Source organism: Trachurus trachurus, assembly GCF_905171665.1.
Source record: "Trachurus trachurus genome assembly, chromosome: 5".
Classification (NCBI taxonomy): domain Eukaryota; kingdom Metazoa; phylum Chordata; class Actinopteri; order Carangiformes; family Carangidae; genus Trachurus; species Trachurus trachurus.
Window position 1 is genome coordinate 28310283 of NC_139896.1, and position 243793 is coordinate 28554075.

Below are 243793 nucleotides of genomic sequence, written 5' to 3' on the forward strand. Positions count from 1 at the left end.
AAGGAAGACTCAGTCAGTGTCCTAATGAAATTACAGGAGCCGCCTGTAATTTGATTAAGTCATTATCCATTTACCATTCACTAGCCGGTCTGCTCTGCCACTACTGTGGGATCATTGTCTTGTTGTTCATCTGCTGAACACAAGTTTGAGTTCAAGGTTTTACTCCGCTGGGTGTTTTACTCATTGAACAGATTTTCACTTTTGTTTAGGATCAATAGGATCACATAAAAGAATGAAACATAAAACATAGAAACATAATGACATCAAACATGCATCAGTATAAATAACAATATACATAGCATGTACTCAGACTATGATCATGTAATAAATATAATAAATAAGAAATATGTCACTGTATAAGAAAAAAATCCAAGATAACACTGTTACTGTAAGAGCACAGTGGTCAAGTAAAGTGCATCAGATAAAGTGCTGTCTCACAAGGAGGAGGAAAAATAGGAGTAACAACTAGACAATGCAGTGGCCAATACAGACAGTGATACGGGATACAACCAGCAATTGTCTAAACTGGAAGTGCAATTGCTCCCAACAGCTTCATGTTACATCAAAACTCTATTGCATGTTTGCAAAGTTGTAAAACTTGCAAAGCTTTTTGTGGCAGTTACAGTTTTTTTCCAACTGTTGTAAAACACAAACTAGGCTGGGTTTATCAAAATACTTAAAGCAGAAGTAAGCGGAATGTTTGTGTTACAGTAATATAAGTCTTAAATAGTTATATCTTCCGACGGCAATCACTTATATAGAGTGTTTGGTCTGAAACACAGGTCTGTCAGTCACTCTGCTCTGCTGTAAGCCGAGGAGAAAACTTTCCTTGTATCCTACAACCTTTATCCAATGAGGAGAGAGATCGGCATAAAGGGGCGGTCCTCTCTGTGTGTGCAGCCAAGGGATGCGCGTGAATGTGGTGACGTAGGGACGAGGACCAATAGATCCATGACGAGGGCGGGGACTGCTAACTCCATCGGCTGACAAGAAGTTAGCCAAAACGACCGGATCGCTTACTTCTGCTTTACAGTAACACAATTCACAAGCACTGCAACCAAAACTACTATAGCATTATCAAAATCAAAATTTTGCACCAAAACAGCACACACTTTATTCATATTACCAGATTGTATGAAAAGCCCTCTCATCTTTAGTATGCTTTTCCATAATACTAAAATAGTTCAAATTGTAGAGAATTCTTCAGATTGTTCACATGCACAGACATATTTGCAGATACACACATGCTGTTGAAACTTGGAATGAACAAAATATGCTCACAAAACAGTAAACTGACAAAGAAAATTGCAGAAAAAATTGCCTATAGAAAAACTCTCACTCTTCCTCCCCCTCTCATTCTCACCCTCCCTCTTCCTCTTCCTCTCTCTGCAACGTCTTCCAAAAAGTGCTCACCTGTCTTTTAGTGCTCACTTCCTGACTGAAGTGGTAACAATTAACCATTGAGGTGTTTGGCCAGGTGGCACATACATATATTGGCCAGTTGACTAATGTAGTGTCATTTTGAATGGCAGTGTTTTGAAATGGCAAACATGTGACTTTATGTCAGATTGTTGTGTCTTATGCAGAGAACTGTGTTCAGTGCATTTAAGTGTGTCAGTTTACGTAAATATTTGTGCTATGCTTGTCATTTAAGTGTGTTAGCAATTGGAACAACTGGTACCATCAAAATGAAAAAAATGTTTCGTTATCATTTGAGTGTGCATACATCCTTTTTTCACCATGATAGACACAAATTACATAATGTTTGTCATTGCCATCAAATTACATCCTGAAATAGCAAAGTTAGAAACAAAAGACCAAACAAGACAAAACCCTTGAGTTGAGTTGAGTTGAGTTGAGTTGAGTTGAGTTTGGTTTAGTTACTGTTTGCATTGTATTGTATAAAACGAATGAGAATTATTTTTTAAAAGGTTAATGCTGTTAATTTATTTTGGCTCCATCTGTTGATTATAAGATTTCTGCTACGTTCTGTTACACTGAACCCATAAAGAGCTCTGAAGGTTTACCTGAAATGAATAATAAAAGAGCAGGCAAGCTGAATAGCTTCAGTCTCCACCTTTTAAATCTAACATTTATGAATTAAGTTTGAATCAATGAATGCTTTATGAATGTTGATTGATTGTTGATCGATGCCTGACTGTAACAATTTGTGCACATTGAATAAATTACTATTTCTACAAAAAAAAGTTATTGTCATTGATTGATAGTTTGACTATTTCACTGGGTATCAGTGGGCCATATACAAGTGATTTTTATGTGAACTTGTAGAGAACTGCATTTACTCATTTGCACATAGTATGTCCCAATTAATTATTTTCTTAATGAATGAGAATGTATTTATTGTGAAACCAAATCATTATTCAACTTTAAGAGATACAGTATGTCTGCAGCAGGGTTTTGAGAGAAATACATATTTCACTTCATTCAGTGAAAAAAATAAGTTATATAAAACACAAATAAGTTATATTATATATATATATATATATATATATATATATATATATATATATATATATATATATATATATATATATATATATATATTAGGGCCGGGACTTTAACGCATTAATTACGATTAATTAATGACACAAAAATTAACACGTTAAAAAATTAACGCATTTTAATCGCACTTATTTTTATTTTTTTCAATTTTTTTTTATTTTTTTTCAATTTTTTCAATTTTTTTTTTTTTTCTCACGTGTGTCTACGTGCGGTGTGCCTGCACGCGAGAGAGGCTACAGTTTGAGAGGCTGACTGGCAGAGATGAGAGCTGGTGAAACACTAGCATGGTTTTTTAAAACACCATCTCTGATCTCTGCCTGCACATAGATACACAGACACGGGCGCACGCTAAATGCGCTATATAGCGCTAATTGCTCAGCTGCAGCGCTATATCTATGACCTGTCACTGTCACAGGTGCATCTCATCTCATTATGATAGGACTTCACCCTCAGAGCTGTCTGTCTTCAGACTGTCCTGACCTGTCCCTGAACATCACACAGGGACAACATGGAGCTGCCTGTGTGATTGGTTACTGAGTTTTTACATCAGGCTGAGTTCAACAAATCAGTTTATGCTACTGTGATTTAAGTAGCCTAGTTAAATACTACAGTAATCATCATAGTGTGTATTGGAAGGAAAGACCATTTAATCTGTATGTATCGATTCATGAATTAATCGATAATTTGCATCCCTAGTCTGTTGGTCTTGGTTAAGTACCACCTTGAATGCTTAAGCTTATGTATTCAGTCATTCAATGGTATACTAAAATCCATGTGGAAAAAAAAATGCTTCTCACTGTTCTCAGGTCAAATATTTATATGCGATTAAAATGCGATTAATTGTGATTAATTAATTACAAAGCCTCTAATTAATTTGATTATTTTTTTCAATCGAGTCCCAGCCCTAATATATATATATATATATATATATATATATATATATATAGAGAGAGAGAGAGAGAGAGAGAGAGAGAGAGTTAGCTAATTAGTTTAATGAGTCCTGACTTGAAAAGCCAATTTTCCTTACACTGCAGTCTCACTGTTAGCGCCACTGCCACTGCCTCAGTGAGCCAATTACACTGAAAACAACTTTAAATGAATAATGGACTTTTGATTATGCAGAATGCATTTAAGTCCTAAATACCATTACTGTAAACAAAGAGTGATCTAATTGACCTCCTCTAATTTGACTAATTGATTAGGTCACTATCCATTTACCACTCGCCCTCCTGTCGCTCATGTCAACTCTGCCGCCATTATGAGATCCATTATAAGATCAATTATCCACTTGTTATATTCTTAAGGTTGTTCACCCACTGAACAGCTTGGGTTAAAGTTACACTCCACTGTGGATTTTCTTCCTAAACAGATTAGCACCCAGCAACACAATGGATTTTATACATAAATCATCCAAGACTGTCAAAAATCAGTGTGTTGTCCTTTACTTCACAGCCATTTCAGGTGCAATGTATGTGTTGTTGTTCATTGTTTGCTTTTGCAACATTAAAGTACTCATTAAAGATATATGTTCCAGCTCACCCGCAGAGCCCTGAATTGAAGCAATTCAAACTTTAAAGGGCGTGGGGCATCCCCAGAAATGTAGGTTGTTTTGTGACAGGGAGCCATTAAATTCAACTTTAAGCCATACTGTACATCAGTTGCAGGATTTTGAGCAATACATGTTACACTTGTCAATATATTTGTGACCATTCAGTGGAGGAAATAAGTGGACAAAATTATTATTGCTGAGTGCCATTAATTAAATGGAGAGAGTTAGTTGTTTCCAATATTTTGTCCTTATTTGAAGAGCCCAGCTCCCTACACTGCAGTCTTTGTCACTGCTACTGTAGCTCCACCGAATGCAGTGGAGAGAGCTCGTCGAAGCCTTACTGTATGTTCCAATGGAGAGGAGACCGTTGTAAGTACTGTAACTCCACTGCCGATCTGGAGAGGAAACACAATGTGTGAACACAACTTTAAATTAATACTGGTCTTTTGATTATGCAAAATGTGTTTATGTCCTAAATACCATCAACAAAGACTCAGACACTGGCCTAATCAAATTACAGAAGCCATCAATAATTTGATTAGGTGATCCATTTACCAGCCTGTCACTCCTGTCAACTCTGCCAGCATAGTTAGATCAATTACTTATAGTTGAAGTAGTTTATATGTAACTGGGTTTAGATAGGAGCAGTGCTTGCGGTCAGAAAGTCAAATCTGCAGAGGTTGCAGCTGTACGGAGATTATGTTTGGCCAGGGGACTGGCAGAGGAGTTGAACCTCTTCTTTGCCCGCTTTGAGGTGGACTCAGTGACAGCCACACCACACCTGCCCATCAATGACGCACACACTCTCATCGTGCATTGTCCCATCATGTAGCAGTGGGGGAGCTATGCAAGGTTACTCTTTGTAGATTACTCCTCAGCCTTTAACACCATCCTCCCCCCGTAGACTGGTGTCCAAGCTGACAGACCTGGGTCTTTCAACATCCATCTGCTCCTGGATCCTGGACTTCCGGTCAGGTCGCTCCCAGAGGGTTAGGGCCCTCAGCACTGGCTCCCCACAGGGCTGTGTGCTGAGCCCCCTACTCTATAACCTCTACACTTATGACTGTGTCCTTGCCCAGCCCAGCAATACCATCATAAAGTTTGCGGGTGACACAACCGTGGTCAGACTCATCTCTGGGGGAGATGAGCTGGCCTACAGGGATGAGGTAGAGCGGTTGTGGTGCAGGGACAACAATCTGGTCCTCAACACCACCAAGACCAAGGAGCTGATCGTGGACTTCAGGAGGAATAAAACAGACATTCATCCACTTTACATAAATGGGGCCTGGAATTCAAATGGGGTTGCCTGAAATGTCTAGTAATTAATTAAAAAAATTACTGATGAAAATATCTTTTTTTAACTAATTGTTATTATTTTTAAGATTATAATTAAAACACCACACACAATCTTAAACAACTGTATTCTATACTTTCACTTTCTCGAATATAAATCGAGTTCAGCATATGAAAATATCTGCGCTGACGCATCTTGATTGACGGCAGTGATTGCAGGGTTGCCAGAAATTTGTAATGTCAAAATGGGGTCACAAGCCAAAAAACGTTAAGAGCCACTGCCCTAATTTAAAACACAATATTGCATTAGACCCTTTATTATTGTGCCAGTCTGCCAATGAGTGGTGAAGATTGTGCATGTTTAACAACCTCATAACATCCATATGAATAGGGTTGTACTGCTACTACTGAAACACACTTTGTTCAGCATGTTTCCTTGGCTGCTTCCATTTACGGTGGTTGAACAATCCCTGCTGCAGCCTGTTTAGACAGACAACTTGACTTTGAGGAATATCCAACATTTCCATAAGCTAGTTTCCCCCTGGTAGCTGACATGCTACAAGGTCCCACTGAATCATTTCCAAGAACTTTACGCATGAAATAAACTGTAATTGGCACCACAGTCACCACAGTCAATGTTTATATATCCATATTATTATTGGTCCAATGACAAAATGCCACAATCTAACTGATCACACAAACACAAAATCAGCACGGACTCCATTCCCCCACAGTGTAAGCTGTGAGATACAAGACATTCGACAAATCAGTGGTACCGTACAACGATATCAGCAGGATAAGGTTAATAATAATAATAATAATAATAATAAAACTTTATTAAGGACACAAACCAGAGGTCCATAGTGACTAAAAGTACATAAAACACAGATGAGATAAGAACGTCATATGATGATTTTGTGATGTTAATAATCTCAGCAATGCATGTCATTGCCCCTCTCTGCCTCCCCATTTCCTGTCTCTCTTTCTCTCTCGACTGTGCTATCAATTAAAGCCAATAAAAAGCCCCAAAAAAGAAACTCAAAAAAGAAAAGAAAAGAGAAAAAAAAGAATTTTATTTATTTATTTCTATAAACAATACAACAATAGCAAAATTTGAGTCCAGGATTGTGTGTTAAGTTTGACATTGTTACTACTTACTGTGTTTTACTGGTGTAAATTTGGGGAAATAGTTTAAACAGAGCATGTTTCTTTTTTCTTCTGATCAAACATGAGAAAGCGAATTTTACGCACTTTAATCATAATGCAATTACATATGGCTGTGCTCTGGATATACAAACAGGAAGCCATCTGTCACACAGCTTTCACAAGTGTGTCAATTCCCACAAGAAGGATTTCCGGCCCAAGGAGCTTGTGTTTATCTGCTTAGAATCCCAAAATTGTCACTAGCAAGCTGTTAAACCAGAGGGGGTGGGCCCTTTCTAATCTTCAATCCTCACAAATTGGATTCACACTTTGTGCGCAGTTCAGAGGTGTTGAGTAGGTTGTCTGGAAGTCACGCCGCGCATTAGTGGTGACACCTGTCTCTCTCAATTCAGGTCCTCTTCTAAGTGATTACAGCAGCCACACACTGACTCCAGAGGTCAAAGATGCCAGGTTGTCTCTTGGTGCACAGTGAAGGTCATATACAGTATGTTTCAGTATGTTTCCCCTATTCCTAGTTTATGCATTCATTCATTCATGATTAGAATGATTTATTATATACAATTTGTTGAGGGGCACTAAAGGCCCCCTTGTATAGCTAATGAATTAGAATATGATCAAATTGTTAGCTGCTTTAATTTTTGCAATTTAGGTGACAGCATTTATCCTTCTTTAAATGTTATCTAGTAAAGTATAGTAAATATGAATATTTTGTTTTCATTCAACCTTTATTTATACAGGTACTGTCATTGAGACAGGGTCTCATTCTCAAGACTTCTGAGACAGACAGACAGACACTATAACCACAATTAGTTACTGACAGTCATTTTAATCCATCAGTATACAACATTTGAGTAAAAGTGCCAAGTAGAACCATGCGAGTATACTACCACCAAATGCAACAGTATACAGTAGTATAGTATAGTATAGATGATAGATAGATAGATAGATAGATAGATAGATAGATAGATAGATAGATAGATAGATAGATAGATAGATAGATAGATAGATAGATAGATAGATAGATAGATAGATAGATAGATAGATAGATAGATAGATAGATAGATAGATAGATAGATAGATAGATAGATAGCCACACCAAAGGTCAGTGGTGATTTGTGCATGTTGGCCATCTGGTATGGTGACGATGTGAGAGCTGAGCTCTAAATGAGATATAGAAGATACAGAAGCTTGCAGACACTCATAAGCCTGACGTAGGTGAGAACTGTGAAAGAGCTTAGATCAATAGGGCGCCTGCCTCATGCCTGCAGTCACACGTACGCAACAGGTGATTGGATTTAGCGTTCTAATTTACATCTATGCAGGTGCTTACCACACTGCTGGGGAGGTTAAGATAGTTGAAACTCTACAGTTCCCACCAGAAACCGGTCACAAACAGGAGCTGCAGCTAATCTGTTACTGGGTCAGGAAGCACACATTATGACCTGATCTAGAACATTTTGTGCAACGTTAAATGTCAACCAGTGAGAGTGAGAGCCTTCCAACTGTATCTGTTTATCTGATCTAATGATTTTTTTTTATTTATTTATTTATTTGATTAGGACATTGCATATTAATCAACATGTCAGCCAGAGCGTCAATGTAAATATGCCGGAGTTAGCATACTGTAGTTGCTAATTCACATCCGTTGTCCTAAGGCAAGTCATAACATACAATATACCAGTATACAAATAGATAAAACACAGTGATCCCCTTGAGCAACAGTATCTGGTCTGTTGGATGGGAGCACACGGGCCAGCCTTCTCTCCCTACGTGTATCAATGAGCCTGTGGCCGCTTCGCCATTGTTCCTTCCTTGGACCACTTTGATAGATCCTGACCACTGCAGACCCGGAACAGCCCACAAGAGCTGCAGCTGCAGAACATGAGAGACCCAGTCGTCCTTGGAGAACTGGATCAGATCTTTACACTGAACCTTTTTCCTGCTTCTAACACATCAACTCTGAGGAAGACATGTTCACCTGCTGCCTAATATATCCCACCCACTAACAGGAGCCATGATGAAGTGTTATTCACTTTGCCTCTCACTGTCATAATGTTAGGCCTGATCGGTGTATATTGTGCCAGATTTTGCTCTAAAAAATGTTATCTGTAATCCCTGGGGGATGGGAAATAGTAAACAAAGTGGGAGCTTCTCTAAAGTTCAACATTTTATACAAAAGCCTAATATAGATGCCTAATACATCCCACCCACTAACAGGTGCCATGATGAAGGGTTATTCAGTGTTATTCACTTCACCTGTCAGTGCTCGTAATGTTATGCATGTTCAGTGTGTGCATGTGTGTGTATGGTCAGATTAGTTGGTGCTGTTCAAAAGGCTAAAAAACAAATGTGATGGAATGTATTTGGTAATAGATGCAGTGAGATGGATGAAGATCCATGTGTTATTGTTTGTTTTTGTTTTGTTTTATCCATACATTTCCATAGAATAGTTTAATTGAAAGTTCATACATGACATTATATTCCTGACATTTAAAGTAGGCTACTGAGTAACATTTATAAGAAGGAAGAACATGGCTCAGTAGCAGATACTCCTCTCCTGTGTTCCACTCCTCCTACTGGACAAGGAGAGAGTGGACAGGGCTTGTCCTGACCTGTTTACACAGTTGGCACTTGGCCTGAACATTAGGTGACAGATAAACAGCAGTGTTAACCTGCTGGTAGCTGCTGAGCTATACGTCACTGTGACTCTGGACAGACACAGCATATCACCGTGTCTATTTATATAGTCATGTTCTGAAGGCTGAAGGCTGCGCAAAGGTTTCATTACACGTATTTACTGCAAGTAACTCAGATCATCTTCAGGTGACCTGTTTAATTCACCTCCGCTGTGACGCCTGTGTGTGGGTGTGTGAGAGCCGGGGGGGGGGGGGGGGAGTAGACTGAGAATAGTCGGCCAGCAGTCCCTGTAGGCTGGAGGACAGCGCCACCCACTGCCTTGCTGAGGGAGCCTGGCCAAGCTCCTGTAGCCTGCACAGAGCACAGAGAGGAGTGAACTGTCCATGAACATCTACAGTCAGTGGTCTATACAGTCATATGCTATAATATATATATATATATATATATATATATATATATATATATATATATATATATATATATATATATATATATATATATATATATATATATATAACCCTTATTTCCCACAGAAAACTGATCAAACATCACTATGAATAATGAAGTAAGGCTGTCTATGTCACAGTAACTCATCAAATCAAAAGTCATCACTATTATATAAAAACTGTTTCAATAAAAGGGGGGGAAGCAATGATAACCTACTTTGGGTAGAGAAATCTGAATCTTGAGATTCATCTGTCTCTTCATGTGATCACAGACAGACTCCATGATGTTGAGCTCATGGCTTACACTGGGGGTTGTTATATACTGTATATATATATATATATATATATATATATATATATATATATATATATATATATATATATATATATATATATATATATATATATATATATATATATATATTGTAGATATATATGTGTGTGTGTGTGTGTGTACAGTATCTATAATACACAGTTGAGAGTCCACAGTGCAGGAAACACAGTGCTGGTGGATCAGGATGTTTTGAACAGAGACCTGCAGCGCCTCCCAGAGGACAAAACTCAGAACACTCTGAGGAGAGTCAGATATTTCCCTTCTCTTCCTTGGAAATATACATTTTCATGAAAATACAGGATATGTAGGTAAATGCTCATAAACTCATAAAGTAGCTGTGATACAATTAATGTATTTGGGGCATTTGAGCACTGAAAGCATTGAGGAAAATTACATTTAAAGATGTTTTGAAATATTAAGTGCATCATTATGGCGGAAAAGATGGTGGTAGAGGAAAGTTCTCAAAAGGGTACAGCACTATCTCTGATAGGATGCCATATTGTTGGGATCGGAAAATGGTGAAATGAAGCTTAGATACAAAACCAACAGCTCTACACAGCTGAACAGAAATCCACCTCCATCACTTTGGTCATAACATTTCATCAACAATAAAAAAAGTCAAGTTATACTGTATGTGGCACCTTCACTCCACAAAAGTAACATTAAAGTTTATTTACAACACTTATCAGAACCAACAGTTATCACAGTGTTTAACAAAAAACAACAACCATAAAACAATAAGGGAAATCAGCTGACTTGTAAAATGGCCAAACAGCAAGATGAGTTAGCAAGTTGAAAGATTTTAAGTGATGGTAGTGTTTTTTCACGAGCAAAAAGGAAGGCACAGATTGTCTAAGCCTGAGTTTATCAGACAGGTCGTTGTTGAGGTGTTGTCATAGCAGAGTGTCTCCAGCTCTTAATCATAGCCGTCAGATTTGTAGGTCTAGGTGCAGGTACTGTAGATATGGAGTAGCAGAAATACTGCCCACACAATCTGTACTTACACTGTAATTAAAGTACAACACGCCTCAGCACAGCAGCTTTGTATTACTCTATAATCACTCTGTATGTATTGAATTACCACTGGCATACCTTTCATACAGTTTCAGGTGTTGAAGACATACAGGTGTGGTCTGACATACTTGACTGCACTGCAGGTGCTTTGTAGAATGATTTGCTTGCCCAACAACTCAACCTTCTTTATCACTCTACCATTGTTGTTTCATATGCCTGTCTTCCCAATTATTTTTCAAGTATATCACTATTTTGCAGCCATTATTTATATAAATACATAAAATATCCCTTTTTTCAAGATCATTATTTGTTCCCAAAATTACAATAGTATTGCACCGTATATTCACTAAATATGCTGCATTTAAAATGTGTAGTAAATTGTAATCTTATAATCTCAGAATAAATGGTACCAAAAACTATTTTTAGAATATTAATATTATAAATTTCACCAAAACTACATTGTTTTACTGTACAAGTGATACTGTATATAACACAGTTTATAATCACAGACATTTATTTCCTTGCTAAAATATAAAGTAATCTATTTTGTAGATGAATTTCCTAGAAAACTCCCCTCTCAAAGATTTCTTGTATTATTACCTGGTAACAATACAATGCATCCCACAGTTATTTAATAAGCACACTTGAAAAAAAAATCTTACAGTGTGATTTCAAAGCTTGTGTGATACAAATCGTTGTGACAAATATAATAAAAGATACAAGTCTTTGTTTTCATCGCTACTTAAAATGTTGATGTCCTCTGAGCTCTGCTGTCTGTGTCATCGGGGCTCTCTGCCGTACGCAGTGTGTGAAAGCCTGTGAAAGACTGGAAAGCTTCAGGGTTGGATGTTTTCTTGGTTGTTGCAGTGGGTAGGTCCTTTGCTGGACTGCACAGAATTGTCAGTCTCTGTGTGAAGGAAAAGAAAGACAAGCTACAGTCAGTGTCACCACAGTAAATTGTAACAGTGGTATAATAACAAATCAGCTGAGTCGTGAATCTGTCAGAAAGGTCCACCGTTCAAACCTCAAAAAGCTCCCTGAATGCCCTGGTGCAGATACTCAGACACTTGTTACTGTGTTATGGTTTTTAGGTAGAAGCAGAATCAGGCTCAGAATTTATCGGCCAAGTATGTACACACATACAAGGAATTTTTTGCATTGCATATAAAAAGACGTACAACAACAACTGAACAATAAGTTAAATAACAATAAAAATAAGAATAATACAAAAATAGTCCAATAAAAGTGATCAATGGCCACACTGTACTGCAAAAAAACAATGAGGTAGGGCCATGAAATGAATAATAAATACTGGATAGGCCTGTGAATATTCTCATTTGTCCAGGTCATCGTTATCCCCAAAGAAATTTAAATCAAAAGCAATTGGTTATTTGTCTAGGAAGATGTTTCACCTCTCATCCAAGAGGCTTCATCAGTTCATGTACGCATCTTGCGTAAACTGTATAGTCTGATATATACTTTTGTGTGTTGTTAACAACATGTAAGCATACCTCTCTGAGTGTTCCTGGTGTAACACACACAGCGTACACCATCCACAGCGGCACCATGAGTGTTGACGAGAGAGTAAAAAATCCTCCAATTGCGTAGCCCCACCACGGGTACTCATAAGTGCTGCTGAATTTGAGTGGGGTATATTTTACCACCGAGAAGAATAATGTGAACTAAGAAAAGAAAAAAAGGAATTAAAAACAGGGTTAAAATGGTCAAAATCCTTATTTGTAGAGCATATATAGAGATTCATATTAATATAAATGAATAACTAAATTCTTACACAGGTTCTTTGACCATTTCATTGAAAGTGACACTGAACAGTCTTGTGTTGCTACTGTATATTGTAGTCCATTTAAGGTGAAGGTAAAACTGGTCTCCATCTGGTGGAGACAACTTGAGGACAGAAGCCTCTGGCAGCTGTCAGATACACTCGTCTTTTAGTAAAGCATGACCAAAGTTACTCGGCCGGCCTGTGTACGTCTCTAATACTTACAGTGCAGATAGCTGGTGTCAAGTACATCCAACAATACTTCATGAAGGGCCACGGTCGATATCCAATCATGTCCTTTATGTTATCATACTGACGATCTGCGCCTGCACAAAACAGGTGCTTTCAGTTAATACTTCAGCTGCAATGGCCTTTAAAACAAAGCAATGTGTTACTGTGGCACTCAAATCCATGCGGTGATAATGACCAAACCAGTGATTTTTCATTTGAATAATTTTTCATTCTAATCCACCGTTGATTGCCTCATGGTGTCTCAACTAGTGGTGGCATTGATTTAAAGACACTGGGCTGCACAGCATCAGTGTATAGACAATGTTTTCTGTCTAATTATAGCTTTTCCTTACCATAGACCCATCCAATACAGAGAGACTGAAGAACAGCAAAAAGTAGGAGTGTTATCCCACTGCAGGCATAGTGGTCAAACAACTGGAAGATATAAAGGCCTCCCTGCAAACAACAACAAACAGCAACAACAGCTTCAGTCACTGTAATTTGCATTATCTACATACTGCATTTGTCTGATATTGTGTTTGTGGTAACACTTTATTTATTATCTCTTTAACGCATTATAACCATACTTATAATGAGTTATAATGCAGTAATAGAACTGTATAACTATAGTTATAAACACTCATAAATGATCATAATGCTTTATAACAATAATCATAACACACTGTAAAGCATTTAATCGTGACTTACAGTATAAGATCAGGTATTATAATACATTATAACTGTTAGTAACTCGCTGACAATGCCCACATCGATAATGCATTATAAATATAGTTATGTGTTATAATTGGCTTATAAACGTGTATAACTATCATTATAAACACTCATAAATTATCGTAAGGCTTTATAACAATAAGCATAACACATTATAGAGCATTTTATAAAGGCTTATAAGTTTTCTAATAGAGTTATAATGCTCTATAATGTGTTATGCTTATTGTTATAAAGCATTGTGATAATTTATGAGTGTTTATAATGATAGTTATACATGTTTATAAGCCAATTATAACACATTATAACTATATTTATAATTCATTATCGATGTGGGCATTGTCAGTGAGTTACTAACAATTATAACGTATTATAATACCTGACCTTATAAGTCATGATAAAATGCTTTATAGTGTGTTATGATTATTGTTATAGAACATTATGATCATTTATGAGTGTTATAACAGTAACAGTAACTATAACTGTTATCTTAAAGTATATTTTTGGGGCTTTTATTGCCTTTAATTGATGGTGCAGTCGAGAGAGAGACAGGAAATGGGGAGGCAGAGAGTGGGGGAATGACACGCAGGAAAGGGCCGTCCGACGCGGGACTCGCCTGCACCGAGGACTGAGCCTCAACATGGGGTGGCAGCTCTACCCAGTGAGCTAAACGCCGCCCCAACTATAACTGTTATAATAGTGCTATAACTGCATTATAACTCATTATAAGGAAAACACTCACAGAACAAGTATTATAATAAGAGAACAGAGAGAAAATATAAAAACAGTAAACCTTATTGGAACAAGGAGTTACAGGACTTATGGTACGCTATCAAGAGTCAAGCAGGGAGATGCACTGTCTCCTACTTTATTTGCTGTGTACAGTAACGATCTAGCCAAGCAAATCAAACATCTGCATTGTGGAGTAAAATGTGGAGGAGAGGAAGTTAGTATTTTATTATATGCGGATGATATTATTTTGATGGCGGAAACAGAGGTTGATTTACAAAGAATGTGCAAGCGATTGGTGTAAAAAGTGGAGACTCCTGATAAATGAAAAGAAAACAGAAATTATGCATTTTAAAAAACCCTGTTAAGCAAACAAGTGATTTCCAATTTCAGTTTGGAGAGTCAAAGTTGAATTATTCAAGAGGCTACAAATATTTGGGTCTCTATTTGGATGAACACATGACTTTCATGAAGGGATCATCGCTATTGGCTGAGTCAGCAAATCGGGTACTAGGGGGTGTTATAGCCATACCGTGTTGGTTTATTCTGAAGGTATGGACTGACAAAAACTGATTTTTTTTTGTGAAAATGTTCTTTGATACATGTTTTTGCTTTAGTTCCTCTCTCCAATGGATTTACTAGTCTTTAATTGTGTGGGTAAAGGTATAAAGCCCAAATGCCTTAATTGATTACACTGACTAAGATTTTAGATTTCATTATCATAAACCAACCACTCACCTCTGTGACCATCACAAGGCCGATGAGGAAACTTGCCGCGCTGATGGCAAGAAGCAGGAGTTTACGCCGACAGTTGCTTTGAAAGAATGAGGGGTACATGTCGGAGATGGTTGTGACCAAGGACTCTTGATAAACAAACTGTGGGACCGAAATAGATTTTATGTTATTACAAAAGAATTCTGTCACAGTTACATTCCAAACGGGGTGAATATAATATGATACCTCGCTGTCTAATCCAAGGAAGACGATCATGATGAAGAAGGAAACAGCCCAGAGCTGAGGAAGCGGCATCATCGCCACAGCTCGAGGGTAGGCAATAAACGCCAAACCTGGACCTGTGAGGGCGCACCGAGGAAATGATCATATTCATCAACATTTCAGACAGCAACAGTACCCTGGGTTTTTTGTTAATCATTTTAAAAACCCATACCTGTTTCAGCCACCATCGATATATCCACACCTTGTTCCTTTGCCATAAAACCGAGCACGGAAAAGATGGCAAAGCCAGCTACAAAGCTGGTGAAACTGTTCAGCAAGCACAGGTAGATACAGTCTCTATGGGTGGGATTGAAGAAATGATTAACTTCATAACTAGTGTAGACAGTAGGAAGGAAGAAATATTGTGCGTGAATACATAATACTGCAAACCTGTAACAGTTGTTGTTGTACTTGTTGTAACTTCCTAATGATGTCAGAACACCAGTACAAACTCCATAGGAGTAGAAGATTTGGCTGCCAGCATCCATCCATACCTGAGGGGGGATTCAGTGTAGGCTTGTAAAGATTGTCAGAGCACAAACACTTAAGGACTTTAAATTAGAATATTATTTATCACAACCTTTAAAGGGATATTCCAACATTTTGGCACATTCACCACATTGCCCTATAGTCTTAGGAGTAGGTTCGTTACCTTTAATTGTCTGTGCAAACTGTTTTTAGATCGGCGGGGCAGAGACGCGAGCAGCTCAGCTAACGCAACAGAGGCCCATGGTATTTCTACATTTCCCTCATCAAACTAAATACACAGTCCAACAACTCCAAAATGCTCTCGTGGACAAGTTGTGAACTGCACATTCACCACGCTATGAGATAATAACATATAATTATGTAACATTACAACATATGAAGTAAATACTCTGAACTACTTCAGCTTTTTAAGTCACTCTGCCGTGCAGCCGTGTCTAGAATGTAGTTCCGGCTACGCATTTGCCTCGAAAACAACTCTGTCTCATAATGTTACATTATTATTTCATAGCGTGGTGAATGTGCAGGTCACAACTTGTCCACTAGAGTGTTTTGGAGTTGTTGGATTGTGTATTTAGTTTGATGAGGCAAACATGGAAATACCATGCGCCTCCGTTGCGTTAGCTGAGCTGCTCGCGTCTCTGCCCCACCGATCTAAAAACAGCTTGCACCGACAATTAAAAGTAATCAACCTACTCCTAAAACTATAGGGATTTTGGCAATAGGCAAATTTCTAAAAATGAAATATGAAATATCCCTTTAACCACCACTATTTTACAGACGGATGGAGATAATGTAGAGCAGCGACTGGATCAATGAGAGCAATACCGCTGGATCAGTGAGGCGTGATGGATCTGGGTAGAGATAGAACAGGATCCCCTCCTTGGCCCCTGGTAATGTAAGACCACGAACCAGCAGCACCACCAGCATCACATATGGAAACGTGGCAGTGAAGTACACAACCTAGGACACAACCAAACGTCAGTGTTCGTGGTACAAAAAATAATTTAAGAATGACAATCAAAAGAAATCAGATAGCTGTGTTAGTACTGTAAGTTGTACCTTTCCTGTGGACTTCACACCATTCCAGACACAGAAGTAACACAACGTCCAGGCAAGAAGGAGACAAAGGGCCAAGTCCCAACGAACATTCCCAATGTTCTCAATGCCGCTGGACAAGCCCAAGATTCTCCGCCTGTAACACAGTTTAATTAGGAACATACTAAAAAGAAATGGGGGGAAAACTATTCTTTAGAATATTATTAATGAAAAATTAATCCATGCTACTTACTCCCAAAATTCAACAACTGAAGATGTACTATTTCCATACAGGAGAAGAGGGGATGTTTGATTGTGACCATACACAAAACAGCCATCTAACATGGGAGAACCAGAGAGGGGGAGAGGTCAGAAAAGTAAACCTACTGCTCAGGTGTAAGCGTCATACATGGAAGTGTGTACCTACCTGTGTTCCAGCTGTTGTGACAGCTTGCCCATGGAAGCTCGGGCTTGAAGGATGAGAAAAGGTAGAGAAATGTCCAAGCCAGTATGATGATGTAATACACCCCTGTGTACAAAACAACCACCTGGCTGCCATAACCCAAACCTGTTAACAGATGGTGATGTCACATTGTAATCATAAGAAGACACCTGATTAACACTGACTTTCAATTATGCTAAGTCAACCGTTAATGATTATGCACTAAAACTTAGTTGGTGAATTAAATGATTAGAACATTTCTAAACAAGGGGCAGCTGGTGATAATATTGAATAATAACACATACTTAAAAGTTATATTATATTATATTTTTACCTTCAAAGAGAGGGCAGATTTTTCTCCAACATGTTATTCCACCCTGGCTTGTGTATTGGCCCAGAGACGTCTCCAGGAAGAAGAGTGGGATGCCGCAGGTAAACAAGAATAAAACATAAGGAATGAAGAAAGCTCCTTAAAAATAGAAATGAAATATATGGTATAAATTTGTGCACACAACGTTTTGAAAATATGAATGCAGTAAGGCAGCAGACGTTTCAGTTAATTTTTAGTTGTGAAATTTGTCTTTAGCAAAAAGCATATTGACTATAACACAATACTGACACTGCTGTCATTTAGAAAATGTTGCCTGACAGGTTAATTATTATTTGAACAAATCTTTATCCCCGGAAAGGGGAGCCTGCAGCACAATCTTGTTTGAACATGATGTTCACCTGGCCACAACAGCATACTGTAAAAACATACCTCCTCCATTTTTGTAACAAAGGTATGGAAACCTCCAAACGTTTCCCAGACCAACGATATGTCCAGCCACTGCCAGGATGAACTCCACCTTATTGGCCCACTGGCCCCTCTCCTCAGGTTTGGGTTGGGTTTGGCCTGGTGTGGTTGGGAGGATCATCAGATTCATTTTCATCTGTGAGTTTTGTTTTTGATCCATTTGAACCTTTAGTAAGAATGAAAACAGTGTAAGTTACAACAAGATATATAACGTGTTTGTTAGGCATTAACCACTGCACATAGAAATACATGGTGGTGCTGCTGGTAATGTCATCAGCTTTCCAGTATTAGCTAAGTCATCAATCAAAATACTGGACAAACTCAACATTTTGACTAGTGTTGAAAAGTCAGTGCATCACGTGAGAAATTACAGTTCATGAGCAAGATGAAAGCATAATTACAAAATGTAACCAAAGACATCAGCATTCATCATCAGGAAACTGTGAATTCAGCTGCTACTAATAATAATGTTTAAAAAATGGATCTTGATGTGTTAAGACTACATTTTTTAAAACGGATTCTCTGTGCACCACTGTACTGTGTACAAGGTGCTGACATAAGTTTAGCTGTATTCATTCCCAGTGTGGTTCTGACTACAGGAGCCTATCTCAGTCTTGCCTGGCCCGGGGACACAGGTGAATATTATCAGAAGTAAAATACTTTAATGTCTGAGTGAATAAAGACAGTGTGGCGTATAAAGGAGACAAATCAAGGACATTTACTGGTTCATATGCCTGATAAATCATTTCTCAAATTTCTAAGAAATAAAGAAATTGACCCCGTTCAAATAACCAACCACCAAGAAAAACAAATACTACATTCAGTTAGACATTAGACAAATGTGAAAGATGCAGACTTTACCTTGACCTGTTGAAGTGTTTCCTCCTCTAAAACTGTTTTCTGAATGGCATCAGCCCTGATATAAGAATAAGCTGAGCTGGTTTCTGTGAGGAGTGGCCACTGAAACTAACACAGCCAGGCTTTTCTTTAGAACCAGTAGAAACCGATCAAACAAGGCACTCACACACACAGGCACCTACAGGTTGGTGTCAATTGACCCCATCTTACAAGTCTTTCAAGGGAAAGGTGACACCAAGGCAAACCAATCGGTGACCAAGTTGTTTAAATACCAAGTAATACAATTGTGCATCTAGGAGCCTGATAGGAGGGTGTCAGTCTTAAAATGAGGCGTGGTCAAAACCTGATGGCAACTGAACGATGCAGCCCGACACTCTGATTCTTTCGGTTCTAATTCTTATAGTGTCTGCCTCCCCCTCTAGCTTTCTGCATGTTGCACACACTCTGCCAGTTATTTCATTGTGTAAATACGTATATTACCTTAAATCTGTCCCCATCAACTTTGGCTATAGTTACCACATCCGATAATTACCCAGTCTGACTATTTTAGGTGGAATAACTTTTTAACTTTTTTTTTAACTTTTCTTTTATTATGATTGAGCAATTAAAAATACAAACCCTCAAAGAGGATAATAATAATAACAATAATAAAGTTAAGAAAGTGCAAAAAAATATAACATGAGAATCAAAAACAAAAGCAAAACAACCCCAAATAGTAGCAGATGGGATAAGGTGCGAAAGATACATTTTATCAGGCATTTATATTTAACATAAAACGGAGCAGCGACATATTGAAATAAAAATAAGTTATAATTTAGAATAGCAGAAGACGTGCTGGAATAACCCTTTTAAACTGCACTGCATTATACAGTAGTGAAGCGGGACCCCTCCAGGCCAGGTCCTGGAACTGCAGGAACAGAGCCTACCTGCAGGTGGGGCTCGAGGTGCACTGATAACAGTACACATATTACTGTAACCTGATGCTGGTGAATTGATCAGTCAATTGACTTTTCAATTGATTACTGAATTTGTCACAAAGAGGATCTAACTGTGTGTGCGTTATAACAGCTGATATGCTCCGCCAAGATGCCAGAGCGCCTGGTTTTATAGTAGTGGTGGGTTTATTTCACGTCCCGCCCCTCAACGCACCACTAACAGACTATAGACTGTTATAACAGAGGCCAGAGTCTGTTTTGTGTGTCTGCTAAGATAAAGCAGATAAAGACAGTAGAGGGGGTCTGCCTTTATCAGGGGGGCTACAGGCTTCCATCTGTGCTGTACAGTTTTCCATGTCAGTTCTCTTTTTGAGCTGAATTGCCTCAAGGCTGTGTGTGTAGTGGTGTTTTTTGTGTTCTCCATTGTGCTCAATAGCCCTAATTTCAAAAGTCATTCTCTACAGGTAGAATTTTAAGAGCTTTTGAACTCTACCTGGTTTTCCCATCTCTTCCCATCCACATCACACTGCAGAACAAGAGGAGCAAAAACATCTGATCAGAGGATACAGCATTTCACATTCTCATTGTTAAAGGCAGAAAGGAGCCTGTCTTTCTGATCCAGTGCATCTTCCATTTATAGCCCACACAATAAGAAGGGTAGGAGAGACCAGGGGTCACTTGTAACATTTTCAATTTCTCCAATCAGTACCAAATTAAAGAAAACAACAACAACAAAACAGCTAATTCACTGTATTTAGGCAGAATGTTGTCCTTATTCTACATGTGAAAAATTATGCATTCTGTGTCAGACTGAAGGCTTAGAGGGAAAAAGACATTTTAGGATAAGTTTAGTTCGTAGTATAATATCACTGCCCACTTTATAGTTAAACTTATCAGTATTATGACATGTTTGTGAGTTTATTTAGATCCATACTAAATGTCAGCACTAATGTTTTAGCTGTAAATGACTCTAGTTCATGGGGAATTAAATCTGGGTTAGTTGTAACCACATGGCACATGGACACACACACACACACACATATATGCAATGTTAAATTGTTGCAGTTTGTGAACATCTGCACGTTTTATTCAGTTGAATGGTGAGGTTCAAATATCTTATCTGCTATGACTGCCAGTAACAACTACAGTAGAGCACTGGAAAAGAGAGTAACAACACCCATTGGTCCAATAGAAGCGCCTCCTGATGGCGGAATATGGGTATTGCAAAAGCGCCCAAGAACTGACATCTCTGCATTCTTGGTGAATGAGTAAGTGTGACCATGTTCAATGATTTAAGGACATTTATAGATCACCCACGTTAATAGCATCATCGTGGATCCTTTACAGATGAATATTAACACATAGGCGAGTAAAAAAACAAAAAAAAAAAAACAATTGTCTACACGTTTCAATCTACATTTTATAATAAACAAATTATAAGTGTAATTTGATATGACCAAGACACCTAAAAACAAAAACACGGCCGTTTTCATCAATTTACAAGCAAGTGGGCAACACATACAGTACATTGGAGTGAATGGGTTTTCTGGGCGCTTTTGCAATACCCATATCCTGCCACTCGGGGCGCAAAACCCTTACCACGGGAGTCAATGGTGGTGTCGTTACTCTCTTTTCCAGGGCTCTAGTAACAACATACTGGGCTCAGACCTATGGCTCAGACAGACAGATTTGTGTTATTATTGTTGCCTCAATTGACTTACCTACTTAAATTAAGGTTAAATAAACAGCAGCAATTACTATAGGAAGCTTCAATATCAAGTCTTTGTCAGGAGTGAATTATAAAAGTCACTCCTTATGTTTGAAACTAAAATATAGATAATAATAACAATAATAATATTATTATTATTATCATTATAAACTTAATTTAAATAGCACTTATATTTAAGAAAAGTACAGAGTGCTTTACATAAGGGAAAAAAGGAGGAGCATATTTTGTCTACGTTGCAGAGATAACAGCTACACCATTTTGTTTCTATTCAATTTTAAATTACATCAAAGAACTCCAGGATACAGAGATGTCAAAAATGTTACAAGTATTCCCAGTCTCCTACAGGACAGAGTGTTCTCGAAAGCTTAATAGTTCTTTTTTATTCAACATAACAACAGCTAATATCTGACCATGAGTTTCACAAGTGCACTGCAATATTCTTCTCTGATGACATCAGAAAGGAGGTCAGTGTTTTCCTGGTCTTATTTTTCATTTCAACACCTTGATGTCACAATGTGACTCTTCTGAGTTTATCAGCTGTCACATTTGTGTCAAGGATTAAGGATAAATTAATCATGCTGATTTGTAGAACAACACGTGAACTATAATAGATGTTTTCCTATTGTCCTGTCTGAGTTAGACGCTATAAAGAGAGAGAGAGACGTGTTGTGTAAAAGCGGCCTTACCCCCAGCTGTGGTGTGACCTCGCTCCGCTGCTGTCTGTTGTTGCACAGGACTGAAGTGTTGTTTGTTGGAGAGGCAGATATGAAGGAGCTGAAGACACACAACCTGCTCCAGTCATCAACACAACACGACAGGATCAACCTTTCTCTCCGTCTCTCTGCTTCTACCACTCGCTCTCAACCAGGAGTCTTCTGTGCCACCTGATGAGTCACCCTGTGTCACAGTAAAATGATCCGGATCTGCGCCAAAACATAATGGTCTTCACAAGCCCCTAGCCCCCCCCCCCACCCCCCCCCACCCCACCCCCATCTGTCAACCAAGTTCAGTCCTTATCAGTTGAGCACAGTCAGTTCAATTTCTAGGTATTATCATCAGTGATGGAGGACTGGAGGCACAAGTGATATTGAACTTCTTTGTGTGGGGAGAAATAAACAAAGAACACTCAAAATGAAAAGTTCAGTATGTTCCATGTCAACTGAAGCAGAGAAAAGAATCATGGGATTACATTCAATTTAATAATAACACTACCAAAAGTACATAATTATTTCAACTGGCACTTCTAGGCAAATTGTGAAAAAGCTTTGTTACATCAGGTTCTGACTATGCAGAACAGTAGGCTGTAGGCTACTGTGTATCCCAGTTTGCTATCCAAACACTCAGGTCAAATACACTGCCCACCAGCAGACACTAGAGGGAGCCAAAGATCTGCTTCTCCAAAACTCATACCCAGCATCTCCGCACACAAATTTGTAGCCCTAGGTCATTTTTATCATTTAAAGCGACATCATCCACTAATCTGTCATCTAGATTCATTTCCTCCCATTTAGACTATTGTAACTCTCTTTACACCGGAATCAGCACCTGAGTATATGGTTGAACTGCTAACCCCCTACTCCACTTCTCGTCCCCTTAGATCCTCAGACAAATCTCTGCTTTCCATCCCACATGCAAAGTTAAAAATCAATTTTCAGTTGCTGTTCCAAAACTGTGGAATAATTTGCCACATTATTTTGTTCTTCACCCTCCATCAATATCTTCAAAACACAGCTAAAAACCAATCTCTTGTCTATAGCATTAGATTTGGCATAGTAATACTCCATCATCCTCCAATTTTATTTTATTGCACCCAATGTTTTTGTCTTTTTTCTGTTTTTGTATTATCTTGTCATTGTTGTCATAAAGCTGACTTCACTTGACTTGTATTGTCTTTAGTTTTATCTGAACTTTACTTTTTTTTGTGATCAATTAAAAACAAAACAGAAATGTAACAAAAGTACACCTGACAGGGCATAAAACAGAAAGAAAAAAAACAAGCAAAAAAAACAAAACAAAAAAAAAAACACACAAGAAACACTTCAATTATAAGGGCAGCAAAAAAAAAAGATCTGGAGAATCCCCCCCCCCACACACACACACGCACACATGGCCGTCCCCCATAAAATAAATAGAAAGAAAAAAAGAAAGAAAAAGTTGTATCCACTTATATAAAATTAAACTACAGAAAATGGGTTCCCTTGTATACGGCCTGTGCAAACTTGGACCAGAGAGTAACATTTTCTTCCTTTGCATCATGCATGCGTGCATCATGCATGCAAGTCTACTACCATTGGCCAATGGACAATGTGTGTGGGGCCTTCCATCTCTGGGCAATAATCCTTTTTGCAGCCGTGAGGCCGAGCAGAAGGCATCGGCGTTGTCTAAAGGGTAAGTTCGGACCAGAGAAATCATTCAGCAACAGAATAACTGGACAAGGGATTGTAACATTCAACAGAACAGACAATCTTCTTACAACAATTTTTCAAAAGGATAGGACGACTGGGGGACAATTCCATACCATGTGGAAAAAAGTGCCTGTGGTACTCAGGGAGCAGAGTTGGCAGTCAGGATTTGGAGCACGTTTCATCCGAAAATTTATCTGAACATTTCTGTATGGTTTTCACACCCAGTGGTTCAATTCTGCTGCACACAAACAATATACTCACACAATGTCATTGTTATTGTCTCTGACATCTGTGAAACCAGGCATGTCCAAACTATTCCACAAAGGGCCGTGTGGCTGCAGGTTTTCGTTCCAACAAATCAAGAGCACACAGTTTGACCAACTCTCTGGAGACTGAGATCAGTTGATTAAACGAGACAAGTCTGGTGTCCTGCTGCTTGGTTGGAACGAAAAACCTGCAGCCACACGGCCCTTTGTGGAACAGTTTGGTCTTAAATCATGTAACAGTGTTAAGTTCAACATTGGTGTTTACCAGGAAGTCAGGGAGACCAGGGATGTTGTAACAAAGGGTTGGAAGTAACAGCATCACTTTCTCCAACAAAGGATAACAATTAGAGTTATGTGATCAATGTCATGTGTACCCACTCACCCCTGACATTGCATGTGAATTTGCATGGCTGTATGAAGAAGAGTGTAGGTTTTACAGCCAAAAAACATTTTTAGGTCAGAAACTAACCTTTTGGACCAAGTCTAAATTTTTGACTAGTATCAATGCTGTTGACGTTTGAATTAGGTAACTTGTATAAGATGAAAGAGCAGGTTCCTCGGTAAAATGTGAGTCATTTCATTATTTATTATTATAGTTTATTTCAAACCACCATGCTGGTACAGCTGGTCAAACAATGGCTGACAGGGGTGGGGATGATTGTCACCTTTTTATCTTTGTTGTTTTATTATGTGCCATCATCTTTCCTGGAATTTTATACAGATTATGATCTGCTTCTGACTTCCTACCGAAGGTTTCCATTCATACATGTTCACCCTTCATTGGTATTATCAGAATAATGTTCTTTTTAATGGTAGGATCCACACTACTGACACTGTTCTTCATTTAACCATCAGTGATGAGTTATTTTTGTTCATACTGAACCATAGGAAGATGCTTTAGTGTTGCAACATGCATAATAAACGTAGATAGATGAATATTTTGTGGTGTGTCTCAGTTAGTTTTTAATCTCAGTTACAATTGACCCCAGGTTGCGTTACAACCTACCCTGGTAGTGGGGTAGGTTAAAGTTCAAGGCATTGTTATTTGTAGTGGACAATGAGGGTATTTTGTGTCATAATTTGAGAGCCCTACCATGAACACTCCATAAATTATAGGAGCTGAGACAAAAAAGTGTTACAACCATCCCTGGTCCTCCCTACTAAGGCGGGTTAATGTTATCTTTTCCACAAATATGAGACTTAGTTTAGGACTTGGCTGGTGCTTATGTTTCTTTGCATCTATGACAAAACAGGTCATTTGTCAGTCCCGTGCAAAATGATTTATCTGGCCAAAGATAAACGTTGTCTATCTAGCTTACTCTCAAAAAGTTAGCAGCCAATGTTATCGAAAATTATGATTTGAGAGATCTCACATGACCACAGAGTCATAAAACCATTCACATGTTGGTGCGTGTTACCCCTCCGTTACCCAGCTTTCAACATGTGCTACTATCGACAACCTGCAATTGTCTAACTCAGTGTTTGTTTTAATACGTTACATGATAAAAGTCAAAACACGCGCTTCTTATTGGTGGGGCAAGGTGGTGTGAGGGCTGGCCCACTGTGTGTGACGTGTGTGTGTGTGTGTATGTGTTTGGTGGGTGTCCTTTTTACATTTACATTAGATTAATTATCAATATTCAGTCTATTTACTAAATATGTAATTTCACATTCTACATGTATATTAATAACATTATTCATAAAGTGACATACTGTATACAGTATATACATATATATATATATATATATATATATATATATATATATATATATATATATATATAATTATGGTGTTTGAAGTTAATCATTTGATCAGAGTGAGACATCATTAGATTACAATAGTGAACCTTTTCACTATATTCTAATTCTTGAGATAGTGAATTTTTCATTAAATGTAAGCCATCAACATTACCCTAACCCTTACAATGAAAAGAAATAAAAACATAAAACATTTCGGTCTGTAATGAATCTATGAGTTTCACTATTTGAATTGAACTACTGGAATGAACGGACTTTTCCATCAGATTCTCATTTATTGAGATGAACCTGTATGTGTAACTCGGTTGGATGAGAAAGAGTCCACTTGACCCTGGCTCAAGAGACAGCTGTGTTGCTTTGAACCTGAGTACCCCTGCACAGCTCCACAGTAAGGGAGGTTGCCAAAGATAATTCATTAACAGCCAGAGTAATGATTTGTCCAACATCTTGTCAAACAACGTAATACACCTCACGCTCTCTTTGCAAGTTCATCTTTCAGAGATACGCAGACGGACATTTCCGCGAAACTGAAAACACGCGTTTTGAAATGGAAAAAGCCGAGTCAGAGGGACAACCCCATGGACAACAGGCAGCGTTCAAGGATGACAGAGAGTAAGTATGCACAAGATCTGTTTCCATTTTTGTTATCATTTTGCATAAGCTACGTAAGGAAACTAACTTACAAAAAGGTCTAAGACACGTTTGCAGGCACCATGGTTGAAGACAGCAGTGCCAAAACAGGTCATACAATTGAGCAATAATGTACATTCCTGACAGTAAAAATAGTTTAGTAAAGAGCGGAACATTGGGAGGTTGCAGCAGCATGCTTAACCACAGAGGTCAGGCTGACACAGGAAGTCTCTGCAAGAAGCAGACTGCTCTAGCCTAGGTGGGATATGACAGGTTCACTGGCTGTTGAGTGCACAGGAGGAATTTTCCCCCTGACATTACTGGTCTCATCCTACTTGGCCGTCTGTGTGCCTCCAACTGGATGACAGATGGGGGGAAACTATGTTAGCAATGTTATTCTGTGGACATACCATACTCAGAGCTGTTTTTGTTGTTTTTAAATATTTCGGGGTGGGGGGGGGGCACGGTACAAAAATGCTGACTTCAGTCTCTGATTATATGGTTAAACAAACCAGCACACCTCCATCACATCATCAGTGCATTTTATCTTGCCCTTCTGTCAGTGGGAAGTGTGCTTGACTGGTCAGTGTCGCTACAGGGAAACTCACTTGCTAAGGTTGCAGAGAAGCACAGCAAGCAAAAGTACAAAGATATGTAACAAAAATATGTGCCGTCCTGCATGTACATTGATTATTTAAGAAGAAGAAAGAAAACTATATACGACTAAACTAAATATTGTACAGTGTGGGCAAGCATCCCCATACTTAAAAAAAAAAAAAAAACACAAAAAAAGCATTAAAGGGATAGTTCAACATTTTGGCAAATTGGCCCATTGCCATAATCCCTATAGTTTTAGGAGTAGGTTCGTTACCTTTAATTGTTGGTGCAAGTTATTTTTAGAACGGCAGAGCAGAGCTGTGAGCTGCTCAGAGCTACGCTATGGAGGCATATGGTATTTCCAGGTTTCCCTCATCAAACTCATCAAATGCACAATCCAACAACTCCAAAACGCTCTGGTGGACAAGTTGTGACCTGCACATGAAATAACAACAGAACGTTACGAGACAGAGTTGTTTTCGAGGCAAATGCAGAGACTGCTCCACCGTTCTAAAAACAGCTTGCACCGACAATTAAAGATAACAAAATAAAGTACTCCTAAAACTATAGGGATTATGGCAATGGGCCAATTTGCCAAAATGTTGAACTATCCCTTTAAAGCAAAGACATGGAGGGAGAGCATCAGCTATACAATGCAACAAGTTAGGCTCTTACACTATAATAAATAAATAAAACATTCTTAAACGACCCGTCACAGCCATAAAAGTAAAGAAGATATTACCACTAGTTTTATGGGATATGATTATAATACCTCATGATTGCAGCACTTGGCATCAATAAACTACATAAAATCCTATGCATTTATAATATTTCATATGTGTGCTCAAGTCATCTGCGCTGAAGGACACACATCTTTGTAATGAAGGACAGTGGATGTTGGACCTCAGGGTGTCTGTACCGGACCCGAGGCAGACACAGAGGGAGGGAGAGACCGGATCATTCTGGGTCACCAGCTGCACCTTTGAATCAGTGAATGATTCTGTGGCTGTGAGAAACTATTTAACTGTTCAGTCCGGCTGTGGGAATCTGTCCACCTTTACTGTACCTGTGAGCAACTACAGGACTCTGCAGTTTTAAAACTTGTTCCCCTGCTCATTCAGGTTTGTCGGAATCGTACTGTTGATCTGTTCACGCTCAGCGACTTACTGTCTGGTATTGACATTTTTGTCATACTGGAGATTCTACATATTTGGTTTTGGTTGTTGATGCCCGCATTTTTATTTGTAAATGATGAACAGAGAGCAGCTGTTGAATCATAAATGTAGGCAATAGGAACATAATAAAGGATTAATCATATTGACTTCCTCTATCCTCTGTTTGCTTTTAACCTAGCAACAGGGGAACCACCTCCTCAGCTGTCAGCTGTTGTTCTCAGTGCGTGAGCAGCAATGTGCGTTTAAATCACTTTAAGAAGCACTACCACTGGAATTATTCTTGATTTAAAGCCCCTTGACTTTAGTGACTCCCTGTGGTGGTAACAAAAGACAGACAGTACAGTGCAATACAACAGCACCAGAAACAACATCCTTTCAAATGGCAGTGCAATCAAAACAACAGCAAAAAACATTACAACTGTCATGAAGGGAGGGTTGCATTAGTATTTGACAGCTTAGTATAAAATCTTTAATGACCTTGTTGTATATTTCTTAGTAATCAATAAAATATGGATATAACTAATAATACACAACAGCATGCATGTTGACATATTAACTAAAACTCAGACTGTCCCTATAATGAGTTATGTGTGCCAGTGGTGAACTGTGGCTCCAGACCTCCAGGCATCCAGTCCATGGGACATAGCAATAAACAGTTAAACAATGCAATTAAAACAACAGCCCGTGCCCTACATTGAAGTTCAACATATTAAAGGTTTTCAATATGACATGTATCAATGTCCTACTGACTCATGTGCCTGAACACTGAAATACACAACATAAATTCATCAAAGAGGAAAAATTAAAGGGGTAAACATTTTGGCAAATTGGCCCATTGCCATAATCGCTAGTCATAGCAGTAGGTTCATTAGGCTACCTTTATTTTCCAGTGCAAGATATTTTTAGAACGGCGGAGCAGAGCCGCGAGCTGCTCAGAGCTACGCTACAGAGGCTAATGGGATTTCTTGGTTTCCCTCATCAAACTCATCAAATACACAATCCAAAAACTCCAAAATGTGGACAAGTTGTGACCTGCACATTCACCACGCTATGAGATAATAACGGAACGTTACGAGACGGAGTTGTTTTCGAGGTAAATACAGAGACTGCTTGCCGGAAAACTGTCCCTGAAGACAATGCACATCACCGGTTTTGCATGAAGTTACCTCGAAAACAACTCTGTCTCATTCCGTTATTATCTCATAGCGTGGTGAATCGACGGCATATTGACAGCGTAGGCTACTTCTGGTATCTGACGGTCCTAAATATGGCGCCGTTGAGACTATATACTGTACACGTAGATGCCGCCTCTAACGCTGCTGCCCATTGGAACGGGTCGTCGCTGCCATCGCCATCTTGAGGGGGAGGTGAATGGGTTTTGTTCATGGTTTTGTAAAATTTTGTTTTACCTCGTACTGCCGTTCGTGACATGCATGACGTCATCTATGGTTTTTACCATAGGAACTCCCCCTCAAGATGGTATATCTATGGTTGAGACGGTGTGACGTCACATGAAATCCATGAATCGGAATTAACAACCTAGATAAGTTAGCAAACAAGGTTGTACGTGGCCCATCCTAGTGTCCTTCCTCTGCCCCCAGGTTTATTGTAGTCAGACTCAGTAGCCTACACAAATGTCTCCACTAATGGAGTTAACACGATTGCTACAAGGTTTTACTACAACTACTACGTTACTACTTATTACAAGGAGAATACTAATCATAGCAAATTTCCACCACAAGATGATTGTAAAATGAGGAGAAAAGGAGCCTGAAGATGGCATGTCACCAGAACGAAAACGAATGCAACACACAGGATGCCAGAGCTGCTGCTGTTAAAAACCGAAGAAGAAATTATCGCGAGATCTCCCCCTCTGCCAGAAACGCGGGATTATCAGTAAACAGATGTAAACAAAGCCAGGAGGAGTCCCTTCATCCACCTGTGAAATTATTATCATTATTGTTGTTACCACTGTCAAACACAGAAAATCCAACTCACGGTCTGCCAGGACGTCCTGGAGGAGAGGAGCCCTGCTCTGGGAGCGGAGGTGAAGAGTCCGAAGATGACGTTGTTGTCATTGTCGTGACGTTAGCCGAGCTAGCTAGGCTAGCTAACACACTGTGGTCAACTTTCTGTCCTGAATTTTATGAGTTGCGAGTTGAAGACAAGATGGACTGTCGTGGTTCCGTGTCATCGGTGTTAAAGCTGCACTGGGACTCAGGGTGGATTTTCCGGCATGATGGGTGATGTGGAGGCAGAGATACAGCAGCGCCACTTGGAGCGCGGCCGTACACCGTCCGTCCATCATATGTCATATGCCGCAACGACCGACCGACTGTAGACTGCTACTGTCGTAAAACCTGTTCAGGATGTGTTCAGGTTAGGACACCTCCTGTCATTGCAGGCTGTTGAACTTTGAATTTCACTTGACCCTACTCATCACACTATGGCTTATATTATATTTCATTCACATTCATGTGCTCTGCTGATTTCAACGGTCTTGCTGGCTATATTTTGATGGCCCTCCTTAAGTAAATGTTTTTTCATGCAGTCTGAGTGTGTGGCTATTTGTCTTCCATTGACTGCTCTTTTTTTTGTTTTTGTTTTGTTTTTTGTTTTGTTTTTTGTGTATGTGTTGTTGTGTGTGTGTTTGTGTGTGTGTGTGTGTGTGTGTGTGTGTGTGTGTGTGTGTGTGTGTGTGTGTGTGTGTGTGTGTGTGTGTGTGCGTGTGTGTGTGTCAGTACTCATGTTGTATGTGTGCTTGTCTGCCATGCCTGCTCTTGCTCTCCACACCCCCCACCCCCCTCCCACCCCCCACCACTCTGTTCCTAAACTTCTAAGGTACCATTGATCTTATCAAAGGTTTAAAGATCATCCATCTTAAAGGGATAGTTCACCCTAGAATGATATTTCGCTCATTATCTACTCACCCTCATGTTGACTAAGGGCTGGAAGAAGTTTCGGAGCCCACCGTCCCTTCTCTGAGTTACAGGGGGTCTTAGCGTAGCAGTGCATTTCAATGCCATGGTAGCAAAGGGACACCAGAGCTCTTCGTAAAAAAAACACACACAAAAAAACATCCAAATACCTCCATGATGCTCGTATGTAATGTCCGTCTTGTGCTGAAGCCCCAAATTGCGGAATTGTCCCGAAAAAAATTAAATAAGTCCACATTCCAAGCATGTTTGTAGCATTAGCTCCCAGTGTTGTTGTCCGGTCTTCCGCTGCCAGCGCGCATGCGCAAGAGCACATGAGAGCACTGAGACCGACTCGAGTCTCAGTGCGAACATTGCGCATGCGCGCTGGCAGCAGAAGACCGGACAACAACACTGGGAGCTAATGCTAAGTGTCTAATCTAAGTGATTAATGTAATAAACAAGCATGCCCCCATACGATCTATTAGAGATAAAGGTTCACACCTTCCCTGGATCAATTCTGATCTCATAAACCTCTTCAAGGAGAGAGATACAGCATGGGCAAAATATCGATCATCCAAACAGCCCAATGACTGGGAAACATACAGACTTTTAAGGAACAAATGCAAAACTAAATCAAGGAATGCTAAATCCAGCTATTATAATGATCATTTGTTGCAAGATTTTCACAACCCTCGGCATTTTTGGAGTCACCTTAACAATGTTCTTAACAAAAACAGTAGTAACCCCATACATCAGCTTGATGTTGACAACAATATTATCTCTGATCCCCGTCTTATTTCTGATGCTTTTAATGAACACTTTTCCTCTGTCTCTCGTACCTTGCATACTACTCCCTATGCTATGACTGAATATCCTACTCCCTCTTCTGTAGATGGCTTGTTCTCCTTTAAGAAAATAATGCCTCTTGATGTCTATAATGCCATCTGTGAGTTGAAAGAGAGCTGTAGTGCTGGTCCTGACGGTCTAGAAGCTAAATTTGTGAAACTCGCGGCTCACATCATATTGATGTATCCCTTGGCCGATTTATTTAATCTCTCCCTGTCCACACATTGTATCCCCCCTATATGGAAGTGTGCTCGAGTCACTCCGCTTTTTAAAGGAGGAGATCCCACTGATGTTAATAATTATAGACCAATTTCTATTATTTCCGTAATTGCAAAGATTTTTGAAAAACTTATTTCTCTTCAATTATCTCATCACGTCACTCAAGCTAATATCTTGTCCCCATACCAATCTGGATTTCGACCTAACTTCTCCACAACTACAGCTCTTCTTAAATTCACAAATGATTTATTTTCTGCTTTTGACACTGGCCAACTTACTGGCGCAATATTCATTGATTTAACTAAAGCCTTTGATTTAGTTGATCATTATCTTCTTCTTGATAAACTTAATCATATTGGTCTAAATAAGAATGCTGTCCTCTGGTTCAACTCATATCTTCATAATAGATATCAATATGTTTCTGTTAATGGTTGTCTATCTAGCCATATGTTAGTTGAAACGGGTGTTCCACAAGGTTCTATTTTGGGTCCACTGCTCTTTTCTATTTTCATTAATGATCTTCCCCAATTTTGTTCAACTTGTCATGCCCATCTTTATGCTGATGACACCGTCATCTATCATTCAAATCGTGATATATCACAAATCCAGTACAATTTACAGCATGATTTTAATATGGTTCAACACTGGTTTAACAACAATAGACTTGCTCTTAATCTGAAAAAGACCTGTTTAATGGTGTTTGGCACAAAACATAGCTTGTCACACTCACCTGAACTATCCATTAATTTCTGTGATGGAGCTTCAGTTGATAGATGTGATGAATTTAAATACCTCGGACTCTGGCTGGACCCCGAGCTCACCTTTAAACCACATATTGATTATGTTTGCAAAAGAATTTATGGTCACTTGGGTTCTCTTTATCGTAGCATTAATTGTTTTTCATTTCAAGTCAGGAAAAGGGTAGTTACACAACTGATACTTCCTATACTTGATTATGCAGATATTGTGTATCAAAACACCACTGACTCCATCCTCAAACCTCTCAATATTTTAACTAACTCTTTATGCAGATTTGTCTTGAGATGCCCATTTAAAACCCACTACTGCCTTATGTATGATGCCCTCACCTGGCTCCATCCTAAACCCAGGCGTCAGTTTCATTGGTTTTTGTTTCTTCATAAATGTATCTACTCAGAAGTCCCACCGTACTTAAAACAGTTGTTGGTCCCTTATACATCTCCCTACCCCCTTAGACACACAGCAAATTTATTTTTCACGGTGCCTATGATTCATAAAGAAATTGGCCGCCGATCTTTCAAATACAAAGCTCCATCTGATTGGAACAATCTACCCCCTGTGTTAAAGTCCATCACCTCCTTCTATATCTTTCGAACAGATCTATTTTCCCAATTAAGAACAGGTTGCTCATGTTTTTGATGCAGTGGTTTACTGTTGCCTCCGATGTGTGTTGCTCTTGTTATTGGGGCAGACCCATTTGTGTATTTGTGTACTTGCTCATGTGTATACTTGCTCACATCTACATTTACACAGTATGTAGGTTTATGTGCATTTTCAGTGTAAGTCGATGATAAAAATCTGAGGGGGGTCTCAATCTTGTCAAAAAATAAATAATATAATATAATATAATAATTTTATTGTGGTCAATTAAATGTGTTTAAGATCACCATGTCCAGTATTCATAATTCAAAACATTTATTCGTTTAACATTAAGCTGAACCGTGTCACCTGCGCATTATGCAAATTAGCCATGTGCGCCAGCCCAGCTCAAGAGTCGAGCCCACTCATCAGAACAGAGGATCCCGTTCCTCTCCACCCTCTGCCGAAGAAAGTGAAGTTGAGGCCAAGTGCTCTGAAGACGTAGCCGCCGCCCCTGCTGCTAGCACTGGTGATTGGCCGCTTTTTTTTCTTTTTCTTTTTTTTTTTTTTACACCTAAGCAGGTGGGGTAATGAAAATACCGCAATCCTTGGCTTGACATTAAGGCAGGAAAATAACTTGAGGTAAGAGGCTAGCCTGCTTCAGCATACTATGGCCTGAACCCCCAGTGGTGTTGTTTGGCCAGGCGCCTGTTGTGAGCTATTTGTCTGTGCTTTTTAAATTTTCATGATGGCCCGTTATACGAATGTGATTTGTGGATGTGTTCAATGCTGTGTTTAAACGTATTTGCCAGATGGATGGTTAGATAAGGTTACATGATCGGTCATAGTTGCAGGCTGAGGATCTCGTGCACATAATTGCACGCCAGTCTCTGATCTCCAGATTTATACAGTTGTTATTTGAGTGCAGAGTTTGGTGTCTTTCATTCATTTTAATTATTGTATTTTATTTATTGTCTATTCGTTTCTGCATTGCCCTGATCGCGCCAGTCTCCTATACCTGGCATTTATTCATTGTTCAAGTGCGCCAGTGTGGTGCCAATTATTGTCTTTTATGTATTGAATTATCGTCTATTTATTATCAATTACTTTCTGCATTGTAATGCACAACTTTGCCTCTCCTTTTTAGGCTATAGGCTAATTTTCTTGGCTTATTGTAATGTTATAGTCCTACTTTATAAAAAAAAAAAAAAAAAAAAAAACGGTATTGCGCAACAATCGCGAGTTAGGGACCCCCCCGAATATTGATGGGTATTTCGCACACTGCCTGCACACAACACGTAGCTGAGGTTAGTCCGAAAACACAGCTGATAATATGGTTTGACAGTCTGACCGGGGTAGAATGCAGCATTGCAAAAGTTTGTAATCGGCCAGAAACGTTTCAGAGACACAGTGGCAGCAGGAGTCTGTGTTGGGCATGTTACCGTTCAAAAGTAAGTAGCCTATAGTTAGTAAGTAAGTAAGTAGTAGTAGTAGTAAGTCAGTGGAGTTACTATAATATAAAGTAGCCTAACTAAAAAGTAGGCTATTCATGTTATTTTTATGTCTCTGTGTTTGGTCCAATATTGTTGTTAGATAGACTGTAAAACATGATTTATATCTGGCTTGAGTGTAATAAAGACATTTGGCACAGAAACTTTATATCACTCACCAGAGTTATATTTAGAAGATTTGACCTTACAGTAACCAGTACTTTTACAGTTTTACACCTGCCAAAAATAGATTCCAGTTCCTGATGTTGCAGTGAAAGGGGTTTTCTGCCTCAAAAAGACTTTATGTCACAGTTCTATTTAGATGATTTGACCGTAACCAGTACTTTTACCACTTAATCAATGCAATTGCCATTGCAATGCATAATTTGGAGTTTTTTTCCTTGCCAAAAATTGATTCCAACTCCCGATATTGCACAAAACAACTTTATATTACTCATCACCAGAGTAGAAGATTTAACCAATATGCCTTTTACTACTTGAAAAATTTGTAAAGGGCCATTGCAACGGATATATGTTGCAGTGAAAGGGGGTTTCTGCCTCAAAATGACTTCATATCACTCACCAGAGTTATGTTTAGAAGATCACTTGAAAAATTAGTTAAGGGCCATTGCAAGTAACGCATCAAAACAACTTTTTATCACTCATCACTAAAGCTGTCTAAAAGCTTTCTTAGCTCTTCAATAATAATAATACTGTTTAATGTAGTTTCTGGTTGATCCCTCTGTCTCTCTCGCACGCACAACCACACCATACAAACTCAGAAGGGGTGAAATAGGTGACACACTAAACCCATGTAGGGGGGGCCTGGGGCCATCCAGAAAAAATGTGGTTTTAACAGGTAAGTACACATCTCAGAGTTTGCAGGTATGACGCACACACACACCTGTTGTTCTGATCTCTCCCTCCTCTGCCTCCGGACTGGTCTGTCCGGCTGTTTGGGCTCCCAAGTCTGCATGGAGCCCTATGGGCTTAGATTTGAGTTTTCAACAGGCCAGAACGGTCCAACCAACCCAACCAGACGCGCCAGTTCGAGAATGTAGAAATGACATGGTCAGTTCGGGCTGTACCTTGGGCTTCTACTTTTCTTTTTCTTTCTTTTTTCGGCCGGGTTCGAACCAAGACTTAAAGCAGAAGTAAGCGATCCGGTCGTTTTGGCTAATGCTGCGTTCCAGGCAGGTTTTTGAAACCGTAAATTACAGCTTCAAGTCACGACTTACGACTTTGTAGCGTTCCAGGCAACCCACTCATGTTTTTCCGACCTGTTTTACCTGTGAAAGTCACTATAACGGCCACTCGTAACTTCCGACTCGTGAACTCGTACTAGGGATGTGAACGTGTACGAAAATATGTACACGTGTACACTGTGCATTTTTTTTCGTGTACACGTGTACACGCTTCAGGACCGCTATAGGTTGCTATAGCCTTATTTTTGTTTAGTCTGATATGCAGCCGGTGGAAGCACTGACACTGCAGCCACCGTGCGGAGGAGACCCGACGGCGGATTCGTCCCGCCCCCCCTCCCCCGAAACGCACCGCACCGTAACTGGAGAGATCTGCCCGGTGAGCGTTCAGAGTCGACCCCCCCCCCCCCCCCCCCCCCGGTCTCGCTGACCTCCACCCTTCCTGATCCGCTGCAAGTTGCCAGAGCCCCACGGAGCCCAGTCTCCCTCCTCTCCCACACTTCAGCACCTGTCCTGGGCTACAGCTTGGCTCGCTCCACCGTCCTTTATTTTTGAAGTAGCTATAACTAATAATAATGCAACGTATAGCCTAACTATACACGCGTATGAGTGATCAGAACAGTAAATTGTTTACGCTAAGGAGTAATAAGTCATTTAAAACGAGGAGCGAGCCGAGTCGACACTGTGCAGCCCAGGACAGGTGCTGAAGTGCGGATGAGAGGAGTGGACAGACCGGGCAGGAGCAACCAGCCCAGAGGCGTCTCGTCAGTCCTCGGCCGTCTTCAATGTCTCGAGACACCACTTTCAATCCGTTTAAGGTTATTTGTTTATGTTTAGGGAGGCTATATTTGCATAGAATATTTTTTGGCAACCAGAAAAGCAATGTCTGACCCGGCGTTTATTTCGGATGGGCGTTTACTCGGTGGCGGCGCCATCACACTCGCTCGCAAAAAAAAAAAAAACTCACTCACGCACATTTTGTCTGGAGGAGGGAAGCGCGTCACAGCATCATTTTTATTAAATCATAGTTTTCTCTAAATTAAGACAGTGTGAGGGACTATTTTTCACCCAGCCCCCCAAAATGTAGGACGCTATGTAAAAAAAAAAAAAAAAAAAAATAATTGCGTGTATCGTTTAGGGATTTTTTACTAAACGTTTACAGTTTCATTCCGTGTAAACGTTTACACGTGTACACAGTCACACCCCTAACTCGTACCAGATCGAACTGGTACGACTTCACAGGTCGGAAAAACACGAGTTATGGGTTGCCTTGAACGCACCATAACGTCTTGTCAGCCGATGGAGTTAGCAGCCCCCGCCCTCGTCATGGATCTATTGGTCTATTGGATAAAACTGGTAGGATACGAGAAAGTTTTCTCTTCGGCTCAGAGCAGAGCAGAGTGACTGACAGACCCGTGTTTCGGTCCAAACACTCTATGTAAGTGATTGCTGTCTGAAGATATAACTATCTAAGACTTATATTAACACAAAAATATTGCTTACTTCTGCTTTAACTAGTGAGTCGGTCTGCATCAGGTGAACGCACATTTGCGGACACTTTCCGCTCTGACAAGGGGGGCTGCAGCCCGGCAGCACCCCACTTCCTGACCTGCGCTAATGCACAGGCTTTTACAGCTACTGAAGGCTGATTATTCTGTGTGACACAAAAAGGCACATTTACAGAAACTGTACATCTGAGTTAATATGTCACAGCAAAAACAGCATCAGTTTTGTTAATTTGTTATGCAATTTATTAAGGTTTCTGAGTAAAACCTCTGGTTGTGTTACTTGTGTGTGTACTGTGCTTGTGTGGGCGCATGTCACATTATCTGAGTGCAAAGCCCTTGGATAGAATCTAAATTGTGAATTTAATTTTTCCAAAAGAAAACGTCACCCTTAACCCTTTTTTTTTTTTGGTCAGGTGGGTGACTCACAGGCAGTCACAGAGAGCAGACACATTAAGTGAGAAGCAGACAGGAGAAAAACAGCCCTACATGCTAAAGCCAGGATAACAGAATAAGGTGTGCAAGAGGGCAGGGGGTGATGCAGGGCAGGTGGGAGTGACAGGGTGTACAATGACGTGTTGATGGAACGTAACCAGAGGCTGTTAAAGAGAATCACAGCAGAACCTTGGCAGAGGTGACCAGTGCGACCAAAGGTCACATCTTTCATGTTGTGGGTCACTTCAACATCACCTGGACTCTCTTGCCGCCAAATCACTCACTTCCCATAGGAACATTGGATGAACTTTACACTGTACTACTGCATTTCACAAGTCTTATATAAGACTCTACATCCATGGTGGGTATAGGGTTAGAGTCCGCTCTTTGAGGCTGTGCCAACATTCGCATGCTTAAAGGGATATTTCAACATTTTGGCAAATTCGCCTATTGCCATAATCTCTATAGTTTTAGGAGTAGGTTCATTACCTTTAATTGTCGATGCAAGCTATTTTTAGATCGGTGGGGCAGAGACGTGGACCTGCATGGCACATGGTACTTTCAAATACACAATCCAACAACTCCAAAACACTCTGATGGACAAGTTGTGACCTGCACATTCACCACGCTATGAGATCATCACGGAACATTACGAGATGTTACATAATTATGCGTTATTATTTCATAGCGTGCCGAATGTGCAGGTCACAACTTGTCCACAAGAGCGTTTTGGAGTTGTTGGATTGTGTATTTGATGAGTTTGATTAGGAAAACGTGGAAATACCATGAGCCTCCGTAGCGTTAGCTGAGCAGCTCGCGTCTCTGTCCCACCAATCCAAAAACAGCTTGCACCAACAATTAAAGGTAATGAACCAACCTACTCCTAAAACTATAGGGATAATGGCAATAGGTGAGTTTGCCAAAATGTTGAAATGTCCCTTTAAGTTCTCAGAATTTCAATTTTAGCAAGCATAATGTCTACAGTGAATACAATAAATAAGTAAATAAAAATATTAGGAGGCCACTAATAGTGTAGCTAAACCATAATATTGGACAAATTAAAAATCAACCATCCTGATCATTGTGTTGGATGAGGAGAGATCACTCAGGATTCTCCCAGAGGTGTGGACAATACTGACAACCTACTTTGTCACCATACAGTATGCAGCTAGCATGGCTAATGTGTAAATCCCCCCCTCTCCCCTCCCCTTTTCACTTTGACCAGACCGTGTGGCTGCTGGAACACGCTCCGCCTTAAGTCGCTCATTCAGAAACATATTACACCCCCGCCCCCTCCCGTCTCGCTCTGTTCCTCTCTGCACTTTCTCTCTCCCTCATTGTCACACAAACAAACCTCTCCTCATGGACTTACTCACGGCCAGAGCCAGGAGGAACACTTGTCCTGGAGAGACTCGGGGATCAAGACACGTACTTTCCCCAAAGGGCACCAGTTGAAATCCACCTAGAGCTAAATGGCAGCATAACACAGGAGCACAGACTACTGACGTGAGGCTGTCTTTCTCAGGTACTCTTAACCAATGCCTTTTCCTAAGGTCACAAGCAGGATTTACTCTGTCTTTATGTGTGTTTTTGCATGAATGTGCACTAGTCTGGTTTCATGTCTTGAATGGGAAACACGCGGTACTCTTGCAGTTCAGAGACGGTTGAGCTTTTGAAGCGGCTCTTAGGCTTGGCGCCCGTGGCTCGGTTATGTAGGGCAAAGGTTATTGGCTACGCTGCAGCTATTTCCCTTGTTCACTATAACACCTCAGGCTGCACTGTGAGCATAGCTGCAAAAACCTAATGTTGTTTCAAGCAAATATGTTTCTCAACAAATGTTTGGGCAGATTGCGTAATAACAACCCCTCTTAAAGGTCACTTTAAAGGACATAAATTAGCAGATATTAAAGGATACATTACTTCCTATGATTGTTTTAAAGAAACTTGAAATATAAGCATCTTAAATGCTAATATTTCAAGTTAACAAACAGCAGTTCAGTACAAATAAGTTGGTTTATACTACACTTAAAATGTTATATTTTTCATTTAATATGTGGTCTGACAACAAAAAGATACAGAAAATTACTGTTTGCTGTCATTGAAGGGATTAAAAAAAGTAGACAACTACCCCGCCCCAACTACCAAGGTTCTCAGGATTTCATCACAGATGAGGAACAAAAATAACATCTGAGATATTTTTGAGAACACAACATGAATTGTAGGCAGCTCTTGCTCACGGCACCTTGGCTTGTTGAGTCCTGCTTCCATCTCGTACAGCCTTTTTATACAAGAAACTGAAATCAGATGCTAAATAAATAGTTTTCTGTCCACTAAATTTAGGATTGTTTTGTAGAATGATACATGGTTGGAGGAAGATAGATTGCGCACGGTTTTGTCATCTCATGCCACAAGTGGGGAGTCAATTTGGTTTCAGGTGTGCTTAGTATTAAATGGTAATTAGCATTTGTTTGCATCCTACTGTAAATACTATATATATATATTTTTTTTTTAATTATTATTATTTTATTTACACACCCAGTAGGACAATTCAGTGTAATTTGTCTGTTTGCCAAGGAAATACAAAGTTGTGTGAGTGTCAGTGAGGAGGTCTTAGCACTAATGTAAGTATCAACTCTTCTCCATAACGAAAGGGAGCAGGTGAATAATAGTCTACAACAGTAAAAACAGAGAATTTTGACTTTTAAACTCTAACAAATACACAACTCGTCTCAATGGTAACATCTGATGACTAAAATTCTTCAACCAAGACAAAATTGATTGAGATCAGTGTGTTGTAAAACTCTGAATCAAACATGACAACTGACGAGTAACGAAATGGAACGGACGATTATGTTAATTGAAATTCCAGTTTACCTAAGGGTTGAAAATTGAAAATCTCTGTTTTTGAAATATTTCGCCAATTGTTGATCACTCGACTTGTGTAGAATTTGGTATTTGTGCTAAAAAATAATATTCGTTTTCTACAAACATACATGAATGAGACCTATTGTGAGTGTCCCTGCTATGCTGAATAATTCTGCCCCAATAGGGTGTTGTCTCCTCGAAGACAATGACACCATTTACAGACCCTAAACTGAATAGATGATAAACATGAAGAAAACAGGGATAGACAAGTTAAATAGAACAAATGAAGAGCCAATCGCAGTATATTGAAACAGGTACAACTTGACACTGAACATCATCTGGTATTGTTTTTAACCTTGCTATTTCAAGACAGTGGATGACACCAGAATGACTGAACATACAATATACAGTACAGCAATGCATATGCTATTGCTCAGTTGGTATAGCTTTTTCCCTGGTTAGAACTTAGCACCAAGAGGAGGAATTTCCCTATTGAACAGAAACAATGAACGAATGTTGTCGGGTTGAACTCCATCTGGTATGTCTTTGAGAAACCCTACAACCTCTACTGATCCGGTCTGGAGTCACCAGGCATGTCCGAACTATGCCACGAAGGGTTGTATGGTTAGAGGTTTTTGTCCCAACCAATCAAGAGCACACAGTCAAGTCTGGTGTGCTGCTTGGTTGGAACAGAAACCTGCAGCTACACGGCCCTTTGTGGAATAGTTTGGACGTGCCTACTAAACCAACCAACCAGTGTCATACTGGTGTGTACTGTTAAAGGCCATTTTGGTTTTGTGACCTTATCTCAGATACAGGTCAAACTAGGCCTGTTGCAGTTATTACATAATTGCCTGATCAAAAGTATTTGAGCTGACCCCAGCCATTTTGTATAATGGTCAAAATGGTCACCATTCATCTGTATAAAAAAAGCTGGATGAAACTAACAGAAATATCACATACATCACCACAAACTGTTTATCTCGAGGAGCTTAGTTTCTAATATAAGCATCTATCATGAATTTAGTTGCAAAGCCTAAATTTAAACAGAAATGCAGTTTTTTTCATTTATGTTCCAATGTTTAAAGCCAATAAATAGCTCTTCTTCATAAGGTGTGTATCATTAAACTATGTTGGCAATTAATTGTCAATTAAAATGTAATGATTGTGACAGCCCTGGGTCAATCTTTACAATCTTCACTTCACTCATTAATACATTTATGAAAATTCAGATTGTGTCACTGTAACTAGACTTCTGTCAGCTAATATTGGTCATGTTTGTCTTCTGTGGATCCACTTAGTGATCATCGCTCGAAGATAAGTAGTTTTCAATATCTTGGGATGTGAAGCTTTTTAATGGTGGTGTAGTAGCGCACATATTTTCCAGTCTAGTTGCTTCACTCCCACATCAAATCCAAAGCAGCAACACAAAAGCAACATTGATGAAAGCATTACCCTCATGCGGAGCAGCACTGACCCTCATGACCTCATGTAGTAAGACTGGCCTTGTGCAGATTATGAATATCAATGATTATGAATTCATGTCTAATTTCCTTCCGTGGTCAGTGATTATGTGGTTATGTTGTTTACTCGCCATTAATGGGACTCATGATACAGTAAGTGAATGTATTCCTTACAGGCAGATAACTGCTGTAAAATGAAATCCAGAAAGTATTGAAGCTGGTTATGATAAGGTCACTGAATGCCACCTCACTGATCTACCCTCATCAGTACCCCTCTGTGCTTTTTTTTGTCTCATTACAGTGTGATGGATAAGCTCCACGGTCCAGAGGTCAAGTTCAGGCTGGACTCTGGCACCGTGTCCAGGGGTCAGTGGTCCAGCAAACTCGAGTTCCTCTTGGCCGTCGCAGGACAGATCATCGGTCTGGGAAATGTGTGGAGGTTCCCTTACCTGTGCTACAAAAATGGTGGAGGTGCGTTTCAGATTTTCAAAAAAAATTACACACAACCATAGAAAGGAAGGTGTAAAGCTACTGCAGCAGAAATAACATGTTCACATATCCTTAAGGTATCGAAATGTGCTAAAAACAATATACTACAGTGCTGATGTAGTTAAGTTATATAAAAAAGGACTTAGGAAGCATCATTTGCCTTTTTGTTCCTGACTGAGGCTCTGGGACAAGACCATGCAGATCCTGTGGCTTATAGTAGTGTATAGTATTCAGCAGCAGTTGTCGTCGCACGACATTGTTGTCTCTTTTATGTTTTTTTTAATAGTTTTCTATTACTTCTGTCTGTGGAGTGAATGGTGACCCCTTGATCCTGCTGTTACCTGCCCACTATGGATGTGGTTTATCGATTTCTGGTGCTTTAAGCACCCTTTCAGCGGTGCTTTCCTTGAATGTGTTTGACAAAGCCAAACTGAAGTACAGCTGCGAGTCCCTTTTCCAGCTCTGCGACACTGCTGTGGCCTGAGCCAGAGACTTTGAAGATGAAGCCAGAGGAGTCGCATTCCTCTGTCTTCTGTCATTCTCACCAATGCCCGGTCTTTAAAGGAGAACTATGCAAGCCTGGTCACTATTCCTCTGTGTTGCTAACCCTCCTCCTGGCCATGTGCATTTGTTTACAGTGAAGCCGGTGAGAAAGCAATCAGCAGAACGGTACATAACGTTATATATCACATACGATGTAACGATGTGTATATTTTTGTAGTCTTATCTTCAACAAGAGATTACCGGTTACTGGGTGCGTTTGTATTGCGGTGCCGCCAAGACGAGAGCTGGGACACCGGGCCGGAGGCTCTGATCTTACAAGGTTGGTTTTCAGCCAAGAGACACTAGGTGGAAGGCAGAGAGCCTCCATTCTCCCTGGAACAAGTTACAAGTCATTTATTAAACCATCATAATTACCCCAAAGCTGTTTAATTAAGGTAATGTAGCATAGTTAAGCTAAAAATCCTGCATAGTTCCTCTTTAAGGAGTAAAATACCAGTGGATGAACAAATGTTAAGTTTCCTTTCCATCAAAATACAAACGCAGCTGTATTATTGCCCTCGCTGAAACTTGGCTTAAAAACCATGATTGATTTGGAAATTGACAGCTTTGGCCACCCCTGGCATTTAAATCTTGATGCACAGTTGACAGGAAAGCCGATGGGTGGGGGCGTGTGTCTCTATGTGAGCAAGGAAAACCGTCTGTTCTCCAGATAACTCCTATCTGTGTCACTCTGGTCATTGAATTTCCGCAATTATTTGTCACAATTGTCTATAATCACCCAAAAGCAACTGTAGATAATGCAAAGGCAGTTATGGTGAAAACTGTTCCTACAGCCTTTTTGTCCCAACGCCCCAATTTTGTCATGGGAGACTTTAACCAGTGTTCTGTAAATCATTGAATAACTTTTCCCAGCCTGGTAAAGTACTGGATCAGTGTTTTGGCTCCATCAAAACTCTGCACAGAGTTGTTCCAGTTTGGACTGACGACTCCATACTGAAACTTGTGAGTGTTTCGAATGTATAGACTGGGACTCTTGTTCAGACCTGGATGATCTCACAGATGTTGTATCTAGTTACATATCTTTCTGTGAAAACATGATTATTCCACGTAAAATGTGTACCATTTTTCCAAACAATAAGACCTGGATCAGCAAATCACTTAAACATGCTCTTAATTTGAAGAAACTGTCTTATTATAAGGGTGATTTGGTTGACAGGATGGATGCATCGAAACAGGTTAAGAGGGAGATAAAGTTGGCTAAAAACAAATATAAAATGAAAGTTGAAACTGAGCTCAGGGTGTTCTAGAGCAGCTTGGAAATGAATTAAGTCTGTGGTGGGAATGAAAAACTGTGACAACGGAGCTTTCCTACCCAACATGTCTGAAGCTGACTTAGCTAAGCAGCTAAACACATTTTATACTAGATTTTATTCTGTGGATTTTAATGATGAGTTGTCGTACTTTAGAAATGGGCCCCCAGGTTGTATGATCAAAATCAACCAGGCCACAGTATGTAAACTCTTAACTAAGTCACATTAAAGGGATAGTTCAGCTTTTTTGAAGTGGGGTTGTATGAGGTACAAATGGCCCTTAAGTACAATATCTGCTGTAGAAAGGTCTCTCTTTTTAAGGAAAAGACGCAGTTTCAATGTTGATAGGACCATAACTATTGAATCTGTTCCTTCTTTTGATGTGATTTGTTGGTTCAGTCACCTTATTGTTCAGAACAAAACAAAACTGGTAAAAATGGTCAGGTTGTGCTGCAAGATCTCTGGTGTCTGTCTCTAGAATCCTGAACAGATACTGTATATGAGCAAAGACTCATTTCAAAGGCTGAATCCGCCGTGTGTGATCCTCTGCATGCCTTGCACACGAGTTCTATTTACTTCCTTCATGGCAGTGGTTGTCCCCAAATGTCATACCAACAGGTATAGACTGTCCTTTGTCCCGTCTTGTATGCTGTATGATGTGTTATGTCCTGTCCTGTGCTGTTATTGGTATTACTTGACTTGTGAACTGGCTGTAATCCAAATTCCCCCTGGGGACATTCAAGTTTTACCTTACCTTACCTATCCTATAGCACAGAGCATCATCTCTCATGAGCCATACAGTAGTAAACAGTTCTTCCTATGTGGCACATCATTTTCACAAGGGAACCCACTGAACCTACATCTATAATGATGCCTGGATCCACATCCTGGTTACATTAAATAACACACATCTTTGTTCCTGCTTTGATAATGTGAGATAGTTGGGGCCCGGTTTACTACTGTTTAATTGTGAGAAATGTTTTAATATGCAGTCCTTACCATCAGTAATTGTCAGCTAATTATGTGATGGTAAAAACTATAGATTAGTAAAGTTTTAGACTTGTACCCAGCTAATATGTACATAAAGTCAGATTTCTCATTCCTGAACTAAAACATTCAAACAGTAACGTGTTCAATAATGACGTCTAATAAACAGACTCTCAGATCAGGATGCATCAATCTTCAAATTACTCCCATTTGTTAAGATCCATAAGTCATGATGCCTCTGCCATGTCTGGTCTTGTGTCCCTCTTACTTTGAGTTGCAGCAACAACAACAACTGAATAGTATTTCAAAAAACCCTTATTGCGGGGCGGTGTTTAGCTCAGTTGGTAGAGCACCCGCCCCATGTGTTGAGACCATAGTCCTCACTGCAGGCGACCCCGCTTCGAATCCTGTGCCGAGCGGCCATATCCTGCGTGTCATTCCCCCCCCCCTCTCTACCTCCCATTTCCTGTCTCTCTCTCAACTGTCCAGTCAATTTAAGGCAAAACAGCCCAAAAAATATACTTTAAAAAAAAGAAACCTTTATTGCTTTCTGAAATAGTTGGTGTGATTGTCATAAGACATGTATGAAGAACAGTAATATTTAACTATGAAAAAATGTTAATTGGCCATATATAAACCAAATGAATTCAAAATATGTCTTTTTAAGTTATTATGTGACGATGCAATTTTAATAAAATGCAGTTTTAATTCATTTAACATTTTTTATTATTTTACTTTAAAGGCGATGTTATAAAGTCTAGGCTGACAAGCCTAAAACATAGACATTCTGGCATATTTAAATTTTCAACATACTTTACTAAATATTCAACTGTCATAATTGAGACATTTGAATCAAACTCTCTCTTAAAGGTACATTGTGTAAGAATTACTCCCATCTAGTGGTGCGGTTGTAGATCGCAAGCAACTCAGTCGTATTTTTCATGCTGCATTCACGTGAAATCGGGCTTAAGGCAGACGGACAACAGCCGCTGCAGGTAACGGCATAAACAAGCCTCTATGTAAACAAGTGGCCCGTCAGCACGAGGCAAAACAATACACGTGACAATATGTTGTCATGGCGATGTGGTATTGTTTACCTGACCCACATTTTACCGGCTTTCTCTGGACTTCTGTGACTAAAATGACATCTGGTTTGTTACCGACGGCTGTCTTTCCGACTGCACCTGAAGGCAGCATTCACGTGCAGTCCTCACAGTCCTCACTGCACCGCTGTGACTTTTCACAGACGCCACCTCGACCTGAGCCGACAGCTCCGGTGTCTCCAGTGAGTTTCCGTGGTTTCCTACGGTCACGCTGCCACTGAACGTAAAAACATGGCGACACGACATGGCAGCCAGCACCGAGCTTACCCGCTCCATGTAGATATGAATGATATGAACGGCTAATTCAGAGCTGAAAAGAACACTTCAGTTTGTTGACGGGGGTGATTATTGATGAATGAAAAACGTACTTTTGAACAAAATAATCGATTTTCATGAATAGATAACAGAAGAACTTACACAATGTACCTTTAATTGAAGAATCACCAGTGCTAGTTGCAGGGAACATTTAACTCCAAGCCTGGGTGTGACCATGGGCTGGGCTCTCTCTGGTCCCACCTCGATCAATATGATTCCTACAGATTATACAGTATATCAAGTGCTCCACCTGCAAACAACCTGACTCTGTTGTATGTTTCCATTTTCCACAGGGGTGTTCTTCATCCCTTATATACTCTTTCTTTTTACCTGCGGCATCCCCCTGTTTCTGCTGGAGACGTCTCTCGGCCAGTACACCAAACAGGGAAGCATCACCTGCTGGAGGAAAATCTGTCCCCTGTTTGAAGGTAAATGATGATGTCAAGAATCATGCAGCAAATCTGTTCTGACACACACAGACACAAGTTCAAGTTCACTTTTATTTATATAGCACAGTTAAAAAGACCTGTAACAGTCGTCCAAAGTGCTTCACAGAGCAGAGACAAAAACAAAGAGACGCATGTACAAGAAACAAGAAAACATGTATATCATCACACATACTCACACACAAATGCATGTAGCACATGCACATATACGAACATATGCGCATACATACACATACTTGCACGGCCACAGTAGTCATAAACAACAGTGCAAGATTATGTTAAAAATGCACATAGATATTTTGAACAAAAGTAGGCAAGTAAAAAGTAAAAGTAAAGTAAAATTTGTTAATCTTTTCTCTGGAGTGGAAAAAGTGAAAAAATGAGGTGATAAAGCAATAGAAGAAAAAACAGCATGACACACACAAATAGCCGAATGAAGGCAAAATATGACAAATCAGATTCGACTATGAAAATCCTTAGTTGAGGACACCCCTACAATTCAGTATTTAAATGATGTCATAAGAACTTTTAGATTCTGTTGTATTTTCGAATTTTCTGTCGAAACTATTTACGTTTTTCCACAAAGGATGACCAGTATTAACCTGACAACCTATTAGATTGTGTCTTTCTATAAATCCGTTATAGAAATGAACGTGTTTAATTTTAATATCCTTGACAAAGACATCTTTATAGAGAGGCCATTCAGTAAATTCAGTGAATTGAGGTTTCCAATTTATTTATAATCACCAGCAAAACCAGAAAATTGTTGGCGACTCCCTTCCTGTGAAAAGGTTGTGATGTTTTGTCCATTCCTCAATTACTTGTATTGTAAGAGTAAAAACACCTTACTCAACATTTCAGCCAGAGAACAGAGAGAGCAGAGACAGCTGGTGACCTCAGTTTGAACTGTAAGTTGTTGTTGTCTTGTTGAGAGAGATTTGGTTTATGTTTTTTCCAGGGATGGGGTATGGCAGTCAGGTGGTTGTCCTTTACTCCAGCATCTATTACATCATCATACTGGCCTGGGCTTTTCTGTATCTCTTCTCCTCGTTTGACTCTGAACTTCCCTGGGCAAGTTGCAGAAACAGCTGGAACACAGGTACGTGCCACTTTGAGTACTGACCACAAAGAAACATGAAAGTAAAAAAGTGGATTATAATGAACTTCTAGTGCAACAGCATCTCACTGCAAAGTTTAGTGCGATACAATACTGGCTGATAAATAATTTTTCTGCAAGTCCCATTCCTGCAAAAATATGAAATTGTATCGTGCTAGATTTGCTCTTCTTCATGTTGCATAACATCTCCAACATGTTTTTTTAACACAACCTGTATTTCTTTGGAAAAGAGAACTGTGTGGAGTTTGATCGAAAGACTGGTTTTCACAACTGGACCTTGGTAGAAAACGCATCATCGCCAGTGAGAGAGTTTTGGGAGTGAGTACAAAAACAAAGTTCAAAATCAAAGCAGATGTGATTAAAGCAGAAGTGAGTGATCCGGTCGTTTTCGCTAATGCTGCGTTCCAGGCAGGCTTTTGAAGTCATAAATTACAGCTTCAAGTCACAACTTACGACTTTGTAGCGTTCCAGGCAACCCACTCGTGTTTTTCCGACCTGTTTTACCGGTGAAAGTCACTATAACGGCCACTCGTAACTTCCGACCCGTGAAATCGTACCAGTACGTCTTTTTGTACAGTCTATGTACCAGATCGAACTGGTACGACTTCACAGGTCGGAAAAAAACGAGTTTCCTTGAACGCACCATAACAGTCCTCGTCCCTACGTCACCACATTCGCGGCGTCCCTTGGCTGCACACACAGCCCTGCATGCCGTTCTCTCTCCTCATTGGATAAAAACTGTAGGATACGATAAATGTTTTCTCCTCGACTCAGAGCAGAGCAGAGGGACTGACAGACCCGTGTTTCAGACCAAACACTCTATGTAAGTGATTGCTGTCGGAAGATATAACTATTTAAGACTTATATTAACACAAATATATCACTTACTTCTGCTTTAAGGGGGATTCTTTTAGGGATATTTCAACATTTTGGCCAATTCGCCTATTGCCATAATCCCTATAGATTTAGGAGTAGGTTCATTACCATTAATTATTGGTGCAAGCTGTTAGATCGGCGGGGCAGAAACGCGAAGTGCACTGTATTTCCAATTTGCCAAAATGCTGAAAATATCCTTTTAATGACTTTTTCTGTCCCCAGGGTGATTGTATTTAGTTCAGGAATGAGAAATCTTTATATATTCAGTGTACATTGTTAGCTGGGTCTAAAACTTCCATCATGCATCATTACTGTCACAGAATCAGCTGACAATTAATAATGGGAATAACATCTTATCCGTGCCACTCTGTGGAATACATATGGCAGATGGCCGACAGTAATTTACTGTACATTATTCTTGGAAGTCAACATCGCCCCAACTATCTGCCAGTTATCAAAGCGGGAAGATGTGCGTTATTCAATATAACCAGCATGTGGATACAGGCATCATTATATATATAGATTCAGTGGGTTCCCTTGTGAAAGTGATGAGCCACAATAGCACAAATTGGTTCTTCTGGCCCATGAGAGATGATTTTCTGTGGAAATTGAACATCTAAATAATGACCTGGTGTTTATGAATTGCTGATTATTGAATGTGATTTGCAGGAGGAGAGTCTTAAACATTACAGGAAGTGTCCATGAGTTGGGCGGCATGCGATGGGAGTTAGCTGGATGCCTCCTGTTGTCCTGGATCATCTGTTACTTTTGTGTGTGGAGGGGAGTGAAGTCCACGGGGAAGGTAGGACAATGAGCTTTTTACTGTTGTATGCAAAGAACCAAGCAAGTACTGAAAGACATTCTTCACTGTTTGATTTGAATGTCTTGGGGACAATGTTGTCGTCCCTCTACCTACAGGTTCATCTCAATAAATGAGAATATGATGGAAAAATGAATTTATTTCAGTAGTAGTGGAATTCAAATAGTGAAACTCATATATTATATAGATTCATTCATGTGTTTATTTCTTTTAATTGTAATGGTTATGGCTTACATTTAATGAAAACTAATTTAATGAAAATATAGTGGAAGAAGTTCACTATTGTAACTAATGATGTCATACTCTGATCAGCTGATTAACTCACTATACACCTGCATGAGTTAAGTGATGAATCCCTGCATCATTTAAAACCTCTGTCACTAAACTTTACCTCAAACATAGCACTAAATTAATTAATTACCGTGAAATGTCACTCAGATACTGATGGTGGTCAGAGATTGAATCCTCAAAACCTCAATATCTGCAACATGGACTGTAACTAAAATTGTTTTAGGCTGTCTTTACACTTCATGGTCCAAGTGGCCCAATTCCGATTTTTTCCTCTCAAGTGGCACAGATCGGATCTGTAACATGAACGTGTAAATGGGACAAATACGCATGGAATCGGATATTGTCAGATCAGGTTCAGGCCCCTGTTATATGTGGAAATAAATCAGATACATATCGTATATGGATATCTGCCAATACGTCTGTAGTCTAAACAGACAGATCGGATCTTTCCTGGCAATGCCTGTTGTACGTCATCAATAATAATATTAATTCATGTGCCCACACGTTTCGCTGTACCTCACTAACTTTATTTTGTGGGACAGACTATGTTTACTTTGTAAACAGTGATGTGTTGGATATAAACTCTGAGCACCAGACTCACCTTCATTTAAAATGATTATGGAATCATAACGTGACAATCTCCCGTCTTAAAAAAAAAAAGAAAATCACTGGTTTATTTCCAGCGGGTTGTTTCACACAGGCAAAGCAGGTGTAAATGCAGACATCAGATATGGGTCACTGTTGATAGAACATCCCTTTGCTGTGTGTCATTCCCCCTCTCTCTGCCTCCCCATTTCCTGTCTCTTTCAACTGTACTATCAAATAAAAGGCATGAAAATGCCCCAAAAATATACTTTAAAAAAAAATCATATATAGGCAACAAATTGGAATTTGGCATCAAGGCCTGTAGTGTAAAGACAGCCTTATGAATTCCACCTGCTTTGGTATCCCGTGACTTTTCTACTTGTGCCATCATAAGGTTCACATTTCCTTTATTTATTTGTTGGTCAATAACGTCTTCTTATCTTATCTTATCTTTAGTGAAATATCTGGAAAAACTGGACCAATCACTGTCAAAACCAGTGCACACACTCCTCCGTGATGAGCTGTAAGGATAATTGCCATTTTTTACATTCTGGACCTTATTTCTAGCATAAAATACAATCATTTACTCACCCAGATAACTTTGGTGTCATTACAAGTCGTTCCGACGAAATTAGATCCAGCCAAGCCGTCCAGATTGTAAAAAGCGGTAATTATCCTGTTCAGTTTAGATGACCAAACACACTGCAAACCCAGTAATCCTGTGTGCCTTGTGTTTTTTCCTAATTATGTTAACACAGTGTTATATTGGTGCATATTAACACCTGCATCTTCCCATTCATGTCATTGTTAGCCTTTTAGCATCTAAATGACTGTGTGCCTAGGCATCCTTATGTCTTCTCAGTCATCTCTACAGAAAACAGTGTAAAACATATGAAATCTGCAGTCATGCCTAATCCAGCAGTGCTTAGTGTCAGTGGTCCTGTAGCATGCACGGGCAAAATTAAAATCAATCAGTACAATTGAGATGAATTTTCTTCCACAGGTCGTTTACTTTACTGCAACATTCCCGTACCTGATGTTGGCAGTGTTGCTTGTTCGTGGACTCACTTTACCTGGGGCCTTAAATGGGATAAAGTTCTACCTCTACCCAGATCCATCCCGCCTCTCTGACCCACAGGTGAGCACAGATTTCACTTTCTGTCTGTTTTGAACACTTAAACCACCGAATCAATGAAAAACTTGCAGAAAGCTATGCCCATGACTTTTGAATACTTACATGTGAACTTTGGATCTTAGGTGTCAATTTAGCTTTCAGTGTAAGCATTATGAATATAGAATAAATAACTGGACAGTGGAAACTTCGGGAAACTGAAAGGATTACTTATTCACTGTTTGAGCAGTGTCAAACTTTGAAGTGTAACTGTATTTGCAGATGATTGGTCATCTGGTCATGTCACAGCAATCATCAACAGTGTAGAACACTGACAAACCTGAGGCGATTCTGTTTAGTGTCACTGCATTAAATGTCTTTCATATGTTATTTATTTACTTGAAAAGACTGAGAAAATGTCTTATATTTGTTTTGCAGGTGTGGATGGATGCTGGTACACAGATCTTTTATTCCTATGCTATTTGTATTGGATGTCTAATGGCACTTGGCAGTTATAATAAGTACAACAATAACTGCTACAAGTAAGTTTGATATAACATCTCTCGTTTGTTTGTTTTTTCATGTGAACATGAAAAAAGGAAAAAATATGCTACAATCCAAAATAGAATTGTCACTGCTGAATATATAAAAGACCCTTGAAGATGTTCCCCAGGAACATTTGAGCCTCCTTGGACCGTTCTAGGGCAGAATGGAGTCATTTATACAAAGATAACCCCATCAGTGTGAGCTGAAGTGTAGTTTCCTCCAGTAATATGGTGGAAGATTTGAAGTCAGTATGGGAAGACAAGTTGAAATGTAAATTCAAAAAAACGTAATGTAATTTGTTCTCTCTGCAGGGACTGTGTTTACTTGTGCCTTCTGAACAGTGGGACCAGTTTTGTCGCTGGCTTTGCCATCTTCTCTGCACTTGGATTCATGGCATATGAGCAAAACACAGACATAGAAAAAGTAGCTGAGTCAGGTAAGTACATGTAGATCAATATTTAGTATAATTAATAACTGAATTTTCTAATGAATTATCATTATTTTAAATCTTTTGGAACCATATTCACTTCAGGTCCTGGCTTAGCGTTTATTGCCTATCCTCGAGCAGTTGCCATGATGCCTTTCCCTCAGGTCTGGGCCATATTCTTTTTCATTATGATCATCCTCCTGGGACTGGACAGTGAGGTGAGCTTCTTTAGAGGTGAAATTAACCCCAATATCAACTTTTTTTCTTGTGCGTCCTGAGTTGCTGCATTTTTGAACATGTTGGCAGTTTCCAATATGATTATATACTGAATATCATATCTTATATTATATCTCCTATACATTGTATCCTGTATAATTTTCAATATAATATATTTTCAATTGAATTATTTCTTTAGATTTTACATGTTTAGCAAGTTTACATCAACCAAACATGCCAAAAAAAAAAGACATCAGATGTCCTTTTGGTGTCAGTTGTGTTTTATAGAGATTCCTATGGGCTGTGAAGCATATCATAATCAGAGACGTTCGAATATGCCTAGAAGGACTTTGTCATAATTCAACAGAGTTATTAGCATCTACGTGTGTATTATAATATAACAATGAGTTGACATAAAGATGCTTACTTGAATTCCCAGGTTTTTCTTTACTTTACTTTATTTGTTTATTTGGGTGGTATGGAAGCCCATTTCCGCCACTTGAGAAAAAAAATTGTGAGCTACTAAGTCAAAATTATGAGATAGCTAAGTCGAAATTATGAGATAGCTAAGTCATAATTATGAGATACTAAGTCATAATTATGAGATACTAAGTCAAAATTATGAGATACTAAGTCGAAATTATGAGATAGCCAAGTCATAATTATGAGATACTAAGTCAAAATTATGAGATACTAAGTCGAAATTATGAGATCCTAAGTCATAATTATGAGATACTAAGTCAAAATTATGAGATACTAAGTCGAAATTATGAGATACTAAGTCATAATTATGAGATAGCTAAGTCATAATTATGAGATACTAAGTCATAATTATGAGATACTAAGTCAAAATTATGAGATACTAAGTCGAAATTATGAGATACTAAGTCATAATTATGAGATAGCTAAGTCATAATTATGAGATACTAAGTCATAATTATGAGATACTAACTCGAAATTATGAGATACTAAGTCGAAATTATGAGATACTAAGTCATAATTATGAGATACTAAGTCGAAATTATGAGATAACTAAGTCATAATTATGAGATACTAAGTCAAAATTATGAGATAGCCTAAATCAAAACAAGGGGCACAGAGGAGCTCATCGTAGCAGGATGGCTATGGATTTTCAAATTCCGGTTCACGTATAATTAAAACAGTGAGGACAGATACCACACGGACTGTAACTGGAGTTGGAGACCTATATCTGAACGGATTAAAACATATTAATGCTCAAGGAGGACACGGGAACATTGCTGTCATCTAGCCAGGCAGGACTAGCAGCATAGCTCCACAGCTGGATGAAGAACTTTCACAGTGAGGAAATACAATGAAGAGGTGGATAAAACTCCGTGGTGGTGGGTCGGCTGTGGGAGGCTGTTATGATAGCGAGGCCACACGGAGCACTGGAGGACCGCCACCGTTAACCGGCACGTCAGACGGCTCTCTCGTTTTAATCAGTGATGCTCGGAGCGAACTTTTGGACTATGCTGTCGGTTTGTCTGCGGTGCATTCACAGCCCGCCCGAGAGCGTTTTATTAGATCACCCAGCTTCTGGGACACTGGACTGTGACACTGGACTGTGTGGTCACACAGTGTGTGAGAGGAACACCGGAGGACCGCCTGATGTTACCTGCTGCATTATGGTTTGAGTGACTAGTGTCACACATGTAAACATATTGAACAGTGCGCTGCAGCCACCTGTGGCTCCGCATCACACGTCCTGTACGTCCTAGGGTCACTAAGGAATAACAGTGTCCAGTCCAGTGTCCCAGAAGCTGGATGAACATGAATAAAACGCTCTCGGACGGGCTGTGAATGCACCGCAGACGAACTGACAGCGTGGTCCAAAAGTTCGCTCCGAGCATCTTGATTAAAAAGAGAGAGCCGCCGGTTAACGGTGGCGGTCTTCCGGTGCTCCTCTCACACACTGTGTGGCCTCGCTGTCGCATCATAACTGCCTCCCACTGCCGACCCAAAAGTACCACGGAGTTTTACCCACCTCTTCACTGTATTTCCTCACTGTGAAAGTTCTTCATCCAGCTGTGGAGCTGTGCGGCTAGTCCTGCCTAGCATGGCTAAGACAGCACTGTTCCTTAAGCATTAATGTTTTTTAATCCGTTTAGATAAATAGGTCTCTAACTCCAGTTACAGTCCGTGGTATCTGTCCTCTATGTTTTAACAAGTAAATTACACTGAATCGTAATTTGAAACTGATTAAAACTCCATAGCCATCCTGCTACCGAGTGTAACAGAATTATTGTTAGCAACCTTTGTTTAGTTCAGTGTGACACACGGACATGTTTTGAAGTGACACCACCTGACCGGACCGAGCTGAATGTAACCGGGCGTTACACGCTTAATAAAGTTTGTAACCCAGCAGGGTTAAACAGTAAGAATAGTGTAGGCCTACGCTTCTTGTGATGAAGTAACAGACTTTAACACCGAGGACAGCTGTGCTCCGTGACTTATCTCATAATTATGACTTAGCTATCTCATAATTTCGACATAGCTATCTCATAATTATGACTTAGCTATCTCATAATTTTGACTTAGTATCTCATAATTATGACTTAGCTATCTCATAATTTTGACTTAGTATCTCATAATTTTGACTTAGTATCTCATAATTATGACTTAGTATCTCATAATTATGACTTAGCTATCTCATAATTTCGACATAGCTATCTCATAATTATGACTTAGCTATCTCATAATTTTGACTTAGTATCTCATAATTATGACTTAGCTATCTCATAATTTCGACTTAGTATCTCATAATTATGACTTAGTATCTCATAATTATGACTTAGCTATCTCATAATTTTGACTTAGTATCTCATAATTTCGACTTAGTATCTCATAATTATGACTTAGCTATCTCATAATTTTGACTTAGTATCTCATAATTTCGACTTAGTATCTCATAATTATGACTTGGCTATCTCATAATTATGACTTAGTATCTCATAATTTCGATTTAGCTATCTCATAATTTCGACTTAGTATCTCATAATTATGACTTAGTAGCTCATAATTTTTTTTCTCATGTGGCGGAAATGGGCTTCCATAGGGTGGGACAGTGCACATCAATGTACATATAAAAACATGTAAATGTGCCGGATTATAGCAGCAATGCTAATTTCCATCCGGAGTCGCAAAACATAAAAACAGTACAGTGACAGGAAAACAAAAGCGAGTGGATTTTCTACACTCTGATGTAATGTTGTGTGCTCAAATGTGACACACAGTGTATATTGCGCTTTAGTTTGTGTATCTGTGTCAACTTTAAGGATAGTTTACAGTAGATGTGAGTCAACATCTCAGTGAATCATACGGGAGTTCAGCAGTGTGCTGGGAGATGATGAGTCAGCGTAACTTGGTGTGAGTTCAGCTGCAGAAAGTTGAGCAAACAACAGTTTTGTGATTCTCATGAACTACGGCACCCAGTAAAATGACGATGGGCCTCATTTACCAATACCTTCTGAAGTATGAGAAACAAAGCAATTGGGAGTGCTGCAATCTGGGTCCAAGGAGAGATGTAAAAAAGTGTAGGTTATAAAAGATCAGGGGCTCATCAAGACTAAAAAAATGTAGAAAAAAGAGAGGTGGCTGAAGCCAAAGAGGCACTATGAGTGTAGTGTAATGAAAATCCTTGCAGAGCAGTGGAGGGGACAGGCTGGTCCAGACTGATCTGATGGCTCATCATGAGAGAGACCGCACTCCCAGGGATGCCGTCATCATCATATCATCATATCATATGATCATTGATGGCGCCCAGATTCACAATAAACATAACTGACATGATTTAAGTGTCAATAGTGTTTTTTAAAAGACCACAATGATTTGTAAAATAATTAAAATAATTACTAAAAACATCATAAATGATAAGAACACTGTTCTAATTCAAATCGTGTGCATAGATTTTGTTCTTAGCTAAGAACAAATACTGGATAAAAAGACATTCGTGAATGTCACATTCTTCGTAAAAACTGTGCGGGAACGGTTCATGAATGAGGCCCAATATCTGGCTGATATGTCACATTATTAAAAGGATAGTTCAACATTTTGGCAAATTGGCCCATTTCCATAATCCCAGTAGTCATAGCAGTAGGTTTGTTACCTTTAGTTGTCGGTGCGAGGTATTTTTAGAATGGCGGAGCAGAGCTATGCTACGGAGGCTCATGGGATTTCTTGGTTTCCCTCATCAAACTCATCAAATACACAATCCAACAACTCCAAAACGCTCTGGTGGACAAGTTTTGACCTGCACATTCACCACATTATGAGATAATAACGGAACGTTACGAGACAGAGTTGTTTTAGAGGTAAATGCAGAGACTTCTTGCTGAAAAACTGCAATGCGCATCAGCGGCTTTGCATGAATTTACCTCGTTCTAAAAATAGCTCGCACCAACAAATAAAGGTAATAAACCTACAACTGCTATGACTACAGGGGATTATTTGCCAAGATGTTGAACTATCCATATAAGAACAAATGACTAGATTAGAGAATTGTGTAGCCCTGGTGGTGGTATGCATTTTGTGAAGTTTGTAACATGTGAGTCAGAGTTGTGTTGTGTAACTGAGAGGTGTGTGTGTGTGTGTGTGTGTGTGTGTGTGTGTGTGTGTGTGTGTGTGTGTGTGTGTGTGTGTGTGTGTGTGTGTGTGTGTGTGTGTGTGTGTGTGTGTGTGTGTGTGTGTGTGTGTTTCAGTTTGTAGGTCTGGAGGCTCTTGCAACAGCAATCTCAGACATGAATCCCTCCTTCTTCCACTATGGTCATCGACGTAAACTCCTCCTGCTTTTTATCAGTGTTATCAGTTTCCTCATTGGCCTTGTCATGGTAACAGAGGTAAGATCCAATCAGAATGCCACCTCATTTATTATCACCACATTCCCCCATGTGTTAAAAGACCGTTAGAATAACAGAGCGACTAAGTGAATTCTCCTCCCATCCACAGGGCGGACTGTATGTCTTCCAGCTGTTTGACTACTACGCCTGCAGTGGGATGACTCTACTGCTGTTTGCCACGCTGCAGTCAGTCTGTGTTGGATGGGTGTATGGTGAGTTAGAAAACAAGTACGTACACACATCTTGGCGTCAGTTTCTCCTCAGAATTCCCTCATGTGTATATTTCCATCTACTCACAGGTGCGGAGCGGTTTTATGATAACATAGAGGACATGATTGGCTACAGGCCTTTTCCCCTGATTAAGTACTGTTTGAAATATGTCACTCCAGTCATCTGCATGGTGAGTAAACATGCCATCGGACATTAGTATAATGGTCATTAAATGAAGACAGAGAGACTGTTATGACAGCTGCAGCTGGAACATTGCATTAGCTCTAACTGGCTATCTTGTCAAAGGAGGTTTTTATGTGCAGCTAATTAGCTCTGTGTGTAGTTAGATCAGTCAGACAACATTTAGATTACACTTTGATGTTTTTGGCTAATGTTATGGTGTAGTTTGTTGGAATCTTTTTTTTTAAACATGTATTTATTTATTTATTTATTTATTTATTGTGTTAATACAACAACATCCAATAATGGAAACATCCTAAACATATGGCAGTAATGGAAATAATATTGAAAATAGTTATAATACTGAAAAGGACCAAAATAAATGAATAATTAAATAAATGACTAAATAAACTAAATAAAAAAGAATAATAAAACCACACTAGTCAGTCAACAAACTTACTGTGCAAAAAAAAATATATATATATTTTTAAAAATGTATATGTAAATGTAGGTTAGAGCGTATTCCCATGTTGGAATCTATTTAAAAGACATGGCAACATTAGCATAAACTCATAAGCTACTGGAGGTAGCAAGTTAGTTATGGTTTGTACATGGTTTGTATGGTTTACATTTATACAAATTAATCAATTAATTGTTGAATTCATTCCTCATGCTTCTTGTCTGAAACACACTTCCTCTGTTCAGGCAAGTAGTTTAGCTGAAATGATTAAAAAGCAGGTTTCCTCAGACTTTGCATGTATGATTTTAATTTAATTTGAACATTTTGTGAACTGTATTATAAAACAGGTTTTCCTATCACTGTTTTTTTCAGGGAACTTTCATCTTCTCTTTGGTTAAATACACTCCTCTGAAGTACAACAACACACTCGAGTATCCATGGTGGGGTTATGCTATTGGCTGGTGGTTCACTCTCTCCTCTACACTCATGGTGCCCTTCTGGATGCTGTACAAACTGAGTGTCACTCCTGGTACTCTGCGGCAGGTGAGTGGAAACCTCCCTTTTTTTTATGTAGTATATTTGACAGGGACAAAGCTCAATATATACACCGATCAGGCCTAACGTCATGACCACCTGTCTAATATTGTGTTGGTCCCTTTTGCTGCCAAATACACAACAAACTGCTGCACTGTGTGTTGTGACAGCTTTCTATCAGAAGCAGCATTAACTTGTTCAGCAGTCTGAGCAACAGTAGCTGGTCTGTTGGATGGGAGCACACGGGCCAGCCTTCTCTCCCTACGTGTATCAATGAGCCTGTGGCCGCTTCACCACTGTTCCTTCCTTGGACCAGATAGATCCTGACCACTGCAGACCGGGAACAGCCACAAGAGCTGCAGCTTTTCACATAAGAGACCCAGTCGTCCTTGTAGAACTGGATCAGATCCTTAACCTGAACATTTTTCCTGCTTCAACTCTGAGGAGAACATGTTCACCTGCTGCTTATATATCCAAACCACTAACAGGTGTCATAATGTTAGGCCTGATGGGTGTATATTATGCCAGATTTTGCTCGAAGATCATTTTCATCTGTAATCCCTGGGCGATGGACAATAGTAAACAATGTGCAAGCTAATCTTTAAAAAGGGATAGTTCACCCAAAATTCAAATTTCACTCATTATCTACTCACCCTCATGTCGACTAAGGGCTGGGAGAGTTCTTCTTCTCGGAGTTACGGGGGGGTCCGTGCAGCAGTATTTGTCCATATAATGGTTGTGAATGGTGCTCACTTTTCTTCGTCCAAAAACACACACCAAAAAACATCTAAATACCTCCATGCTGCTCGTATGTAATGTCCGTCTTGTATTGAAGCCCCGAAATGCGAAATTGTTCCATCAGTGCGATTACTGACGCCGGCGCAAATCGCGCAGGATTTGGACGGACTAGGAAGAGGAGCTTCTGCTGCAAACAAGCTTGAAATATAGACTTATTTAATTTCTTTCGAAACACTATGGAGGTATTTGGATGTTTTTTGGTGTGTCTTTTTGGACGAAGAAAAGTGAGCACCATTTATAACCATTATATGGACAAATACTGCTGCGCAGACCCCCCCGTAACTCAGAGAAGGATCGGAGGACTCTGAAAATTCTCCCAGCCCTTAGTCGACATGAGGGTGAGTAGATAATGAGTGAAATTTGAATTAGGGTTAACCTGACCCTAACCCTAACCCTTTAATACTGAGTTTAAAATGGCTTAATGTACTGCACTGTGCGATACTGGCAGGGTGTTCAACTGGTCCACTGCAAAAAACATAAAGCTATGTTTTTGTGTATTTGAGTCAGTGACAAATAAGCATTGGCAAGATGAGCAATTCAGAAATATCTTCTATATCTTCTTATCTTCTTTTTTTTTTTTTTAAACATCAGATTTGTTAACATGTACATTTTGTATTCATATTGTTTTAATGTCATTTGAAATGACATTTGGACCCTTTTTTTTTTAACAAAAGTAAGACTGAATGCTCCTGAAAATGTCAAATGATGTAACCATAAAATAATAATTAATATTAAATATTTTATCAGCCCACTCTGGGTTTAAGTATACTTCTTCTGAAAACATTAAATATAAATAGATTTTTGTAGTGTATTTCTTCAATTAAATTGTAATGCATTTGGCAACATTTAGCAGGACATTTCCTAACATCAAATAATGTAAATTTGTCAAGAAACATAGAGTTGCATTGCAAAGTGAATTACATTTATTCCACATTGAGTCCAGATGTATTTTCCTGTATATAGTCAGATCTTTATGAAAAAATACCAGTTACACCACTTGACATTGGGTTGCATCACATCAGTGACTCATTTTTATTTGTTAAATTAACATTGATATTCTTCTCTGTCAGAGGATCTCAATCTTGACTGCTCCAGCTGAAGACCTCCCTTTGACCAAATCAGAGAAAAAGACTTTTGAACTGCTCGACTCGACCTCATGTCGTGACAAGATGGTGCCCCAGTGAGAAGAGACAGGTTCAGATGTGCTGAACGCTCAGAGACAGAAGGGAAGTTTGGTTGGGGATCACTGCTAAAGGAAAAGTTTCAAATTGACTTTGTTGTCCGATAAACACTACAAGTGTGAATGAGAAAAGAATCCAGGCCCACATTGCACACACAGGAAACATTGTATTTCCAGCTTTCAGACTACTGTTTTGTTTTGTTTCATCTTACCCAGGCTGTATTACTATTTGCAATAAAATAACATTTCAAACACTTCCCAAAGAGGCTGTTAAGACTGGACACGGAAGTATCTTTTAGGCCACTGTACAATGGTACAAATAAATGTAGAATGATTGTAACAGCAGTGACAAGAGTTTCAGAGCGAGGACACTGTAACCGCCTCTTGGCCTACTGAGCCAGCAGGCTGTCCAAGCTGCTCAAGTCTGTTTTTATTTGTACAGCACCAATTCACATAGAAGTTATTTCAAGGCACGTTCACAGCAGGTCTAGACCTTCTCTTTGTAACTTCACTCACAACGACCCAACTGTTCCCACCTGGAGCAGGCATTACATTCAACAGTGGCAAATAAAAACTTCCTTTTAGTGGGTAGAAATCTCCAGTAGAACCACACTGGACCAGACTGGGAGAGAGAGAGAGACAGATGGCAGTAAAAGCAATAATAATGTTGAGTTAGTGTAATGCTGCCACTACTGATGTAACTAATGATGAAAGCTAACAACAGTAATAATTGTTCCAATTGATGATAGTGAATCTGAAGGATCACTTTAATCAACCAACCAGCGCACTGCTACTGTAAAAATGTCAATGTGCTGGCCACTAAACAGTTTAGGATTCATAAATTCCGATTTGGTTTTGAATATAATTTCTTAAATAAAACAAATACATTTGCAATGATGGAAGCACCTAGAAGAAAAGTTTAAAACCTTTGGCCATAACAATCAGAATCAAAGAGTATATTTTTTAATGCAAGTTAAATGAATTATATTTTTTACTGTAGCTGCCATTTTTAGCAAGTTTAATTCTAGTTTTTATACAAATGACTCATTTTTCAGGTTTGAAAGTTAATGTTTTGTATCATTTTTATATCATGTATCAGTGAAATTCGGAGCACTAGTTACTTGTATAAGACATGGATGCTGTAATGTGTTATTTTTCACATTTAATTGTAAGGATCAATCAATAATTTGTTATTTAACTTTCAATTGGGAAAAAATGTTTTGAAAATATACAGTGTTTGTGGCAGAAACATTGCTTTACTTAGAGATCACTGTAAATGACTCACTCTTAAGAATAAATCTATAGCAAGGGTTGTCTTAATGAAAACACGAGTGTAATGAAGCCACTCATGGGATGGTGCAGGATGTGTGCATTTCATGATGTAAATGTTATTTAATAATGTGCCACTTTTTGTATTATCCATGAATAAAGCAATCAGTTATTGATAAGTATTAACTAAACTGATAGGTCATTGTTACTGTTTTCAGCTCATGATTGGTCAAAATGAATGGTGACAGAATTATTACTCAACATTTGCTTGAGCGAAAGTTCATGATTTCTTTTTTCTTTTTCTTTTTTATCTACAATTTAAACAAATAGTTACTAAAATGTAAAAAATAAATAAATAAATAAATAAATGCAATTTGATATTTTTGGAGGTAATGTATTTTTCAGAGACCATTAAAGAAGTCAAGATGTAAACCATTGTGTTCCTGAATGCATCATCAACATGGGGTCCACACACGTCTTCTCAGCTCAGAGCTTTCAGTCAGATCCCATGATCTTCACCTGCAGATGAAGTTTGTATATGTTCATCCCATAACTACTTTAACATCGGTGTAAAATTAAAGCAGAAGTAAGTGGTCCGGTCGTTTTCGCTAATGCTGCGTTCCAGGCAGGCTTTTGAAATCGTAAATTACAGCTTCAAGTCACAACTTACGACTTTGTAGCGTTCCAGGCAACCCACTCGTGTTTTTCCGACCTGTTTTACCGGTGAAAGTCACTATAACGGCCACTCGTAACTTCCGACCGGTGAACTCGTACCAGATCGAACTGGTACGACTTCACGGTCGGAAAAATACAAGTTTCCTTGAACGCACCATAACAGTCCTCGTCCCTACGTCGCCACATTCACGGCGTCCCTTGGCTGCACACACAGCCCTGCATGCCGTTCTATCTCCTCATTGGATAAAAACTGTAGGATACGATAAATGTTTTCTCTTCGGCTCAGAGCAGAGCAGAGGGACTGAGAGACCCGTGTTTCAGTCCAAACACTCTATGTAAGTGATTGCGGTCGGAAGATATAACTATTTAGGACTTATATTAACAAAAATATATTACTTACTTCTGCTTTAAGTTAAAGAAAATGGCACAAGTATTAGGAAAAATGTTCTTCCTTCAGTCACACACTGAAGAGATTAAAACTAAAAAATGCCTGAGTTATAATAAAATGAAAAAATATATAATAATAAATCTCCATGACGACTCATGTACTCCCACACTTACCTTTTTAAAGAAAAATGAAAACTTCTCCATGACTTCCACCTCAACATTTTTACGACAACACTGCTGAATACTGAAAAATGATAATGTAAAACACTGGCTCATAACGTGAAAAATGACATGTTTGTTTAAATGCAACTCTTGGATTTATTTAATGCAAGTTTTAAAGTGCAAAAAAAAATAAAAAAATATATAAAGAAGACATGAACAAAGGTACCTTATGTAGTTGTTTTTTTTCTTTCTTTTGCATAAATGCCGGTTTTAAACATCGATCACACTTTGCTTTACAGGGCAATGATCTTTAGATTACATGTAAACATTTTGTATGACATTATACATCATTTTCTAATAAAACCAAACACACATCGGCCATGCTGCAGTCCAACCAGCTGCATTTTATCCTGCTTGGTGTTGTCAACATTTTCCACATTATTCCTGAAAATGTAGACTTTCATGTTATCAAAAAGATGAATGTAGCAGTAAGAGGCCTGTAAATCTATGTGTAGTGGACACGGGGGGGGGGGGGGGGGGGGGATATATAATCTGTATAACTGACTGAAAAAAACAAAAAAAAGTACTTCATGCTCATTTTCACTGTACAAAATGTTTGAATGTTTAGAGCCAACAGTACTTGAAAACATTTAGCAACAAGCTGTTTAAAAACAACTATATATATATATAGTATAGTATATATATATATACTATATTAACACACACACACATACACACTGTTGATTTTTTTTTTTTTTTTTTTTTTTACACAAAATATTTAAGACAGCTAAGGTTTTCATTCTGAACCGACCAATGTTTAAAAAAAACATCTCAAGAATATTGTCCAGATTTGATCCAGACTTTTCATGACAAGATAACAGTGTTGGTATGACAGTCACCAAAGTGCATCATTGTCCACCATCCACTGTCATTCACACGTTTAGAAATAAAATAAAAATAATAATTATAATGGATGCAGTTAAATAAAGAGACACCTTTTCTGGGACTGAGGCGATGAGAACTCCACTGATGTAAAATTGATACCAGAGCTTGTTACATTTGAGAAAGATTGAAGAAAAACTGGTTCTGGTGATTTTAAAGCTTAACTGTAACTTCTGCAGCCCTCCCCCCACTTACACTCACAGAGTTAACTCTGGTCTGTATGTTCTATTCAATACAACGGTTTGGATTTTATAATCAAATGCCTCCTGGTGTTGGAGGCTTTAAACACAAATATTCATATTTTTGACAGCAGTAGAAGTGATGCTGCATGAGCTCACTTCATGAAGATTTTATGTGCGCTGACGATTGTGCCATGCTGTTCATTGATAGACAGATAGAAGCTGAAGAGAGGAAACATTTCATTTCATATATATATAAATATATATATATAGTTTGATAGTTTTTTTCCATTTCAAGTTTTCGCAGCTGCCACCGGCTAAATTGATGTTTTCATCTCTTATCACACCTGTAGATGCCTTTCTATTGTCGTTTCACTTGAGCTACTACAATGTAAAATCGTTTATAATTCTCGATTCATAGGTAAAATATAAGATTTCAACAAATCTAACAATGACAAGTCATACATGTACTCATGAATCAGTTATTTTAGTGCATGACTGTGGTCTAACCCATCTCGCCTCATTTTGCCCAACACAAATGTCTAATACTCACTTAAAAAAAAAAAAAAGCTGTTCTGATTTGTCTCTATCAGCGACAGCTAATCAAACACAGACAACGCCGGAATTAAACATTCATATTTTGGGATGATTTTGTGTTTGGAGTTTGTGCTTTTTTACATTTTCCCCTCTCCCTCTGCCATCTGCTGATAATTAGAGGATCTTGTTTCTGATCATTGATCTGCAGTATTGTGGTGGTTTTTGTATTTCCCAACATTAAAATGTGTTCTGGCTTGCAGAACTGCCTATCCTTTGATTATCCACGTCTAACAGCCCCCTTCCACTGCATGGCGTCGCAAATCAACTCGGCTCAACTCGGAGTCGACTCAGGTCAGAGATAATCATCGCTACGGCGTCATCTCTGTACCAGACAAGATGTTCTGAACAAACCCAGCGAGCATCTGGACACGGCTCACTGTGGCCTGTCACACTGCTGTGTGCAGTGTTAGTATTGGACAAGGCATTCATCTGTGTATGTCTAGAATGTTTATGTGTGTCGTTTTGAAGATGACGTCATGATAAATTTGTACCTCACTGCTACTGTAATGTTGAAGCACTGAGGGGGGAGCGACTGTCAGAGGGGAAAGAATCACCTGGTACCAACAGTGAGTGGCGTTGAGTCGAGTCATGCTGTGGAAAAACACTGTGTGTTGAGGACAACTTTAGAATTTATTTAGTTTTTCTTAAAAAAAAAAAAACTACTGCGCTAACCAAACTTGCAAAGTACATATTGCACATTTAAAAAAAAGCAAAGTCTCAAGCCTGAATCTCATTCGCCTTGTGACACATGCATGCAGCTGCCCAAGAAAAGGCTTAATACCAAATACCAGTCTGATGTCTGAAAACCAATAAGTGCAGTTTTGGAATAGGAGAAACACACTGCGGAGGCACATCTGAGCTTTACACTGTCGCCTACGACAAGGAAAGTGATATTCCTCTGTGCTGTCGAAAGAAAATGATACTTTTCATGTTGAGTACGAAGGTTTCTCCGGATCTGAACTCATTGATACTGCAGCACTCAATCCAGTGGAGGTGAGGGGGGGGGGTCCTGGCAGTTGCACAGGGAGATGCTGTTTGGTTGCAAATGTCCCTGCTCACGCTCTTGTTTTATATGCAGGAATGGTAACGCTGGATTTTGGGATAAAGAGGTTTGGATTAGAGGCTGTTATGTCTTCATTTCTGCCCCTGCTCCCCGGGCTGGGAAACCAAAGAGAGGCCATGTCTTTCTCTTTCTTTTCAGATGTCACTGTTACGACGGATACTCCTGACTGCTCCGCCGTCGTTTACTGCACACCTCGCCATTCATGCCGCTCCTTAGGCTCTCGTCCCGCCGCCTCTTCGGCCTCCCAGTCTGTGGAAAAGACACAGGAGCACAAATGGGACATTGTTGACAAGGTGGAGCACTGAGTTTAGCTGCTATAAAAGCAATCACAAAGAAATGGCTTAAGCCAGACATCCCATCTGTTGACAATTGGTATGATATAATTTATGATATATTTGTGATATATTTTTTCAATTAGGCTTCAGTAATCTAAACTTGAAGACATCTGGAAGCAATGGAAAAGGTATTTCCCTGAAATGTCCTTCTTTTGTTGAAGTTTTTTTTCTTAATATATTAATTGTACTTGGTTAATTATTTATTTGCTTGTATTGTTGTAATAGAAAACACCCCATGTTCATGTGTTATTTTATAAATTGCTTTGTTAAAGGTACATTGTGTAAGAATTACTCCCATCTAGTGTTGCGGTTGTATATCGCAAGCAACTCAATCGTATTTTTCATGCTGCATTCACGTGAAATTGGGCAGACGGACGACAGCCACTGCACGTAACGGCATAAACAAGCCTCTATGTAAACAAGTGGTCCGTCAGCATGAGGCAAAACAATACACGTGACAATATGTTGTCATGGTGATGTCGTATTGTTTACCTGACCCACGTTTTACCGGCTTTCTCTCGACTACTGTGACTAAAATGACATCTGGTTCGTTAGCGACGGCCGTCTGCCCGACTGCAGGTGAATGCAGCATCAGTGTAACGCTCCATTCCTCCTCACTGCGTTACCGCGGTGACTTTTCACAGACGCCACCTCGACCTGAGTCGACAGCTCCGGTGTCTCTAGTGAGTTTCCGTGGTGTCCTACCATCACGCTGCCAATGAACGTAAAAACATGGCGACACGACATGGCAGCCAGCACCGAGCTTACCCACTCCATGTAGATATGAATGATATGAACGGTATATTCAGAACTAACCGGAACACTTCAGTTTGTTGATGGGGGTGATTACTGATTAATGAAAAACATACTTTTGAACGAAATAATCGAATTTCGTGAATACATAACAGGAGAAGTTACACAATGTCCCTTTAAAGGAAAAAAAGAAAGAAAATTGTTGATAAGGCTTTTAGACATTTTCAGTTATTCTTAAAATCATGGACTCTATGAAGCTGTGCATTTCATGAAAACATCCCTCCATATATGTCAAGTGAAGAGTAAATGTTAAACTAAAGTACATTTATTTGCAAATTTAATAGGTAAGTTGTTTAAGTTCCATGTTGTGTTGTTCATTTTCTACTCCTAGAGAAGTATCAGCTTTTGTAGCTGAGATAAAAAATCACCAAATCCATCAATGGCCACTAGAGGTCAGCAGAGCACTGCTAAAGAGAGTCACATGAGGAAACGACTTGACACTGTGGCAGAACAATTTACCATCAAAATGTAACTGAGAGCTTGAATAGAATAACCAAATTGTAAATATAATATATTTCAATTAAGATGTCCTGACATGTATATCAAAACATATTCAGGACACTTTTATCAGTAATTTTCTCACCACAAAAAAATGTTGTTTAATGGTCAAATATTAACCTACACATAAACCTATTAGTTGAAAATATAAATGTCAAATTGAATATATTAAGAAAGGCCGGATAAACATGACATCACACATATGAGGTTCTGTGAGAGTCTGAGACATTCAAAAGTTTCCAGGGCTGTGAGAGGAAATAGGAATTTATTCATAATTCCCTCAGTCATGTGGTACATTTATGCAACGCCACGTCTTTACTGACTTTAATATCAGGGATGTCTAAGGATAAATAAATGCACCTGATATTAGTAGACTTTTTTTTTTTGGGGTGGGGGGGGGGCTTTGCCTTTTAATTGACAGGACAGTTTTTGAGAAATAGGAAATGGGGAGACAGAGAGGGGGGAATGACAAGACGGCCATCCGGGGGAATCAAACTGGGGATGCTGCACTAGCCTCTGTAGAATAATGGACCACATCCGTCCTGTGGTGTGTGATATGTGTGATAAGCTATGAGATCCAAATGTCAGTTCTAATCAATGCAACTATTTCCATTCTATTTCCAATTTTAATGACTTTAAAAGTCAGCATTTAATTCACAAGAAAAGAGAAAAGAGAAAAGAAAAGAAAAGAAAAGAAAAGAAAAGAAAAGAAAAGAAAAGAAAAGAAAAGAAAAGGAAAAAAAGAAAAGAAAGGTAAAAAAAGAAACTAGCCGGGCTGACTGTTTGTCTCCATTCAGCCAAGAGCAGTGAGTTCACAGACCTTGGCGTCCCGCTCTGCAAATTTCTGGAACATGTTGGCGTAGATCTTCTTGTCCTGTTCATGATGTTCCTTAATCTTGGTCTGGCAGATGGAAATCTGAGCACGAGCTGCCCGGTTTGAAGGGTTGACTTGAAGCACTTGCTGAAAATCCGCCATAGCCAGGGTGAACTCGTTGCGGTAGAGACGAGCTTCCCCTCGACGATACAGAGCTTTCTCGTTGTTCTCATCCAGCTCAAGCACCTGATACACACACACAGAGTAATTAGGTAAGAATATCCAGAAGAGCAGCAGCTACAGAGAGACAATTTGGAAATGAAACGGTGTTTAATTAAATATGGACCATCATCCCACCTTGTTGCAGTTATCCACTGCTTGTGAGAACTCTTTTGTCCGCAGGAAACACAACGCTAAATTGAGGTGGGCCGACAAAATAAAGCCTTTTATCATCTTCTGCTGCTCAGATCCATTGCCACACTCCATCTCAAACCAGGAAACAATGCGCTGGTAGTGGACGACGGCCTGGAGGTACCGCCCTGCCTAATAAAGAAAGATAATAAGAACTTAGAAAGATGTAAAGATGAAGAAGAAGAAGAATGATTTGTTCTGATAGAGGAGCAGCATGTTCACTGTACCTTGAAATACTCATTCCCTTTACTCTTCACTCCCTCAGCCAAACTCAGCTTTTCACTCAAGTCCATTTCCCAGGGTTCTTTAGCCTTGTGGAAACATAGTGAACATCAGAGTGTGAGCATAAAAACGCTGGTTTTTACGTTTTAAGCAGTCAGCTGAAAGTACTTAGACAGCTAACTACGCAGGGGCTAGATTTCTCTCTGATTTGTTTGTCAATCTACCCAAAATAACAGACATGAATCTTGTGTAATTTAATTTAGGATTTGGCTCTTTATAGAATATTAAATTGTGAAAGACAAGAAGAGAGCTCACCCTTTGGAAGTCTTTGAGGGTAACTTCGTATACAACATCTTTGTCTGGTCCAATTTTGTACTCCGGTTTACCTTCGCTTCCAAAGGCATACCTGTAAAACCAGAAAAATCGTGACCGTCATTAACGGGGCCTGTTTGACGACACTGAAACACACAAAACAAAATCTTTATTTAGGAACACTCTGGTGTCTATAAGTCGAGGAGCCAATCTGGGTACCAAGATTAGATCAACTGTCAACAGTCAGCTCAAGCCATCTGACATTTAAACCACAGGGAGGGGAATCCCATCTGAGACAACGTTTAACACCTTCACACTGGTGAAAATTCCCCATGTCACACTTGTAATAAAATCTACACTTTATTCCAGGTACATGCTATAAATGCAATGACATGAAAAAATATATATTTCCTTAGGTTTTGGCTGCTGAGAAATATGGAAAGATCTCTACACAGGTGTTTATTACACAATAGAAAAGTCACTTTCTACACCTCTCCCTTCAGTGCCTATACCCATCATGAACATGGATTTTAATACACTTTTGCCCATTAAGTTGGAATATTTTTTTTTTTACCTCTTCTCATGAAATGATTGTGACAATGTGATTTATTCTTGATAGATAAAGTGTTTTTCTTATCAAAACTTTATTGATCAACCACTTCCAAACATATCACTGTGAAAACTAAACCACAATTAATTGTAATAGGAATAAAAAGAAGACTTTGTCTGAAAACAAAATTATCTAACTTTATGGGCAACTAAAGCTGATGAACATATTAAACTGTGTGTGTGTGTGTGTGTGTGTGTGTGTGTGTGTGTGTGTGTGTGTGTGTGTGTGTGTGTGTGTGTGTGTGTGTGTGTGTGTGTGTGTGTGTGTGTGTGTGTGTGTGTGTGTGTGTGTGTGTGTGTGTGTGTTTTCAACCCAAGAGGCTGATAGCTCTTAACAGACTACGGGGAAGTGGTAAAGGAGGTGAAGGAGATGACATCTTTCATAGAATTAGAATAAATATAACACCAATAGAGTTATATAAAGAGGAAGCAATACCAAAACGTAAAAAGAAAAATAAGAACTCTACATTGGAAGATGGTTTTTTCCTTTTTAAAGAAGGGGGATTTTTTTGTTATATAAGAATAACAAATGTAATTTTTGATAGTCTATGTAGTTCTTTTGTTTGTACTTCCATTAAATGTGTCTCAGTGTTAGTTGACCACATGCTGGCATGAAGCCTCAGCATGAGCTGTTGTGAATTCTTACGGCCGACCCTCTGTGTTGCCTCTGCCTGAGGGGGATGAAGGGAGGGGAGAGCTGGTGTGGGCGAGGGGGGTGAGGGAGTGATATGATGCGGTTGACCAGCACAATGTGTCCTATTTATTATAATAATCCCTCAGTTTTTCCATCTATTTTACTGATGTAAAAACGATTGTTTCAATTAGCAGAACAATATCTTTGGACTGTACCCCATGCACTACACATTATTAATTATTTTTCCACTATATATCTATGTATCTCATTAAGCTGTATTGATCCACGTGTGGCTGGTGAAATAAATGCATGCTTATTTGAAATGTTAGGCGGAGCTGAAACACCCTACAAACATGAATGTGAGTTGTTGCCTTTAGCCCTTTGACTAGATTAGAAACACTGAAATATAATGTGGGATGTGTGTTTTGTGTTAAGTGCATTAATGAGTAAGGACATTGCTAAATGCATTTGAAAATAAAAATAGGAATTCTGGTATAATAAATTTTGACTTCCAGTATATGTTTAATTCTTTTTGGTTTAATTAGTTGCTATGACTGGGTTGAGTAATGGGGTTACAGCATGGTGGAAAGTGTGGTCATAATCTGGCCCTCTGCTAATGAGGAAACCTTTTTGTGGCCCTCTGTCTCGATCACAGTGTTGCCCTTCACTGGTCTTTGTGTTGTGAGGATACATTTCTCCTTTAAACGTCTCAGATACAGAAACAGATGTAATGAGGAACGACAGGACACAGCATGAAAATTAGCACCAAACCAATGTCACAATAAAGACTGGATCACAGCAACAAAAGATGTGACAGATTCAATTTTTTTTTCTTAGACTTACTTTGGTTTTAAGTAAAGTACACAGCACTCTCCTTTCTGCATCTTGTCCATGGCCCGGTCCACTCCCAGAGGAACGCCCTGATCTTCAGCCTCACCCACCACAAAGTGAACATCCCTGCAGTCGAAGATTCGATCTCCACAGCTCCCCTCCAGGTGCACTGTGGAACAGGTGAAGCACATGGTGACACAAATCCAACATCTGATGTAATGGTTACGTACGTACATGTAACTGATCAGGGTTATTATAGTTAACTGAAACTAAAACTAGCAGTGAAAAAATAATTCAGTTAACTGAAACAAAAATAAAAATGACATTTTTTCCAAAAACAAGAACTAAATAAAAACTACAAATAATAACTACCTAAAACTAAAGTGAATGTCAGATAACATCAGCTTAGTTGTAGTTTCCTTAGAGATGTTAAAGGTGCAGGAAGAAAACGCCACAGCTCAATATGGGACGACTTGGAATATGACCCACAGGGAGATAAGAGTGAATGTAACGTAATGAGTACTAATGGGAACATTATGGGATGCAACTAAAAGGGAAAAATGCCACAAATCTGGAAGTTCATTTTCAGAGGTCTGACAGAGGCTTTCTCCTAAAAGATGAAAAACTAAGACTAAGACTAAATAAAAACTAGTCAATTCCTCAAAATAAAAACTAAACTGAAATAAAAAAAAGCAAACTGAAAAACTAAATAAAAATAAAAACTAATGGCAATTTTAAAACTATAATAACCTTGGTACTGATCTTTTTGCAAAACTGGCACAAAATCAACATTTATCTTTCAAGCAATGAAATAGTTACCTTCAACAGTTGCTCCGTCGTTGGGATTCGTGTAACCTTCCCCTTTGACCTTTATTCTCCTCTTGATGCCGTCGTCATCTACAAGCCTCTCTCCTTCAAAGTCCAGGAGCTCCATCTGTTTTCGTTGTAAACAGATGGGAATTGTTATTTTTGTTTGTTTGTTTTGTGCATCATTTTCTAAAGTTCTCCCCACATTCAGCCGTGTGTATCACACTCCCTTTAGCCAGCTTTGCAAGGGTTTAAATAAAGTTTTGTGGGTTTGAACAAAGTGCAGCTGCACATGTTTACAATAGCTGTCAAACCCAGTGGGTCAGGAGGATAAATAACAATAAAATTCAACATCATTCGACTTGAAGTTCTGCTCTCCAGCTTTTATATGCATATAAAACATAAGGGTAAGAGGTTGATAACATGCTTATACAATACTACAATTACACTGTCGAGTGTTTATCAATGCATTAGACAACAATTAAACCTTCCTCTTTAATTAACTTCTTCTTTATAGGGGTTACCTAATATTCATGAACTCTGGAATCACATTTTTTCCAGATTATGAAATGCTTGGTATTTGACGCGGTCAGATTATTGTTGGCAATAATTCAGAGGAGGAATTGACAAAAGAATATTTACAGGGGCCACAATGTGCAATAATTTTACGACTAAATTGTGTCCATGGGAAGGAACTTGTAAAGCAGATCAATCAGCAAGTTCTCTTTTGATTTTCATCCAGAGCTGAATTTAATGGTCATCGATTGCAGAGAATTGAGAAAGCCTGACTCATATCCCTACTGAGCTCCAAACTGGCAACTGGACGGCACTGGCTGTTTGACTGAGAGGGATTCAAACAGACGATCCAGTAGAGTAGATTGTATGTTCAGAGAGCTCCATGTGCGGACACCAACACTTGCCCCTGAACTGTCGGAGTCCCTCAGCACAAAGCAGAATTAACACAGGCACAAAATTGGCAGCGCCGATGTTTGCACACCTACCTCAAATACTACCGAGGCGTTGGGAGGAATTTTTTCAGGATTTCCAACAGGTCCATAAGCATAGTCTGGTTTACACAGTAACATGCACACCTCGCCCTTCTGCATGGACAACACTCCAATGTCCCAGGCCTTCAGGACCTGTCCTGTGAGTGGACAAACAACAACTAAAAGTTATTATTGGGTCATTAACCTGGTACAAAATAAACCTTTATTAGATGGCACTGAGGAATAGAAAACCTATCCCAAAGCCATTGTCAAACAATCAACATCAGATGTCAGAAAAATAAATCAAATTCATAGTAAATGATCGGGACCTGCCCAAGAATGTAATAGATTCTTCCTTAGAAGTGCAATTTCTTTGATTAATTGCATCAATGCTGACAGATGAACACACACAGATGAAAACATAACCTCCCCGGGAGAGGTGCATATGAAACTATGATGACGATAATATGAAGAAACATTTGGGAAATTGGTTTTGTGGTGTGAGGATCGAGGAACACATCTACACATACATACACACATACACACACACACACATAAGTGTCTGACGTGGTATTCTCTTTCATTTGATGCTTGACATTATTTAAACAATCATCTCTCCCCTTTACGACGACCAGTTTTTAACTCCATCTCCGAGTGTGGCCCTCATAAACAACTATAAACACAGCTTTGACTCCCAGTGTAGTCAGACAACACAATATTTAGCTCAGACTAAGCATAACCCAACCCTGTTTATAAGGCTACGGCAAGCAGCTGGCCAGCTTCGATTATTTCAGCATAATGACTGAGAGTGGTACAACAGTTAGTCTGGCTCTGAGTATAACATCTTGATGAGCTGGCAAAGTCAGTATAAAAAAGTAATAGCTCCATCATATCAACAGTTCACAATGACAAAGACACAATATTGCTGGATACAAGTGTTTACTCCACTTTCTCCCCATCAGTAAGGGACACCCATCAGAAAAAACACACACTCTGGACTACTTAAAAAGATGACCTCAAACAAAAGGAAATCTCAGTTACATGCATCACCCAATATGGTGCTCACTCGGCTGCAATCAGATCTTCATTTAAGAGGCAGTGGCATTTAAGTGTGACCCCAGACTTTTTAAATCCACTTCTTTTTGTAAACAAAAAAGGGAAAAAAATAAAAAATTGATGGACTATTTGGTTCAAACAAGTTTAAAGGGATAGTTCACATTACCTTTATTTGTCGGTCCAAGCTATTTTTAGAACGGCGGAGCAGAGCTGCGAGCTGCTCAGAGCTACGCTACGGAGGCTAATGGGATTTCTTGGTTTCCCTCATCAAACTCATTAAATACACAATCCAACAACTCCAAAACGCTCTTGTGGACAAGTTGTGACCTGCACATTCACCACGCTATGAGATAATAACAGAGCGTTACAAGACAGAGTTGTTTTCGAGGTAAATACAGAGACTGCTTGCAGAAAAACTGCCCCTGACGGGAACGCGCATCAGCGGTTTTGCATGAATTTACCTCTAAAACAACTCAGTCTCGTAGCACTCCGTTATCTCGTAGCGCTCCGTTATTTCGTAGCGAGTAGTAGTGAATGTGCAGGTCACAACTTGTCCATTTTGGAGTTGTTGGATTGTGTGTTTGATGAGTTTGATGAGGGAAACCAAGAAATCCCATTAGCCTCCGTAGCATAGCTCTGAGCAGCTCGTGGCTCTGCTCCGCCGTTCTAAAAACAGCTTGCACCGACAAATAAAAGTAATGAACCTACTGCTATGACTATAGGGATTATGGCAATGGGCCAATTTGACAAAAATGTTCAATTATCCCTTTAAAGCACAGACAAGTTCACACTCTGTTACCAAGGGTAACTACTGCTGCAGTGGAGCTGTACCCTCCATGAAAGGATCATCCATCCCATCCTGCTCAGGTGAAATGTTCCCTGTCAACAGCATCATCACAGGTGCATCCAAAGTAGTGATTTATATGAGTTTGCATATGTTGGAGAAACAATCATACTGTATTGCATTTATTGATACTATATCTACATGATGTGTACAGTAGAGGACTGGAATACACAATATTTAAGTTATTGTGAAGTTGTGAAGTTAATAACATACCCGCCAGCACCTTGAAAGCTCCTTAATTAATATGACTTATCTCATTTATCTAATCCAGACCAGACCCAAAGTAAAAGAACAACAGCAGCAGCATCACCAGCCAGTAACCAGCCTGACACATCACCACAAAATCCTACTCCAAAAACCCACACACTTGACATGTTTTTGCTTTTTGTACAGACTTAACAAAATATGATTTCATCCTCAGAATTAACAACCAGCTGTTTCCAGCCTCGTGCTGAGCTCAAATCAATGTATCCTTGCTGTAGGTCCATATTTACTCATCAACAGACATGTGGCTTTGATGGATCATCTTATTTCTCAACTCTCAACGAAAAAGCAAAACAGCACATTTCCCAAAATGTCAGGCTGTTCCGAAGAGTAAAAGTAAGAGAGCGAGATCCTGACTCACTGTCGGGCTCAACAGCGAGGCGTGAAGTCACTCACCTTTGCCCACATTGAAGCAAAAAGGCTCTTTGCGATCTCGACTGCAGTCGAACCTCTTCCCGGAGAGCAGCTTTCCAGTGTAGTGGACGGTCACTCTGTCCCCAATCATCGGCCGCTCTCCATCTGATCCTGGACACTTCACAACCTACAGACAGAAAAGGCCAAGTTTCCAATTCAACAAAGGAGCCCTTTTTTGTCAAAGAAGCAGGAATCATGGTGAGACGGTGAACACCTACGATGAAATGTTAGTGATAAATAAATACCTTGATAACTCCTTGGTCTTTACTGGATGTTAGATCAATGCCCTTTGCTGCAAACGCAGCTGTGGCTGACTTGGCGTCTATAGGCAGATCCTGGTCAGTGGTCATTTCTGCCAATGGGCATCACACAGTAACACTGCAAGACAAGATGAACACACACCTGTCCGTCAGTAATCTGAACTCCACAGACAAACAACATCCACACAAGAAAATATGACTTTTTTTTTTCCTTACATAACTTATTGCTATTTAAGGACACTTGCTCTACATCCATATTCTGAAGATGAATTTGCAGTTTTGCAGCAGAAGCCGGGTTAACAGTGAATGAGGAGCACTGCTTTGCGCTGCAGTTGTGATTTCACTCAGCTGTATCACACCTTATCTGATCCCCCAAAGATGAGGTAATTACATAACTACAAATCCATGCGAAAGGCAGCAGCCAGTTGCTTACTTGTCTTTTCATTCTGTTTTAGCGCTGTGCTCGCTGGAGGTACACTTTGTTCGAGACTGTTCGTTTACGACCCTCTAAAAAAATCTCCTAAGTGACGTCTGGGTATTTTACCGGCCTGTTTGAAATCTGTGGCGATGCAGAACCTCATTTGGAGATCTTCACCGTTAGTTTTGTGATGAGCAAATTCAACGTTGCATTCTTCTTTGTGAAAGCCTTGTGCACAGGAAAGTGTGGGCTCAACTCACACACACACACACACACACACACACACACACACACACACACACACACACACACACACACACACACACACACACACACACACACACACACACACACACTATGTTTATAAAGCTGCGCCATCACAAGCATATCATTTTTTATCTCTCTCAGTGTTTGTAATGAGACAGGGAAAATCTTGAATCTAATCACGAGTCCTCAGCTCAGTGTTGATACGCTGATGTGATATCACAATACGAGGCTACATATTGTCTTGTTGGCTCTGGTGATGTTGTGATTAAACAAATTACAGTGAGGTACTGTAAGACACTATAGGTAAATAGGGTAAAAAATGTTAACTAACAGATATCACCATGAAACTTCCCAAGTTTATTATTACAAGTTTTGTGAAATTTTATGTTGAAATGTGTAAATGGCGCAATGTGTAAATGGCGCAATATCTAAAGCACTAATTTGCATACATTACCAGACCCCGAAATCTGAACAATGTCAAAAGTCTTGTTTTATTTTGTTGACATATTAGAGCCAGAAGTTTTTACAGATGGGGATTTTGGATATCTCTTTTTATCACTCCGTAAATGAGAAAATACTGTCACCAGTACTGTCACTCAACTGTGCTATCTAATAAAGGGATAAAAAAGCCCCAAAAATATGCTAAAAAAAAAAAGAATATATACCTTACACAATAGTCCAAAATCTCAAAATTGATCAGTGCATGAAAAAAGAGTGTTTTTGCCTGTAGTGTCTCGCCTTAAAGCAAAAGCCAACATAGAGTGCCTTAGTAAGCCATCAGAATAACTTCAGCTCACCGTAAGTCTACAAATCTGCAGTGTACAGGAGGGAGGTCACACAGTTTTTAAAATATTCCCCCATATAGTGTTTTGATGATGTTGATAAAAGATGTTACAAACATATAAATCCACAGTCTCCCATAGGTGCAAAGGCCATAGCATGTGTGATTTAGATCTAACCGTTCTGTCCTCCTGGATGAGACCACTCCCATCAGGTTGGCAGTGTTTCATTATGGGATAAAGGTGATCATGCAGAACAACTTTGTTGTTTGGATTAGTTGTATTGATTTGCAGTGGCCTTTCTCTCTAAGTGGAGCCAAACCACGTCAGCAAATGTCCCCAGAATAACAGAGCTGCCGCTGTCCCTCACCATCCAGGCCTATAGCATTCAATTCATGAATACCACCCATGCACCTGCTGAGTTCTGAGAATACAGTCAAGGATAACTCATCTGACTACATCATGTATTTCTACATCTTTCTTGACCAGTTTCTACAGTGTTTTCAGCACTGAACTCTCAAATGTGCTTTCATCTTCTTAATGAAGGGTTTATGCGCTTCAACCCTACTATAATATCCTTCTCTGTGTAATTGTCTACAGACTGTTCTCGCCCGTCACGCCCTACGCTGAACATCTCCGTCACCTGAGGAAGAGCCGCTCCGCTCACGCTAATGCATGAGCATCCAGACGTCTGCTGTCAAACCGCAACGTCCAACACGATTTACTTCATTAAAGATTTAAATGCAGATGTCACAGTGTGACACGCCAGCCAAGTGAGCAGTGTGTGTCTGTGCCCTAACAGTGAACTCTCTCACAAAGTCACAGATCTTCTCCTTGATACAAAAGGCCTGCTCGGCACTCCTACACCGAGCATGACTGGATGCTCTTACCAAGCAGTGCACCTTGAGGTGGGATCTGTGTTGGTTATGGTGTTTCCTGTAATCTTTCAGCCTCCTATAGTTTAAATATCATCACTGCTGGGTCTTTCAGGCTGTGTCAATGTAATGTAATGCAGTTTTTCAACATTATTGATAATTTACACACCTACTACAAACTTATTTCATTTTTCTCATCTGTCATTATGAATCATCATGTTTTTACCCATCTATGGAACCAAATTCACCTAAAAGTGCAGCCTGGGGTTGATTTACACTTAATATTCAAAATGATATAGTACCGAGTGAGATACTGAATTTGAACTAGGCTGACTAAAAGTAACAAAATAAACTTATAGACAATGCATTTGCTGTAAACACGTCATCTGCTTTTTATCTTTGGTTTCAAATAAACTGCAACAGCAATGTGCAACAACAATTTGAAGTGCAACAACCACAATTAAGGGTAATTGTATACGCAGGATTTCTCTAGGGATCAACAGAAGTTACGCACTATAGATTTAAAAAGGTTTATTGCTTTTTGGGTGCAGGTGCTTAGTTTGCTTATGCCTTGGTCCGGCTCTTCATATCTTCATAACTGTCCTTATTTCAGCACCATTTATCATTCCAAAACAGTGCGTAATCGCCTTATCGATACATTTCTTAGCAACAAAATCAACCTTTTTGTTACTGTCTTATGTGACATTTTGTCTGCTTTTGTTTGGTGTTATATTGTGTTATATTTAGTAATGTTTTTTTGTTATGAGAAACAAGTGTTTGGGACGCAAGAAAACTTTCAGAAGAGATTCTGACAAATAAAGTAGACTCAACTCAACTCAACTCAAGCCTCTAACAAAGGGGGATGCTCGTGTGACCAGACGTAACGTTACAGACATGATTATTACTTGGACGAAATTTTTATGTTTCATTCACTGCATCAATACTCCAACTGAATCATTTACAGTAGTGGTGCATATTTTTCAGTACCAGAAGTGATACAACTGCCGGAGAACTTTTCCGGTAGTTTGGGAGACATAATGTCTTGTTTGACTTTTCAACAGCCGAAGTTTTCAAGTATTCCGGAGTTGCCCGTACAACGGCTTTTCCTGAATGAAAAACTGGACAGATTTTGAATGAAATCAAGATCAGTTTAGTATTATCTGATCAAAAAGAATGTAAACATGATTGTGAATCTAATTGGATCGTTTTCAGACAGCCAGATGATGTACAACCCTCTCTCTCTCTCTCTCTTCATGCTAGCTGCCTCCGTCTCACACATAATGTGGCAAAACAAAAAAACAACTCACCAGCAGCTTTGCCAGAAACTAAACTGTTACAACCTGTTGGCATTACATCTGCTAAATCTTGTCTCTCTCATCACAGCAGCAATCACTGTCGACACACATTGTTGCTGCTTCAATAAACGTGGCTGCGAGGACTTCCAGCTCGCCCTGGCGCTGTGATGTTGCTGTTTGTGGACAATGTAAAAGCTGCATAGATATGCCGGGCATGCTGTTTAATGCTATTTGGCGATTATTATCACATGCGACAGCTGAGACATTAACGCTTGCACACATAGCATCGCATCACAGCTGTTGAGATTGGAACCATCTCAGGATGTTGCTAATGTTGGGACATGGTTGTGAAGTAACAATGGCAAATTAAAATATGATACCTACAATGAGATGTTAGGCATGCAGAGAAAGAAGCACAAGCAATCCCAATTGGAAACCACAGTGGCTCCTTATTGGATAAAATGGCAAGTTTTTCCAGAATTATAATTTTATATCATTCCACAGAAGAAGATATTGGCAGATTAGATAGACAACAATATACTTTATATTGCAGTCAGAAAATGATGTTGTTGTTTAAATTGCTGGTCATATGCCAGTTAGTCACCAGTAAACATGACTTACTGTATATATTTTTAAAAAGCTACATTTTGTGCTTGTTTGTGTTGTCGATGTTTGTCATCTGAACTGTATAAATAAAGATAAGAGATTATCTCACTGATGTCACATACACATCTTCACCCTCATCTATAATTGGAGCTCTGGACACGAGACATTGTGTAACACTGATGCTGATGTAAAGTACAGTTGGTCTGTTTCTCCCTCTAAAACCACACAAAACACATCTAATTCATAATTATGTAAAAAAAAAAATCATACACATATTTACTGCACAGGCTAGACTGTAATGTGAGTGTGAGAGGACACGTCACACCAGGCGCTGTTCAAACAGCAGTTTTGTGGCCACTTAACATTTCAACAGAGATGGGTTAAGGCTTTGCTCAAGGGCCGTGTGTTTTGACAGAGAGGAACGTGAGCCTTTATTCTCAGCATCATGTTTTTTTTTTTTTTTTTTGTTCTGTCTCTCACAACATCCCAGATGCCGTTGACGTTCATGTGCCAATGTTAGGACGCTGTGCCGTGGTGACTAAATTCTTAAACAGTTCTGTTAAATACGACCATTCAGCTCATGTGCCCGGTCTAAGATGCATCATCTGGGCAAGTTTAGCTCCTTTTTCTCAGTTTTGAGTCAGATCTTAGGAACGAGCTCAAGTCATCCACCCATACGTCGTCAGCCTACAGGGTCAAACCATAAAGATGTAGCTTGCTGATATCTGCTCAGTATTTTTTTCTGTTTTTCAATTCTGTGTCATTGAGACCAAGTGTTAGATTACGTGGCTCTTAAACAAAAGTCAGCACAAAATGTCCTTCTCTTCTAAAGCTGCACCTTGTCCTGTGTCTTTTCAATTTCACGGATTTCATTTTAGATGCAACTCCTTGTCCGTCTGTGCGTGCGTGCATCTTTGTGTGTGTGTGTGTGTGTGTGTGTGTGTGTGTGTGTGTGTGTGTGTGTGTGTGTGTGTGTGTGTGTGTGTGTGTGTGTGTGTGTGTGTGTGTGTGTGTGTGTGCGCGCGTGTGTGTCTGAACACAGTGTTCCTTCTATTCACAGTTCCCTGCTGGCAAAGCCTGATGCTGTTCACCAATCGGACCCCCTCACGTAAGGCTTCAATTTTTTGGATCAAAAGAATCAGATCCTCATCAGTCAAAGTGACCATGCCTTTACATTTACATCAACAAAGCAAGTGCAGCAATTTACCATCATTACTAGAATCACTGGATTTAAAGTTACTTCCATCAATTCTATCAATTAATTTTTTGCTTTTCCTTTATGGAAAATAGATTTTATTTTATTTTTTTACCAAACATTAAACAGTAGTTGCAAACAGTAACAGCACATTTAATACGGTATGTAGGCTGAATGTACCTAAACTCAGATACCCCACGAAGGAATGCAGGAGCAGAACACAATGAAATGAAGACCAGACTAAAAGACGCAAGACGATCAGTGCATTTGGTCTCACATCCGTACATCTCTGCTGCTGATTCATATGTGAACATGCGAGCACACGCCGTGCATGAGAAACCTACAGGCTCAAACCCCTTTCAGTCTCTCTGGGCCTGTTCAAATACAACACCGCACATTAAGAGGGATGCAGGGAAATCTTGTAAAGTTGTTTTTACGGGCATCACTTTCTGGAAATGCTGCTACCATGGTACATCTGGATGCTGTGCACACTTTGAACATGAAATGTCTTTGCAAACCCCTTGAATTTGCAGCTAGAGCTGGTCCCATTTACCTTTTCTGCTGTATTTGGGTTAGAGGTTATCACTTGTCATTAAATGTGTCCCTGAAGAGGTCTGATTCATGTCTCTTTCTTCTCCTCAACTTACGTCAGCAGGCCGGCTCTGCATCTCATCTAAATCCAAACCACATCTATAATGAAAGCTTACCTTACATATTTCAAGTTATTCAACATTATTCATCACGTGATGTAGAACAAGGACCAAAATGAGTAAGAAGATTGCTCTGGAGTTTATGTTAGTTCTAAAAAAGAAATAACTGGCTTATACAACCTGTAATTTATAAAGATACACCTAAGCCTAGAGGGATTCTGGATGTAAACTGTTGTCCTCATCCGCCTCCATCAGGAGCCAAAGCCAAGTGCCACATTTTCACACACACACACACACACACTCTCACCTATTAACACAGACACACACAAGGAGTCTTATCAACCCTAGTTTTCCAGAACACCATGGCATACAGCTGTAAACCTGAAATGCCCCCAGATGTATGGCGATAAATAAATAAATAACATCCATCCTATAATGGCATATACTTAACAAGACAACTTTAACTGGACATCTTTTGTTTTCAACTGTTTTATCAGACTGGTTTTCATGTAGATATTTTAAGAGGCATAAATAAAACAATTCCTCCATATGAATAACAAGTGTCCCTTTAACTCAGCCAGGCGTGAATGGACAGCACTAGAAAGCGTCATGTCTTAATGAACTCCTTAATGAAGTCTACACAGAGAGAAAATTCAAACACTCACGTTTCCGTACGCTCTGCTCCCTTTTTTCTTTCTGTGTTCCCCACAAACAGCCGGCGACCTGCGGCAACGCGCTCTCACTAAAACCGCGTCTAGTCCTCAGCAGTCAGCCCGCCCTCCTCATCTCATGTCCAGGGTACTAAATGTTCTGGCCATGTGCGAGCTGTCTATGTAACCTAGAGCTCTTTCTCTCCCTCTCTCTCTCTCTCTCTCTCTTTGCCCCCCACCTTTATCCCCTTCTCTCTCCTTCTCTCTCTCTCTCACTCTCTCTCTCTCTCGCGCTCTCTCTGTCTCACTCTCCCTAGCGCTCGCGCTCTGAACGTGCCGGTGTCGTAGCCGAATGGAGCTCAGACTTCAAAATGACAGTGTTCACGAGGAGAGGTAGAGAGACACAGTGGGGATAAAGAGAGAGAGGGGGAGAGAGAGAGAGAGTAGAATGGAGCGGAGTTGTGGGAGGGCGTTTAGTGTAAAATTAAGGGCAGGTCTTGGAAAGCAGCCACAAAGTAACACAATGTTCCGGCTGTACTGTAGCTGTACCGCTGCCGCTGCTGATGAGAACACTGTGTTCCAATAGACACCCTGACCTGTAACCCGTTCCGTGCCGAGCCAGGCCGGGAACAGCCTGTACCGCAGCAGGCTGTCCTCTCCGCTCAGCTGACAACACATATCATCAACAGTGCTGTGTAATAGCCGAGCCCCAGCCCGACCGCCTCCCGCACATACGGGACTCGTGAGCAACGAAATAAAAGCTCACTTCCATGCCCGGTAAGACGCGCGGTGAGACGGATTACTGTTTCTGTAAGAGACGGTAAAAAAAAAAAACTCGCCTTTATATATATTTTTTTTAATTTTTGTTTTCCGGACAATTTATTGGTTAAAGTAGGCCTACAATTGCTGTAACGTTTCTATAACTTCTTAGAAGGTAGGGATTTCGACATATGCGTATATAAATGTTGACTATTTCTTATTTCCCAGCAGCACTGGTGGTAATTTTCCGGTAGGCTATTGTGATTTGTGACTTTTTTCTTTTTCCAAAACAACAGTGTTTACATTACTGCGCTGTTTACAGTGGTGGAACAGTTATTTAACTCCTCCAGGCTTTGTGAATACAGCAAGTCTATAATTAAGAAAAAATACCACAAGTATATAAATCACTGGCTTTGATCAAATTCAATGTAAACAAACCATTTAGGGAAAAGTAAAAAAGTCAAGATGAGCTATACTCACTAAAAAACGATGGTTCTTGTCAAATCTGTGGACGTTTTAATTGCTTGTTGACATTTTGAGAAGTGTTATGTATCATTTTTTATGAGCCACTTGTTTTGCAAGTCAAATCCTAATCAGCAAAGAAAATTGGGCAGCTGTTTTGCAGTAACCTGAATAAGTTACCCTATTATCCAATCTGTTACTGTAGCCTAATCACATTTTCCATTCCATCATTAATGAATTATAAGTAAATATTGAAGGACATGCAGTGAAAGGAACTCCCTGTCAGGGTGTTAATGATAAGGTAAACCTGTAAACCTGGTTCCTGATTCACATCACCTGGTGCAGGTTGTGTGTGATATACTTTCGTGTAATGTCGGGGAGATTTAATGCATGACTGATTTGCAAGTCAAACCTTAATAGTAGGCTATAATAGGTAATAAAATGTTTCCCATGACCAGTAGGCCTGACCTATAAGAAAACACCAGGAAGTATTAACAGTACTCGCTGGGATGATTCCCTGTATATAGATAGATATAGATATAAATATCAACATTTTCATGAAGTATGTACTCAATGTAAAGCATCTCTTTCAAAGTGATACACAACTAAATACAAGTAATAAGGTTTCATCTGTGTAGTGTTAGGAAGTAGTGTAATGCATTCTGCTGTATTTTATGAGTATCTGATTTGCAAATCAAATATTAGTATTCAAAGAAAAAACTGTGCAGCTATATTCACAGTAAAACACACATTAGTGTGTGTATGAAAAGTGTGTGAAAAATATATTACTGCTCAACAAGTAAATCTGTTCAGTTGCTGTTTAAGTTTTCTACATTGGCAGCATCAAAGCACGGAAGGAGATGTAAAAGTAAAAGTACTGCATGTATTATATCCAATCTTGCGAGATTTAAACACATATTAGTCCACAAATACAGTAATATAATTTGTTTTATAGATATCGAATAGATGAATAGATTACTGCAATCCATGATTTTAATGTGATTTTAACTAAATGTTTTAATATGACCAGTAAAAAAAAATTAAATTAAAAGTACCTAATGTTAAGTATAGTCCCTGTCAAAGTGTAAAATGACGCTGAAAGCAATAAACCTATGAAGTTGTTAATTATCTCTTGTTTCACCTCATGAGCCTTTGTATTAAAACTCAACTTCTAAGAGAATAATGACCTGTAGAATTGGATAAAGATTATCATTAGAGTGAGAATAATTAGTTTTTGCTTCCTATGTTGAGGCTAATATGAGGTGACGCAACAAGTACTAAGTATAGGCATCTTAGACCCAGAATTAAAATTTGTTGTCTATAATTAATAATAATAATAATTTCAGCCTGAATGTAATGAACAGCAAACTCAAATACTTAGTATGGTCAATTACTTAATACATTGCTATGTGACTAGTCAAATAAGTTAAAGTTTAACCTGCGATCAGTTACATTTTCCCCCAAACGACAACACTTGTTTCATGTTCTTCTAGAAAACCAGTAAGGTAATTAAGGTTTTACTAATAATCAGTGACCTTCACCCCAGGTCACAGAGTAATATTCAACCATATCAGACCATCCTCTCCCCATAGAAAGTGTCAAATATTCTCAAAAAGCTTGGACTGGTGCGTGGTTTGGATGTAGCTGCTGTGGTCTGAGGGTTGGTTTGGCCTTTAAAGACGTCACCAGGTCACTGATGTACCAGAGGGGTCGCCACGCCGGCCTATGGAAGCGTAGTTAAGGCGAGCTAAACAGAGACGGAGGTACACATGAAAGAGTGCGCAATGGAACAGAGTCGTTTTGAGTCGTCATTGTCTCAGCTGTTTGGAAAAACTTGCGTAAGATTTGTTTTGAATTGGAAAGTGAAGGGAAAAGCTCAGAGACCGGCTGATTGTGATTGGTGTGCGCGACCATAGTTCATGTGTTCACATATTCAAAGATGCTGCGCAGCTGGTTGATCAAACCTGTCACAGTGGTGGCGTTTTACTGTAGCTGAGGTCTGATTGTGACCCAAATGAATCAGATGAGCAAGCTCTGATTTAAATGTGAACTTTCTTTGAGAGGACATCTGATGTTCCCAGAATCACCTGCTGCATGTTGATAAAATCTTGTTTTCTTCTTTTCAGTAAGTCCTGTTGTGATGTAGTAAGATAGCGGGAGTGGTTTATGTGTTTCTTTATGCATTTAACACAGAGTTTACTGTTGGCAGCAGAGCTGAGATGTTTAGAAATGAAAACCCATGCCCAGAATCTCTTTGATGAAGTCACACTTTCACTGAACCCGAAACGTATACTCTGTGGGTGTGTGCAAGAGCAGCTGAACTTCCCATAAAACTCATAACATTTTATGGCTTTTGCTTTTTGCGCTTTTTTGTGGTCGGAGCTGAACTGGCACTTGTATGTTATCACATCTATACACCATGTTTGCGATACAGTTTTTTTTTTATAGCTGTATATAAACTCATCATATTATGCTGAAATTGAAACGTTTAAAAACCTTAGGATGTGAGTGTGGTCTCTGATAAATAGGTTAACCAAGATCTGTTTGTCGTCGTTGCTCCTTGGTTGAAGTGCAGGTGCTCAGACGGTTTTTGAAGCACGTCGGTTCCTGGTGGGTGAATCCCACAATCACAGGGGGGTGAGGACACTGTCTGACCAGACCGCTGGCAGACGGCCAGGCAGTTATTGAAGGGAACATGATGATCCTGTTAATTATAAAGGTGACATAACAACACAAGTGAACCTGATTCTGCAAAGCCCCGGGGATGTTGTCAACCGGCTGAGTAATCTTCTGAGCAATCACTTATTGGAAGAAAGTAGTTTCACACACTCTCGTATTAGAACATTTCATTCACACTGAAAGCAAAAGACGGCACAGAAGCAGAACAACTGTGGTCTTGTGATCTAAAAACACAACCGGCGTGTACACCCACCTGAAGCTTTTAGCAATAAATATACAGACTTTTTTTTTTTTCTTTTTTTTTTTTTTAACTTGCCAAGGCAGTTGTCTCCAGCTTGGGCAGGGATGTGTTTGTTTTCCCAAACCCTCGTCTGAACTGTGGTGTCCTGGTAGCTTTGTTGGCACTGTGTCCTGCTTGTGGAGGTCAAAAGTGAAACACTGCTGAACTGAAATGCATGAATAGATTTCTATATTGACACATAGTCTGAGCGTTTTGTCTTCCTTCCTGAAACACCAAGAACATCTTGTTTCTGTTCTGGTGAAAGCACAGATCTGGTAGGAAACAGGAAAATCAGACGGTCAAAGGTTAAATGCTGCTTTGACATATAATAATCATATTTATTAAATATGCAAGGAATACATAGATGCGTTGCTGCAGGGTGAGTTATGCTTTGGGTCATTTTTGTTTTTAGTTCAGCTTAGTTCTAGCTGTTACTAAAAAGTCTTGTTTTCTTCTTCATAAGAAATCAATCAACAGTAGGTATTCTTGATAATTGGCTACTCACGTTCACTAAATATTGTATGTGGTACTAAAATCTAACAGGCAGTTGCTAGAATATGTCTGTCTGAATGAGTGTCTTGGTGTAACCAGAAGCACGCGGGTGAGTTCATACAGGGATACAGGCTGCACAGTCATCAGGAAGTGAAACAGAACAGAATGTGCTGTACTAATCTGATTGAAAAACACTGCCCTGAGTGGATGCATGAAAAAAAGGATGTTTCATTTAAACAGCTAAAAGGAGAATCCTATGGCAGCAGGGGGATACACACAAAGAAAACAAACTGAGCTTAACTCTTCATTTGGTGATGTATAAAAGCCCAGTGGTGAAAATAAGGCTAGAGGAGCACTTGCTCTAACACAAACACGCATGCTACGACTAAAATAAAGTTGAGCAACATAATGCTCTTTGTTTGTGTTCTAGGCGCCCGTGTTACGTAGATGGGAGTAATCTCCTGAGTGATCCCTTTTATCCCTGAACTTTTGTGACCTGTGACAAGAGTTCTCTACTGCTGTGTCTGCCAACCACCCTAAATAAACGATCCCTCACTCAGAAACACACAAACACAGAAACACAGAAACACAGTGGAGCGGTGAGGGATCTGTGTTATCGCAGCAGCTTGGGCAGTAAAATGACTCTATTTTAATTTTTAACAGATTGTGTGCTTATTTTATTCCCCTAGAAAATCACGCAGGATGACTTCTTTAAAATCGTTTTTTATGGCACGACAATAATCTGTTGGAGGTTTTTATAATGTTTACTTCAGTAGCAACGTTAAACGCTCCAACACTGGTAAAACTAACACACTCAAAAATTCAAACCTAGAGAAGTGTGAATTGGAGAAATGCACTCAAAAGTACTGAAAATAAAATGAACGTTATGCAAACAGAATGACTGTTGGATGATTGCTGAAAGTGATAATCTGCTGTTATGTATTGAAAATCTTAATCTGTAATCATTCTCATGTATACTGTTGTGGGATTAAAAGAAGATAAAGAGCTTCCTATATAAGTGTGAGTGTGTATGTGATCCTTACTTAGAATTATGATTATAATTGTTGTAGGTGCTTTACTGTGAATGTCCCCCACACACACACTACTGTGGGTGTAAAACACATTGTGTAAAAATAGACCATTATTTCATCAAACTGTCTTTATTAAGATACAACCACAGCTATGATAATAATAATTTGAAAAAAAAAGTTTTCTCGAATGCTTTGTAATCCCCGGGCGCACTTAACAATGTTTCATCACCTGAATGCTTAATGACTTTTTCACGGTTTATGAAAAAAAAAGCTGACTTTGAACTAATGACATGTCTCGGTTCTGTTTGTAGCCTCGCAGACTTTGCTGTAAAACATGATTAACCACAGTGAGTCTGCTCTGCGTCTGGTATTGATTGAAGTAACTTTATGTAGCATTACCCCGGAAAAAATCCCAAATAAGTCTCTTTGGATTTCTGGCGAGAGATGTATCTGCTGTGTGGTCTTCCACTGACTTAAATGAGATGGACAAAAAAAATAAACTCTTGTCAGCAGCATTACGCAAGACAGTCCGACAGCACCACAAAGTACCTCCTCCAAAATAATCGTAGCCTACAGCTGAACGGACACCTTCAACAAATACTGAACATTATCACTTTTGAAATGGAACATGTATTATTACAAGGCTGTTGTTTCATTGTTGATGTGTGTGACTAATCAATGTACTCACACTTGCTTCCAATAAAACTTAAAACAGCACATATTTTCTTTTCTGTTGTAATGCTTCATATTTACTTCCACTTGTTTTTTGTTTGTGGTTGAGGACAATGTTACCACCACTCCTGTTCCTTACATGCTGAATTTTAATAAAATTGCATACGGAAAAAGAAAAAATTGGTTGATGTTGCTGTTATTATTACCATTGTTATTTTTGCATATACAGCAGTGGGGTTTGAGACTCCAAATAAAATGGGGAAGTAAAGCCACAAAACTCTTCAGTCAAATTTGAAATCTCCTTCCTGAGGGCAACACTTATATCAAACCAGTGTAACAGGAGGGTATAATGCTCTATTAGATGATCTGGCATCAGTTACAAGGAAGCCTAGTATGGGGTAATAACATCTGTCAAGTCAGACAGGCATTTTTCAACACTCGAGACATGTTAGAGTAATTGCTCGATCACTTCTTTTTCTCCACACAATGGCAGTTAGAGCCCTGTCCAAACAGATTAGTGACTAACTCAAAATTACCCCAAACAAGGCATGAGACAGTTTGGTTTACAAAAGAAATGCTTTAATATAAAGTCAGCTGCACCATTTCCCCCCCTGAATCGAAAATGTGTTCATTCATCTCACTGTCTGCGTCATTTTCTGAAGTGTGTGGAGTGTCCTGAGGTTGGGTTCATGGTCAGAGACGCATAGAGACGTCTGTTACTCCCCCCCCCCCCGCTCAACACTGCTTGTTAAATGTGTCTATACACGGGAAGTGCACATACAGTGTATAACCACCCACCTGAACTCTTACAAGGGGTCGTTTGTGGTCTTGCCTCCTGTTGAGCAATAACCCTCCAGCTCTGTTGATTTACTCTAGTTCCTGCCCAGCAAACGGCAGGCAGTAACTGTTTTGTGATTTTAAGGTCAAACTGTGAGAAAGGTTTGTATTTCCTGCCGACATAAAACATGATAACTGGAGGACATACAGTCTGTACTCATCGTGTTGTATGTCTGATAGGGATTTTGTTTAGGAGGGAGAGAGTGGTTCTTCTTCAAAATAATATTATTAAATATACAGTCAAGTATATGTAGTCATTTTCTAAATGTCAGATGTTTTACTTAAAAAGCAGTGTCACACAAAGAGTGACGAGTACTTTGGTCTCTACTTTGCCTTATTGTGAAATACTGCAAAGGAGCAAAGAGAGGGGTTAAAAAAAACATTTACCAAGGGATCCCAACTAGAATATAGGGTAACACTTTAAAAAAGTACACACTGTTAAGCATTATAAGCATTAAATACTGAATTCATCATTGATAACACATGAATATAGTATAATATGTAGTTTATAAACACAGTTAAAAATGTTTTACTCATAATTGATAAGAAGCACTAATATATTTATAAACTATACTAATGAGAATGAAATTGACTACCTCAAAATTGGAGCCAAGTTGTATTTGGTTACATTCCACAGCTTCCTCTATTGTGTTCTTTATCAAACATATTTGTTCCTGGTTTGAATTGGTTTGTTTTTCATAATGACAAAGTTTAATACACTACATTTTGTGTTTTAAAACATCATGTTGACATAGAGGAGGAGAGGAGGATTTTCGAGGTCACATCATGTCTTCACACACTGGAAATGCAAAATTTGATAAAATATCTACAAAAGATCATGGAGTGCGCAGGAAAGAGCGTGGCTGTGAAAAAAAAAATCTCCAGCCTTGAAGAAAAGGTCTGATATGAAAGTCATCAGTGATGAGAGCACACAACAGAGAAAGGTGGGGGATGGTAACCACCAGACACAATTTCTGTATGGTTATCATACATTGTATTATGCCAATTTGCAATGACACCAAGTCTATCACTGTGTCGCAAACACAGTAATGTAGATTCAATACATACAGTACAGCGGGTTATAAGCTTTGAGTTACGCTTCTATCCCAGACTTATTCAAGTCCATGTCTTCTATTGAGTTCTGTTGCCTTCCTAACCTAGTTGGTTTTATCTCTTCTATTTTGTGATGTAGGCTATATGACTTAATCAGCTGCATGTGGGTGTTGTAACAAACATTTCCCTTCAGGTTTAATAATGCACTCAAACAGAGAGGTGGTGATGGAGATGGGCGAAAATGTGCTTGCCTGGGAAATTGTGGGAGGGGGATGGTCACCGTAGGCCTAGGATTGCCCAGAGAATAATGGAGTTTTTCAGGCTGGTTTATGAAACAGTGGCAAATATTCTCACTCTTTCTATATGGGAGCAAAAAACATAAGAATTAGTTGCTTTTTGTAGTCTTTTTTTCTCTTTGTAACTTAAATGGATGTTTCTCTGTAGTCATTCAATGGGGCCTTTGTACTAGTCATTTTGTGTACTTTTTGTAATGTAATTTTCATTTATTTATTTATTTTTGTCTATTACATTTTACATCTCTGTGTTGTCATTTTGAGTCTTGAGTCTCTTTGGATGTTTTGTGTCACCCTGTGGTCATTTAAATGTCTTTGTAGTTTGTGCTAATCTTTGCAGTCATTATCAGGGCTTAGTTTCACTCTGTGATGACCTTTTCTTTTGAGGTAATACTATCAGAGTTGACAGAGAGTTCCAACAGGACCTTTGTGCTAGTGAGCTCATTTAAATCCACCCATGTCTGATTCTCCACACACACACACAAAAAAACATAACAGACTCGACTCACTCTTCCAGGAGGCTGGGATCAGATAAGAGTTAGTTTGGAAAGATATCACACACAAAAAAACATTTCTTGAAGAATGTTTGGTTGAAGTTGGACAGGTCGTGTCCAAGTTGTGTCGATGCACTGTCCATTCCGGCGCAGCGGGGGGCGGTCTTTGATGTGACACACCTCTGTGAGCGCTAATCAACCCAGCGAAGAAGGAGGACTCGTCGTCGCCTCCTTCCGCCGAGCCGCCGGTGCTAACAACAAGTGAAGCTAGCAGCTGGGACGGGGGGCGTGGATACCGCAGCTAACATTTCTATTCCACTGTAGCTTCAAAAGAAGGTGAGTTATATTTGTCAAATCTCATTCTGCTTGATCTTATCATGCCATATATCATACAAACCTGGTCAATGTTCGTGTTAGCCTCGAAGGGATATATATTTTGTAACGATGTCGTCGTGTTTGATGCTAACTTTGAATGCAGCTACATTGTGGGCGGGCTAGGCTAGCTAAAATGTTACCATGGTCTGCGGGTGGTGGTGAATCCTGACCAAATGTGTGGCAATTTGACTTAATTAATCACTTGATGTAATTAATGTGTACACCGGGGACATTTGCGTGCTAAACTAATTCCGTGTGATTTATAAAAGCGTTAACGTTACCCACGCTTCTGATACGTACATGCTAACGAAACCGAGCTAGCCTGCGTTAGCATGGCTGAGTGGAGCTGGTGCCGACTGCTGACTATAACAAGAGCGATACATCCTAACGTTATACTCTGTGGCCAGTTTATCAGAGGCACCCAATAAAAACAATGCAGTTCAGCAATAAAGCCTGACACGAAGCCGTTATTTTCTCAGTTTTTATAGAGGTGTTGCGTCAATTGTGCGAACATTTTAAAGAACTGTTTTCAGTGCACAGATTGATATTTCTGTGCTTAATTTTACCCTTAGATATAAATGCATTCCAAAATATCTGACAACCGACGACAATTAGTGCAATACAACACAGTTTAACTACCAATCTACACCCTTTATAATTATCAAGATTATTCATTTTATGTGTTTATTATTATCAAGAGTTTAGTGCAGAGTTATTGCATTAGAGGGCATTGATTGGTCCTCGCCTGTATAATCGCGTTCCATTCATTGCTGTCATTGCACAGTCAGCTCTGTCTGTGAAATGCAGCTTGAAAGGCAGTCAGACCAGTTTGTAATCTAATTAAACAGCCCCAGTACAGCTCGAGGAGGCTTCATGGTGCTCCAGGGTGCTCCAGGTGTGAAGCAAAACCTAGAAATATATTCAATATGCTTTTGATCAGGTATCTAGGGTTTTTTTGTGTTTTGAAGATGGACTCAACAACCGTAAAGGGATATTTCAACATTTTGGCAAATTCGCCTATTGCCATCCAAATAGATTGGCGGGGCAGACGTGAGCTCACGGTATTACCTCATCAAATACACAATCCAACAACTCCAAAACGCTCCCATGGACAAGTTGTTACCTGCACATTCACCACGCTATGAAATAAAGTAACATTACGAGACAGAGTTGTTTTCAAGGCAAATGCGTAGCCGGAACTACATTTAAGACACGGCTGCTGGGCGGAGTGATTTCAGAAGCAAGTAGTTCTGAGTATTTGCTTCATGTGTCGTAATGTTACATTATTATACGACATTTCATAGCGTTGTGAATATGCAGGTCACAACTTGTCCACGAGAGTGTTTTGGAGTTGTTGGATTGTGTATTTAGTTTGGTGAGGGAAACATGGAAGTACCATGAGCCTCCGTTGCGTTAGCTGAGCAGTTTGCGTCTCTGCCCAGCCGATCTAAAAACAGCTTGCACCTATAATGAAAGTTAATGAACCTACTCCTAAAACTATAGGGATTATGGCAATAGGCGAAATTTCCAAAATGTTGAAATATTCCTTTAGGTAGACACACTGCATGCTAGGGCTGTTCCTATTATCATATTTTGATAATCGAAGCTTCGCGGACATAAAATCGATCAAAATCGAAGCTTTGACGGCCGAGGGGGTGCGCGATCGTAACGTCTGACGGGGAGGGAGGGGCGGCGGCGGCGACGACGACTGTAATGTCTAACTGGGGGGGGGTTGTAGCGGAAATAATGAAAGTAATGGCAAACAAACACTGCATATCTCCAAAATCAGGCAGGTTTCCAGGATGCCAAGTAGCCTACTCATTTTAATGTAACAATTGCCGATGAGAACTGGTGTCAAAAAGGGAAAAAAGAAAATTGATCACGGACTTCATGATCCATTACCATTACCAATCTTCGAAGCTTCGATTTTTTTGGGTCAGCCCTACTGCATGCATTGCACTGAGCGCTGGTATGTGGCTATAACTCTTTCTTTTCTTTCAGGTGTATCTGATTGAACAACTCTTTAAAAAGGACGGAGATATCTGGTACAATGGGAGGTATGTTAACATGTTACTTTACCAAGTCACTGATGGAACCTTTTCATGCTGGATCTAAACTGAAGTTGTGCTCTTACCTTGTGTGTGATTGTTAGCATGAAGTGGCAGTTTTGCTCGCTCGCACTTCATTGTTTGCTGCAAATATTCATTGTTTTCATTATTGTTTATTTCACCATTTTGTGTCTGTCAATCAATTTTTTAAATCCTTTTTAAAGACTAAACTGGAGAAAATGGAGACACAAATGCATCACAGTTATAGAGCACTTCCTCCATACGACTGTTATTGTTTGTTTGACTGTTGCCGTCTGTAAGGGAGTACTTGAGACCACAAGTAACTTCAGTGATGTTGCTAGGTACGCGTCCTGCGTCTCTGACGCATTAAAATCTGAAAGGATGCAGTAAACTCACTATCCATGCGTCACGGGGACGCACCTCATTTTCCCATGAAAAATGATACATTGTTAACAACAACTCGTGTTTAAAATCATAGAAACTAGTAGGGTTGTCACCAGGACCAACACTTACTGTAGGCACCTACTTGGGAACGTTTCTCACTGGATGAGTTTCAGGCGTTCCGATTATAGCCTGCTAGAGTACAATTATTTAAAGAGTCAAAAAGCCGCCGACATTGATCACTGCATGAGGAGTTTTAATGCAGCCTGACCGCAGCTCAAACCGACCCGGTGCCTCAGCACGGCAACCAAGCTTTGATAAACAAACCGGATCCGTGTCGTTTATCAGTATCCTGCCGTATTTTAGCCGCTCGCTACCGGAGCTTAATTGAGAGAGAGAAAAAAAGCGCTCGTCGCGGTGGAGCGGAGAACAGCGGAGTTTCCTCTGCTGCAGCTGAACAGCTGACATCAAGACGTAGCTACAGACCTGTCAGTCACAGGTGTCTCTCATCTCATTATGATAGGACTTCAACCTCAGAGCTGTCTGTCCTCAGACTGTCCTGACCTGTCCCTGAACATCACACAGGGACAACATGGAGCTGCCTGTGTGAGTTTTATTAATGTTTACATCAGGTTGAGTCAAACAAATCAGTTTATGCTGCTGTGATTTAAGTGAATACAGTAATCATCATAGTGTAGTGGCAGGAAAGACCATTTCATCTGTATCAAATAATGTGTTGGTCAAGAACAAGTTCAACTTAAAGTCAGAGGAAAAATGTTTAGGGTGTTTTTACCGTTCCTAAATGTAAAAATGGGTCACATTGGACCCTCAACATTATTTAAAGGTTAAATAACGTGTTACGGTACTTAAACATTTTTCATTGTGCTGTGCTCTAAAAAATAAACTAACAAATACTAGTGTAGAGTCCTGTATACGGAATGTTGAGTTTAAACTTTAACCTTAAATTTAGGTTCTCAGGAAAATAGCTGCTCATCAGTAAATAGTTAATCAATCGATGAGGTCCATCAACTAACGATTAATGAATTAATCGATAATTTGCATCCCTAGGTCCTAGTTTTTTTTAAACTGGTATCATGACAACCCTATTGGGGACCCATTGAAATTCCCAGGGACCCACCCAAATTACCACCTGTGGGTCCCGGGGACTCACTACATTGAAAACCTATCAACATCACTGTAACTTATATTGTAAATGTAGTAGGTATATGGACTAAATGGCTAAGTAAAAACAATAGTCCATAGTACTAGTTTTTGAATGAATTATAATGTAAATTTTTACCCGGACAACTGAGTTGATTATATGGGTACACGATTCCTGTAAATCAAGGGTTGTCATGAAGCAGCACTGAACACTTTGTAATATTAGCTACTTCAACAGTGGCTAAATCTCTGACACGTTTTTGGACTCAATGCATCGTCATATTTCTCAAACTAACAAATTTAAGCTGTGTCCCCTGTGCAGTAAATGGCTGCGTAGAAGCCTCATGCTTTTGCAGGAAATTATGGTTGTAACTTTTTGATAGATAGCTCCTGAAAACATAAGTTCACCTTGAAGTAAGGCATAAATGGGGGAAAATGACAAAGAACCATTTCAGAGACACTTGTCAATTGGATGATGCAGAATGACAAAGAACCATTTCAGAGACACTTGTCAATTGGATGATGCAGAATGAGTTTAAATCCTTTGCAGGCCACATTTAGAAAATGCTTCATGTTTGTTTCTGACTCTTCTCATTTCAGACCCTGCTCTTCACAGAGACTGTCCCCTTGACTGCAAGGTTTATGTTGGAAATCTAGGAAACAATGGAAATAAGACAGAACTGGAAAGGGCCTTTGGGTATTATGGTCCTCTAAGAAGTGTTTGGGTCGCCAGGAATCCGCCAGGTTTTGCTTTTGTAGAGTTTGAAGATCCCAGAGATGCATCTGATGCTGTAAGAGAACTGGATGGAAGGTAATGTCTTCTGCACATCTCTAGTGTTTTTTTTTGTTTTTTCAATGTTTAGTTTTGTTTTTGATTTGATGTTTTTCAATTCCTGTTTTTGATAACTTTTGTTTAGAACCATGTGTGGCTGTCGAGTGCGTGTGGAGTTATCCACTGGGGAAAAGCGCTCCAGGAGCCGTGGCCCTCCCCCATCCTGGAGTAGACGCCCCCGTGATGAATTAAGGAGACGTAGTCCGCCAGTCAGACGCAGGTATGAATTTTCCCACTTGATAATTAATTTTGCCATTTATTTACAGTCTCTGTGGCAATGTCGTGTGAAAACAAAAATAGCAGAGCAGATTTACATTCCTCACACAGTGTAAGCATTAGTCATTTGATTCCTTCAAAATATGAGTTTAATGAAGCCATTTAAATCTACCAACCACCCACAGGCAAATCTTTTAGATATTTAGACCTGTTCAAGTTAACCTTCAAGCAATGGCCAAGTAGGGAGTAAAGTTTCTGACTGATTATCTCTATGGCCTAGTGAATTACAGTGATTATTATTAGCACACAGAATATGAGTTCATAAATAGAAAATCTGTGAATCTGTCTGCTTCAGGATGTGATGTGTTGATGTGTTAGCCCATTTTCCTAATTTGTTTAAAAAAAAATTCTAATCCTTACTTACCTGGAGTGACACTTGAAACAAATTCTAAACATTCACTGCAGTGAAGTGTATTTTTCTATCAATGTCAATGTTGTTAAGTTTGAAAGCAGAGTCCAAAAGGCAACTTATGTCAGTCCTTGACTATTTATGAACTCTTAAAGCGGTATGCCTGTAGAACACCCAGCTCTAACAGAGTGATATTGCATTACGGGGACATTTTAAGAGGTTAGCATTTCATCATCCATCAAACATTTTCATAGGTACTTTCTGCAGGTGTAAATTTTGTTTTCTTTCTGAGTTCAGTTGCCATCTATTAATAAAACTGAACCCCGTTTCAGAGTCACCACCACGCTTCTCACCATCTGAGTCAGTCAACTAGTCCTCTTTCAGCATCATGTGACTGCTGTCCAGCGAGCCCCAGTCAGCTTGGCTGGTGTTGTCACATGACCCAGGCGCACCGCCAGTCGTCAGGTTCCACCAACCTTTTGGTTCCTGAGCATGCAGTTCAGCACCCTCCTCTTCTTCCTCCAACCTTAACCCAATCGACAGCGGTCCACTTCACATTATCAACCAATCAGCGTCTTTACTCTTTCTATTCTCCACACAACTACTGTATCAACGGGAACAGCCCTTGGCTTACATCCCAACCCACCCACCCCCCCAAAAAGGCAGGGAAAATCTACAACTACCCCCTCCAACCAGCCACCAAGCAACTTCATATCGCCAACATTTGCATCATGTGGTAAATCCTCTCTGCAATTCGACCTCCCTCACCATCAGTCTGGCTTCCTTGCGTCATTTCTATGTTGTCCAAATCCCCCAAAATAGTAAGTTTCTTTTATCCTGCTCTTTATAGATTTTATGCTTAATCTAGCTTTCAACGCTGCTTGACATTCTTCCCTCAGCAGTTAGAGCATTTGAGCAATTTTGGAGCACCGTTGCGAAAATCTGAAGGTTTAAAAGTTGTGGTCAATGAAATTTGCTGTCAATCTTTAGTTTTCAGTTGCAAAAATGAACTACATGTATGAGATGATCACAGCACAAAATTTATTTTCATGGCTCTAAGTCATGAGTGATAATCATTAGAAGTTTACCTTGGTTTTAGTTAATTATAGCTCCCCTTTCAGTGAACACATCCTTTCAATTTGAGAACATTGGAGAAAAAAAATCAAAATTTGTGTGTTGACAATGTTGTTCTGCATCAGTCTTGAGAGCTAACTCATGGAGGTTGCTAATGGCTTCGGTGCTAAATAACTAGTCCTAGTAATGGTTCATGATATGTCCCTCATACATGTTTCTTTGATGTAAAACTGAAACCAATCTCAGTCAAAGTTGTTTGCACAAGCTGCTTGCCTCCAGCATTGTTTAAACCAATTTTATAGAAGCATAGTAGTAGACAGATGATCTAAGGATATGTTTTCCCCACTTGTTGCAGATGATCCATCTATAAACAGACAAGGACTTGCATATAGCCATAGACATCAGGAGCACTAAAGGCTTCATTAGTAATAGGAGAGGTTAAATTCTGTCCTAATTTTTTGTTGTTTTTTTAACTTCACCTACAACACAGATCACCGAGGAGGAGGAGTCTCAGTCGCAGTCGCAGCAGGTAAGTCCGAGGGCAGTTTTTATTAAAATTCTGTCTGTCAATGATAAGTAAAAAGCCATGTTAATTTTTTATTTTTTTTATTTTTTACACCAGGTCTCTGTCAAGAGACAGACGTAGATATCGGTCTCTCTCCAGAGACAAGAATCGCAAGCGTTCAAGATCCTTCTCACAGTCAAGGAGGTACGTTGGACACTTAAAGCTGACTATGAAAATGTTCTTAAACTGAGATTTCAAGTGTATTCATTTGTATTCCTGTGTTTTACAGTCGTTCACGGTCTAACGAGAGAAAATGAAGACCTCAAAGGATGGTTCATCTGCAGGACCTGCTATAGTTTGACAATATGAATTTTTATAGTCATGTTTTTCTTTTTAGATTTTGTTAGCCAGCTCACGGCACTCTATATGTTAAATATGGTGTACTAGTCTGTTAACAAGACATGTGGTTTTTTTTCCCCCCTACAATATTTTTTTGTTTTGCCTTTTGAGTTTAGTGTTCACATGAAAGGACTTTTATCTTTCCCTGCATGTTCTGAAATTGAATACTGAATTCAGTTTTGCATCACCACCCTGTAATTTTTTTTAACTGCTTGACCGAATTTAAATATGTATGTAATGTTTTTGTTTGCTTTTTATCATTCTTGGTTAACTCTTAAATGACTTTTACTTTTTTGATGGGTAACACTGATATGCATCACCAGTAGGAGGAGCATACTTTGTGCCAGTGACAGAAGGCAGACTCAGCAAATGTTGTAAATACTGATGCTGTTATTTGCAGGCAGTCATTGGGAAGCCTAGAACATCTGTAATTCTGTTTTTTACCTGTCACTATTGTGAAAGAGGGCATCTTCTCTACTTTGCTTGTTTCTCACTCTGGCAATTCGTGCTGATGCAGTTAAAGAACTTGTTCAATAAATGATTTTCCATATGAAATTCTCTGCTTTTATTGTCCTTTTTATGTAGTAGTAAATGTTTCTTATGCTATTATGTCTACTATTATGTTAAAAATGTCATGTAAGATAATCAAATTACATTTTCAAAGTAAAATAAGCTTGACTCAATTCAGGAAGTGCATGTTGTTTCTGTTTGCTGATGAAGCCCACAAATGTGGCCCAGACAGGAAGTTTTCGTCATAGATGCAGTATAGGAACACCTCCATGTGTGAAATCTAACAACCGTGTAGAGGCAGATGACTTGAAGGCTTGTCATTGCAGAGAAGCTTATACAGGGAGGAGGACAGAGGTGCCAGATTTGGGTGGTAAGCACAACATTTTCTGAAGGACCTGAAAACATATTTCGTTTTAAATACTTATCTATTTTGCCTTAAAGTAAAATTGTTGAAATGTATACTTCTTAAAGCAGTTTTTCAATAGAGACTTTATAATCTGGTGTTAAAACTAAGTCTCAAAACTATTTACATGTCATTTTCTATGTTGGTTATCGTGAATTTAGTGTTTCAAAGCAGTTAACCAAGGCTTAACATACATGACTTTTCATTTTCCTTTAGATAATTGTATCTGATGTGCAGTAGAATTGAATTTTACTGACATATACAACTCAATGCCTCATGCTTTAGGAAAGAAGATTAAATCATGTCTGCTCAAAGAACAAAGACAAAAAGACTTGGTTCACATCGCAGGGTAACTAAACAAAATGAAACTCCCAAGGCTGATGAGCTCCATGTAATGGACAGCACATCTGTAGCTAAAAGCCACATTGCAGAGGAAAATACTGAGTCATTAAGTGTCTTGTCTACTCATGACAGTTTGCAACTTGAAGGTCAATATCCACCTTCACCAGACCTCACCGTGAACAGAAAAAAACTGGGGTCTAGACGAAAAAAGAAAGAACAACTTGCAAAAGACTTAGCAACTGAATCACACCATGAACCTAGAGAGGAAGTAGGGGAAAACACCAAGGGTAATGAAGCCCAATCAGTAAGGCAGGAAGACTTAAGTAAAGGGACGGGACAGGATATTACTGCAACACATGACAACTCTGCGCATTCTGTCATAACATCTGGCTACTCTCATGAGACTAAGACGTCTATCACAACAAGCTCAGAGGATGTCCTTGAAAAAGTGATACCCCACCGTCAAAATACAGACCAAAATGTAAATGAGACAGACTGTGAAGTGAAGTCTGATTATTGTGAATTAGAGGAAACGATGCTGGAAGTGATGGACAAGTCAGGCATTGTTCAGAGTGAGGAAGTTAAGACAAGTGCACATCTTGATGGGAGCTCTGACTTAATTAGTTCAAGTGTACTTTCGAGTCACACCCTAGATCAGCAGCTAATGGTCCAGTCAGACCACAGCGAGGTACCAGAAGAATCTATGAGTGGATACTCTGCAACAGAAGAGACTGAGTCATTTGAAACAACAGAAATGTCATTACTAACAGACATGACAGTGCAGGTAACATCAGTGACATCCATGCTGGAAGGAATGGACAAGTTGGAATATCATCAAACTGAAAAACCTGGTCAGATCGAAGAAATTACACATTTTGAGAACATCTCTGAGTTCCAAGGTTCAACTTTACATCCAGCTCTCTTAGGTGACCAGCGACTAATTAATCAAACAAATGTCAAGGCAATGCAGTGTCAGGAATTTCCTGGTGTGAATTCTGAAACAGATAGCGAAAGAAAAGAAAGAAAACATGACAGAGACTTGTTAAGTCAGGGGGAAATGTTACAGGCAAACAATTCAGTGAACGTGTCAAGTGTGGTATCAGACAGTGTCAGTGTCAATCAGCCAACAGAAATTAAAGAAATTAATCTCACTGATTATCTCTCTGTGAGTGAATTAAATGATGCCACAGAAATTCGATTGGCAAATTTGACAGACCAAGCTGAACTCAGTAACGCAGAGTCATACCACAAACCCAAACAGGAAGGTGCAGAGGATACTGCAGGCAATGCCCCCCTTCAAACAACGCCACTAGCACTACAGACAACAAACCAGGAAGAAGAAAGTCAAGGGAGTGAATCTACGTCTGATTATTCTTCTGAGTTTCAGAACTCTTCTACAAAAACGTCTCTAGAAGCTGATCTGGAAGGTTTAATACAGAAAAGGGGAAATCCTCAAGAAAGCCATCATGAAAGAGAGGCTGACTCACAACCTCTGAACAATTCTGTTGAAGCAAATGACAAAAGTGACACTGACTTCAACCCCATTGGTAACAGAAGAAAAATGGGGTCTAGTCGTAGACATAAAGGACGGCAGCCGGTTAAGGGTTCTGGTGCTGAACCATACGGCAAACCTGCAGAGGAAGATGTAGGACATGTCAATGACAATGAGGACCTCCAAACAACATCATTAGCATCACAGACAATAAGTCAGGAAAATAGTGAGCGTGACATTATCATGTCTGTGTCACATGACAGCTCTTTAAATACAGATTTTGTGTCTGGTTATTCTTCTGAGGTTCAGAACTCTTCTACAAAAACCCCCGTAGAGACTGATCCAAAAGGGGGGAATCCCCAAGAAGGCCATGATGAAAGAGAGGCTGGCTTTAAAGTGGAGATGTCTGATGAAGCAATGGAAGGAGCACAGGAGGAAAGAGTGGACAGATCTGACTCTCTACAGAGTGAAAATGTCAGTGACACTCATTCAGAAGATACTGTAGATGAAGTGCATGAACAGGAAGTTAAACAAACACAAATCCAAAGAGTGCATGAAAGTGATTACACTTTTGAAAATGTAATGCTTGATACTGCAGCAAAGTCTGATGACTGCTCTGGAAACCTGAAAGACCAAATGAGTGGAGCACACCAACCTGAATTGCTTGTGGAAAATATCAATGATCTTGCTCCCAAGGAAGAAGTTTCAGATTCTGGTGATAAACAGGATGAGCATCCTACACAAGAAAGAAATGAAGAGGATTCAGACCAGAACGATGAAGATCATCTTTTATTTGATATGAAAAATCAACCAACTACTGAAATAGAAAGAGCAGACATTGCACAAGGTCAGGTGCATGAGAATGAGGACCAAGGAGAGGATGATGTAAAACCCTCTGCTGAACAAGCAAGTCACCAGGAGAAGGAAGGACTCAGCCCTGAAGTGGAGGAGGGTGAAAGTTCTCTTCAAACCCTGCAATCAGAAACAAATGCACCGTCAGACTCACAACCAGAGGAAAATTATGTTAAAACAGATGACAAAAGTGACACTGACTTCAACCCCATTGGGAACAGAAGAAAAATGGGGTCTAGTCGTAGACAAAAAGGACGACAGCGTGTTAAGGGTTCTGCTGCTGAAGCATACGGCAAACCTGCAGTGGAAGATGAAGGAGATGTTAATGACAATGAGGACCTCCAAACACCATCATTAGCATCACAGACAATAAGCCAGGAAAATAGTGAGCATGACCTTATCATCTCTGTTTCACATGACAGCTCTTTAAATACAGAATCTCTGTCTGGTTATTCTTCTGAGGTTCGGAACACTTCTACAACAACCTCTCTAGAGGCTGATCTGGAAAGTTTCATTCCACAGAGGGGGCATCCTCAAGAAAGCCATGATGAAAGAGATGTTGGCTTTAAAGTGGAGATTTCTGATGAAGCAATGGAAGGAGCACAGGAGGAAAGAGTGGACAAATCTGACTCTCTACAGAGTGAAAATGTCAGTGACACTCATTCAGAAGATACTGTAGATGAAGTGCATGAACAGGAAGTTAAACAAACACAAATCCAAAGAGTGCATGAAAGTGATTACACTTTTGAAAATGTAATGCTTGATACTGCAGAAAAGTCTGATGACTGCTCTGGAAACCTGAAAGACCAAATGAGTGGAGCACACCAACCTGAATTGCTTGTGGAAAATATCAATGATCCTGCTCCCAAGGAAGAAGTTTCAGATCCTGGTGATAAACAGGATGAGCATCCTACACAAGAAAGAAATGTAGAGGATTCAGACCAGAACGATGAAGATCATCTTTTATTTGATATGAAAAATCAACAAACTACTGAAATAGAAAGAGCAAACATTGCACAAGGTCAGGTGCATGAGAATAAAGGCCAAGGAGAGGATGATGTAAAACCCTCTGCTGAACAAGCAAGTCACCAGGAGAAGGAAGGACTCGGCCCTGAAGTGGAGGAGGGTGAAAGTTCTCTTCAAACCCTGCAATCAGAAACACATGCACCTTCAGACTCACAACCAGAGGAAAATTCTGTGAAAGCCGATGACAAAAGTGACACTGACTTCAGCCCCATTGGGAACAGAAGAAAAATGGGGTCTAGTCGTAGACATAAAGGACGACAGCGAGTTAAGGGTTCTGGTGCTGAAGCATACGGCAAACCTGCAGAGGAAGATGAAGGAGATGTTAATGACAACGAGGACCTCCAAACACCATCATTAGCATCACAGACAATAAGTCAGGAAAATAGTGAGCATGACCTTATCATCTCTGTGTCACATGACAGCTCTTTAAATACAGTGTCTCTGTCTGATTATTCTTCTGAGGTTCGGAACACTTCTACAACAACCTCTCCAGAGGCTGATCTGGAAAGTTTCATACTAAAGGGGGGGGATCCTCAAGAAAGCCATGATGAAAGGGAGGCTGGCTTTAAAGTGGAGATGTCTGATGAAGCAATGGAAGGAGCACAGGAGGAAAGATTGGACAAATCTGATGCTCAACAGAGTGAAAAAGTCAATGACACTTATTCAGAGCATACTGTATATGAGGTACATGAACAAGAAGTTAAACCAACACAAATCCAAAGAGTGCATGAAAGTGATTACACTTTTGAAAATGTGATGCACGATACTGCAGACAAATCTGATACCTGCTCTGGAAACCTGAAAGACCAAGTCAGTGGAGCAAACCAATCTGAATTGCTCGCGGAAAATATCAATGATCCTGCTCCCAAGGAAGACGTTTCAGATCCTGGTGTTAAACAGGATGAGCATCCTACACAAGAAGAAAATGTAGAGGATTCAGACCAGAACGATGAAGATCATCTTTTATTTGATATGAAAAATCAACAAACTACTGAAATAGAAAGAGCAGACATTGCACAAGGTCAGGTGCATGAGAATAAAGGCCAAGGAGAGGATGATGTAAAACCCTCTGCTGAACAAGCAAGTCACCAGGAGAAGGAAGGACTCAGCCCTGAAGTGGAGGAGGGTGAAAGTTCTCTTCAAACCCTGCAATCAGAAACACATGCACCTTCAGACTCACAACCACAGGAAAATTCTGTGAAAGCCGATGACAAAAGTGACACTGACTTCAGCCCCATTGGGAACAGAAGAAAAATGGGGTCTAGTCGTAGACATAAAGGACGACAGCGAGTTAAAGGTTCTGGTGCTGAAGCATACGGCAAACCTGCAGTGGAAGATGAAGGAGATGTTAATGACAACGAGGACCTCCAAACACCATCATTAGCATCACAGACAATAAGTCAGGAAAATAGTGAGCATGACATTATCCTCTCTGTGTCACATGACAGCTCTTTAAATACAGAATCTCTGTCAGATTATTCTTCTGAGGTTCGGAACACTTCTACAACAACCTCTCCAGAGGCTGATCTGGAAAGTTTCATACTAAAAGGGGGGGATCCTCAAGAAAGCCATGATGAAAGGGAGGCTGGCTTTAAAGTGGAGATGTCTTATGAAGCAATGGAAGGAGCACAGGAGGAAAGATTGGACAAATCTGATCCTCAACAGAGTGAAAAAGTCAATGACACTTATTCAGAGCATACTGTATATGAGGTACATGAACAAGAAGTTAAACCAACACAAATCCAAAGAGTGCATGAAAGTGATTACACTTTTGAAAATGTGATGCACGATACTGCAGACAAATCTGATACCTGCTCTGGAAACCTGAAAGACCAAATGAGTGGAGCAAACCAATCTGAATTGCTTGTGGAAAATATCAATGATCCTGCTCCCAAGGAAGAAGTTTCAGATCCTGGTGATAAACAGGATGAGCATCCTACACAAGAAGAAAATGTAGAGGATTCAGACCAGAACGATGATCATCTTTTATTTGATATGAAAAATCAACAAACTACTGAAATAGAAAGAGCAGACATTGCACAAGGTCAGGTGCATGAGAATAAAGGCCAAGGAGAGGATGATGTAAAACCCTCTGCTGAACAAGCAAGTCACCAGGAGAAGGAAGGACTCAGCCCTGAAGTGGAGGAGGGTGAAAGTTCTCTTCAAACCCTGCAATCAGAAACAAATGCACCGTCGGACTCACAACCAGAGGAAAATTCTGTGAAAGCCGATGACAAAAGTGACACTGACTTCAGCCCCATTGGTAACAGAAGAAAAATGGGGTCTAGTCGTAGACAAAAAGGACGACAGCGTGTTAAGGGTTCTGCTGCTGAAGCATACGGCAAACCTGCAGTGGAAGATGAAGGAGATGTTAATGACAATGAGGACCTCCAAACACCATCATTAGCATCACAGACAATAAGTCAGGAAAATAGTGAGCATGACATTATCATGTCTGTGTCACATGACAGCTCTTTAAATACAGTGTCTCTGTCTGATTATTCTTCTGTGGTTCAGAACACTTCTACAACAACCTCTCCAGAGGCTGATCTGGAAAGTTTCATTCCACAGAGGGGGCATCCTCAAGAAAGCCATGATGAAAGAGATGTTGGCTTTAAAGTGGAGATGTCTGATGAAGCAATGGAAGGAGCACAGGAGGAAAGAATGGACAAATCTGACTCTCTACAGAGTGAAAATGTCAGTGACACTCATTCAGAAGATACTGTAGATGAAGTGCATGAACAGGAAGTTAAACAAACACAAATCCAAAGAGTGCACGAAAGTGATTACACTTTTGAAAATGTAATGCTTGATACTGCAGAGAAATCTGATGCCTGCTCTGGAAACCTGAAAGACCAAATGAGTGGAGCAAACCAACCTGAATTGCTTGTGGAAAATATCAATGATCCTGCTCCGAAGGAAGAAGTTTCAGATCCTGGTGATAAACAGGATGAGCATCCTACACAAGGAGAAAATGTAGAAGATTCAGACCAGAACGATGAAGATCATCTTTTATTTAATATGAAAAATCAACAAACTACTGAAATAGAAAGAGCAGACATTGCACAAGGTCAGGTGCATGAGAATAAAGGCCAAGGAGAGGATGATGTAAAACCCTCTGCTGAACAAGCAAGTCACCAGGAGAAGGAAGGACTCAGCCCTGAAGTGGAGGAGGGTGAAAGTTCTCTTCAAACCCTGCAATCAGAAACACATGCACCTTCAGACTCACAACCAGAGGAAAATTCTGTGAAAGCCGATGACAAAAGTGACACTGACTTCAGACCCATTGGGAACAGAAGAAAAATGGGGTCTAGTCGTAGACATAAAGGACGACAGCGAGTTAAGGGTTCTGGTGCTGAAGCATACGGCAAACCTGCAGAGGAAGATGAAGGAGATATTAATGACAACGAGGACCTCCAAACACCATCATTAGCATCACAGACAATAAGTCAGGAAAATAGTGAGCATGACATTATCATGTCTGTGTCACATGACAGCTCTTTAAATACAGTGTCTCTGTCTGATTATTCTTCTGTGGTTCAGAACACTTCTACAACAACCTCTCCAGAGGCTGATCTGGAAAGTTTCATACAAATGGGAGATCCTCAAGACAACCATGATGAAAGGGAGGCTGGCTTTAAAGTGGATATGTCTGACGAAGCAATGGAAGGAGCACTGGAGGAAAAAAAGAAAGAAAGCGACAAGGACACAGACTTGTTAAGGCAGTGGGGAATTTTACAGGCCATCAACATGGTGAGTGAGTCAAATTTAAAATCAGATAGTATAGAGTTCTCTGTTACGACAGAGAAAACCACAGAAAATAGTAGTCTCGGGCAATATACAGAGCCTGAATTCAGTGTTGAGCAAGCAACAGTTTCATCAGCAAAAGAGGAGTTGTCAATAAATGAGGAACAAAATGAGAGTTTTAGCCTCTCTGAAGTCAGACTTGATCAGCCATCAGAGGATGCTGTGCATGAAGAAGAGGTAAGTCCAACAGAAATGAAGAAAATGCATCAATTTGATGACTCCTCAGTCAATTCCCAGAGCACCAATGAAGAAACTCCTCAAGGATTCAAGTCCACAGGGAACAGAAGAAAACTGGGGTCAAGCAGAAGGCACAAAGGAAGACAACATGTGCCTGGTTCTGTCACTGACCCATCCACCAGACTTAAAGAAGTTGTAGAAGATACCTGGGATGATAAAGCTTGGAAAGTAGAAGAAATACCACCAAGAACAGAGACAACAAGGCAAGATGGAAGAAAGGAAGAGGAAAATATGCCAGGAGAAGATACAACATCACAAAATATTATGGACAGCAGTGCAGCTGTGACAACAGACACACCTCTCAGGTTAGATGAAAACAGTTTTTTCAAATCCACTGAGGAAGTCAGTCAGGAGGAAGAGAAACACACAAAAAAGCCAGAGGATTTAACTCTGCTCACAGTGTGTGATACTGTTAAAACAGACTTGATACAATCTGAGGAAGCTTCAGCAGACAGATCAGTGGATGTACAAGGGCCTGGACAGGTTGAAGTCAGAGAAGAATGTGAAGACGTGGGAAATACAGAGTCATGGGCTCCCTTTGCCACTGATCAACATTTAGGACCAAATCCAGCTATAGATATGTCTGAGGTAAGTGGGATTTCTAAAGCCACAGACACATGGGACAGCCAGCAAGATAAACAAGAGGGGACACCTGTAGATAACAGTGAAAATTTGCAAGGAAAAGTTAAACACAAGAAACGGAAGATGGGCTCTACTCGTAGGTCTCTACTCGATAGAAAACAAGATGGAGAAATTGACAACAAAGATGAAATAATTGAAAGCAACTTGGACATTGAGGTTGATGTGAGAAGTCTTGACAGGGTGGAAGAGTTATTGATCGGAACAACAGAGGCGTCACAAGGGGAAAATACACAACCATTACTGAGAAATGTGCACGAGGAACAACAGAAAACGAATGAAACTGAATCTCAGAGACAAATGCCACAAAGTACCTCAGACCTGGAGACTGTAGAGAGCAATTTGAAACCAGGCATAGATCAGTCAATGTTTCTCTTTTCAAAACAGTCAGCCTCCTACAATGAGGAGGCTGTTAATCCTGTTGCGCTTGTTCACGAGACTGATGTAAGGGATCGTGAGGGAAATGTAGAGGTTAGTGTTGAGCCACAACAGCTAGATGATTTTGCAAACACTGAAATGCAAACAACTTCTGTGGTCACTAAAAGAAACAGACGCTCAGTAAATCAGCATCTGTCTTCAAATACCCAGGATGCTACGAGCACTGAATCTGGTGTCGCATTGGAAGGTTCTGAGACTGCACAAAGTACACAGCATGATGAGCAAAGTCCAGAGAGCATAAAAGCAAAGCAGGACGAAGCTTTGAAACCAACAGAAGCACTCATTGCGGGTGTGGCAGATTTGGAAAAAGCAAAAAGTGGGTTCAGAGGAGGAGCTGGAGAAGAACTTGCCCAAGCAAGTGAACAAGAACCAAACAGTGGGAATACAGAAGACCCAAATTTCAGTGTGACCAGCAGGAGAAGAAAGTTAGGTTCCACTCGCAAGAATCTTGGGTCACGATCCCATGGAAAAGACTTACATCAAAATCAAGAGGTGGCTGATGAGGCAACTGCCACAATCATTGGGGATGATTTGACTGAGGACGTCTCGGGAATCGAAAAAACAGTTGTGCAGGTTCACACCGACTCCGAGCAAAGGAAAGAAAGAATATTTGAAGCAGTGGAGAGTAGCCACGCTGGTGAATCTCAGTCAAAACCTATGGCTCACCAGATAGTTGAAGAAAAACCTGATTCTCCAACTCAGCTGGGAGAAAAAGAGCTTCAGCTAACTCCAGATCACCTCCAATCAACACCACAAACATCTCCTAAACATGATGTGCCAGAATCAGCTGGAGGAGGGAGAAGAAGAAAAATGGGGTCTAACCGCAAGTCACGTGGACATCAGCACTTGGAAGACCAAAGTGTGAGAAAGGATAGGACAGGAGACGCAGAAACAGGGAGAGATATCACTAGCCTGGCACCTGAAGAACACTCAGCACCTGGGGGCCTGGAGAAAATATTAGAGGTAAGCAGCAAAGCAAAAATGTTTTGTGTGTGATTCGTTTGTGTAGATTTACAATTAGAGTCTAGCTGCACTTTCTTTTTCATTTTTATTGTGCTAGATTTTCTTAACAAATGAATAGAGGGCAGAAATTATTTCTGTGACATGTAAACTTACTTGACATCTTTTATTAGAGTTTCTCTTTGAAACTTTGACTACACGGATTCAACCAAAAACCACACAGTCTAACTACATTATTAATTCACTTCCGTGTTCCTCCGTTGTGAATATCTATCAATTCTCGGTGGAAGAAGCAGTAGAAGTGTTCTTTGGCACAGTGTGCTGCACTTCCTATTTGTATAAAACCTCTTGTGCACTGGTCAAGTGTTTGTTTCAAGAAGCACATCATGACACAATGAACCAAAATGAGGAACATGTGGTCCGCACAACAGGTTTCACATAGTGAAAAAGAGAACATCAACGTGTATCTGTCTCTGGATCTCCGTGCTGCTGTTTGAGTTTCACACACTTACATGACACAACTGTATAGATACCAGTAAAGATGATACCAGTAAAGATGTGAAATGATCTAAAAGCATTACGTGCAAAACTGGACCACAATAAGTCATTTGTGTAAATGTTTTTCTCACAATAGACAAAATGTCATATTGTTGAGCTTGTAACATCACTGATCAGTGCAAACAATACACATTCCAATTCAATTGGACATTATCCTTTTTATCATGTGGGAAACAGCATGTTCAAGATTAAATATGCAATCAGACAAGAGCCTCCTCAGCTCAGTCACCTGATGACTGTTTTTTTTTGTCTGCAGGTTGGTGACAGTAAACAGGAAGCATCATCCAACATCAGGTGAGTCCAACATGTTGAAAGAAATACAAACACTGCAGCCTCCGAGGTTTGCCTAAATACCTAATTAGCTTTGCACACTTAACTTTTAGCCTATCTGTTATAGGTATTCAGAGAATAATCTTAATTTATATCAACATGATTCAACATGCGCGAAGGATGATAACATCAAGAATTCAAGCCATTTCATTCTGAAGCAAACGCAACTCAATTTCTTCATCTATTAGCGTGTCTTGTCTCTCTTGTGCTTTTTACTGCATCTGCTACATGTCCTTATTGTACAATCAATTCCATTGTAAGGTCAATGTGATTAATAATTTAGATAATAAAGATGAGAAACAAGTACTAAACCAGTTTGAGTAAAACTTAGTGGATGTAAAGGGCGTGGGCCAGAGAATAACCCATTGACCCATTTTTTTGGGCAGATCCCGATCATGTACGGAATATTTAAACTTTCCTTCCTGGTGTTTGTTGCTTAATTTTGGTCTTAGAAGTCTTCTAATTAAGTCTGATCATCTTTTCCACAGTGGGAGGGCATCTAATCGGGTGAATCCTTTTCAGCGTCCCCAGGATGAATTCCAATTTGGTCAACAAAGTCAGAAGAAGGTGTCATTCGGTAAGCAGAACATTACTAATCGCAGTCAGCCCAGTATACAAAGGTTTGATGTGTGACAAGTACAGGTGAGTGTTTTTTGTTTTCCTTTCAGCGGAGGCAGACGTCAGATCAAAAAGCTACAACGTAATGATGGTTGGAGAAAGCAGCGTAGGAAAGACCTCCTTCATGAAGAGGGCTCAGAGTGGGAAGTTTTCTTTAGACCTACCTGCCTCTGTTGGTAAGATCCTGACCTTTATCTACTTATTTGCTCAACTCTGGATAAACATACAGAATAATGATACATGGATGTATTTTATAGGCCTTGATTCCTGCACGTGGACCGTGGTAGTGGATGGAAAGCCTGTGGTGCTCAAGATATGGGACACAGCAGGTCAAGAAAGGTATGTTTCCTTTTTACTCAATCATAAAGGATAAATGTGTGATTCCTGTTTCCCAGCCTGTTTTTCTCGACATAGGTACGTATGTTGCATACAGTATGTAGTAAAGGTGATTGTCTTGCTGTATATTTCATGAGGGAGAATCAATTAGAATATCATATGTATAATGTATGTTTTATGATAGGATCAAAATGATAGGTACAATTTTACATTTGATATGACATCATCTTTTAAAGTTAAATCCATATTTAAGACATTTAAGATACAGGCTTCCCAACAGCAACGTCCAATACCAAGTCAAAAATTATTACAAAGTCCAGACTCATTTTTAATATGAAATAAATGAAGATCTCAACTTATTACATCCACTGTTAATAATAACAGTTTCAGCTATTAGTCTGTTGTTGATCAGGTAGATTCTTGTGGATGTAGGAGCTGCCAATAAAGAAGAAAAACTTAATTCCTGACATGTCTAGAAGCCCTTCATGATGACCTGGCTTGTTGCTGCAGATCTGTTGCCGTTGTGGCTTTGAAGCACATTATGATTTATTTGCTCATGTCAAGATTATGCATATTTGCAAACAAGTAGAAACGTCGGTAAAACAATGCATGAATAGAGAGATCTTAATTGTGACATCACAGCACGTGTGACTTGCGATACAGTGGAGCAGCAAGAAGGTTCTGGGTTTGAAACCAAGGCCTGGGACACTTTGAGGTCCAGCAGATGTATGTGGGTGGATAGAGTTCTGCTGATGTCTCTGACAGGGACGCACCAATCCGATATTAAGGTCATACTGGCCCAGATATTGACAAAATAACTAGTTCTGGTATCAGATAAGGTGGCCGTTCCATGACGCCGATCTGTTCACTTAGATTTTATGTTTGTGACCCGTGCTAAATCACGTGTCAGCAGCACATGCAGCATGCCGTTAGACAACAAACAAACACAGAGCAACGACCTTTTACAAAGTTGGGAAAGTAATGTTAAAGGGATAGTTTAACATTTTGGCCATTGCCATAATCCCTATAGTTTTAAGAATAAGTTTGTTACCTTTAATTGTCAGTGCAAGCTATTTTTAGATCGGCAGAGCAGAGCCGCAAGCTGCTCAGAGCTACGCTACGGAGGCTCATGAGATTTCTTGGTTTCCCTCATCAAACTCCAAAACGCTCTTGTGGACAAGTTGTGACTTCCACATTCACCACTCTATGAGATAATAACGGAACGTTACGAGACAGAGTTGTTTTTGAGGTAAATTCATGATGCGTGTTTCCGTAGGGGGCAGTTTTTTGGCAAGCAGTCTCTGCATTTGCCTTAAAAACAATTCTGTGAGTTTGATGAGGGAAACCAAAATATCCCATTCACCTCCGTAGAGTAGCTCTGAGCAGCTCGCGGCTCCGCTCCTAAGACTATATGGATTATGGCAATGGGCCAATTTGCCAAAATGTTGAACTATCCCTTTAAAGTCAAGCCTTCACTGTCCTCCACATAGCAAAGTATACAGTTTATTAATTCAACAGTGGCCCAGGTATGTGTATCCAAGCTGGACTGGTTGGCACTCATTCACCATATCTGTAGAGAAGGCATCATTGTCAAAAGTACAAGGTGTTATTTTGTGGTTTATGATGGCCTAAATGTTCTGCCAAGTGCACCGTGTCTTTTTATTCCCGGAAATGGCTGAGGACTTTCTGTGTACAGATGTGGGTAGCTACTCTGGTGACTCAGGACAGGTTGTCTCTGACAGGGTGTTCCTGCCCCAAGGGCTTTTTTCACCACCCAGTCTGACGGCAACATCCAACATTCTCAGCGGCGTGTAGCACCTCGGCAGTCGGCCAGGAACTGTGACAAGCACACGTGACAATGCTTGTGTAACCTTTATGTACTTGTCATTGTAGCCAGATAGTGTTGCAGCCTCCTGAACAGACCACATCATGACAATGCACTCGAAATACTGTGGAAGTGTTGATGAATCTTTGAGGGGCTGGTTCGAACCTGTCTCAGAACTGGTTTTGCTCTCATCTCAACAACAGTGTTTGGTTTGCTTGAATCGTCACAACAGACGTCTCAGCAGCAGTGTGTGTGCGTGGAGTGTGTGGACATGTTGTTTACATACAAGGTTTAGAAAACTCAACCAACAGATAGCATGAGATCACCAGAAAACACACTTTCGACATCTGCTGCCAGTCATCATCACACTGTTTCTCACAACATTACAACATGTGTTAGGTTCACCAGTGAATGTGATGAACACTCATTAAAATGTGCTAGTTTTGTGAAATCGGTGGACAGGATGTGAAATCTCTGTGCAGACTGGCTCTCATCACTTTCTCGACTCTCTTCAAAGGTTTCACAGCATCACAAGACAGGTTTTTCATAAAGCCCATGCTTTTCTCTTGATGTATGACATCACGTCCACTCAGAGCTTCTCCGCAATCAGCTTCTGGGCAAACTCTATTCAGGTATGGTGTATTCAGAGCCTCAGTCCACTTCAGTTCACTGTGTGTGTGTACTGTTGAAATGTGTAATCATGTCTCTGTCATGTCTCTTTTTTTAATTTCTCTTATTTAGGGAGCAGACATAATTTGTGTTTAAATGATCATTATGCCATACAAAACTCTCTCTCTCTCTCTTTTGCTTTAGTTAAGACACTTCTGACACCCAGTTTGATTGTTGTCAATAGTGAGCTTTTTTATATGGTTGTAAATTATACATTTCACTGTAGCTTTGCAACTGATGCAACTGCATGAACAAAGAACTCCAACAGAAAACACAAATGAACAAACATGCAGCAACACAGGCTTGGTCATTCCACAGAGAGGTTTTTACTGCAGCTCCAGTCCTACAATCTTTATATTATGAGCAAAGGATGCTTATAAACATCATCATTTCATTTATCACTTTTTACACACACATATTGTACATATACATACACACATCTATCTATCTATCTATCTATCTATCTATCTATCTATCTATCTATCTATCTATCTATCTATCTATCTATCTATCTATCTATCTATCTACCTACCTACCTACCTACCTACCTACCTACCTACCTACCTACCTACCTACCTACCTACCTACCTACCTACCTACCTACCTACCTACCTATCTATCTATCTATCTATCTAATGTGAAAAAAAGATAAATGAACTGCACCGTCCTCTACATAACATCTAGTGTGAAATACATCTTGTCCAGGTGTTGCAGGCAGTGCTTAGAGAAAAAGAATCTTAAACTTGTTTGTCAGGATTTACTGCACATATCCAGATCAACATCAGAAACACTTGACCCTCTCCATGAAGACAGATGAGTCTGTGAAGCTGCCTGCATGGTGATCCAAACAATAATCAAACTAATCCATATTTCTTGCAGGAGGGGGCTGCAGAAGACGTGTCCATTTTACTTCTGGGGAATAAGTCTGACTGTGCAAAAAGGAAGGTTCAAACCCAGGAGGGAGAAATTCTCGCTAAGGTGTGAAACACTCTGACTCTTACAGTTCATTTGATAAGCACAGATAATAAGTAAATAGTTGTAATGATCACAGCTGTTCTCCGTCTGCAGGAATACGACTATGGATTCATGGAGTGTAGCGCCGCCACAGGCGAAAATGTGATTCAGTCCTTGGAAACTGTCGCCAGGTAATAAAACTCTCACTGATATTCTGTTTGATTTGCGACATCTGTCACATCAGTGTTTGTGCTGTAAATTGAGTGGTCATGATATCTGCTGATTGCGGTGTTGTCGTCGTGTTTTTGCCAGGATGTTGAGTCAAAAAGTTGACACAGCAGAGGAAGAGCTGGTGTTACACAAAGAGCCCCCAAAGAAGAAAAAATCAGGATGTTGCTGAACAGATGTGGTAAAATCCCTGCACACAGTGGACGTTCTGGACCAGCTGTACATCGCAAACTACATACTCAAACCAATCTTTATATCCTGTGTGTTGTATTAAGTTACACAAATGTATATAAATTTCCTTTGACATTTAGCTATTTTATTATTTCTACCAAAGCTTTAATCAGATTGCTAAATTATTGATTTCTTGTGGTCCTAATTTAATTGAAATGCTGAGTTGAATTGTTACAAGGGACAATGTAAGATCAAGAACATCCTGCACTTAGTTGCGAAACACATCCTGTTAAATCTGCAGAGGCGATATGTATTCACTCTACACAGTGATGTATATATTATACAGCTGGTGTAGGCTTTCTGTAATCAGTTAACTGTTGTAACCATGGAAACAATGACATGAATAATTGATTTTTTAATCTTGCAGCATTCTACTTTATATTTTGCAGTATATGGCCTGATTTTACATTCAGTTTCTTTCTTGCAGTGTAATACTGGTGCAATTGAAAATGAAGTGAATATTTATAGAGGACCTTTGCAGATTCAATTATTCATCTCATTTAATACTTCAGCACTTTCTCACGTCTGAGATAGAAAAAAATCTTCTGTGTTGTACAGCTGTTGAATGTTCTGCAATGATTTTACTTAAGTTAAGTGCACATTTTAATGTCATGAAACTTACATGTAATGCAGTTTGTATATTTACGTTTTGCTCTCTGCTTCATTTTAACAGGCATATTAGCTCAGAGGCTACAGTGTGTAGCATTCTATATTAAAACATGCAATACGCCTGAGAACAAATGTAAATCTTTTTTTATTTTTGTTGCTTTGTTAAGTACACAAGGTCCAAAAATTGTAATCAATTTATTGTGATTATTTATATCAAATGAGTAGTGTCTACATTACAGTTGTCACAAAGCTGCCAGGTTGGCCTTATAATCATAAATAAAATTTGCTTCTATAACTAAAGATACTTTTCAGTGAAATTATTTCTGGACTTCCAATATAAATAATTTTACATTTTTGTTGATTTCCCTGACTTGTTTGACTGAGCAACTTTAATCAGGTTGTTCTAATGTCCTGTCTCATTCTTAATGAACCTCCAGAACAATGACTTGTGCGCTCTCGTACTTCATTTGTGTCCTTGTGGAAGTTATGTGTTTTCCTGACTGACAAAGACGACAGTGTTCCCACTGGAACAACAAGTTCTTTAGTGGTGCGAAGGACACGGCAACAATGGCGCCACAGGAATAACCTCATCCCGTCCCCAAAGGAGCTTTTGTGGAAAACAGAAACGCTGAGACATCATCAGACGGTCGAGATGATTACACCAAATCTGATATTAGTGGCTGCAGCTGACTTCACTCGTTATATTTATGCATCAGGAAATATATTCTCTTTGCCACAGTTATCCTGTTTGAGGCTGGAACTGTTTTGCTAAAATACGCAAGGTCAGAAAACCTGTCACCACTTTATTGAATGGATCTGTGGTGGAGAAGTCAGAGGACTTCCCAAATAATTCCCCACATTTTCATTCTCCTGATAAAGACAGACTGGGTCAGAAATGACAGTTGTGTTCCCTGTTTAAAAGAATAAAATAAAATAAAAAATGCTTGGCCCAGTAACTGCATTTGAATCCTTGGTGTGAGTGTCTGGAATAAGCCCACAGGCTTCCCTTTGTCTCCAATGTCTGGAGAGAACAATGTAGTGGTACTAACTACAGGGAAAATAGAGACAGTGATCAATTAGTAAACTTCCAAATGATTAATTCCCCTTCACTGCTTCCTACCCAGAAGACAGTGGGAGAACTTGTTGACAACTTTGTGGAAATTTGCTGTTGTCCAGGAAATGACTGGTTTAAAACTACATCACACAAGTCACTGAAATAAAAATTACTTTTACTTTCAGCCACTTGGGGGAGTACTTGAGCAGATGAAGCAGGTGAACTATTCATCTACAAACCTTTATTAGTGCTTCACTCAAGGAGCCAGACACTTTCTATTACTGTAGTGTGTTCCACGTCCTGTTTGCTCACATTCATCGACCAGTGACACAACTAAAAGGAATTGTAAAGATTCGCTAAATTATTTTTAAGTTTATTTCAAGATAAAAAATGAAACACTTACATAAAGATTTGGTAAATATATATATACATTCTGGTGAAAGTACTGGAAGATAGACAATAAACAGACAGTTTTAATATTAAATAGATGCATCATGTAAGGAAATAGAGATACTTTCTCTTTCAGATCTCATTCTCATCTTAGCTAAACCTAAAGTGATGCTGTTTCCTCACTCAGAAAGTCAGTAGAGCAGTCCCATAAGTAACACTGACAGCATTTCATTTAATTTTTAATTTCTGCTGCCATTGCTTCTTCACTGCTTTCACTGTGTTGACTTGCTGACATCTTCTCCTCTGGTGGCTGTACTCCTGGTGTCGTCGTCTGGGATTTGGAGCGCTGCCTATGTTTCCTAGAGGAGCGGTATTGCTGGATGGCCTGCGTGATGTCAGAGGCAGTCCAGTGGTGATGCGTCAGGGCGTCCTGCAGTGTAAAAGGTCCGTCTCTGGTGCGTCTCACTCCTTTACACACTGCAGTGCTGCGCAGCTCAAGTCCTATCTCGTGCACAAGTTTGCACAAATATTTCTGAGTTTCATTCAGGCACTGCACCTCTGTAAGAACGTGAGACAAAACATTTGTTTTTACATTGTAAAATGAGATGTTAAAGTGTATCCGACTGAAGATTGTTTACCTAAAGTGAAGTTCGGGGGCTGGAAGTGAAGGCAGCGTATTCCTGTCAGAATAGGCTCCGACTTCCCCTCCGGACCCAATAAACCCTTTACAGCCAGCTCATAGGCTTCCTGTGAGCGCATGTCTACACTGGAATACCTGCATGGAAAAAAAAAGAGGAAGTCAGGGACAAAAGCAGTAAATGAGGGAATGTGAATCCATGCGAGATGTAGTTATCATACATGAATAAGGCCTTCTGATTGGCTCCCTGCAGCATGGCCAGTACTCTGTTCAGCTTATCCAGTGTGATGTGATCTGTTGAATGGAAACAAAATTCAAAGTTGCTTTACCATCGCTGTATACATGGCACAGAGAAGAATACATAATATGTATAATATGTATGTTTATGAAAATATAAACAATAAACAATATTTCAAGGTTAGACTGAGTAAACTAGTGACACTAAATAATATGCACATGTACACTAGATAAAAGGCAACTAATCACATATTATAAGGAGGTCCTCTGTGTGTATGTGCACGCATAGTGTGTGTTGGTCTGTGTGGCTGTGTTTCATATAAATGTATGGGAGATAGAGGTTAACTACAGATACCAGAGGAGTCCCCGATTAATTAATTGACTTCAGCTGTGGCTCTGGCCTGAGGCTCAGAGGTTGCCAGGGCAATTTGAGGGGGTTGCCCCGACGATAAACAGATGAGGGCGGTTTTCTGACTTGGTGCTGGTTTCACATTTGGGCTTATTGTGACAAAACAGTAGCGCATTGATATGATATTTGGTGTTTCTAGAGTAAACATTATAGCGTTAACAACACTCAGTTCCTCTCAGATAATCTTTGTATTGGAGTCAATGGGCAGCAGGAAGAGACCTGGCTGCACTCAGAGGCTCACTGTTTAAATTCTTTAAATTTAGCATTGTTGGAGAGAGAGGACAAGTTTGTCTCCAACTTGTCTACAGCTGTAAAGGTCAGTGCCTTGGAGTGTGACAAATACAACTGTGTGAAAAGGTGAGGCCTCCTACCATAGGTGGACCTTTCCACCACACGACCCGTGTAGGAGAAATCATCCGTGGCAGTCCCAAACTCTCCCTCCAGCGTGTAGTCCTGAAGTATATCACACAGAATCAAACCCGTTTACACTGTGCCTCCATTTCATCGTACTGTCATTTATCACATGAAACTAATGGAAATCGAGGGTTACCCTGGTGACTCGTGTTCTGTAGAGATCGTTCAGGACCTTATTGCCATTACCCACTGCAAGAACTGAAGAAAAAAATGCAGTGAATATTGGGAGAGGGGTCACCCCTATGTTCCCCGGGTCCTATGTTCCCCGCTGTGTATGTGACCGGGGAACATAGAACCCTTTTTTAGAAAAAGGCTCCTATGTTCCCCGGTCACCCATGGAACATACAATTTTTGGTCCCATAGAGTTGTGACTTTGAGTGAGAAGTGGAACTGCCCCACTGGTTGGGTTTAGGCAATGAAGAAAGGAGTTGGTTAAGTTTAGTAAAAAAGACCAGGTAGAGGCTAGACAGGCCAGATAGATGGAGAGAATCCAGATAAGTAGAGAGAGTCCATCGACTGGCAACAGCAGGGAACAGAGGTACGCTCCCATTGTGAGAGGCAACAAGTAATTACAAGACAATGACTGGAACTAAATACGCAACATTCCCACCTAGAACACCAGAGGAAAAGGCATCCAGGCGATGTCCCACCCCGACTCGAATACGCTGGAATTCCGGTCCAGTCACTGAAACAGAAAAAAACTTGCTATTGACTCACGTACAGTCAGGAATGTGCACAAACATAACAGCTGCACTTTAATGTAATTCAGTCACACCGGCTGTAATTAAACTTCAGACGTCACTAATGGGCCATCAGACCTCATCTCATGCGTTATCTATTTTAAATTAGACCAGTGATTCTGGACAGGCCACGCTGGGTGGGTGAAGCTGAAGCTGAGCTGACCTCTTCCAGAGCACACACGCTGACATATAATCAAGTTAATTGTTGAATTTTAATATTAGCGAACACATTACTATCATTAATAACTGTTCTGACTGAGCCTCTGCTGCTCTAACAGGTCAGAATCTCTTAAATCTTTTTTATTCCTCCAAAACTTAATCTAATCAGGAAAATACATGAGAAACATACAAAGTTACTAGACCGTGTTAAATGTGTAAATACGATAGTGAACAAACAATCTTTTTTAAACCATGATTACACAATTATTGTTTTGGTCCACACTGAAACATAATTAAGTCATCAAAAGGGCAGTCAGCCTCTTGGCTAGTGACATCAATGGAATCTAATTGGAGTTAGGATATATTAAAGTTTAGAGTGAAGTTAATCATACCAGACTGGATGTGTGACATCAAGCTTAAAAAGATCAAGATTACCTTGTTACAAGAAGCTTTTATGTGAATACTGAGATCTCAAGAGGATGTGATGGGAGCTGTCTTTCAGGTGGAGACATAACAGTGACGTGGCCGAGTCTACAATGACCCTGCAAGCTTTAAAATCACACAGCTGCAGGCCTTGGGGAATAACTGGAGCATCTTAAAGCCTATGTTCATTATGCGACCATACACATATCATGGCGCATTGCATAATGGAGCATACACAACTTGGAGCTCACTATCATCAAGGGGGAAATGAATTCCCTTTTTTCTATCGAGGTATTGTATTGGGTAATTACAGTAAACACCACAACTCACACAACAACGCAATGCAACATGTAAATCTACGACAAACAGAATGACTTCAATGGAAATGTGCCCTTTAGACTGGTCCAGTGTTGGTGACCACATCAAAACTATGTGATTTTATAGAAGACACATGCAGGACACATACCCAGAGGACTTTTGGACAATGCAGGCACAGAGGCTGCAGACAGGGTGAGTCCCTTGGGTGCCTCGGCATCACTGCCTCCCGGGTGGGACAGGAAACGGACCTCTTTTGGACAGGGCAGGGACGGTGCAGCGTTCAGACCTGCAAACCAACACACACAGAGGTCAGCGGGTGGTCGCATCCACGTTCAACTGCAGGGAATAATGTGTTTGACAAGATAATCCGCACATTGGCTCCAGTATGTTTCCATTTCACTACCGACACAGACGTCTAACACAGAGAGGGGGAGGTGTGTTATTCTCACCTTTAAGGAGGTTTGACTCGATGTTATCCCGGACCAGTTTCCAGTGAACACCGGGGCTTTTATACACACAAAATAGACCCTCTAACCTCCTAAACATGCGACCAGCGGGAGTAGCCATTGCGTTTCTAATGTCAAGTCATTCCGACTTCTTGAAAAATACAGATTTGGTCATTTTTAGATCTAGGTTAGTTTAGCCAAGGCAGAGTTCGTCTTCCATTCACTTCCATGTACGCTACGCATGTGGCTGACACTAGTTATAAACATCCAACGGGGCTACACCGCCGTCTGCTGGACCGGATGTATGGATGAAAGGTTTACGACGCTTTGCCATAGGTGAGTTCAACAGTCAGTTAAACAGAAAATAAAATAAAATAATAATAAACGCGTGTCTCGTGTGTTGAGAAAAGCAGTTCAAGCCGAAGGTTCTTGTTTTTATTTTTCCATTTAAAGAATGAGTCGTGATGGCGCTAAAGGCACCAGCTGCCGTAAAAACCCCAAAGAAGAAGAAGCGGAGGAGCACGGAGGAGGAGGAAGCAGCTGACCGGAGCACTGTGTACATCCGCTGACTGACAGTCTGAAGACTTGACCTCGGTAATGTTTTCTGTGGTAACTTACAGCTCTTGTAGATAGACATCTCTGTGGACGACTAGCGGTCCGAAGTGCTGACAGTTACCTGGTATTATTACTGAATAGCACGTTGCTACTAGCTAACGTAGACATATAGCTAACGTTAGTGGCAGTAACAAAGTAACGTTAGCTAGACATTTCATGGGGCAGCTCATGTTAGACGTCGTTACTTTGACAACTGTGACGATTCCAACCATGCGCTTGTTTTTAATAACTTAACGTTTTACATCAAAATGTTGATACATCCATGGGTAGAGGGCGGTAGAGGCAGGTCTGATTAGCCTACTCACTTACCTAACAGCAGTGATGGGAATAACGGCGTTACTAACAGCGCTACTTTTTTCAGTAACGAGCAATCAAAAAAGTTACTGTTTCCCCCGTTTTAATACAGTTACTGACGATAATATGCGCCGTTACTTGCCGTTATTTGACTCAAGAAGTCAATAAGTGTATGTTATATACAGTACACATTTTTTCAATCCATTAACTAGTTGGAAAAAAATGAATAACCAACTCACTCATGAGTATCATTGGTTAGTTGCAGATAAACAGGAGGTAAGGGTTAAGTTACGGTTAGGGGCTTATGGGGGGCGAGTCCAAGTCATTTGACATATTTGAGCATTTTATTAAAAAAAAAAAAGTAACACAATACTTTTCCTGGTAATTCGTTATTTGTATAATGTAGTAATTCAATTACTTACTGTTTGGGAAAAGTAACATGTAACTATAACTAATTACTTTTTTTAAACTAACATGCCCAACACTGCCTATCAGTCAATGTAAGCAACTGCCCCTTGGTATCATTTGGATCCATATGATTAGATTTTTATATTGTCAAAAAGTTACTAGTCTAGCTTGCCAGACCCTCCTCCAGAGAAGAAGTTAAAAAGTTACAAGTGTTGACATTTTAGAAGCTGGTAATCAACTTCTGACATGACTTATTACTATACACTATCAGATTTTTTTTTTTTTTTTTTTTGCTCTGTGCTTGGCTGTGGGAATAAAGTACAACAAATTATTGCCCCATAAAGAGGTTAATTCAGATGAGAGTTGAGGTTGAAGGAATGTGTGAACGGTCACATTCTCACTTGAACTAAATATAAAATATGGTGTCACTGGTCGCTGCTCAGTGTTGCTGATATTTAAACACTGCCAGGGGTGGATTGGCCATAGGGAGTACCGGGAGTTTTCCCGGTGGGCCGGTCACTAATGGGCCGATAGGCGGCCGTTTTTTATTTATTTATTTAACTTTTTTTCCCCACCATGCCTCGCCTTGCCTATTGTAACTCTCTCGGCCCGGGGAGAGAGACCTGCATCGGCTCGGCCCACAGTGCTCAGCTGCAGACACAGCAGAGAGGTGACGATTGGCCCAGTGGCCTGTCTACCTGGCCCAATGGCCCTATGAGAGGCTACAGAGGCCCAGGAGTCCCACCCACGCATGTTCTAGACCCCCCCTCGTCCAATCACTTTTAATGATGAGGAGTCATGATGAGAGAGAGAGCGAGAGAGAGAAAAAAACAACACACCAGCACACGAAAATGGAAAAGAAAAGTTTAAAAAAAAACGCAAAGGCGGTGCGGAAAAATGGAGAAAAGTAACAAAAAAAGAAAAGCTCTAGCAGCACAGACTGCTGAAAGTACAACAATTACGCAGATGTTTGCTGCAGGGGCCGCGTGGCCTGGCCGGGGCTAGAAGCACCGATGCTGCAGCTGCAGCAGCAGGTCCTTCACGTGAGTCTGAAGGGAGTGAGGCTTCCATTACCAGTGCCCTTATGGTGCAGGAGGAGACGGAAAAAATAAGTGTTGAGGAAGACTCTCCACCATGTGAAGGAGTGATAACCGTGTTAAGCAGGTATGTGTGAATGGTGTGGATAAACATTCATTAAAATACTGTAAATGGTCCAGAACGGTTGCCATGAACTTTACTTGACATAATAAATAGCTACAGCTAATAACTCTGATGGTGTGGTGTGTTACAGCTAAATCTAGTTATCTAAAGTATTGGAAAACAATAACTATATTCATATACTATCCTCATTAATTGATTAGTTGATTTTATTAAAGTTCCCTCACTCAAATTTGGTCATGAAGGACATTGAGCTAACAACATGCTTTCCATATTTTTTTCAGTCAGTGTTTATGGTTTATTGTCCTTTCTTTCAAATTAATAAAACACAGGTTACAGTAGGCTAACTACTGTTACAGTAAAACATCATTCTGCATAGACTACATATTACTCATGATGCAGTACACAAATTACAAGTATTTCTTGTCATGCTTCATTGTCTATACATTATGTTGAGCTGTACTGTCTTTCTAAGATAAAATTAGTGTTTGTCCATTTTTCAGATCATTGTACTATTGTTTTCCATACTTTAGCCAGCTAGCCAAAGTTCTGATTGCATGCAGACTCATTATGTGCATGTAATCTTGTCCAAACTTAACTTATTCCACACTATTCCTCTACTTTGTTGTATATTGTATATCGTTTAGTAGTGGTGTTATTAAGAGCTTGTGTGTTTGTATGTACAACGGTGCTAGTTGGCAAAATATCCGCGTGCAGATAGTGGGCCGGTCTGGACCAAAAAGTCCAGGGCCAAATTTTTGTCCCAGTCCACCCCTGAACACTGCCACAGTAGGACAGGCACAGATATAAATACTAAGACCGTTAAATTCCACATGGCTGCCTTAGTGACAGGATCCTGGTGCTGTGTCTCATTGTTAATGTAGGGACAGCTGAGTGAAACAGCTGGCCTTGAAGTCATCACAAATCCTTCGTCCAACCACACAACTTCCTAGAGTTAAAATGCACTTGGTGTTAAAGGCCTGTACCAAAACTGTACCATCTATAGTTAGATGAACCCTCTGATAGGTCTGCTGCTGTTACATGTATTTAGAAATATCCAGTATGTAAACTAGATATGAACAGGGGTTCCACATCATTTAAGCCATTTTTGTGGTTTTCATTCATTAAAGCAGAAGTGAGTGATATATTTGTGTTAATATAAGTCTTAAATAGTTATATCTTCCGACAGCAATCACTTACATAGAGTGTTTGGACTGAAACACTGGTCTCTCAGTCCCTCTGCTCTGCTCTGAGCCGAAGAGAAAACATTTATCGTATCCTACAGTTTTTATCCAATGAGGAGAGAGAACGGCATGCAGGGCTGTGTGTGCAGCCAAGGAACGCCGTGAATGTGGCGACGTAGGGACGAGGACTGTTATGGTGCGTTCAAGGAAACTCGTATTTTTCCGACCGTGAAGTGGTACCAGTTCAATCTGGTACGAGTTCACCGGTCGGAAGTTACGAGTGGCCGTTATAGTGACTTTCACCGGTAAAACAGGTCGGAAAAACACGAGTGGGTTGCCTGAAACGCTACAAAGTCGTAAGTTGTGACTTGAAGCTGTAATTCACGATTTCAAAAGCCTGCCTGGAACGCAGCATTAACGACCGGATTGCTTACTTCTGCTTTAAAGGTGTACAGAAAAGAAAATTGAATTTGAGCCCACTTTGGGTCATAAAATTAATGTGATAACTCATCTTTCAGACGTTGTAGGCCAAACTTTGTGCAAAATTCTATTTTTGAGTAAATCCGGGATGAAAGTGTGTATTTTTTTTTTTCGCATTGGATAATGCAGGCGCACGGATTATACGTCAGCCTGTACACGATTCACCAGCCACTGATATTGGATCCGTAATCCGTCATTCAAACGTCTGAGACACGCACACACACACGGAGCTCGGACTCGCCCCAAGCTTTGAATATCCCGTCCGCTCGATAACGACCAATCAAATTCGTTTTCCTCACTCGGGTAAACTCGTGGTGCAGCTCGTGACAACTCGGCGCGACACACAGGACAAACGGCCATTTCTGTACACCTTTAAAGCAGAAGTGAGTGGTCCGGTCGTTTTCGCTAATGCTGCGTTCCAGGCAGGCTTTTGAAATCGTGAATTACAGCTTCAAGTCACAACTTACGACTTTGTAGCGTTTCAGGCAACCCACTCGTGTTTTTCCGACCTGTTTTACCTGTGAAAGTCACTATAACGGCCACTCGTAACTTCCGACCGGTGAACTCGTACCAGATTGAACTGGTACCACTTCACGGTCGGAAAAATACGAGTTACGGGCTGCCTTGAACGCACCATAACAGTCCTCGTCCCTACGTCGCCACATTCACGGCGTCCCTTGGCTGCACACACAGCCCTGCATGCCGTTCTCTCTCCTCATTGGATAAAAACTGTAGGATACGAGAAAAGTTTTCTTCTCGGCTCAGAGCAGAGCAGAGTGACTGACAGACCCGTGTTTCTGACCAAACACTCTATGTAAGTGATTGCTGTCGAGTATATAACTATTTAAGACTTATATTAACACAAATATATCACTTACTTCTGCTTTAAATAACTACAAACCAAATCACACACAATAAAGTGTAGTTTTCAGATTAACCCTTGAGAACCAGACTCACTATTCACTACTCACTGTGTGGCGTGGTGTGTGTGAAAACTAGATACCCAGGTCATGGACCTTTTTCCAGTCTTGCTCCACTATATTCAGTTTAATGCACACATTCAGAGCATAACTACAGGAAACACAACAGCAAACAGTTAACAGATATGTTCACAAAACTGTTTTTCTCTGGTTATGTTTAAACTAGAGTCTGTTTTATGTCTGTGGTCTTACCTGTCCAGGCGTAATGCGAGCTCCTCTACGCTGGGTGCTGTGGGATGTGAAGGACACCCTGCTGAAGGTGCGTCTGTCTGTGGGAGAGCAGTACTGCAAGGAGGCTCAAAGAATGGGCCTGAGCCTTAATCCAGCAGAGGTGGACGCCGCTTTCCGCCTCGCATATCGAAAATATTCCAGCACATATCCCAACTACGGCGTGGCACAGGGCCTGGACGGACAGTCCTGGTGGATGGGGGTGGTGAGGGACACTTTCTCCCAGTGCAGAGTGCAAGACCCAGCCCTGCTCAACACACTGTCTCACAACCTTTATCATAACTTCTGCAACGCAGACAACTGGGAGGTAAATAACAGATCACATGATCCAGGAGTTGTTTATTTGATTTGTGGTATGGTAATGTAAGTTTATTTCAAGTTTCAGTGAACAAACTGACAGCAATTTATATTTTCATTGTTTACTGGGTAACTTAGTTTATCTGTTATTTATTTATTATTTATTGTATATTTATGTAGTCAGTTTACTGTTTTTGTTTTGTCCTCCTTGGCTTACTACATACTGGAAGTAATACTGCTTAAAAAACTTATATCTTAAATCATTTATGGATTTTATATGGATTGAACAAATATTGATGTCTATTAGTTTTCATATTAATTAATGGCAGAGCATTTGAAGGAAGCCAGAAGATGAATCAATTTTGGTTGAGTTATGGAGAAGTTGTGGGACTATGTTAGTTTTTAACTCCAGCCCACTCCTTTTTGGACATGAGAAAACAAGTCTGCATAGTGCAGCTACTTGCTCATTGTTTTCCAAGATGTTTACTTATTTTACATGTTCTAAAAATGAGATTCATTAATTCATTCACTGTTCATGATCACTGTCTGCAGACATGAACCGATAATACAGAAAATAGCAACTGATGTTGTGTAACGTGCCTTTGTTTTGTTTTGTTTTGTTTTGTTTTAGGTATTTCCAGACTCCAAGAAGACCCTGGAGACCTGTTCTTCTATGGGACTGAAGCTGGGTGTGGTCTCCAACTTTGACATCCGCTTAGAAGCTATCTTACGTGCTTGTGGCCTGCTGACTGACTTCAGCTTTTTGATAACATCAGAAGGAGCAGGTGTAGCAAAGCCCAGTCCGGTCATCTTTAACCAGGCGCTGCAGAGGTGCGGCGTACCAGCCGCCAGCGTAGCTCACATCGGGGACCACTACGTGAATGATTACCTCGCCTCTCGGTCCGTGGGCATCCACGGGCTCCTGTTAGACCGACACGGCGAACATGACCGACCTGAAGTTCCTCGAGAGCATCGACTCAGCTCGCTGGAGGAGCTGCCATCACGGCTTCAGCAGCACATGGACTAAAGCCAAACAGACATTAGCTCAAGTGTCTCACTGTGGTGCAGTTAAGGACCTTATGGCAGGTATATATATATATATATATATATATATATATATATATATATATATATATATATATATATATATATATATATATATATATATATATATATATATATATATATACGCTACATTTACTTAAGTGGCCCTGACAAACATGTACAGGAAATCCAGAGTAATATATAAACTATGTAATTATCATGCATTTTACTGTAAATAAACTAGAAGCAATCAACATTAAATAATTGTCTCTCTTCGTTTGATGGCAAAGTATAAGACAGGAAGAATAACTAAACCTTGACCTTATGATCTGTAACATTTTAATCAAACGAACAAAACACTAAAGATGTAATTTTAGAATATGTGAAAGTGAAACTGATCCCTCCCATTCTCATGACCGTGATGCATCAGTAACACCTTCACAGAGCCTCATCAAATCTGGCCCAACCAACATTCATGAACTGAGTCTGTTGTGGGGGTGACGGGGGGGTCAGGGGCATGGTGCCTTCATGAAACACCTTTAAGCCATTACTCAAAACTTCACATGGCAAAACTCAAACAGAATTCCACACAGAGGGTCAATATCTTTTATGGCTCTGGATAAATGGGTCTGTAATCTGAAACCAGTGCTGGAGGAACACAAACCACAAGGCAGTAATTCTAGTTTCATTATTTTCTAATGCTTTTAGAGCAGTAACTCTAACCAGATTTGCTATTTTTTTCCAAGTATTTTGTGGCTTTGTATTTATTTAAAATATCTGTTATGAATAAAAAGAAATATATTCAACAATGATTAGCGGTCGCCATCATTAGTGATTAAAGTGAACTCTGACAAAATAAACTTTAACCAGATGAACAGGAAAGCATGGGGAGACGCAGAATGCATACAAAAATAACGAATTTATAATCATTAAGATATGAAGATTTAATGAAAAACAAACCAATGGCTATGTTTTGTGACCTCTCGCCCTCAGGAGCAGCTACCAGTGCAAATTACATGAGGTGACCTTTTAACTGAAGGCACAGAGCTTTCATCGTTGCTAATGATTTGTTTCAGTGCTTAGCAGTTAGGAGAACATGGCAGGGTTGCTTAACCCTAATACCTTTGTAAATACTCTTATTTCAAACCATCTGGTCAGAGGCAGATAATGAATGTTGGGCTGGGGATCAAAAGGACAAGAGGAAGAAAAAAAACAGAATGGCATTGCAGTCCAAAGCAGGGCCCCAGCCTCTTATAGGGAATAGGGATTGACACTTGTCCAAATCAGATTTAAAGATTCAAAAGACTCCCCTGATGTTCATAAAAGTGCCGGCCACTTCAAAACAAAACATGGAAACCAAGGAACCCATTTTTATTAGTCAGTAGTTTTGATTTGTCTTGCCTTGCTTTCATTTGTTTCCCCCTTGTGTTGCTTTGTATGTTAAAGGCTATTGTGTATCTTTAGGGAAGCACCCACAAGAGCTGCTTAATTCAAAGCTGGTTTAGTAGCTCAGCCAGACGGCTCTAAAGGGCTCCACTGAAATCCAATTGCAGACATAATGGGATTGCGAAACAAAAAAACGAAGCTCCTCATGCAGAGCGAAAGGAAAGAGCAGGGACGACGTCAACCCAACGGCACACAGTGGACACGGGAAACAAATGGGACCTGTGTGACGCAGCCTTGGACAGCGAGCTAATGTTTTAACATGAATAGGTATAAATCCTAAATGACATATAAATAAATAAAACTTAAAGGCAATATAAAGGAGGACTAAAATATTTCCTTCAGCTATAAAAGCACTCAAGAGTTGGGCTCTTTGTTCAATTGTGCCTGAGGTTCAGGGTTTCATGTTGGCATTTCCGTCTTGAGGAGCAAAATAGAAGAGCTGAGTGTCCGGAAATCAGGGTTTTTGAAGAGAGATAAAAAAGCAAAGAGCTTTACAAGTGAAAAGAGGGTCACGCGAGGGATCAAAAAAAAGAGGAAAAAATAGGGCTCAAGAGATGGAGAAATTATTAATAAGTGTATTCATTAAAAATACAGCGACACCAACACATACTTGCATTTTTAATTTCTTCATTGGAAAACACATTAATGGAGGCTTTCCAACCGTGACAAGAGTAAAGGGTTAATCATCAGCAGGATCCCCTCCTCTGATGATCTTTGTATCGACACTATATATTCATACATACATATATACACAGAATATCTCTGTGTTTTTGATATTTACACATCAATGCTGTAATAACAAACATTAACACATATCATCACATACTGTAAACAAAGACAAGCAAATCATCCCCTCAGAATCGTTTGGCATAGAAATACCATCACATTGGTTTTACGGTGGATCGTTTCTTTTTTTTTCTCCTTTGTCTCATAACACAAAGCATGCGTATACTTCATATCTGTGTCAGTTTGTAATATTTCTTATTCCTTCACCAATTATATTTCCAAAAGGAAATCTTAAATATCTTCAATTTTTAAACTTCAGAGGTTTTTTTTCACTTTAAAAGTATTTATAGGCTATTCAAAGCAGAAGCAGTGCTAATAATGATGATGATAATAATAATAAAGACGGTGTGATTTAAGTGCATGCATGCTTAAGAGGATGTGTACAAACCGTGGGTCTCATCCCGTCAGTGCTCATTGAGGCAAAGGTGGAAACACGTGTGTATTTGGCATCTCTCATTATGTGGACGCTTTTTCAAGTGACTACAATGTACAGTAAGTGCAGGGGGTTTTCTTTATGAACAGTGAGCAAGCTTGCAGAAAAGTGCAAGTAGCCTACCATAAAAACAGTGTGGCCACCCAGGATGTGCATGTGTCAATACAGTTATAGCTCCGAATAAAAACCTCTAATGCATGAACATGTTCAAGTACGGCTCAGGAATAAAAAAAAATAAAATAAAACAAAAAAGCAAAAATTAACTGACAGATATTTTCACTTCAGTGGCAAAACTGGAGTCATCAAACCATTTGAAATATCACCTGAATTTTTTTTTTTCTCCAACGCATATGAAAATCGTATTTGAAACAATTTTCAGTTGCAACCTTAGAGTATAGTAATAACGATGGAAGTCCATGAATGTCCAGGGGTGTTAATCCATTAGCAGTCAGTCCAGGTACAATTCCTACCCCTGTCAGGTGACGTGAGTTCCTTCTTTAAAAACAAAGACACTAAAATGTTTTTAAAGCATCAGTTTCCCCACCATCATTTCTTAAAACATGTCCTCTGTGAAAAGTGTGCAAAGATATTAAAAAAGACAAAGATAGGAATTGGGGTCTTCTGACTTAAGTCAATGAATTGTTTTTGTCCCGCAGCCCAAAAATAAACACCTCTCCTATTCAACATCTGCACCAGATGATTAATGGCCTTGCAGGTCGTTTCTCACGTCCTCCAGGAGCGGCCATAAACAGGAATCAGGACACGTGGAGCTCTTCCAATGTAGGATTTGGCAGCAGCTTTTTTTTCAGCTTTAGGCTGAGTGTTCACAGTTCTGCGTGCGTTTCCACAGAATCAAGAAGTGAAGCAAACATGTTCCTATGTCGGTGCAGTCCAAAAGTCCCTGTCAGTGTTAAAAAAAACAAAAATCTCATGGAACATTTACCCACCCATATGAAGCAGGCCTACCTCCGCCACACTGCAGATAGTGCTTCTTTGCCTCTGGCCAGGTGTGCTTGGGTAGAACATGTGAATACCACTTTGGAGGCAATCCTGAAGGTTTGCGGACCAGACAGATGAGGAAAATTAAACGCGCCATGATGCAAACAGCTCGTGTTCCAGCAAGATGTCTCAAACCACTGAAAGGGAAATAATGAGTTGGTAAGTTCTTTCTTTCCTGTGAGGATGCAAGATCTCTTAAGTATAAGGTAGGGCACATTCTTTTTCTTATTGCTCACAAATCCCATAACCCTGCCATCCCGCCAAAAACGATTTAAACCTACTAACAAGTGTTACCTTATATTATCTCTGTAATAGATCTCAACTATTGTCTAAAAACTAAAGAGTAAACTTCACTGAGCTACGACATCTAACTGGGTCACATGTTCACCCTAAATGTGGCCATTGTAGGTTATTTTAAGTAGATCCCACATACGTCATGCTGCCATAAATACCAGTGCACTAAATGTGCATTAATCCACCGCTGAAAGTAGTCCCCTACACATCGCATTGTTAACTCCTGCTGGAGTAACAGTTTTCTAAGAGAGTATGATTATGTGACCTATTTATACGTCTAATAAGGACAAACAGCTCAGTGCCAAAACACTAGGGAAGTTGGAAATTATAGAGAAACAGACACATTGTTGATTTTTGGCTGAAATGTAGAGCTCTTTATTCTACTCATACCTGTATTTACAAGCGTGCACTGGGCCAGCAGCATTCGTCAAATTCCATAAAGCTATCAACAGTTAGGCCTTCATTTCATTTATTTAAACCTGGCAGACAAAAACAAACACAACGGTGCACATGCAATTTTTTCTTTTTGTAAAAAACATAAGAAAGAAACAAAGGTACCGCTCTCAGAGGGGTAGCAGGACGCTGCATGCTTCTCGGTGACGTAGTGATGCGCGTGTCTCCGTCTCTGACAGTCCTGCCTCCACCAGCAGCTGGAAAATAAAAGGCTTGAGTAATAAAAAAAATCCTACAAAAATCAACGGGCCTCATACTGCTCCATCCATGTGTCTAGAGACTGGTGCACAGGATGGATAGATTGATATTGTTGTAAGAATCAACTGAAATGTGCTTTACTCACTGTAAAAGTGTACACAACACCATGATCAGAACACACCCAATGACACACAACACCAGCACCGTGGCAACGGTCTGTGGTCGGTGGTTAGTTGCTACTACAGCGAGCAGGTCCGCGTGCTCACACCTCATCCCCATGAAGCCTGGATGACAACTGAAACACAGGGTCAGATCAGTCTGAGGACAGAAACTCTGGCTCATGGGTTTTATATGAAGCACAAATCAGATCTGTGTGGAGACACGCTGAGTCAGAGGAATGATAAAACTGCCACAATCTAAGAGCATCACAATAAAAGACCAACGTGTGTAAGGGGAGCGTTCCAGTGGAAAAGAGCTGAAAACAGAAACGACTGCAGTGTCCTACTACTGAAACAGCGTGTTAACGTCATTGGAATATAAGAGACCACAGTCACTCAACTTCAGCTTTTCTTTTTTTAACATTTTTAAAGTTTTTGAAATCAGTAAATTAAATTTTGTAAATTCTACAAAATCGGACCACAATGGACAGCTCTTGTTCAGTTCTAGGTACAAATACACAAAAGAGTGTTTTTAAAGGGATAGTTCAACATTATGGCAAATTTCCCCATTGCCATAATCCCTATAGTCATAGCAGTAGGTTTGTTACCTTTATTTGTCGGTGTAAGCTATTTTTAGAACGGCCACGCCGAGCCGCGAGCTGCTCAGAGCTACGCTACGGAGGCTCATGGGATTTCATGGTTTCCCTCATCAAACTCATCAAATACACAATCCAACAACTTCAAAACGCTCTCCTGGACAAGTTGTGACCTGCACATTCACCACGCTATGAGATAATAACGGAACATTACGAGACAGTTGTTTTCGAGGTAAATACAGAGACTGCTTGCTGAAAAACTGTCCCTGAAGGCAACGCGCATCAGCGGTTTTGCATGAATTTACCTCTAAAACAACTCTGTCTCGTAACGTTCTGTTATTATCCCATAGCGTGGTGAATGTGCAGGTCACAACTTGTCCACAAGAGTGTTTTGGAGTTGTTGGATTGTGTATTTGATGAGGGAAACCAAGAAATCCCATTAGCCTCCGTAGCGTAGCTCTGAGCAGCTCGCAACTCTGCTCCGCCATTCTAAAGATAGCTTGCACCAACAAATAAAGGTAATGAACCTACTGCTATGACTATAGGGATTATGGCAATGGGCCAATTTGCCAAAATGTTGAACCATCACTTTCATTTCATATATAGTATACGTGAAAGGTTGGAGTTACTGTATCACTGATATTATACATATTAGCTTATTTGCATCCATTTCTTTATTTATTTTTTATATAGGCTATATACCGTATATATTTTTGGGGGATTTTTTGCCTTTAATGACAGGATAGTTGAGAGAGACAGGAAATGGGAGGCAGAGAGGGGGGGAATGACACGCAGAATAATTTGAATCCATTTCTAATGTTTCAGAAACCAAACAAAATTGAACAATGAAATGAAAACAAGGCTGATATTTCATATTTGGACAAGTATTGACTTACACACACGCAGGCGTCTCCTCTAATATCAGGAAGCGACACGTGCCATGGAAACAGAAATGGCGGTGAGAGTCTGGGCAGTCGTCGAAATGAGACCGAACTGCCGCGGCCACAAACTCTGTGAAGACACACAACGAGGCATTGTTGACATCTTCAGAGACACATATATATAAAAGGTTTATGAAAGTTCAGGACAGTGTTTCTGCTGTTTCTCAGACCATGAGCTACTAATATTTCTCAGTGGAACCAATGCAGATTAAATTATCTTGGTGCAGCTGTGTGGCCAGTTCTCTCTTAAGTCCTGGGTATGGGGCAACATCTCCTAATATCATGATGCGCTCAACAAAATTCTGCCTTGATGATCAAATGTAATTCAACAGCCATTTGTCAGCGTACGGATCATGAGACGGTCAATATCATAAATCTAAAAATAGCCTTAATCTGGCAAAGGCCTGAAACGACATGTTCTAAATCCTAAAGCTGACACCCACGCCACCACCGGTGAACTGAAGCCTTTTGTTGGCAGTTGCGTGTGGATGTGTGATGGCTTACATCTCTCATTGTTCCTGGAAGGGGCAATTAGAGTCAAGAAAAGTCAAAGAAAACTCCCACCGAGGGACTACAAACAAAAACTCTATCCATCAACCTGCATTAGGAGAGAACATCCCTGCAGGATCCTTTATTCTTTAGCAGAAATTAAAGCCTTTGCCGTAGCTTAGGTTTTTTTTTCTTCCAAGCAGCTATATTAGTTTTCGTTCCGACAAACAAAATAACTGGACAAAAATATCAGATTGAATGAACCATTTAGACAAAACCAGACTTTTTTTTTTTTTTTTTTTTTTTTTTAAACGCACAAGCTGTACAGTCAGACAAATTCCTACATAACTGACATAACAGACGTCAGTGTTCCACAAGCAGCCGAAACAGATGCCACAGTGTGGCATTCAGGGTGGGACGAGCATGAACATCCAGACAGATAGCTGCACAACAGCCTTCGTCACACACTCCATTCCAAAGGTAAATGGGCTTTTGGATTGCAGCCTACATGTATTGTCTCCTTCTTTCAGACTCTGTGAAAGCCCTCTGTTGTCCCTAAGGCATCTGCCTACCAACCCCTCTCTCATTCCATGTGATTTTGGCAGTCGAACGAGAACATTGAGACAGAAACCGGCCTTTAGGGCGAGGAAGGTGCTTTTCACATAATAACCCAGTACTGTAGGTGCAGCTTTTGTGGAAATGCTGAAGATACTGTTCATAATCTTTCATTTACCACAACTGCTGCCCTCACTCACGCTAACAGGATCAATTATCAGTGTGCGCCACACTGTCTGCATAATGTTGATGCACTGCAGCTCAGTGGGAGGCTTTACAGTATGGAGGACTCCTGCTGTGGAGGCAACGCTGCAGTGAGAGTTTATCAAGGGCTGCAAAGAGGACAGTTGGCACAGTCTGCATGAATTTTTCTTGAGATGACAATGGCACTGGTCTCTTCCCTGCATCTTGGCACAACTGTGCGAACACTTACTTTTAACTGGGGGGACGCTGGCAGTGGTAGCTGCAGTCGTTGTTGTGGCGATGGTACTTCTGCTGAGAGTTGCAGAGCTGTCTGTGGAGCTGTTCTGAGCTGCAGATGAATTTGTGGTGATGGAAATGCCAACATCAATAATCGTTGAATTGTTCTCAAATGTAAAGAGGGAATCTGCACGGAGGAAAACAAGACAGATGTTGACATATCATACAGCCTGATGGGTAAATTACAGGAAGAAGTACAAATCCCTGCAGCAATATCTTACAGAGATTGATGAGCAACCCCTTCATACAGTCTGACTTACTTTTGGCAGTAGGGATGTCAGTTGTAGTGGTCGCTGTGCTCGCACTGCTGGTTGTTGCGGAGCTGCTGGTGGAGGTGTTGGGACCAGCGGTGGAGTTTGTATCAATGGAGATACGAGCTTCAATGATTGTTGAATTGCTCGGCCCTGCTCCGAACGTAAAGAGGGAACCTACCGAGAGCAAAGCAAACGTCTGTTAGATGACAGCACGGTCCCGATGTGAGAAATTATAGGAAGAACAACAAATCCCTGCAGGAATATGATAACAGAAAAACCAGAAAGTTCACTGTAAACTCACCATTGAGTACCACAGACATACTAAAAGTACCTATAGGAATATAGAAAATATATATTACTGTATTGTGATTCCCCCTCCCCTCCCCACCCCACCCCACCCCAAGAGACCAGCATAACGTGACACCAGGTGTCAGCTACAGTGTATACGATGAACAACCTGAGGGTAGGACCTAGAAAATATGTCACTATGCCGCTGTGATCATGTGACCTGCTCTTCAATGTGATATCGATGCTTCATTGAGTAACTGGTACCCAACAATAGTAACAGGGTCAAGCATCCACTAAAAGGATGAAACCCAAGCACTATAAATACACAATGTCCTGTGAAGCCACACAACCTATAGAGGCTGAATCCAGCTGACAGAGGGGTTTTTTCTAGGCAAAAAGGATCATTGAAATCTGAAGGAACTGAGAAGTATGCCTTTCTTTTACAGAATCCTCCCACCACAGACAAACATAGAGCACATGAACCCATTGGAATAATACAGCCACTTCAGTTTAAATAAATGGAGTCACTCAAGAGCATACTGACACCACTATCTAGGAAAAGCATGAACCACAGTAAGGATAATGCAACTGATAAGATCAATGCACTTTGAATTTAATGGGAGTATTGTAGTGACTGCAATGAAAGTGGTAATGCAATCTACTGCATTCATTTTAAATAATATCACATCATGAGCACTGAGGAGTCCCATCTCACTTTCTACTCTATGAACCTTTATCTCTAATCTCTACATTTATCTCAACCTGAAGTGACGTGAGCTCTGAATAAGATTTGATCATTTTTCCTGCTCAATTCTTCTACTCACCGCTAATGAGGAAAATTGTATCCCAGAATATCCGCGTCATCCTGACGGAATTGAAGCCTAAACAGCAGAAAGTTGAAGTGGAGCTTCAGTGGAGTGCGGCCGTGTGATGAGAATCCACATTAGTCATTAGTGTTGCAGACTCCAGGACGAGCGGCGGCGGCGGCAGCGACCATCAGCACAGAAAATATTCAATCACACAGCAGCTCCGTCCACCAACATGTGATCTACTGACAAGTTGACACGCTGAGGTCTGCAGGTCACTTCGACCCGTGTTCTCTCTCTATCCCTTTCTCTCTATGTATCTCTGTGTGTGTTTCTTCCTCTCTCTCCTTCCTCTCCTGCAGGGTGGACGGTCGTCTAACTTCACTGTGTTCAATTGAGGAAACTCGTGTAATCCTGTCAGAGGCTGACCAATTAGAGGCAGAGAGGGAGGGGGGAGGAGGGGGCACCGTCTCATTATGACCTTAATATGACTTTTTTTTCTTCTAGCAGTTAGCTGGACTTCCTGGATAATAATAAATATTTAAATTGAAATGCACAAGAGTCTACAATAAGTTTAATGTTAAATGTAAATTATAAATTGGGAAACTGCATTACACGTTTTTCCATTTGAATGGTTCATTTGCAAAAGCAGATAACTCCGTTTTTTTTAAAAATATATATTTGAAATGTTTTAATTATTATTTACACCAGGTGATATCAGTCAAACCAAAGTTGAGTGGCTTTGACCAAGCAGATGAGACATACAAAAACAGATGTAACTCAAAAAATAAAGCTTTATTGAAAACAACACTATGTAAAGAATAATTCAAAAGCATCAGCTCATTTTTTTCAAAATGGCATTTATTTGCTTTTGCAAATGAACTCTTCATTTGCTTTTATACAACCTAAGATGTTGTAGAAATTTAATTTAATTTTGAGATATATGAATGTAGCTGAATTATTATTATTATTATAAATAATAATTATTAGTAGTATTATGATTATTAGTATTATCTTCTATATCTTTTCTAAAATTAATAAATTATTTTTAAAAAGCCATTGTTCTATGCTGCAGTCTGGGAGGCACTAGGCAGCATCACATAGGAGGACATAAGGAGACTGGGGGAAAAAAATAAAAAATAAAATAAGAAGCTGGCTCTGTGATTGGAGCCAGATTGGACACACTGGGGGAAGAGGTGGAGAGATGCACACTGAAGGTGAGATTAGAGGTCATTCTGAACAACTCAGATCATCCACTTCATTACACCTTGATGGACCAAAAAAAACAGCAGTGGTGGACGGCTCCTCTCTCCTCACTGCAGGACAGAGAGATACAGAAGATCTTTCATACCCACAGCCACCAGGCCTCTTCTGCAAATGGTAGATGAGATGATGGATAAATTAATGGATTCATAAAGTAATTTGTATCTTATTATTAGTAGTATTTTTCCTGTTTGTTTTGCCTTAAAGGAGCTGGGCCTAAGAAAAGCTCATGCATCCCCATCTGTCCAAACAGTTTGGTCCAGATTCTGATATCTTGACAAAACTTGGTCAGATTGCCAGATGAAGCTTGTAGTGGATATTCATGAGCTCTGAAGGACCATTCAGTGCCACTCTCCACCACAGAGCCCTCTGTCAGGTCCACAAGAGCTGCCAAACCTTCCTGGAAAACTGCAGCAGTGAAGTGTTTTGGGTAGAGTCCAGTGGAGCTGTTCCCAAACTGATGGGAAACTGTGCTCTCTGTGTCTCCTCTACATTTCCTTCAGACACAACAGTCAAAAATCATTTTTATCCCAATTATCCAAAATGTGTCATTCTACTGTATCTCTCCAGTGATTTAACAGAAGAAAATATACACTCAGTCAATAATGTCTTGTTTTTATTTTCCACTAAACTCTAAATCAAAATATCAGGCTGGGTGAAATCATTTCATAACCTGAAGTTCAAAATGCAGACAACAGAAATCCCTGTTTGATCCCTTAGTAATGATGTACCTTCTTTAATAATGATCACAGGCCTCTCTTTAACTAGTGCTGGTCTCTGATCTGTCACTCACAGAGACCAGAAGAAATAATAAAAGATCAAATCTCCATACTGAAGCAGCCTGGCAACATTTCAAACCAGCACCATCTGCTGGACACCAGCAGGTACTTTGCCACAATCACACTTGTTTCCATGAAGCTTACAGTAATAACAGCATTAACATTCAGATGGAGATTACAGAACAGTGTTCAAGAAAATGGTTAAACTGTACATCAACAAATACATGTAGTTAGTGAAGATAGATAGATAGATAGATAGATAGATAGATAGATAGATAGATAGATAGATAGATAGATAGATAGATAGATAGATAGATAGATAGATAGATAGATAGATAGATAGATAGATAGATAGATAGAAACTGTTGATGCCAATTCGTTGTAGCAAAGTTGAGGCTATTTACTAAAGTTTCTTCGGCCATTAGCACCATCATCAGTGAGCTGCCCTGTTGATGATGCACATACACAGACAGACGTCTTGGAGCCAGGTAGCAGGAGCACTGCCTGCTACATACATAATGCATAGAGGCTGCTGCTTGTTAACAGGACATGTGATACTGTCTGTCAGTGGTGCCTGTACTTAAAGAACTGTTACTTTTAAAAGCTTAAAAGCATTTATTCAACTGTCAAACCTGGAGTAAAACAGAAAATAAGAATATGAATTTATAGAGAGAGTGTTAAATGTGCTTCAGTGATGCATATTTAAAAATTAATAAAAAGAGATAATTGTTGTATTCAATGAAATCAGCCTGAACCACAACAACTCTGTTTATTTCTTTAGGCTGTGACGTTAACTACCGCGTGCAGGGACCACCCCTAAAATTGATGGGAAACCTCACTAACCTGAATGCGCGTGCGTAGTTGTTCTTAATTACTGACAGACAGCATAGCTACCTATGTGGCATTAATTCTGCTCACACTCTCTCGTGCGCACAGAGCGGTTCCCCTCGGTCAATCATTGTTATTGCAGGTAGGAGTCCTGTGAGACATCAACTCGGTGTTTGACCACTTGTGCGTAACCGGCCCGGGGATTGCGCAAATGCAGCCAATCATAAGAGGCCTAACTACATCTCATGCGCGCTGCAGGCGCGTGTTCGAGCTTGTGCTGTGTGTGCTTGTGGATCTGGTGGAGGTGGGCTGACCTGTGAGGCTCTCAGCTGTCGGGACTTGATCAAGAATAGTTACTTTTAACTTCTGTTTAACCACCGCGTCCGATTAACAATGTCCCAGTCAGGTGCACAGAAGGTAAAGTGGACTTTTATACTTTTCACTGGTTTATTGGATACTTTTACAGATTGACTCCCCTGTTGTTTGATGTGATGTGATCGTCCAGGGAATTTGTACACAGAATCAGAATCGTGTATATGTTTATATGATTTTGATTGTGATTTAACACAAAAAAAACTGTTTGTCATAGTGTCACATACTGCAGGTGTAACTGTCTCCTTTGAAACACACAGGAGACATGCAGCAAACAGACAGGTTCTTTATGATTGTACAAAAGTAAATGAACTTAAGTACTTAATCAGATGCAATTGTATATAATGTAAATGAAAAGTGCATGTGTATGTGTGTGTGTGTGTATCAACAGGGCAGTCCTCTGGTACTGGTGCTCATGGTTGCATCTGCAGCCATTGGAGGAACTCTGCAGTATGGCTACAACCTGGCCATAATGAACTCTCCCACAGTTGTAGGTGTTTGTCATTTCTAATATATTTGTCAGTGTGTGCTTTGTGTTTTTATGAGTGGAAGGAGAGACGTTTATCCACTGTACACGCATAGGACTCTGTATACAGTATAGGGCTGGCGAGGGTCAGAGGTGAAAGTTTAGAGAGCTGAGCAGCCATCAGTGTGGACACACACTTGGCAGGTTATTAGCAGCACGTGGCTAAAGCTAATGCAGTCTAATTCAGCAATCCACGAAACCCTATCTTTATGAAGATTATGGTGCTCAGTGTAATTAATATTGTTGTAAATTGAGAAGTGTTGATTCACCCGAAAGGTCGTTTTGGATGGTGTAGCTGATGATGCTGCATTATACTGGTAGGTGTCTCTATTATTTTGTCCAATCAATCACAATAGGCCAAATAACAGAGACACTCCCTGCATTGAAAGCTACATCCCAAAAAATGATCATCCAGTTGTATTAGAGCTCATTATTGGTCCAACCAATCAACTGGCAGCTGAGTTCTGAGCATTGTGGCATATTACGTAATACCAGCGATGCTTCTTCTGCATGTGTGTTCTGTGTTGCTAGTGTGAGCTGGGCAGACCAGCATCAGTATTATTTCATAATTTGGGTCACAGTTTTGGCACAAACAAGAATTAGGCTACTTGTGTCAGTGATTAGTCATTCTCACTGTATCCAGTGTGATTTTTGCTGTGGAAATGGATGCTGGATCTTTCCTCAGGAACAGGAGCATCAGTGATGGCAAAAAAAAAACACTCACAAAATAAAAATAAAAAAGAGCACAAACTTCCGCCAGTGATCATTCAGAATAATAAGAAACAGTGCAGATGATTTAGATTCAGAGTCAAGCCTCTCTCGCTTTATAGAATTTCATCAATAAATGAATGAGAGATGATATTTGTCTGCTTTAACTGTTCCTCTGTGTGTGTGTGTGTTTATTTAACTCAGTTAGACTTGAATTATTCTGATTAAGATTCACACAACTTTATTCATTTCAGAGGGGCAATCCATTTTCAGTCTACTATAAACATTATGAGCAAAACAAAACAGGACACACTCACAATCTGCAGCAACGTGCTAGTGGCAACAGATTAACACACTGGAATCCAAACAAGAGCAGCAAACAGCAGGTAATGATAAACTCTCTTGTCCTCTCTCACAGTTCATTCAGACCTTTATCAATGAGACGTTCCTGGAGCGTTGGGACATGCAGTTGGAGGATTACCAGGTGACGCTAATCTGGACAATCATTGTCTCCATCTTCTCATTAGGGGGCTTTGCAGGGGCTCTTATAGCAGGACCTATGACCATACGCTTTGGAAGGTGAGATGCTGCATCACACAGCATGTGAATATACAGTATATGAATGCACAGGTTAGAAATTGAGATTTTCACGTGTTACAATTGGATATGTTCTGGGACGTTATGTATGTTTATACTTCAATGACGTGATGTATGTTTTGAGATATCATGTATTCTGTTTTAGCACTTGAACGCACATAACCTGATGTGTGAACATGAAGCCAGATAGTGTGACTCTAGCCTGATAAACAAGGACATAATGTAACTGCTGAGTTCTCTTAGTCTGTCAGTTAGGTTTGTTGCATTAGATACACGCCTGAACAACAACGCACACACATCATGTTGCTTATCACATTCTGAGAACATGCGTGGACAGTGACAGATCCAACCTCTGTACAGGGCAGGCCCAGCCCAAGAAGATAAATGTGACCCATTTCCTGAAATCTGGACTCACTCCTGACCGAGATCCTGCGAGAGCTCTGTCACCCTGAGTCCAGCGCTGATGTACTTTATCTTTATCTGTGACCTGAGTAAACGTTACTACTTTTGTACGAAAGACTTCACTGGTTTGTTCTTGGGCTTCCAATATAAAGAATCGGGACTAACACACGGCAGCATGCAGAGAGGCAATGATCAACTCGTTCATACGCACATGTATAAATGAATATACAGTAGAGATTGTTCATTTACTGTATTCTATCACGTGTACATACAAACCTCTGGTGGTTGTGTTTTGGATCAGAAACTGTTCTGGCCTGGCTCCAACACCACAGCAAAATAAAGGAAGACACACGTGGATGTTTGATTGAACAGAAATACGTTTTTTTTAACTAAGATAACAAAAACTTGCAATTTCAGCAAGTATGGCTTATGACTGGAAGTAGCACATGCAAAGACTGGTTTCAAAAGATATTTAATTTTTTTTTTTCTTATTGTCAACAAATCCCATAAAAAGAATTACTGTTTGTTTGTTCACCTCTCAGGACTTTGTGACTTCCATCACCCTGCCTGTGGTCCACGGGTACCTGTTGAAGATATAAATCTTTAAAGATATAGTTCAACATTTTGGCAAATTGCCCCATTGTCAGTGCAAGCTATTTTTAGAACGGCGGAGCAGAGCCGCAAGCTGCTCAGAGCTACGCTACAGAGGCTCATGGAATATCTTGGTTTCCCTCATCAAACTCATCAAATACACAATCCAAAATGCTCTCGTGGACAAGTTGTGACCTACACATTCACCACACTATGAGATAATAACGGAACGTTACGAGACGGAGTTGTTTTCGAGGTGAATGCAGAGACTGCTTGCTGAAAAACCCCTGACGCATCAGCAGTTTTGCATGATTTTACCTTGAAAACAACTTTGTCTCGTAATGTATCACTTTATGTTTTCTAAAAAAGATGGAAAATGTGATTTTATGCCAACTTTAACAGGAATAACATGCTTTTGTTGGGACTATTTTCAGTGGTGGAATAATATTAAGTTATTGCTGTAGTTTATACCAGCAGGACTCATCAATACCAATCACATTCAGTATAAGACCATGTCTTAGATGCTGTGCAACAATGAAGCACATTGATGTGAGTTATACAGATTAGATCTGTTGGATCTACTCGTCTACTGGTTTTGGGTTTATATTTATAATTTTCCCACATGGCTTTACTGCAACATGGCCAGACATGAGTTAACAGACTCTGTGTTTATTTACACTTAATTGATCTCTAAAAGTTATTAACAATTTATTAATAATGTTCTATTTCCCATTCAATAGGAAGAAATGTCTGCTGCTGAACAACATTTTCCTCATGAGCGGTGCGCTCCTGGCTCTGACCAGCAGAGCTGCCCAATCCTTTGAGATGATCATTATCTCACGGGTCCTGGTGGGAATCAACGCTGGTATGTTTGTTATGGCAGTAGATTGACTTTATATGTTTGCCTTCTGACACTTTCATAATCAGACTCTAATTGAATCATATATCCATCCTGCATTCAAAAAAATGTAAAGCCACTCACTGTTTGTCTTGCAGGAATCAGCATGAACGTGCAACCCATGTACTTTGGAGAAAGTGCACCACAGCACTTACGGGGGGCGATCTCGTTGTCGTCTGCTGTTTTTACAGCGTTCGGTGTGGTGTTGGGTCAGGTAGTTGGACTGAGGTATAACTTCAGAATTTGTGCGGTTGATTTCAAAGCTAGGGTTACAGACTCCAGTAACACTTTGGTTTATTTGTGTACAGAGAGATCCTGGGCAGTGAACCGTGCTGGCAGTACCTCCTTGCCAGTAATGCCATCCCAGGCCTCATTCAGCTGCTGACCCTGCCGTGGTTCCCAGAGAGCCCCAGATACCTGCTCATCGACAGGGGGGACAAAGAGGCCTGTATTAATGGTGGGTACTGTACTGTGACAGTCAACCAATACTTTTTTTTTTTTTACATATACTGTATATTTTCTAGTTTCCTTTTTACTGCTCTACAACTCACTTTTTATCTTTCTTCCACCACCATCAACCAAGCACGTCGTATTTTAAACCTCATGTATATGTGTGAATATGCAAATATGCTTATCAGTGTGAATGCTGAAAGCACATCTTTCTGCTATTGGGTATATGTATATTCTAAGTGGTTGGTATTGTAGTATTTGCTATTATTCTATTTTATTTTATTTATTTATTTTGGATTTTAATCTACCTCTACTATCTAACTCTCATGCATACAGTGTTTCATGTTTACATTTTTCCATTGGGAGTTTGTATGTAGCCAAAGAATTTCCCTCTGGGGATCAATAAATATTATTCAATACAATAATATTAATAATAATAATAATAATAACAATACAATAATATTCAGATTCTGATATAAGAGACTCTCTCAGGTTGCATGGTTGTGTGTTTTTTGTCCCTGCTCAGCTCTGAGACGTCTCCGTGGCTGTGAGGTCCAGAGCAGCGAGCTGGATGAGATCCTGCAGGAACAGGCTGAAATCAAAGGAATGAGGCCCAGCCGACCCTGGGAGCTGTTCTCCGACCGCTCCGTCCGCTGGCAGCTCATCACCGTCATGGTCATCAGCAGCGCCATGCAGCTCTGCGGCAACGACTCGGTAAGAGGAACTGACAATACAGTAAATGTCATCGGAGCGCACAGTGCACAGAACACAGTGTGTGTGTGTCCAAAAGGTGCAGCGGGGTCTCTCTATAGAAAATCGTCTTATGTAACCCAAGAGGACCAGTGTTGATGATACCGAGCCACAGTAACAGTATCAGATGTTTCCCTGGACACGGTTTCCTCCGGCAACGTCCAACAGTTGATTAGAAATTTGAGATGATCCATCAGCGGGTTGCGTCATGTCTGGATTTCTTTACGTTCCTGCAGGTCATATTAATAATGCATACTGTTGATGGAGCATCATGCCTCACTGTAATACACAGTGAATGATGTGTACAGATGATTTTATGTGCAGTATGAACCACAGTACATGGCTAAAGGGCTTTGTCATTTTCCTTTCACATTTTTTTACCCTGTATAAATATTCATCACACATCTAAACTGGTTTTCAGAGCTGCGTGTAGAGCGCTGACCAAATAACAGCGTGTTTCAAGGCTTTTAACCACATGCCTGACAGGTTTAGAAAGGTTGTTGGGTATTAACACAATTACTCTATGTACAAAATGCTTAATCAGCTTAGCAACAGTAGAAACACCGGTAACGTTGCCCTGCAGGACTCTCACGTCTCTTTATGATCTTCTTTCTTCCAGATTTACTTCTACGCATCGTACGTGTTTAAAGAGGCCGGAATAGCTGATGAGAAAATCCAGTATATCACCATTGGCACCGGGACATGTGAATTCATAGCCTGTATAATGTGTGTAAGTATCTGCCAGAGGAACACATGTTATGTAAGCAGCTGGAGGCAACGGGAGGCCGGTGGTTGCATTCCTCTGAAAGATTCAGAGCTGACTAATGGTGTAGTTTCTGTGCTGGACGCAGCGCTGTGTGCTGTGTTAACGCTTTGTCCCTGTAGAGCACTGAAACATGATGTGGTATCACTTCACACTGCGAAGTTTCCAAGAAACGAGATGAGAAGTTCAATGTAGCTGTTAAACGGTGGAAACTAACAATGAGCTCTCTGATGCCTCTGTGTGTGTTCTATTATCGCTCAGCACGAAGAGCAGAAACACAGTCTGATGTAAATATTTGAATGTTTTTTCAGAACCTGCTGATCGAGCACAAAGGTCGGAGGTTCATGCTGATGGGAGGGTTCATCCTCATGACCGTCTGGGCTGTTGTCTTCACTATCGCTCTGTCGTTTGAGGTATTAAACCACTTGAATGTATCAGGATCAGCACTCAGAATGCAGAGACAGCGGGGTTCAGGCAAAATCATAGTCTGTATAGGCAAGGCCATTTTATTTGTATAGCCCGTTTTTACAAACAGTTTGTCTCAAAGGGTGTTACATGGCATCATAACAACATCCTCTTCAGTCCTATTGAACACAAAGCAAGCAGTAAATCAGGCTGAAGTACAAAATCACGGTCAGGTCAATCAAGCTCAATCAACAGAGGAACTGGTCAGACACTCACTGAGAAATACTCAAGGAAAAATGCTGGAACGCATACATAGGGACGCCGAGGCGATCTGGCACAGAAGGGAAGGGCAACACACACACAAGGGAGAAGGGAGACAAGGAAGGTGAAACACATTAGGCTGGGGAACACAGTCACACAGGTGGGGAACTTGACAGGAAGACAGGATGACACCAGACATTCCAAACATACACTTAATAATAATAATAACTTTATTTATTAAGTTTTATTAAGTATACAAAGTGCTTGACAAATGCAACATATAAAGTCACATACAAATGTCACAAGCCATAGGAGATGGACGGCCCAAGCATTACAGCAACACAGGCAATACAAGACCCCAATAACAGATGGAGTCAAATTAAAATGTAGGATGCAGTTAATTAGATAAAATAAATAAAAGAGGGGGTCTACATGATAAAATGAGATACGATGAGAAAAGATGGGATAAAAGAAAGAAGAAAAACTAAGTAAAAAAAACTGTGAGATAAAATGGGGAACTACTGTAAACCAACTAAGGGAGTAAAGATACATTAAGACTGATAGGAAACAAAAGGAAACAATAAGAGGGTGATTTTAAAAAAAAAAGAAAAAAAAAAGAAAAGAGGATCACAATAAAAGCAAGTCTGTAAAAGTGGGTTTTGGGAAGTAATTTAAAAGGTGCCACTCAGTCGCACACCTTATCTCCTCAGGTCAGAGCCCCCCCCAAAGCCGGGGGGCTCTGATGGAAAAGGCCCAGCCACCTTTAGATTTGAGCCTTGACTTTTGGAACAACCAATACAGCCCCTCTAGCCCCTGGTCATTTTGACCAAATTGAGAATTAAACTAACAAAATCTAAAATGAAGACTACACTACAAGAACTCATACTCTAAAATAAGGGAAAGTCAGAAACTCTAGAAACAAGTTTTCTCACCATTTCATTCATGTGCGTCACATCCAGTAACATGATGTGGAAGGTCAGTCAGTCCGTCCACTAGGAGGCATCCTGAGTCAACATTCAGACGTCACCTGATGTTTGAGATGTGTGAGAACAGGGCTGATATAATATCGGTTTATTCTGTGTGTGTGTGTGTGAGTTGTTCACTGTGGATACTTTTGTTTTCCCTCCCCACGTACAAACAGCACTATATATCCTGGATGCCGTACCTGAGCATGGCCTGCATCTTCACCTACATCCTCAGCTTCGGCATGGGACCAGGTCAGTGTCGCTGTTATCCCAGTTTCCATTCTTCACATAGTCTCATAAACATGTTCATCACTGTTTCTCTCTCTAATAGTTTATGTGCTGTCATGTATTTACTGTGACTGTGACTTCATCCTTTCTTTTTGAAGTAATGTTGATACTTGTGTTGTGTGTCTGTGTCAGCTGGAGTGACCGGTGTTTTGCCCACTGAGCTCTTCAACCAGACGGCTCGGCCTGCAGCCTACATGATCGCCGGCTCCATGATGTGGCTCAACCTCTTCATCATCGGAATGATCTTCCCATTTCTGGTGGTCAGTCTCCCACACACCACCTATCAGCATTCATTCATCCACCTGCCAACATTAACCAACAAACATGCTAATAATAACCAAGCATATATTTCCATTTGTCATGTACCTTGTTTCAAAAGTTTATTCTCAAACTGGAACAAACTGAATATAAACTTGGTATATAAATAGAACAAACCTCCACATTGTGCAAGTTGTATGATAGATACACTGAAGGCAAATTTGGAGCGTTAGCAACCAAACACAGAAATGAAGAATAATCTTCTTACAGCATGGCTGCTGCTGGGTCGGTGACAAATAAGGGTTGGCAAGATGAGCAATTCACAAATATCTTGTAAACATGTACATTTTGTATTCATGCTGGTTTTATGCAATTCAAAATTACATATGAACGTTTTCTAACAAAAGTAAGACTGAATGCCCCAAAAATGTCAAAAGGTGTAACCACAAAAGAATGATACATATTAAATATTTGATCCACCTACACAGGATTATACATTCTTCTGAAAAAAATAAATTGAAATAGATATGTTTTGCTGTATTTCTATATATTGTAATGCATTTTGGCAACACTGGGCAGGACTTATCCTATAAACACAATTTTCTTCAAAATAATGTGACAAATGATGTCAAATTTGTCAAGAAACATTTTGTTTGCATTGCAAAAGTGAATGACATTTATTCCACACTTGAGTCCAGATTATTCTGAAAAAATACCATTTTCACCACTTGACACTGGGTTGCATCGTGTCAATGCCCCTCTACAAGACACATCCACAATCTGACAAATCAGAATATGACATAAAACAACACAGAACACACCGGCCAGTTTTATAAGTCCTGTGTGGGACAGATGACGTAACATAACATAATGTTTGTTAATGTTGTATTCTATATGTGATGGGTGTATTGCTTCTATTTTATTTGAGTGTTGCTATATTGTTCATGTCACACAGATAGCCATATTATACTTACGAGTTTTACATTTTATTGCCATTTGTGTATGTTTTGGGTCATGTGACCAGAAGGTATACACCCAGCAACGCCAGAGGTGAACCTGTCGACGCTATAAGCGAAACAACACGTTGTTTACAATAAATTGTATCACCATAGAGTCTATCAGTGTGCGCAGTGGTCGCTCTTCTCAATCTATAACATAGGCTAATGTTTTTTTCTGTTTTTATTGCACTGCTGTGAGTTGAAATTATCAAAAGCAATATCATAGTACATTACGACACATATTATAAAACCAGATTTAATTCGACACACCCCCACACAGTGTGACAGTAGACATACAAAATCACACAGTCGGAAGGACTTTCTGTTTAAATCATAAGTAACATGTAATAGAAGAATATTCAATGCAGTGAAAAATGCCATAACAAAAATGCTTAAAATATATTAGTGCATTTAATAAATACATTTTTGTGATTTTCTGTGATTTTTTGTGATCCAGCTTTGTTCCTCACCTGGCTTAGACATGGTTTTCAGTCCAAAACACGGAAGCAGCAAGAACAAAGATCAAGACAGATGTGACATTCACAAAACAAAAGAGACCGGCGTGCTTGACTCTCAGTCTGAAAATACACCGGGTGCACTGCCGACCCAGAAATCACAAAATGGAAAAGCACTCACACACTTGGCACTGACAAATCACTATTTCAGCTCTTTTCTTCAGCGTTAATGAGCAAAGTTGGTGTAACCCATTATAGAAACGTTTCTATATCTATGGTGAAACCCACATAGCGGTCCTGCTAGGTGACTTTAGAATTCTAGGGTTGTCATGGTGACATTAAAGTAGACCAACGTTTCCTGGACCTAACAGCTGGTGGGTCTCTGATATGCTCCTGCCTCCTTATGTCTTGACTTAGCTATAACGCTACAACAGTTTGGACTAATGAGGATAAACTGACAGGCAGCTAAATGCAACATTAAATACTTTGAAATGAGCCTCAACCGGAGGAAAGGATCAGGTTTGTCTGGATTAGGGGTTAGAGAGATAGGGTCATCTGATGTTGTTGATTTTGTTGTAATTTTATCAGCCATGATTTCAGCTGTCCTCTGCCTCTCCCTCACAGAGCGAGCTGAGTGAATACTGCTTCGTGCCTTTCGGAGCCGTCTGCCTGTTGTCTGCGCTTTTCGTCGGACTGTTCCTGCCAGAGACCAAAGGCAAATCTCTGTCAGTCATCACAAGTGAATTCCACAAACTCAACTACAAAGGCCAGGACAAGCAGTGTCCGTCGCACACTCAGGCCCAGTACCAGCTGGGTGAAGTGTGTCACTCCACGGCCTTGTAGACGTTTTCTCCTGAAACACACGCTCACGTACATCTCACTTTCACCTGACCTGCTTGAGCCGGTCACGAGCAGTCTGACAGTAAATGGGGGAATGTTCGCGTTTATATTAGATCTACTATAACTCCTTTATCTGGAGTGTGTTTTCTATTGTCATTTAAAGGAATTGCCTTCACATGTAAACATATTTTATGCTACTGTGTCGCTGATTAATATGAAACATCTCTAAAAGTGAAAAATAAGCAGGTGGTCGACAGGAACACCTGCTCCTGCCATTTCTGAAAAGACCTCTGAAAACACATCAGACAGTTATTTATACAGTTGTTTTTAAAATGCATGTAGAATAAATGTCAGCTCAGTAAATAAACAGTGACTGTTTTTGTCAGATGTTTTACATTTTTTCTTGTTTAAAGGGATATTTCAACATTTCAGCAAATTTTCCCTACATTAAATCCCTACAGTCTACAGTCAGTAGGTTCATCTTTAATTGTCGGTGCAAGTTGTTTTTAGATTGGCAGGGCAGAGACGCAAGCTTTGGCCGAGCAGCCTGGAATGTAGTTCCGGCTACTCATTTGCCTCGAAAACAACTGTCTCATAACGTTCCATTAGTACTTAGGAAAAGGCGAAAATACCGCTCGCCGTGCAGAGCTTGCGTCTCTGCCCCGCCAATCTAAAAACAGCTTGCACTAACAATTAAAGGTAATGAACCTACTCCTAAAACTATAGGGATTATGGCAATAGGCGAATTTGCCAAAATATTGAAAAATCCCTTTAAATAAGCTATATAAGGTTTGCTATTTGCAACATAGCCAATAACAGTTGTGAACTTTTGCTGTGAAATTTTGCAAGTTCAACATCAAACTTTCTTCTTTTATTCAACAAGGACTCTCTCCAGTGGTGTAAAACATCCCTGCTTCTTTTTCTATCACCTCTATTCTTCTGATGTTGGCAATGTAGCAGAGGGAAAACTTACAAATAGCTTACTGTTTGGGAGGTCAAAGGTCAGAATAAGCTACAGGGCTCTGTGCTTTGTCCTGTGTGTCCAATGCTGCATTTTGTCAATAAGAATTTATATGTAAACAAAAACCATGTTCACTTGCACCTTATTAATTACAATGTACTTGCAGCATTGTGCACACCTCAATCAATAAAACTGCTACTGTGATATTGAGCATTAAGTGACAAGCTGTTTGCACATAAATGGGAAATGTTGACTATGAGAATCATTAGGGGTCCAAGCAGTGGATACTGCCAGGAACCCTATTGTGTTTGTGTTGGTCTTCTTATTTTTCTCTGTTAAAAGTGTTTGTTTGAAATTCTGTTCTCACAATCTACGATCAAAGTGCATTAAATGTGAGATTAAAGAGAAATAAAAATCACAATAAATCATGCACATGTCCTGTTGAGCTGAGATATTTCAGCACATCACTGTAACCTTTTCTCAACATGTGAGACTGAACTTTGAGGAAATGTGTATCAAATAATACACAAGAGAAGACATCAAGAATGCAGCAAGTCCAACAGTTTCATCTGATGTCATGAAATTATTAGAGCAGGGCAACTTGATTTTGAATATTTCACATTGTAAATAAAATGATCCATTCAGCAAATATGCGTAAATGTGACCATTTTTATTTCAACTAGGGTAATCTTCAGTAAAAAAAATCCATGCTGTTAAAGTAAAACCCTGTGAATCCAAGATCCCATGTCAGACTATGAGAAATGTTTTACAAACATGTGAAACTTGAATGAACTTGATTATATTAATAATATGCTACAGAGGAAATTGACAATATTTCTATGTAATGAAATGGTGCAGCCACAGGACTCTTGTGTGAATCTTGTGTTGGTCCCTTTTGTTACAATGTATTCTTACAGCTTTATATCAGAAGCAGCATGAACTTGTTCAGCAGTCTGAGCAACAGTAGCTGGTCTGTTGGATGGGAGCACATGGGCCAGCCTTCTCTCCCCACGTGTATCAATCCACTTCACCACTGTTCCTTCCTTGGACCACTTTTGATAGATCCTGACCAAACCGGACTTCTGCTCTCCGAAGGTAACACCATCATATTGACAGTTGTAGACAGATTATCCAAGATGGTGATAATCTTGGATTCAAAACTGGGGCCAGTTGCAGTGAGGACTGTAGCCCAAGTTTATTATAGTTTTAAAACCGTCATTAGTTTTTATTTTTATTTAGTTTTTCAGTTAGATTTTTTAAATTTCAGTTTAGTTTTAGTTAGTTCAACAAGTGATGAAGCAGTTTTAGTTTAGTTTTTATTTTGAGGAATTGACTAGTTTTTATTTAGTCTTACTTTTAGTTTCCGAGGCATTAGGAGAAGCCTCTGTCAGACCTGAAATTTAGGTTATGGTTGTTAGGGTTGGTCGTACTCCAAGTCATCCCATATTATGCTGTGGTGTTTTCTTCCTGCAATTTTAGTCATCTCTAAGAAAACTAAAACTAAGCTAATGTTATCTGACATTAAGTTTAGTTTTTCATTGTTTATTGTAGTTTTTATTTTCATTTCATTTTACTAAATAATTTTTTCACTGCTAGTTTTAGTTGACTGTAATAACCCTGCTGTAGCCTCTGCACAACCCACTGAGTTTATATGGTGCCCGAAGCACATGTATTTTCTGTTGTGCAGTGTCATTGATTAGGATCTACAAGTCCCATTGTTGTGAGGGCATGATATGTGCATCAGTGTTTGTATAGTCGATTCACCAGTGGTCGCACAACACAGCGGCCCTGGTGAAGAGAGGACAACAGCTCCTGCATTTCTTGCGTCAGCTGAGGAAAGCTTGACTCCCGACTCGTATCCTCACCACATTCTACAGAGGAAACATTGACCAGCTGCATATATATGTCTGGGCTGCAGGCTGTAAAGGCTGTGTATAACTGAATGACAATAAAGGTATCTATCTATCTATCTATCTATCTATCTATCTATCTATCTATCTATCTATCTATCTATCTATCTATCTATCTATCTATCTATCTATCTATCTATCTATCTATCTATCTATATCTATCTATCTATCTATCTATCTATCTATCTATCACTGGTCTACCCTGATAGATATGTTCTCAAACTTAGTAGTTCATCTGGAATGATGAGCAAGACTATTTGCCACACATCTCGGGTCAGATGCCTGAGGCATTAGTTTGAACTTAAGCATGACCTGAACATAATTTTGAAACAGGCCATGATGCAGTTTACTTCTTTGTGCCTTGAGAATTCTGGCTTTGAGTGAAATTGCAGTGTTTTAGTAACTGAGAACTGCAGTGAGGGTTGTCGTCTGGACAAGATGAAAACGTGAAGTTAGGGAGCCTATAGTAATCACTATGATGTCCTCGTCTCACTATTGTTTTTGTAATGGTTATCTAGCCGTGCTGAGCTAATTACAGCTCCTTTACTGGCAGCTACTGGAAAGCCAGCATTGTCACAAAAGTCTTCCAATGTGGAGGTGTAGCATTTGTCTGAGTTCAGTTTTTATTTTAGATGTTTAATTTCTGCCTCTGTTGCTTTGCTTTTTCATAATGAAATGTGTCAATTTGTGCTCTTAGTTTTTTTTTCATTTCTTCTGATCATAGTCTTTCTAAACTTTAGATGTTCTCTAAAGTACGTTCCTGCTTACCTGCTTATCTACCTCTACACCTGAACATCCCTGTCCTAGTGAGTTGTAAGCTGAAACTTTCCTCCCCATTGGATTTCTACGGTCTCAGATGGATGTGTTGATCCGTTCTATGTGTCTATATGTGATGTTGTGTTAAAGGGGAACTATGCAAGTCTGGTCTCTTTTCTGCTATTTTGCTAACCCTCCTCTGGACAGTTGTTTTTACGTAATGAAGCCATCAAGAAATCAATCCATTTGCCGAAGAAAGTAATTATTTGTTCAATCTGACTCCATTAAAAAAACTTTTACCATTAAATATTGGTGAGAATTAATAGTTGACCAATAATTAAAGCAGATATCAGCTTCACGGCCGTTTCGGCTAATGCTGCGTTCAAGGCAGGCTTTTGAAACCGTAAGTTACAGCTTCAAGTCACAACTACGACTTGGTAGCGTTCCAGGTAACCCGTAGCTCGTGTTTTTACCATCCTGTTGTCTGTGAAAGTTCCCTATAACGGCCACTCGTAACTTCCGACCCGTGAACTCGTACCAGATCGAACTGGTATGACTTCACAGGAAGGAAAAACACAAAGTACGAGTTTCTTTGAACGCACCATGAGTTAGCAGCCCCCGCCCTTGTCAGGCATCAATTGGTCCTCGTGCTACGTCACCACATTCACGCGCATCCCTTGGCTGCACACACAGCCCTTCATGCCGTTCTCTCTCCTCATTGGATAACACTTGTATCCCACAAGGAAAATTTTCTCCTCGGGTTACAGCAGAGCAGAGTGACGGAGAGACTCGTGTTTAGGCTGAAATACTTCATGTAAGTGATTGCTGACGGAAAATAGGACTATTTAGGACTTATATTAACAAAAACTTTCCACTGATATCTGCTTTAAGAATATAAGCCCTGTAGTGCCACATTATGTAATAATGCCGCATTCTGTAATAATGTAATACATTTTTTTTTCAATTTTTGAGAAAAAGCATTCAATTAATGATCAGGTTGGAGATCCAATTCTGGAGCATTGTTTGAAATCCTCTTCACACCCCGATTGCAAAAGTCAGTCACAATCCTGTAAAAACATCATCAAATCATCTTGAATGCGACGTTCAAGTCAATTGGATCGTGATGTGTCAATCAAACTGCCTCCTCTGCCCTCTTCAACAAGTTATGACCACGGAAAAGACAGCGCCAGTGATCCAATGTACCACACTCCAGTCTGATAGGTGGCAATGTAGCTCTGAGCCTGATGCTGGATGGTTTATTATGATGTCAGGTGTTTTCTTTCATGTAAATGAGCAATGAGAAAAAGCTGGAGTAAAGTTAGCGAGTGACCAGGACAGAAGGCCTATCACGGAAAGCCGTGTCGCTCACATTGGGATTACATAAGAAGATGAAAAGTTTCAGTATAGTGACAGGGTCAAAATGTGTGTGAGACGCTGTACCACTGGTCCTGCTGCATACCTGAGGCTGTGCAGCATACCCAATACCATAGTCCCACAGCAAATGTAGTGCTACATTCAGCCGAGCCTGAGGCCAATGTAACAGTGTGGCTTTGTTGCCTTCTCTCTTTTTGGGGGGAATGCTTTATTTTGAAGTTTGAAGACATCTTAAACATGGACATTCATATTAATTTACAATTGAACCAGTTTAAGGGTTACAGAGAGTCCACAGCTGTTAGGGGGTAAATGTTTCTATATAATCAATAAAAGGTTGCCAGATCTTTAAAAAAAAAAAAAAAAAAAAAAAGGTGTCATATCTATTTCTCATGACATATGTGATCTTCTCTAAGGGTAGACAGGTCATCATTTGTGATATCCATTTAGATATAGAGAGGGAGGAATCTGACTTCCAGGTTAATGCCAAATCATTTTCTGGAAACAGAATGTCATGTCAATGAGTTTCCTGGAACTCTGACTTAATTTCAAGTTTGTTGCATTTCCTAAAAGACAGAGTCCTGGATCTAGTGGAATTGGTGTATCCATGATCTTAGTCAGCGTGTCACATAGGCTATCATACTAAAATGTAGTTACTTTAGTGCATTGCTACATGCAATGTAGCATGGTACCCTCAGCAACATCTGACACAGATATTGGAAATTGAGGGAGTATACCGGTGTAATTTTTGAGGGGTGAGGTAAAGTTGGTGAAGAAAACTGTAGTTTGAATCTGGCATTTATAGTGGCAAATAAGATATTCTGGCACAGGTCCTCATGTATTGTAATGCCCAGGTCAGACTCCCACCTCTCTCTTGATCAGTGTATGTTTTGTTTTGGATACTCCATTATTGTTGAATACACCTGGCTAATTAAATGCTTTGGACCTTTGCTATTGTGAAATATTTCCTCCACCTGTTGCCTTACCTGAGCATAACTGTAGCCTGTGTGTTACAAAACTGACTTTTATCTTATCAAATATAATTGTAAACACAATTAATCATTCAGTCCTTCAGACCTTTTGTTTTAATGTTTTTTTTCTCACGTCACACCCCCTGTAAAAAAAACGCTGGCGCCCCCCAGGGGAGGTGCACCCCACAGTTTGAATAACGCTGCTTTAGACCAAAATGAATTGATTTTGATAATTACATGATGCTGATATCTGACATATCGGTACAATACTTAGAAGCCATCTTGAAAAATTGCCACCATGTTGAATTTTCTGACTGGCCAGCACCTTTTTTCTTTTACAAAAGAGTGACCCTGTGTGTCAGATTTAATGCTTGTATCACAGAGTGAACGATTCTGATGAAAAATGCCATTAATGTCTGATACCTTGGTCAAAGTTATCTGAGAGCTCAAGTCTCCTGTGTTTCCCATTCTTTTGCAGGCTGCTTCTTTGTTTCCCTGTTTCACTCTAAAATTGTAGAAAACAACAATAATACACTGATATTACTTAAAATATTGCAAAAAAAAAAATGTGTTTCATGTTTAACTTTATGTCTTTTGGAGGTCATTCAACCTTCACTTGCTTAACTGTTACTGTTCACATTATTATTATAAAGCCAGACTTCAGAAAAGTCTTCGAATGCCTCACAGGAAGTTATATAACTGTTTTCTCAGGCTTAGTGGTACTCTGATGAATGAGTAAACTCATTGTTGTGCAAAGTCAGTGGCGTGCCTCTTTCATGTGCGTATGTGCTGCATTTACACAGGATTGTCTTTAATGAATGATGTACAATACAAGCTCCCCATGAGCTCACTTCCCTTTGCAAATGAGGATAATGTCTAACCAGCAGTCCTGGCAGGGAGTGCTGGAGGTTGTAACAACCACAAGAACCAACCAGACAGACCGGGTTTAATCAAGTGAAGGGTTTGGTCAACCTTATCACCGACGTCAAAACATAACATCTTGATCTATCTACATTAATGGACAACTAAAGTCTATTGATGTGTAACTTACAGGAACATCCTCCATATATGCTGGTCCTTGGCTCCTTCTGCACCCAGCATCCAGGTTCTCCATCCAGACAATGGAAGGTGCATCAAAGAGGGTAGGTGACTGCTACATTATTCTACACTGCAGTGCTGTTTGTGGAAAAAGATTCTCACTTGTGTGATGCATAGTGTTTGAGTTCTTCCAGACAGATTTCAAAATCTTCATGCAATGGATAGTTTTATTGTGGTTCTTTTATAAAAAGCAAGCACTGAAAGAAGAGTTTTTTGGTATAGCATTTTGTGCACTCTCAGCTGGTTGCACATACAGATTAGTTTGATTTCCTCAGCTCATTTTGATGAAAACTAGGTTATGGCTCATTGTCTTACAGGATTAAAAAAAAAAAAAGGTCTAGAAGTTTTTCATTCAAGATGATTTATCATCATCATGGTTGGTGCAGAGTATCTTGGCTGCATGTTACTCACACTTTGAGGTTGAGTCAAGACAGTTTCCTCCAGACAGCTTGTTATATCAGGATAAGTCTTGTTATCTTGAGATAATGGTATAAAAAAAATAATGGGGATAAGGCATGTTTCAGCCTACCTGGATTGTTGAGGCTTTTTGAAAATGCATTACAGGATATGATACATGTGACTATAAAGCATCTACTGAAAAAAAAAAAAAAAAAAACACCAGAAAAACTGAGGTGAATGGAATTTGTTTTGATTATTTTCACTGAAATTAGGCTACTTAGCTCTACCAAGAAAAAAGAAACAAAAAGATTGCTTTTTAAATATATATCTTTGTTTCTCATTGCATCAAAAGTGAAAATATGTTCTCTTCCACTGCATTCAGAGCTCAATTTAAAAACCTTGACAAAAAAAACCCAAATAACACCAGTGCAGGCAGTGGTGGAAGAAGTTCTCAGACCCATAAAAAAATCCCAATAATAAGTACAAGTTCTGCATTCAAATAATTACTTGGATAAAAATACATTGGCGTTATCATCAAAAATGCTGCTAAAGTAAGCACTGAGTGCAGTGAGCTCACAAGATCCTGAAAGCTGACGGTTTGAACCATCTTCAATCTATAATACTTTTCTAAGTTTATTGAAGATTTTGTATGTGATATAGGACGTAACTCTGGCCCAGGTAAATGTTGCAGAGTTAATAACTGTATATCAACCTCTAGAGTACACTGAGTTTTGGGAAATAACATGTTCAGCCATGCAGAGAAATTCACAAACATCATCTAAAAAAAATTGCAATAAAAAGATTTGGGAAAAAAAGAAAGAAAGAAGAAAATCTACTGCACAATTCTTGTAGTTCTAAAGAGTTCTATTTCATAACCTTTGTGTGACCTGCATTTCTAACAAGGTTTAGCTTAAACACCATTGTTTAGCCAGGAGGTTAAACAAACCACCAGGAGGTTGAGCAAACATGTAAAAACAGAGCAGGGCCATCGAGTGCACCGTCTGACACTGTCCTTAACATCACATGGGTTAAAATGTGTGGTGGTCACAGGTCAACCATTAAACCCACACAGACAGTAGCAATTAGCTAATGTTGCTGCTGAAGACTGATGTGTAACTCCTGCTGTACTTTTCAGCTGCAGTACTGGAGGCTTTATGTGCTGTCGTTGGTGCTGGGAATCGGCGGGTCGTTTCAGTATGGGATCCAAGTGTCTGTCATTGCTTCTCCAGCTGTGGTAAGATCTCTACTGATGGGATGCAAAGTGTGCATTAATACAAATGTAGCACAACGGCTTAATTTTTGTGTTTTCTGGTGAGACTGTGATGCCATATTGGCCAGAGCTAATGTTAGAGCTAATGTTAACTCATCATAAGATAATGGTGAATCCAGACCAGGGGCAACTCATTCCAAAAGGGGTTTTGTTCCATCAAGAGCACAAAGTTTGATCAATAAACTGTCTGAAGACTGAGATCAGTTGATTAAATGAGTCAAGTCTGATGTGCTGCTGCTTGGTTGGAACAAAACCCTGCAGCCACAGCGGCCGGCCCTTTGTGGGATGAGTTGGCCATCCCTGATCCAGACCTGTAGCAGCAAAACCCTTGAGAATTTTATTTTTGTTATTATTATTGTGGTACTATAGGCCTACCTATAATTCATCAGTGACCTCTCCACCTCTCTGCAGCACGTTCAGAGTTTTGTGAACTACACATGGATGTGGAGGTACGGCAGCCCAGTGGACGACTCTGCCAACCAGCTCATCTGGTCCTTAATTGTGGCTGTGTTAAGTCTTGGAGCCTGGGCCGGGGCTACTCACAGTGGCAGCCTGCCTGTCAAATATGGCCGGTGAGACACACACACACACACACACACACACACACACACACACACACACACACACACACACACACACACACACACACACACACACACACACAAATATTTCATGTTAGATAGACAGACCTATGAATAAGTAGAAAACAGCCATTAATTATTTGCTAACTCGTGACTTTTAGAGCGCTCTCTGGCCCCAAAGGTCAGTTCCTAAAAGATTAAGCTTCAGATATACAGTAGATGTTGCAGATTGACATCAAGCTGGTAAAACATCATTGCTAAGTAAAGCTAAAACACACGACTGGAACTTGCTCATAGATTGATGATATGTATCAGCAGCACATATAAGTTTCAATCATAAAATCTTAATCTTCCCTGTATCTTTTGGTCTTTCAGAAAAAAGGCTCTGTTGTTCAACAACGTGGTGGCGGTCGTCGCTGCCGTGTTCATGCTCTTCAGCCGCAAGGCCAATTCCTTTGAGATGATCTTGCTGGGAAGATTCCTCTATGGATATAATGTTGGTATGTTGTGACACTGTGTTTGTGTTCTCACCAGGCTCTTGTTAGCCCCCCCACCACCACCACCCGTGTCATCATGTTTCTCTCTCACCACAGGTCTTGGCCTGAGTGTTCACCTCATGTATCTTGGGGAGAGTTCACCAAAGCAGCTAAGAGGTTTCCTGACTCTCACCACATCCATCTTCATCGGCTTTGGGAAAATTGCTGGACAAATCATTGGCATCAAGTAAGAACTGTCTGAAATTGGCACAAACATGAATTCATATTTAGCTTTTTTAAGGTATTAAAAACAGTCCATGTTCAAAACCTTGTTATGTTTTCTTAGAATAAATGGCACAAAGTCATGATCGGTCACTGTGGGTGTTTTAGTTTCTTTCCAACTTTTCCTCTTTTTGCTCTCTGATAGGGAGATGATGGGGACAGAGGAGATGTGGCCTTTTCTCTTGGCTGCCAGTGCCGTCCCTGCTATCCTGCAGTTTGTGACCCTGCTCTTCTTTCCTGAGGCTCCTCGATATCTTTACATTGATAAAGGAGACGTTGAGGGCTGCAAAAAAGGTGAGTGCAAATTCAAATTCAAAACACTTCATACACTGTCCCAGAGGGGCAATTTAAAAGGCATGAAGAGCAGCATCATAAAAAAAAAAAGGACAAACACATGTTAACAACATAAAATCATATAAAGTGCTATAGTCAGTAGCCTATTTTCAGTGTCCGTCACAGTCAAAGTGCTCTGTGCTTCATGGTAAAGTGCTGTGTGCATTCAGTCAGTTGAGGGGCAGTGATGCTGGGACAGGGAGGGGTCAGAGTTCAGGAGCTGGACTGCTGTGGGCTCAGAGGTGGACCCACTCTTTATACAAATGTTAAAGGAGACATATTCTGCCCCTTTTCCACAAATTAAAACAGTTCCCAGGTGTCTTAAAGACATGTCTGTGACATGCTTCAGTCAAAATACCCCAAGGATCAAACATCACAGCTCTTTTCATCCTCTCAAAACAGCCCTGTTCATAACGGCTGGTTTCAGTGCCTGTCCCTTTAAATGAAAATGAACCACTGCTTGCCCCACCCCCCTCTATCGGTACCAGTACTCACAGGTAGGGGTGGTATTATGCAAATTCGAAAACTAATTACATCATTGCCAGACAACTGAGGGAACAGCTCATAAAACCACATGGATTTCAACCTAGGGAGCCTGAACATTACAGATTTGTTTGTCAATTCTCACATTTTGGGGACAAACACCTAAATATATGTTAAAGAGCCTTCAAAAAGTGATATTTCCATAATATAATAATGTAATATATAATAATATGTCCCCTTTAAGACTTTAAATTAGAAACTTTAATGACAATCACAAGAGGTATTTGACAAATGAAAATGAATCTGAATCAACAATCCCCAGACTGTGTGTATACTCATGTGTTCTTCCGTCCATGTGTTATGTGTAATAGCCCTGCAGTGGCTGTGGCAGGAGGACGACCTAAAGCTGGAGTTGGACGACATGCAGAAAGAGAGAGAGAGCACACAGGGAGAGAAAGCCAAGACGGTGAAGGACGTGCTGAGCTCTCGCTGCGTGAGGTGGCAGCTCCTCACTCTGGTCATCCCCTGCGCCGGCGTCCAGTTCTGCGGCATCAACGCGGTACGTTTATGTCACGTAACACAAAAAATACACACAGGAGAGCTGTTCACACATTCATGTCCCAGGTGTAATGAAGCCGCCTCTCCTCTTCCATTCTCCCCTCCAGCTGTACTTCTACGCCTTCGACATCTTCCGTGAGTCCGGCGTGCCCGAAAGCCAGATGCATTACTTGGCTATTGGTCTCGGAGCGACGGAGCTCATCACTGTCACCCTGTGTGTAAGTATCTCAAACTAAACTGAATCATGAGATGATGCTGACAGGTCCTCACAGGTGTGTTCCGTACATCAGAGGTCTTCAATGTTTTTCAGGCAAAGTGTTACATACCAAGTCTAGGGGAAACTGACACATTTTGAACCCCCTCGCTCCTCCCATCCCCAAGAAGTCGGCCACGTCTTAGTTGAACCCAAACAACAAACAAAAGACAGGGCTCTACCCTTATCCCTAACAGAAAAACTGAGAAAAAGGTTCACAAAACAAAAAAGGGCTTCTCATTCCTACCCTTACAGAAAAACCACATGTGATTCACATGTTATTTTTCACATGAGAAAAATTTTGCACATGGGAGTCATGTTATTTGCACATGGGAACCATGTGGTTTTGGCCCAATTTTATGTGAATCACATATGAATTCCCATGTGAACCCAAGGCCGACACCCGAAAAAAACGTTAAAAACGCCCCATCCACCAATCAGCTTGCAGCATCGCGGTCATTTGGTCCTCCAAATCAAAGCATGCATGCACACAATGATTGACACACTGAAGGCAACTTCATTTGTATAGCCTGTTTTCACAATGCCATGATAATCAATGGTTATTCAAATTGATGTTTTTTTTTATTTTAAACATAAATGTGTACCAAAAAAAAAAAAGGTGACCCCCCCCTGCAGTCGCCCCTGTTGAAGACCTCTGCTGTACATCATTGTGAGGGTTTCCTCTGTAGCAGTGGTTTCAGTTAAAGTCTTGTGTGACCTGTAATAATGACATCACACTTGTGTGTCAGTCCTTCTTCATAGATCGCTATGGCAGGAAGAGGCTGATGGGCTATGGCTATCTACTGATGGGCGTCACCATGTCTGTGCTCACTGTCATGCTGACCATCAAGGTAACTGTACTCCATCACTGCAGCACACCAACCCTTCCTCTGCGTTTTGGAGCAAACACATGATTTACACTCATCTGTCCATGCAGGATATGAACCCAGTGATCCCGTATGTGAACATCGGCCTGATCTTCTGTGTCATCGGCATTTATGGACTTGGACCTTGTGAGTTTTCTGTTGCTTATCTTCTATTTTTCACACATGGTGTCACTCAAACTTGAACTTGATCACACTTTTATTTTTATTTTGCTTGCCTTTTCTGTAGCCGGCGTGTCCATGGCTCTTCCCGCTGACCTCTTCCTTCAAGCCTGGCGTCCCTCTGCGTACGTGATCAGTGGGACCATCAGCTGGCTCAGCATGTTCCTCCTGGGGATGTTATTCGGCTACGTAGTGGTGAGCTGCTGTGCATCATGTTGTCTCTCTGGATCTTTCCATCATGTTGGTGTTGATTTAACACAACCTGTCGTTCTGTGTGTCCACACAGGAGGGACTCGGCCAGTTCTGCTTCCTGATTTTCGTGGTTTACTGCGTTTGCAGTGCAGCGTTTCTGATTTATTTCGTCCCTGAGACCAAAGGAAAAACCGGGGTTGAGATTATGGAAGAATTCAACAAACTGAATTACAAGAGCTCTGTAGCTGACATCGAAAAGACTGATGATAGTTTTACAACAAAATTTTAATTATTTATTTATTTATTTTTACTTTGCTTATTTATCTGTTGGAATTGTTGAATCTCAAATCCAATCTTTTTTGTGACTTGTATGCAAATAGTTTTGGTACTTAAGGTGATACGGAGGCCACTGTCAGGCTACTGTGTGGTGGGGTGAAAACAATGTAGATCAGGAGCTTCATCTTTTCATTCATTCATTTGTGTGGAAAAACATAATGGCTTTGTGTATTTTATGAAACTGATTATCATGATTTTCATGCACAACATAGTCTCCAGAGTTTTTACTCTAATCTGAATGGTGACAGAAAAAAAACCCTCCAGTGAGTATTAGTTCTTGTAGATGAGAGAAGGTCAGACTGGTTGGAGATGATGGAAAAGCTGTACTAACTCAGATAACCACTTCTTCTGACTGGTGAGCTGAGGGACGATAAAGCCCAGAGTCACAAAGCAAGTTTGAAATGCTTTCATGAACGTTAATGGCTTCCCTATAGATGTCACAATTCAAGCCAATTGAACATCTTAGGGATGTGGTGGACAGCATTCTGTTGGCAGCATGAATGTGTAACAGTGAGTCTGTTTCAAGAGCAAAGGTTTCTAATAAAGCGCTCAATGAGCGTGCAATGTGAACACTGTAAATATGTTAACATTTAAAATTAAATATTTTACACATATTCTGTCTCTGGTTTTGTAGTTTATTAACCCAGATCATTAAAGGCTGCAGTGAATCATCATTTGCAGTTTGTGGTTACCTAGCCATCTATGCTCTTAAAGCAGAAGTAAGCGGAATATTTGTGTCAATATAAGTCTTAAATAGTTATATCTTCCGACAGCAATCACTTACATAGAGTGTTTGGTCTGATACACGGGTCTGTCAGTCACTCTCTGCTCTGCTGTAAGCCGAGGAGAAAACTTTCCTTGTATCCTACAACCTTTATCCAATGAGGAGAGAGAACGGCATAAAGGGGCAGTCCTCTCTGTGTGTGCAGCCAAGGGATGCGCGTGAATGTGGTGACGTAGGGACGAGGGCGGGGACTGCTAACTCCATCGGCTGACAAGAAGTTAGCCAAAACGACCGGATCGCTTACTTCTGCTTTAATCACTAATAATTCTAGTCTTCAGTTCTTTGGGTTGAAATTGGTATTTACTACTGTGAATAATACAGTTCAAGCTACAAAAACAGCATAATCAAAATCAGGATGGTATAATTTGTAAGAAAATTGTTTGCTTTGAAGGGATAATTCAACATTTTGGCAAATTCGCCTGTTGCCATAATCCCTATAGTTTTAGGAGTAGGTTCATTACCTTTAATTGTCGGTGCAAGCTATTTTTAGATTGGCGGGGCATAGATGTGAGCTCTGCATAGCGCACAGTATTTCCGGGCTTTATCTCATCAAACTCATCAAATACACAATCCAACAACTCCAAAACACTCTCTTGGACAAGTTGCGACCTGCACATTCACTACGCTATGAAATAATAATGTAATGTTACAAGACAGAGTTGTTTTTGAGGCAAATGTGTAGCCGGAACTACATTCCAGACATGGCTGCTCAGCAGAGTGACTTCAAAAGCGCAAGTAGTTTTGAGTATTTGCTTCATGCGTCGTAATGTTACATAATAATACGTTTTTATTTCATAGCATGATGAATGTGCAGGTCACAACTTGTCCACCAGAGTATTTTGGAGTTGTTGGATTGTGTTTGATGAGGGAAAACGTGGAAATACAATGCACCTCCGCTACGTTAGCTGAGCAGCCCAAGTCTCTGATCCGCCAGTCTAAAAACAGCTTGCTCCGCCAATTAAAGGTAACGAACCTACTGCTATGACTATAGGGATTATGGCAATGGGCCAATTTGCCAAAATGTTTAAATATCCCTTTAAGTATTGGTATATAGGCCTGTAGGTCAGCAGCCTGAAACCTTTTACAACCTCAACAAATGTTTGTTTTTTTGCAATTTGGGTGCATCAGTGAGGATCCTCATTTGCCTAGAGATCATTCTGTGGCACAACAATAACATCAAACACCCCGACAGTCATGAAGAACCATCTTTGGTGAAACTAACAATGACATAATACAGTAATATGACCAATTGACTTTTTACTATGCAATTGGTTGTGACTATTGTTTTTACCCGATATTTTGTGCTTTCTTGTCTTCTCTCTTTCTTGCCCTCTTTTTTTCACTTTCTCTTTTTGTTTCTCTTTCTTATATTATTGCTATTTATTAGAAACTGTTTTTCTGAACATATTATTAGTGGTGGGGTCACTCCATAAGCCCCTCTGGGTTTCCAACCTTTCCCCGCACATTTTATTTCTACTTTATATGAATTGTTTACTGTTTATACACTACTCACAAAGAGTTAGGGATGTTTGGCTTTTGGATTAAATTTCAGAATTCACCTAAAATGCACTATAACCTTTACAGGTGAACTTAATCTAACCTTCTCTAAACTTTTGAATACACATGTCCAACTGTTCAGTGTTTCGGTCCTTATTGAATAACATGCTGTTCTCTAACAAGGTGATTAACCACAAAAATCACCAGCACCGTCTGATTTAGTGGTTCAATTGTCATTGAACCACTAAATGTTCTGGTTCAATGACAGTTTGTAGACAGTCCTCTTCTCTCTCCCTCTCCTCTCCACCATGTTCACATTTTGACATCATGAGACCAAGACAACACTTTGATCAAACTGATCAAGTTATTGAGACATTGAGATGTTTGTTGTGCTATATAGCCACCACAGTTGTTAGCTTTTGTTTGAGGTAAAGAAATTACCATTGCATCCTTCTACTTAAAAGCAGTAGCGTAGCCAGAAAAAAGACATTGGGTGTGCACCTGCAAAGACTGGGTGTGCCAAATTTATTTTCAACAAACTGAGCGTTACACCTCCATAAATATTCAAAAGAATTCCAACATTATATGTTGTGTGCGTTCTCATCAGTAATAACAAACCATGTGTTATTCGCTCTCAACAAGCCATAGGCCTTTAACTAGCATCAGACACAGACTGCACATAATAACTTGGGTTTAACAGTGGCATCATGGCAAGCCGGTATGATCATACTTATCTTCTAATCTATATGCAACGCTGAGTAAAAAAAAACTGCTTAGTAACTGCTCTTATAGTCAACAGTACAACAGGTCTAAACATTCACACATATGACGTGCTCAAATAAATCAATAACAAAGTCATAAAAAAACACACTTTTGCGTGTCTGGTTAGCGCACACACAATAGGTGATCTACATGTACTAAGAGTAACACACTAAATGACAACACGCGCAAACCGCAGTATTTAAATGAGGGTTTTGCGCGTAATCGTTTCCACCATGCAGAGTGTGGACAGAGCTGGATGGATACAAACGCAGAATAAAAATTTGATCCGACGCATTAATAGAGAGAGGGACAAATAAACATATTGTGGAGCTGCCTGCAGCATAAGAAACGTGGGAGATTATCTATGAGAAAGTTAAAATGTGGTTGGTATAACAAGAAGAGAAGAGATGAAGTGAAGAGAAGAGAAGATGGGGAGATATAAGTATGCGGCAAAGAACAAAAGAAGATTTTAGTTTATAATAAAACCTCAGCAAACGAGGGAGAGCTGCTCTGATCAGTGTTGAGCAGCAGCTGAGCAGGTAACTGAGACCTGCTGTCATTCATTGAGCTGGAGCTGCGCGCTATGGCACAGAGCTCAGGTGGGACACTCAGGCCACTCGGGTCTAAACGCCCTGACCAGAGGGATCACGGACGGAGTGAAAGCAGCGGTGACGTCTCTCAGCCCCGGTCCCAGAGCTGAGCAGCCAGGTACATGGAGAGAGAGGAGAGGAGCGCACTGGACGAGAGAGGTGCGGCGTGCGTAACGGCGCTTAAATGACTTTGATCGCATGATCAACAAAGCTATTTAACCATCTGAACACAACTACTGGGCTCATCATTCATCACATATGATTATGTAACAGCTTGGCCTGATGGTTTTATATCGCAAAGCAGAAGAGGACAACGATATCGCTGCTTACCTGTGCGCACTGCGCAGCTCTCAATTTAAAGGGCAAGACGGCGTGGCCTGGCCTTGAACTCGTTAATTATTCCATTAGTCCAGTTTCTCCGCAACGCATCACCTGACGGCAATTTTTACAAATGTATTAACTGATCGATAACATGTTAGTAGCTATAGACTATAACAAAAACAAAAAATGCATCAAATTTTTTGGGTGTGCCAGCTTCCTCTGTGGGTGGCACTGGCACACCCTGGCACACCCGTGGCTACGCCAGTGCTTAAAAGGCTTTCATGATAGAATATCACTGTAGCATGAACTTTATATAGGGATATTCTTGTCAAATATCCCTATTTTTTGTGAGTAGTGTATGTGCAAATAAATTAAATAAAAAATGTTGTCTAGTTTTTGGAAGATATGCAGACAGTGGTTCAGCTACTGCCAAAGCCCCCACCTGTCAGCAGAGTTGTTATGAATGAGACACACAGTGCACACACACCCACATCACACCCACTCAGGCGGGTCATACATGGGCTGGACTGGGTTCCTGAGGGCTCTATGCATTAAGAGACGGTGCACCTGGGAGGAAGGAGAAGAAGAAAAGAGAGAACAGAGTGGCGTCTCGGCCCCTCCCTTCGTTTTGTGTTACCGATTGTTCAGATACTCACCTATGCTCAACGAAAGAGACTTTTAAGAAAACCTGAACGCTGAGCCACAAAGGCGAAGCAGGTGAAGGCCTGGCGTCCCGTCCCGTCCCGTCCCAGCCAGCTACAGTGAGTAGCCTAACCTTGCTCCTCAATACAGGTCCAGCCATCCACCACATCACACACTGCACCACACCAGCACTCAGGTAGTGCAGTCGTAACAAGAGTCCACAGATCTGAATTGAACCAATTCAAGGCAAGTATTAGGTGCAATGAGAATGTGATGGAGGACAGCAGTCTTGTCCATGATAGTGGAGCTACTGAACCAAATCATTTAAAGGCTCAGGAAACCTTTGTAGGTGTTTGGAGTTAATCAGCTGATTTGATTGTGTGTGACCAGGGGCGTTTCCAGACATTTTTGATAGGGGTGGCCCAAGTGGGGCACTGACTTATGTTGGGGTGGCATGAAGCGCGAGCATGAGTGTCTGCGCGAACACATTATTTATGTACTCATGTATGCTATACTTAATTGCTTTATCTAGAGCCCCTGGACGTGTGTATGTGGCCTGTCATGACCAGGGATGTGAAGGATACTGTATGTCTTGAAATGTTTCTCTGTATAGTCCTATATGTTTTCTCTTGTGTATTTCTTGTACTTGATCTTGAATGTTTGCATATCTAGTCGCTAAAAGTAACTAAATCAGGGTGTACCAGGTTTTATTTTACTTTAATTGTTTCAATAGTCTCAGGTTTCACCCTGTGGTACAAGATGTGGCCCTGGAACATGTATGGATCTGTCTGACTCTTTCTCAATCTACAAATAGAGCACAGGTGTGTGATTTGCCCCTTAAGACAGACTGAAGATGGCTGTGTGTAGGCCGAAACGTTTTTGTCTTACTTATTTTTGTTTCTTTATTTTATTTTATCACCATGGTTGCACTTTTTTGTTGTTTGATGGACCATTAAATCTTTGTTGCATCCGTTAATCTCTGGTGGACATTGCCATTTTTGATCAGTGTGCAAGCCTTTTCCTCCTGTACTCATGTATGCACATGCACGCAAACACACACCCACACAGGTTTTGGCCATACTTAGTATTGTCTGCCAAACTACATCATATTTTGGGGTGGCACCTGGAGTGGCCAATCAGATTTAATTTACTAAGAAAAATGTTGACGTGTTCAATACTACTTTCCCCACTGTAACTCAAGTGATACATGGTATTTAAATGCTATAACATGCATCTCATTTCAGCAAAACCTGCCAGTAAAAGTACATAAACCCCACTACACGTGTGTGTTGATAATTCCACTAATAATTCTGAGACAAATATTAGGAGCTTTTTTAATTGCAATTTATTTGACACTCACCTCTGTACCAACAAGAGATGAGACTCAATAACAGAGTACAAAAACAAATATCTATAGAAAAGTATGCTTATATTGAAATATGTCCAAAGACCTTATAACAAAACATGTAGCTCACATGTTTTAAGAGCAATCTTGTTGAGTACGATGATAAAATACCAAGTTAACATATTGTACATTTTCTGTGTGTTTTTATACAAAAGTGTCAATGCAAGTCACTCTGTACAATTATCAACCTTTAGAAAAGAGGACCTTTTTTAATCCACTGCTGTGCACAATCAGTATTTGGAAGGCACTTTGCAACAGACCAAAAGCAGAAAGCAAAGAAGAAGAAGAAGAAAAAGAAATCGGCCAAAAATCATCCATGAAAAAACTTTTACACACAAGTACCAACATGGGTGACACACACACAAAAAAATCAGACATCCCAGTGAAAAGAAAAACACTCCTTCCTTTCAGCTTCATCTTTCACTTGATTTCAAATTATAACAACAACAGCATCAACAACAATACAACCCTTTTTACCTTTCAAAGAGGAAATACTAGTGCAGAGTGGATCAAAAAAGGAAAAACAAATACATTATATATATATATAAAAAAAAGAAAAAATTGGTCAAAGACGTGAGTCGTGCAGCTGGCAGTGTGAGTGCTACCAGAGCAGAGTGACAGTACGGTGAGCAGTGAACGCATCATTGCCACCAACCAGTGATCGACATTCAGTCCCCAGCTCAGCTCGCATGCCAGAACATGCAGTTTACACTTCCAATCCAAACGGCCATAATTTAACCCCCCTCCACAGAACAGACGAGAACAATAATCTATGTACAGGACCACCATCCACAAACACTGATCATATTGGTTCGCTCATATATATATATTCATATGTATATATATATTTATATATATAGATCTATATATCAATAGAATGTGTATATGAATGGTATATACACTTGTTACAATCACAATAAAACCATAAATAATATAGGAATGTACTGAATTTAACAGACTAAGTTAATCACAAATAATAATTCAAACATAAAGCAGGAAACACAGATCACACACAGAGACAAAAACACAGACGACACATGTACACACTCGCTTTTTTTTTACAGTCATCAACGCTCTCTCTCACACACACACACACGCATCACTAACCCTTCACTATGAGACGAATTACAGCAAAATGAAACATCAACCTAGGAGCAACAGAGTTATCAGCTGATGAGTGTAAAACTGTAGATTGTGTACTTTGCAGTTGTGTTATTCCAACACAGTGGAGGTGTTGCATGCACGACACATACAGTACACATCCATGAGGGAGATCTGTGTGAAAATAACCTATTTCTTATGATTCTTTAAACTCATACTCCCATTCTCACAATCAGATTAATGGGTAAATATTTAGATAAATTCTTAAAATAATTTAACAAAAAAAAAACAGCAACAACATTGTCTGGTGTCAGCTTCTCTTTGTCATGGATGACAGTAGCTATGCTGGAAATCTTTGGGTTCTGGACTGTCGGGCAAACAAAGAAAAAAACAAAACATAAATGGCTTTTTTTGTTGATTGGATTTCATTTGATTTCCTTCTGCGTTACGAAATGCCAATTCAAAAACAACTTGCAGGTAAACTTCAGCTTTCAATTATATTTAACTCAAATCATCAATAACACTTTCTTCTAACGATAAATCACAAAAACCGTCTGAGGAATGTTTTGGATTCAACTCTCTTACAGTCAGAGGACAGGGTGGGCAGCAGCCGTTAGTGCAAACACAAGCAGGTCCGACTGTGTGGTGGTGGTGGTGGTGGTGGTGGTGTGATCGATACGAGACTTCAAGATGACGACGATGAGGAGGAGGAGGAAGAGCGAACACTGGAGAATTAAAGTGAGCTTGATTACTTGTCAAAGTTGCATTACATTTGGTTGGTCCAGAAGCTGGTGGGTGAAAGGTGGGAGTCCTTCCTCTAACCCTTTAACTGCTGCACAACACACACACACATGCATGTGCGCGCACACACACACACAAAAAGAAACACACAACTCCACTGATCATAACTTAGAGTGAAAAATTATCAAAACGAGCAAATCACAAGATTTTTGTTGGACTATTAAAAAAACTGTACACAAAAAACCGAGGGCATGAATAAGTTAATAAAATATAATTTACATTTCTCAAAATATATACTGAAAATATACCTGACCTTGGTCCCTGTTTAATACCCAACAAACAATACTACTATTGTCATTGTAGGTGGGTGTGTGTGTGTGGGGGGGGGGGTACAAAGCTAATTCCCAACAGGCTCAGGGCATGTTTCAAGAGCACGTTTAAACCAAAACCTATGCTGAAAAAAAAAAATCCATGTACACAGTTTAGGTCACTATAATAAATGGCTTTCCTCTCCTTTCTTTTGCAGTTTTTCATATCAATAATCAATTCTACAAATCATCAAATCAAAAATTGATGACAAGCTTTTTTCTTTCTTACATCCAAATGAGCTGCCAGTAGATTTGCACATTTCGTCACATCAGCATAGCCAAGCCCTCTGCTTCAGATTTTTTTAAAAATGAATGGGAGACAATGGTTAGCTCTGTCAGTGTGACTGGATCTTATAAATTCTGAGCGGAAAACGAAAGCTTTGGTGCCAACGGGGCTTTTAGACAAGTTCTCATTCCTGAGCTATGTTGCACTATACGCTCTAATTCCATGGAAGTTAGCGGATGAATTAAACATGATTAAGCGATGATCAACAAAGCACTATGGTGTTCATGTCGTCTATGAGGTAGCTTAATTATCCGTTTGTCTTAAGTGAGATCATTTTAGCCTGTTTCTATGTCATGGATGGTGTATAACGATTAAAATTGTACGTTTAAAAAAAAAAAAAACATCTTAAAGTGCCTGTGAGCTGACGGTGATCCTCTAACTCCTAAGTAACTCCTTACATTAAGCTCATCAGTGCTGCTCTGTGACCTTGGAACCCACTCTTCTTGTACGATTTCGTTGCTTTTGATAAACGAGCGATGAAACGTGCCGTGTGCCCGCTGGGAAGGTGATAAAATGTTCACAATTAACAGATTCCCAGCGGAACCTGCTCTCAAAAATTGAGGCCAAATTTAAATCCCTGTCCTTAAGAAAATCAAAGTCCTCTGCAAAAGAACGTAAATACAGAACTCAGCCCTGGTGCTGCTCTGATGCGAAGACGTCCGTCTACAGCCTTGAGGGGAACGGGGAATAGGAAAGGTTAAAAACTGTTGCAATGGTCAAGGGGTTGATTGAAGTACATCAGAGCAGTTCAACTGGGCCGACAGACAACACACTTCTCATTTTTAAGAATGCAGTAAATAATTCATTTTACGTCAACGGCGCATGTGCAGCTACGAACAACACACGAGCCAAAAAAACAACTGAAAGCCTGAAAGCCTATAGCGAAACGAAACTTCAACAGATCCACGTCAGATAAAGGAAATAAAAACCTTCATGTCATTTCTTTACAGAGCAAACGTCGACACAGTACCCTTTTCATACTCGGGGGTTCGGGGGTGGGGGTAGAAAAAGTAGGAATCCTATGGCGTTCTTTGACAAAAATATCAGATACACATTAAGCAACGTAACAAACAGAATAAGTAGTCTTGAGGCAAAGATATTCCCAAATACAGAGCATCTTCTGTGGGGCAACCTGGCTTCGTCCGACAAGAGAGAAGCTTTCTTCCAGCTCCGGGGATCACGTCACTTCCCTCCAAAGTCCAGTCCGCTCTGACCGGCCTCGGCGTCCACCAGCGAGGACGCGAAGGCCGACTGGACGATCTGAAAGCCGAAGGACTCGAGCAGAGACATGTTTTGCTGAGGGGAGAAGGGTGAAGTCAGGGAGGGGGCCAGCTCGCTCAGGCCCGACCCCGAGACCCCCTGGGCCTTCTGGGCTTTGTGGACTCTGTGCTGGTGCTTGTTGAGGTAGGACTTGGTGCGGAAGGCCTGGCCGCAGATCCCGCAGGTAAACTTCTTCTCAGGGTCCGTCTTGGCTTTGGATCCCTCCGGGGACCCCAGCGCCCCCGCGGGGGCTCCGTTGCAGCCCAGGGAGGGCATCTCCAGCTCCGGCCGGTCGGGTTTGTGCGGAGACTTGAGCTCCTCGCCGTTGGGCAGTTCTCCGAACGAGGGATCCGACTCATCCGATTCCAGGTGCGGACACTTCCCTGTGTTCTCCTGTCCGTCTGAGGGGAGCATGACACCGAGAGGAAGAGGGGAGTGAGGAAGGAGAGAAAAAGACAGACCGGAGGGAAGAGAGACATTAAGTATGATAAACAGATGATAGAGAACAGGTATTTTCAAATGCATCTTTACTCCAGAACCTGGCACCTGCAAAAACCTCACATTTAAACACAGATTTGTTAAGTGACGAGGCAAAAAGCACATTCAGACAAGTCGTGATGACTGATTTTACACATCAATATCTCAATAGGGTTGGAAAAAAAGGAAGTTCTTTCAAAAAAAAAAGTGGCTATAGCATTAAAGGGATAGTTCAACATTTTGGCAAATTCGCCTATCGCCATAATCCCTATAGGCATAGCAGTAGGTTCATTACCTTTCATTATCGGTGCATGTTGTTTTGAGATCCACGATGCTCAGCTAACGCTATGGAGGCGAATGGTACTTTGTGTATTTGATGAGGGAAAGGCCAATCAAACAACTCCAAAACGCTCTGGTTGTGACCTGCACATTCACCACGCTATGAAATAATAATTTAACATTACGAGACAGAGTTGTTTTTCAGGCAAATACGTAGCCGAAAACTTAATTCCAGACACGGCTGCTGGGGGGGAGTGTTTTCAAAAGCACAAGTAGTTCAGAGTATTTGCTTCATGTGTTGTAATGTTACATAATTAATTATACATTATTATTTCATAGCGTGGTGAATGTGCAGGTCACAACTTCTCCATGACAGCGTTTTGGAAATTGTATATTTGATGAGTTTTAGGGGACAGGGGACCTGTACCGTTCACCTCCATTATGTTCGCTGAGCAGCTCACGTTTCTGCCCCGCGGATCTCAAAACAACATGCACCGATAATTAAAGGTAATGAACCTACTGCTGTGACTATAGGGATTATGGCAATAGACGAATTTGCCAAAATGTTGAACTATCCCTTTAAACCAGACAATGTTCTAGCTCAGTCCATTTGCCCAGTGTCCACTGAGAATCGTGCTGTGCTCATCCAACCAGTGGGCCATGCTCGCAACATGCCCCCAACCCCCACCCCTCCTGCTGGACTGTACTGACCTGCAACAGGCCCATGGCCGGGGAAGCCAGGCACCCCGCCGGAGCGACACTCCCAGAAATACGGAGTCCCACCTGGCTTCCCCATGAGCAGCTCGGGCTGCAGGCCCAGGGCTGGGGGGCCGGGCTGGGGAAGAACTGGGTGTCCAGAGAGCCCATGAAAGCGACCCTCTGCCTCAGGCGAGGTGAGAAGCAGCTGGCGACTGGCGCACAGGTCTACACAGCACCCAGGCCAGGGGAGAAAGGAAGGGGGGAGGGACAGACATGACAGGCCGGCGGAAACCAATACGGACAGAATTACCTTCAATTCATCACTGACGGCTGAAATGCTGTCTGTAAACACAGTGTTCTAGACAGGTTCGCTGTATGGATGAATGGGGCTGGGGGCCCCATCTGAAGATGTCAATGCCAATGAATGAACTTTTTCCTTTTTCCTTTCAGCAAAGATCAAATCCCCTGAACTAAGTGATTGTAAACAAAGGTCAAAATATTGAACCAAAACTGTTTCATCTGTGTAAAATGTAAAATGTGGCTCATCCAGGCTACTTTGATCAGATAGCCTACAGTGGCAAGAACAAGTATGTGAACCCTTTGAAATTTCCTATTTTTCTGCATTACTTGCTTTGCTTTCCATTGCAGGCCTGAAGTTTTCTACTCCACAACACTAATGGGAAATGTTTTGTAGACTGATGAAACTAAGATTTTTTGTTTTTTTTGTTTTTTTGTATGTATGGTGTAAAAATGGCGCTGTGTAACCATCATGTCAAGGTGAAGTACGGTGGAGGAGCATCATGGTTTGGGGCTCTGCTGCCTCAGGGGCTGGACAGTTTACCATCATCCAGAGTTTATCAAAGCTTCCTACAGGATAATGTCAGGGTGGCGTCCACCAGATGAAACTCAGCAGGACAATGAGCCTAAACATTGAAGTAAATCTACGATCTAGATCATCTGGACTGGAGTAGCTTAAAAAAAAAGAAAATCCACCTTTGGGAGTGGCCCAGTCAGAGCCCAGACCTGAATCCAATAGGGATGCTGTGGAATGACCTCCAGAGAGCCGTTCACACCAGACATCCTATATTAACATGTCTGACCAATGGTCTGGAATTCATCCTGAGTGTTGATCAGTTCTGATCTGCAGCTACAGAAAACATTTGGTTGAGGTTGCTGCTGCCAGAGGAGCTTCAACCACATATTAAATCCTTTTTCCACCTGCACTGTGAATGTTTAATGGGTATGTTCAATAAAGACATGAAATATTATATTATTATATTGTTTGTGTGGTATTAGGTTAAGCACATGTTTGTTTCTACTTGTGACTTCGATTCATGTAGGAAACTAAGAAATTCCAAAGGGTTCACATACTTTTTCTTGCCACTGTATAAATCACACAGACTGTGAGCCATTCCAAGATTCTCTGGCAGTGGAGATTTTAAATTGCTAAAATCAGGTGCAATAAAAAAACATCTAAAAAAAACCTGGCAGCACTTATTATTGCATGATGCTGGATCACTGACACACACAGGCTGGTTATGTAACAGTGTGTCCATTTGTGACATGTCAGAACATCCCTCTGAGGGGAAAAAAAAAAAACCCACTGTGTAGAACAAAGTATTACGGTCACACACACACATTTGGTTTCATCTCACATACTGCATGACACTGAATGAGGACTACAGTGAAAAGTGCAGTAAATATAGTGACAGTACACATCTCTGGATATTTCCAAGAGGAAATCATAGCTGCAGCTTTTTATCTGGTGAGCATCATCAATCAGAGGTGAATCACTGTCGTCAAATGTTAGCATTTAGACATTCACCGTCTCTTTATGTGTCATTTATTATCTTTACAGGGACTTTGCTGTTCAGCAGCACTTTGTTTTGTTTTTTGTTTTTTTGTGGCTTCACTCAGATCTGACAGATGACAGTGGACCTAGCGCTAGTCAAAACTGCTGGAGGAATATACTTTACTCCTTTGTTGATTTAGTGACACACTTAACTTTCCAAATGTGAAATAAGCTGAGAAATAGGGGGACGCTACATGAAGTAGAATGTGCGCAAGCAAATAAACCAAACCAACCATAAACTGCACTCATGAGGAGCACAGATGATTTCTTTTGACACTGCAATAAAAAGCTCCCATTTCCTGCCTCCACTAGAAATTTTTTTTTTTTAAAGAAATGCTTCATCTAATTTTACAAATGGTGAATAAACACAGAGTCTGCTGCTGTTCCTTGCTGCCTGTACAGCACTTGTTGACTTTATGTTCCAGTGACGCGACATCAAAAGCCACATTTCATGTCTTCATCATCAGATCTTGGGATGGATAGATAATGATGATGCGACTGGGTACTAATGCTAATACTACTGCTTCTACTACTATTACACTAGCCACTAGGGGGGGTCAGTGTACCAGTGAGTGATTCTTTTTAAGAATCTTTTTCATCTTAAGAATGAACTGATGATTTATTTATCGTCTCTGACACATTCCTGTCAATGTTTGCATGGTGAACTGTCCCCTTCGGACTTATGAAGTTGTCTGGGTCTGACTTAGAAATATGATAATGTCGATCAAAATTAAAGGGCTAGTTCAACATTTTGGCAAAACTGCATTGCCATAATCCCTATAGTTTTAGAGTAGGTTAGTTACCTTAATTGTCGGTGCGAGCTATTTTTAGAATGGCGGAGCAGAGCCGCGAGCTGCTTAGAGCTACGCTACGGAGGCTAATGGATTTTTTTGGTTTCCCTCATCAAACTCATCAAATACACAATCTAACAACTCCAAAACGCTCTCGTGGACAAGTTGTGACCTGCACATTCACCACGCTATGAGATAATAAAGGAACATTACGAGATGGAGTTGTTTTCGCGGCAAATGCGTAACCGGAAACCAAGAAATCCCATTAGCCTCCGTAGCGTAGCTCTGAGCAGCTCGCAGCTCTGCTCCGCTGTTCTAAAAATAGCTCACACCGACAAATAAAGGTAACGAACCTACTGCTATGACTATAGGGATTATGGCAATGGGCCAATTTGCCAAAATGTTGAACTATCCCTTTAAAAATGTGCATTATTATTCATTGTATATGTGATCAAGATCAGTAAATCTCTTCCCCTCAATTAAATCCTGGGCAGGACTACCTGGTTCTTTTGCCTGCTAATGAGAATATCTTAATCAGAGAAATCTTGGAATAGTAACATCTCAGAGGCAGAACAGCCACTGATGTAAGAGGCTCCCAGCACATGACTCCTGCCATCTGCTGACTCCCTACTGGAACACATTGTGCCTGTTGAGAAGAGCCATGGTTTTAGTTTGATAAAAGCTTAAGCTCTGAGCAGCACGACAGAAATCTTAGCGATGTACCAAAAATATATGATCTATTGTATCTATATTCATCACATAATGATTATTGAAGGGGCCTTTTCAATTCGCCTCAATCAGAAACCTATTCATTTGCTGCACAGCTGCCAGGCTTTTAACCAGATCCAAGACAAGTGCCCACATAGTGTCTGTTTCAGCCTCCTCACACCGGCTCCCCATTTGTTTAAGAATTGATTTTAAGAGCTTGGCGCTGACATTTCAAGCTCTTCATGGCCTCGAAGTCGAACCATGTGATGAATCTGACTTGTGTGTTGGTCATGACCCAGGATGAAGCCTGAGGTCCTTTATCTGTTACTGAGGCACAGCTGAAAACTAGAGGTCACAGAGCAACTAGCTGCCTGAGGACATCAGGTCATCTAAATCTCTTCTTATACTGGAGAACGTCTTTGACTTGATTCTTAACAGCTGCTCTTTTGCTGTCAACACTGGATTTGCTTTTATTTCCTTATTACTAGGCCTGCACAATATGAGCAAAATGTGCGATGACACTGTTCAATATTGCGATGACGATATGACTTGTAATAAATGAGCAAATAGTTCCTGAGTCTTTCTGCTTTAGGTACCATAGAAAATAAATATTCTGAGCATACTTTTATCAAACAAATTGCACATGAATAATCAATCAATTAAATAGAACTGTTGGCAGATGGATTGTGGACAGATCTAAGTTTCACTGTGTTGTTTTATCAGTTCAATGACAATAAAATATCGTGAATCTTGAGAACGTTAATTTAACCCTCTCCTGCCTCCTCTCCTTACTCGTCGCATTTCAGGCAACCTTTTGCAATGTGGTTATTGTGCATGTTCATATCGCGATGACGATGAAAATATGATTAATCAGCACTACTCATTACTCTATTGAAATTTGTTTTTTATGATCTGCTTGTTGACTTGTGTGATGCACTAACATTTGTTTACTATCGTGTTCCATTATTACAGCTCACAACTATACTATTACCACTGATAATAAAATAAATACAAATAATTATAATAATACTGTCTATTACCTTATGCAAATAGACTAATTGACTAATTGTTTCAGCATAAATGAGTCAGTGCCAATTATAAAATCAAGAGAAATTCCTTTTCTGCTGTCCAATTGTGGTTGTTGCTCCCAGTTTGCTGTGCACTGTCTCTATGCTACTGGTTCTCCCACAAAGATGGCACATCTGTAAACGTTTCAATGAATCCAGGGCGAATGGAGCACATACTCAAGACCATCATGCAACACTGTGCATTGCTGAACAACTGCCGATGGAACCAGCCAAACAGAGACAGACGCTGTTAACCGTACGCTGCCATGGCCATGCTGGACAGACACGCACACAAACATACGCATACATACAGTACATAAAGCAAAGGTGACTCAGCACTCCACATTCTCACAGAGTAAGAAGAGTCAACTACAAAGTCACTCTACAAATGCCAACACAATTACTGGATGCGGTGATCGGAAATGTAACCACATTATAGTCCCAATCTTCAGCCTAATAACAGTTAAGTCTTCAATCTAAATAACAATGTGGTGTTTAAAGGGATATTTCAACATTTTGGCAAATTCGCCCATAATCCCTATTTTCTTGGGGGTAGGTTTGTTACCTTTAATTGTCGGTGCAAGCTACTTTTAAGATCAGCGGGGCAGAGATATACGAGCTGCACGGTATTTCCACGTTTCCCTCATCAAACTAAATACACAATCCAGCAACTCCAAAGCACTCTCATGGACAAGTTGTGACCTGCACATTCACGATACTATGAAATAATAACGTATAATTATGTAACATTACGACATATGAAGCAAATACTCAGAACTACTGGCTTTTGAAATCACTCCGCCCAGCAGCCGTATAGGGAATGTAGTTCCGGCTACACATTTGCCTTGAAAACAACTCCGTCTTGTAACTTTCCATTATTATTTCATAGTGTGGTGAATGTGCAGGTCACAACTTGTCCATGAGAGCGTTTTGGAGTTGCTGGATTGTGTATTTGATGAGTTTGATGAGGGAAATGTGGAAATACCATATGTCTCTGTAGCGTTAGCTGAGCAGCTCGCGTCTCTGCCCCGCCGATCTAAAAACAGCTTGCACTGACAATTAAAGGTACCTACCCCTAAAACTATAAGAATTATGGCAATGGGCAAATTTGCCAAAATGTTGAACTATCCCTTTAATAAGGACACAGAGGATCCCTGATTGTCACACCACCGAGAACGTCATGAATTCCACTGATGTAGACTCTATCTGTGTTTAAGAGCTGCCTTGCTTATTACCTTAAATGGTTTCCACCAGCCAAGACCATGACCTCCAACAAGAGTCAGTGTACTACTGTGCTTCTTATGTTTCCAGCACATTTTCCTGCTTCTGGTTGAACCACCACTCAGTAAGGCCAAGTTTAGCTTAGACTGAACATGAGGGTTTCACAGGTAGTTTTATCCAACTGAAATGAAAAGAGTTTCACCACATTAACTATTTCCAGTGTAGAGGAACTAGCTATGTAAATAAATACTGGCACCCAGTAGCTGCCAGGTGCAAGTGAACCACCTGCCAAAGCTAACAGCTTACTGATATAATCTGTGAACAGCACTGTAAAAAAAGATCAATAATACAACATACCTCCAAATTGTTGCCAAATCTTACACCACTTACATCTCACTAAACAATAATGTCACTTTTTCTAAACTGCCACTGACTCTGAAACACTTAGCAGACATAATTAAACTGTAAGATCTGGGCCTATATTGAGCCAGGGTTCAGTAATTGTAATTTTTGGAAGGTCATTAGCTCATTATGCTAATTGCTTCTGGTTTGTACAGTGTTATATTTCAACATTTTGGCAAAATCGCCTATTGCCATAATCCCTATAGTTTTAGGAATAGGTTCATAACCTTTAATTCTCGGTGCAAGCTGTTTTTAGATCGGCGGGGCAGAGACATGAGCTCTGCACGGCTTTACTTTCCCCATTTCCGGGCTTTCCTTCTTCAAACTCATCAAATACACAATCCAACGACAAGGCGGAGTTGTTTTTGAGGTAAATATACGTAACTGGATGGAGCTACATTCCCGACACGGCTGCTTGGCAGAGTGACTTCAAAAGCAAAAGTAGCTCCGATTACAGTATTTGCGCTATGCAGAGCTCACATCTATGCCCCGCCAATCTAAAAACAGCTTGCACCGACAATTAAAGGTAATTAACCTACTCCTAAAACTATAGGGATTAGGGCAATATGTGAATTTCCCAAAATGTTGAAATATCCCTTTAACTGAGTGGGTAAATCCTTAGTTCCAAACAATCTAGTAGCAACCAAACCATAATGAAAGAAAGAAATATCCTCAGTGTGGTTATGTAATACTTCAAGTTGTTTCCTGTACCCAAGTACCACAGAGGTTTTAAACATACCGCCCCCTCGAATACAAGACCCCCACAGGTAGCGAACGGAAAGACAGCCAGCAGGTGAAAAAGCATGACAGTAAATGTTGGAGGGAGAAGCTTTGGCAGCGAAGGCTGATGTATGCTTGTGTTTTAAAAACATACACAGAGATGCAGCAGCATGTTTCTCCAAAAAAAAAAAAAAGCAGCAGTGCACATGACAGTCAGAAACATGAGAGTCTGGGATGGGGCGGGCGGCTGCTTGCCTTCCACTGAGCACTGGCGTCCCATGTGGTAAGGAGTGCCGTTGTGCATCTGCAGTCCCCCCCTTGGCTCAGGGAAGGTGTGCATTGTAGCAGAAGGGGGAAGTGGAGAGCCATGGTGTGTCTTTATATGCACCTTTAGGTAGGACGCAGTGGAGAAACCTGGGACCAGAAGAACAAAGAACAAGGCAGTAGTTTGACACACTGGAAGCCTTGGCTAGGAGACGGGCCCCCTGTCAACAGGGATGAGCTATCCACTGTCGGTCCTGCTTGTTTTGACATCACGATCCAAAGCGGTGAAGACTGATGGTTAATCAATCCCCCATTCTTTTGAATTGTAAACCACAACAGTGAACAGAATCACAGTATCTTTGTGAAAAGCAGCGCCACAAGTAAACAAACCAATTCCATTCAAAAACCCTCGGTCCTACTTCATCCACACAAGGAGCAGTACCACTAAACTGTAGAGGAGTGATCTTATGGAGCTAGTAACAATACTTCTGCCCCTGGCCACCCTCTGACTGCCAATTGATGCACCAACAGGTACAAAAAAATAATCCAAGACCGCTAATCTGTAGCTAATGCCAGGATCAGAGGACATGATTTTTCATACTGTTTTGTCGAGGCCGACAAAGACAGACGCTGCTCTGAAGCATCGTTCACACACTGTGAAGCTACGTTAGCTCGCTTACATGTTGGTGTTGTACGTCAATGATTTTGAGGTGAACACATTCGTTTACATACTTCAAGTTCTCTCTGAAGGACAGACAGTCCATACTGTCCTCTCAACCAGAGCCAGGCACGGCTCCACAACCGTTTTTTTGTCGTTTTTCTCTTTCATGTCTGAGCTAAAGACCGCTATCACACACAGCGCTACGGTAGCCATTATTGACAGTTTCTTGTGACACCTCCCCGATGACCTCTGAACTCACGCAGGGTCGTGATTGCTGATTGGTCGGGGTCATACTTGTAAAATGGGAGTCTCCTGACCAAGACACAGCAAGAGTTTATGCCACTGAGTGTTCAATCTGGCATCAGGGTTGCTACACATTTGAAATTTCAAAATTCCATACTTTTTGCAAAACCTATTTTCCAGACTTCTCTGTAAAATAATTAAAATAATTTGTGACATTTGAGTAAATAAATGTGTCATGTAAATAAATTACGCAATTAATCGTTTGTTTTCATTATTCTGAATTTGTATGCCATTATGTCACCAAATAAAATAATTTACAGGAGATTGTAGCTAATAGCACATACAAAATAATTAACCCAAATAACTTCAGATAAGACCAAACCCAAATAAGTATTAAGATAAATATATTTCCATACAATAGTTTCCATTTTTCATTCTTTTCCAGACCCGGAAATGTATAAAATCAAATTCCATACTTTCTTACCACTTTTCCATACTGTGGCATGGTGACCATCGCGAAAGACAAAACAATCATGTAGTCTGATCCTGGCACAACTCCCAAACTCTCTTTGAGAAATACTTCCAAGAACAATGATTTGTTTATGGATAATACTTTGTAAAGCTACAGCTTCTGTAGTTCAGCAAAACCAACACAGACACATTATAACTGCTGTCAAACCTCAGCCCTGCCAGCCCGCCAGGCTGTCGTACTGCATCGATGGAAGAGCATCAGAGGGCGCAAGGTGCTGGGAAGAAGATGAAATAGGAACCAGCACCATTTATACTCCTTTGAGGGGGAATAGTGCTACTTTGTTGTGGCAGTAATGTCCCCCACCTCTTTGTCAAAACTTGTCCGGGAAACTGCACAACATATTCAATCATGGTCTTTGCTTGGCACACACATGGAGGGTTTACATTGCCCAACATCAGGGCCAACCAGAATACAGACGGCAACCTGGGGGATATCTGAGAGGACGGGGCTCTCAGTGGGAATGTTAGAGGATGCTGATTTGTATTTCCTAAGATTACCTTTGTTGCAGATGCCACAGTAGTTGTGCGTTCCTTCGCTGTGTTTTTTGAGGTGGTCTGTCATGTAGGCGGCGCGCAGGAACTTGCCACAAACTTTGCAGGGGATTTTGTCCTCATGGCATGCAAGGTGTGACCGGAGGCGATCTCTTGTAGCAAAAGAGGCATTACAAATCTGTAACGACACAAATCAACTGCCTTATTTACACATGATCAATTCAAAATCCTCATGTATTATTATTAACTCTAATATATGGATCCTAAATGTTACCTGGCACTTGTGGGGTCTCTCTGTTGTGTGAACTTGTTTGATATGTCCATTCAGGTGGTCGGGTCTGGAAGGAAAGAAGGAAAAAACACCAATCGGTAATTAGGAATTTCTGGTACATTTCCACACAGCTGCTTGGTGGGTGTGTGGACCTTCCCCTGCAATCTATCCTCCATTATAATCACATGTCTGGGATTTTTTTTGTCAGGGGGTGAATTTAACACTTAGACTTAACAACAGATCAATAAAATATCATGGAAATGATAAAGTAAAAGCATTTAACTTTAGGGGAAGTAATTCCGAGGCAGCTAAATGGGAATTCGGATATCAGATTCACAGATTTAAATCGGTGAAAACCTTCATTCTAAAAAGACCCGTAGCAACTTTTTCTTGTATGAAGCAAAACTATTCATGGCATCAAATAATACTGAATGTCCCCACTCTACCCCCCCACTGGGTTTAAACATGTGACTCCTTATTTATCTGTCCTGTGTGTGAACCTCCAAAGCAGTAGGTGGTGACAGTGAGTTGGTAACAGGGCCTGAGAACACTGAGCCTGGGAAAACTGGTGTGTGTGTTTTTGTGTGGTGAGTGGATTCAGTGATGACAGTCACTGTAATAGATCTGCAGAAACTGAAAGCTCTGTCAATGACAACACTTTACATTTAGCCTACATTACAGTCTGTCACAATAAGAGCTGGAGAAAGTGGCCTTCTTAAATATAGGCTATAATATAAATATTGAAAAAATATTACCCAGTTTATATTAATGGCATTAACTCAAATGGGTTTCATAAATTTGGACCCGATTCGATATTAGACTGATGGTGAAGAACCATTCAAACAAACAGACGAGGGACTGTTTACGTGTAAGTGCCAATGATCAAAGGAGGTAACATCCTACGCAGGGTGTGCTGGCTGGGAGATGTCCAGACGCACATCCATTGTTCCTCTCTGAACACAAACACACGTCAGAAAGCAGAAAGCTCAGCTCACCTGGAGAAACCTTTCCCACAGCTTTGGCACACATACGGTTTTCCGACCGAGCCGTCGTGGGACCGCACATGGTACGACATCCTGTCCTTGCGTTTGAACCGCAGCCCGCACACATGGCAGGCGTACGGCTTCTCCCCGGAGTGGGAGAGCTTGTGTCGGTTCAGGTGATAGACGTCGCGAAATACTTTCCCGCAAATGTCACAGCCGACGTGTCGCCTGGTCCTCTCCCGTTTGCGACCGTTGTCCAGCGTCAGCCCGCCGTGGAGCGGCATGCCGTTCTCCACCAGCCCCGGGTGAGACATCAAAGACATGCCGCCCGCCGCTGACAGGCCGTCGCCGACGCTGTTGACGCCGCCGGTGGAGGCCCCGTGCTGCGCTTCGTGGTTCTTCAGGCGCGAGGCTTCCGTAAAGGCTTTACCGCAGGTCCCGCAGGGGAACAGCACGTTGTCCTTCTGGTCGCTGAGGTTGAAGTGCACAGCGGGAGCCTCCGCCACCCCACCTGGCTTCTTCGGCCTCCCCCTGCCCCTCTTTGACCCCAGGGAGCCCGCGTCGTGATGAAGCGTGTTCTCCGTTATTTCCGTTGTCGGGGACACCGGCAGTCCTTCCACCGGCTGCAGCAGGGGCACCGACGACTCTCCGCCGTCCTCCAGCAACACGGCGGCGGCGGCGTCTTCGCTCCCGTCCACATGCATCTGCGCGTTGTTGGCGAACCCCTGACCGTTCACCAGCTGCATTCCCGTGCCGTTCACCGCGTCCTGCTGTGCCACCTGGAAGCCCAGCTCCGTGGCGCCTGTGGCCTGGAACAGGCTGGCTTCTCCCCCCCGGGACGTCGGGACCAGGATCTGGACGTTGGACTGTTTGATCACCTCCTGACAGATCTCGATGACCGACCGCATCAGCAGAAACTTGGCAGCTGTCATCAACTCCGGGAAGCACTCCAGCCGCACCACGATCCTGGAGGTGTAGGCGAAGTCCAGGATGTCTTTGAAAACTTTGGGGCTGATGGTGTGCATCTCCAGCTCCTTGGCGTCGCCGTCGCCCTCCGTCTGGCGGCCGAAGACCGACTCGAAATACTCACTGCAGGCGGCCAGCACCGCTTTGTGGGCAGGGAAGCTCTCCTCGCCGACGCGCAAGACCACATCGCAGAACCTGCCTCCATCTTTCCTCTGAACGTTGAGGTTGTGTAGCATCTCCGCACTGTGCTTGCTCACCTGGTAGGTGTACGAAGAAGTCCAAGACGGCTCCGCTACTTTCTCCATGCCGAATTCATCCAATAACGCTGGTTGTCGCGACAACGGTCGGAGGAATGGCGGATAGCGTGTGAGGATTCCGTTCGGTTGATTCCAGCGAGCGACAAAATCCAAAGAACCAGCCGCCCCTCCCCGTCAGTTTTAGCATCTAACGTTAAACGTTAGCAATAGCAGAAGGGAAAAATGGCAGCCCCCCAGCTTCCTGTGAACTTTGACCCTGGTTTTCTTGAGGGGTGGGGGTCGCTCTTGTATTGTGAGGAAATGTTTATCTAGCGTGTCGGGTTGTGGTGTGTTTTTGAAACGGCTATCTCACGTCAACGGCAGCCACTTCGAGGAGTAGAAGAGCCCCGGCACCGCGGGGGTCTGTCATGTCTTTATGCCAAAATGTGAACACGCAGGTCTCTTCCTGCCTGGTCTGGTTGTAAAACCCCTCCCCCCACCGACCAAGCCGAAACAACCCCCCCTCCTTCCCTCCTCCTCTCTCTGAGCTCAGTTTGTTAGCACAGTAAAGACACATCTGAAACAATACACTGTACTGATGGCTGCAGGTACAGTCCGGCTCCACCACAAGACGACACACAAGTGGTCCACTCGTGACATTACATGTAGCCTACACTAGAGTACAACACCCACTATAATGTAAACTTGTACAATCTGTAGAGAGATAATGTAGTTAAACTGTCGGTTTATAGTTTTAAGATAACACATGACATTTTAGTGGCATTGTTATTTTTTTTAATTTCTCTAAGTTTTTATACCTATAAGCCATTACCAAAAGTTAGTTAATTACCTTTAATTATAAATGGTAATAAATCACGGGTACAATAATCAATCAAGTCTCGTTTTATGGTAATAAGCCGTCTATAAATTGATCGTTTGGCTGCACCAATGATAAACAATCCATTAGAAGGAGCCCCCTAATGAATAAATGAGCTTCTGATAAGAAAAGTGTTGTGCTGGAGGAGGATGTCGAAATCTGGCAATCTATAAAGTTTTTTAGCGTTTGCTTATTACTGATCAAATGACATTAGTAAATTATTAAACTCTAATAATACTAATTATCATCAAACTCTAATAAAGCCATTAATGAAATGAATGCAGCTTTTAAACCCATTATAAATTATGCCCAATCACAAACTTTAACCTGCTGAGGCATTACTTGCAAACTTACAAACAGGGGCGGTGTTTGGCTCAGTTGGTAGAGCATCCGCCCCGTATGTTGAGGCTATGGTCCTCGCTGCAGGCGGCACCAACAAATACATTAAACATGAATTGAAATTTAGGAAGATATTAAGAATACTGACCAAGATTTCAGTTTTACATTTGTCAATAGTGTACCGTATTCAAACATTCAAATCTGACCTTATTTGCTAGTGCTGCAATATCTATTCTGCAGGTATACTGGACCCATCACCAACTGCAAAACTGGATTCACTGTATTTTACTGCACCACCCTAAGAGTGCAGATTTTCTATGCAGTTCAGTTGTAAATGTTTTGGTGGAGATCAGACACAATCTACAAGTGACCCTTCAGCACCAGCCCTGGTTAATGTAGCCAATGGAGTAAGAAACACAGACATCTTTTACTTGTTTAACATGACTGCAGAGTTCAGACTTACACCTTTAGGACAGAACAGTATAATGCAATTCAAGACAACAGCTTATCATAAATTCAAACCTTACCAAACCATTTGTGGAGTTTAACATAATCAATTCAGGTAATGTTACTGAGGTTAAGGTGGTGCTGTACTAAACTGCAATGTTAAAATGCCTTTAATAATCTGCTGCCCCCTCGTGCCAACTGGTGGACCCAAAATTGAGAAGTAATTTCAACCCAATCCAGTTTAGCACAACACCAGAGTTCGGTTGCAACTATATAGTTGATGATACAATATCTAGTGCAGAGTTGTACCTAATAAAAATAAAATGCCCAATGCAAATATTAACACAGCCATCTATGATCATGGTAGCAATACAAAACCCATTTAAAGACAAATGAACAAGCTGTTTTACTGAAGATTTTATTTATTAATTCTATTTGTGCTTTTTATAACTTAATCGCACATAAACTGCATCCCAAACACCCTCCAAAAACTGACAGTGAGCATTGCTGTCCCTCATAGTGACAGAATGGATGGGAGAGGATACAGTTGGAGAAAAAAAAAAAAAAGGCACAGTCATCCCCTGGAGTTGTCTTGAAACGTTCCACGCCACTCACTCCTACAGAAAAAGGGGCCACTAGCGATGTCACAAAGGAAAGTTTGAGCATACACTGAAGTTACCCCAACATCTATCTTAAGCAGTGACCCCCTCTCGGTGCGGGGTGGGGGAAATCACGGTGGACAAGACAGAGGAATGCTACCAACTCGTGGTGACAATGTCTCACAGTTTTCAGTTGAACTGCAGGATAAGTTCACCTTCCCCATACCAAGTTAAAGAAACCATACCTATATACAGGGAGAATACGATTCTTTCCCAAGGTCTGTACAATTATGCCTATACATTATTTACTGCACAGAATCTAATAGAAAAAAAATTCACTCAGCTGCAAAAACATCTCCATCATTTGCCTCTTCAAAAGCAGTGACTTCAAGGTTGAAGACAAAGCATGGCATGGTTAGACTATCCAGTTCTGTGCACCGTCTTTCAAATTAAAGTTCACATTTTTCTGGTAACGAGGAGGTGGAGATGGGCAAAAGAGAAAAAAAAAAAAAATCCTGTTCGCCAGTGTTTATTTTCTTATGGCCGGAACTCCAGCTCATCTACACTTATGACCTTGGCTGGCATGGAGGGGAGTGGCTGTTCCAGCATCTCTGATCCAAACCACTTGGCGAGGCCTAGAGGGGGGCTGCCCCCGTGTTGCTGGGAGCCGTTTGTCCGGTGGGGGCCATGGCTCTGTAACTGGGGGCCTGGGTGTACTGAAATTTGAAGAAAAAAAGAAAGACATTTAATGGCAAGTTCTTACTGATTATGACACCAATGAAATATATCACATGAGCAGTAATGTCTGAAACTTCTTCAACCTACTTGGTCTCTGTTGCTGAAGTTGCTGCTGCATAACTGCTAACTGCATCTGAGTGTTGGCTCTGGGAGGTAGAAGTGGATGAGCTGCTGCACTGAGAGGGTACAGCGGTTGTCCAAGAAGGGCTGGGGGCAAGCTCTGAAGCTGTGCAAGGTCAACATGTGGTGGAAATATACCTGCAAATACAAGTAAAGGCTTCCATTAGCTCAACGACTCACATAACAGTTACATTTTCTAAAAAAGATGAGCAGGGGACAAAACGAGCACAAAGACACTAACCAGCTTGAACAAGAGCAGGGCCGAGCTGCTGGGGCTGGATGCCCTGTGCCAGCATTCGTTGAACCACATTAGGGTGGAGCTGGGGAGGAGGACGCACCATAGGCACGTGAGATAGCAGCGGTACCGGGTAGATGGGGCGAGGAAAAGATGAAGATGATGGTCCTGGAGGTACCATGGTGGGTGTATGGCGTCCAGAGGGGCCAGGCCTGAGACGCTCCTGATCCTTGCTTGGCAGGGTCTGTGAGCTGGCCTTCATCCCCCCAGACTGGGCAGCATTCCCATCCATCGCTTCCAGGTATAGATTTGGGGAGCTACCATCTGTAATCACAGCCCAAATCTCAATGTTAGACTTGTAGTACTCATCTGATGCAAACCAAGACATTTATGACAATGGTCTATGATCAGCATTTTATCCCTTGCCATTTGTTTTAAGAAACTGATGCTCCATACCATCTTGAGAATGTGCTGCTCCCTCCTCCTTGGTATCTGAACGACTTGATGGGTCATCTCTGCTTTTCTCTTTTGTGGCGTACATTTTGCGGATCACAGATGTGGGTGTAAATGAAGGGGACAACTGTAGTGGGTTAAAAAAAAAAAAGAAGAAAAAAAAAAAGATCAAGACCACCATTACCAAGATTTTACACTGCAAAGTTTAAAGATAGTGGGTCTTGGTCTCTGGGGGGAAAAGACAATCAGGGAGAATAAAGGCCTGTTCATACTTCACAAGAACGGAGAAATGTGTTTGTTTTCTCGAGGTGGCAAGAACAAGGACAAAGTTCATTTTGGCCGGGGCATTTCATACTTCATGAGAAACTCATGTGCAGGACTCCTGGGACGTCCTCATAGGGGACAGGATGTGTTGTATAGATGTTCATATTTCCTCACCGTCCCAGCCAGCTGATCCTCAGAACTATCCATTCCTGTACAAATTTCCACGCCGGTGGAAAAGCGGGAATGACCCTGTTAAACCACGCCCACGTCAAATTTCTGACCAATCACACTAGTTTTTGGACACCATATGAGAAAAAGGTTATGCCCAGCCGATGAGTCGAGAACAAGCTGCGAGAACTGCAGAATTGGAGCAGCCTTGACTTCCCTGGGAGCGAGAACAAATGTCTTACTTCTTGCGAGTATGAACAGGCCTTCAGGTTCATACTCACCATGCTGGTGACAGCGTTGCCTGGAGAGCTTCTCCCAGCAGGCTGAGGACCTGGACCAGGGGAGCGAATAACACGCTGCGGCCTGTTGATCACAAGCACATCACACATGTCAACTAGCAAATGGCAACCTTTACATATTGGCCTAGGAGCTTCAATTAGACCAATTAATGCATGCAAAATGAAAATGTCAACAGTGATCAAAGACTTAAGTAAGAAAAACTATCATGCATCACACATCACGAACACTACTAACTACAACTACATCACTGACATTATTTGTTGGTAAAATTAACCAAGACCTGAAGCCCAACACAAATGTGTTCCACTGAAGATAAAGACCATGTGTACTACGCAGGTGAGGCGAGGCTAGTTTATTTGTATAGCCTGTTTTTACAATTTGTCTCGTAACATCCTCTGCCTTACACCCTCACATCCACTGAGGAAAAACACCCAAGAAAAAACAGGAGGAACCTCAGAGGAGGAATCCCTCACCCAGGACGGACAGATGTGCAATAGATGTTGTGTACAGACAAGAAAACAGTTAACCACATGGAATTGGAAGAACATTTGAAAAGGAAATTTAAAAAAACTAACCGATTTCGAAAAGACTTGTCCTGTGGTGGTTTATTGTAGCTGGACTGGAATGAGTGGTGGACATGTAAAGCAAGGTCCTGTTGGAACGCCAGTGCTTCCAGGTCGGCCTGATTCACTGGCATGGACAGTGCCCTCATCTGGACAAAGACAAACAGAGACACCTCAACGATAGCTAAAGACACACTTTAGTTAGGACCTCTGTTTCAATGAAAACTGACTTCAGTTAAATATATTACAACTAGGTCTGTCAAACAATTAAATTTTTTAAATCGCGATTAAACGCACTTTTTCCATAGTTACCTCGGGATTAATCTCTATATTAAAAATAGAAAGCAATTCTTATCAAAGTGTCTGGTTAGAATCAAATAAACACAAAGATAAAATGTCTTTTATCTTTTTATTTCTTCTTTCAAATACAAAAGTGCAATTAAGACCCACTTAACATGTCTATTTAAAAAAATACAGCTCATAAAATGCTACAACAATGTGGTCTTAAAACTGAAGAGGTAGTAGACGACTTAACAGAATGGTTATGGACAGAATTAGTGTATGCAAAACACTGTGAACAGAAATATAGTGCTTATTCTGAGAGAAGCAATGTTTTTGGGAAAGATTACGCTGTACCACACTGATGGGGGTGGGTACAGTAGCGCGATTTAGTGCATATGTTTATTACCGTCACAACGCAACCTGTCCATGTGCCCGTGAGTTTGTGTGCGCCAGCGCAAGAGAGTTGCGGCCGCCAGTCTTGTTAAAACGCTGGATGCGCTGGTTCATAAGTTTCGTTTTTAACTCTCATTCTTCTTGGGAGTTTAGTGGCGGTTGGCAACCAACTTGAAGGTGCCTTACCGCCCCCCGCTGGACTGGAGGTCCCACACTCCAATTTTTAAAAAATGAATCGCATTGCGATTAACGCGTTAACTATGACAGCCCTAATTACAACCTTTATTTCTTGACATTACATGGAGCAGTACTCAACTAGGCATTATGATATAATAAAATTATTATTAATTATTTATTATTATATATAAAGTCAGTCAGTCATTCTCATCCAAGCTTAAGTATTGTTCACCTCTTGCCAATAACACCTCAAAATAAATAAAATAGCTTGAAGCCATTAATTCAAGTTAACTGTGTCCAGACATCAAGTTACCTGTTGCTGTGCAGCAGATCCAGGGCTGATGGACCGGTGAACATCAGCAAACTGTTCTGGCAGCATGGGCTGAGGGCCAACAGGAAAACCTTGGATATGGGAGGGGTAGAGACTGGTTTAACATCATACAGAAAGAGATAAATGCACCTTGTTTTTCAACAAGCACACAATGCTAAGCTTTTATCAACAGTAGCTTCTATGTGACATAGGCAATAGGAGTGAAACCAATCTTGGAGACTTTTCCTGATCTGCTCCAAGCTGATAGGCCATTAAGGCCGTCATAAAGTTTGCATTGCAATGACAACTCCTCAAGTTTTATCATAACATTTAAATATTTGTAACATATGCTTATCTTCATTAACTGCTCCATGTATTCCAATTTGAAATGAAATATTTGAAGCAGAAAAGCAAAAAACAAGCATCCCACATAGTAATCAAAATGTGTGAGTGAAGTTATGATTTTAAAAGAAAGTTACCGCATGCGTAGGTGTTCTTTAGTTCCATGGTGTGGTTTAAAAATCTAAAAAAAAAAAAAAAAAAAGGCTGAAACTTGTCTTACCTGCTGAAGTTTGCAAACGGCTGTTGAAGTAGTCGGGTGAGGGTGCCCTCTGTGGAAAGAGGGGGGGGGAGGGGCCCTTGTGTAGTAGGCTATGAAGAGGGGCAGAGGTTGTTGGGCCCTCGGTGTTGCCCAACAGATTGCCAAGCAGCGTGGGGGAGCCACTACGGGCAGGACCGCCTAAGAGCTCCTACAATACAAACACATTTCTCATTAGCTCCCATTCATTATAATGTTATTGGTCCAAGTTGGATTCAATGAAGATGAATGTGGGATAGAGTATTTCTCCCTCATAAAATCAACCCAGGCCATCTGCCAACCTGGGAACTCACAACCATCCTCAACAGCTACATTGAAGCAATACTCTTGGATAAAGCATGCTCAAGGCTACAACACTCTAAATCAATGTGCAGCAGGAGTTTTTAAACATTAGCGGTGCCAGTCTTGCTTCTCAAATAAAATCTGTACCAGAGTTTAAAGCAGATATCAGCTTCACGGCCGTTTCGGCTAATGCTGCGTTCAAGGCAGGCTTTTGAAACCGTAAGTTACAGCTTCAAGTCACAACTACGACTTGGTAGCGTTCCAGGTAACCCGTAGCTCGTGTTTTTACCATCCTGTTGTCTGTGAAAGTTCCCTATAACGGCCACTCGTAACTTCCGACCCGTGAACTCGTACCAGATCGAACTGGTATGACTTCACAGGAAGGAAAAACACAAAGTACGAGTTTCTTTGAACGCACCATGAGTTAGCAGCCCCCGCCCTTGTCAGGCATCAATTGGTCCTCGTGCTACGTCACCACATTCACGCGCATCCCTTGGCTGCACACACAGCCCTTCATGCCGTTCTCTCTCCTCATTGGATAACACTTGTATCCCACAAGGAAAATTTTCTCCTCGGGTTACAGCAGAGCAGAGTGACGGAGAGACTCGTGTTTAGGCTGAAATACTTCATGTAAGTGATTGCTGACGGAAAATAGGACTATTTAGGACTTATATTAACAAAAACATTCCACTGATATCTGCTTTAAGTTAAACAAGTACATGCACTGTTTTTAGTGAGCATTTCCCACAGTAGGCTGGGACAAAACGGTGAATTAATATTTCAAATGTATTTTTTTCCTCTAGTGGGAAGAACTTCACAACCATCTTCTGAGGTTTTAACAAAACATTTAACATTACAGTGTTTCCCACAGGTTCGCAATCGTAATAATTATCAGGATTTAGTGATTTGTTAATCCAAATTAAGATCATCCCCATAAAAACATTTCCTAAGACAGGAAAAGCACATCCAAAGTAAGTGTTGTTGTATAAACTATAACTCCAGGAAAAATTCCACATGGCCATCAGCCCAAAAAATAAAGTTTTATCCTGCAACAGTGATGCACTACCAGAGACATGTGGTACAAATGTAAAAATACACACCTGGAATATGTTTTTCTGCTGCTGAGCAGGCACCTGAGCTTCAGACATTGTCACCACAGCTGGGTCTGAAGGTTGCTGTATTATACAGGGAGGCAGAGTTTGTAGCGGGTGCAGTTTGACCAAAAACAGTTTGCGCGTAAAGACCCACCCCAGTAAGCATTTTTTTTTGGCAGACCGTGTTACAGGAGTTTTTGCATCAAATCAACAACTAGAATACAAACTGGCTTTCAAATAGTGACAGTTTGGACATGCCAAACACTTGTCTAAATTCTCCTCCAACATGGTAACTTGCGAGCCCACTGAGGGAGATTTTTACAAGCAGGTCAAAAGCAAAGTGTCAGTCATGCAAGTCAGTTATGCTTTTAGGTTTTGATGTGCTTTTGCTTGTTAAACATCCAATGACACAGTAGAGACAGTTATTGCCCCTGTGTAAACGAGAACACCAATTCAGAAACAGTCTTGCATGAAAAAAAGACACTTGTAGCTTTCAAACAAAAACAATCTCATGAAGTTCAGAAGCAAATTTATGCCCATCGCTAGATTTGTTGTTTTAAGATAAAGAAAATGTCTTTTGGCTAAAAGCTTGCATGCAATGTTCAGACATCTCACACTTTTAAAAACGGTACCTGTTAAAGTTCAACATGCAAAATGCTGATTATTATCCAGTGTGAGCCCAGGTCAGTATAAGAAAACAAAGATATTGAGGTTCACTTACATTGTTTGTGGTTTTGGGATGAGCTGATGGCAGAGTTCCACTTGCCTTCATGCTGCTGACCAGTTTATTAAAGGCAGACATGTCTGTGTCACGCGAACGTGGACGAGCACTGGGGCCACCCGTTAAAGCCTCCTCTAAATGTTCAGCCATGAAGGGTGTGCCATTACCTCTCTGTGGAGTCGGCACCTTTCGCACCTGTGGCTCTGAGTCCAGCTTCATCCCCTTCATCCCTCCCTCCACCTCCTCCAGTGAGAGCACCACTCCAGTGTGAGCTGGCACAGAAAAAAAACAAAAGGTTTGAAGACAATAGAGACCCTCAGCATCAATTATAGGCTCAGCCAAACAGCAAACCCAGTGGCAATAAGCCTGTTTAAACCCAAGATTCTTATGCACACTAGACACAAACACAGATTAATTATGTCAATAGATTACAATACTCAGAATCATTTCATCATGTCAGAAGGGCCCCAGCCGGCCGGCGGGTTCGAACCCAGAACCCTCTTGCTGTGAGGCGACAGTGCTAACCACTGCACCACCACGCCGCCCTTTTTTTTAATGTATTAAGCAGCTAATTAAACATGCTGCTCCATGTTTGCCGTTTGTGAATAACGTACACAGTTGACCCACAAAAACAAAGTTTGGTGCGCTTCAGAAATGGCAGTGTGAAGGCAGAACCGTAACAAGTGATAAATGCAACAATGTTAAAACTTTCAGCTCCACAATCGAACAGAGTCCTCTTGGTCAGGTGTGAAAACGACCTTAAATAGAGTGTCCTGTGGATGGGGCCAAAACTTATTCAAATGATGAATGATCTTCAGTGGCATGGAACTTGGTTCATGCAATATCAATATGACAATACAGACAAAATATCTCTTGGCTGATTCTACCAGACCATTTCTTAGAATATCTGGCAGTTGTAAGCAGTGATATAAATCAGTTAGGCCAAAAGTTATTAGTTAGATATCTCTTCACTAGATTAGCCAGAAACATTTCCTGCCTGATGATTCCATCCATAAATGTGTTCCCAATGGAAATATATCAAGCCCAGAGTTTCATCCATATTGCAAAACCGTACCTAAACATCATATCAGTGTGTTATAATACAGTGAAATGTGATTGTTCAAATGCAACATTTTGATGATCTGAAACTCACTACTTTCCCGTAGCCGAGCTTTGTTGACCGACAGGGTGGACAGAAGAGGCTTCAGGTCTATTTTGGCTTTGTGCAGCAGCTCCAGGATGTCCACCTTCTCTTTGCACTCTGATGATTGAATAGGTGTAAAGTACTGGACAGGGCCTTGGCCAGAGGATGTACAGCATGGATCAAACCCTTTAAAGGAACAGGAGAAAAGTCATTCAAGGTTTAGGACAATAAACATGTTTTGGGAGCATTAACAAAACAAGAGGGAGAACTCATGTCTTTTCTTCCAAAAAGACATTTAAGCAACGTTAAAAAAAAACCTTCAGACAAACAGTGAGACAGCCAAAGGAATCAAATCAAATACCGGCTAGTTTTTCTAGCTCCTCGTGAGGAGTGGATCTCAGGCTGCTGGATCGGCTGCCTGAAGGGCTCAGGTTACTGGAGAACCACTGACTGAAGCGGCTGGCTGAGACGGGGCCCTCCCCCAAAACATCCTCTATCATCTGCAACACAGACACAGACGCCTGTCAGAGAGTGGAAGACACAAACATCGGCAGACAGAAGATGGAAGGTTGAGAGAAGAAAGGTGACACTTACGTTCAGAGTGCTTTCCATCGAGTTAGCACAAAATGTGCCAGAAGACTGAGCGCAATGCCAATAAATGCACTGTGTTGATTTAGCACCACAACCTCATTTAGTTTGTAGGGAGGTTTCATAGTAACAAACTATAAGTTGTCCCATTGGTAACAAGCTTTAATGATGGGCATAAATTTGGATTGTTGATGCATTTAATGTTTCTTCGACCCCAGAAACCATTTAGTGACATTACCCACCACCTCAGATCAGGTTCAGTGAGGTCAAGCTAGTGCAGCAGAGGTCATCTTGTATTACAAGTGTTCCATTAACCTAATGTTTTAGTTCAAAGAGACCCACACTTGGATATAAACAGATTACAAAATTTGTCAGGTCAAACTGTACCTCAAGTCACAATCTGACATTTGAAATGACTGTATGAATGGAGATAACCTCTACCACTGAGCTTACACCGTTTAGTACACAGCATAAGAGAAAAGGAAAAAATGCTGAGAGAGGTTTAGGAGATAGAAATGCCAGCCCCGTGATGTTGACACCTTTAAAAAAACACCAACAAAATAAAAGGTGCACCCCTGTACTTACAGAAGCCAGTCCTGGCATCGTCTTCTCCAGATTGAAAAACTCGTTAAAGTCAAAGTCTCCGGCTGTCTGCTCCGGCAGAACGTCGGGGTGGGGGACCTCCTGATCCGCTGTAGACTGCAAACCCGCATCTCGCTCTTCTGCTTGCCCGCCGTTCACTTCCACAACTGCACATGAAAAATGTGACAGTAAAGATCACAAGGCAATATCTCCCATTTAGCTGCCACACTAGTAACCCAGATAACACTTGGGTAACAAATTAAAAAAACAACAGGACTTGTGATTTAAAAAAAGCCAAAAACGTATTAACATGCCTTCTTTCATAGACTCTGTCCGCTTCCTTGACCGCTTGGACCTGCGTTTGTCATCTTCCAGGATTTTATCGTCAAATCCAATGAGTTCAATTGTCTCAGACTGGCTGGTGGGACCCGCAGAGAACCACTCTGGCTCCTCTTCTGCATAAGAGTCATTCCTTCTTCTTTCACTAAACACACGTTTGTCACCAAAATCTCTGTCTCTCTGCAAATGACGAAAAGACAAAGTAAACTCTAGTGCATGCATTTAACAGAATAAATGATATGTTGCTGCTATTTAGCACATCTTTTTAGGTAGGCATCATCAGTGCACCGACTGCTTCACCAGCTAAACCCTACAGGAAATAGTTAATGGATGGACTGAAAACCAGACACCTACCCTGAATCTTTTATCTTTAAAGTCTCTCTCCCGCTCCCTCTCCTTCTCAGCTCGGGCTTCTCTCTCAAATGCTCGGGCAGCAATTATGCGTCCACTGCCGATTCTGCGTCCTGCCCCCAAACGAAGACTTTCATTCTCCTTATTTTCTAGGGGGCTGACGGGGCGACGGATGTGGGGTGCAGGTGCAGCATTGCCTTGACATCCACCTCCAAAGCTGCGTCGCTGTGGGCTCAGTATGACATCCAGATCATCCTCCTTTAACCGCTCACGAGGATCTAAATAATGCAAAAAAAATTAGAGTATTCAATCTACAACAATAGTTATGTTATAGCAAATCTGCTTTGAAGAAGATTCTACATATACACACACTTCTTACATTTCACTTTAACTACATCAATACTCATCCCTCTTTAATACCAAAATATCGAAATATTTGAGTATACTAGCCACTGCTTATGTAATAGTAATGAACATCACATTTACTGAAACTGATCCGACCCCCTTGGACCCTCTGGTCTGTAACAAACCGTTTACCTGGGATTCTTCGTTTCAGAGTAACTCTGTCGTCCACATAGTCCTTTTTAAAACCTTCCACTGGAGAGCTACGCTCTGAAGTGGGATACAGTGAGGCGTGCCACTTCTCAGGGTCCCAAACACCATCACTGTTACCAAAACAAATTTGAAAATCACAAATAAACACATTTTTCCTTTTACCGAGAAGACAAATAAATTGATTAAATGATTCCAAAACCAAAAACTATATTTTATAAAAACAAGCATGACCAACATTATTTAAAATTCCAGACAGCAAACACGGACTTAATTGGCCCCGTTAGCCAAAAAACAATGTTCTTTTAGTTTATACCATGTCATAGTCATTTTCATCCTAGCTAAATAAAATAATCCATTATATAGCTGGAATGGAAAAACAGCATTGTTGCAATGAACTGGTAATCATTTCAATAGGAAACAAAGATGAAAGAAAAAAAAAAGAGTGACAAGAAAAATAGAATTCCATGTCAACACAATCTTTCAAACAGCTCGCCTGGGAGAGTCGTTAAAGGTTAAAAATGCAGAGTATCTGATTTCTCAGGCAGCCCTGTCTGAATGTCCTGACAGTCAGGTGGTATTCATTCATGTTTTAGGTCTCGATGCAACACATGTAAAATGTGTGTAAATGATGAAAGCTCTAGACTCAGCCAAAGATGGCTCCTGGGGAAAAGGCTTTCTTCAATGTTACCAAACAGAGACTCAATTTTCAGTATACAGATCTGCTCAATTCAACATCAACTATAAGTCATAGAACTGAATTAAAATATCAAGCAGAACAACTTATTCTTTTTTTTTTTTTACATTAAAGCTGATATTGTTTGCTCTCTGCTGGAGCAAATACAGATCATTTGGAACAGAATTTGAGCAAATGTATGACAATTCTTTTGTCCCAGTTTAAGGATTTTCATTTGATTCATTTTATTGTTTATTTGACAAGGACAGTGCACATTAATGAACAATTTGTGACGCGCACATCACGTCATGTAAATATGCCGATAGGTGGTGCTTTCTCTTTATCATTTTCTCTTTATCATTTGACTCGATGCACAGAGGAATCTCATCTCAAAAGCATTTGTTCCACACAAAGAACTCCAGCAGCACAAAATTAGATTGCACTTCAGAGGCATGTGAGGACATGGTGGTGTGATACACTCAGTGTTTCTTTTTCATAGCCACCCGCCAGTAAAACTCACTATAGCCTGTAAGCCAACGTAGAGTTATACACCTTATTATACACCAAGAAACCAGGTTTTTTTTTTTGCCTTCTTGGTCCATAGTTCACAATATAAAATAATTCCACTTGTTTTGGTACAATGGTCTTGAAATGCTAAAAATGTATGTAAAATAATTTTCTTCATCCTCATCAACTGAAGCTTAAGTGCATACATGCCTATGATCAGTGGATTACAATCAAAGGCAAACTATATTACTAGCATTCAGTCAAGTACATGTCAGCCAAGGCCAGTCAAGTGCCTGGCTGACCCAGATAGTATTATTTTACTTTCCATAAAATGTGGACACGAAATCAATCCTTACCTGTCATATTTATCAGACAGACATTCTGGCCTTTCATTGGAGACTGGCAGTTCTTTAATTTCCAGAAGCTCTTCCTATAGAATAACAACATTGAATTGTTAAGTAGGGTTGGGGGAATACATCTTTATATAGCTAATAAATGACAATACATTTGATACTGTACTCACCTTACTGTATCTGTAAGGAGTTGGGGCTGCAGGCTGTTGCTGAACTTGATCTACAACAGCAGCATCACCAGTCTTCGGCTCAACACAAGCATCGTTCTCCATGATTGACTGAAGACAAACAGCTCCGGACGCGACAATGCCTCTGATCCTGTTGAAAACAAAATTAAGGTTTTCACTTTAATCATCCGTAACAGTTGCTGCTCAATCGACTTCTTATAGAATTGTCCAGGGAACACAGCGTTAAAAGATAACCGACTGTTGTTACAGCTGATGTTAATCAACTGATCAATAACAGAGTTTCAACGTTTAACTACGCCAACAGTATCACTGTAGTTTGGATTAACATGCAGACATCAGAAAAGCGACTCGGCCTCGAACACGCACCATTCCTAATATTTCAAACAAAAAGATTAACATTACCGAAACTCGGGTTAAATTAAATGGGGGCAGTTAAAACAAACCGTGCTCACCAATTAGCAACTTAATTGACAACAGCCAGTGACGCTGCCGTGAGACGTGACACGTCAATTACAATAAACGCTAATTGCCTGTAGCTTGTAGACTTTGAATGGTGCTGTTTAACTGTAAATACATATCCAGACAGCACTGACGTTGACGCCACTATGTCAGTTTTTATTCAAATGAATTCATTCTTCACTGAGTTTCATGCGAATATACGACAACAGTTAGCCCGGAGAATGGTGTAGCGTTAGCCAGGCTAACGTCCCAAATTCAAGTAACTCCGGGGCTCGTTCCTAACATAAAATATTCCCATAGAATTTGCGTAGCTTGTAACTTAATAAAACTTACTCTGTTTGAATGCTGTGTTGAAGACTGGCAGCCTTACGGTCGGGCAGCCTCGGCTCTCGATAGTTAGCTAGCTAGCTAACCTAGAGCTTTTAGCTAGCTAGCTAACTAGCTGGGGACTGGGGATAATGCCCACCCAGCGACTACCAAACGTAAAGCCGGCTAAGTTGTTGTAGAGCTTTCAGCAAACACACACTGTACTTGGGGCAACGTAATACAATAAACAGGTCTAAATGATAAATTAAGTAACACGGAGACTGTGTAATCTAAATAACTGCCTTCTCTTTCTCTGTTTTCTAAGTCGCAGCACCAATTTTCCTCAGCTCGCCGCTTTAAGAAGGTCCTTGGAACGATTACATTGTGCCTACTGCGCCTTTGTAGAATTTTAACAGTCTGGTACGCGTAGGCCGTGATGCATTTCGCAATTTAAACAATAACACACAAATCACATGTTACCAGACAGACATTTAGGCGCAGATATATAAATAGTTTCAAAATTATGCTTGATTTTTGGAGTAAAATGGCACAAAATTTCGAAACCCCATCAGGCAATAATTGGGGCAGCTATTCATTGTCTTGGGGTTTGTTCGATTTGTAAATCCGACATGGCGAGTCCCTTGCGGTATAGTGGAAATATTACACCCCGCCCTCACGGGCTGTTCAGAATTAATATGGCCGGTGTTTCTAACTTTTCACCGCACAGTGGGAATAAAGATGTCATTAACAGCTATGGCCCAAGCTGTTGTATGCAGGGAAAGGGTCTCATAACAGCTACTAAACTGACAGCATTAAAGAGAGGAACGTTTCACGCCCACGACTTCAGAGTCGTTGCAGCCTGTTGTTGCCGTTGGCAACTGGATCTCACAGCCACAGCTCTAATCACTGCGTCACACCCGCGGTCACGTGACAAGGAAAAACAAATGCGCGGCACTTGGTTACGACTTGAACCGTTTCTACCCGCTGGTAAAAGATGTTAAAATTGTTATATACATGTATCTAAAAGTGTTGTACACTGTCGCTTTTCGTTCAAAACTGATGCCAGTGCTTCAGTTCCGTAACTCGTGCCACAATGCAGGGCAACAGTAGAAAGTTTGACTCAGGACGACCCAGACCAAACAGTGGTGACACAAAACAAATCCGCAAAGTTCATACCAGGAAGGTTCCTTATAAAGTTGGATACAGCTGGAACAAAGGAGGAAGACTCAAGGAGCTGAGGATAAGGTAACATTGCATTACATTTATTTTATGACAATTTTTTTTTTAATTTTTTTTTATCATTTATAGCCTGACTTTTGTCAACCGTCACAGGCATTTAGCCAGAAAGTTCCTGAAGATATGGATGCACAACACCTTCGGCCGAGTTCTTCCTCAAAGAGCCAAGTAAAACATGTTCCATTCATTTAGCAAATTTAAGTTCTTGTAAGAAGTCGTGTGCACATGATTACAGATAAGGCATGGTATCTGGTTACAGGACATATTGTATTTTGCAGCTCTCACTATGACAGCGTGCTGCTGAGGCGAGCGCTTCAAGGATGGAGAGATGAGTGGTGGACATGCAGGCGGGAGTGGAGTCTTACAATGCGGGCAGAGTGTCACTACAGGTAAACCCAGAGCCCTGCAGCAGTATTCCTGGTTGTTCTCATTGTATGGTCTCTGAGGGAACATTGTACTTACTCTACTGTTTTTTATCTGTCTGGTGTAGTTACTTTTCACATATATACAAAAAACATATACAAAATAAAATGATAAAGATTAAACCTATGATTCCCAACCTGCTCTGGCGACACCTTACAATTATCTATTTGGAGCCCTTCATAATTCAAATGTATAAATTGTTAAATGTGAGACCTAAATTTAGTTGATGATACGTTTGTACTTTGTTTATTGTATTGTTTGTTTTAAGTAGTTTTTATATTGTTTTACTAGAATTTACAAGATAATCTGAGCATTTCTTTTGTCACTCGATTTACCAGTCTTGTAGCCCAATGTTGATCAATTGTTTTGTGTTTCAGGTATTATCTGTATAACGTGACATTCCAAAGCTGGCGGACGTTTATGTCACTGCAGAGGGAAAAGCAACGCAAATTACAAAAGGCTCAATCACACGGTATGATTCTGAAAACGAGAACATGTCCAGTCTCATGTAATCCCTAATCTCGTCAGATGCGGTGTGATTAACCACTTTATTCCCTGAACCAGCTGATAGGCAACACATGCGTCTGGTTTGGGACAGGTGGGAGGTTTTCACCGAGATGAGGCGAATGAAGAAGAGAATGCTTGAATCGGCTTTAGAGCATAACAGACTCACAACTCTGCAGTAAGTTCACTGTAAAGTACAGCACCATACAGACACCGGTCTGACAAACATACAAACAACTACAGTGTTTGTACAGTATTGTCAATCTCTGCATATGATCTTTAAATTATTAATTTTTTTCTTTCTTTTTTTTTTTTACATCTGCAGTTCCACATGGAGGTTATGGCAGACTAGACTACAGCAACGACAAGTCCTTTACATCTTGGAGGACCAAACCCTCAAACAGCAGGCGCTGGCTTTACAGAAGAGGGTAAACACTCATCAGTTCACTCATAACTCATTAGTTTTTCTTGTACGTAAATACAAGTGGCCTCCATCAACCCCCTCTGCACTCACACACGCACACACCCAGCCCCTGAATACTGACTGAAGCACCTTTTGCACTTTTTCTGCACAGTACTACAGAATCTATCTTTCTGCTGGTTTCACATGAACTGATGATTATTTTAATTTATTGCTCCTATTTATTTTTATCTGCTGGTATTTTTATATTTGTATTATTTGTCCTGTTATGTTCTGTTTGTGTTTTATCAATTGTCTGTTTGAGTGATTGCAAACCCGAGAAGTGCCAACAGAATTTCGTTGTACAATTGTACAATGACAATAAAGTTTTCATGAATCTTGAATCTAGAATACTAATCTCTGTAGTATTTTCAGTGTTAACCGTGTGTGATGATGCATGTACTGCTCTCTTTTTTTGCAAAGACTTGGCTTCAGTGGAGAGAAAGGTACACAGCTGCCTGTTGCCAGAGAGAGAACGAATCCAAGGCTTCGCTTCACTTCGTTCTTAAACTGAAAAGAAAAATGTTGCATCAGTGGATGAGTTATGTGTCCTGCTGCAAAACTGAAAGAAAGTCTCGAGGTACTTTTAATTTTAATGACTTGCCTGTATGAATGGTCACCTCTTTCTGAGCTGTGTTGCACACTTTTTGTTATTTTTTATTATTCACTTCCTAATTTTTTTTAGGTGCAGTTCAGCGTACCTGTCATCTCCACCTGGCAAGGGTGTGTTGGGGTATTTGGAGAAATGCGTTGCATCGCAGGTGGAGTGAGGAGCACCGTTTGCAAGCTGCAGGACAGTTAGCCACACAGAGCGTCCAACGCAGAGCACTGGAGCAGTGGAAAGCTTGTATCCTATTTTATTTATCCTATTTTCAAACCAGTTTCAGCATCAGAAGCAGTCCATCGTATGATAGTAAGTTCTCACAATTATCACTACAGCTGTTTGATTCTTGAGCTTGTCAGTAGATGTGAGACTGTGCAGAGATGAAGCCGAGGTAAACCAGATGGCGAGGCAACACTACCAACACCATCTAATGGTGAGGACCAATGAGGAAGCAACAGAAGTACAGGATGAGCTCATTGTATCTATTAACTTCCATGTGTTGCTGTTGCAGAGAGCTGGACTGCAGGGACTTTCTCTCAATGCCACCCAGAAGAAAACACAACGCATGAACAACAACATGGCTCTCCAGCATCATCATCAAACTGTAATAGAATATGAACCCATCCTGAAATGACACAAGTAGAATTGTAATTAGTGTTGAAGTGTTATGTTCTTGTCTCCTTTAGGTGACAAAGACGTTTTGGAAGCTATGGCAGTACCGTCTAGAGGAGGCTGAAGATAGGAGTTTTCAACTGCTAACAGACATGGCGCAGACTAACTACAGGTGCCTTTATTTGCTTTTTATGCCTCTGCAACAGAGACAGCCAGGAGCCCTTCTCAATGTTCCTGTTCAACCATTCCAGTTAATATACGGCCCAAACATTAATTAGAAATCCTAGGTGAAGGGTTATTGTAAAATCATAAGACAAGATTTTGGCCAGAACATATGACACAATTTAACACAAATGTCTATATGGACATTACAATATGAAGGGATGTAATTTTTTTTATATTCAAATGGTCAAAGGTCAACGTTATCCTGATATCAGAATGTTTTGCAAAAACATCTGGTTTGTGGAGTTTTCATTTTGCTGTAGAGTCAAAGGATATATTGCTTAGAATATGGACTTGTTTTTACAAACTTACACAAACACTACAAAGTTATTCCTGTGCGATTAGTTTTTGTAGGATTTTTCTATAATTTCTAATGTTTTTCCTTCGGCAGCACGTCCCTGTTGAGCAGCTGTTTTCACTACTGGAAAGAGAGACTTGCTGAACAGAGACACATGCAGGTATTTAGAGCAATGTTTACAGAACAGACATGTGTTTCTTTGAATTAGAGGCACTTATCTGTCAAGAAGGACTTTGATTTAACTGATAGTATATCATTGAGTTAGTCACTCAAATAGTTTGGATTACTCTGACAACAGATATTGTACAAAGAACATGAGATCCTCATGGGTGTTACAGTTCTAAATATTCTTTTACACATACATCAAGGTTTAATGTCATACTATTCAAGGTGCATACACAATCCATTTTTCCCAGGGTTCAGTACAGCGTAAAGTCGTAAAACAAAAGTAAGTCTTTCCACACAGTAAATTAGTTGGTCCAATGTTGGAGGATCTAGTTGAAAGCATTTTCTGGTTATAGCTCTCCTACTACTTGCCAAAAGTATCTCCAATAAATATGTATCCTTCTGTAGGACTGTTTCTGGCATTTTACTGAGATATAAAGTAACAAAAGAGTAATCTAAAATAAAATGAATCCACCCCCATTATTCTATTTATCTCGGTAGCCACCTCCCTCCAGTATGACTGGATCTTTGGACAGGCCTAAAAAACATGAAAGTGATGAGCCATAGAGGTTCCACTTTGTCTCCAACAGAAGTCTGTGTGTCTGTTTGCAGTGCTGTTATTTTAGGAGTGTTAACAGTTATTTCTATTGCTATAAATAAAACATTTCTCTCTCCTCTGTAGAGATGATATGGTTAGTCAATAAAGTGATTAGTAATTAAACAGAAAAATGCTCCTCACCTATTTTGAAAACCAAGAAACATTAGTTGTTGTTTTTTAAATGCACACCTTTTTTTTTTGCTTTTCCCTACATCTCTGCAAATTATGTCTGTGTTTTTTTTTATTATTCAAGTTAATGGATAATGAAAATAATCTTCACTCACAGTTAAACATTTCCCCAATAAGTTTTTAACCCTCGATACTTTTCTGTAGATATAAAGACTAACAGTAGATATGTGATATTAATCCCTGTTATGCATGTTTTGTCCATGCGTGTTTGCAGGAGCTGGAGCATCGTGCAGATGTTTGGTTTACAGAGCGCACGCTGCCTCAGTGTTTGAGTTTGTGGGTAGAGTTCACTCTGCAGAGGAGACTCCAGTCACAGAGGAGACACAAGGCTCAAGTCTACAACCAGTGAGTTACTGTTGATTTCCCTCTAAACCTCTAAACCAAGCAGAGGTGACCTGATTTGTTTGTACACTATGTTTTCAGGCAGCGCCAGTACTCTTGGGTGTTTTACACCTGGTGGGGACGGTCGGAGAAACACAAGGAGCAGATGCTTTCTGAGCGGATGGTATGCCAGCTATAGATGGATATTATGTTGTCAATAAAGAGCACAGCTCAGTAGTGTATCACTCATGGATAACTCATCAACAGGCAATTCTTCATGAGGAGCGATGCCTCGCGCAGAGAGCCTGGACTCGCTGGAGGCAAAGGACAGAACGGCAGATCAGTGAGGAAGAGAAACAGAAAGCTTCCGATCATCTGTACCTGCACCGACTCCTCCACAGGACCATGACGCATTGGAAGGACAACAGCACTGAGATCAGAGACAGGTGAGACAGACTCAGTGCTGTTGAGGTGATTTATTGCCGACACTGCGGTCTGATCACAGGTTTGTTTGTTTGTTTATTGGTTTGCATGTCAGGAGAGACCGTGAGCAGCAGGCCTGCCACCAGGGAGACCTGCTCTGCATGAAATGGGCTCTGGAAAGATGGAAAAAGGTGACTGTTGTACTTGTTGTCCTGTCCTGTGAGGAATCAATGCCTTTGGCTTAAGATACAAGAAAAGAAAAATAATAATAATTAGAATTTTCATCACAGGCACATCATTATTTCCAGTGTTTTGCAGATTATTATCTTGGTTAATACTGTAGTTCAATAGTTTTTGTCAACAAAAGGTTAAAAAAAAAAAAGATGCCTCTGCTAGTTGTGTCTTCATTTGCGTGTCCAAACAAACAATAAAACAAAGAAAGGAAATGATGAAATTTTAACAATTTTTTGAGAAGCTGAAAACATGTTTTTGGTTTAAAGATTTCTGTGATGAATTAATTGATAATCACTCTGTTGTTAAATGAACTGATAAATCATTGTGCCTTTACATACTTTAAAGAAAATCATATGTGCACAGTTATTGGTGTCATGTCTCGATGTGTTGTTTATTTGTATGTGTTTTATCAGTTTGTTCAGAACCAGAGAGTGAGAAAAAGCAAATTGGTGGAGATGCAGCGTTACCATGACACTAAACTTCTCAAATACACCTTTGTGGCCTGGAAGGTACAGTACATAATGTGTTGACATGATGTGATCTCATATGTTTGGGGGCAATAAAGATGATGTGAGAGCTGAAACACCACGCCCTGCTCTGTTCACAGACACACCACCTGCAGATGGCTCAGATCTACAGTCGTACAGAGGAACGTTACAGACAGCGAACACAGCACTTTCTCAGGTATTAAACACAACGATATAGATACTTTCTTCAAAATCCAATATTAAAGTTCTTTGTTTTTAAATGAAACACGGTGTCTATCAGCATCATCAGTTTCAGGTATGTCTCCCCAGGACTACTCTGTCAGTGTGGAGGGAGAACGCAGAGCTGCAGGCGGAGGTCCAGCTCCTGGAGCAGCAAGCACACCATCACTTTGACCACTCTCTTCAGTTGAAGGTAATAAAGCAGTCTGGTGGGGAAGTGTTGAAAACCAATACAGTTACTGCCTTTTCACTACTTCTCTGCACTGAATCTTGGAAGGTTTTTCTTGCTTGGAGAGAAGCAGCAACACGTGCAGTGTCAAAGCGCCGGCAGCAGGAGGAGGCAGTCAGCAGAGCTCAGCGCTCCATAAACCAAGGTAACAGCCATGCACTGTGTAGAAGAAGGTAACAACAGAACTCTGCATGCAGCATAGTTGCAACCCTATTACATTATATATTTTGTAAAAATATATATATATATATATTTGTATTTGTATTTATGTGATTGTTTATTTATGTGATCCTTCCACTTAAAAAAAAACAATTTCTACTAAAGTATTTTGGTAATTCTATACATTTTCTAAGATTTACGGCTGCACAAAAGTTTTTATTTAATCTCAATGATTTCACACTTGCAAACCCAAATTAAACAGATCAAAGAAAACCAAGAGTGACTTGCTTGTGAAAAAGAAAGCCTGTCTGCACTGTTTTCTTTAATTTAAAAAAACAACAGACAAATTAAATTATCAATTGCTCATCACTGTTTCGTTGTGTGTTTTGTCAAAGTTCTTCAGCTAGTAGGAGATGAATTCTTCTGAGAAAATGAGGAGCATGTTTTTCAAATGCTCTGCGCTTTGTTAGTGAATGTTTTCTCTCTTTAGTGCATCAGCTGCAGACTTTCAGACGGTGGAGGAAACACACCAGAGACGCTCGGAAGGAGAGGATCTGTATGGAAAAAGCCAGACGGCACCATAACTCCAAACTCCTCTCTAAAGCACTGGAAATGTGGAATAAGTATCACCACCAATACCGGAAACATAAGGTTTATATTTCACTTTCCCTAAACTGTTACATAAAGCCCACATGCTATGACAGGAGTTCTTAAAAATGTGATTGTGTCATAGGTGATGAAACGACAAAGTATCTTGTTGCTGAGACTAAAGATGTACCAGAGCTACTTTGAGCTGTGGAAAATAAAGGTTTGTTAATGTTTGATGTCATGTTCCTCTAATGTTATGGAAATGTTAAATATTATGAAATCAAAGTTAGGATTAAAGACAAAAAAAGAGAATCAGCATGATTTTATTTGTCAGATGTTTCCTGTCCAGAGTTGATATCAAAGCTCTCAGACTCTCTGATTTATTGCAGTTATCTCACTGTTTACTTCCTTTTAACAGCTGCAGCACAGACGGAGAGAAGTTGAGCAAAACGAGCGAGCGCTCTGGCATTGGTCCCTCACTCTTCAGGCCAAGGTAGCACTTTGATTCCTCAGGAGGAAATGGAGCGCTAAAACTGTTGAACTGACAATCAGAGGCTTTAATGTGTGTTGATGGTTGTGTGTAAACCGTCTACAGGTGTTGTATGGATGGAGGCTGTGCGTCACCGAGCAACGCAGGAGGCAGGAAGAGGCGGCCAGAGCTGCACAGGTCTACAGAGACGAGCTGCTGCGGGAGGGCGTGACGTGTATCCTCTCATACGCCGCTCACATGAATGATCTCACAGTGAGCCTCACACATCACCGACAGGAGCATGTGAGTGTGTGCATGTACTGAATTTAGCGTCACGTCAGACTTACTACGTCAGACGTACTTATCTCTTCAAGTCTCTGTGTCCTGCAGAAGTCCTGTCACATCCAAAGAGTGGTGCGACGCTGTGCTATGCGATGGAAACGGCTGACTTTCTGCAAACCACAAGGAGACCGAGCAGCCAAAGAGAAACCTCCAAAAAAGAGTGTGACCTTCTCTCTGTCCTCACCTGGACCGGAGAGAGTTTCCTCATCTGAGGACGCTGAGGATGGAGCGCTTAGCAAGCTGTAAGTCTGAATCACCCACTGGCTGTGAATCTCTGTTCTATACACGGACTCTATCTTACACAGTTTATTCTCTTGCAGTCTTTCTACCCGTATGCCTCGACGCAAGCCACGTAGCCGTGGAGAGCTGTTTGAGTCTCAAATGACGGTTTTCCCACTTAACAGGTAGAGCATGTGTTCTGTTTCTGTTCTGTTCTGTCTTGAATTAAAACATCATGCTAATGGTATGATTTTTTATTTTTTCGAGTAATCAAAACCAGTCTGGCATCGCTGCCGTGGAGCAGACATCCCATCCTGCTGTGTTGTCCCGCCTTCCTGTTGCCTCCACACATCAGAGCATCCCACCCCCCAACTCTGAGCCTCAGCTGTCTGTTGTGGACCAAGACCTGCTTTTACCTCCTTCTGCCTTCATGAACACTGGCTCTCACAATATGGTAACACTCAGCTGTTCAAACTGGACTGATATCAATATGTATTCAGCGCTAAGTTAAGTGGCTGAAGCTGAGTTTTTATCATGTTGTTTGTTTTTTAGTTGGGGAAATCAAGCAGCCTTGTTGCCCCCAGGTTTCCAGGTAAGGCTTCACTTTTCTTCTGTCTTGAATTCTTGAATTCATTATGTAAACATGATTTATTATAAAGGCAGGAACAGCATAGTCAAAACAAGTTTTTCTTTTTCGTTTTAAAGAGAGACATCTGAGAGCATCTAGTGAAGAAACTGTGGCGCCTCAAGCTGGAGATACGATAACTGATCCAGTGTCAGCTCTGACAAGAGAACTGCTCAGCATTCAGCTGGACATGAAGAGCTTCCAAGCAGACAGGAAACAGCTCCGGTAGGCAAGAAAGAAAGACCACTTTTATCATTCTTCCTCTGTGGTTGTTGATATTGTCACCACAGAAAATAATGATTGTTTGTGTGTGTGCGTCCACTCAGGGCATGGCAAAAACTGAAAGGGGTTTTGCAAAATTGGCTGCAGACAAGTGGAGAGGATGAAGAAATGGAAAAAGATTCAGTTTGTCGGGAGCTGACGGAGGTAAGAAGATATAATGTTCACACTTTTTATGATAGACTTGGTAACAGTTCAGTAGCACAAGGTTACTTTATGAGAAACTCCGAACTTGTGGAGTGGAGTGGAGATACATGAGTGTCCAAGGTAAATGATTCATGAAAAGAGACAAGGTGCCAACTTAACCTGAAGCTGACAGTGCCTATAGAAAATCATCATACTCTCTTGAAGCTATAATATTGTTCATACGGTACAAGCTGAAATCAAAACTTATTGAAAATAAACTTTTTTCAGCTTTTTTTATTTACAAATTGATCCTTGCAACATCAAACTAATGAAAAGAGACAATGGCAGTTCTGCAAATTAATACTTTTTTTTTTTTTTTTTTTAAATAAAAGAATAACAGGGTTGAAAAGTCATCAGTACCCTGATGTAATACTTGGTAGAGTTACCTTTTTCTTTAACTACAGCCATTAGTCTCTATAGCTTTGCACACCTACATTAGGGAATGTTTACCTGTTCTTCTTTGCAGAATTGTTGGAGTTCAGTCAAATGGCTCGGTCATCCAGTTTGGATGGACAGCCTGATCTCGGCCAGGTGTCGGTGGTGCCAGACTCTTTGCACTCTGTAGCCTTCACCTTACTTGTGCCTTTTTACAGCTTTATCTTGGAGGTCTTTTGAAAGCACCTTTCTAACCATGTTGAATCCTTTGCCACACCATGTACTGCACTGCTAGTAGTGAAATCCTCAAGAAACAGCTGGTTTTATTATGAAGTCATCCAACCAGGACATTTGAGGTCAGGTGGCGTCGGTCAGTCTGGTGTTTGATGTGAAAGTTGATTGGTTGAGCCTGAGCAAGTTTGTAACGGTCCATTCTAAGGGGCTGATGACCAAATTGTTTTTACAAATATTTTTATGAGGAGGGTTATATTGTTTACATCTTAAAAAAGTCAGATTGAATTCATTATAATTCCTAGGGTGTAATGTGAGGTAAACATTTTGGCAGGATGATGACTTTTTATAGGCACTGTAAATGACTCTGATGGCTTGAAACATTCTTCTGTTCGAAAAAAAAGCAGCATTCAGAACTCATATATACGTAAATGATATCAATTCATGATGTTGATGTTTTCTGATATTGACAGTTGGAGGAGCGCGTCCACAGACTTTCCACAGACCTGGCCAAACGGAAGCCGGTGATGCTGCTGCACACAGAGAGGATCCAGCACTTACAGACCGTCCTCCACACCTCCCTCCCTCAAAAATCACAAGACATGGAAACTGACGGCTCTGTGTTTACAACGTGACAGGAAACTGTAAAGGTCCTCACGCGCACGTGATCACACCTGCTGAGCGTTTGAACCGCTGCTCATCTGCTATGATCTCATTTCTCAAAATAATGTGAAGACCAACTTGAGGAGAGGAGAGGAGAAAACTTCTGTTCTGACACATATTTTGCTATAAACTTGCTTCTTTTTTTAAACTTTTATCCCTCTACTGCACTCAGCCACTGAGAGGATATCTGAATGTACAGGTAATACTTTTATTATTGTTATGTGGATGTGAACAGTTTTAAACTTGCAGAAACTGTCCAGAAACATTGTATGTCGGTACCTTTACACCTTCACCTCTGCACTTTAAATCTCCAAAACATTGGATAGGGGTCGTGCTTGTGACAGATGGTGCGAAATATTTTCCATATGTGTGCAGAAAGTAACTTTAGTGTTTTCAGTGTAGCAGCCCTTGCGCAATAGCTTTTCCTTTTCCCCGTTCGTACCAGCGCCTCTAACACTGTGGAAAATCTATGCAGGGAAATCAGGGATTTCAGACTAAGAGGAAGGACAGCTGTCCGCCGTGTGCTGCTCACTGCTTAAGCCTGGTTTGTCTCAACCTTTGATCTACAAAAGAGCAGAATGCGAGGAGTTTATGCTTTTTTGCTCTTCTTCATCTTTGTCTGCTGCGTCAGGGGTAAGTTCTGTGGCTAAAAGAGTTCATTTATTTACACAGATAAGTCATTTTTTACCCATATTCAGTCTGTCTGTGTTGTTAAATGTGCTGTATTTGTTTTGTTTTTGGTTGTTGCTGGAACAGTTGTTGCCCTATTTGTCGAGCTCTTTGCCTTTCAGGACATTAAAACTGATTTTAACATCCATGTGGATATATTATTTATTTCACAGTTTACTGATATGTAAACCTGGATTAATATATTCTTCATTAATGAATGTGCAAAGAACTATCTGCATCTTAAACTTAAAACACCAATATGCATGAAACACAACTAAATTCTGCAGCAGATACACAGTGTGTTACTCCTCCGACTGACCTGTGTGGACTGTTGGAACTGTTCCTTGCCTGACAGCTAAGAAGATGCGGTGGTGCACGGTGTCGGACCCTGAGCAGAGGAAGTGTGCAGAACTCGCTAAAGCTCTGGTGGCGGCGCTGCCTCCAGCTGTCGTGGCGGCTTTTGCCAGACTTTCGTGCATACGAGCGTCCAGTACGAGTGACTGCATCGATAGGATCAGGGTGAGCCGTCCCTCACCTCACATGCAACATGATGTCAATGCGACGCGCTTCACTCAGGTTTCAATGATGCGTCAGGGACATAAGGAAATATCAGAATAGGACGCCAGGATGACTGCTGAGTTTACTGGTTTCCTAAAGGCTTCCTTCATTAAATCCACAGCGCCTCCACAAGATGATGATAATATTTTGATCTGGGTTTTATAAGCATTACATATGTTTGCATCTATACACAACATTTGATGTATATATACAGTGGCAACATGCAAAAGTTTGGGCACCTCTGGTCAAAATGTCTGTGAACAGTTGAGCAAGTGGAAGATTAAACGATTTCCAAAAGGCAGAAAGTTACAGCTGACACATTCCCTTTGCATACTATATACAGTATATTTCATTTTCATCTTTTACGTTTTCAAAATGACAGAAAAGGAAAAGGGCCCGCAGCAAAGGTTTGCCCCCACTGCATAGTTAATACCTAGTAGCCCCTTTTTGGAAACACAGTGTAAATAGTAAATATCTTGTCTGATACCCTGGTCAAAGTTATCTGAGAGCTCAAGTCTCCTGGGTTTCCTATTCTTTTACAGGCTGCTGCTTTGTTTCCCCTTTTCACTCTAAAACTGTAGAAAACTAAAATAATACACTGATATTGCTTAAAATATTGCAAAAGAGTGTTTTTATGTTTAACTTTATGCCTTTTGGTGATCATTTCATCTTCCACTTGCTCAACTGTTTACATTAACAGACATTTTGACCAGACCTTTGCATGCCACTGTATCTTTGTACGTGTGTGACCAAGGCAAATGATAGTACAACATGCATCAATGCTACATGCAGCTTCTCACCGACATACAATTTATTAAAAGAAAAATAATCTATATGTTATCACTGTAGTGCAGCATAAATTAGTTACTGGTATATGTCAATGCTTTCAATTTGATCTAGTTTTGTGGGTGCACTGCAGCTTGGTGTAGACTTGGTCACCCTGTGGTGATCAATCCAAAGCTTTGCAGAGCAGAAATGCAATTTCCTTTTAAGGGGAAAGAGAAATTTTGGACTAGGAGAATTTTTTCTATCACAATATAGTCTTGGACTTGTCTTTCATTCCCTTTTAAATGGACTGGTAGAGGTATACTTCACCCAAAATCGATAATTTACAAATTGTCTACTCACCGTCATGCCAATGAATGAGTTATCAAAACGCTCTTGTAGTTCCAGGGGGGGTCCGACTGGCAACAGATTTATTTTCATATAATGGCGGCGGATAGAGCTCATTTTTGAATTGTCCAAAACACACACAATGAAACATCCAAATACCTCCATACAGCTCGTCCGTACTGACCCAAGTGTCCTGAAGCCGTGACATGAAAAATGTCTGTTTGAATGAAAATTCTGTTTTTAGCCTTGTTGTAGCAGTAGCTCGTATTGGCTCTGATGATGTTTGTGTGCATGCGTGAGATTTGCTGAGAGATGTACTTCCGTGTTTACATCATACATCCAATGGTTTACAACGACAAACGAAAATCTGCGCACAAACATCAACAGAGCCACTGGGAGCTGCTACTACAACAAGGCTAAAAACAGAGATCAAATGAATTTTTTCGACCAACTTTTTCATGTGGCGGCTTCAGGACACTTGGGTCAGTATGGACGAGCAGTATGAAGGTATTTGGATGTTTCATAGTGTGTGTTTTTAGACGATTCAAAAGTGAACTCTATCTGCCACCATTACAAAATCCGTTGCCACCTGGACCCCCCTGGAACTCCAGAAGCGTTTTGATAACTCCCAAATTTCTCCAAACCTTTCCTTGGCATGACGGTGAGTAGAAAATTGGTGAATTATCGATTTTGGGTGAAGTATCCCTTTAAGATATCAACGTCAATAGTACATTTTAATATAAAAGCTGGAAAAGTGAAGTGGTGTGATTACCTTCTGCAGAAGTTGATATAGTAACACTGCCAAGTTAAGGAGGTCAACTCTGATTCCTTGTTTCAGGGAAACCGTGCTGACATCGTGACATTAGATGCAGGAGAAGTTTATTCTGCTGTGAAGCAGTTTGGCCTCATCGCCATCGCCAAGGAGATATACAGTGATGGTGGGTTAACTGAACTTCAACTTTCTGAGACGCTTCAACATGTCTTATCACCACCGTCGTCTGAGCCTGTCTGTGATTTTCCTTCTGCATCTACGCCGCAGGAGGCTGTATCCTGTCTGTGGCTGTGGTGAGGAACAGCAGCTTGGACATACGCTCCTTGCAGGGCACCAGGAGCTGTCACAGCGGGGTTCGATGGACGGCTGGTTGGAGTCTTCCTCTGGGCTTCCTGCTGTCCAGAAACTACCTGAGCTGGTCCAAGGAGCAGCCCCTCAGTCAGGGTAAGGAGGGTATTAACATCCGCACAGTGTGGAAGCGTCCTCTTTTCTATATTCTCCACTCACTCGGCCCCCTGACTGTTTCTCCTCCCGTCGAGCAGACGTTAGTACCTTCTTCAGTGCCAGCTGTATTCCTGGAGCTGCAGCCATGGCAGCTCCTCTGTGCGCTCTGTGTCAAGGCCAGAAGTCTTACATTCGCCAAAAGAATTACCACTGTGAAACGTCCCACAGTGAGCCCTACTACAACAGCCAGGGAGCCCTCAGGTCAGGCTTTACCAAAGATCACCAAGCATGTGTGTTTACTATATCCCAACCATCTAAGATAACAGTTAAAACATGAATGAATTTCTCCTGTTTCCTGTTTTGCTCTGTCACAGATGTCTCAGGAGCGGAGCAGGAGATGTTGCCTTTGTGGACCATTTAGCCCTGAAAAGTATAGAAGGTAAATAACATCTTCATGTCTCTAGTTTCTGTCCAGCCACAGCATCTTCCTCCATGTCCCTGTCTTTTAATTTCCTGTCAGCTTTGTACTGTTCATCCATCTACTGAAGGCCAAATGCCCCAAAAGACGTTCCCTCCAGAGGGTTCATCTGCACCTTTAACCCTCTGGCTATTTGTCTCCAGTTTGCTTTCTTTTTATTTGGACCATTTTAGCTGTGTTAATGCAGATGGAATGAAATTTCCCAAGGGTCTGGATTTTTGTCTAATTGTTTCATTTTTAACTTCAGCTCTTTAAATATATCAATAATGTACTTTATACATCTAATAGTACACTTTGGCTCTATCATGACCACTTGTGGCCAATTGAAACTCATGAAAACTATTTTTAATTCTGTGTTATTTACACTATGAAATCACACAATTTATGTAAAATTCTAATTCTAATTCTCATTCTAAACTCAACACTTGAAAATTGTAGTTTTAATGTCTTCTACTAACTAGATTATGTCATTGGTCCACTTTTGGCCAAAAGAGCAATTTCATGTAATATTCTTAGTTTCCATTAGAGGGGCTTATGATGGTTCACTGAACGCCAATGGAGCAAATGACAGTGTTGACATTGGTGTGATCATATTATTAATACAAGAAAACCAGCAGCACAGAGAATACAGTAAATACCAATGGGCATTTTTTAAAGGGATATTTCAACATTTTGGCAAATTCACCTATTGCCATAATCCCTACAGTCTTAGGAGTAGGTTCATTACCTTTAATTGTCGGTGCAAGCTGTTTTTTGATCGGCGGGGCAGAGATGCGAGCTGCACGGTATTTCTACGTTTCCGTCATCAAATTAAATACACAATCCAACAACTCCAAAACACTCTCGTGGACAAGCTGCACATTCACCACGCATAAGCCTTCAGATAACTCATTGGTTGGAACCTCAGCATGTTGCTGGGTGTCAGAGGTGTGATCCCTGTGGCGGGAAACGTCCAGCTTCTGTCCAACCTGCTTCTTCTTCTTCACCCTGTCTGTTTTCTCAGAGAGTGATGAGTTCAGGTTACTGTGTACTGACGGCACACAGGCTCCTCTCAGCCACTTCAGGACCTGTAACCTGGGACGCGGCCCAGGGGGGGGCATGGTCACCAGAGTCAACTTTCGCAAGGTTGCTCGCAAATTTCTAATGACCGTGCAGGTACTTTGTTTTTTTTTGTTGTTGTTGTTGTTCACTCCTTTGTCTTTCTGCAAATATCACACATTTCTTTGTGTGCTCCATGTCTGTTTTTTATCATTTAATTCTCATAGGAAAGATCTTTAAGGACTCTTTCTTATCATTCAGATGCTGTTCGGCCAACGAGGACGAGAGAGGCAGCGCTTCCAACTCTTCAACTCATCTATTTTTGGGGAGAGTGATCTTCTCTTCAAAGATGTGACAGATAAACTAGCCATTCTCCCAGACGACATGGACGTCAGTCAGGTGCTGGGGCTGGATTATGTGGCTCTCCTCAAAGGCCTTGGACACGAAGGTGCTCACCGCTCCACTGACGTGTGTTTGCTCGTGTCGTGTGTACATTGAAAAGAGACCGGCAGTGATTGTGTGACCAGTGTTGGGAAGATTACTTTGGAAATGTAGTTGGTTACAGTTACAAGTTACCCTGTTGAAAATGTAATAGTAGTGAGTGTGACATCACTGATCCTGTGTGTGTTGGCAGGGAGCTCCCTGGAGGACAGCGTTGTGCGATGGTGCTGCATCAGCCACGCAGAGCAGAAGAAGTGTGAACAGTGGGCTCTCAGTATAAAGTCGGACCCACTGGTGTGTGTTAAAGCCGCCTCGCTGCGCAACTGCATCGAGAAAATTAAGGTAAGTCATATAAATTACAGAACATCTGGATTTTTTTTGTCACACTCTATAAAGTTATATGAAAACTTCAACCTGCACCTGTCCGACAGAGGGACGAGGTGGACGCCGTCTCGCTGGACGCAACTCACACGTTCATCGCTGGAAGATGTGGTCTTGTCCCTGTAGTAACTGAATATTATGGTAAGAACAGAAATATTTAGTTTTTTGAGGTCTCTCATCATAATACATTCAACAAGAAGGTTACTCCAAAATCAGGTTCCTCAAAATCATGAACCATTTTTAATTAAAATTAAACTTATAATATATTAAATATTAAATATTTTCTTCTTTTTCTGTTTCTGTATCAGTGTAAATTGAATATCTTTGGGCTTTGGACTATTACTTGGACAAAACAACAGATCAGGTTAATTTTCAATAATTGTGCAAATTATTTCTTCCTCCCTTAAGAGACCAATTATTTTATTTGTGAGTGTCAGAAAATAATAGAAATGTTAAATTTGTCCAATGTGATATCTAAAACCCAACAGTAACGTCTGCTTGCAACAGCTTGCACTGTCAATTAAAGGTAATGAACCTACTGTACCCCTAGGAATAGGGATTATGGCAATGGGCGAATTTGCCAAAATGTTGAACTATCCTTTTAAACTGTATTTGATTTTTTTTTTTTAGTTAGGGCTAAAAATGTGCTTTGTGTCACAGTGATTTAACCTTTGAACTTCAACCACCAACTCTCATCAGTCCCTCCTTGAGTCCAAGTCGATGTTTGTTGTGTTTTTGTCAAACGAGTGCAGAGACAGGAAAAAGAACCTTCCCTTGCGCACAATAAAAGCCAAAGTCAAGTCAATGTTGATGCCCAATTTGAAGACATCTCCAGAGGGCGATCCTGAGATTTCATGCTCACAACAAAGAGATGGACAGATGGACAACCTGAAGTCTGCAACCAGGGTTGAAAGACACAACGTTGTAGAATCAGAACCTGGGATTTGGTTTGGATGTTAATCACAAATTCAACATGAAACAATTAAGGATGTTAAGTTTCCATATTCTCTCCTCCCCTGTTGGAATTTTATGTTTTAATGCGAAAATGTAATGTAATGAAAATGTAAACAGAAATGTAATTAAAATATATAATTACATTTCTGCCATTTGCCACTATCTGCCATGTTTTACAACTTTTCACCCTGCAGCGCTTAAAATCTAAAATAACTGGCTATGAAATATTTGAAGGTAGCTCATATGGATAACAGGCCTCCAATTTCAATGCAGTTTCTACTTAGTCTTTTTGTTATTGTCTGATATTCTAAAATAACTTGAAGCTGTAGTCCCTCTGTCTGATCTATATCTGTGGCCTTCTCTCGGTCTCTCTCAGGAGGAAAATGTGTGCCTGCAGAAGGATCAACTCACCTAGAGACAGACGGTAAGATCAAAACAAAACCCACCTACAAATGTCTGATTCACAGTGATGCTGAAGCTTGTGTGACTGTCTGTCCTCTCAGAGTTGCCCTCCCTGGTGGGTGTAGCGGTGGCAAAGCGCTCCAGCAGAAACCTCTTCATCGGGAACCTGGGAGGGCGTCGCTCCTGTCAGAGCCACATGTACAGCCCCGCGGGCTGGCTGCTGCCACACACACACACACTGAGCCCCGAGCAGAACAGCAGCTCCCCCTGCGACCCAGACCAAGGTGCTGCTTCAAATCATTCATGTAACTTGTGCAGTCCTCAGAGGCAGCGCTCTTGTCGTCAGCAGCCGGTCTTCATGGCGTTTCCATTCCACCGACTCTGACGTGTAACTGTCGCCTGTCTCTTTGTGTGTCCTCAGTGTACAACAAGGTGTTTTGGAAAGGCTGTCTTCCTGGCACTCAGGGGAATTTGTGTAAAGTGTGTATGGGAGGGACTGGGGAGGCCGCAACCAAACGCTGTGCTGACAACCACAATGAGCGTTACTATGGCAACATGGGGGCTTTAAGGTACCAGTGGCTAAACTATGTCCGAGATTTGATGAAGAAATGATGAAAAAGCAAATTTTATCCCTTTCCTGCACTGTTATTCTGTGATTAAGGTAGTTTATGATTATATATATATTATGTCTCATATGTCCCTGTTTGAATGTGTTTAAAGCAGAAGTAAGCGGAATATTTGTGTTAATATAAGTCTTAAATAGTTGTATCTTCCGACAGCAATCACTTACATAGAGTGTTTGGTCTGAAACACGGGTCTGTCAGTCACTCTGCTCTGCTGTAAGCCGAGGAGAAAACTTTCCTTGTATCCTACAACCTTTATCCAATGAGGAGAGAGAACGGCATAAAGGGGCGGTCCTCTCTGTGTGTGCAGCCAAGGGATGCGCGTGAATGTGGTGACGTAGGGACGAGGGCGGGGACTGCTAACTCCATCGGCTGACAAGAAGTTAGCCAAAACCACCGGATCGCTTACTTCTGCTTTAATACAATTGATGTGAATTTAATTTATTTAAACCTGAATTAAGACAACACTGACATACTATCACCTGTTAGGTTCACATATTTATAATGCTTATTTATAGACACACACTTTTATTTGGAGTTGTATTAATGTCAACTGAACAAGCTAAAGTGCAATAGTTAGTGTGCATCAGTGCTTTTTCACAGAAAACAATGGTGCAGTACTACGAATAGTAGACATCTGAATCATTGTTAACATAAATGTATTGATTATAGTTTATTTAAGAAGAAGAAGTGAGTTTTTGTTCAATTATATCCTTATATTTTATTGGATTATTTGGATCATATGAATAAAAAAGAACAAATAAACATTCTCAACAACAATAAAAATCCCTCCACTTCTTAATTAACAACATTATTGGAAGATAAAGAATTAATTAATTAATTACGGTAATAATAGATCTATAGAAATGCACTGAATTATGAATTAGTTTGCACAAATACAAATTTATAAACAGAGAAATGATATATGTGTATGTATACACACACCCCACACATACACATCTATACAGACATACTTATAATATACAATAAATTAAACATATGAAAATATATCTAGTATTTACAGTATAGTTTGTTTGAGCTGGCCCTGAACTCCTTCTCTTGTCATTCATAGGTGTCTGGTCGGCGATGCCAGTGGAAAAAGCTATGGCGACGTGGCCTTCCTGGAGCAACACAACCTCCAGGCCAACATCCTCAGTGAGATACTGAACTGGCTGGCTGATGCTTGCTTCAGTGATGTGTTCATTGTGTCACAGTGCGTCTTTGTCATGTTGTGCTTCAGGTCTGAGCTCCACCGGTTGGTCAGACGGGTGGACGTCATCAGACTTTGAGCTGCTGTGTGGGGACGGTCGCCGAGCCCCGCTGTCCGAGTGGGAGAGCTGCAACCTGGGGGTCGTCCCACCCAACACCATCATGACACGACCAGTGCTCACGGCACGAGTGTACGACTTTCTCATGAAGTCAAAGGTCAGCTTATATTGACATGATCGATTTGTTTTAAATCAGGTTCTTTACACAAAATCCCTCCCACAATAAATGATTGATGGCAGCTCCACTTCTTCTGATGAATATAGGAAGAAATCAGAAATATGATTTTTGGCTTTGCCGGTGGATATTCATTCTTAAAGGACAATTCCAGGCAAATTCAACCTGGAGCTATAGTTTCCTAATATTTTAGGTCTAATCTGAAGATTTTCTTTTGTATGTTTTGCAGTAGTTCTGTCTGTTCCCGCATCGCCACAGCAGCATATAATGGGAGCAGCGATCTTAGGCTGTTTACATCCCACAAAACTGCAATTTTTTCCACAGACAGTGTCAGATGGCTTCAAACTTACACCAAGGGAAAGCATCTGGATCAAGAAAGCCGACATGTTTTACAACAGAGCTGTAATACAAAGTCTTGCGAAGTCTCATGCGAGAGTCAAGTTGCCACATTCAGTACGTTTACAGGCAGAATAAACAATATCCAGACTTACTCTCACTGCAACGAAAACTTTGTGGCTCTGAGTTGATATTCCTTTGTTGAAAAAACTAACGGGAGACGACCTGTAAACATAGTTAGCCGTCAACTTGACTCTCACACAAGACTTTGTGAGTTTGCGCAAGACTTTGTATTACAGCTCCGTTTACAAACATGTTGGCTTGCTTGAAGTAAACAAGCAAGTGCCCATCTGACGCTGTCTGTTGAAAAAAAATTTGCGGTTTTGTAGGATGTAAACAGCCTAAACAGTGTAAGATCGGTCTGCTCCCATTATACTGCCGTGGCTATGCGGGAACAGACAGAACTACTGCAGAACAGGAGACATTAAAAAGAAAATCTTCAGATTGATTCTTTTAGACCTAAAATATTGGGAAACTACAGCTCCGGGTTGAATTTGCCCGGAATTGTCCTTTAAAGGAGTAGTTCACCAAAAAATGAAAACTACTCCGGAGTATTCATCAGAATGAGGGTGAGTCAATAATGACTGAATTTCAGTTTTTGGTGAACTATTCCTTTAACATTTTAAATGCTTTTTTTTTATCATAAAGGAAACTCTGGCAGCCAATCCAAACACAGAGTTCAAGCTCTTTGAGTCTCAGCAATATGGAGAAAGTGACCTGCTGTTTAAAGATGCCACACAGTGTTTCGTCCACACAAGTCAAATGGACTACCGCTCCATCCTCGGAGAGGAGTTTTACACTCGTGCAGAGACCGTCTTCAACTGCACGCATTCTGGTACGGCCACAACCAAATACACTGATGGATTGTTGTTATGCATGTCAGACATATAACCAACTCTAATGCTGATGTATACCTTACTTTTTCTTGGTACAGACATCTTGGACTTTTGCAGTCAGGATGTGTGCAGCATATTCTAACAGACAGAGAGAAGGAAAGGACCTTTCCTGTGTTTCCTGGTTAAAACCATCACTTGTATCATCGCAGAAAATCTGGATGAGCTGCTTGGTGACTGCTTTTGCACAACAACGGTGAATGAAGTGCAGGACTTAAAGTGTTGCTACACTTGTGGTCAGTCACTGCCTTTGCTTTTACTATAAGTCAGTGATGTGTCTATGTGTAATCGTTGTGTCTCTCAATGACAGGAAATACTTTTGTACATAAAATATTTCCAATCCTGTCCAATTAATCTCAACACAAAGAGGCTTGTGATGCACTGCAGGAGTCATACTACACATTCAAATATAGCTGTAAAATTATTATGTATAGAATATGGAAATAAAATCCATGTGTAAGTTTATCTAGGTGTCATTAAGATTTTTGCATTGCATCCTTCAATATTAAATAAGTGTGATTAACAGTGTTTCTTATACTGAATAAATAAATACATAAATAGAATTACTTACCAATAATAAATAGTGTGGCTCAGTAGGGTAAATTATGTCTAAGCCAAGGATTATTCACAATACTTGTAACATACTACATGTAACATCAGCTGGTAAGACATGTCACACCAACACCTAGTGACGCTTCTGAACAAGACTGTCGGAACATGTCTGGGTATGAAAAAGAACTTCTTGTCTGATACATCAGAAAGCCAAACTATGAATAAATATTGTGTTTTCTTAAATGTATCTCCATTTCTATGCAGTTCATCATGCATACATTTTTTCTGTATTTGCCTTCAAATGTATGTTCTTGTTTACAGATGTTGTGAAAAGTCTGGATGTACATGAAATGTACTTGTTTTATCTCCCCACCAAAATATAAAAATATTAGTATTTTAATTGCAGTGAATCACATAATTCAAGCAAAGATGATAAAGTTATGTAGTTGAGCGGACAATCTTTACTGCCCAAACTCTGTCAGTCCACCTTGCAACACACTTTCTATGGATGTGATCCTGTTCACGGTGAGCAACCATAGACTGTAAAAGCAACAGCTAAATTCATTTGACTACATCTCCCAGCGACTGTGTTTGGTGTTACATAAAATTGGGTCATTTCCTGTTGGTGACGGTGTCGCAGTCCGACGAAGGTTCCTATCTTGTATAAACCCGTGTACCTCTGACATGTCATTTAACACTTTGTCGCTGCTGACACTGCAGCTTAAATTGCTGTTGTGTTAGAAACTACAACAACGTCTAAGTGTAGTTACCGCTGTGACTCATAGACAAGGTACAGTAACAGTTAGCTCACTAACGTCCCTTAAAGTTAGTTAGCTAGCTAGCTGACATTGGAGCCAGAGTTAGCCCGCTGTGAGGAGCCGGTGTAGTAATGAAGAGCACTGACGGAAAATAGATAAGTGACTGTGTTTAGTGTTTTTCGTTGTTGTTTTTTCGCTACGATTAGATTTTTCAAGCTTTAGCTGTTACAGAGGAACATTAATGCAGGATGGGTAAGGTCGTGTTAGCATTATAGCATGTGGTTGTAAAACTTCCCGGTTAGAAACTGAAGCTAGAGTTATGGTTCCTACACCAGAGACGTTCTAATATGAGCCTACACTCATTAAATCATGCCAAGTTACAACATCCATACTGATCGACTCAGTTGCATGTTTATTTTATGTCATACATGTTTATGTCACAGTTTGAATTTAAAATAAGGTGCTATATTGAATAGAATGAAATGATTTATTTCCACACACACACTAGGCTATATCATCACAAGAAATCTTAAAGGTATTGACATTCCTACAGTGGCTGGGTGTGTTTGTCTTGCCTTCTGGTCCCTGAAATGTGAGAATTTACAAAAAAATCTGTAATGTTCAGGCTCCCTGTGTTGAAATCCATGTGGTTTTAAGAGCTGTTCCCTCAATTGTCTTCCAGTGATGTTACTAGGATTCAAATTTGCATAATACCACCCCTACCTGGTATGGGTAGAAGGGGCGGGGCAAGCAGTGGTCATTTGCATTTAAAGGGACAGGCTCTGAAACCAGCCGTTCTGAACAGGGCTGTTTTGAGAGGATGAAAAGAGCTGTGATATTTGATCCTTGGGGTATTTTGACCGAAGCATGTCACAGATTTGTCTTTAAGACACCTTGGAACTAAATGCAGCGTGCCATTTTTAGAGTGTCATCAAACTCGTTCCAAATCTGTGGTCCTCCACACACAACATTGAAACTGGTGCATTTTAGCTTTCCTCCTTTTTCCTCTGATAAGGTGTTTGTTTCTAGTGTCGTAGGTTTGCAGAGGTAGGCAGATTGGAATAAGGTCACATAACTTTTGAGTTTGTGCACAACTATACATCATCTTAGTGTTTTGTACTCAGTAAGCCTCAAAAGATTAAAGCGATGAAAGAGCGGTCCGATGGGAGAATTATAGTCGGACCATGATAAGGCGCGTATGGTTTTCTTCTGGAGAATCTCTAGTTTTTTAGTAGGAAATGTGACAAAAACCATGTGACGTTACAATAATTTAAAGTTGTCAAATTTAAAGTTTAAAGTGAGAAGAGCAGAAAGTGGGATAAAATGCCTCAACTTCCAGACATATTTGTAAAAAATATTTATTAGAACATCAATGTGTTGTTTGAAATTGAGGAATTTGTCGATCAGGATCCCTGGAAATGTTTGCCCCTCAATGGAGGAAGGCAGGGTAACACCTGTCATCAAAGTGTGCTAACATCTGCATTGTATTTGTCCTGATCCAGATGAGACTGCCCTGGTGGATCCTCACATTAAATTCAGCACCTGTAAGAAGGACATCCTCAGTCCCTGCGGGAATGTCCACCTTTGTCCCCGCCTGCAGCACCACCGATGCCCAGTCTGTGGACCAGCTGCAGGACTTTGTGTCTCGAGCCAGGCGCCTGTTTGTCATCAGTGGAGCAGGTCTCTCCACAGAGTCGGGCATCCCTGATTATCGCTCAGAGGGCGTGGGGCTGTACGCCCGCACCGACAGACGACCCATGCAGTACGCCGAGTTTGTCCGCAGCGCGAAGTCCCGTCAGCGCTACTGGGCCAGGAACTTTGTCGGGTGGCCACAGTTCTCCTCACATCAGCCCAACTCTGCTCACAGGGTCCTGCAGAGGTGGGAGGAGAGGGGGAAGCTGCACTGGCTGGTCACACAAAATGTGGATGCACTTCACTCGAAAGCAGGACAGAAAAGACTGACTGAGCTCCACGGCTGTGCTCACAGGTGAGGAAACGCCACCTAACACGTTCACCGTGGGCCCTCACTGGTAGAGATGGAGTTTAGACCCTTAGCTTGAGTAACAGCAGCAATGAAAGGTTGGTTCAACCAACGTCTCTGGTTCAACCTAAACAAAAAAACATTTCTCTCTTAAAGCAGAAGTAAGCAGAATATTTGTGTTAATATAAGTCTAAATAGTTACGGTATATCTTCCGACGGCAATCACTTCTATAGAGTGTTTGGTCCAAAACACGGGTCTGTCAGTCCCTCTGCTCTGCTGTAAGCCGAGGAGAAAACTTTCCTTGTATCCTACAACCTTTATCCAATGAGGAGAGAACGGCATGAAGGGCTGTGTGTGCAGCCAAGGGATGCGCGTGAATGTGGTGACGTAGGGACGAGGACCAATAGATCCATGACGAGGGCGGGGGCTGCTAACTCCATCGGCTGACAAGAAGTTAGCCAAAACGACCGGATCGCTTACTTCTGCTTTAATGGTATTAAATTTATTAGGCTAAATGCTATGGAATATCCCAGCTGCTCTGGATTATCCACAGGCCTCACTGTTCACTATCTATGGAAGAAGGTTAGAGCACTGAAAAAAAAAAGTGAGTTTTCTAACTTTTTTCTCAGAATTCTGACTTTAAAATCTGAATTCTGACTAATTATGACTTTAGAAACGATGCTTTTGTTACGTGGCTGCGCTGACACCGTAAGTAGCTGATGAGTGAATGGTGAAATCTGTGTGTTTACAGGGTGATGTGTCTGGGCTGTGGTGCCATCACGGCAAGGGAGGAGCTCCAGAGACGATTCACATTGTTAAACCCGGACTGGAGGGCTCAGGCCGGCGCTGTGGCTCCAGACGGGGATGTCTTCTTGGAGGACGAGCAGGTTCTCCACTTTAGAGTTCCCTCCTGTGATGAGTGTGGAGGAACACTGAAGCCTGAGGTCACATTTTTTGGAGACAGTGTGAGGAAAGGAACGGTTCAGTTTGTGCACGACAGGCTGGCAGAGTCGGACGCGGTGTTAGTCGTAGGGTCGTCATTACAGGTTGGTTCTGGAGCACTTCAGACACAGCCACAGCACATTTATTTATGATCTTTTGCATTTAATTATTTTCCTCCTTAAAGGGATAGTTCACCATTTGGGCAAATTGACATTGACATAATCCCTATAGCCATAGCAGTAGGTTCGTTACCTTTAATTGTCGGTGCGAGCTATTTTTAAAACGGCTGAGCCAAGCCGCGAGCTGCTCAAAGCTATGCTACGGAGGCTAATGGGATTTCTTGGTTTCCCTCATCAAACTCATCAAAAACACAATCCAACAACTCCAAAACGCTCTGGTGGACAAGTTGTGACCTGCACATTCACCACGTGATGAAATAATAACGGAACATTACTAGACGGAGTTGTTTTAGAGGTACATTCATGCAAAACAGCTGTGTTGCCTTCAGGGGCAGTTTTTCAGCAAGCAGTCTCTGTATTTACCTCTAAAACAACTCTGTCTCGTAACGTTCCTTTATTATCTCATAGCGTGGTGAATGTGAAGGTCACAACTTGTCCACCAGAGCGTTTTGGAGTTGTTGGATTGTGTATTATTTGATGAGTTGGATGAGGGAAACCAAGAATTTCCATTAGCCTCCATAGCGTAGCTTTGAGCAGCTTGCCGCTGTGCTCTGCCGTTCTAAAAATAGCTTGCACCGACAATTAAAGGTAACGAACCTACTGCTGTGACTGTAGGGATTATGGCAATGGGCCAATTTGCCAAAATGTTGACCTATCCCTTTAATATTTCCCAAGGTATACTCAGGATACAGGTTTCTGCTAGCAGCCGGTGACAGGAAATTGCCGGTTGCCATCCTGAACATCGGACCCACGAGAGCTGACCACCTGGCTGAGCTGAGAGTGAGCGGCCGCTGTGGTGAAGTGATGACGGCCATCCAGCCGCTCTGACTGTCATGGACACCAAGTGTAAATAAGTTGCATTCAGGTGACATAAAGGACGTGCAAACTACCTCAGTTTTAACAAGGTAACGACATAATCACTTTGAGGATGATGTTGTCAACTGTTGGACAGATTTCATATTAAGCAAAAGGAGCCAGAATCCTCCACACATCTCTGACAGATGTACCTGCTGCTGGTATCAATGTAGGACAAACGTTGACATGTCTGCACTCACATATCGAATGCAGAACAACAGAATGTTAATAATGTAAATGTCCGGCGGTGAAATAGTGTGTGTCTGTCTCAGAAATAACAAATCATTTTCAGGGGATCTACAGGATAATCAGCTTTAACTGCCCTGTCCTAATGGGGCGACACTACAACATGTGTGGATGTGCAAGTTTCTATTGCATTAAGACATGGAGTTATGTAGCAGGTCAAGGTTGATCATGTTTTTACACAATTATGTTGACATTAATAAGCAACAGTGAAGAGACTGGACAGTTTCAGGCTTTTAGTGCCTGTTCAACAAACTGTCAAACAGCAAAAATTATTACACCTAAAGCTACGGCTAAAGTTGATATTTGAAATGTCACAATCAGAATGTGTTGTCTGTTTTAGTTCTTTTAATAAAATTATATTAAAGCATTACAGCATCCCTGGGCGTCTTCTGTCAAGTGAAGTGCAGAATTTCAAATCCTTTAATTCTTGCAACATTTCTATCCTGACACATCATTTCTCGGTATGAAATAAAACACCACTGATCAGCCGTCTCCTAATATCAGCACAGTAGTCATTATTCAAGTAAAGTGTTGTGAGGTAATTGTACTTAAAGGGATAGTTAAACATTTTGGCAAATTCTCCTATTGCCATAATCCCTATAGTCATAGCAGTAGGATCATTACCTTTAATTATCGGTGCAAGCTGTTTTTGGAGTTGTTGGATTGTGTATTTGATGAGTTTGATGAGGGACAGGGGACTATGTACCATTCACTTCCATTGTGTTCACAGAGCAGCTTGTGTCTCTGCCCCGCAGATCTCAAAACAACATGCACCAATAATGAAAGATAATAAACCTACTGCTATGACTATCCACAAGTTTCCGAACGTCATCTATGGTCAAAACCGGAAGCTGGTTTTGCATTTGCGGTGGAATTTTACATTTACGTTTCCATGGTTTTCAGTCGTCATAGTTGCGGTAAATGCATGGATCTGCTGGCTTTTAACACGGATGTCAATTTGTGAGATATCCATTGTTAAAAGCTCATGTGATCCATGCGTTTTACAGGTTTTCACTGAAAAAAAATAATCCATGCATTTACCGCAACTACCGAAACCATGGAAACGTAAACATAAAATTCCACCGGAAGCGCAACACCGGCACACGTTTTTGACGTTTGGAAAAAGGTGGATAGGGATTATGGCAATAGGTAAATTAGCCAAAATGTTTAACTTATCCCTTTAAAATTACAGTTTCCATTTCCTGCTACTTTATACACATTTTTATTCACATTCTTTGTAAATGCATTGTGGCGTGTTATGCATCTTGCATTAATATTATCTGGCTGCTATGACAGAAGTGTGTTATTTAAAAATAACATTAAATCTGCTCTAATTGACTTCACCTGATGAAATGCTGAACTAAAATTCATGTTTCAGTTTTCTGATGATTTCATGTAGCTTTACTTAATTTTATTGTTACACGTGGTGACTTGTGTCACGTTTTTCCTATTGAAGAACATTATTCTATATACCTACACAAAGCCGTCTGTACTGTATTATTACTTTCAAAACAGCAATGGTATTGTGAGTTTATTCCTTCCACGAGGGATTCTGAAATGTTTTCAGGCACCATCATCGGACACTTCTATCTGAATTCAGGTTTGGTACAGCAGCAGTTAAGGAAAGGAATACCACTGCGCATTAAGAGATAAAAAGTAGATTTGACAAATTTAATGGAGTGATACATCCACATATTTAGGACCAGTTTATTATTAAGACAAATGTATGTTAGCTTCACAAACAGACTGACGGCAGAGTTACTGTGGTTTGACATACGGCGAGATCCTTGAAAACGTTTTGGTGCTCAAATTTTTCTCGTAAACAGAACCCCCAGTCCTCCACATTGGACTTTGTCTCTGTAAGTAAAACTGCTGGGACACTGAAAGAGTACAGACAACATCTGTGAGCAGCAGCAGCAGCATCTGCCTGCCATGATGCTGCGGCTGTAGTCACCACCAGGGGGGTCATAGACAGACAGTTTTCAAAGCTTTTGGTTTGATTGAACCAGTAGGTGACGGGGTAGCCCAGTAAAAGACCAAAGACAGTGCACAGGTTCCACTCTTCACATTTCTCTCCAACATAAAGAGGCCTCTCGGTCTCTGTCAGTAGAAGCAGCAGATCTTCTATCACGCTCTTTAGCCCCACTTTGAGCAGGTGGGTGAGGGTGGGCTTCTCTAGTGTGTGGCAGACATCGACCGCAGCTACGCTCTCGCCGTCAAGCGCCTGCTCTATGTTTGATCGGACTGTAACTGGATTAACAATGAGGGTGTTTCCGTTTAAATCCAATGTGAGAAGTGATTTGGACAGGAGCTGGGAGGCCTGCAGAGAGCTCAGATACTGGTGTACCTGCTTCGAACTGGCGCCGTTGCTGTCGTACAGCAGAGCGGGTTTCAACCCCAGATCAACGGCTGAGACCTGAGCAGCCAGGTCCAGGCTCTGAGCAGCGGAGAGAGATTTCCTACCGGTGCGCAGACTTTTACGAGCTGCAGCAACAAAGAGCTCTTGAGTGGACATAGCTGTATCACACCACAAAACTGATATAGACAACTGTACCAAAATGCTACACACAAATAACTACACGAGTTTCTCAAGCACTAAATGCTTAGATGCGAAGTAGATACGTCAGATCTTAATAAATTATATAAGAATGCCATTTCAAAACCTATGGGTCATAGACAACAAGAGCAGAGACACTGATGTGAATAAATGGTGTTATTCGTTTCTGCAATGAGATGTAAACAAAAAATAAAACAGAATAGAAAAATTAGGCATGTAGATGAACAAGTTGATTCATTTCCAAAGTATAACTTGTCATAAAGGTTTCATGATCATTTATGTGTATCCCTTGTTTCTTCTTCGTTGGTCCAAGATACCTACAGGAACAGACACAAACAAGAACAATTATGTCTCTCAAATAAATGAACATTTTGACACTGGGCAACATATGACGAGATATTCACAATGAGATGATCTCACCATTATCCTGTTTTTTTGTTTGGGAGGGGGGATGCTGTGTCTTTGACCAGGTTATGTAACAGGCTGAGGAGACATCAGGTCAAAATCTGAGAGATTTCTTGCAACCCAGACACCAGCTGCAAACAGACCCAGGTTGACCAGAAGATTCCTGAAAGAAGATTAACATCCTGAGTCACGCGATGTTTTCTGACCAGTGAAAATAACGGCGACACTAACGACACTACTTTTTCAGTAACAAATAATCCAAAAAAAATTACTGTTTCCCTGTTATAACGCCGTTACCAATTCTGACAATAAAATTTGCCATTACTTGACTCAAGATGTCCGGTCGGTCACAAAATAATACGCCCGTTAAGGGATAGTTCAACATTTTGGCAAATTGTGTATTTGATTAGTTTTGAGGGACGAGGGACAGTAGCGTTCACCTCCATTGTGTGAGCTGAGCAGATTGCGTCACTGCCCCGCATCTCAAAACAACATGCACTGATGATTAAAGGTAATGAACCTACTGCTATGACTGTAGGGATTATGACAATAGGCGAATTTTGCGAACTAATCTGGAACTAGTCTTGCTCACCAGACCCTCCTCCAGAGAAGAAGTCTGTCTAATCTGTAACTAACCAACTCACACAGGGTGCTTTCAGATAGACCAGTTCTGGCTCTGGTTCTATTCTGAAGTATAACTAGCGAGTGTTGACAGCGTAATGAACGGAGTTCAGTTGCTCAAGTCAGCAAAGCGTGCTGCATTTTTGGAACTCAATGTCACTGGGCTCCTTTTCCTTTTCTACTGCATTTGATACTGTAATAGACTTGTCAGAGCTGCAGCATTTTAGTAAGTGGCTGGAGGAGAGTGGGTGAGTTGTGTCTTTGTCTCTTTACAATAGAAACCAGGCAAAGCTGGTGTTTGATGCCTCGTCGTATTATGTGCTGGGAGCCTGTGGGTACTGTTGACAAAGTTTGGTGCTGTTCTGAGCATATGTGGCCATGAGTGGCTTTTTTGATCACGGTTGGCTCTTGGCTCCATAGACAGCAGTATTTTGCTATCTGACAATATGTGTAAAGTTGCTACAACTAGAAAAGTTTGCTGGCTGCAAACTTGATCTCTGCAGGGGGTGCTCTACTCGGTCTCACTGTGCCATAGACAATGGGTTAAATTTACGCCCGAATATCCCTTTAAGCCACAAAGGAGATTCATACAACTTGTTCTTCCTTGTACTGCTTTCTAGCTTTTCTTGAAATTCTGTTATGCACAAATCGCATGCCCAACATTTTGTTTCTTTAGCAGAAAAAGGCAAATTTTTGTCCAGATTGTGGTGTAAAGTTAACTTGTAACTATAACCAATTACATTTTAAAAAGTAACGTGCCCAACACTGTTTCTGACATTAAAACTTTTCACACATAGAATAAATTATTACATCATCTCTGCAGAACAAAATCTAACGCAGTAACACATTTACTAACTTACTTTGTGTTTTCATCTAAGGTCATTTTACGTCACGTCTATTTCAGTAGACGTGACCCTATCTATGGACGTGACTGTCTTGTAAGCGGATGTTCACGTGCTGACGTCCTGCTGTCCATTAACGATGACAGTCTATGGTTTTTTCACACTAACTACCCGCTGTACATTTATATTTTAAATTTTCCTTATCATTTAGTGACTTTCAAGAATTAAATAGTTGTTTACATGCTACTCGGGTCAACTGAATACTTTAGTTTATCAGTTTAGTCGACTAATAAGCTCGGTAATTACATCCAGGCGAAAGACTCAAGGGCAACCCTCCTCATGGAAACAGTGCTGTTAGCCGCGTGGCTAACGTTAGCAGCAGCACACAACACACACTGCACATTATAATATCTACATTAACTCACCTTCTGAAGTCGTTTCTGTCTGTTGCGAACCGACAGGCTGTACGGATCCATTCACCCACACCGGGGGACGGACTCTTTTTACCGTCTGAACCGGGCATCATCGTTGCTAGCGTGCGGTGTGAAGACGACTGCCAACGAGCGGAACTAACGGAAGGCGACAGGAGGGGGAAGAGTTTGGATGCGACACCGTTACGGAGAGTGATAAAGCCCAAACCTCACACGTCTTTACCCGACTCGATAATTGTCATTCCTCGTCCAGATATGTCCGCCACTCGGTACCGTCGGTTCTTGAAGCTGTGCGAAGAGTGGCCCCGGGATGAGTCGAAGAAAGGCCGAGACTTGGGCACGTTCCTGCGGCAGAGAGTAGCCTCCGCCTTCCGCGAGGGGGAAAACACACAGGTATAGTCGCTAGCTGCGCTTCGCTAACAGACCGAGCTACTGTAAGCTGCGGGTCTGAGCCTCAGCCTGTGAGGAGGACTGACACACGGCGACCTTGTGTGCCCTGACCGTGTGTTGTTGTCCGGGGAGTCTCTTTGATATGAACCGTATACACGCAGCTGTAGAGGCTTAAACTAATACATGTGTGCTCATATCTGCGCGGTTAAGACAACATAGGAGGCCGAACGTTTACTCGTGTAAACAGTGTTTCATAACTGTCATTGTCGGCGCACTGGTTCTCATTTTTATTCTGCAATATCTATAGTTTATTATTTGTAGTATTACACATCTTACTAAACTTTTCTTCTTCTTTTGTGGACAAACGCAAGTACTTAAACTTTTTATAATTGCTTTAAATTCGATGGTTATACTTTACAAGACTCAAATCAAAGCAGCTGTACAACATGGAGAAATGCAACAAAAAATACACTGGAGTGCAATTACTTCTTGTTACCTGCATGCAATATGCACAAATACTGCTGATGTGTAGGACTGCTTGTTTATAAAGATACTTTTATACATCTGAGATTATAAAGATTTCACTCAAAACATATGGATGGATGAAAGAATGAAATATAGCAAGTTGTTTTTATACATTTGACTGCCCAAAAGTTGTATTGGTTTGTTGACAACTGTCCAGTTCTTTATATTTGAACTATTCAACCTTGAACTTTTTCATTTCAGATCTCAGATCCAGAGAAATGTGACCAGATGTATGAAAGTTTGGCCCAAATTAATGGAAACTTATACAGACAACGGGTAAGTTATATTCACATTTCAGGTGCTTCTTTGTAATGACTCAATCTAAATGAATGAAGGCCAGTTCTTCTTCCCTTTGAATGCAATATATAAAAGGAAGTCCATCTGTGGACATACATCCCCATCCACAGCAGTCGAATGCATCACATAATAAGGAATAACTACTCCATGTTGTTCAAGACTATCAGGAAACATGATAACTATATCCTTGTGGTATCTATTCTGGGATTACTGATTACAATAATAAATCCTTTTATAGGGATAGGGACCGAATGTGTGTGAAATCTAGTAAACTGTATAATAAGAATTGAATGAATTAAATTCTAACAACAATTTATATCTGTTCAGTTTCCTCGTGTAAGAGACACAAGTTTCACCGGCGTCACAGTGGAAGAATGCAAAGTGCTTTTGTCAGGTAACACAGCTGTTGTTTCCTCTTGAATTAAAAACACACACTTCATTACAGTTGAATTGTGAAATTGTGTGTATGACTGTCCATATTATTCATTTTAAAGGGAGCATGCAACAGATGGACGAGGAAAAAAAGGGTCTGTGGAAGATGTTAATGGCAAAGTTCTCCTCCAAACCAGAAGACGTCCCAGACAAAGCTCCTGAAAAATAACTATTTTCTTTCCTCATTGTATGTACAGAAATAAAGCTTATTGTTATTATGCTTTTGGGCTGTTATTTTAATTATGGATTGCAAATAACTTGAACTCTGCAGATATCAGTCATGTAGCCTGTTGCTTTGGACATTTAAAGACGCAACAACAGGAAAAAGAGTGAGGGGAAATGAATGAGACTGAAATGTGAATAATTATCAAAACAGTCTGTTGATGCAGATCCAAATAGAAACATTTCGAAAATGTCACGGTGCATTTAACAGGTTTTGTGGCCTTAGTTGCTGATTAGTATTCTCATGAAGGAGTGCATAAATACTGAAAATAATACACATTCAAATAGTACATTGAACATAAATCTTTAATTTTGATAGATGGACTTTATTCATAATAAATGTACACACAGCAGTCTTCATTTAAAAATAACAACAATGCATTAATCTAAACAACTACAAAAGCTCAAGTGTGAATTCAATTTAATCATGTTGCATGTTTGTGGTTAATATTGATCAATCATTTTTGATAAGAATTTCTAAGTGGCCTGTCCATGATTTTTTTAAATGATATTTGGACATTGGCCATCATAAATGTAGACACTAACTGACCTTTGAGTTGATTTTACATGATCAATGCTCCAACACCAGTTGCACTGAGTTGTGACACTTCTGGAGGAAGAGTGATTTCAAAACGTTAGAAATGAAGCAGTCTCAGTACACAGTACTGTCTCCTACTCCTCCTTCTCCTCCGTCTCCTCCTTGTTGTCTCTCCAGATGCAGTAGTTCAGAGAGGTGGCAAGGCACAGCCAGGACAGGTAGGGCGCCATGAGCAGAGTTGCAGTGCGGCTGATGGGATACCAAGAAACCATGGTGGCTGCAACAGTCCCAGTAAGAACCACAATCTCCATGAGGGCCTGAATTGGTTGGAGAGAAGGTGTGTAACAGTTAGGAATATTGAGCTCTCACACTTAAAGGTCCAGTGTGTAATATTTGTCAAGGTTTATTGGCAAAATCTGAATATACTACCAATTAATATATTTGTATAAGTGCATAATAATCGCTATAAAATAAAATCTGTTTGGTCTTCATAGCCTTATAATTCTTCTTTTATATACATATAGCAAGGGTCGCCATCTTGCGCCGCCATGTTTGTACGGAATGGAAAATCCAGCCAACCAGAGAGCACATATCAAGAGTTTCACGTTCATAAATAAACAATAAATAATCGAAATGCTAGATGTCACTGTTTTCCCCTCATTTTACACACTGGACCTTTAACCCAGACTCTATTTATGTGGTGTTCAAACACTCACCCATTTCAGCTTGTGTGCACCAAAGAAAATAGGAGTCCAGGCCCAGTTCAGAGCTAGTTGCAGCCCATAAAGTCCCAGCGGAACCAGTGCATCCTCAGTGAAACCTCCCAGCTCTTTCCACACCAGGTAGGAGCCATACCTGCATGATGCAAATTCAAAACAGGATCAGATAAAGAAGGAGCTACAGAGAACAACCACACAACATCTGGGGCTCTCTGTGACTGCAGTACTGGTTCTTACCCCATGCCCGTGTACAGACACGTCCACGCTATGGGGAACGCAGCATTTGGTGGGCGCCATGACGGTTTCTGCAGGGTTGGGTACCAGGTCTTCACCTCTTTGCGTGTGACGTAACCACCGTAGAGCCCACCCAGGTGTGGCAGGGCGGTCATCCCAATCATAGGCAGCCACATGTTCTGTGATAAGAGCAGGACACATTATACATGTTTCACTTCACTGTTTTTGAGAGATTATTCATTAAATTCATGTCTGTAGCCAACTTTTTTTTTTATGTTGAGACACTTGACAAGTATATTTAATGGTTGTTGTTTTTTGTGTCTGTATGAGATGCTGCTGTAGCACTACACTTTCCTTATATGGATGAATAAACTATCTTGAACTTGAAGTATATCCTACTTGGATGAATTTAGACACATTAATGTGTCTCAAGGTTTTGTATAATATATAAAAACGTTTCTTCTTATGGTCAAACAGCCAAATGTTTTGTGCATCATTGGACTCTGGACAGCTGTGTCCTCAATCTCATCAGACTCGCCAGTTTGCAATGATTTCCTAAACATCCGGTTGAGTTGAGGTCTCTATCAACGCCTGAAAAAAACACATTTCTTAGCATCTGCACTTTTCATTATGTTCATTTACTATTACAGATAGATGTTCTGTCTGCTGTTTACTATTAGACAGGTGGTTTTCGCTGTGTGAGTTGAAGTTCATGCTGACTTGACAGTTATATTCACCAACGGCTGGAGGGCTGCAGACTGTACGATAATACAATCGGACGTCTAGTCTGGTTTAGAAACCAGTTTAGAAACCAGTTGACAGACAGTCAACATCACAAACAGCGTCAAACTCGCGCTTACACAACAGGAACTCATGCTAATTGTGAGCAAATTGTTATATCACCGTTTGACGTGTAACGTTACAGACGTCCACTGGTAAGTCACATAGACTGTGTATTAAACATTATAAACGCAGGTCATTCGGCGCCAAAATGCTCTAGGTCAAAGTTTCGTTTGCACGAAGTTACAGTTCATTTTTATCTGTCAACACTGTAGTCAGGTTCAGTTGTAAGTTAGGTTAAAACTCACCCCTCGCTCGGACGTCGGCTCTTCCGCACAGTGTTTACAGTAATTGAGTCGTATAATGTCCAGTTGAAGCTACACACCAACTGTTTAATCATCTGCCATGTTGCTGTTATGTGATAATATCATGAGTGATAGTGGACAGTCTTATCGGAGCGGTCGCCTCACACACACTCCCAGACACTCCCACACCCGCTGCCCATCACAGCCACAACACTGCGCGTGGCCGCGAGCCAACCAATCACCGGCCTCCTCCAGCAGACATCGTTAGTGACGTCACTGAAGTTGCTTTCTAGTTCTACGGCGACTATCGAGGAAAAAAGACTGGACGACCGCGCTTCTTTGTAGTTCCAAATAAACACATTAATCATATTGTTTTCTTCTTTTTTAACCTATGAAAGTGTTTATTATTCATCTGGAACTGTTTAGATCAATAAACCACTGATAAATTAGACTTTGGCTCGGGTAGAACTGAAATAGAAAATTGTAAAAAAAAAAAAATAATAATAATAATAATAATAATAATAAACTAATATATAAATAAAAAATCCCTCATTAACTATAACTTAGACACATTGTAACATTGCACGTTTAATTATAATTATACAGTAATTATACTTTTGCTATTTTCAATTATCTTCACACTTAGTCCAACAAAACTTAAAATATTCTATTAAAAACAGTTTTTGAATAAAGTATTCTATATTTTGCCTTATCTTTAGTCAAAGCAGAATCTAATAAATGGGATGAATAGTTTTAAGTTGATGAGAAGCAGTGGTTAAAGATCATTTTCAGCAGTTTGAAATAAATAGGAAGGTAAAGGGCCAGTCTGTCTCTTGCGAGTCAGAAGAGAACTTCTTCATCATCGGTTGTCGGGAGTGTCTCGTCGTGGTTAAATAAATACGTTGCAGGCAGTAACAACACAGTGGTCCAAAGGTCAAAAATTCAGAAGCAATCTTTACCTTTGCTTCCTGTTTGGCCAGTTATTCCGTGTTTCCTCGAAGCACACACGGTTGGCAGCAGTGCAATGTGACAGAAGGGTGGACGACAAAGATCACAAAACCCGGGAGATAGTGACACCCCCACCCACCACCACCACCCCTTCTCAGTGACCGCTCTGTGTGTTAGGTTCTTTCCTTCTTCAGCTTCTGAAGAAAAAAACCTTCTGCAAACTAAAACTTGTAGAGCAGGCCCAGCTGTTCAGACTGGGAGGAGATAAATGGTCGCCTGCCCTATATGCCTGCCCCACTATGTCATGAAAAGACTGAAGAAGAAATATTATACAAACACTCCCCGGAGCCCACAGATGGACCGTGAGGGGGACAAGTTTTATGTCTAAAGTAGCCCAGTTGTTTTATCGCTTTATGGTTATTTCTTTTCAGGAATTTTGTGTTTTTCTTAGTTGTGTATATCCTAGTTGTCACACTGCTTCTTTTTGTGACTCTGGAGGCCTATGGGAAACACTGAGCCCTCTGCATCGTAGTTCCATCCAATGATCCCTCCACACTGTTGTCATTTTCCTTCATTAAAATGAATGCTGGCACTGTGTTTTGTTTTGAGTCAATCTCCCATTCATACATTCTCAAAGAAGCTAGAATTGTATTAATCCACTATGTAAAAATAGAATGCATGGCAAAGATGTCAGCTGTTGTCATTCAGCAGGAAAGACCAGGTTTGTGGTAGGGGAGACCGGGGATGGTTGGCACACTTTTCACTCTTTGCCATAGCACTCTGGCATCATTTATGTGAGAATATTCAAACCAGCATTAAATGAAAGGTTAAGGTGTCAGCTTTAACTAAACACATTTCCATGTCCACAGTTTTATTCTAAAATAAATTTATTTATGAATAAAATCATACTGCGCACTTGTGCCAACCAGCCCCGACACGGGGTTGGTTGGCACACTTCATGGGGTTGGTTGGCACAATGTAAAAATGAATGGATGAAGCAACCAATATAATAATAAATTGGAAATTGAATTCTAATATATTCAAATTTAAGAAGATAGCATGTATATGCATGCATAGATTTGCATGTATAACACTAAAACAGGGCATTTAAGGCCACAAACAAGATAAAACATACACAGAACATTAAACAGTAAATGATTCAAGCTTTTTTTTTTTTTTTTAAGAGAAAATATTCAATGAATATAGAATTTATTCTTAAATATAGCATATCACCTCTTTGTATTTTTATTTCTTTCCATCTCACTGTGTTTTAGATTTGCTGTGTGGGGTGGATGCAGATTATTTACGTTAAGGCCTATATAGAATTACTGGAATTACAGTATTGGCATATACAGGCTTTGTGGCCCATTTCACTGCATAAGTCATGTGCCCATTTCTTGCACTCAGTGCACTGAATTGTATGAAATTATGTTTAATCACATTTAATATATGTATACTGCATATTGGGGTTGGTTTGTGTGTGCCAACCAACCCCGACATGAGTGTGCCAACCAACCCCGACCAAAACAAACCCACTTTTGTGAATATATGATGTTGCCCAGGTAACTTCACTCTTCAAAGACTTTCAAGTTTCATATCAAATTGAAGCTGACTCCTATCTCTACAAACTGGAAGTAACACATTTCCAATATATTTATCCAAAGCAATTTTATAACACTTTAAGTGCGGGGGACAATATTTTACTTTTGGTACTAAAAAACTGATATTTTGCCCTCAGCAAAAAAGTGAGTCATTTTCAGATGTTTTAACAAACTAAGTGCAGCTCAAAAAGATGATCATTTTAATGTCACATTTGTGAGTCTGTGACCAACAGGAGGCCAGAAAACAGGGGTGTGCCAACCAACCCCTGTAGCCAACCAACCCCGGTCTCCCCTACTGTATGTCAGGTTAGATTAAGTTCGTTTTAGATGTTGATACTTTCCAGGTTTAAGTTGTTGAGTAACCTTCAGATCAGAAGCAGCTTCCAGATTGTCTCTTTAAGAGATAATCACTGACATTTTGCACCACCACATTGGACAGAGCATCATGCACATATGAAGTTTAATATGTTTGTGGATTTTAGTGTGTATTGAACACACATTTTAGTGTGTTCAATAAATAAAGAAATAATTAAATAATGAAATAATATGTTTGCTGATGATTGCATCAAGAACATGGGTGTTATGGTCTGTCCTATTGAGTCTGTTTGCCCAAAGAGACTTTACAACAAAGAAACACCATACTGCATAAGGAAAAAAACAGTATCACGTTATAATGTGAAAAGAATATTGTCCTAACCGTATATCTTTCATGTTATAACAATATATTTTCACATAAATACAAAATACAAGCTATAACAATATGATTTATATTGTAAAAACCTGAACATACGTTATCATATTATAACATGAAATATTTCCAATATAAATCATTACATGATGTGATCAGTTATATCAGTATGTTGTTATAACTTAAATATATTACAACTTAACTTAAATATATATGTATACATATATACAGTGTGTATATATATAAAATGTATAATTTATATTTAATTTACCGTCAAACTACACTGTATACACTGCTGGTGATGCTCTTTCCTCCCAGTCCGGTGGGTTTTTCGCCCCTCCTCACCGTCTGTCAGGCGGGCACACACAGACACACACACCTTTTCCCCCTCTGTGGTCCTCCAGCGTTCCTTACCTTCTTGCCGCTCCTCTCAGCCTCGTTGTCTGGCGGTGAACTCTCACCCCAGCTGCTTGGGAAATGTCACAGAGGCAGAGAGGCCCGTGCTGCAGTAGGGGGGCGTAATAGGAGGGGGAAAAAAATAACAACATTTT

General features: G+C 40.5%; 18 protein-coding genes across 20 annotated transcripts; 10 read left to right on the forward strand and 8 right to left on the reverse strand.

The window, feature by feature from the left end:
* Positions 1–11702: 11702 nt before the first annotated feature.
* LOC310986328 (sodium- and chloride-dependent GABA transporter 2-like) lies at positions 11703–18317 on the reverse strand (the record flags this gene model as incomplete). Its single annotated transcript, XM_083972175.1, has 14 exons — positions 11703–11867; positions 12472–12642; positions 12966–13066; positions 13325–13427; positions 15168–15305; positions 15390–15502; positions 15598–15722; positions 15816–15919; positions 16740–16874; positions 16974–17106; positions 17203–17287; positions 17377–17517; positions 17726–17860; positions 18152–18317. The coding sequence occupies 14 exons, from the start codon at positions 18315–18317 to the stop codon at positions 11703–11705; spliced, it is 1815 nt and encodes a 604-aa protein (XP_083828301.1).
* A 21519-nt stretch (positions 18318–39836) lies between these two features.
* LOC310986171 (sodium- and chloride-dependent GABA transporter 2-like) lies at positions 39837–63735 on the forward strand. Its single transcript, XM_083971985.1, has 15 exons — positions 39837–40018; positions 43123–43292; positions 47823–47957; positions 48934–49074; positions 49323–49410; positions 50638–50770; positions 52668–52802; positions 53214–53317; positions 53633–53757; positions 53854–53966; positions 58683–58820; positions 58930–59032; positions 59120–59220; positions 60043–60213; positions 62073–63735. Exons 2-15 carry the CDS (start codon positions 43127–43129, stop codon positions 62184–62186), a joined length of 1767 nt encoding a protein of 588 aa, XP_083828111.1. The 5' UTR covers positions 39837–40018; positions 43123–43126; the 3' UTR covers positions 62187–63735.
* A 1356-nt stretch (positions 63736–65091) lies between these two features.
* On the reverse strand, positions 65092–84760 carry fkbp5 (FKBP prolyl isomerase 5). Its single transcript, XM_083971987.1, has 11 exons — positions 84317–84760; positions 77552–77684; positions 77289–77433; positions 74744–74886; positions 73755–73869; positions 72948–73104; positions 70865–70955; positions 70555–70638; positions 70274–70459; positions 69923–70162; positions 65092–67705 (listed from the first exon to the last, which is right to left on the reverse strand). The coding sequence occupies exons 2-11, from the start codon at positions 77654–77656 to the stop codon at positions 67604–67606; spliced, it is 1368 nt and encodes a 455-aa protein (XP_083828113.1). The 5' UTR covers positions 77657–77684; positions 84317–84760; the 3' UTR covers positions 65092–67603.
* An 8776-nt stretch (positions 84761–93536) lies between these two features.
* On the forward strand, positions 93537–101323 carry srsf3a (serine and arginine rich splicing factor 3a). The gene is made up of 7 exons (XM_083972001.1): positions 93537–93689; positions 95730–95785; positions 97940–98150; positions 98257–98391; positions 100361–100399; positions 100493–100579; positions 100665–101323. The coding sequence occupies exons 2-7, from the start codon at positions 95779–95781 to the stop codon at positions 100690–100692; spliced, it is 507 nt and encodes a 168-aa protein (XP_083828127.1). The 5' UTR covers positions 93537–93689; positions 95730–95778; the 3' UTR covers positions 100693–101323.
* A 7259-nt stretch (positions 101324–108582) lies between these two features.
* Positions 108583–118086, forward strand: rab44 (RAB44, member RAS oncogene family). 2 transcript variants are annotated; one of them, XM_083971978.1, is made up of 9 exons: positions 108583–111483; positions 112295–112332; positions 112857–112945; positions 113037–113162; positions 113244–113325; positions 115665–115779; positions 116696–116794; positions 116885–116961; positions 117083–118086. In XM_083971978.1, the coding sequence occupies exons 1-9, from the start codon at positions 108703–108705 to the stop codon at positions 117168–117170; spliced, it is 3495 nt and encodes a 1164-aa protein (XP_083828104.1). In that variant the 5' UTR covers positions 108583–108702; the 3' UTR covers positions 117171–118086. The 2 variants fall into 2 exon arrangements, with proteins under 2 accessions (XP_083828104.1, XP_083828105.1); XM_083971979.1 differs by lacking the exons at positions 108583–111483; positions 112295–112332; positions 112857–112945 and having other exon boundaries at positions 112980–113162.
* A 1177-nt stretch (positions 118087–119263) lies between these two features.
* trub2 (TruB pseudouridine (psi) synthase family member 2) lies at positions 119264–123300 on the reverse strand. The gene is made up of 8 exons (XM_083971989.1): positions 123069–123300; positions 122768–122905; positions 121590–121664; positions 121116–121177; positions 120937–121018; positions 120141–120213; positions 119921–120057; positions 119264–119840 (listed from the first exon to the last, which is right to left on the reverse strand). Exons 1-8 carry the CDS (start codon positions 123184–123186, stop codon positions 119515–119517), a joined length of 1011 nt encoding a protein of 336 aa, XP_083828115.1. The 5' UTR covers positions 123187–123300; the 3' UTR covers positions 119264–119514.
* Positions 123301–123588: 288 nt separating this feature from the next.
* Positions 123589–129812, forward strand: hdhd3 (haloacid dehalogenase-like hydrolase domain containing 3). Its single transcript, XM_083972000.1, has 3 exons — positions 123589–123659; positions 128385–128719; positions 129341–129812. Exons 2-3 carry the CDS (start codon positions 128390–128392, stop codon positions 129734–129736), a joined length of 726 nt encoding a protein of 241 aa, XP_083828126.1. The 5' UTR covers positions 123589–123659; positions 128385–128389; the 3' UTR covers positions 129737–129812.
* Positions 129813–142192: 12380 nt separating this feature from the next.
* LOC310986174 (solute carrier family 2, facilitated glucose transporter member 11-like) lies at positions 142193–152329 on the forward strand (the record flags this gene model as incomplete). Its single annotated transcript, XM_083971988.1, has 12 exons — positions 142193–142216; positions 142563–142661; positions 143824–143984; positions 145736–145860; positions 145992–146121; positions 146202–146350; positions 146870–147057; positions 147713–147823; positions 148168–148269; positions 149664–149739; positions 149908–150035; positions 152111–152329. The coding sequence occupies 12 exons, from the start codon at positions 142193–142195 to the stop codon at positions 152327–152329; spliced, it is 1512 nt and encodes a 503-aa protein (XP_083828114.1).
* Positions 152330–159167: 6838 nt separating this feature from the next.
* On the forward strand, positions 159168–165555 carry LOC310985558 (solute carrier family 2, facilitated glucose transporter member 11-like; the record flags this gene model as incomplete). The annotated part of the gene is made up of 12 exons (XM_083971173.1): positions 159168–159206; positions 160928–161026; positions 161474–161634; positions 162019–162143; positions 162237–162366; positions 162547–162695; positions 163589–163776; positions 163883–163993; positions 164778–164879; positions 164966–165041; positions 165142–165269; positions 165361–165555. The coding sequence occupies 12 exons, from the start codon at positions 159168–159170 to the stop codon at positions 165553–165555; spliced, it is 1503 nt and encodes a 500-aa protein (XP_083827299.1).
* Positions 165556–171620: 6065 nt separating this feature from the next.
* Positions 171621–188695, reverse strand: patz1 (POZ/BTB and AT hook containing zinc finger 1). Of its 2 annotated transcripts, XM_083971983.1 has the most exons (6): positions 187033–188316; positions 186041–186104; positions 185773–185944; positions 183831–183989; positions 176827–177039; positions 171621–175760 (listed from the first exon to the last, which is right to left on the reverse strand). In XM_083971983.1, exons 1-6 carry the CDS (start codon positions 188289–188291, stop codon positions 175282–175284), a joined length of 2346 nt encoding a protein of 781 aa, XP_083828109.1. In that variant the 5' UTR covers positions 188292–188316; the 3' UTR covers positions 171621–175281. The 2 variants fall into 2 exon arrangements, with proteins under 2 accessions (XP_083828109.1, XP_083828108.1); XM_083971982.1 differs by lacking the exons at positions 176827–177039; positions 183831–183989 and having other exon boundaries at positions 187033–188695.
* Positions 188696–190330: 1635 nt separating this feature from the next.
* Positions 190331–203574, reverse strand: eif4enif1 (eukaryotic translation initiation factor 4E nuclear import factor 1). Its single transcript, XM_083971980.1, has 19 exons — positions 203255–203574; positions 202445–202592; positions 202278–202351; positions 200724–200851; positions 200190–200464; positions 199811–200015; positions 199500–199663; positions 198688–198826; positions 198336–198512; positions 197183–197454; positions 196468–196542; positions 195050–195236; positions 194491–194579; positions 193338–193474; positions 192744–192825; positions 192034–192157; positions 191584–191901; positions 191310–191480; positions 190331–191200 (listed from the first exon to the last, which is right to left on the reverse strand). The coding sequence occupies exons 2-19, from the start codon at positions 202544–202546 to the stop codon at positions 191022–191024; spliced, it is 2898 nt and encodes a 965-aa protein (XP_083828106.1). The 5' UTR covers positions 202547–202592; positions 203255–203574; the 3' UTR covers positions 190331–191021.
* A 606-nt stretch (positions 203575–204180) lies between these two features.
* On the forward strand, positions 204181–215329 carry sfi1 (SFI1 centrin binding protein). The gene is made up of 31 exons (XM_083971977.1): positions 204181–204472; positions 204560–204631; positions 204742–204852; positions 205264–205358; positions 205451–205568; positions 205716–205818; positions 206274–206430; positions 206536–206697; positions 206817–206887; positions 206966–207058; positions 207141–207238; positions 207680–207746; positions 208753–208883; positions 208962–209043; positions 209127–209305; positions 209398–209473; positions 209930–210025; positions 210124–210200; positions 210314–210416; positions 210501–210597; positions 211102–211262; positions 211345–211419; positions 211618–211692; positions 211795–211971; positions 212059–212252; positions 212331–212414; positions 212497–212683; positions 212782–212821; positions 212935–213079; positions 213181–213280; positions 214399–215329. Exons 1-31 carry the CDS (start codon positions 204321–204323, stop codon positions 214558–214560), a joined length of 3540 nt encoding a protein of 1179 aa, XP_083828103.1. The 5' UTR covers positions 204181–204320; the 3' UTR covers positions 214561–215329.
* Positions 215091–225371, forward strand: sxph (saxiphilin). The gene is made up of 17 exons (XM_083971981.1): positions 215091–215221; positions 215613–215776; positions 217767–217866; positions 217968–218144; positions 218243–218405; positions 218519–218583; positions 219626–219777; positions 219922–220108; positions 220295–220443; positions 220533–220623; positions 221813–221860; positions 221940–222122; positions 222260–222407; positions 223534–223616; positions 223702–223886; positions 224949–225135; positions 225235–225371. Exons 1-17 carry the CDS (start codon positions 215167–215169, stop codon positions 225276–225278), a joined length of 2181 nt encoding a protein of 726 aa, XP_083828107.1. The 5' UTR covers positions 215091–215166; the 3' UTR covers positions 225279–225371.
* Positions 225372–226424: 1053 nt separating this feature from the next.
* Positions 226425–230917, forward strand: sirt4 (sirtuin 4). Its single transcript, XM_083971998.1, has 4 exons — positions 226425–226535; positions 228006–228490; positions 229237–229531; positions 230282–230917. The coding sequence occupies exons 2-4, from the start codon at positions 228006–228008 to the stop codon at positions 230432–230434; spliced, it is 933 nt and encodes a 310-aa protein (XP_083828124.1). The 5' UTR covers positions 226425–226535; the 3' UTR covers positions 230435–230917.
* A 1459-nt stretch (positions 230918–232376) lies between these two features.
* Positions 232377–233222, reverse strand: cUnh1orf74 (chromosome Un C1orf74 homolog; the record flags this gene model as incomplete). Its single annotated transcript, XM_083971999.1, has 1 exon — positions 232377–233222. The coding sequence occupies one exon, from the start codon at positions 233220–233222 to the stop codon at positions 232443–232445; it is 780 nt and encodes a 259-aa protein (XP_083828125.1). The 3' UTR covers positions 232377–232442.
* Positions 233223–233324: 102 nt separating this feature from the next.
* Positions 233325–235717, reverse strand: tomm6 (translocase of outer mitochondrial membrane 6 homolog (yeast)). Its single transcript, XM_083972004.1, has 3 exons — positions 235558–235717; positions 233685–233832; positions 233325–233581 (listed from the first exon to the last, which is right to left on the reverse strand). Exons 1-2 carry the CDS (start codon positions 235656–235658, stop codon positions 233736–233738), a joined length of 198 nt encoding a protein of 65 aa, XP_083828130.1. The 5' UTR covers positions 235659–235717; the 3' UTR covers positions 233325–233581; positions 233685–233735.
* Positions 235718–235749: 32 nt separating this feature from the next.
* Positions 235750–237427, forward strand: uqcc2 (ubiquinol-cytochrome c reductase complex assembly factor 2). Its single transcript, XM_083972003.1, has 4 exons — positions 235750–235956; positions 236680–236754; positions 237103–237169; positions 237270–237427. The coding sequence occupies exons 1-4, from the start codon at positions 235819–235821 to the stop codon at positions 237374–237376; spliced, it is 387 nt and encodes a 128-aa protein (XP_083828129.1). The 5' UTR covers positions 235750–235818; the 3' UTR covers positions 237377–237427.
* Positions 237428–237734: 307 nt separating this feature from the next.
* Positions 237735–240168, reverse strand: tspo (translocator protein). Its single transcript, XM_083972002.1, has 4 exons — positions 240009–240168; positions 238924–239099; positions 238684–238822; positions 237735–238284 (listed from the first exon to the last, which is right to left on the reverse strand). Exons 2-4 carry the CDS (start codon positions 239094–239096, stop codon positions 238102–238104), a joined length of 495 nt encoding a protein of 164 aa, XP_083828128.1. The 5' UTR covers positions 239097–239099; positions 240009–240168; the 3' UTR covers positions 237735–238101.
* Between the last annotated feature and the right edge of the window lie 3625 nt (positions 240169–243793).

Excerpts from the sequence above, each read along its gene's own strand:
- LOC310986171 (XM_083971985.1), top strand. The coding sequence starts at position 43,127 with ATGGATAAGCTCCACGGTCCAGAGGTCAAGTTCAGGCTGGACTCTGGC. Across the intron at positions 43,293-47,822 it reads GTGCTACAAAAATGGTGGAG|GGGTGTTCTTCATCCCTTAT; the intron begins GTGCGTTTCAGA and ends CATTTTCCACAG. Across the intron at positions 59,033-59,119 it reads CTGTGTTGGATGGGTGTATG|GTGCGGAGCGGTTTTATGAT; the intron begins GTGAGTTAGAAA and ends ATCTACTCACAG.
- fkbp5 (XM_083971987.1), bottom strand. The coding sequence starts at position 77,656 with ATGACCACTGACCAGGATCTGCCTATAGACGCCAAGTCAGCCACAGCT. Across the intron at positions 73,870-74,743 it reads ACGCCTCGGTAGTATTTGAG|ATGGAGCTCCTGGACTTTGA; the intron begins GTAGGTGTGCAA and ends CAACGAAAACAG. Across the intron at positions 67,706-69,922 it reads TTGCAGAGCGGGACGCCAAG|ACTGGGAGGCCGAAGAGGCG; the intron begins GTCTGTGAACTC and ends TCTTTTCCACAG.
- srsf3a (XM_083972001.1), top strand. Across the intron at positions 98,151-98,256 it reads GTAAGAGAACTGGATGGAAG|AACCATGTGTGGCTGTCGAG; the intron begins GTAATGTCTTCT and ends ACTTTTGTTTAG. Across the intron at positions 100,580-100,664 it reads TCCTTCTCACAGTCAAGGAG|TCGTTCACGGTCTAACGAGA; the intron begins GTACGTTGGACA and ends TGTGTTTTACAG.
- rab44 (XM_083971978.1), top strand. The coding sequence starts at position 108,703 with ATGGGGTCTAGTCGTAGACATAAAGGACGACAGCGAGTTAAGGGTTCT. Across the intron at positions 112,946-113,036 it reads TCAGAAGAAGGTGTCATTCG|CGGAGGCAGACGTCAGATCA; the intron begins GTAAGCAGAACA and ends TTTTCCTTTCAG. Across the intron at positions 116,962-117,082 it reads TCCTTGGAAACTGTCGCCAG|GATGTTGAGTCAAAAAGTTG; the intron begins GTAATAAAACTC and ends TGTTTTTGCCAG.
- trub2 (XM_083971989.1), bottom strand. The coding sequence starts at position 123,186 with ATGGCTACTCCCGCTGGTCGCATGTTTAGGAGGTTAGAGGGTCTATTT. Across the intron at positions 121,665-122,767 it reads ATTGTCCAAAAGTCCTCTGG|TGACTGGACCGGAATTCCAG; the intron begins GTATGTGTCCTG and ends TTTCTGTTTCAG. Across the intron at positions 121,178-121,589 it reads CTTTTCCTCTGGTGTTCTAG|TTCTTGCAGTGGGTAATGGC; the intron begins GTGGGAATGTTG and ends TTTTTTCTTCAG.
- hdhd3 (XM_083972000.1), top strand. The coding sequence starts at position 128,390 with ATGCGAGCTCCTCTACGCTGGGTGCTGTGGGATGTGAAGGACACCCTG. Across the intron at positions 128,720-129,340 it reads GCAACGCAGACAACTGGGAG|GTATTTCCAGACTCCAAGAA; the intron begins GTAAATAACAGA and ends GTTTTGTTTTAG.
- patz1 (XM_083971983.1), bottom strand. The coding sequence starts at position 188,291 with ATGGAGAAAGTAGCGGAGCCGTCTTGGACTTCTTCGTACACCTACCAG. Across the intron at positions 186,105-187,032 it reads TGTGGGAAAGGTTTCTCCAG|ACCCGACCACCTGAATGGAC; the intron begins GTGAGCTGAGCT and ends CTTTCCTTCCAG. Across the intron at positions 177,040-183,830 it reads ACGCCAGTGCTCAGTGGAAG|ACCTGTGCGCCAGTCGCCAG; the intron begins GCAAGCAGCCGC and ends GGTGCTGTGTAG.
- eif4enif1 (XM_083971980.1), bottom strand. The coding sequence starts at position 202,546 with ATGGAGAACGATGCTTGTGTTGAGCCGAAGACTGGTGATGCTGCTGTT. Across the intron at positions 197,455-198,335 it reads AGCTCGGCTACGGGAAAGTA|CTCACACTGGAGTGGTGCTC; the intron begins GTGAGTTTCAGA and ends TTTCTGTGCCAG. Across the intron at positions 195,237-196,467 it reads AGCAGAAAAACATATTCCAG|GAGCTCTTAGGCGGTCCTGC; the intron begins GTGTGTATTTTT and ends TTTGTATTGTAG.
- sfi1 (XM_083971977.1), top strand. The coding sequence starts at position 204,321 with ATGCAGGGCAACAGTAGAAAGTTTGACTCAGGACGACCCAGACCAAAC. Across the intron at positions 210,026-210,123 it reads ACACCTTTGTGGCCTGGAAG|ACACACCACCTGCAGATGGC; the intron begins GTACAGTACATA and ends CTCTGTTCACAG. Across the intron at positions 210,598-211,101 it reads TCAGCGCTCCATAAACCAAG|TGCATCAGCTGCAGACTTTC; the intron begins GTAACAGCCATG and ends TTCTCTCTTTAG.
- sxph (XM_083971981.1), top strand. The coding sequence starts at position 215,167 with ATGCGAGGAGTTTATGCTTTTTTGCTCTTCTTCATCTTTGTCTGCTGC. Across the intron at positions 217,867-217,967 it reads CAAGGAGATATACAGTGATG|GAGGCTGTATCCTGTCTGTG; the intron begins GTGGGTTAACTG and ends TCTACGCCGCAG. Across the intron at positions 221,861-221,939 it reads AACTCACCTAGAGACAGACG|AGTTGCCCTCCCTGGTGGGT; the intron begins GTAAGATCAAAA and ends CTGTCCTCTCAG.
- sirt4 (XM_083971998.1), top strand. The coding sequence starts at position 228,006 with ATGAGACTGCCCTGGTGGATCCTCACATTAAATTCAGCACCTGTAAGA. Across the intron at positions 228,491-229,236 it reads CTCCACGGCTGTGCTCACAG|GGTGATGTGTCTGGGCTGTG; the intron begins GTGAGGAAACGC and ends GTGTGTTTACAG. Across the intron at positions 229,532-230,281 it reads TCGTAGGGTCGTCATTACAG|GTATACTCAGGATACAGGTT; the intron begins GTTGGTTCTGGA and ends ATATTTCCCAAG.
- tomm6 (XM_083972004.1), bottom strand. The coding sequence starts at position 235,658 with ATGATGCCCGGTTCAGACGGTAAAAAGAGTCCGTCCCCCGGTGTGGGT. Across the intron at positions 233,833-235,557 it reads GACAGAAACGACTTCAGAAG|GAATCTTCTGGTCAACCTGG; the intron begins GTGAGTTAATGT and ends ATCTTCTTTCAG.
- uqcc2 (XM_083972003.1), top strand. The coding sequence starts at position 235,819 with ATGTCCGCCACTCGGTACCGTCGGTTCTTGAAGCTGTGCGAAGAGTGG. Across the intron at positions 236,755-237,102 it reads GAAACTTATACAGACAACGG|TTTCCTCGTGTAAGAGACAC; the intron begins GTAAGTTATATT and ends ATATCTGTTCAG. Across the intron at positions 237,170-237,269 it reads ATGCAAAGTGCTTTTGTCAG|GGAGCATGCAACAGATGGAC; the intron begins GTAACACAGCTG and ends TTCATTTTAAAG.
- tspo (XM_083972002.1), bottom strand. The coding sequence starts at position 239,096 with ATGTGGCTGCCTATGATTGGGATGACCGCCCTGCCACACCTGGGTGGG. Across the intron at positions 238,823-238,923 it reads TGTCTGTACACGGGCATGGG|GTATGGCTCCTACCTGGTGT; the intron begins GTAAGAACCAGT and ends TGCATCATGCAG. Across the intron at positions 238,285-238,683 it reads GTGCACACAAGCTGAAATGG|GCCCTCATGGAGATTGTGGT; the intron begins GTGAGTGTTTGA and ends CAACCAATTCAG.